Below are 273,255 nucleotides of genomic sequence, written 5' to 3'. Positions count from 1 at the left end.
TGCCCAAATTTCCAGTAAACACTGCACCTCTGCCGTAGACCAAAATGACCCCTTTGCCCAGTCGCATCATTGACGTCATGTTTCAAGTTCCGTGCTCTGTCATGATTAGCAATCACACTAGATGCGTACCGTGTCTGAGCCAACTGAACCGTGCCTGAGCCCACCTCTTCAAGTGGGCCAAGGCACGGAACAGTGTACCGTCCCGGGCACGGTACGGAGCGATCGCACTAGTCAAACGAACTGGAATTTAGGGGTCAAACGTGCTCGGGCATGGTACAGATCACCTAGTGTGAGTACACCCTAATTCACAAAAGTGGCATTCAGCTGATCACAAAGTATAGTCAGGACATTACTGATGTAAAAAAACAGCACCATCACTATTTGAAAAAAGTCATTTTTGATCAAATCTAGATTTCCAGCAGCCAACAATCCAACACCTTATCCTTGAGTAATCATGCTAAATTGCTAATTTGGTACTAGAAAATCACTTACCATTATATCAAACACATCTGAAAGCTATTTGGTTCGTTAATTGAAGCTTAACATTGTCTTTGTTTTTGAGTTGCCACTGTATGCAATAGACTGGCATGTCTTAAGGTCAATATTAGGTCAAAAATGGCAAAAAAGAAATAGCTTTCTATAGAAACTTGTCAGTCAATCATTGTTTTGAGGAATGAAGGCTATACAATGCTTGAAATTGCCAAAAAACTGAAGATTACTTACAAAGGTGTACACTACAGGCTTCAAAGACAAAGAACAACTGGCTCTAACAAGGACAGAAAGAGATGTGGAAGGCCAGATGTACAACTAAACAAGAGGATAAGTACATCAGAGTCTCTAGTTTGAGAAATAGATGCCTCACATGTCCTTAGCTGACAGCTTCATTGAATTCTACCCGCTCAACACCAGTTTCATGTGCAACAGTAAAGAGAAGGCCTTATGGGAAGAATTGCAAAGTAAAAGCCACTTTTGAAACAGAAAAACAAAATGAAAAGGTTAGAGTGGGCAAAGAAACAGACATTGGACAACAGATAATTGGAAAAAGAGTGTTATGGATCTTAACCCCATTGAGCTTATGTGGGATCAGCTAGACTGTAAGTTGCGTGAGAAGTGCCCAACAAGACAGCCACATCTATGGCAAGTGCTACAGGAAGCGTGGGGTGAAATGTCACCTGAGTATCTGGACAAACTGACAGTTAGAATGCCAAGGATCTGCAAAGATGTCATTGCTGCACATGGGGGATTTTTTGTTGAGAACTCTTTGAAGTAGTTTAAGAAGTTCTGAATTTTATTTTCAAATTGTAATAGTAATTTTTCACATTATTAATGTCCTGACTATACATTGTGATCAGTTGAATGCCACTTTAGTAAATAAAAGTACCAGTTTCTTTCCATAAGAGCAAACTCTGTACATTATTCTAAACTTTTGGCTGCCAGTGTAGATAGCGTGCAATATTGCACTATTTTCTTGATGGCTGTGCCACGTTTTTTAGAAAAGAGTGAAAATATTTGATAACATTTTGATTTAATATGGCAAAAAAAATTAAGGGTCAGATCTGACAGAGACAGTTCACCTCAAAATGAAAATTCTCACCATTTACCGTACCCTGTTGTTCAAAACCAATATTTTTTTTTCTCTCCATTGAACACAAATAGAGATGTTTTGTAGAACATCTAGGCTGATCTTTTCCATACAACAAATTGGGTAGTGATTCACACTGTTAAGCTTAAAAAAAGTGAAAAAAGCACCATAAAAACATCATAAAAGTAGTCCATACGACAAGTGCACTATAATGCTTTGTTTGAGGAATCAACCAAAATGTAAGTAGTTACTCGCTGAAAATCTTACCGTGAGTTCCAGCTCTCACTGACAGTTGCGCACATTCAAGCATGGCGTGCCACATCATCAACATCATTGGTTCTCACTTGTCTTGTGACACAACAGGTTTGAATGTGTGCAAGAGTAAATGTGATTTGAGAGCTATGGCAGAGGGGAAGATTTTCTAAGATAACATGTTTACTCACATTGAGAAGATTTTTGACAACACACCATTGCTCCAGACATATCTCACAGTGAAATCGGAAACAGTATATTGAGATTTCTTTAGCTAAAATTGGTCTGTGCTTACCCGAATTCGAAACACTACCCCTACTGTGAGCTCCATTTTCCGGGTGCAGTGTCCACAGAGGTGTGCAAAAAGTGAGTTGTGAAGCGAGTTGTTTTCAGCAGTACAGGCCAGGGTGTAATACAGTGGAATGAACCCAAAACCTAAACCTAACCATTAGTGGAGTAAAAATTTAATGTTGGGGGGAAAACACAATCGCACTTATCACTGATTATGTAAACTTGAGTACTTCCTGGTACCAACATGGTATCCGAACCTGGGTCTCCCATGTTTCTGACACAACACACTTCTGGTCGTGCTAGAAGGGAAGGTAAGCACACTTGAGCCGATGCAAAAATGTGTGATGAGAGATGCCGCTTGTCAATGAGTCGGCATAATGTAGCTGATCCTAGGGTACTGGAACTCCTGGAAACAACATGCCGACTTCTGTGTGATCATGTTGATTGCTGCTCATAGACAGAACTGTGAAAAAACACCAGCAAATCGGTTTATTTGGCAAAAAGCTTGTCAGGTCCTAGCAGTTAACCTCAGACATTATAAAAATAGTTTATGTGCTTATACAATTGCTGTTCTAAAAGTGCCAACTAGTGTTTGGGAATCTACTTTGAAACTGTAGCTTCCTAAGCTACCAGCTACTCGTAACTTAAAGTTGGTCAACTACGGTCAAGCTCATTTAAAAAAGTAGTTAGCATCACAACAACTTACTAACAAAAACGTCAGAAAATGTAGTTCATTGCTGGAAATGCTGGACTATTGTGAGAATCTGAGCTACTGTCATGCTACTGAACAATGTCCGAGTTAGTAGCGTCGCTGCTTTTAGTTAGTTACTACCCAACACTTTTGCCAGCTTTGTCACTTGCAGCAAAAACCCACACAACTTGGTTGTACCAATTCTGAAAATACACATTTTCTCATTATCGCCAAGGTTTAAGATAATTCTTATTCTATCAGGAAGACTCGCAGACTTGAGTGAAATTTAAGATTACATTTATTTGATGAATATAAAAAAAAGAAATGTAATGTCTCTCTTTGGCGTAAGCTCCAACTGGCGGTCCAAAGAAGTTGTACTCTGAACCGTCATATCCTGCTGGAGATAGGAGGCAGGGGTGAGGAGCCTACCCCCATGCAAGATGGGACTCAACTGGTGGCGGTGGGGTGGTGGAGGTTGCCATGTTAGCACACTGAAACAGCAATGTGATAAATTGTGAGCAGACTTATAAAGCGATGGCTGACATGTGATTGGCTAGGAGTTACCCAGCTAATGGTGCGATGATGTACAGCTGCTAGTCTTCCCGCTAGAACTACGCTGCGCTTACATTTCCAGTAAGCCATATTTGTTGTATGTATGTGAGGACAGTTGTGTGATTACAGTAAATACACAACAAAAACACACACGCACACACATATAGGCATATTTTCTCTTAAAACAGTGTCGGGCTTGTTCTAAATGGGCAGCTGCTGGACACAAACACAGGTTCCAGGCAGGATGCCCAGTCTCTACCCTGACTTCCCCTCCTTCCTCAACTCCCTGCCTCTGACCTCCACTTCCTCTCCCAGACTCCCTCCTGCCTGGCCTGCCACTCTTCACCAGGAAGACCCAAACCTTCAGAAGAGCTGCCAAGAGCAGCCCGTGTAGAGAGTCTGTGCAGAGTGGCTGTGTCTCTGATATGCTGACACAGGCATCTAAAGACAACTCGTACACACACTCACTCTCTACATGACCCTGTTCTTGTGAGCCTTATGTTAAGCAACCAGACAGTCTGTCTTGATTGGGCCAGTCCAGACAAAAGCATTATTGCAGTCCTGTCAGATCACGATGTTTGAAGAGTGTATTATGTAATGGTTTATATTGAATGCCTGGCTATACATCTATGTAAATAGCCCATGTCTTTCTGGTGCCAGCTTAATCTTGCCTCACAATTGCACCACTCCTGCGAGACAGCTAAATAGAGTATGATGTCATGAAAGAGCAATTTTAGAGCAGATTGGCATGAATGGGAAAGAAATAAAAAGAAACAAAAGTGAACAATGGGAGGTTTTCTACACATCTAGTGTTTTAAACATGATTTACAACAATTACTTTGTCGTAGTTCACGTATGTTTTCATTTTCCAAATTTTTTCAAGGCTAGCTTTGGCTCTAATTTATTCTTGACTAAACATTGAGGTTTCCCAGTTGATTGTTGTTAACAATCAGTTAAACAAGCCATGTTTTGAATGGATCATGTCCTTTTCCTTTATATTGTGTGGTCAGCTGGCATTACTGAGAGATTAAGCTGAAATTTTTTCCAGCTAAAGACATGGTGTCAGGATAAGGTTTTAAATCAAACCTTAAAACCAGTATCAGATGTGGTGGAAATTGCAGCCTGGCAAAACCTTCCCAGGGCCTGATAGAGAGTTTCAGGAACAAAGGACTTTTAAAGGATTGGATCCAGTCGGTCACTTAAAACAGTGAACTTTGGTGTTTTAAGGATTGAGGAAATGCTGTTGTGTAATAATAGCAAGCAGATGTGGTGATTAACTACTGTCTGTATTTTTGGGCTTTCTATTGAATTTTGTAAAACACTTTGCTGTATAGACCATTTCAAGAATGTAAACAAAGACAAATGAATTACAACGGCCCAAACGTAGTTCCAGATCCTTTCAACAAAGTCTCTTTTTCAAGGTAAGTCACTCCACTCAGCGGCCGTTTTTGGAATGCTCTTGGGCAGTTTGGGCAGCTATTATTCTATGTAAACAAGTGTCATAAAGTGCAGCTCCTATCTACTTGAATGGGGAAAGACCGAAATCTCCAAAACGGTTGGTCAAGACTACAATAAAAGAACATATTTCAAATGAGCAGTTAAAGTTTATTTGTCTGAGGCGTGTGTGGCGGTGACTTCACTCAAGCGGGGGTGCGGGTCCAGCGACACATCTAACTCGCACCGGACCCTCACCGCTCCGTTCCTGTACCTGCGAAGATGGCAGCAGGTAGAGACCGGCCCCCAGAGGAGAGGTGCACAGCGGTGATGAGGTTGTATTTTCTTCACTGACCGTTGGCTGCAACTGGGCGTTCCAATTTCTTCCATTCATTTTAATAGAAGTGGCTCGTCTCTGTTTTGACAAGCAGGAAATGTTCACAGAAGAGTGACGTCACTTGACACGCGCTTGACAACCAGCTCAATTTCACCGACCACACCTCAAAAATGGCCCAATCATGTAGATTTGCTCTCTACAACAATTGCAAGATAAGACCCTTCCCTCTATGATCATGCCACACAACTCCTTGTTCATTAGCTTGTCATATCTAGACTGGATTACTGTAATGCTCTTTTAGCCAGCCTTCCTGCATGTTATAGAGCGTGTTATAGCCCTTCTTGTCTCTCTACACTGGCTGCCGGTTGCTGCACGTTTCAAGATCAAGACTCTGATGCTGGCATACAGAACAGTAACTGGTTCTGCTCTAGCGGACCTAAAATCATTCCTGGAGAGTTACGTTCCCACCAGAAGGCTGCAGTCTGCAAATGAGCGCCACCTTGTGGTACCAATACAAAGAGGCACCAAATTACTTTCCCGGACTTTCGGCTTTACTGTACCTCTGGTGGAACATCCTTCCCAACTCCATCCGTGAATCAGATTCCTTCTCTTGAAACTGACATTCTTTCCAGTAAAAGACATGGTGTCAGGATAAGGTTTTAAATCAAACCTTAAAACCAGTATCGGATGTGCTGGAAATTGCAACCTGACAAAAGCTTGCCAGGTCCTGATAAAAAAACGAATTGCCCACTGAGTCACGTTGTTCTGAGAGTTTTCAGGAACAAAGGACTTTTACAGGATTGGATCTGGTCAGCCACTTAAAACAATGAACTGTGGTAGACACAACCTTTTTGTGATCACTTGGGCATGCACTCAAATTAAAAATATTATAACAAAAAAATAAACATTTCATGTTGCACTCTAATCTCTGTCTTGGCCTAGTACTTTTTGAATGCAATTGAAACTTTGTAATGCAGCACTTTTTGTGTTATTGCCTACTTAAGATGAATCACTTGTATCCTTCCTCATTTTGTAAGTCGCTTTGGATAAAAGTATTTGCTAATTGAATAAATGTAAATGCGCACTACAACTGCTTTGTGATACTCTTTAATACAGTCAACGGCAGGCACACGTGCAGATGAAGCGCACAGACATGTCTAGAAAAACTGGGCTCTATGCGGAAAATCCTTGCACACTGTGCTTATGATGAAGGTGGTTCACGGAAAACCAAAGTATGCTTTGTCCTACACACAGTCTGTGTCTGTGTGTGTTGTCTGCGTATGCACATGGCATTGACTATACTAAAGAATATCACAAAGCAGTCATAGTGCACATGCATTTATGGCATGCTTATGGATCACAGCCTAAAGTGTAGGCCTATACTTTAAAAAGGCTACGCTTCACTGCTTGTATCAGTTTACTTGTATGTGTTTGCAGTGTTCCAGACAGACTCAGTTTGCGCATTGCTCAGTGACCCGTAATGGTTGAGCTTCGTTTGGAAATATTTTTATTAGTGGGGCAAAAATAGACAAAATTACTTGCCAATTGTTTCTAATATGTAAGTTACTTAATATTAGCTTCTTGTTTTAGAACTGTTGCTCGCTATCATACTGTTGTATATTGATATTCAGTACAACAGCAATCTTGCTTTTGTTATATTTCTTAAGTATTTTACAATACAATAACATTTGTGCTTTGATGCTCAGAAAGTGACTCATGCAATTCCTGGCATAACTAAACTGATAGAATAAAGTCTTTGCTAGTAGCCTTGTAAATTGACTTCATAAACATTAGTATTGATGTTTTGACTGAGGTATTAGTTTGGTCTGCTCATGAATATTGTTTTCTTTGCATGCCAGTAGTATATGCATAATCACCTAGAACACATAGCTATGTTTTTCCTTTACTCCTGTGAGGTCAAAGTCTCAGACAGCTTTTGAAATTGAGATGTTCTTAAATTGTTTTTAAGGGGTCATGAACACTTGATGTTTTAGAAATATCTACACAATTGTTCAAGCTCACACAACCTTAGTGTTTTGTGATTTTACTCTTATGTGTGAGTTAAAAAGCACAGAATGAGACAGACAGAACGTGCAGTGGTTTAATTACAATGGTGTACAGTGGTGTTATTGGCTATTTTTGGAATAGGATACTAGCATATTAATTTTTTAAAAAAATAGTATGTGAAACAGAATGCATTATACAAAGATAAACATTTCAAAAAGTAGCATGCTACATTGTTGTTACTTGACGTCATTACATGCATGTTTAATTCAGTGGAGTGGCAACCAGTCTCAGAAATGAAAATGGTTATTTTGCATTTTTTTCCCCAGTTTTGTATAAAAACCTCAAGCTTTGACAGTCCGCTCAAATAATGAGTCAAGAAAGAGATGTTAAAATCTAGGCTGATATTACTTCTAGTTCATTCATTACACTGGAAATGGAAGGTCAAGTCGAGCGTTTTGCAGTATTCTATGCAGTTTGCACTATTGTGTACTGCACATGTTTTGCAAAAGTGTATCTGGATATTAATATTCCATGTTGATGCATACAAAATGTGTACTGTGCCCAGTATACAAAATATAAACTGCAGAAGTAGTAAGAGTAGTGTTTGTATGCTATTCAAAGTCAACTTTTTGTAATTTTACCATGTTCTCGCACAGAGAAATGAAACTGTTACACAGGACTCACAGCACCAAACCAGCACTAGCCAGCATAAACCATCCTAGACCAGCATGGGAATTACATGTTGGTTAAGCTGGTCTTTTAAGCAGGGAAGGCAAGTTGTGTCACTAATGATGTACTATAGTCTGTGTATTTATACTTTACATCGGCCATCTAGGGTATGCATTTTCAAATGGTGGTATTGTCTAAAACAGACTACCATTCTACTCATTGCCTTTTTCAGTTTGAACACACTACTCACACTACTTATACTATCAAAAGGCATAGTATTGTGCAAAAGTAATCAAAATTTAACCTTTTCAAGTCCATGTCCTATCACAAATCAAAATCAAATCAAATCCCTTTATTGTCACTCAACCATATACACAAGTGCAACAGTGGGTGAAAGTCTTGTGCAAAATCACAAAATTAGGGAAGATAATGAAAAGATGAATGAACTTGAATTAACTGCTTACATATAGTCTAAATTTGTATGGAAGGCTGAATTTGAATCTGAACTCTTATCATGTTTCTGATTTCCGAAGTCTGAATTTGACAGAAAGACAAGCATTCTTCAGCCCATGTATGCTCAGATGCAACAAGCCCTGGCTTGACCTGGTTTTGCGAGCTGCTATCTGCACTTGAAAAGCAAAAATGAAGAAGTCAGTGTGAGCTCAGAGGAAAAACAGCTCTCCTTGAAATAGAAACTAGTGTTGCTTATGTGGCTTTTTCTCAAACTCCCTAGTGTATTCTACTTTATCAGCAAGCTACTGGATGTTGCTCATTACCTGCAAGAAAGGAATGTGTTATGTGAAATTGTAACTGAAATCTTTGCTGGAGCTGTGAATTATCCTCTTACAGGGACTTGATTCTGGAACATTCTGTGTGTGAGCTCATGTTACATCAGGAAAATAGCAAAGCTGCAACAGGTTTGGTTTTGATGGAAAACTTGGATTTGAAATGATATTCTAAACTTCAATGTGTTGTGCTCAACCAAGCCTTGTTTGGCAACTTCTAGTTTGTAATGACAAGTTGACACATTGGTTATATGTTTGACTCAAAATGTGATGTTGGGAATGCTGTGCTGAAAATTATTTACCTGAGGCAACTGTCAATGGTTAAATGTACTCCAGAGGTTATGTTTGGGGACTGTAAATCTGTGACACTGGCAATAAATGTTTTAAATCAATGGTTTGTAAAGTAGGCTATGTAAAGGTCTAAAAAATGTTTTTATTTACAGTAGCCCCCAATTCTCATTACCGCAATGCAAAAGAGATGTTAATTATAATATTCTCATTACCGCAGCGTGAAATTATATATTATTTAAAGTATTTTTACATCATTGTAGCTTTCCTTGGTACTTCCTTTCATCTTTGCTGATTTTAGTTCAGAAAATTATTGTACAACAACATAAATTTAACTACAATACGAAAAAGTACTAGTACGGTAGTAAGAATCCTTATTGAAAACAATGGGAATAGTAAAAGTAAAACATCCTGATGTATTACGATTATGGATGCCACGTTGTGAGTTTTTGACTGTTTACCTTCTGAGAATAAAATTGCAGTTAACTGGTTTTACGATTATTTGCAAATTTTCTTATTGCAACAGCACTGAGGCAAAAAAGTCATATCATATCACAATTGAAGCGTAAGTGGACATGCTTGTTAGGAATATGTGGACACTAAACACAGCCCTACAATAGGAAAACTGACAAATTCAAAACAAATAAATAGGAGGTATATAATAAGAGACGCTCCAACACTCCAGCCTGCACTCTGCTAAAGCAGCTGAGGCACAATACTTTTCTGGCTTAATCTCAAGGAATGCCCATAGTCCTAAAGTTCTATTTAGCACAATAAACACAGTACTAATAAACACATGGTACATGCTGTTACCACATTCCCAGATGTTACCCTGACAGCGTATGCCATTTTTTTACAGTTCTTCTCGGATAGGATTGATGCTATTAGATTTAGTATCCTCCCCCTTGACCTTGATCAAGACCCTCTTATTCCCAACTATTAATGACACCCAGCTTTATCTCCCACTGAAGTCATGTGATAATTTGGCTCTAAAATCCCTCCATGACTGTCTAATTGATATCAAAAGATGGATGGCTGTCAACTTTGTCCAGCTTAATGAAACTAAATCTGAAGTTGTAGTGTTTGGCCCCACTGAATCAATCAAACATATAATCAAAGATCTTGCGCCCCTCAACATTAATTTACATACTCAAGTGAGGAAACTGCTTGTTATCTTCTATTCTGATCTAAAATTTGCTAAGCAAATAAATTCTGTGGTAAAAGGTGCCTTTTTCCAACTCGGGTCCATTGCCAAACTGAAACCCTTCCTGTCTTTTACAGATCTGGAGACTGTTATTCATGCTTTCATTTCATCCAGACTGGATTATTGTAGTTCATTGTATTTGGGGCTTTCAAATGCGTCTTTGTCATGTCTACAGCTAGTACAAAATGCTGCGGCTAGGCTCCTGACTGGAACTAGGAAGCATGTCAGTATTTCTGGAGTGATGGCTTCTCTTCGCTGGCCTCCAGTTAAACATAAAATTTGATTTAAGGTTCTTTTAGCTGTTTTTAAGGGTCTGCATGGGCTGGCAACTTACTATATTTGTGATCTTCTTTGTCAATATCAGACTTTTAGGCCTCTAAGGTCATAACAGTGCCTACTATTGAGTGTCCCTAAGTCCCGTTTTAAATCTAAAGGGGATCGTGCCTTCTCTTTTACTGCCCCTCGCCTTTGGAATAGTCTGCCTCTCCACATTAGATCCTGTGCTACAATTGCTAGTTTTAAACCTCTTTTGAAAACCCATCTTTTCTCTGTTGCCTATGAGCATACCTAGATGTACTGTAATTATATTTTATTAATGTTTTTATTGTGCATGTGTTTGCATGTGGCTCTATTTTTTATCTTTCTTGTGTAAAGAGCTTAGTTCAACATGTGTTGTCTTTAAATGTGCTATAAAAATAAACTTGATTGATAAACTTGAATAAAGGGCACCACTCCACTTATGCACATCCATGTAACCAGAGTGCTTGAAGTGGCTTCAAAAGTGCATAACTGTAAGATTAATGTGGGTGTGCAGCATGTAGTTCACAGCATCCAACAGTTTTTTTTCATCTGCAACAGATTATTAAAGCAATCCGTTGTCTGTCAGACACCCCACTATAAAGAATCAGCAACAGACTCCTGTAATCTCTCCAAAACACCTCAGAAACGTGAAGCATTCCAAAAAGATTCATTTCTCAATTCATCCCTTTAATCACCACAGTTAAAAAATATTTAACACACTTGTTTGTTGTTGGATGACTAGTAGAACATCCTGTCCCATTTTTAGGATGTATTCCTTTATATGACTTCTGTCTGTATGTTTTACATCTGTTATCTTCAGTAACCCTTGGTCATTCAAATGCTTCCAAACAGCCGATTTAAGTCACTTTTTCAGTGGGTATGAGTCTGGTAGATTGAATGCAACTGTTATATTTTGAAGTTTGTGTGTACCCCGAGTTTGACGTGAACTGAAAGTTCACATTCAGTCTACAATACTTGGCCAAGCACCATGATGACAGTCTGTAACTACACTCACTAACAACTTTATTAGGTACACCTGTACACCTACATATTCATGTGATTATCTAATCAGCCAATCATGTGGCAGTAGTGCAATGCATAAAATCATGCAGATACATGGCAGAATCAAGGGGAATCATGCAGAGCTTCAGTTAATGTTCACGTACACCATCAGAATGGAGAAAAAAATGTGATCTCAGTGATTTTGACCATGGCATGCTTTTTGGTGCCAGACAGGCTGGTTTGAGTATTTCTGTAACTGCTGATCTTCTGGTATTTTCATGCACAACAGTCACTAGAGTTTACTCAGAATGGTGCCAATAACAGAAAACATCCAGTGAGCAGCAGTTCTGCAGACAGAAATGCTTTGTGGATGAGAGAGGTCAATGGAAAATGGCCAGACTGGTTCGAGCTGACAGAAAGGCTACAGTAACTCAGATAACCGCTCTGTACAATTGTAGTGAGCAGAATAGCATCTCAGAATGCACAACACGTTGAACATTGAGGCGGATGGGCTACAACAGCAGAAGACCATGTCAGGTTCCACTTCTTTCAGCCAAGAACAGAAAGCTGAGGCTGCTGTGGGCACAGGCTCACAAAAAATGGACAGTTAAAGACCAGAAAAGCAAAGCCTGGTATGATCAATCTGCTGAGGTATGCTGTACACAGATGGTAGGCCCACTGCAACCTCAGCTTTCTGTTCTTGGCTGACAGAAGTGGAACCCAACATGGTCTTCTGTTGTTGTAGCCCATCCGCCTCAAGGTTTGAAGTGTTGTGCTTTCTGAGATGCTATTCTGCTCACTACAGTGGTTATCTGAGTTACCGTAGCCTTTCTGTCAGCTCGAACACATCTGGCCATTCTCCGTTTTTGGCACCATTCTGAGTAAACACTAGAGACTGTTGTGCTTGAAAATCCCAGGAGATCAGCAGTTACAGAAATACTCAAACCAGCCCGTCTGGCACCAACAATCTTGCCATGGTCGAAATCACTGAGATCACACTTTTTCCCCATTCTGATGGTTGATGTGAACATTAACTGAAGCTCCTGACCCATTTCTGAATGATTTTATGCATTGCACTGTTGCAACATGATTGGCTGATTAGATAATTGCATGAATAAGGTGGTGTACAGGCATTTGTAATAAAGTGGTCAGTGAGTGTATAGTAACAGCTGCATTAAACAGCCATTTCACATTTTAGGTTTATCGAGGTTTAGTTTTTTTATATATTATATATATTATATTTTTGCCAAGTGTAAATAAAACATTTAACTGTTTTTAACCATAGATTATGAATTCGATTACGAATGAATTAAATTAACCATGACATCTATCAGTAGGTAATAAAAACTATGCCTTTTTTAACATGTTTTTAATCCAGTTTAACCATAAGTTTACGTAAGTACTAGATGTCTAGTGATCAGAGAGTATCAGCAGCACATAATGTTAGGTGCACATAAGGTGAAGTGTGTAATTTCTGCACCACTAGCAGCACCAAACAGAACTGCAATTTTTTTTTCAAACTCAGATAGTCCCACACCAAACTCAAGCCATTGGTTGAGCCAAAGTTGTTATGTCTGGCTGCTTTAACAATCAGGTTGCATTTCCATTATGGTGTTGCTAGTGGTGCAGAAATTACACACATCACTTTAATGAATTGAAAACACAAGCTTAATATGACTGTGTTTGTCTCACCCTGTTGTTGTCAATATGCAGACGGAGGCTGATATCCCAGCGGTCTTCACTGGAGACTCTTGAGGATATTGAGGAAAATGCCCCTCTACGCCGGTAAGGATGGTTTTATGGTTCTGGATCAGTCCGTTATTGCAGAATATAGCAATGATATGTTGGAATATGGTACATGTGTATAATTGTTAACCAACAGTGTAAATATTGTGAGTGTGATTCTGTCATATTGTGATTTATTTAAGCATTGTTTGGAGTATTACTTTAGTTAGCATTAACATTGAATTAACATTGAATAACTCTTTGCTTTTGAATGTGCTTTTGGTGTCATACTACTACAGGGCTCAATAATAAGGATGGCTCGCTGGCCTGCGGCCAGTGCAAAAGAGTTTCGGGCCAGTGGACAGAACTGTCTCTTGCCCTATTGTGCCAGAGCTGCATTTGCACAAAATTTTTACATTTGTTCATCTTGTCAATGTGTTAACCCTTGCAAACTTAAACGTTGTTGTTGCAAATTCTACTCATCAAGGTAACGTTATCTAGCTGGCCCTAATTATGGTAATTCCGACATGGCATGAACGCACCATAATTTTTAAGGCATCAGTAAGAATTGGTTGAACATTGCAAACCAATCAATAATGTTTTGCTTCATATGCCATAATTTTTTTTTGTAAGGAAAACTTAACATTTAATGAAAAATGTAAATATTACTCCTGGTACATATGCATACAAAAATAAATAAAAAGTATAATTGTTTTTGTGGTGGGGCCAGTGAAAATGTTAGCAGGGCAAGTAAAAATCTGAACAATGACCCAACCGGACTAGCAGAAAAATTCTTACCATTGAGCCATGTACTAAAGCATTTTCATTATCTCATGAGAAAGTTCTTGTACCGTCGTCTTATATCAGCATTTGTTTCTATAAAGAACAGTGTTGACGCTGCTGTGTTTCATCTAGATGCCGAACTTTATCTGGTTCACCGCGGCCAAAGAGTTTCAAGAAGGTCCACTTCATCAAAAATATGAGGCAGCATGATATGCGCAATGGAAGGTATGCTTGCATCTCCCCAACAACCCACACAGAGAGCAACATCCGCATTTAACATCCATGTTTCAGCAAAAGACTCCCCCTAACATTATTAATAGATTTTCCCTAGTTCTCGGTTTCCTTTTTTATTATTTAGAGTAATTTTTCAAAAGTATAATAAAATAATCAAAATAAAACCCTTGTTTTAGTGTCATTTTCACAGCATGATAATGAAAATTATGTGAAGAGTGAGGACACCTAAATATTTCCTGAACCCAAATTTGATAAGGTCATGCTATTTAGATATATTGTTTTTTTTTTTTTTTGTTTGTTTGTTTTTTTGGACCCACTTAAGTTGCCTTTAACTATTATGTACTTAAGCATTTGATACAATGTACTTATTAATTGCATAAGTGTTGTTGCATTGTACTTCCATTTAATGTACCGGCATTTAATTACATCTGTAGTTACATTGTTAACCTTACCCGTAAACCGAACCCTAATCCAAACCCTTACCCTACTCCTAAACCTACCCGTACCTCAACCTCAGTAACAGCAAATGTGAATTTTGTGAGAATTTTGCAGAACAATATGTAGTTACACAATAAATACATTGTACTGTATGTATTTTATGTTAGTACATAGTAGTTAAAGTGGGACCACTTTACTGAAAATGTTTTTGGTTTGATTGTAGCACCAGATTAACTCCCTTGGAAGCCCAGAGGTTTTGGCTGTGTATTATTGGTGATTTTATATTATATTACAAGTACTTTGCCAATGAAGTGATTATGACATAGTGTTCTCTTGTATGTCTGAACTGTGAATGGGGTTTCGTTTGGATTTTTTGGCATATGCTAAAATAAACAAATTTGCAATCTTCCAGAGATGAATACGTTTTTGGCCTTGCTTTGTAAGTTAACTACAGCGGTTCAGATGTGTCGTAGAGAAGAAAGGACTAGACTTTCTCGGCCTGTTTTCTTTTAAGTATTCTTTTATCTGACATTTTTTATTTACTTTCATGCTTAGATCAGTTATTACCGTTTGATGAACTGATGAAGGAAATATAGGCGTTTGAAAGGCTTGGTAGAATATTTCATTCACAAACTCTTTGTTTGTTTGCAAGCATGTTCGGTTTTCCCAGTGGTCTCAGTGAGGTTTTTATTTACTTCAAAGGGTGTTTTTACAGGAGGTTTATCTTTCTTTCTTTTTCTTATCTTTGTTGAATATTCTTTTAAGCACACTCCCAAAGTATTGTATGATGTATCATATCAGTTATTTACTGTGTATCTCTCCATCTTTGCCTGTGGTCCTGTGACGACCTCTATATTAACAGAGCTCACTTAAATTAGTTTATGTATCATTTTGTCTTTATAGGATAGTCCTTATGAGTGGCAGAAGATCCTTCTATAGTGTATTTTCTGTCCTGCCCTATCGAGATTGTAGCCAAACAGGGTATGTATTCTTCAGCATGCAAATCTTCTCTTGTCCACCAACGTTTTTTTGTTTTTCTTTCTTCTTTTTCCCAACCCCCATTTTGAGTCCAAAAAATTTCTTGGCCAGATAGAATTGGTCCACTTAATAAAACTAACTAATAATAGCCTTCTTTTAAATAATCATTTGGAATATTTCAGTTAAGGTACTTTATGTACACACAAGGTGTGTCACTGGTTGCTTAAATAAGTATGTTTTTTCCCTATACCGTAGTGTTCTCATTATTCAGCAGATTTTAGACTGTATGCATAGATCGCTTGTTTCAGTATTTCACAACTGTCCAGATTGTTGGTAGTACAGTAGGTGTGTTCTTTCAATTCTTTGATGAACTAATAACATTGACCAACATGCTTGGGCATGCTCCTCACCCTTGCTTCAAAAGCATACTGCTTTTGCCCTGGAACTGCAGCTGTTCATCTTAATATTTCTTTAGATTTTAACTTTAAGATTTAACAAATCTTGCCATCTGCCTTGATATCTCACTTCTAATGGGATGTTTCTCTTACCTATATCTCTGAATTTCCTACTTTCCCACACTTTAATGCAGTTTGTGCTGTTCTGAGTGAAGTGTACTTAGGTATAGTACTAAAAAAGTATTTGAGATATTAGACATTTCATTAGTTGAGCAAAAGATTGAAATTGCTTTGAACATGAGAGTGGAGTCTCTTGGCTCGTTGGCTTGTTGGCTTGTTTTAAACAAAAGCAACTGGAGGATATCTCAATTTTGGGATTTATTATAGTCTATGCAGATTGTGCTGTGTGGGGGATGGTTTGGATTTGACCTTGAGCCCTGCCGTATCTGCCTTTTATTGATATATACTCATTAATGAATGACTACTGATAAAAGAGCTATTGCGCTATTGATTCCAATAGAAGAACCTATTCATTAGGAAATAAATCAAGCAAAATGTGAAGAAAAAAAAATAGTAAGGGTGTCCATATTTTCTAAAGGCTCTATATATTAACTGAAAAAAGGGCAGAGTACGATACATTTAAAGGTCCCTTTTAATGGCTTCTCTAGTTTTTCTTGAAGTACTTTAGAACATCCACAAGTTTTACCATAATTTTCTAATATTAATATAATATTATATGGCTGTTGATTTAACACATTAATTCAGTGAGCAATTATGGAAAAAATAGCATAAAAAAAACCCAAAATGCAATTAATTATGTCCCTGGACCGTAATAAGGAATATTCCTACCTGAGCAATTCAAGCCTGAAGTACCACCTGTTTTCAGCTGGGGGCAGTAAGTGAAACTCCAGCTGTATACCACACTCGGCTTGATTGGCACTAACAACAGCACAACACAGCTGGACGGAGCGCAGTTCTGAATTCAAGGAACTAGAGATGTGTTTTTTTATGTTTCAAACTACGTTTAACTTGACTAAGCGACCTAAAAACACTGTGTTTATAACGCGACAAAACCAAAATGTGACACTCCAAAAGCATCCGTCTGATGTGTACATTGTATACACTGATACATCCTTGGAAGAACCCTTATAATAAATCTATCTCAGATAGATTGAAGAATGAAATTGTAAAATGGATTGCTGTGGACTGTAGGTCAATGAAAGGCTTATGTTCTTTGGAATGGAAATAAAGAATATATTGCCTTTTTAAGTCAATTTTTTATTGTCTTATCAATGCTTTACTCGTCTGACACAATAAAGGAATGCATTTTAATTATCTGAATTATTATATTTATAATTATTAAATATAACTATTATAATTTATTAATTATTTTTATTCAAATTTTCTATTATTTATTTATATTTAATTATTTTTATTATTAATATTTAATTAATTAATTATTATGATGAATTATTTAATCATTATATATTATTGTTATTTGAGGGTCTTTCTCAGCAAATATTTATATATGCCAATTAATTATTCGAATTAATCGGCATATATAAATATTTGCTGAGAAAGACCCTCAAATAACAATTAATATCATGTAATTAATTCAAGTAAACATTTTAATTTTAAAAATGTTAATACAGTATTATGAAATATACAGGGGGATCCTTAACCTAACCCCAACCCGAGGTAAAAGCAAACATTTTCATTACAAATTATATTATCAGTATAACAGTTTAAGGTTTTTGTACATGATTTTCAAATTTACATGAATTTCAGTATTTCTTAGTATTTGGTATGTCCCATTTCTGCTTAAATAACAGCTTTAGTAGATGCTTTTATAATGCAAGGAAATCTGACCTTTAATACAAAGTCATTAACATTCCAATGGTCACATATTTGCCTACATTTGATTAGTGACCTAGAATTAGTGTAGCATCTTAAATATTTCTTCTTAATTTTACTTAACTATTCTTTTTTTACTCATTTTACTTAAAAAAAAAAAAAAAAAAAAAAATCTGATTTAACTTTAATAAATCCTGTATTTTCAATGTGGTCTTAGACATTTGGGCCCCAGTGACTGTATAAACTGTTATATAACTGAATTGTGTGCAGAGTTATGCAGTCAATGATGTGTGGCCCATGGCAGGATTTAGCTTAATTTAGTCCATTGATATTTTGGCTCTGGCGATTGGCAGTAAAATGCACAGTATCGACTGAACAGTCTCAGTGTGATTTTCCTTGATGTTGTGCCAACATTGTCAGAGGGGTTGTCAGCATTGTCAGTGGACTGCACGTGGACCCAAAGTAACTGATTTTGGAAGCGCAGGCAACAAAATATATTTATAAATGCATACTATGAAAAATACTGTATATTAAAATCATTATAAATTATAAAATATAGGCCTACATTAAAATATAAAATACATTTTTTTCAGGTATTGCCCATTTGAAAAACAATGCAGGGGAAGTTATGCAAAAGACAGTTTATGCCGTTTTGGAGCAAAACAGTAATAATAATAATATTGAAAAAATGACCCATCATCTTGTTCTCCCCCTTTATGATAACGTTAAAACTACTCATTTTTCTACTGTTTTGCACTTACATCTCTATACTTTCTGGGAACTTTTACACAATATACACATTTACATTCGAGAAATTTTGATAAAAACTGAATTTTTATTATTTTCGAGACACTGTTTGTCTCACACATCCACAAGTCTCTAACTGACAAGTTTCTAAAAACTTTAGGCCTAAACTATTTAGATGCTGTTGACTGCAGGAGGTCTACCATTTCGCTGGTGTTCGCGTTTGTAGCACTCTTGGGTGATACTTCTCTCGTTAAGCTTCGATGATTATTAAATTCTACCATACACAGAGTGCTAATGACATATTAAATGTCCTGTCCCGTGCATGAGCGAGTGAGTGAGCGAGAAAGAGAGAGAGATTGAACCCGATCCAAATCAAGTTTTTGAAAATCACACCAAAAACAATTCAACATTTTGATGCCAAAGTGAATACATGCAGTACTACAGCGTTAAAGTTAAACGTCGTATTTAATATACGGCATGATACGGCATGATTTAAATGAGATCCCCCAAAAATGTGCAAATTAGCTTTTCAGGTGGTCTCCTCTGAGAGCCCCCTAATTCGCACCATGGGTTTATGTCAGCAAACTGAACTGATAATTATCTGTGGGACTGCCAAGACTTCATCTTGTACCAGTACACTGTGGATGGAGGAGTTGTATGGACTCCTCCTGAAAAGTTAGTTTTGTCTATAAATATTTATTTTAAAAACTCCTGTGAGCACCTGTTACTTTTAATTTTTGCTTAGTATTTTTCCATTCACTGAACTTCATTTGGGCTCACAAGCACAATACTTATAACTGCTGTCTCTAACCTCATGGGATCTATGATTTGTGAAGCATCACTAAACATATCAAATTCTCTGTGCCGGTGCTGAGGGTGATTTCTGCATCTTTTTTCATCAGCTACTAATATGATTCCTAAATCCTTCATATTAAACTAAGTCTGTAGATAAGTTGATTAATTAGTTTGTTATGCTGTAGTATTTTTGAAATGTATCTGGTACAGAAGCTGCATATTTAAGTGTCCATAACATCTGGTTAGTTGGACCTTGTCTGTCTTTTATGAGCTGTTTTTTTCTATATCCTCTTTAATAATCCTTTATGTGTTGACAGAATGTCAGCATTATTTACTGATGCTCTAGTCCAGATAATGCTGTTTGTACATCTGCTTCCTATCGTAACCATGCCAGATAATCTTCAAATCTTCTAGTATCCTGCAAACAAAGTCACAATCTTAGTAGTATTTATTTAGATAAAGTTTGAGCAACTAAAAAAACATCAGATTTTATGAAACAATTATACCTTCAAAGTTACAAATAACATACTTGTCACGGTATGGCTTATGGATGGTACTAACATTTTTACAGACCATAGATGTTAAAGTAGCACTCCTAAATTCATGACACACACATGAAACATAGGCCTATCACAAAGGTTTGAAATGTAACACGGTAGTGACGTAATTTGTCTTAAATACATAGACTTGCATTCCAGTTGGTCTTGCAAGAAAATAGAAAAAGGATTACCCACATTCACATCTTCAATGAGGTGCATCATGTGACTTCATGATTTATACATTTTAAACCTAAGGGTTAAACACGTTATATGTATCTAATATTAGATTATATAAATGTTATACACCATGTTTGGCACCGGGGCCTGGGTAGCTCAGTGGTAAAATACGCTGGCTACCACCCCTGGAGTTCGCTAGTTCGAATCCCAGGGCATGCTGAGTGACTCCAGCCAGGTCTCGTAAGCAACCAAATTGGCCCGGTTGCTAGGGAGGGTAGAGTCACATGGGGTAACCTCCTCATGGTTGCTATAATGTGGTTTGTTCTTGGTGGGGCACATGGTGAATTGAGCGTGGTTGCCACGGTGGATGGCGTGAAGCCTCTGTGGCAACGCGCTCAACAAGCCACGTGATAAGATGCGCGGGTTGACTGTCTCGGACGCGGAGGCAACTGAGATTCGTCCTCCGCCACCCGGACTGAGGCGAATCACTATGCGACCACGAGGACTTAGAGCGCATTGGGAATTGGGCGTTCCAAATTGGGAGAAAAAGGGGAAAAATCCCCCCCAAAAATAATAAAAAAATACACCATGTTTGGCATCAGAAACCTTTACATTGTACTTTTACTGTTTTTTTTGTTTGTTTTTTTTTTTATGTCAAGTACCTTTGTTCTCTTGCCCCAGCAGGGATGTGAAGGCAGAGGGCGGACGCCAGCGTCACCCCTCGGGTGGCATGAGTGCCAAGGAGATGGTGATCGGCCTGGAGGGTGTTGAATTGGGTGCAGATGGCAAGGTGAATGAACGAAATTGATACTTTGGATAGTTCAGCCAAAAAATTAAAATTCTGTCATCATTTACTCACCTTCATGTAGTTCTAAACCAGAACACTCACTATTCACTTTCATTGCATGGAAAACAGATTCAATGAAAGTGAATGGTGACTGAAGCTGGACATCTCCTTTTGTGTTCCAATGAATAATGTCATACAGGTTTGGAATGACATGAGGTTGAGTATATTATGACAGAATCTTCATTTTGGGGTGAATTATCACTTTAATTATTTTCATTTTCCTTTCTCCTCGAATATTAATTTTATGACACTTTTTGTGGCTAACAAAATAATGCTTTAAATTCTTTCTTCAGTGTTATGTAAGATACATCAGTTATGATGATGAAGATACGACTAAAGTCTCTGTAAATCTCTTCACAGACTGTTTCATACACACAGTTCCTGTATCCAACCAATGTCCTGGGTCGTCGAAACACCATCGACTCCACGTCGTCTTTCTCTCAGTCTCGGAATGCCAGTCACCGCAGCCTCATTCTGGCACGTGCCAACAGTAACCAGAGTAGCCTTGATACAGGTCCGTATGCCAACGACTTCTATCAGAGCCCTTTCATTTTCTCTCATTTTCCCTGATATGCCGTGACAAGGCTCCGCTTGTTTGTTTTTAATGAGCATTTTGGTGAGACTTCAGTTTAATAAGGCCACAGTTCTGTGTTTTATTAAATCTGCTTGCTTCAGCAAGGTCATGAACTTCTTGAATGATACAAAATGCTCACACTTTTGTAGAGTGTCGTACCAAAATAAAGTTGTCCTCTGTGCATATCTTTGTGTTATTATCTATCAAAAACATTGTCAAGTCCTTTTTATTTGTATAGCGCTTTTCACAACACACATCAGCTGTGTCTCGTTTGGAAGGCTGCGTCCTCCGGAGGTCACATTTGTCGGCCGCATACGTCATCGAGGCTGTCTCGTTTCATAAAAGCAAGTAGGACACTTCAAATGCAGCCTTTGAATGCGACCTTCTTTCATGGGAATTCGGAGGATGCATGAGGTGTATCCTTCGTGGGCACTCACAACCCACAATTCTTTGCTTCAACGGAAATGTCTAAAATGACGCCAGTTTGCCCGTAAATATGATGTTCAAACACAAGGAATATTAATTCTCAAGTTGAAGTACCTCAGTAGATGGGTGTAGAGTATATAATATGTATAATTATATTAATATATAAAGTATTAGACTAAAAGTACACCTGTAAAATCTATTTTCTTTTCTCTCTACATCATAACTCTCCTAAAATGTACCTCATGCATTCCCTTCCAGAGGGACTTTGTTCTCTTCTCACTCAAAGCGCTCGATCTTGTTAAAGAGTGGCGTGCTGTCATAGCAACCATGTTACGTTCCGTTTCCGTTTGTGCTACGATGGCCATCTCCTTTAAATGAGACTTGTTTAAAGGAGGACGCTCAGTATACCGCAGCCTTCAAAGGACGTGTCCTACCTAGCATGCAGCTTTCCAAACGAGACACAGCCATCGTTTCAAAGCAGCTTTACAGAAAATCATGCTTTAATAAAAAATGAAACTGTAATATCTATAAAGTCTTAGAGTCATCATTGTGTAATTGTAAATTGTGTATAAAAATAAATAATTAAATAGTTAAATAATAATTGTATTTAGAATCCCAGTGAGCAAGCCGAAGGCAACTGTCGCAAGGAACACAAAACTCTAAGATTGTTTTGGAACATTGCTGTTCCAAATATACTTAACTCATGGTATTAATCAATTTACTTGTTTAGGCTATTGCACAATACACAGTCTCAGCATGTGTCTGTTTATTTGTTCTCGGTTATCCCCCAGGGAATGAACTGGGAGATTTCAGGGAGTACGACCCAAATCTTCTGGATGACCCGCAGTGGCCATGTGGAAAGCACAAAAGAGTGCTCATATTTCCCTCATATATGGTGAGTTATCACATAGCACAAGACATGACTGAAGAATTTGTGTGCAATTTGTTCCAGTTCTGTACGCAGAGAAACATTTTATTGAACAAATTAGGGCTGGGTAAAATATAGATTTTCTGATGCATCGCAATCTTCGTTTGAACGTTCTTGAAATCGTTTCTTAAATCCCAAGATCGATCTTTCACTGTGTGTGGCAACCCTATAATGCAAGTAAATCACTATAATGCAAGCAAATCACTTGCATGTGCAACCAAATCTCAGGCTATTCGACTAAAAATGTTTATGATTTCCATCACCAGTGACTGAGTATTATAGTGAAGAGAAGTTATTAGCACAGAAGTCCTTTCACTGCATGTTGAGAGTAAAAGTTTGGTTTATCTCGTTATGTGTGTCCAAAGTTGAGATCCACGGATCCATATGTCTTGGAATAATGTCTATTTTAATACCCATTCTGTTTTTTACAGTCAGTTGTTGATTAAAAATAAATAAATAAATAAACATTTGATTCTAATCACACATGGATGCGCTAAGGAAACTATGCTCGCCTTCTCGCTGGATGATGCTGCTAGTCTTAAAGATACAGTCCTGACTACCACCTCTGGAGTCACGAGTTCGAATCCAGGGTGTGCTAAGTGACTCCAGCCAGGTCTCCTAAGCAACCAAATTGGCCCAGTTGCTAGGGAGGGTAAAGTCACATGGGGTAACCTCCTCGTGGTCATGATTAGGGGTTCTCGCTCTCAATGGGGCATGTGGTAAGTTGTGCGTGGATTGCAGAGAGTAGCATGAGCCTCCACATGCTGCGAGTCTCCGCGGTGTCATGCACAACGAGCAACCTGAGCCAAGCGGAGGCAACTGAGACTGAGACTGAGAATTGAGGTGAGTAACCGCACCACCACGAGGACCTACTAAGTAGTGGGAATTGGGCATTCCAAATTGGGGAGAAAAGGGGATTAAAAAAATAAAAAATACAAATAAAAGATACAGATACAACGCATGCTCAATGTAAATACTTATAAATAGTACAAATTATTAGGGGTGTAACAATTCACTCATTTTCTCAATGCATCGATTACTAATTCTGCCAATTCATATGCATCGATATCGAATGATGATTCGTAAGTGTAATCGATATAAACGGTTAAAAATCGAATGAAGTTGATTCAGCAAATGAGTATACAATATTTTAGAATACGCTACCGCTCAAAGGTTTTGAAACACTTACTCATTCTTTATTATATATATATATATATATATATATATATATATATATATATATATATATAAATATTTATTTTATTTTATTTTTTATTTTAAATTTTATTTTTTTTTTTTCACATTTTAGAATAATAGTAAAGTCATCAAAACTATGGAATAATAGAAATGGAACTATTGGAATTATGTTGTGACTAAACAAAATCCAAAATAAATCAAACTGTGTTATATTTTAGCATCTTCAATGTAGTCACCCTTTGCCTAGAATTTGCAAAAATGTACTCTTGATATTTTCTCAACCAACTTCTTGAGGTATCACCCTGGGATGCTTTTTAAACAGTATTGAAGGAGTTCCCATCTATGTTGGGCACTTATTGGCTGCTTTTCTTTATTATTTGGTCCAAGTCATCAATTTCAGAAACTTGTTTTTTTTTTTAATAAAATGTTTGTTTTGTAATGAAATATATTACTATGTTGGCACAATTATAGTTTTGTCTATAAAACTCATTTCAAACATTTAAGCATACGCCTTCAGATCAAAAGATTTTTAAGATCATGAGAAACATTTCAGTCAAGTGTTTCAAAACTTTTGACCAGTAGTGTATATAAATATTAAATTAGTTACATGTGCGATATAAATGAGACATGTGTGGCTTCATTCTTTAGCGCATCCCGGAGCACGCAGCCGCACAGCTCTCGCCTCACAGACGTGCGCTCGCGCTGCACTCTTCCATCGCCCGTCACGGGATCACGCGTGCTCTCCGTTCCATCTGTAACTCTCACTGAAACTTTTTCTGAGCAGCTTTCAGAATCTTTCAAGCTCCTTATGTCTGAAATCTCCTACGGTTGGCCACTATCTCAGGAGCGAATGACATCTCGTAATAGCGCTCTTGTCGCAAGTCAAACGGGCTCAAACTTTTTGATACAGCTGCCAACTCGCTGCGTGGCCACTACATGGTCGGAAATTAAGTGAAGCTTGGGGCAAAAATGGCATTAAATATAATAATGCTCCCAAAATTCTAAATGTGGGGGGCAAAAAATGCCTTCATAATGAATTCTTCTGTTTTTCTATTTGTAACCTATGACAGTGGTTCCCAACCCTGTTCCTGGAGGCCCCTCAGCACTACACATTTTGGAAATCTCCCTAATCAAACACACCTGATTCAACTCATCAGCTCGTTAGTGGAGACTCCAAGACCTGAATTGGGTGTGTCAGAAAAGGGAGATGTACAAAATGTGCAGTGTTGGGAGGCCTCCAGGAACAGGGTTGAGAACCACTGACATATGATATTGTTGATGTAATTTTAGGGTAAGACGTAATACATTCTGAGACTTAATAATCTGTATTAATGAACTGATTAAACTGGCATTTTGACATTAACCGATAAGACACATTTTATGTTTTAAAGTGTTAGAAAAAAGTATGCCCTCGTAAAGGAAATAATGCCCCTGAAAATCAAATATATGGGGCAAAAATATAAAAGTTAATTTCTGACAATGGGTCACTACTAAAATAAAGTGATTTAATTGTGAGGAAACTTATTAAGCTGTTATAAAATAGTGCCATTTTACTGGTATCATTGTTTAGTTGGGGACTTGGTGTGCAGAAAATATTTAAATTGAATTCATCTATTTGTTTGCTTTTCTCTTTTCTTTGAAACTGAATGTAGTCAGATGATGTTACTTTATTGTTGTAATATTTGGATTAGTTTACTGATTCAGGGTCCACACAGTCATGGAATTTTTAAATTGTGATTTCAAGGCTTGGAAAAGTAATGCAAATTATTAAAACAAAATTAAAAATCAAAGGCTTTTTATAGTGTAATATGGAATACTTTTCTAGCTATGTTCGGCTCTGAAATAGTTTATTGGCACATTGTACTCTTGTACTATTATTGCGTTCCAAGTAACCTGTATGTACAGTACATGTATTTAATGTGTTTTATTTTAAGTTACTTTTGGTGGAATAAACTTTAGTAGTCTTAAGTAGTTTGCTTTTTTCTTGCTTAAGACACATTAGGGGAAGTATTTATAAAATACTATAAATGCAGAATTGAATCATTAATCGAATCAAATTTCATTGTGGATTGAATCGAATTGAATCTTTTGAATTTGCAAAAATCGTTTTTGAATCAAATCAAAAACCTGTGAATTGTGAATCGATTCGCTTTCAGCCCAAAGATTCACACCCCTTCAAATTATGCAATGATGGAATAGATTGAATTTTAACATTTTTCAAAAGCTAAAATGTGACAAATTTGATGAAAAACTAATGATAAAATACATTTAGTAAAATTAATATTTTCGAATTTTACCTAGAAGGGTTGGCTAGAAGGTTCCTTTATAATTAAAAGCATTAGCTGAGAGAGAATTGTTTTATATGTAAGAAAACTGGCCATTTTATCCGAAATTTATCCATATGAATCAATGTCGAATCGAGAACAGAGTAGTATCAAATCGAGATCCAAATCGTATCGAGAGCTTGTGAATCGGAATCGAATCAAATTGGGAAATCTGTATCAATACACAGCCCTAGTTGACATACATAGTATAAAGCTATAAAACGAATGTGCATAGCATAGCTCAGATAATCTGACAGAATTTAATGAGAAATCTAAGCAGTTTGTTCCTCTGAAACTCTAGAGGAGATACGTGTGATTAGTGTCTTTATCTCAGGAGAATCATCTGAGAAACAGGACACTCTCCATTAAATCTCATTGCTGTCTTGGAGAAAAATATGAGATATAAAGGAGATATTATATTTGTTTTTTTTTTCCCATAGTATAAAAATGACAGGACATGCATCTTTCAGCTCACTCACTGACTTTTGTTGACTGTTACTGTTTACTGTTACATGCACTTTAACAGTGTGAACTTGAATCTCTTGTTATCAGTTAATTAGTAATGGACTCTGAGCAGGAGAAATACCAGCGTTGTCACCTTGAGAAATTGTTGTCTCTCTTCCAAACACTAAATATGAGAATAGGCACTAGCCACACTGCATCACGTACGCCACATACCTCTTTGTTTCCTTCATTATTTTAATTGATTATTTTCTGTATCCTCCTTGTCACTTTCCCAAATAACAGCTAGCAGCTGGAAGTACACACTTGCATTACAGGAGACATTCTGTCCATTTCCTATTCAGCTCTGTTTTTGTTTTCGTATTGTATAGTACTTGAACTCAACACAAAGAGTGCAGGAGACTTTCTTCCTCTTCCTTCTATTGGTTACTTCATGCTTGTGACAGTTGCTTTAGTCCTGAAACTGCAAACATTTTCCCCACGTTGAAACCAGACCCCAAATACCCCATGCTTTGACAATGTGCAAGCGTTTCAGTGATCTAGTGGAACACACTGGCTCTTTCATCCTTGCAATGTCTGTATTATCATATATGAGCTTGACGACCAGTCTCAATGAATATCCACCACTGTCTGCTTCTTCATAGACCACAATCATTGAGTATGTCAAGCCCTCTGATCTCAAGAAGGACATGAATGAGACCTTTAAGGAGAAGTTCCCTCACATTCGTCTAACACTGAGCAAGATAAGAAGGTAAGGATGTTTGTATCCACAAAAGAAATCTGTCTCCTGTGTGTCTGATGATTATGTTGCTAAATCAGTCGACACACTGAACCTTAGACTTGGGACAAGGCATATTCCAACTTTGACCTAATGACAAAAAAATTTACCGTACTTATCATCAGAAATGGGATCTTGTTTAAAATATTTATCATGTTATATGTGTTTTGTATATTATTTAAATTTGGAAAAAATATCTTGTTTTCTGACACTACATGGCTTATCCTATAAAAGTATTGAGAAAATGGCATAATTAAGTTATTAAATCCTGACTTAATCCAGAACACAGGTCTTAATGCTTTTCTCTTTGACCAGGGAAAGTTGGAAGTGAGCCAAAAGAATGGCTCAATAATGCAGTAGCAGAAAACAATTATAACAGAACGCACAAATTTTTAAGAAAGCAGCTTGTTTGTCTGATAAAAACGGTTCTCAGTTTCCAAAGGGGTTGATTTAAAAACGATATTTTAAAATTTTCAGAGGAAAACAGTGGTGCTTGCCACCACAATGTGAAGGTGTTCTGGTGGTTGCTAGGGCATATCTTTGGGGTGGTTGCTAGGAGATTGTTTACTGGTCTGACACCCTGGAAAATGTTTTTAACAAAGTTAATCCAGAAACAGTTTTAGAGTTTTTATTAATTTTATTTTATACTGTCGATTATTTTTGTAATCGAGTAATCCGATTAATCGAGTTATAGGAAAAATTATTTAATATCAGCTTGCTCGTATTTCTCCCACACCTGACTCACCGCTTGCAGGTGAAGTCTCCATTCTTCATACAGTAAATGCGCTCCAGTGTTTATTATGCGCGGAACATGTGTTGCACGTTCAATGTAGAAGTATACATCGGCCTTAAGTATGAGCAGCAGTAATAGTTTCGCTTGTCTTATTTTTCCCTTATTTATCAGTTTTTGATTATATCGATACACTGTCCTTATTTGTTTTTTCTTAGCACAAGCACACTAAAGACACAAGTGAGCCATTTAAAAGTGTTTACAATTTTACATAACACATCATGGTCTGAAATACTGATGAATACATTTTGTTTTCTGTGTTCTAGCCTGAAGAGAGAGATCCGTAAGCTAGCTCAGGAGGAGTGTGGCTATGAGGAGTCCACAGTGGCCATGGCTTTTGTTTACTTTGAGAAGCTGGTGCTGCAGGGTAAACTCAATAAACAGAATCGTAAACTCTGTGCCGGTGCCTGCGTCCTCCTCGCAGCCAAGATCGGAGGAGACCTTAAGAAGCATGAAGTCAAGCACCTGATTGATGTAAGTTCACAGTCATCTTCAACTCATTACTTACAGATGTTTTGTGAAATTTCTCAGATGTTAAATACTTCGCCTATCCCAGCTAAATGTGTAGAGACAACTTGGAAGTTAGTCATTCGTGTGTTCATTGTGTAAATAATGCTCGATAAATGCTGTTTATCCAACACCTCTTTAACTTGATAGTTTTTCTCTTATTGTATAACAGGGTTCCCGTGGATCCTTAAAAGTCTTAATGTCTTAAATTCAGTTTCCTCAAATTTAAGGTCATAAAAAGTCTTAAATATCTTAAATGGTATAACAAAAGTCTTTATTATCATTTAAATAGGTCTTAAATTTGGGGTTGTAAAGACCAGAATGGTGATATGGCCCTAATGTGATTTTTAATCTTTAAAAGGGTACGACTTAATTTAATAAACAAATCGTTCGCATGCGTGGCGGGCTTCAAAGTGAAAAGCATGTAGGGAATTCGAGATTCAATGTTTCCAGCGGCTTCAGAGCATTTCGCAATCAATGAATTCCGGACATTTGTGACAAGTGATCGCTGATAATCTACTATTGATAAATTATGACAATGTTTAAAGTTATTTTATTGTAATACCTTGTAGATGTTATATTTTATTCCCCTTATCTGTTTGAATGAGAAGCACAGACATTTCAAAATACGAGTCCCCGGTATATTACGGGCTTGTTTATTGTTAAAAGTCCTGTGTTATACCTGTTTTTTTGTTTTTGTTTTTGTTTTTTGGTTATTATTGGTATTTTGGTTGCACAATAATACATTTCTGGAATTTATTTCAATTTGCACTCTTGTAGCCTCGGTCTGGCATGACCTGTGACAGGAAGGAAACACTAAGAACATTTAACACATTCAGTACATCGATTTTAAAAACTATAGTCATAAGTCTCAGAAAGTTGTGTCATGAAAGACTCTGAAAGTTGTTTATTGTCATTTGCGCAGATCACACATGGTAGAAACTAAGCATTAAAATAAATGAATTTGTTATTGCCTTTCTTTCAACACATTATCGTATCAGCAAAATCCAATATCGGCCGACCTCTTATTCATGTTTTGATATTGGTTCATAAACCAGTTTTTATATAATGTGTGTATATATACAGTTGTGCTCAAAAGTTTGCATACCCTGGAAGAAATTGTGAAATTTTGGCATTGATTTACAAAATATGACTGATCATGCAAAAAAAATTGTTTTTAAGGGTAGTGATTATATGAAGCCATTTATTATCACATGGTTGTTTGGCTCCTTTTTAAATCATAATGATGACAGAAATCACCCAAATGGCCCTGATCAAAAGTTTACATACCCTTGAATGTTTGGCTTTGTTACAGACACACAAGGTGACACACACAGGTTTAAATGGCAATTAAAGGTTAATTTCCCACACCTGTGGCTTTTTAAATTGCAATTAGTGTCTGTGTATAAATAGTCAATGAGTTTGTTAGCTCTCACGTGGATGCCCTGAGCAGGCTAGATACTGAGCCATGGGGAGCAGAAAAGAACTGTCAAAAGACCTGCGTAACAAGGTAATGAAACTTTATAAAGATGGAAAAGGATATAAAAAGATATCCAAAGCCTTGAAAATGCCAGTCAGTACTGTTCAATCACTTATTAAGAAGTGGAAAATTCAGGGATCTCTTGATACCAAGCTAAGGTCAGGTAGACCAAGAAAGATTTCAGCCACAACTGCCAGAAGAATTGTTCAGGAAACAAATAAAACCCCACAGGTAACCTCAGGAGAAATACAGGCTGCTCTGGAAAAAGATGGTGTGGTTGTTTCAAGGAGCACAATACGACGATACTTGAACAAAAATGAGCTGCATGGTCGAGTTGCCAGAAAGAAGCCTTTACTGCGCCAATGCCACAAAAAAACTAGGTTACAATATGCCCGACAACACCTTGACACGCCTCACAGCTTCTGGCACACTGTAATTTGGAGTGACGAGACCAAAATAGAGCTTTATGGTCACAACCATAAGCGCTATGTTTGGAGAGGGGTCAGCAAGGCCTATAGTGAAAAGAATACCATCCCCACTGTGAAGCATGGTGGTGGCTCACTGATGTTTTGTGAGTGTGTGAGCTCTAAAGTCATGGGGAATCTTGTGAAAATTGATGGCAAGATGAAAGCAGCATGTTATCAGAAAATACTGGCAGACAATTTGCATTCTACTGCATGAAAGCTGCGCATGGGATGCTCTTGGACTTTCCAGCACGACAATGACCCTAAGCACTAGGCCAAGTTGACCCTCCAGTGGTTACAGCAGAAAAAGGTGAAGGTTCTGGAGTGGCCATCACAGTCTCCTGACCTTAATATCATCGAGCCACTCTGGGTAGATCTCAAACGTGCGGTTCATGAAAGACGACCAAAGGCTTTGCATGACCTGGAGGCATTTTGCCAAGACGAATGGGCAGCTATACAACCTGCAAGAATTTGGGGCCTCATAGACAACTATTACAAAAGACTGCACGCTGTCATTGATGCTAAAGGGGGCACAACTTTTTAAACTTTAAAGCACAACTGTGTGTGTGTATATATATATATATATATATATATATATATATATATATATATATATATATATATATATATACATACCTGTATGTGTGGAAAACATGTCTTGTGTATTTTAAACTTGCAGATACCCTGTTTTGCTGATAAGAGTGTTACAAGTTTGAAGGCCTTGTTGATTATGTTTCCCTGCCTGTTTAATTAAAAGAAACTGTGATATGTGATTTATTTATTTTATTTTTTTTCCTTTTCTCCCCAATTTGGAATGCCCAATTACCAATGCGCTCTAAGTACTTGTGGTGGCGTAGTGACGAATCTCAATTGCCTCCGCGTCTGAGACCGTCAATCCGTACATCTTATCATGTTGGCTTGTTGAGCGCATTACCGTGGAGCCATAGCACGTGTAGAGGCTTCACGCTATTCTCCACGGCATCCATGCACAACTCACCACGTGCCCCACCGAGAGCGAGAACCACATTATAGCAACCACGAGGAGTATACTCCATGTGATTCTACCCTCCTTAGCAACTGGGCCAATTTGGTTGCTTAGGAGACCTGGCTGGAATATGTGATTTATTTTGAGATTGTGTGGGTTTGTTCAGAATGGCCATTCAGTATTAATTGTATATGTTCAGGTCTTAAAAAAGGTCTTAAAAAGTCTTAAATTTGATTTTAAAAACTCTGCAGCAACTCTGTATAACAAATTTAACAGCAATTGTGCCTTGGGATTGAAAAGGAACAATGTAACTCAAAACAAGCATTCTTAATTGTGAGTATTTTAGGATGTTGTGTAATGTCTTCTGTGGCTGTTGTATAATCAAAGGCCCTGATCTCTTTCCATCTAGAAACTAGAGGAGAGGTTTAGGGTGAACCGGAGAGAGCTGATTGCCTTCGAGTTCCCTGCTCTGGTGGCCCTCGAGTTCAATCTGCACCTCCCAGAGCACGAGGTCATGCCCCATTATAGACGCCTCCTGCAAAACTCCTAGTGACAGCTCGGACGGAGTCCTCCTTCTCTCTTGATCTTCTCAACCCAAGATCTTCTCGACCAGAAAGCCCCTATACACATCACTGATGTCCTCGATCATCTCCAGATGTTGGAATAAAGACACTATTCCTCTGTTATTAAAAAAAGACTTCTCAGCCAAAGTGACAACTCTATACTGAACTCTTTCTAAAGGGAGTATCTTGTTTCCTAGAATTTTTCCTACGACCTTTGGGTACATTTTAAGTGTTTGTTTTTTCAGTTGAATTTTGCCTACTCGCAGGGTTATGGTAAGTGTTACAGCTCAAGTGTTCAGGAATGGATAAACCTTTTAGTGTGTTTCCAAATTTCAGGAGGCCATTTTTATTCTAAACAAGTTTGGGCTGTTTGATTCGTATTCTTTTCACAGATGACAGTATTCCTTTATTTCCCCTTTCAGAACATGTTGCATCTTCCTTTATCCCAAATTTTGACATTCTGCCAAATCTGCCTAGTTTCTCTGCACTTGCTCTTTCTTGGTTGAAAGCCTTAAAATTGGCAAGTCAAATGATTCTAAACTCTTAGAAGTATGTGACTGTTCTCCGCAAGTGCAGTTTTCGAGTCTTTGGTATGGTAGACCTGCACAGCATCTGTAGAACAACATGGTAGATGGTTCTTCATCTCATTTCCTCATTTAAATTCATTTTATCCAGAATTCCTGCTTTTAACCCTGCTGAATTTCCATGCTGGTTTGGTGCTGGTCTAGCTGTTGGACCAGGAAAATCATGCTTCTCTCCTGCATGAAATGCTGTTAAACAGCATGATCATTCTGGTGAGGCTGGTTGACCAAGGAAGTCTTGCTGGTCTTTTCAGCAGGGAGTTTAACCACCACTCAAACTTATGTTGTAGACGGTAACAGCAGTATCTCTTGTGGGAGTTTTATACAGTTCTTAAGGGGTACATTTACGTACTCCTGTGGTTTTTCTACCCATGTTTGTCGATTTTGACACTGTAGTGGTGTGGCTCGCTGCACTCATGGTTACTGTGTCCGTGCTCTATGTTAGAGTGGATTTTGAGCACATTTGTAGTGCTACACTGAATGAAGCAGCATCAGGTCATACCGCTGATAATCATTGCTTACTATTTTGCCTACATGGGGCCAGCAGAGTGGTGGGAAAGGCCATCTGCGTGATGCTACGGTGTTGACTAATGCATGCACACCATAGCAGTGTTAAGAACTACGTCAAACTTGCGTTTGACTTGTAAACACTACTTTTTAACATTTGTTTGATTTGATGATCATTTTAAATCAGTTCTGAACAAAATATTTGTTTTTCTTTCACTATTGGTGGCACAGAATTTTGTGTACGTGGAATGTTATCTCACAGTGCACTGTGTTGTCTGTGTTACTGCATTCATAAGGGGCCTTTCACACTGAACATGTTTTTGCATCCGTTTGCTCAGTTTTTTTAATGGTTGTTCTATGTAAACATGTGCTAGATGGACTTCTTTGACAGTTGCACCACGTCTCGCTGTTTTTTTTAGCATCTTGCATTGGAATGGCTTCGAGACTATCTGCTTTCTGTTCCATTCGTTGCGCTGCATCTAGATTTTTTTAATGCAAGAACGTGTTTGGTCTGAACGACCCCTATCTTAAATCAAGTACGTGTAAAGTGTATTATGTTCACTATGCACTACTAAGTTATGAACAACAGTTAAAGACAAACATTTGTTCAGAGTTATCCAATCATGGCAGAAGGAATTGAACGTACATTCAGAACAGTAGTGGCAAACTTGCGCATTTAACCTTAATTGTACGATTAATAATGTCTAGAAAGTGAAAAGATTATTGTGAACAGGATTTGGCCTTGAGAAATGCACTTTAGGATTTTTAGTGAGTATCTTGGATGCCCAAAACCGATGAACGTTTGTACAATGCAGATACATTTGTGTAAATATGCTGCTTTGCTTGTTCAATAAAAAGGCTGCATTTTGACATTTTTGCGAGACTGTATTGATTTCAGATATTTATATTTTATGTGTATGTGTGTGTTTAATAAACAGAGACAATTATTAGTAATGTTGTATGATTACACTGTAAATTGTAAATTTTGTGGCTCTATCCAAAAATTGCACTGTTTGTGTAAGAATCCAGACCAGCACTGCAACATTAGCTCATCCAATGGCATGAGTTGGGGGTGGGACCACTTGTTTGTCTGACAAATGGCAGAGGGTGGAGTTTTTCAGGAAACCTTTTTGAAAACAATGATTATTTTTGCAATTCTGTTGGTGATACTGGTGGCACAGAAATTAAACTCTTCACCTATAAAGATTCAACAGTACATGTAGTGTAACATACTGTTTTGTCTTAAACATAGTTTGTTTTGTCTCTCTGATCTCCACTTCTCTCTCTGTAATGTCTGCAGTTCAAGTAGGTTTGTTACATTAAACAGGAAATGCTGTGTAACGCCATTCTACACTTTTTAAAAAAGTGTGAAAGTTACAAAATAGATAACTGCCCCTTTACAATGATACTGTAAGCTTACATCAACATCTCACATCCTCCAGCCACACTCTCTCCCCTGCAACTCACAACTCATTAACATACCCGAGCTTGATTTTACAAGACACTCTCCACCCCTGTAGTCATTAACCCTGCTCCATTAGCTCCTCTCCTTCCCTCCAACCCATGATCACATGATGAAAAACATTCTACTTCTCTTTACTCCCCTCTGTTGATCCCAGTATGTCCAGCGATACTTTAATATCCACCTTGAATACCACTTTCTCAATACACTTAATGCCCAAAAATCTCTGTCAGATACTCTCTGTGGAAACTAAGCACTGCAGGGTGCACAGTGAAAGAAAACCTCAGAAGACTTTAAAGGAATGTTCCAGGTTCAGAACAAGATAAGCTCAACAGCATTTGTGGCATAATATTAATTACCACAAAAATGTATATAGACTCGTTCCTCATCTTCTTTAAAAAAAAAAAAAAAGCAAAAGCAAAAATCTGGGTTACAGTGAGGCACTTACAATGGAAGTGAATGGGGTCCAATTTATGAATGTTAAAATACTCACTATTTCAAAAGACATAAAAGATATGTGTGTAAACATGATTTTAGTGTGATAAAATCACTTACAAACCTTTTCTGTGTAAAGTTTTAGCCAATTTTACAACTTCGTTACCATGGTGATGTAATGTCAACAAACCCTAAAATTACTGTAATCATTTCAATTTAAACAACTTTATAGGTCAAATAATACATGAGTTTTAACAGAAGAATTAATGCAAGTGCTTTTAGCTTCATAGTTTTGCCTTTAAACCCTCCAAAAACTGGCCCCATTTACTTCCATTATAAGTGCCTCACTGTAACCTCGATTTTTGCTTTTTTTTTAAAGAACAGGAGGAACAAGTCAAAATTAATTTTTGTGGTAATCAACATTATGCCACTCATTCTGTCAATTGAGCTTAACTTGTATTGAACTCAGAACATTCCTTTAAAACATGCACCCTTCTCTACAAAAAACACACAGCGGTTGTCTCCAGGAACACACAAAGCTACTGTATGAGGTCATCCTAGACAGCAAAATCTCCTTAGTGGACGACAACATTGTGGAAACTGTTGGGTTCTGATGAAATATAAGGAAAATTACAATTACAAAAGAACATTACTTTCCTTCTTGTTCAAGTGCAACTCTCTCTTTATGTGTATTGGCTACATGCATCTTACTAGAATCTACAGCAATGCAGCACAAATTGCATTTAACATCTGCAAATTCTGCAAATTGCCTCAACTCTCTGCCCATCTCTTCATATGAAACTCCAATAATGTCTCCCTCTATGCCCCTGTGTGATGGATTGAGCTCCCAGTCACTAGCAGAACAGACAACTCACCAATTACTTTCAAACTATAAGGCCACAAAACATACTCTAAACAAGTATGCAAACACAAATGCTTGTGGTTGTATTACTGTGTAAGAAACAAATCTCACTTAATAGGGAAGTATTTACCTTCAAATGTCTGGGCCATTTAACCTGATGTTATTATTCTGGTATCTAGCTATAAACAGGTTGACAGTTTAACTAAGGCCACGTCCATATTGATACGTTTTCATTTGAAAATGCATCTTTTACTCTACGTCTTCCGTCCACACTGAGACTCCGTTTTTGACAGAGTTTTTCGATAGTGCGCTCCAAAGTGGATACATTCGAAAAACGCAGTCTTCGCGTTGTAGTGTGGACAGGGAAAACAGAGATACAGTTGTGCTCAAAAGTTTGCATACCCTGGCAGAAATTGTGAAATTTTGGCATTGATTTTGAAAATATGACTGATCATGCAAAAAAAACGTCTTTTATTTAAAGATAGTGATCATATGAAGCCATTTATTATCACATAGTTGTTTGGCTCCTTTTTAAATCATAATGATGCCATAAATGGCAATTAAAGGTTAATTTCACACACTTGTGGCTTTTAAAATTGCAATTAGTGTCTGTGTATAAATAGTCAATGAGTTTGTTAGCCCTCACGTGGATGCACTGAGCAGGCTAGATACTGAGCCATGGGGAGCAGAAAAGAACTGTCAAAAGACCTGCGTAACATGGTAATGGAACTATATAAAGATGGAAAAGGATATAAAAAGATATCCAAAGCCTTGAAAATGCCAGTCAGTACTGTTCAATCACTTATTAAGACATGGAAAATTCGGGGATCTCTTGATACCAAGACAAGGTCAGGTAGACCAAGAAAGATTTCAGCCACAACTGACAGAAGAATTGTTCGGGATACAAAGAAAAACCCACAGGTAACCTCAGGAGAAATACAGGCTGCTCTGGAAAAAGATGGTGTGGTTGTTTCAAGGAGCACAATACGACGATACTTGACCAAAAATGAGCTGAATGGTCGAGTTGCCAGAAAAAAGCCTTTACTGCGCCAATGCCACAAAAAAGCCTGGTTACAATATGCCTGACAACACCTTGACACGCCTCACAGCTTCTGGCACACTGTAATTTGGAGTGACAAGACCAAAATAGAGCTTTATGGTCACAACCATAAGCACTATGTTTGGAGAGGGGTCAACAAGGCCTATAGTGAAAAGAATACCATCCCCACTGTGAAGCATGGTGGTGGCTCACTGATGTTTTGTGAGTGTGTGAGCTCTAAAGGCATGGGGAATCTTGTGAAAATTGATGGCAAGATGAATGCAGCATGTTATCAGAAAATACTGGCAGACAATTTGCATTCTTCTGCACGAAAGCTGTGCATGGGACGCTCTTGGACTTTCCAGCACGACAATGACCCTAAAAACAAGGCCAAGTTGACCCTCCAGTGGTTACAGCAGAAAAAGGTGAAGGTTCTGGAGTGGCCATCACAGTCTCCTGACATTAATATCATCGAGCCACTCTGGGAAGATCTCAAATGTGCATTTCATGCAAGACAACCAAAGACTTTGCATGACCTGGAGGCATTTTGCCAAGACGAATGGGCAGTTATACCACCTGCAAGAATTTGAGGCCTCATAGGCCTCAACTATTACAAAAGACTGCACACTGTCATTGATGCTAAAGGGGGCAATACACAGTATTAAGAACTAAGGGTATGCAGACTTTTGAACAGGGGTCATTTCATTTTTTTTCTTTGTTGCCATGTTTTGTTTTATGATTGTGCCATTCTGTTATAACCTACAGTTGAATATGAATCCCATAAGAAATAAAAGAAATGTGTTTTGCCTGCTCACTCATGTTTTCTTTAAAAATGGTACATATATTACCAATTCTCCAAGGGTATGCAAACTTTTAAGCACAACTGTATATGAAAATGTTGAAGTATGTGTTGTCATGTGATGCAGTCATGTGATCCATTCAACCCAAAACAATCAAGATGGCGGCCCATGTTGTGGCGGCATTGTTGTGCTTGTTAACCACTTTGATAGCATTGCTAAAGATAAATGTTACTTCGTACAACCTTAACATCGCAGAAAGTTTACTCTGAATTGCTGTCAAGTGACGGAACACGAGGACTATTGCGTTTCAGATTGTACATGAAATGGCATTTTTATTTTTGCATGCACAGTAAGGAGATTTAAGAGTTTTCATGTGTGGACGAGTGTGGACAAGCAACTTTTGGAATATATTTGAAAACAGCATTGTGGATGGAGAGCGTTTTTGAAAACGAAAATGTAATCCGGATTAATGTGGACGTAGCCTATGAGTTCATATGCCAATAAAAATAATGTACTATTTCAAAAAATACATCTTTGCATTTACAGTATACTGAATGAAGTAACTTGTGAAATCTAAATCAGCTGTTTGCATATTGAATATATGTCAAATGTTGTTATATACTGTATGTGTACCAATGATTGACAGTAAAGATGCATATTTCATGTCTGATAGTAGTTTTTATTTTTATGAGCCACATTTTTCAGACTTTAGAAGTGTGAGGATTTGTACTGATCAACCTTTTACATGTCAAAAAATAAAAATAAAATAAAATACAGAGCAGGCCTATTGAAACAAGTTAAAACTGGTTTTGTCCATCTTTCAAAAAGAACCTACAGTTGCAGTCAGAAGTTTACATACATTTAAACTCAGTTTTTCACAATTCCTGACATTTAATCGTAGAAGACATTCCCTGTCTTAGATCAGTTAGGATCACTACTTTATTTTAAGAATGTGAAATGTCAGAATAATTGTAGAGAGAATGATTTATTTCAGCTTTTATTTCTTTCATCACATTCTCAGTGGGTCAGAATTTACATACACTTTGTTAGTATTTGGTAGCATTGCCTTTAAATTGTTTAACTTGGGTCAAACCTTTTGGGTAGCCTTCCACAAGCTTCTCACAATAAGTTGCTGGAATTTTGGCCCATTACTCCAGACAGAACTGGTGTAACTGAGCCAGGTTTGTAGGCCTCCTTGCTCGCACATGCTTTTTCAATTCTGCCCACAAATTTTCTATCGGGTTGAGGTCAGGGCTTTGTGATGGCCACTCCAGTACCTTTTTGCCACAACATTGGAGGTATGCTTGGGGTCATTGTCCATTTGGAAGACTCATTTGTTACCGAGCTTTAACTTCCAGGCTGATGTCTTGAGATGTTGCTTCAATATATCCACATAATTTTCCTTCCTCATGATGCCATCTATTTTGTGAAGTGCATTAGTCCCTACTGCAGCAAAGCACCCCCACAACATGATGCTGCCACCCCCATGCTTCACGGTTGGGATGGTGTTTTTCGGCTTGCAAGCCTCACCCTTTTTCCTCCAAACATAACAATGGTCATTATGGCCAAACAGTTCAATTTTTGTTTCATTAGACCAGAGGACATTTCTCCAAAAAGTAAGATCTTTGTCCCCATGTGCACTTGCAAACTGTAGTCTGGCTTTTTATTGTGGTTTTGGAGCAGTGGCTTCTTCCTTGCTGAGCAGCCTTTCAGGTTATAGGACTCGTTTTACTGTGGATATAGATACTTATCTACCTGTTTCCTCCAGCATCTTCACAAGGTCCAAGGTTGCTGTTCTTCTGGGATTGATTTGCACTTTTCACACCAAACTACGTTCATCTCTAGGAGACAGAATGCGTCTCCTTCCTGAGCGGTATGATGGCTGCATGCTCCCGTGGTGTTTATACTTGCATACTATTGTTTGTACAGACGAATGTGGTACCGTCTGGCATTTGGAAAATGCTCCCAAGGATGAATCAGACTTGTGGAGGTCCACAATTGTTTTTCTGAGGTCTTGGCTGATTTCTTTTGATTTTCCCATGACGTCAAGCAAAGAGGCCCTGAGTTAGAAGGCAGGCATTCAAATACATCCACAGGGACACCTCCTATCAGAAGCTAATTGGCTAATTGTCTAAAGGCTTGACATCATTTTCTGGAATTTTCCAAGCTGCTTAAAGGCACAGTTAACTAAGCGTATGTAAACTTGTATGTAAAATTACTCATGTCATGCACAAAGTAGATGTCCTAAACGACTTGCCAAAACATAGTTTGCTAATATTAAATATGTGGAATGGTTAAAAAATTTGATTTTATGACTGTGTATGTAAGTGTATGTAAACTTCTGACTTCAACTGTACATCTATTTCTTCAATGTAAACCATAGATATTCCTTTATAATAACTTTTATTATTTTATGAACAAACATTATTAGATTATGTAATGCTTAACAAATTATTAAAACTGCAGCGCTGCTCAAAAGAACCAGGAAGTGCAGTAGCTTGCAGTGTGATGTCACAGTAATTTAATCTAAAGCACCCATAGTGGTAACTTGGAGAATGCATCACATCCTTGCATTCTGTGAGGACGTGTGAAATCAAGTTTGCCTCTCCAAAAATCTAGAGTTATGAAAAATTTGTTGCAAACTTGCCACAAATTTCCCACTCATTAATTTCACATGCAAATGAGCTTGTGTTTCATCGAAAATGTTTGCCAGACGTTTGCAGCTCTTCACCAGTAGAGGTGAACCTGCAGTATACCTTTGGCGACAATGAAGAGTTTGCCGCAAAGCTCATTTGCATGTGAAAATAATGAGCGGTTTTTGCTGCAAGTTTGCCAGAATTCTCGATTTTGTAAGGGCACATAGCTAGAAGTGATTGTGTTTCATGTAGAGTATGTTTCAGGCCTAACCTTTGAAGGACACATCTTCAAGATTCATCTTTAGGAACCACATTTGCCTTACTTAAGGTGTAAATATGTAGAACAAGCTATCAACAAGAAAATCAAGCAATTCAACAGTATGTTCTTGATGCTCTTTCTGGTTCTTCAGGCACACCCTTAACACTTAACTTGTACTGTATTCTTTGCCATCGACATGTTGAGTACATTCTTGTAAATTGCATTGGTAAGAAATTGTCTCCAAATCCCTGCCAGAGCTAACAATTCTGAACCTAACCTCTATTTATCAAGAGCGGGGAGCTGATGTTGACACATATTACAAAGATCAGCTCTGTTATCTGACAGGTGAACAAATATTTAATTATTAAGTGTTATGGGCAAATTGATTTTATCCGCATTAAACATCTGCTGACAACTAAAGCATGCATCAAAAGTACACCATGCACATACAGATTAGACAACGTTGTGTGGTTTTAATCTAAAATCTTTTAATCTAGGTGGAGGATTTTAATCTCATCAGTAAACATGCCAGGAAGACCAGAATTGCATTTCAAAGACAAATTCCATTCAAACTTGTATAAACATGCATACCTTCACACTATTCTAAAAAAAAAAAATATATATATATATATATATATATATATATATATATATATATATATATATATATAAAGACATTATATTTCACATGTCTTTTGTTCCAAACCTTAGGCTGAAAAGAAAGTTCATGTTTTATGGTAAAATATGTATAAATTACATTAAAATATTTTTTTATATAATGACTTCTAAGAATCAGAAATCAGTCTCTGAAACTGCTGTTTCCCATAGCTCTGATGCAATCGAGAGGAAAGGTTTCAAGCGAGGAGAGAATTCTGACACAGTTCCAATGTAAACAAGGCCCAGTCACACCAGTCTCATGCAGCGATAAAAGCAAACATGCAGGCCTAACCATGGACACGTTGTACGTAGCTTAGCCCTCCCCATTCACAAACTAATTCCCCCTTCAGCTCGTAATAAAAGCTCTTTCCTGAACTGAAATTCCTGAATCTTTCCTGGACACAAACTGGTCACCCTTATTGTGGAGAAATATGTGTAAATCGTCAAGGTATGCATGCATCCCTTTGAAATGGTTGGTATTTTGGCTGAGGTGGCAATTTATCCTCTTACGCTTGCTCCAGTGACTCGGTTTTACCCCTTTGGTTCTGCTCCATGTGCTTTTATGAGGCAGTTTGTAAACAAGGAAGTGGTTGAAAGCATTTTGAATGGGCCTAATTGAATGTAGCATTGTGAAGTGTGGCCAGAGGTGGCTCTGAATGGAATGACACACTCGGTTCGAAGGAAAGCACTGCAGATGGTTCGATGAATCTGATCCCAGCCTCCCGCACTTGAGATGGCTATCTTATTGGCTATCTAATTCCTTTCTCTGCACTCATGGCCTAGTCTCCTGTCAATGACGCAAAAAGAGGACACTGAATTCCAGATGCTTATTTATTAATGGTCCTGTGAAATCGATTGGCCCACACATTACAGGTGCCTTATTTTCTTTAATTCAATTTAAGAGGCTTCTAGAGCAGGAAATGGAGTAAACAGACTGAATGTGTTTGCCATTCACATGACAAATACCATAAAATAACGCTTGAGGACTGTATGTTTGTGAAAATCAGGCTTAGATTAATCGTAATTGTTTGTAATATTGCCGCCATTTTTAAAGCTACTATATTGGGAAGATCAGCATTGGAAAGCTATTTTTATGTTATTATGTACAGTTTTTACAGGTTTTCATTCATTTCTTTAAAAAATGACCTTAAAAGGCGCTTTTCCACCATCTGGCTGAACTGTTCTTATTGCAAAGCCATGCCTTTCGTACCAATCTGTGTTGGTGGACTGACTGACCAAGTGACCAATCATGAGTTGGTATGTCAGTAAAGGCATTCAACCAAAACGATGGTTGCAAATTGTCCCGTATTAGCCAAGATGTCCCATATTTTGGCCGAAATTACGGCATCCCGTTGGGGACGCCTATCGACTCCCTGAACGTGGAAGAGTTCCACGATAACGAAAGCCTGTTTTCATTTTTCGGTCCCAAGAGTTTTCTTTTGCATTTGCGTATGTTCTTTGCAGATAAAGTGATGTTTATCAAATTAAATTAAAAAAGCAAGCTCCATAGTGTTGATACTTTAGAGAGTCGCGATAATTGTTTTTTGATTGTACCTCATCCTACAAAGCCCTTACAAAAATTGAGAGTTCATGGCAAATTTGTCGCAAACTTGCGGCAAATTGTCCATTGTTGCCAAAGGTTTGCCGTAGGTTCACCACTACCGCCAAAGAGCTGCAAACTTCTGGCAAACATTAGTGGTGAATCAAAATATCATTTGCATGTGAAAATATCGAGCAGCAAATCTGCAGCAAGTTTGGATTTTTTGTAAGGGAGTTTATGGAGAAGGTGGATAACGTAATGCTGAGGCCCAAGGTTAGTTACGTTGATATTACTGACTACTTCAAGTTGTTATGACAGCTAACAACTGCACGAGTTAAGCCTAAACCCATTTTTACTCGAACTAACATGTTTAATTATTGTTGTTCTCTGTCTTGAACACTCATATTGGTAGTTTTTATGTTGCTTCTTGTGGAGACTGAAACCAGAAAACAGTTCAGTCGCAATCAGAATTATCATGATGGCACAGTGGTTAGTCAGGAAAACTGTTGATTTTCCTGTATTTCACTGGAAAAATGCTTAGGGGAGACCCTTGTCCCATATTGAACCCCTCAAAATGCTCAAGCGAAAAGTTGGCAACACTCACCAGAATGGTTTTCTTTCCCGAGTAAGGTTAGCTTACCGTACTGTGAAATCCAGGCCGGGAACGGTTTGTAATCGCATTGTACCGAACCACACAAAAAGTGAAATGCCATTGGCCTGATTGTAGAAAGCACTTTTTGTTTCAACCTCTGTAGCATAACTACCATAAACATAACAGCGTAACTTAACACAATTAAGAATTTAGAATTAGAGCTTGCATAATAGTGCAGTACTTGCAAATAATGCACAAAAAACAAATGCAAACACATCAGACATTGAGCTCAGCTCTTTGGCCATAGGTACGATTCATCATACAATTTTCCTGGGTGTGATTGGTGAACATTGCCTGTACAAGTGGAACATTTATATAATCAGCTTATGCAGGAGTGGTGAATTTTTGACTCTGTGTTCTCCTTTAACCCCTAAAGAGACACCAACACCAATAAGAACATGTTGTGACACCAGTGCCTTTTGTTCCAACTAGAGTTTCAATGCCTAAAATCTATTGCACAAGAAAAACATTTTTCCCACTATAATCATAAAATGGAATTCCATGCATTTTTAGAGAGTATTTAGAATGCACAATTGAAAAAAGATGAAAGCTAGTTTGAAACTATCTTAAAATGGTCAAGGTTAGATAGTGGGAGGCAAGTCAGACTCCTACAACCCATCTGCATTAAATAAACATTTATCATTTCTTCTAATATAAACTGATCTAATAACTCTTTTTCAAAAATTCTATCATCATACATGTTAACATAAGATAAACAGTTGATTTTTTTATCTACTAATGCTGGCCGGTGAGGGTCTCGGAAGGGTCAAGCCAAATGCTTACATAAAAAGGGAAACCTATCTTCACTGCCAGACTAAATATTTCATTGCCTCTCCGCCACATGGGGCAAGATAGAAACATATAAATAAATGATGAATTGGCAGCTAGTATGACAACAAGGAGGCAGTCAGCTCAGGTCAGACACTGTCATCGCCTTGTGCAAGTACTATAGTACTATCAGTACTATAATTGTGTTTTAACATAGTTTGTTTTTTCAAAACTGCTGCATTCTCTTGACTGTGTGCATAACAACATGCAAGAGACTATCTGGGTGTTTAAGACAATTTTACAAGGGGGAATTTCTATACTCATAATTATTTTACTGCTATATGTTAGCCAGAAGAGCTTGATCTAAAGAAAATGTTAATACAATCATACAGATTGATGACACATTTGTACTGATGCCACAGAAGGGAGATAACGGGCATTATGGATCTGTGTACAGCACTGATTCATTATGTCTATATTTGGCAGACAGATTAATGACTCTAGCGCCACCTTATGGTTCAGACAAAAACAGCAACTTGTACACATCAGAAGTACATTTACCCCACGTGGCACGTCCAAAACGGGAACTTGCACTTATCTGATGTTACTTACCAGCCAATAAAACTGATAAATTATATATATATATAATAATAATATATATATATATATATATATATATATATATATATATATATATATATATATATATATATATATATATATTAATAATAATAATAATAATATATTTTGTATATATTTACATATATAAAAGGCAATTTACACTAACTCCGCCCACCACTGCTCAGACCAAACTCAAGACAGCCACGACAGATTTAATGAGGGTTAACTGCTGATGAAATGAAGGCGGGCATATTTGAATTTTTCACAGAGACATTAAACTGGTTAATGGGTTAGACATTTAGTGGATTAAGAAATTGGATAACTAAGTGACTATTTGCACTCCAATAGTCTGGTGGAAAGACAGGATTTTACAACAAACTGCGCCCACATGTGTAGTTGTAGTAGCTTTGGATGTAACGATGGTGTGTGTATGTGATGTCATGCTGGAGGTCCGGGTTCAAATCCCACCCCTTGACATACTTTTTCCCATGTCTCTAATCTTAATATTTCCTATAATACTTATAGTAATAAATAAAAGAGATTCCTCGCAGTGATTTGGTCACAGTGAAGGTCGGGGAGTTGAGAGAAATATTTGATCCAGATAAAATTAATCATGGTTTTACTGTAGTAATATTGTAGTAACTATGTGTTTTGGTGGAAACTATATAGTTCTGATGTACTAACCATGGTGTTACCATGGTGTTACATGTTAACCATGTTTAAATTTGTGGTTACTATGATTTTACTAGAAAAATACCATGGTGGTACAATGTTTACTGTAGTAAAACCATGGTTAATTTTATAAGGAAGGGTTAGAGGTAGGGGTTGGTGTAGGGTGTCTGTGGGACTCCAAATAAACACAATAAAAATGCTGCAGTGATGCCACTATACTGTATGTTAGTATTTAAACAGGGGTGTAAGAGTATCTGACACTATTTCCACTAGAGCACAAATAGCATCTGATCATCATCGATCCTCTACCTGGTCGTCTAATGGTTAGACAGAGACCTGGGCAGGGTTGCACCAGCTGTGCGTAAGCTGTGAACTTCAATTTGATCTTGTTACGGTTGTTGTTCAAACCTTGTTTGCTCACGTAAGTTTCAGCTGTAATAAATGATATCCCCATTAAAATACAATACATAATAAAACAAGATTTCATTAATGGTAGCCTATATTTAGATATGTAAATAATAATATTCAATAACTGTATCTAAAACAAATAAGGGACAATAAATAAATAAATACTAATACAACAGGCTGGAAAAATAGACATTTATTCATTTTAATATCATATATATTTCATATATGTTGAAACTTGACACCGTACACAGGAAACTGCACCGTTAGATCGGTTTCATGCTGATGTAGTACATTTTTTATATAATGTTTTCTCTCTCATAAATGTAAACAAGTGTAAATGTCAACATCATACTGTCTGTCGAAATTATTGATGCCTGTCATGCTCATTGATGTCATAAAATATCATTCTGGTTTTTTATTCCATCCGTTACTCCTGGTCGGAGTCTGCCGTATTTAGTTTATACGTTGGGTTACGTCCTACCTAAGTTTAATGGTGCAGCACTCAAACATTTAGTAGTGCGTAAATTGTGACTTAGTGCCCATTTACACCACAACTAGGCTAAGCTGCAACTTACGTATAGATGGTGTACTGGCCCCTGGAGAGGCCTTCAAGCCACAGTGTCTCGCACTCACTGTGAAATTTGGTGGAGGATCGGTGATGATCTGGGGGTGCTGCAGCAAGGCTGGAATCGGGCAGATTCATCTTTGTGAAGGACGCATGAATCAAGCCACGTACAAGATTATCCTGGAAGAAAACTTGCTTGCTTCTGCTCTGACAATGTTCCCCAACACTGAGGATTGGTTTTTCCAGCAGGTCAATCAAGGTGTGGATGGAGGACCACCGGATCAAGACTCTGTCATGGCCAGCCCAAATTCCAGACCTGAACCCCATTAAAAACCTCTGGAATGTGATCAAGAGGAAGCTGGATGGCCACAAGTCATGAAACAAAGCCGAGCTGCTTGAATTTTTGCACCAGGAGTGGCATAAAGTCACCCAACAGCAATGTGAAAGACTGATAGAGAGCATGCCAAGACACATGAAAGCTGTGATTGAAAATCAGGGTTGTTCCACCAAATATTTATTTCTGAACTCTTCCTAAGTTAAAACATTAGTATTGTGTTGTTTAGAAATGAATATGAACTTATTTCTTTGAATTCAGGGCTTCCACAATCATGAAAAACCTGGAAATATCAGGGAATTTTAAAATTGTGATTTCCAGGCCTGGAAAAGTCATGGAAATGAATAAAATCATCAAAGTCATGGAAAAATCATGGAATTTTTTATAGTTAATATATTTTTATTTATTATGCTCTGTCCTAAAATATTTAACCAGGGTGTTACTTTGCACTGGATTAAAAACACATGATGAAGAGTTTATAATATATCATGTTATTTAGAATACCTGACCAATTAGGGTGCTTTCACTCTAGCACTTTTGGTGCGCACCTGGGTTCGAATGACGTCAAAGTTCGATTCGTTTGGATAATGTGAACACTGTTTTCCGACCTCGGGTGCGCACCCGGGAACTGCACCCGAGTCCACTTGAAAAAGTGGTCTGGGGTACGGTTCATGTGAACTCCAGTACACTTTGCTGCGGATATGAATGCAATCGTACCAAATCACGGAAGTGAACCATGGCTGGGCAATACGTAAAAAATATTTTAGCGATAATCGCCTTAAAAAATATCATGATATACGATTATATCGTCAACCCCCCTGCCGAGGTTCAGTGAAAATTCATTTTAAATTCAGTTATTGAAACACACAAAACATAAAAGACATTTCAAATTCAAATTGCACTTTAGACTATATCAAAAAAAGCTATTTAAATAATAATATAAAATAATTAATACAAATCTTATATACAGTATAACCACCTCCCAAATCCAAACATTCACCATCTCCAACGGCCACATTTGCCATCACGCAAGTATATGTCAACAACAACAGGTGGAAAATTACTAATAGTTTACAGATTAAGAACTAAAGACAATTATAAATGTAAAGATAATAATAATAATCATAATAATACAGCCTAATAAATTCCCTTGTGTTCCCAAAATAATGCTGCTAAATGTGTGTTATCGAATTTGTGTTTGTATTGTGTTTTGGTAATACAGTTTATGCTGCCTAAATAAAAGAAAATAGAATTCAATTTTAGGTTCAAGGTGACCGTGTCTTGTATTACTTTATGATTTAATCACTTTCGTCTTAGTTTCTTTAAAACAAAGAAATATATTACTGAACCGGCAGAGTTGCGTTCACAATGCGTAAGAGCGAACTGCTCCGTGGAAATAACGTGAACTAAACTCACAGCACCTCCTGAGATGATCTGAGATCATTTGCAGCATTCTCATACATGACATTATTCTTGCAAAGTTTTCAGATGAATGAAACAGAGAAAAAAAAAAAGAAAAAAAGAGAGTGAAAACTCTTGACATGCACTTGTTCCACAAGACAGGCTCGTGCTGCATGCCTCTGAACAAACATCAGACACGAGCATTGACGGCTTTTCTTTGTCTGTTCTTAAAAATATAATAAAGTGTGTTTCTTCAAGCGCATGTCTTTGTGTCCAACAGCATTTCTTGTCACGTGTCACTCCGAGACGTTTGGTTTCAAATCCAAAGAGATGAATACTTTAATAGCAGCAAAGCTGATGTCTTCTTGAGTTGTTGCCAAGTTACAGTGGGAAACAGCTGCCGTTTGTACTCACGTTGATGATGGAACACGGCTCGGACTGAAATATAATGCGAGACCAGCGGGGACAGGGGGAGGGGCGAGGAAATGAACCCGGGTGCAGTCCAAGCAATCGAAGTTTGAAAGCACCCTTAGAGACAACGATGTGCCGCTAATACTCGCACAATTTAGGACTCATGCAATGTGTTTGTATGGATTAAATTTAAAATTAAATGTTTTCGGTTGAACTTTTAGCAAACAATATTTTGGTTTTGTTTTTTTTGTTTTACAAATTTGCGATTGTGATTTCAGTGCCTTTTTCAGATTGGAAGACTAAATGTTTGGGCATGGAAATTATCTTTCAAGTCATGGAAAAATCATGGAAATTCATTGGGTGAAAAGTGGAAATCCTGTGCATTATTCGAGGTCTGAAAACACTGCATCTTTTTTATTATTTTGACCAGTTGTCATTTTCTGCAAATAAATGCTCTAAATGACAATATATTTTTTATTTGGAATTTGGGAGAATTGTTGTCAGAAGTTTATAGAATAAAACAAAAATGTTCATTTTACTCAAACACATACCTTTAAATAGTAAATCCTGAGAAACTGATAATTTTGCAGTGGTCTGTTAACTTTCCAGAGTGTGTATATAAATATACATATAATATAGTATGTCTGTCTGTCTGTCTGTCTATCTATCTGTCTGTCTATCCACACACACCCTTTCTTAGCTGTACACAAGATTCAACAGCAATCAAGATATAAAAACATCTCAATTTATTACAAATTAGTATCTCTATTTTATATATATATATATATAAAACTACAAAAAATCATCTTCAAATCAAACACTGTTATCCATCGAGGAAAGTTACAACTTGTGGCTCCCATTTCACATATTGATAACTGTCCATGCTGCTAACCCCATACCATTTTCTATTACTCTGAAAAATCATGTATCCGCAATCCATGTCAATCCCAACATAACACAAATCGTCAACCGACCCCATAAAAATATGCTTTTATGTGTGCAAAAATACATATGCCTCAAATGTATTCACTATCTAAAAATGTTTTATTCTAGTGTTACCCTCATCACATTTTTTGGATGTACAAAACCCATTTAGCAGCCCCTCTAAAGTTACAGTGCATGTTAATAATTGAGATGACCAGGCAAATCCTGAGCCAAAGTATGTGTGGTTCAACCAAACTACACTACTAACATGTTCATGTAGGTGACTACATTAATGCTAGCTCTCCCTTTCTTAGCTTTTAAATGGTAATTAATGCACCATAACACAGCTTTTGAAGTAAACATTTAAAATACTTCATGTTTATTATTCATGCCCAGTTGCAACCCATATTCCCAACTTTGTTAATTATCTAAGACTAAAGTGGTTAAACTGCTTCAAAACAACACAGTTCTGGTAGCGCTAGCAGTAAACTGCTAACTGTTTGTGTAACATCATTGTTGTCGTAGCATCACAATAAATCATCAAGAGATTGTCCATCGTGGCTCATTGTTGAGCTTTCAGTTGATGTTTTTTTCATTATTTGTGAGTTTGACGGTAATTATATGAAATACACTTACAAAACAACAAAAAGGAAAGAGACTCCCACAAATAAATAAAAATTATTAGTCACATTTCTCATACACATTCAGACTTCAACCATACCAAAAAAAAAAAAAAAAAAAAAAGTTATCTTCTTGATTGGTTTACCACAGTGACTGCAATTTAATCTGTGGTTACAGTACTTGATGTTTTTGCACACTAGAGGAAATGACTGCAGCCTGTTCCATGTCAATTACTGCACTGTTTCAATATTGAAATGATCTTCCAAGCCAGTCCTTGAGAGTTTAGATCGGTTTGGCTAAAGAATGACCGTGGACAAAAATAAACAGAGGAGTCCATATTGAAATTCTCACTCTCAGTGGGTTCCTGATTTAGGTCAGTGAGTTGAAGTGTGCATTACTATGCATATAATGTGAAAATGAACAGGCTTCCATTGTATCCTCTCAAAGTCAATTGCCATTTAGCTTCACAGAACCGTTAGTAGATGAGTCGCTCTCTCTCTGTACCTACAAGCCTGTTGTGAGCAGCCATAACTTTTGCTTTATTAACAGATGGACCTGAGAACAAAGGGAAATAAAAAGGTTTTAATGACTTCTTTCATGGTTAAAACAAACACCATTTTATAGTTTTATTTATGGGCTTTTTTGCCTTTAAATATAGTAAAGTGAGAGAGACAAGGATTGTGACATGACTTACTCAACCTTGCGTCCATGTGAATACAAAACATGCACTACCCACTGCTCAGACAAATATTTTTTTCCCCCCATTAATTTAAGGAATATTCCAGGTTCAGAACAAGTTACGCTCAATTGACAGCATCTGTGTGATCATAATAATTAGCACAAAATCTAATTTCAACTCACCACTTCTTTTCTTTATATATATATATATATATATATATATATATATATATATATATATATATATATATATAGATATATAAAAAGCATAAATCGAGGTAACAGTGAGGCACTTATAATGAAAGTGAATGGGGCCAATTTTTGGCAGAATTGCAAAGCTTATAATTGTATAAAAGCACTTACATACATTTTCTGTTAAAACTTGTGTATTATTTGACCTGTAAAGTTGTTTAAATCATCTTTTTACAGTCATTTTAGGGTTTAAAACGCTACTTCGTCACAGCAACAAAGTTGTAAAATTGCCAATAACTTTACACAGAAAAGGTTATCAAGTGGTCAGATCAGAAAAGGTTATCACATTAACACGAATATTGTTTATGTATTGTGGCTATACTTTTGAAAGAGTATTTTAATGTTTACAGATTGGCCCCATTCACTTCCATTGTAAGTGCCTCACTGGAACTTTGATTTTTAATTTAAGAAAAGGAGGGACAAGTCGAAGTTAGTTTTTGTGGTAGTCAACATTATACCATAAATGCTGTCAATTGAGCCTAACTTGTATTGAACCCAGAATATTTCTTTAACTCACTGACTTCACACAATCACCAATGTGAAAATCAATGTCGCAAAAAATGTCAAGCTAAATGATTAAATGAGGACATTCAAAACAGTCTGCATCACCAGTTCAGGTTTCAACTAAACTTTCACACAACTGATTATCACAAACGTCAAAATAGTGCTGCCATATCTGAATGTATTCAATTTGGTCTGTTCCTCACAAAAAGCTTTCACATGACATCAGAAGACTTCTAAAAGTGCTTTTATGTCATTTTTTTGAGCTTGACGGTCCTTATGTAAGGAAACGAGCAACTTGGTTTGTGTTCAACAGAAGAAAGAAAAACATAGAGTTGAGTTAATCATGAAAGTTGTCATTTTTGGGGTGAACTATCCCTTTAAAAGGTATTATTGTGGTGTACCTGCGTAACTGAGTAGCACAGGCAGGAAAATGAGGCCATGAGCAGCTCCCAGAAGCACTATAGCAAGATACATGCGGAAGTAGAAAATCTGGAAGATCTGGGATTTGGAGAGGGCAAGAATCAAGATCCCGCCAAATTTAGTGAGGGTGATGCCACTGAACACCTAAGGAGAGAGACCAAAATGTCAGAAGGTTCTTCATCATGCTAACATCAGGAAGTTTTCTACAGAAATATGATGTTTATTCTATGCACTTATACAGCGGTCACAAAATACATACAATCCTTAAACTTTCATCAATTAATTTTCTCAAAAGTCATCAGGCCAGGTATGTATTGGAATAAAATGCCATGATCAGCATAAATTATGAGACACACTAATTTTTGACATGTCTTCATTTGCTAATCAGCACTGAGAACACATAATAGACCATATGCAAGAGCAAAATGTGTCGGTAAGCTCGCAGATGTGTGCAGGAGATGTCACTCACCGAGCTGCCCATGTGTGCCAGCGCCTCCTCTGCCCGCTCCACTCTTGAGCTCTTGGTGCTGACAGAAAAAGCCCTCACAATATGACTGCAGAACTCCACCGATATGCCACAACTCTGCAAAACACATAGTCGCCTTTTTCACACCAAAATCTCCAAATCAAATTGGTGGCATTGGATTTTTTTAGAACAAAAAAATTGGTAAATATGCAAATAATGTAAAAATAAAATAAATAAATAAATAAATAAATAAATAAATATACACTGGTGGCCAAAGGTTTGGAATAATGTACGGATTTTGCTGTTTCGGAAGGATATTGGTACTTTAATTCACCAAAGTGGCATTCAACTGATCACAAAGTACAGTCAGGACATTACTGATGTAAAAAAAAAAAAAAAAAAAAAAAAAAAAACGCACCATCACTATTTGAAAAATAAAGTCATTTTTGATCAAATCTAGACAGGCCCCATTTCCAGCAGCCATCAATCCAAGACCTTATCCTTGAGTAATCATGCTAAATTGCTAATTTGGTACTAGAAAATCACTTGCCATTATATCAAACACATCTGAAAGCTATTTGGTTCGTTAAATGAAGCTTAACATTGTCTTTGTGTTTGTTTTTGAGTTACCATAGTATGCAATAAACTGGCATGTCTTAAGGTCAATATTAGGTCAAAAATGGCAAAAAAGCAACAGCTTTCTCTAGAAACTCATCAGTCAGTCATTGTTTTGAGGAATGAAGGCTTTACAATGCTTGAAATTGCCAAAAAACTGAAGATTTCATACAAAGGTGTACACTACAGTCTTTAATGACAAAGGACAACTGACTCTAACAAGGACAGAAAGAGATGTGGAAGGCCACATGTACAACTAAACAAGAGGATAAGTACATCAGAGTCTCTAGTTTGAGAAATAGACGCCTCACGTGTCCTCAGCTGACAGCTTCATTGAATTCTACCTGCTCAACACCAGTTTCATGTACAACAGTAAAGAGAAGACTCAGGGGTGCAGGCCTTATGGGAAGAATTGCAAAGTAAAAGCCACTTTTGAATCAGAAAAACAAAAAGAAAAAGGTTAGAGTGGGCAAAGAAACAGACATTGGACAACAGATAATTGGAAAGGAGTGTTATGGATCTTAACCCCATTGAGCTTTTGTAGGATCAGCTAGACTGTAAGGTGCGTGAGAAGTGCTCAGCAAGACAGCCACATCTATGGCAAGTGCTACAGGTAGTGTGGGGTGAAATGTCACATGAGTATCTGGACAAACTGACAGCTAGAATGCCAAGGATCTGCAAAGCTGTCATTGCTACACATGGAGGATTTTTCGATGAGAACTCTCTGAAGTAGTTTAAGAAGTTCTGATTTTTTTTTTTCAAATTGTAATAGTAATTAATGTCCTGACTATACATTGTGATCAGTTGAATGCCACTTTGGTGAATAAAAGTACCAATTTCTTTCTATAAGAGCAAAATCTGTACATTATTCCAAACTTTTGGCCACCAGTGTATATTAAACCTACCGGTAATCAAAATTCCCTTATTCTAAAGAAAGAATTAAAGAGTTCACCCAAAAATTAAAATTCTCTCATCTTGTACTTCAATCCCAGATGTGTATGACTTTCTTCTGCTGTACACAAAAAAGATTTTTAGAAGAATATTTTAGCTCTTTAGGTCCATACAATGCAGGTGAATAGTGACCAAAACCTTGAAGCTTCGAAAAAGCACACAAACTTGTGTTTTAATCCATGTCTTCAGAAGAGATCCCATTGGTTTTGGGTGAAAAAAAAAAAAATGCAACTCATTTTTCACAATAAATCTTGACATCAGCGGTCTCCTTGGCTTATCATGATTTCAAGCTTGATTACACTTCCTATAGCGCCATACGTCAAGGACTTGTAAGTGCAATTGATCTTGAAATCGTGATTGTGCCTAGACACTTCAATGGCAAGATGTACTGTGAAAAAATACGTACATTTTGGTCTGTTCTGACCAAAAACCGATTGGATCGCTTCAGAAGGCGTGGATTTAACCAATGGAGTCATATGGATTACTGTTATGCTACCTTTATGTGCTTTTTGGAGCTTCAAAGTTTTGGTCACCATTCACTTGCATTGTATGGATCTACAGAGCTGAGATATTCTTCTAATATCTTTGTTTGTGTTCAGCAGAATAAAGAAAGTCATACACATCTGGAATGGCATGTTGGTGAGTAAATGAGAGAATTTTTATTTCTGGGTAGACTATCCGTTTGAATGCTTCAGTATCAAAAGCTATTCCATTAAATAATAATAAAAAAAAGTATTCACAGTATAAGTCTGTATATCTTGATCAACATACATCAAACCACACATTTCTGTGGTTCTTGAACTGACCATTACAAGGTTGACTAATGAGACAGCGTTGAGGCTGATATTCCACAGCCACATAACTCCAAACATGTTGATAAGGATCATAGCGATGGTGAAGGTCACGAGCACTGCTGACCACAGCTCAAAGCCCAGAAGCACTGCAGACACCACAAAGATGGCCACCAGCGACATACCCAGGTTGAAGGCAGTGTCATAGATGATGGTGAGATACTGTTCATAGAAGACGTAGAATATACTGTACATGGGGGAAAAAAAAAAAAAACAGAATGATAGGGTCAGAGAGAGGACAATTTTTACTTCTTCAAAGTCTAGCTGAAATCCCATTTCACTTATGCAATTTGACGTCTTTCTGACTGAAACTGGATATTCAGTTATAGAAAAAAAAAAAAGAATGGCAGGGCTTGATTTTATAAACCAGGAATTGATTGGATTGTGAAAAGTGGGCATGCCATACCACAATGGAGTGTGACCTAAATGAGAGTTTGATGAAACAATGAGCATGTTTCCATGCACACCAATACACCCATAGCTCCCAAAAATCTGCTTTAAAAAAAATAAAAATCCGACAAAGCAAGAAAACCACGTTTACATGAGATTTGAAATAATCAAGTTATGGTCTGCTTTTGACGTCAAACCATGAAGAGAAATGTGCATAACTAGGCCTGTCTCGATTATTAAATAATCCTCTGATCGCGGTTATTTGATCTAACTGCGGTTATCTCAAATGATTATGGTCCACTTCAAATCCCATTCACATTTTAATGTCCAAATAAGGGAGTTTTAAGTGAATATATAAATACCATCAACGGCATGTTTGTGTGTCATTCAGCTGAACTCAGAAAATCACTGAGCCGCAACGTGGATGTCAACTAAAGCAGCTCCTGTCCTGAAGAGCATGTGAAGGGCTCTGATGTGCGCACCGTCAGCAGAGGTTTGCACCAAACTCCGGCAAAGATATAAACAAACAAATATAAACTTTGGTAGTGAAAGCAAAGCGCTCCAGCTTTACTTTAAACAATTGTGTAATGGCAAATATTCCTGGTCATAATGGGTTCATATATGTAGCGTTAATGACACAGTAACAGATGAGACACATGCTTACTCGATTTCTGTGGAGTGATAAAATGATGAAACAAAATCTCAAAGGTTTTGCTTCATGACAAATAAGGGCTTGTGGGTTTAATCAGAGCATTAAAATAACAAGTGAAAGTGAAGAAATTAGGACAGAAATATTTTACTATTGCATAATATAATTTATAAAATACATTCTTTTATAGATTTATTTTATTATTTTCAGTATTTAGAAATATTTTTATATTTAACATTAAACATTTAAACATTATTGTTCATGTCATTCAGAAGTTTTAAAGCCTTAAAAGTAAATCATACAGTGCATTCAGAAAGTATTCAGACCCCTTCATTTTTTCCACATTTTGTTATGTTGCAGTCTTATGCTAAAATGCTTTAATCAATCTACAATCCATACCCCATAATAACAAAGCAAAAAAAAAAAAAAAAAAAACGATTTTTGATAACTTCACAATTTTATTAAAAAGAAAAAACTGAAATTTCACATTGACATAAGTATTCAGACCCTTAACTCAGTACTTAGTTGAAGAACATTTGGCAGCGATTACAGCCTCAAGTCTTTTTGGGTATGATGCGACAATCTTTGCACACCTGTATTTGGGGATTTTCTGCCATTCTTCTCTGCAGATCCTCTTATGCTCTGTCAAGTTGGATGGTAACCATTGATGGACAGCCACATTCAGGTCTCTCCAGAGATGTTCGATTGGGTTCAAGTCCAGGCTCTGGCTGGGCCACTCAAGGACATTCACACTTGTGTTGTCTTGGCTGTGTGCTTAGGGTCATTGTCCTGTTGGAAGGTGAACCTTCGGCCCAGTCTGAGTTTCTGAGTGCTCTAGACCAGGTTTTTATTAAGGGTATCTCTGTATTTTGCTGCATTCAGCTTTCCTTTAACCCTGACCAGTCCTCCAGTCCCTGCCGCTGAAATACACCCCACAGCATGATGCTACCACCACCATGCTTCACTGTTGGAATGGTATTACGCAGGTGATGAGTGGTGCCTGGTTTCCTCCAGACATGATGCTTGGAATTGAGGCCAAACAGTTCAATGTTCATTTCATCAGACCAGAGAATCTTGTTTCTTGACAGTCTGAGAGTCATTTAGGTGCTTTTTGTGTGTCTTGCACTGAGGAGAGGCTTCCGTCCGGACACTCTGACATAAAGCCCAGATCGGTGGAGTGTTGCAGTGATGGTTGTGCTTCTGCAAGTTTCTCCCATCTCCACACATGAGCTCTGGAGCTCAACCAGAGTGACCATCGGGTTCTTGGTCACCTCTCTTACCAAGGCCCTTCTCCCCTGATTGCTCAGTTTGGCCAGTCAACCAGCTCTAGGAAGAGTCCTGGTTGTTCCAAACTTCTTCCATTTAAGAATTATGGAGGCCACTGTGCTCTTAGGAACCTTCAATGCAGCCAATTTTTTTTTTGTAGCCTTCCCCAGAACTGTGCCTCGACACAATCCTGTCTCTGAGCTCTGCAGGCAGTTCAACTGATCTCATGGCTTGGTTTTTGCTCTGATATGCATTTTCAGCTGTGAGACCTTATATAGACAGGTGTGTGCCTTTACAAATCATGTACAATCAGTTGAATTTGCCACAGGTGGACTTCAAATCAACGTGTAGAAACATCTTAAAGATGATCCAGAGAAATGGGATGCACCTGAGCACAATTTCAAGTGTCATAGCAAAGGGTCTGAATACTTATGTCAATGTGATATTTCAGTTTTTTCTTTTTAATAAATGTGAAAGTTATAAAAATTCTGGTTTTTTCTTTGTCATAATGGGATATAGAGTGTAGATTGATGTGAAATTTTTTTTTTAATAATTTCAAGCATTTTAGCATAAAGCTGCAACATAACAAAATGTGAAAAAAGTAAAGGGTCTGAATACTTCCTGAATGCACTGTATATCCCTATTTCATTATTTGATTAATATATTTGAAGTTAAATATGTAAAAATCACTTCATGCACACATGCACCTTAAGAAATATGACAAGAAATATGACAATTCATATGACATCGATAAAAGAAAACCGTTTAATCCATTTACATGACCACACCCACTGTCGGCTTATTAAATATAATCAGTGTAAAAACATGCATAACTTCATGTAGCTTTTTGGCTGTTTAGAGTCAGTGGGATATGAGGGTTGCTAAGAGACTTTTGGCCCAGTTAATCTACACCATACAGTGGGAGAGGAAAAGAGGGCTGCCCTACACAGCTGGCCCTTGCTAGGACATGCTTATTTGCATTAGGAGTGTCTTATGTCTGGGTCAGGATGACCTTTGCTTTGCTGAACTTTGCATGTGATTTAAAAAAAAAAATAAAAAAAAATAAAATAAAAATCATATTTCTCTGCATGCATTAAGCCAAGTCGAGGAACAAGTAGGGAACCTTATTTCGTACAGAGCTTCACTAAAACTTAAAGGGAAAATTCTTCCATCATTTACTCACCCTTATGTTGTTCCAAACCTGTACTTTTGTCTGTGGAACCCAAAAGGAGATGTTAGGCAGATTATTTTTGACTGAAATCCTCAGTCACCATTCACTTTAATTTTCTGGAAAAAGATGAAAGTGAATGTTGATTGAGGCCAACATGCTGCCTACCATCTCATTATGTTTTCCATGGAAGAAAGAAAGTCATATGAGTTTGGAACAACATGAGGGTGAGTAAATTACATTTTTGAATGGAATAATCTCCAAACACATTAAAGGGCAAGTTGCGTTTACCTGTAAGGGAAGACACGGTAACTCTTGTCCTGCGGCTTCATTGCCTGTGTGATGTTGTCAGTGAGCTCTCGTGCCATCTTCATGGCATCAATGTAGTCAGAAGAGGTTTTTAAGATGGTGTGATAGCTCATGAAGTAGGTGGCCCCAACATCAGTATTGTTCTCTTTGAGATCCACAGCAGTGCTGTATGCAGCGTGACCACTGCGCAGGAAAAAAGGTGTTATTAGTTACTATATTATGAGTTATTGATTTTGTAATTGGTGCCAAATGTACCCATAGTTTTCTTGTAAATAATATGTCATTAATATCTGATACACTTTAAAGCTTAATTTGGCCAAAAAGTTGGTGGTTGGTTGCTTATGCATCAGACAAAGCTCATCAATGGGTTGAAATCTTACCCTTTTCCACACTTGATATTTGGGTTGTCTGAAAGAAACATGGGGAGGAAGCGCATGAAATCGGTTCCATTAGGCCTCTGTTTCCCACTTGAAGTCATAGGTCTGCAGTGAACACAGGTCTTATCCACCACTGATGGAGAAGAGGAACATCAAATTCATTCAAAAGATAAGACAATCAAAATACTAGGGTTCCCACACCTTTTGACTGATTAATTCCAATGACGAGAAGACATGTTTAAACTCATGTCATAGAGACTGCATAAAACGTTTCACCATCGAAATGTTATCATAGAGTTCAAAGGCCCCAGAACAAGAACAGTGTGAACTGTACCATGGAAAAATGGCTCATGTTAAAATTCAATAACTAACAAGGACTGCCCTGCATAAAGTTCCCACAGTGACCATTCTGAAGCAGTGGAGGTCAGGGCTCTGTTGATCTACTGGCTAATGGTTTACCTGAAGCATTGCAAAAAGATCCTGTGGCGTTATAATATCTGCAGCATGATGATTGTGGCTTCACCCAGTCAAAGTAGTCATCCAGCCACGACGAAGGAACGTTACTGATCCTAGTGCTGAAATTATGACACAAAAGAGTCGCTACATTGATCTGATAGATGTCAAACTAGAAAACTGTAAAAGCAGTTACTGATCAAACAGTCACTATTAATCCAGATGCTGTTAAGGGGCATTCAAACAGGATCCAATCTTGCATCTATCTGCGCTGAGTATGAATATTTTTTCATGCACTACTTTGAACAGCTGCGACACAGCGATTTTTCACAGGACTGCTGAGGTCAAGACATTAAAAAAAAAGACTCTTTATAATAATTGTGGCCTTCAAGTGAAGTTGGAAATATCGTAATTACAAGATCCGTGCGCATGTCATATTTACCAGTGAGAAACTCTAGAGAATTCTAGATTAGAAATAAACTGATAATCGGTTTAATGGATATTTTTTAACTGATATTTACACTTTTCAACTTAATCGGTTATCTGTTCTTTATTAATCAGGTTTCCCTATAAAGTTAAACACAGAAGACTTGAAATTTTAAAAATGAATTAAGTGAAGGGCTTTGAGCAAGTGTATATTGCAACTTAAACTACTAAACTTAATAAACTTCAATTAATTCTTTGTAGACTGTGCCTAATATTAATATTGTACGGCAGGCTATTCACCTTCAGAAGATAAATGATCAAGTAGTTATTGTGCTTTAAAGCAGAAATAAAACAATTAAAAATCAGTTATGCATATCGGTTATTGGACACTTAGACACAAACATTATCTTATCGGTCTTTAAAAAACAATATCGGTTGATCTCTATTGTAGATGATAATCCAAGTCGAGTTGGAAGGGGTTGGTCGACATGAAAGTTCGCGGAAAGCAATTCCGCAGTAGATGTTAGTAGGGCTGGGTATTGATGCAGATTTCCCGATTCAATTCAGATTCACAAGCTCTCGATTCGATTCATAGGGGTATATTTTGGTTATAATGTCCCTTTTTGCCTACATGTGAAAGAAATTCTGTTAATTCTACAGGGGACCTTCTAACTATGTACATTAAGTATTAATTTTACTAATGATATTTTATGCGTTTTTCATCATTCTGGTCAAATTGTAGCTATTTAAAAAAGAACAAACCCATGTATTCAATCAATAAATATGATATTATATTGCATACATTATATTTTGTTACATATTTATTGTTCAACTGCATCATGTACACCTTTTTGCAAGTACTAAATTTGATTTGTTGAACATGTTAAAAACCGGCACTGTCTCTTTAAGAAAACTGGCATTTCTGTAAAGAGCATCTGTAGATGAGCGCATGTTAATGAGAGAAACTAGAATGGCTTTATTTAATTTGTGCTATGCATGACTAGAATTCATTGTTTATTTATTTTATTATTATTATGATCAACAACTGACTGAAGACAACTGAAGATATGATTCAAATTTTCTCCCCAATTTGGAATGCCCAATTCCCAATGCGCTCTAGGTCTTCGTGGTGGCGGAGGACGAATCTCAGTTGCCTCCACGTCTGAGACCGTCAATCCGCGCATCTTATCATGTTGGCTTGTTGAGCGCGTTACTGCGGAGACATAGCGTGTGTGGAGGCTTCACGCTATTCTCCGCGGCATCCACGCACAACTCACCATGCGCCCCCCACCGAGAGCAAGAACCACACGTTATAGCGACCACGAGGAGGTTACCCCATGTGACTCTATCCACCCTAGCAACTGGGCCAATTGGTTGCTTAGGAAGCCTGGCTGGAGTCACTCAGCACACCCTGGATTCTAACTTGCGATTCCAGGGGTGGTAGTCAGTGTCTTTACTTGCTGAGCTACCCAGGCCCCCACAGAAAAAGTATTAAGAGACTTTATTCAATGACAATGACAAAAAGACGGCAAAAAGTTACGTTCAACTTACTAGTTACTCAAGAGTGAGGCGGTATAAATTTGCTGGACGAGAGAGTTGTTGTTGCAGCCCACTCCGCCACATACTGCGTTCTGACCCTCAGTTGTTTTATAGTCATGTCCGTCTTCTACCACAAAATACACTGGTGGCCCCGTGTGCAGGTACTCACTCAGGTTCCCAAAGTAATTCAGCACATATGAGTCCTATGACAGAGAGAACAAATACGTCTTATTTACCTAGTACAAAGTTTCCTTTACACTGTGCACTCATTTATGTTCACAATGGCCCCTTTTAGTCTCCTAAGAGGTAATTAATGCGAGTATTGGCCAATGGTGTGTGCAATTCAAAACGTGACAGGTACTTAAACATACATCAGGCATGGACAGGGTCTGGTCAAGTCCAATCTCCACTTTGTTAATGACGGCTATACTAAAAGAGAGCATGCCCACAAACACAGCAACCTACAGATGAAAAGAGAATCAATATAATATTATATAATTTAAAATAATATAATGGCTCAGCATTAATGAGCATACGAGTATATAATGAATATGCTCTACCACTTTTCTGTCTGAGAATAAACAAAGTAAAATTATGCCTTTTACAGCATTTTCTACACAGTTCAACTGTAATCTAACTCTGTTTTTCTTGCCAGTGCATTGATACTTACCACTAGGGGGCGCACCCAATCCTTCAAGACAAAAGGAGCATATATTTTCTTAAAGAAGTGGAACAGACATCCATCAGATTGTGTTTGCTGTCCCTCTGGCAACTTCACGCAGCACAATATATCCACACGATTTGACTGGGGGAAAATTAACATGATAAATTACATATCTACTGCATCTCAAATCATTGTCAAGACTTATTTATGCTCATATTAATCTTTTAGGAACATATCTATATTTCATAAAATAGCGAGTACTCACTCATCATAGTCTAAAATCTTTAAAAATGTGATCACACTACTTTAAAAACAGATGCTGCATTTGACATTTTATCAAATGTATTTCATTGTTTCACATCTCTTTTCTGATCCTCTAAGTATCCTTCAGTTTTTACATCTACAACAGCGCACGTGTACAGTCGAATGTCTCTAGCCTTTCATAGTACTCCATTTGACACACGCGCACTATGACTGCTATAAGATACTCAAGAGTTTAGACCCATAAAGATGTCTTTATAGTCTTTCAGTCTTGAGTTATAGAAATGCTGGCATATCCTGACATCCTCACACACGTGCTCTTTGATGTGCACATCCATTATAGTTTCCACTTTTGACTCATGTTGTTCACTGGTGTTTTTATGTTGTCTTCTTGAACTTCCACATGAAAGCAAAGGCCCAACGGTGATTGTTGCCACCTTGTGGACCCACTAATTAGTGCAAATAATTCCAGGCGCTTGCGCATACTGAGTATGTGCTGTTAGAATAATCGAGAGAGGTCTGTCTGTGTCCTGCAAGATTACTACAAAACACGCCCACTACAAGTTACGCCTCCTTCAAATAACCAGCGAAATGCCGGAAGTCTTGCAACAACGGAATGTCACATTCATACACTGTATTTGTTGTGTTTATGGAGTCCTGAAGCAACCCTACATCTACACCTGTCCCTACCCCTAACCACAAAGATTAAAAAATAAAAAGCTGGTAAAATGATAAAAATAAATACAGCAACTTAAAATTTATTTTAAATACAATCATACAGCCGTCCCACTAGGTGGCGAAAGTGAGGAGAAATGTGATGAAAATGAAGAGGAGGATCTATACCACTAATGGTGCATTCAAGTCCTCCTGGGAAGTTCGTACTTAAGCCCCGTTCACACCGCGGGCGGCATGTCGCTAGACTTTGCAATCTGTGTCACTGGTGGGCATTCCTACTGCTGCCGGCGCTCTAACATTATTGGTGGACTGCACAACTGGCCATAGTAGCATTTGAAATGATATGATTCTAATTTGACAAGGAATCAGTTCTTTTGTCTCTAAAAATGCACATTCTGCAGGGAAGAGTGTTTTATATAATCTGCAGCAGTGCTTAATGCATCATATCATTAAACCAGACGAATGTTATATCAATATATGAATCAAACTCACTCAAAATACTGACACTGTTTTCCACACATCATTTTATTAGGCCATATCTATGTATGTGGTTACAGACAAATGATATAGAACAGTGAAATCGCTCACAGAAACTTTTAACTTCTCAGTCTTGCCTGCACTCGAGTCGAAACCAATATCTCACATTCACTCTGCCTGAAGACGTATGACGTAAGCTCCTCTGTCTTCACTCTCACTGGTAGTCGCTCGCGATTGTCGCTCGTCATTTGCATAAAGTTGAAATTTTCTCAACTTGTCTTGTTGCACTACACGGCGATCTCTGTCGCCAATGGTCGCGACAGCTCATGTCACCGGAAGTCGCTGTGCTCTCATTGAAATGAATGGGGTGGGATGGGGTTGCTGTCTTGCGCGATGTCGCTGGCGGTGTGAACGGGGCTTTACAAGGTCGGAGATCGTAAATACAATGTGATTTGCGTCGGACCTGTTTTGCAGTTTTATATTTCTTTCTCTCCTTTTCTCAAACTGGCAAAGACAGGACGTTTTTTTTTAGCACCAATGCAACAAAATGAAGTGAAAGCCACACCTTGGGTGTGTAATTAATTAATGCTTTATCCATTTTATTATTCTCGTGCGGCCAATCATAATGATGGGAAATGTAGTTTTATTGCACAAGCCTGTCGCTGCATAAACCACGAAAATGTGTCTTATTTTCTGGCAAGCTTTATCGTTAACTGAACTGTACTGTCAAAATCCACAAGCAAAAACTGGTAAACAAGTTACTACCAATAACAATTGGATTCCGCCATGATTCTTAAATTGACACGCCCCCAACTCGGAAAGTCGGGGCTAAAAGAAAATCCAGAGTTTCCACACTCGTAATTACGACTTTTTGGTGGCATTCATGTGCGCTCAACACGTAAATACGATCATTTCGACATGACTTGAATGCACCATATGCTAATAGGCTAACCAGTTAACTTGTAAGCTAACCTTGAGAAAACAAGAGAGAAATGTTTAATTTTACCATTTATATTTTCAGTTTAATAATATGATATTTAACAATTTATAAGTTAGCCTTTGTCAAATATACAAAGTTAAGACAACATGAATCATACACCAATTGCATAGGATTTAAAACATTTTCAGTCAATAAAATCACTTTGTTATCCAAGGGGGCGTTTCTTGGAGTGGGAGTGTTGTGTAGCGGCTGTTCATTGTCATCTTGCGGGATGCAGATGAATACACTTGGAAAAGTCGGGCCGCACACGTACAGTGCTTGCCGAAATTGACTTCGCTGTATGCATATGCCTAGCGTTCGCGTCAAAAACTAAGTATACTTTGGGCTTAATTATCAGTATTCCCACAGTAACTACTGATGTGAAGTTTGACGCCCTCACCTCTTGCCTCTTAATGTCTAGTCCCAGCAGAGACACAAAGCAGCTGATCTGCAGGAGGAAGTCAATGAAGACGGCCAGACCAGCGAAAAGAGAGAATGTCCTCACTGCAGGCATGGTGGACAGAGCACCTAGAGACAGATGAAAAAACAGCATGTAAATTTTAAATCAAGCCATCTAGAAAAATAAATGAGAATCAAATGATCTAAATACCGTAGACACCTAAAATTGTATGATAGCAAAATATCAAACCAAGTGCCATTTATTTCAAGGAAAGGCACACCGACACACATGAAAATGTTTTCATGCAAAACATTTCACAAAAAGAAGTTTGCGATGTTTTAAAAATATAAATAAATGGACGTACCGTTCAAAATTTAGACAAAACGTATTCAAAGTATTGTGATAAACGACATCTGTGGTTACACTGCTAGGACACCTGTGTGAAGTTGAGGAAAACGGACTTAAAAAAAATTCAATTCAGGGTAAGTATTCTCGAATTGTTGTAAGCTTGTTGTAAACCCAGTTGCTGTTGACACCCAAAGTTGTTGTAAACCTGTTGCTGTCTGAGTTGTTGTTTGGGTATTAGTTGAGGGCTGTTCGTGTGTAGGGAAGTGTCCCTTTCTTGTTGTTAAGCCCAAGTTGTTGTAAAAACCCAAATTGTTGTTGAAGAGTTGCTATTGTTGAATTTGTTAAAAGTTAGTGAGCTTATTGTAAACCTTGGAGTTTGTTGTTATTTTGTCATTTGGTTTTCTTTATTAATTTTTTTCTCATACAACTTTAAATTGTATATTTGTTAATATTACAGTCACAACTTTAATTTGGGAAGCTGCAGGGAGGGAGTGCCATTTTTGTTACCAACATTTTCCTCGGTTTTTGGTTAGACAGGGAGTAAGGTAAGAAATTGTTTTTCTTTTGTTCTCTCTTTATAGGTTAGTTAATAACTTTTGGGATTGGGTTTAGTTCAGCCTGGTCTCATGAAATTTACATGAGCATTGCAACATTTTGCAAAACTGAAATGATGTGCTTCATTACACGTTTGGCTGCAGTTTTAAAGTGAAATGTCCAACGGGGGCGGGGCGCTAAAAACAAGCAAAATGAGGTTGTGATCAGACGAGGTTAAGGTGAATTTTAGATGGAGGTTTTAATAAGTAAAATGTACCTCCCTAACCTAAAACTGTACCCTAAACCTAACCAATAGTGTCCAGAAAGATAAATGAGAGTTTAACAAAACAGACATCCTTACCCTTAACCAACACCTACTCCTAACCAATAGTGTTTTAAAATGCAAATTCAAAGATAGAAAACACACATTAACTAAGGCATCCACATCATTTTGTGTCGCTTCTATGTCGGTTACACTTTCGTGCGTCTTTGGCTGGTTTCAAACCGTGGCTGTCAAGCTCAAAGTCCAACGCTCTCTCACGTGAGCTACCAAGTGAGCTAATGATATAGGAATAAGTGTGTATATGTAGGTGGGTCTGTAATACAAGTGTTAAAATGTGTCGTTTTTCAAATCATGTGTTAAAGTGTTTTGACATCATAACATAGCAGGGGGTGAAAAATACGTTTTTATAAAATCAAAATCAGCAACTGACCTCGTGATTTGTGTAACAACAATTAAGTCACACTGTTGTTGTAGTGCCTCTAGTGTTAATTTCACCAGGAAACTGCAGCGAAATGTAGAAAGCGGCACGTACATGTCAGGTTTGCAAAAATGTATATAGAGTAACATTCGTTCTATGAGACCAGGTTGGTTTAGTTAGTTTATCTTTTTGTTTATTTTGGCCTTGTTTCCTCCTGAAGAGATCTGTGCTTCCAAACTTTTGAAAATAAACCTGGTAAAGAGTTTACGTTTCTGTCTGGTTTAAAAGACATTTTGTGTTTAAGCTTTATGTTGCAGCCTCACCTTAGACGGGTCGTAGCATAACTAACATAATAAAAATCAACTCGAGGCCAGTTGAGTAAAAGTCATTGGAAAAATGGTTAAGAAAATGTTAAAGACATTAGCTCAGAGAAAAGGTCTAGCATTATTTGTCTGCCACTTGGTTTGATATTGTGCTAAAGCGATGACATTCCTACATTTTTAAGAGTGGCTTAAGCGCCCAAATATTTTTGTGGCAACTGTACGTAATTACTGATGATGATGATTCAAAGTCTAATTTCGGACAGTAACCACATGAGAAGTTGAGAAATAATGAGTAATAGAGCTATGAGGAAATCTGATACTCTTAGGCAGCTATTTTAGGACACATTTCAAGACACAAAATTTTTTCAATGGGATTTCCAGATGACTGGCTATAGCATGTGCTTTTAACAGAAAGAGAACAGAAAACAGTCAAGGGTCATGTTCAAAGGCAAGTTTGTGTGCTTATTATGAACCAGTTTTCATGCATTTTTGGTTCATTTACCTAAAAAGAAAGCCACAGTCTCTGAGAATGAAGAGAGAAACATGCTGGGAGCCACATCTCCGAGAATACGACCAATCTGCTGATGAAGTTCCTCCTCAGGCATTCGCTCATCTCTCTGCACACATAAAACAACACCATCATGCCTCACAACAAGCTTAAAAACACCTAAGTGAAACCAATCTTTCTCAAATGGAAAAACAGAACTACAAAGGTGCTTGTCTGAGCTGTACAGAGTGACAAAGTCAGCTGACAGCAACAAACAATCACAACACATCTCTCAGAGTGTTTTTTTTTTGTGTGTGGATTTTCTCCCTTTTTCTCCCAATTTGGAATGCCCAATTCCCAATGTGCTTTTAAGTCCTCATGGTCACGTAGTGATTCGCCTCAGTCCAGGTGGTGGAGAACGAATCCCAGCTGCCTCCGCGTCTGAGACCGTCAACCCATGCATCTTATCACATTTGATAGGCTTGTTGAGTGCATTGCCACGGAGACATAGCATGTGTGGAGGCTTCACGCCATCCACTGCGGCATCCATGCTCAACTCACCATGCGCCCCACCGAGAACGAACCACATTATGGTGACCACGAGGAGGTTACCCCATGTGACTCTACCCTCCCTAGCAACAGGGCCAATTTGATTGCTTAGGGGACCTGGCTGGAGTCACTCAGCACACCCTGGAATTCGAACTAGCGAACTCCAAGGGTGGTAGCCAGCATCTTTACCACTGATCTACCCAGGCCCCCCATCTCTCAGTGTTATATTTGAGATAAATCTACTCTCAGGACATTAACATAATATGTAAACACATCACCACACACCTGGTAGGTCTGCACGATGATGAAGATGTTGTCCACTCCCACGGCCAGCACAAGGAAGGGAATGACCTCAATGACAATAAGTGTGAGGGGGATGCCGATGTAGCTAAAGATCCCCAGTGAACAGGCCACCGAGCTCAAAACAATCAAAATGCCAGCAATACCCAAAGAGATCTTGGAGTCCACCTTTAGTACACGTACACACACACAAAGTAGAAATGAAACAGGGGTCATGAGAATGGTGTTATTATTGTTTAATATATAAGGGTGTTAAATATATACAATAAAAAAAGAAAAATAAACGCACAAAATTGTTTGTCTATTGGCAGCACCTCCCAGTTACCCAATCAAGGGAAACTACTGAAGATTATTAAAGCCATGTTTGTATTACAAAAAATACATTTAATTACATTTAGACCCCATGAAATCTTTTAGTCCATGTCTATTAGCTTTGAGGCTAGTAGGTCAATATGCTAGTGTATTTAAATACATTTTACATAATTTCTTGTCTTTTTCTTTCAGGAAAATGTACCAGAAATTATGACTAATGACTCTTGTATGCAGGGTCGTATACATTTTTGTCCAATACAATGCTTTTTAGAATGAGAATATCCCCTCTATCTAAATTATGAATACCACCTGCCTCCCACTGCAAGTAGCAAATCATGGCTTTGCAGGGCTGTGATGTAAACTAAAGGTTTTATATATATATATATATATATATACACACACACACATTATATATATATAAATATATATATGCTCTTTGATATGTTTTGCTACAGCTTCCTGTTTCAAAACATGTAAAAAATAAAACAAAAAATAACTAAAAGAAAAAGTAAACAAAGTAAAAAGAAAACAACAGAAAGTACCTTGAGTACAAATTAACGTGGCCACAATGTGTGATTTGTGGTACAGCTTTTGCTAGGGGAAGTATAAAGGTTTTTAGCATTTCTATTAATATCTGTTCATTGTCAGAGTTTGTGGTGCATCCATTTGTATGTGTTACTAAAGATCAGCACTCATTCTATTTTGCATCTTTCCCAAACAAACAAACAAACTTAAATCAATTTAAGAATTAAGGCCAGGCGAGATATGAAGAGCCGACAGGGTCTTACCAGCAGTGTCCGACAACTCTGAATGTGGCCCAGAGCCAGTGAGATGTACACAAACATGATGATGTAGCTGACCACAATGGTGTTGATATCACTGTTGCTCTCGCGGTCGATCTCATCCTCGATGCTGCGCTCTGAGCTGAATGATATGGTTAGGTTGGGGTTGTCGTAGTTCTTCACAAACTTGATGAATCTGCGGAGATGTGGTTTAGATGACATCACTTTCGTAATAACATTCCATTCCAGACAGTTTATTTGTAGTATATACATTGCTTACGCATCTTTATTCACATTTATCAATTCACATTTGTTAAGCAAATAAAAGAACGCCTATTGACCAGCTAGCATCCAGGATCGGAACAGTACGTTTTATAATAGAACTTACAGTAGGTGTTCAACTACAAGGGTGTAAAAGAAGCAATAGTAATCAAAGTATTTAAAAATCTTACTCTTTTTCCCATGCCAAGGCTTTTCCTAATTTGTCTGTGTCATTCAGGTAGTTGTTGACAGGAAAGGTGATCACTAGTGCAGTGGCATTATTGTAGGCAGTGCCTGTATTTGAAAGAGGACAAAAAAAACAAAAAAAAAAAAAACACAAAGAAACGTTTATAATATTTCAGGGTTACGATAGAAAATCAACCTCAAAACAGACACGCATACAAATTAAAATGAACCTCTTCAACTCTGGGGCATTTTTGGGCTGCCGTCTGCAATTTTTCACATTCAAATGTAAAAGTTCACCATTTACACATACTGGCAAATATTGGTCTAATTTTTTCATGAACTCTAGGTGGCGCTGATTTGCGACGCAAATTTTTTCAGGCCTTATTTTGTTATTTTATGTAACATAAATGCAGAAGTTATGGGTATCTATAAAAAGCTCAGATACCAAGCTTTCAGATGATACCACACTTGGCTGACTTATGTATTTGGGGACTTGAACATTTTAAGCGTAAACTATTTTCGCGACATAGCACCCCCTTTTGAACCCACTGGTGGATCCGCAGAGTTGAAGAGGATACGAAAACTTATAGCAAGTTTCTTAAACTCTCTTTCTGTCTTGACAAAATATGATAAGTAAAGTCCTTTCTAGGGCCTCCATTTACACCTGGTATTAATATGCGATTTGGGCGATCCATTTAAAACGTGACGACACTAAAGACAGGTATAAATGATGTTAGATTTGTCCTCTTTAACCACATTCGGAAAATGCATGTGACTACATTGGGCTCATAGTGTAAACACTCATCCGTTTGAACAGCAGTGAAGCACCGCCAAATCACGTGTCAATCAACAGCTGCGCTAAAACAGGAATTTTAAACTTTGCCGGTTGTGTGCAGCTTTAAAAGGAAATAACGATCCAATCAGAATAATAGAATTCTGCTTGAAATTACAAAGTTAAAGTATGTAATTTCTGCGACACTAGCGCAAAAATAAACTTTGTTTTCAAAACAGCTTTCTGAATACGTCCCTGTCTGCCGTTGGTCAAACAAAGAGATAGTCTCGCCCCCAACTCATGGCATTGGTTGAGTAATGTTGTTGGGGCAGGTCTAAGTTTGATTCAAACTCACCTTCATATCCCCCAAGAGCTAGCCAGGGGAAAACTGGCCCTCCATATGTACCCATGCAGGGGTCATGTAAAGTGCTTGTATCATCCAGGGCCGTGGGAGAACTAAGGCAAAAAGCAAAAGATATGATATTGAAATTATTTTATAGAATTACTCAAAGGAAAAAGAGGCCAGAGCCGATGTTTTTGTCTGGTTATTATTGGCTGTAGGAGCTTTATCTTGCATTTAAATGTGATTGGTGTCATTTTAATAAACTGCAAAATAAGTAAAAACCAGTGGAACTTACCTGACACAGTAGAGAAAATGAGTGTGGTAGTCAAAGTAGACAAGGAACTCATCCTTATCTATATGATCCAGAACTTCGTGGCTGTTTTGGAAATAGTTTAACACACTCAAGATGGTACAATTGTCATTGTAAGGAGCCAAAGGAGACACACAGATGTCTTTCAAAGTCACTGTTTCTCCATTATATTCAGCTGTCAGATTAGATATTTCTGTCTGGAGATCCAACACCTATATAGACAACAGAGGAGATACTACCAGTCAAACGTTTGGACAAACTTAACTGAATTTATGTTACTCGTTATGACCTTAACCTTTTCTAAAGGCTTAAATGCTTGAATATTGTGTTGAAGTTGTGTAGATGCTGACCACATTGTGTAGAATATTGTGCAGAAGTAAATTGTACCAAAATATTTTTTACAAAACTAAACAATCATATATATATTAGTTATAAGTTGGACTGGATAGTGAAGAAAAAGCAGCCAACAAGCACCCTGCATACCTGGGAACTCCAGTACTGTTTAAAAAGCATTCCAGATGGATCCAAATTCCAAGAGAATGCCCAGAGTGCACAGAGCTGTAATTCAGACCTGGTTGACCGTTATATCGGTTTTACTGATTTTATATTTTCTGGTTATTATTGGTTACAGGTTATTCTGGTTCCACAATATTTTTATTCATTTTGAACTCTTGTTGCCTCTATGTCTGTCACAATAAGGAAAGACTGACACAATTGTCTTTTTTACATTCGATAAATCGATTTTAAAACCATCGGCCAATTAATCGGTTATTGGCTATTTCCACCAGTTCAGTTATCGGTATCTGCAAAATCCAATATCGGTCGACCTCTATAAATAATTGTATATATTTGCATGTTAAGATATATTTTTGTTGCTATTTTTCTTATTCTTCTGACAAATAATTAACCTTTTTTTTTTCCATTCATCTCTTATCAATATACATGTGGCATCTCATGAATCCCTTATTGTTTCCTCACAAATCCCTAAAGGAGCGGTCACATTTACTTTTGCAGGGCTTAACTGTCAAGTAACCTCTTTTTAATGCTGCACTTAAAACGAAAATCATCGCTAAAATGATATTCTTGTCCATTGTGAATATTCAGTGTAGCTGTGTATAAAGCACCGCCCACACAGAGGTCACTGCCAAACAAAGCAACTTCCTATTGGTCAACACGGCGAAATTACCAGTGAAAGTTCACCAAACTCTAACTCCACGCAAAATCCGTGGGGGGAAATTCTTCACCACCAAAATCCAAATTGCGTGGATTCTCACTGAAATGTCTGTATTTCGCCTGAGGAATTTCGCATGATGGTAAATGTGACCACGCTTGTGAAATGTGAAACATCTGATCTAGGCTGTTTTGGTTTGTTTAACAATTTTTGGTCATTACATAATTCCTACACTTTCATTTGTGTTACTTCATAGTTTATGACTTTACTATTATTCTAAAATGTGGAAAATAGTTCTGAGCAGGTGAATTCAAACTTTGGACTGGTAACATATTTTAAAATGATGTCAAAACATATTAATAAGCTTTAGGCCTTTATACTGTGTTCAAAAACACAACTTAACACAACTTAAGCAATAATGTATAAGATGCCCTGCTAGAATTTAAATATAGTCATGGATTAAGGGCCTGCAACCCCTTCAGCCATGACTATATTCACAATACGGCACAGTCTCAAGTGCCCTATTGCTATTATGTGAAGCTTAGTGTATCACATAATACAAATATTAAGGACACACGTTTTTTTATTTTATTTTGAAGTAAAATTATGAAATGCCATCTTTGCATTAGAAAATACATTCTATATATATATAATATAAAAGATATAAACCAACATGACATTAGGCAGAAAGTTATCCTCAGTCACCATTCACTCTCACTGCATCTTTTTTCCACACAATAAAAAAAAGAATGGTGACAGATGCTACTTACTAAAGAAAGTAATACTGGTTTGGAACAACATGAGGGTGAGTAAATTATGACAAATTTTTATTTTACTATCCTATTAACCACAATCCACAGTACAACCATGTTTAAGTGCCTTGTTGACTCACCTGATGGAGTAGTGATATGTTCAGAATAGGGGCGAAGCTGATGTCTGGTCCAGATGTGGGTGAAAAGATGTAGGGCTCAGTCCACGGAGTGGTGATGATAAGCTGCTCGGTGCGGAAGAAAGGTCCAAAGTGCTGATCAAAGTAGTCCTTCTCCTGCCTGGCCCTACTGCTGGGCGATGACCACAGCTCCACCGGGTTGGTGGTGATGCGCATGTAGACCAGTCCAGCCGAGCAGGCTGACACCAGCACCACGCTAGCCAGGATCACGGTTAGGGGTTGACGCACACACAGCGAGCCCCAGTTGCTGAAGATAACGCGAAGAGCGTTCTCAAAACGCTCACCCAACGTCTCGCAGCATGTAGCTTCGTCTAGGAATAAGAAGATTTGTTGAAAGTCTGTTATTTTGTTGGAAAGAGACCATTTTGCTGGATTTTAGATTTTTTTTCTCATTGGATTTAGATACCTAAAAACTCTGAGCCACCACCATTCAAGGAGAGAGGTTGATTGCTGTCTAGAATTGGGCCATATTCTGAAGTCACTCTAGTCCTCCTGTAATGAAAAAAAGTGTCTTTTTTTAAACTTTAATGTGAGGTTTTTAAGAAATCCCCTCAAATTAAAAAACAAAGAACCCAATTATTCATAAATAGTATTGCATGTGTTTACAATTTTATGTATAGAATTATTTATTTTTTGTCCTAACTTTGTAAGCATGTAATTCTGGTTTTGTTCACTCCATGTTCATGTTCAAGTCTTATTTTATTTCACTAGAGATGACAGCAAGTACTAGAATTTTTTTTCCTTTATCACCTTCCATCACAAAATGCAGATCTGAAATGTAGGTGGGGCTCTAATGCATTTAAGCCCTCACAGATGTGCTCACCCATAGACATTCAGTCTAATTTTCAGTTCATGCACCACCTCCATTGCTTCATCAAATATCTCGGCCTCTGAGTTGACTAAAAGCTCAATCTAGGTGTCATTTGAAATCTGAGATCCTCCCCTTTGCGATGATGCAAAACATTTTATCATCAATAGTCGACAACATATTTCCGGTGATTTGTTTAGCATGCTTTTCCTTCTGGACCGCATAATTTGTTCTGGACATCTAAGATATAACATTGGATTATTTACACAAGCAAGCTCACAGACAAGTAAAACATGGCTCCTGTTTTAGAAAACTGCCGAAGGCAAAAGCAGATATAAAGTTTTAGCTATTTGGGGCTTACAGCAGCAATAATCGGCACATAAGATACATCTGTATTTGATGTCTTACAAATATCATATTTCACTATGTGATTATTTAAAAAATCTTGTTAATTTCTTTTAAAAAACTGTGATATTAGGAAAACAAAATAAACTGTACAGTTGCATTAATGAGAATGAGAGCTTTTATTTGATATACACTGGTGGCCAAAAGTTTGGAATAATGTACAGATTTTGCTCTTATGGAAAGAAATTGGTACTTTTATTCACCAAAGTGACATTCAACTGATCACAATGTATAGTCAGGACATTAATTACGATTACAATTTGAAAAAAAAAAATTCAGAACTTCTTAAACTACTTCAGAGAGTTCTCATCAAAAAAATCCTCCATGTGCAGCAATGACATCTTTGCACATCCTTGGCATTCTAGCTGTCAGTTTGTCCAGATTCTCAGGTGACATTTCACCCCACGCTTCCTGTAGCACTTGCCATAGATGTTGGGCACACCTCACGCACCTTACAGTCTAGCTGATCCCACAAAAGCTCAATGGAGTTAAGATCCAGGTGGCGAGCAGGGCAGGGCTGAGCGGCGTCTGGGCAGAGCGAGGCTGGGAAGATAAGTGGTGAATGAGCTCCACCTGTGTACCACACCGGTCTCACGTTCCAGTGAGGGGCGGCGGGAGTATTTGAGGGGAGGAGGCACCGGCAGATGAGAGAGAGAATCACGGAGCTGACTGTGTGTGCGCGTGGTGTTGTGTTCGTGTATGTCGGGGTTTGCAGAAATGCAAACCGGACCTGTCTGTATTTAATGTTATGGCTAAAAAGCCCCATTGGGGCCCGGGAGTGTGTAGTCATGGCCCGGCCCCTCCTTCCTTCTCATCACAATCCATAACACTCTTTTCCAATTATCTGTTGTCCAATGTCTGTGTTTCTTTGCCCACTCTAACCTTTTCTTTTTGTTTTTCTGTTTCAAAAGTGGCTTTTACTTTGCAATTCTTCCCATAAGGCCTGCACCCCTGAGTCTTCTCTTTACTGTTTACTGTACATGAAACTGGTGTTGAGCGGGTAGAATTCAATGAAGCTGTCAGCTGAGGACATGTGAGGCATCTACTTCTCAAACTAGAGACTCTGATGTACTTATCCTCTTGTTTAGTTGTAAATCTGGCCTTCCACATCTCTTTCTGTCCTTGTTAGAGTCAGTTGTCCTTTTGTCTTTGAAGACTGTAGTGTACACCTTTGTATGAAATCTTCAGTTTTTTGGCAATTTCAAAGATTGTATAGCCTTCATTCCTCTAAACAATTGATTGACTGATGTTTTTTTTCTTTTTTTGCCATTTTTGACCTAATATTGTCCTTAAGACATGTCAGCCTATTGCATACTGTGGCAACTCAAAAACAAACACAAAGACAATGTTAAGCTTCATTTAACAAACCAAATATCTTTCAAGTGTGTTTGATATAATGGCAAGTGATTTTCTAGTACCAAATTAGCAATTTAGCATGATTACTCAAGGATAAGGTGTTGGAGTGATGGCTGCGGGAAATGGGGCCTGTCTAGATTTTATCAAAAATTTATTTTTTCAAATAGTGATGGTGCTGTTTTTTACATCAGTAATGTCCTGACTATACTTTGTGATCAGTTGAATGCCACTTTGGTGAATTAAAGTAACAATTTCCTTCCGAAACAGCAAAAATCTGTACATTATTCCAAACTTTTGACCACCGGTGTATGACCTGTCTATTTAAGTGCTATTTGAGAGACTTTTATATTCATATTAATATTTCTACAACATGATCTCTAGATGGCACTGATTTGTGATGCGGATGTTTTCAGGCCTTATTTTGTTATTTTATGTAACATACATGCAGAAGTGATGGTTATCTATGAATATTTCAGATTCTAAGCTTTCAAACTATATCACAAATGCCTGATTTATGTATTCTGAGATTTGAACATTTTAAGCGTAAACTTTTTTCGCGAAATAGCACCCCCTTTTGGACCCACTGGTGGATCCGCAGAGTTGAAGAGGATAAGACAGAAAGTCATACGGGTTTGGAATGACATGAGGGTGAGTAAATTATGACAGAAGTTGTTTGGTGAGCTGTTCCTTTAAATATATAGCTTTAAGTACGTGGCAAACTAAAGCGATGGCATTTTACCCTCACAAATTATTATAATGCAAATAAAACCCTCTTGAAAAAAATCACTGATTGGTTTGAGGAACTTTACCTCACCATCCTCAAACTTTACCTGTAGCACCATGCCCCTAGCACGACTCCAAAGAATATGAGGAGGAAGAATATATAGGAACACCACATGATGACTGTCATGGCGTCCAGGCCGAGGATGGTCCAGGGCAGAGGGATTGGAGGTGGGATGGGTGTGGGGCCACAGGCTCGACTGCAGTCCTGACAGGAGCAGGGCCCCGAACCATCATCCAGAGACTCTGTGCAGCTAAACGTCTTGTTGTTCATGGGAGTCATGCCCGCAACGGGCACATCTAAATAACACAAGACCAAATATTTTAAAGACACATGTCACAAAATTTCAACACAAAAATGGCACAGATATTCAACACTGAAATCCATGTCCAGCATCATTATATCTTTGTAAGTGAGGATTTTCATATTGGAAAATACATGAAAATGACATTCAGATATTTGTCAAAGATTCCGAGGGGTATAAGAAGAAACAAGACTAGGCTTGCTGGGTTGTTCTGGGAGGTTGCTAAGGCATTGCTAAGTTGTTGCTAGCCTAAGTTGAAAGAGCAAAGCCACAAGTCTCTATGAAATTTTGGTGGTTATATATGGATCTGGTCCCTCCTTTAATAGAAGTCTATGGGACTTTTGCACCACTAATTATTGTTGCGTTTGAAAGCAAAAAAAAACAAAAAACAAAAGCACAGGACTACACGCAATGTTGAAGAGTCATATACTTTGCCTTTGACTATTTTAGTGCTCATGTGTTAAAAATATAAACCATCATAATCTTTTGTTTGTCATGCAACTTGCAATAGCTTCAAAGGTTAACACCATACTGTCAGCAACCATTTATGAATGTCTTTGTGTGTATATACCTGTGAAAACAGGGTCAATGGCAAAAGGAACCTGGCCATTGTTGATATCAAACATGTATTGGATCCAGTTGTTAGGAGTGCAGTCAGTGGCGTCTCTCCCACACAGCAGACTGAGGGCTTTGACATTGGTGGATGGAGCCTGAACATCACTGCAGGCATTATACATGGCTGTAGAGGGACATGACAGAAACAACTGTGTCACATATGTAATCCATAGTGTTTTGCACTACCTTTCAAATAATGATTTGTTATCTAGGCCAAATTCTTGCTGCAATTACAAAATGTGGTAATAAGCACTAATAAATTTGGGTTCCTTTACACTAACCATGACTAATTAATCCTCACCATTGGCAAAGGTTTGGCCGATGTAATAGGACACTTCCAACACATTAGTGTTGTTGTGGTCAGGGTCTGGAGAGAACTGGGTTGCTTTGAGAAACTGGCTCTGTCTTGGACTGCAGGTGAGCTCACAGAACAGAGTCATGAAGTTGAAGAAACATGCAGGACACCTGACACACAGGAAGAACAAATATTACAGTGGATATGATATTACTGCCATAAAACAGGGAGGCGTAAGTTGTGACAGTCAAGCACACGTTATTTACTTTCCAATGAAACGTGACTTAGATTAATAAATAACACGTTTATGACTTAATAAGTGGCTAATGTTTTATTCCACAACAATTCATATATATATATATATATATATATATATAATATATATATATATATATATACACACACACACACACAGGTGCATCTCAATAAATTAGAATGTCGTGGAAAAGTTCATTTATTTCAGTAATTCAACTCAAATTGTGAAACTCGTGTATTAAATAAATTCAGTGCACACAGACTGAAGTAGTTTAAGTCTTTGGTTCTTTTAATTGTGATGATTTTGGCTCACATTTAACAAAAACCCACCAATTCACTATCTCAAAAAATTAGAATACATCATAAGACCAATAAAAAAAACATTTTTAGTGAATTGTTGGCCTTCTGGAAAGTATGTTCATTTACTGTATATGTACTCAATACTTGGTAGGGGCTCCTTTTGCTTTAATTACTGCCTCAATTCGGCGTGGCATGGAGGTGATCAGTTTGTGGCACTGCTGAGGTGGTATGGAAGCCCAGGTTTCTTTGACAGTGGCCTTCAGCTCATCTGCATTTTTTGGTCTCTTGTTTCTCATTTTCCTCTTGACAATACCCCATAGATTCTCTATGGGGTTCAGGTCTGGTGAGTTTGCTGGCCAGTCAAGCACACCAACACCATGGTCATTTAACCAACTTTTGGTGCTTTTGGCAGTGTGGGCAGGTGCCAAATCCTGCTGGAAAATGAAATCAGCATCTTTAAAAAGCTGGTCAGCAGAAGGAAGCATGAAGTGCTCCAAAATTTCTTGGTAAACGGGTGCAGTGACTTTGGTTTTCAAAAAACACAATGGACCAACACCAGCAGATGACATTGCACCTCAAATCATCACAGACTGTGGAAACTTAACACTGGACTTCAAGCAACTTGGGCTATGAGCTTCTCCACCCTTCCTCCAGACTCTAGGACCTTGGTTTCCAAATGAAATACAAAACTTGCTCTCATCTGAAAAGAGGACTTTGGACCACTGGGCAACAGTCCAGTTCTTCTTCTCCTTAGCCCAGGTAAGACGCCTCTGACGTTGTCTGTGGTTCAGGAGTGGCTTAACAAGAGGAATACGACAACTGTAGCCAAATTCCTTGACACGTCTGTGTGTGGTGGCTCTTGATGCCTTGACCCCAGCCTCAGTCCATTCCTTGTGAAGTTCACCCAAATTCTTGAATCGATTTTGCTTGACAATCATAAGGCTGCGGTTCTCTCGGTTGGTTGTGCATCTTTTTCTTCCACACTTTTCCCTTCCACTCAACTTTCTGTTAACATGCTTGGATACAGCACTCTGTGAACAGCCAGCTTCTTTGGCAATTAATGTTTGTGGCTTACCCTCCTTGTGAAGGGTGTCAATGATTGTCTTCTGGACAGCTGTCAGATCAGCAGATTGTGTAGCCTAGTGAACCAAACTGAGAGACCATTTTGAAGGCTCAGGAAACCTTTGCAGGTGTTTTGAGTTGATTAGCTGATTGGCATGTCACCATATTCTAATTTTTTGAGATAGTGAATTGGTGGGTTTTTGTTAAATGTGAGCCAAAATCATCACAATTAAAAGAACCAAAGACTTAAACTACTTCAGTCTGTGTGCACTGAATTTATTTAATACACGAGTTTCACAATTTGAGTTGAATTACTGAAATAAATGATCTTTTCCACAACATTCTAATTTATTGAGATGCACCTGTATATATATATATGCATTTCTTTGGGCTTTGGGCACTTTTAGCACTGTGGACTTTTATGAAGTAAAGTCTTTCACACTCTCACTAGTTTATTTATTTTGTCTATCAACATTGTCCAACGGTGTATGTACATGCATCACAGTCGATTTATCACTTTTGTAATTTTTTCTGAAAGTCATGAGAATTCCCACCAGAGTGTCATATCCAGCACATCTCAGATTCTGTATTGTGGTGAAAATGACAGTGATGGTAATGACATTTTTGAAATGAAATGGCTGATTCCTTTGTCTCGCAAAGGCTAGTTTCATAAAGAACATTTTATGTATCTTAAATGCACACAAATAAATACATTCGCACTTTTTGCCTAATCTGGCAAAATTACATCTTGATTGGAAATGATGGCCACTAAAAATATGATATTTGTGAAGTGATATTTAGCTTGATTCTTCTTTGTTTTCTTCAAATATCACTTGTCTCATATTTTATCTCAAACTATTTTATCTAAAAAAAAAATGCTCTTCATTGAAACTTTTGTCAACTTGGTTAACAACTACACTTAGTTTTGATAAAACTTTATTAGGGGCAAAATTGTTTGGTATGGTGAAAATGATGGTCGCAATTTTTGAACAATGTGTAGACATTATTTTCACACAATAAATATAGAAATGGTTTTTGTTTGTGTCACTCTTTGTTTAGCTTCTAATAGTTTTAAACATGTAATAATTTGTATTTTAGAATGGATTTTAATAGTTATTGTCTGGGACAAGTCTCATACAATAAAATCCATAAAATGCATTTGAAAAGTACCAAAAATAATTGATGTAATGTATTGATGTTTTAATGTGACCTTCATATAACAAAAAGAAAAATGTTGAAATATGTGCGTTTCAATAACAATCAACTCCTGGGATATGAAAGTGCCCAAATTTAAAGAAACACCAATATATACATGATTATATTCTATTATATTAGAGCTGTCGATATTAACAAATGCATGTGATTAATTAAAATATAATTAACCCCTTTTTTACCATACACTCAAACTAATACTTAAAAGAAATCTTGTTGCACTTTAATCTCTGTTTTAGCTAGTTCTTTTCGAATGCAATTGAAACTTTGTGATGCAACAATTTGTGTTACCGTCTCCTTAAGATGACTCACTTATGTTGTATCCTTCTTCACTTTGGATAAAAGCATCTGCTAAATGAACACATGTAAATATAAATTTTTGTGCTGTTAACATATTTACTTAGTTTGCGATTATAACCGTTTGATTCTGTTTTGTGATTTCTAATGAGTGAATAATTACACAAAGGTTTACTTTTTTTTTTTAATTATTGAAACGGAATGCATTTTTAAAAAATTACACGAATAATCTCAATTAAATATTTTAATCAACTAAACACTATAATATATGTAAGAAACAACTGACGGAAGACTGTTGAATTATTGAAAAATAAAGCACACCCTGAGGTGGCAATAGGGTCACGACGCACAGCAGAGTGCATTATTTTCTAATAATTCAATAGGCCGAAGTCAATTATTTCGCTTATACCACAGTTACCACACCTCAAGACAGCGTTCAGGATTTTATATCAAGTAATTTTCTGGTTTTCGTCCTTAAAACGCTCTTGTGAGTAGTGTAGTGCATTTCTGCGTGGCCTGTGTGTGCGCACGAATGAGTGAAAGTGAAAGAACAACAGAAAACAGAGAGATCGTGTGTGGGATTACCTGTGTTTGAAACTCTCGTCAGCAGAATCATTGCTTCAAATCGGCAAGATGTAAGTTTAAGTATTCTTCTCAGTGTCGCCATTCTTGTATATAGCGTTCCTGTTACTACACAACAGTTTTATTAAGTCGCAGGGGTACGTTGACATGAAGGAGGCTCTGTGTCCAGCTCGCAAGTATGTGTTTCCGTGTGCGAGAGAGTGGGGGGGTTGAGTGTTTCAGATTACATCAATTATATATTTCAGATTATATAGAAACTGTTGTATTGATCAAGTCGTGGTGATGCATTGGCTCTGTTTTTTGGTCGCAACTCGAGTCTTTATGTGTGTGAGTATATGTATGCATGTGTGTCAGCGTGTGTGACATGTTTGGTGAGAGCGAAAGAGAGAGAGGGACTGCAAGTGCGCCTTTCAACTGAAACTGAAATAAAATTAGGATATTATAGACATTGTCTGTCGTTCTTATCTGATTAATTTAGCCAATGTCTTTGTTTTTATTTGGTTATTTTGTTGTGGTAGCCTGTACGGCTTTGAAATAACTGAAATAATTTGGTGAAGTGATATGGAACCACTACACAGTCAAGACCTGGAACTACTTCATAGCCGTGCGTTTACTAAAAAATAATTGCACACCTTAGAATGTCTGTCAACCAATCACAATGAAGCATTCAACAGACCCATATAACATACCTGGACAAGTACTGAAGGGGGATCTGGATGTTGCTTTTCAGTGTCTTGAGCTGCTGGGTGTCACAGCAGAAGCTGTTTTTCCCATCCACATAACTCGGACAAAGTTCCTACACACACACACACACACACACACACACACACAAATGGTATATCTGTTAATGTTTTAATATTTAATGTTAAACACAATGCAGCAATCTGGAATACCGCTGTTAAGTGCTGAATGTCTTTTTTTATGCATTTATTCTTAAACAACCCATAATTATTAAAAACAAATATGATGAAGACATGAAAGGAACTGGCAATGGCTATGTTCACATGTACACCGATACTTTTGAATACAATGATTATTGCAATAAACAAATTATAAGGAATAATTAGATTAAGATGCTTACATGATTTGGGCAAAACTCTTTAATACCGTTTACATGCTACTTGCCATTACTCTGATTATTCGCAGAGGAATGTGATGTTTTAATGTTATACATTATATATAATTATAAATTAACATTTATTACAGAAAAACAACTTGTTGCAAATATGTATAACTACAAATTGGCATAAGGAAAATTAGTCAGTTCGTGAGTCTTTTTGAAATGGTTCATAAGAGTCTTTTGTTTGTCGGACTACACTGGTTGCACTGTTTGTTTTGATTCACTAAAAAGAACCTGTTCATAAGAGTCATTTGTTTGTCAGACTACAATGACTGCTCTGTCTGATTTGATTCACTAAAAAGAATCGGTTCAAAAGAGTCATTTTCTTGTCGGAATACACTGGTTAATCCGTCTGTTTTGATTCGCTAAAAAAAAAAAAAAACAATTGGTTCATAAGAATCATTTGTTTGTCGGACTACACTGGTTGCACTGTTTGTTTTGATTCACTAAAAAGAACCTGTTCATAAGAGTCATTTGTTTATCGGACTACACTGGTTGCTCTGTCAGTTTTGATTCACTGAAAAGAACCGGTTCATAAGAGTCGTTTGTTTGATGGACTACACTTGTTGCTCTGTCTGTTTTGATTTGTGAACCGGACTACACTGGGCGCGCTGGATGTTGTTGTGATCCGCGAGGACAAACTCAATAGAAAGATGCATTTCCTTGCCATTATTTTGCGGTATATGGTCTTTTTTATCTCATCAGCATTCAATTAAGACTGCAGAGTACTCCACATGTATCTCCACAATTAGCATAATTGCAATATTCAGTTTACATGAGCACGTGGCCATTGTGTGGTTTGTAGTCTTCTGAGCACTAACAATATCATATAGCTGATTACAGATCATGAGATGCTACATCCTCTTACCAGTAGCAGTTCCTGTCCTTCTTCAGGTAATGGTTTAGCAGGCCCTGTGTAATTGCAGTTGTATTTCTTCTCTGGGACTTTAGTGGAGTTACCACATTCACCATACCAGATACAGTGCTGGCCATTCACCTGCACAGACACACAGGAGCAAACACAATTCATCGCATTATGAATCTTTTAAACACATATCACCACATCTCTGTCCTGGACAGCTGTTCTGCATGATAAACAGAGGACCACTGATGTTTAAAATGATATGCTTAGTTCCTCAAAATCAGGTTCCTTCCCCTTTTCAGTCTTTATTTATGTGGTTACTTTAGAGACAACTGACAACTTCTGTCCTCCACAAGACTCACAACACAAAGGCGACCTAAGGGCTCCGGTCTACATTTTGCTTTCTTCCGAACCACATAACAGCATGCAACAAAGGAAACAGAGGTATCAATCTACACACGTCACTTATCTCGAGTGATTCTTAGTGAAACCAGAAGCGCATTCTCCCAAGTATATTGTCAGTGTTGCAGTCATAAGACCGGAATGTGCAGACACATATGCTGAATTCAGGAGAACCACGTCTCCACCCAAGTAGATCTTAGGGTGATCTTTCAAATGATCTAATCAAATTTAACTATGACGTATTCAAGATCAACATGCAGTATCTAGATTTAATGGTATTTGGTACAAAGTGGTACAAAGTGTTACAAAGGTTAAGGGTTAGCATTAATATTACGTGACTGTCAAACTTTTGTTCTACTGAACAGTCTTTACTCATCAGGAAACAAAAGAGCTTGACTTAACATGTTACTGAGGGTTGTGCCATCCCTTACTCGCAGGAAACTTTGGGACAGCTGAGTCATTTTTTTTGGTCTGCTGTGTTGGTGGATACCAGGGCAAATTATAACTCACATATTGACATGAAAACTTTAAATAGGTTGGGCCTGTCAAAGTCACAAAGAAAAATAGTCCTGATAATTAACAAGAGAAATTGTTTAAACAACAAAGCTTTCCTACAAATCTTCAAACATCACATAAAACTCAACTGATTTGATTTCCCCTACAAGCAATCTCAACATACTATCAAGGTAGGAGACTGACAGGAAACAATAACATAGACTGATCCTTCCCTTGGCCTAGTCATTTTCTTTGGTTGATCTGAACATTAACTGAAGCTCCTGGCCCGTATCTGCATGATTTAATGTACTGCACTGCTGCCACACAATTGGCTGATTAGACAATTGCATGAATAAGTAGGTGTACAAGTGTACCTAATAAAGTGCTCAGGGATTGTATTTGATTATTTATTTAGACCTGTCATTTGATGACGTCCCCTGTCCAATAGGATCAGGTTGAAAACTGACATCAGTCGAAAACTGTGCCTGCTTGATCGATTAATAGGAGTTTTATGTCTCAACTTGTGTCAGTTCCACAATTTATCAACAGCCTTCTCAACTGCTAATGCACATCTTCTTCTTTTTCCTTTTTTTATTGAAATGATTTTATTTTTCTATTAACTGTTGTGTAAAGTAAATACTAATTTAATATTTCAGTATTTTTACATGCGTCTCATTTATGATCATTAATTATCGATGTTGACGACTAGTCTGAACAAACTAGTAATTTACAAGACATTTAAAAAGAACTGCACGACACTGTGGTTGTTGGGTCTCTTTATCATCTGGTCAAACTAACCTGACTGAGCAATTTGTTATGCAAACAAAATATCAGTAACTATGTAAGATAAACTAAGCACACAATTTTCTGAACAGCTTATTTTACACACTGGACCTGTGCTTATTTTAGCAAAGGTTTTCAGGATTGTTTAACACTTACTGAGAAATTTCAAGGGCATTTTGAGATTTAAAGGTAGATTTAGAAGTTATAGTAGCATTATAAAGCAGATTCAGGGTCAAGCACCGTAGACTGATAAAGTACTATGAAGTTGATGTCAACTCTGCTGACTACAGCTTCCAGTTATTTTTTAATATTTATACAGGAGGAAACAGCACTGCCAAACAAATGAGTTCACTGGTATCAATTGGTTACTAAACATTTGCATTTGTGTCAGGCCACTTTAGTAGGGTTGGGAGAAAACAAATTGATTCACCAATGCGTCACGATCCTTTTTCCAATGATTCAAAACCGTTTATTTATTTATGGATATTTTTACAACTTGTTCATACTGAACATAAAGGGCTACTTTGTTAATAAAACAAAAGAAATAAAATCAGTGTTTATACTTTTTTTTTTAATGATGACATTACTGCCATACAAAGGCTGCAAATACAAAGTAACTACACCAACAACAGTGTGGATTTTGTAGTTAAAGTAATTTTATCAAAATCTGGTTATAGTTGAGCCAGGCTTGACTGTCACAGGACAACGTGCAGTCTAAGAAACCCGATTTTGGTCAAAACGTGAAGTTACTGTGTCTTGCCTTTTCACAGCCGAATAATGAATAAGAAAAAATTTAGATGTATCAGGACTTGTTTGGGAATCGGAGTGAATTGAGCAGTGTCTAAAGATTCCCACCCCTACACTTTAGTAGAAGGAAGATATTGTATTCTGACTAGCGGTCATTACGATGAGCCAAAAGGATCAGTAACACTTTACTATAAGGTATACTATAAGGTTAAGGTTAACATTAGTTAATGCATTGGGTACCATGAACAATATATTTTAACAGCAATCATTATCTGTGTTAATGTTAGTTAATAAAATACAACCGTTCATTGATAGTTCACATTTAAGCAATAAAGCAAAGCGGAGTGCCTGCTACCCCTTCAGCCGTGACTATATTCAGAATATGGCACAGCCTCAATTGCCTTATTGCTTTTATAAAACGGTTACCACGTAATGAAAATATTAAGGATACAAATTTTCATTCAAATGTTGTATTGGGGGCCTGGGTAGCTCAGCGAGTATTGACGCTGACTACCACACCTGGAGTCACGAGTTCGAATCCAGGGCATTCTGAGTGACTCCAGCCAGGTCTCCTAAGCAACCAAATTGGCCCGGTTGCTAGGGAGGGTAGAGTCACATGGGATAACCTCCTCGTGGTCACGATTAGTGGCTCTTGCTCTCAATGGGGCATGTGGTAAGTTGTGCATGGATCGCGGAGAGTAGCATGAGCCTCCACATGCTGGGAGTCTCCACGGTGTCATGCACAACGAGCCACATGATAAGATGTGCGGACTGACTGTCTCAGAAGCAGAGGCAACTGAGACTTGTCCTCCGCCACCCGGATTGAAGTGAGTAACCGTGCCACCACGAGGACCTACTAAGTAGTGGGAATTGGGCGAAAAGGGCATAAAAAAAATAAATAAATATTGTATTTAGTAAGTAAACTCATTAAATGCTATCCTTCCACTAGAATAGTCCCTGACAGTAAACAGCAAACAGAACGTTGCTAGGCAACAAGAATAACTGTGAAGTGATACATATAGAAGTTCCGTGAAGAGGTCAGAGCTGTGATGTATCATAAATAAAGCACGGATGTTGACCAATCAGCATCCAGGACCAGAACTACCAGTTTTATAATAGTTCATACTTCATCAACTAATGTTAACAATGTTTAGATTTTAAAAATGTATTCCTGTATTTTGACATTTATTAACCTTGGTTCAGGTTAATGTCGTTATAGTATTGTTCATTAATGTTAACAAATGAAACCTTATTGTAAAGTGTTACCAAAGTATCTAGTCAAAAAGTTCAGCAGACATTACACCCTTCAAACCGCTTAATGAAAAAAATAAAAAATTAAAAAATTAAAAAAAAACGTCATGTTTAAGGTTTCCGAATTGATCTAAAACATGCAAAATTGGGCCAAACAGTAGCTGAACATGCTAAAGAAAGTAACCTTTGAAACAACATGAGATTAGATAAGAGTTGTTTTGGACCGAGTCCCACTGAGGACTCGAGAGCCGGTGAGATGAAAATGAAAACAAGTTTAGCTAAATGAATGTAAGAGCACTTGGAATTATCTGCATCTATTTCTAGTCCACAAGGAAAGACTGGCTCTTTTTCTCGACAGCCCACTGCTGAGACACAATCAGTGTGTTATCGCGCAACAGCCAGACTCATCTTTAAACTAAGCAGTGTTCAAATCGCTCATAACAACTATAACAGCGTTTCTAGTGTATTAAACGCTGATCTTGCCATTTAAATCATTCGATGACAAATAAACCTGCGCTCATAGGGTGACAGACGATCACATGATCCCCCTGTCCATAAAGAGCTTGACAGGAGTTTAACAAGAGGAATAGAGACAGTTTCACTCTTAGAAGACCAAAGTTACAATCGAGCCTTTCAGCTAAACAAATACACAACATTGCTTTTAAGAAGTGGATAGACGCAGTTTGACAACTCTTGAGAACTGACGAATTGATGTCAGGGCAGGTATGATGGTTGTAAGTTTGTGCTAGGCAACTACAGCGAGATACATACACTAATGTCAGCCACTGAGAAAGAAATAAAACAGCGGTTGCCATACTTACCCACTGCGATAATAAAATCACGGTCCCTAAAAGACAGAAAATGTTTTTTCCCCCCGGCAGAAGCATTGCTCCACTGACTCCAGAGCTCTTCTCTAGATAAACTCTCATCTGTTGGTGTGAAGCCTTCTTATTTCCTGCTATCAAACACCGCCGAGCCTTCCTCTGTGTGTGAATGTGATTTACAGTTGCTGACACCTACCGGTCTAGAAGTGTGTAATACAGACAAAAACAGCACAAATATAGTGACATCTAGCGGTTGTGTCCGAGAACTCCAGTGCTTGGCTCATGAATATTAATTACGCTAAATGACGTTTGGGAAGTAGGCCCAGCTGATTTGCCAAAAGGCTCGTTACGTGTCTGATAGCGTGATCAAAACAAACTTAATATTCATGAGCTAATGGTTTTACACGATGTTTGATTTCATAAAATATCATTTAGATATTTGTTGTACAACAACTGTAATAATTTCAATGGAATTTTAGCTTAATTTGTAATAGTTTTGTTGTTTTAGGTGTCATAAAAATGCAGTATATTTTCTGTGTGTACTTAAATAAAATTCCGTGTTCAATACAAGTTAGCTCAATCGACAGCACTTCTGGTCTAACGTTGATTACCACAAAAAATTATTTCGACTCGTCCCTCCTTTTTAAAAACAGCAAAAATCGAGGTTACTGTGAGGCATTTACAATGGAAGTGAATGGGACCAATTTTTGGAGGGTTTAAAGGCGGAAATGTGAAGCTTATAATTTTATAAAAGCACTTACATTAATTATTCTGTTAAAACTCATGTATTATTTAAGCTGTAAATATGTTTACATAATCGTTTTTACAATGTTATGTCGTCATGGCAACGAAGTTGTTTAATTGGCTATAACTTTACACAGAAATAGTTAGTGTGTGATTTTATCACACTAAAATCATGTTAACACTCGTTTACATCTTGTAGCTATACTTTTAAAAACAGTGAGTATTTTAACATTTACGGATTGGCCCCATTCACTTCCATTGTAAGTCCTCACTGGAACTCAGATTTTTGCTCAATAGCCTTTTATTCCAGTTTATCTGGGTAGGCCTATATTATTTTTTCCTCTTTTGCACAAGGACATGTATATCATCAAACTTGAAAAGCCACAAGATGGTGGTTCTCCTTCCTCTTATCTGATTTAAACATTAATTAACATATAAACAGGTGCTTTGCAAATCTGTTGAGTTCCAGCAGAACTTGCTAATTGATCACTTAAAACACTTAAAACTGATTACATCAGAAGCATCCAACATGTACAGTTCACCTTTAATAATAATAATTAAAAAAAAAAAAATCTTTATTGAATTGACTTCTTACAGTAATAATAATAAAAAAAAAAAAAAAAAAAAGTCAAGACGACAAAAGAGAAAAGACTTGCCCACCATACTGCAACAGTAAATGAAAGTGCTTTCCAAGGAATGATTAAAGCAAGAAAGATGTGATATACAGTCACGTTACTCTGAATTGTGCAACATGGTTGCCATAGTATAAAGTGATCATATGTTTATCATTGAGTAAAATTCATTTTAATATTACAAAATTCACAGGAAGAAAACACATGGACAAATTTACGAACAGAAACAGAATATGTGAGTGTAAGTGTTTTTTTTTTTTTTTTTTTTTTTTTATGACAATGGATAAAATACTCTTAATAACATGCCAGCCATTTATTACACTTCTGTACATGTAATAATAATAATAATAAACTTTATTTTATATAGCGCCTTTAAACAGGCCTCTCAAGGCGCTTTACATAGAAAGGAAAAATAAAATATAAAAATACAGAGCTTAATACAAATGGATAAAACATGCATCTCAAAACAACTAATGATAAAACAGTAAATAAAGTGATAGTATTAAATTCATTGAATACAATAGAATCAATTAAAAGCCTCCCAGAAAAAAATACGTTTTAAGATATGATTTAAATTCACTAAAAGACTGAACTTCTCTATGTTCTGAAGTTAGAGAGTTCCATAGTTTCAGGGCATAAGAAGAGAAGGCCCTGTCACCCATAGAGCGTAAACGAGTTTGAGGAACAGTTAAAAAAACAGATTTAGAGGAGCAGAGATCACGCTTTGGGGTGTACGGTGTTAAAAGCTCAGACAAATATTGGGTAGGTAGCATATGAATTTTAAAATCAACACGAAACCTGACAGGGAGCCAGTGCAAGGATTCCAAGATAGGAGTGATGTGATCACTTGCCCTGGCCCTAGTCCGGATTCTGGCAGCCGAGTTTTGCACATATTGCAATTTATTTAATGTATTGATTTTGAGACTCCGGCAAGGAGAGCATTGCAATAATCAATGTGAGAGAAAACGAAAGTATTGATCAGCTTTTCAGCCACAGAGAATGATAACATAGGGCGCAGCCTTACAAAGTTTCTGAGATGATAAAATTATGTTCTAACAGTATTTTTTTTACATGTGGACAAATTTGCGTCAAATAGAACACCCAGATTTTTCTTTTTTGTTTGAAGCTCCAAAACTGAGCACTCAATGGACAGAGTTAAGGAGCCAGCCTTCCGAAGCTGGTGAGGAGATCTAATAAGCATAACCTCTGTCTTATTACTGTTAAGACAAAGACAATTTTGAGCCATCCAAGTTTTTATCTCAGAAATGCAGTTTGAAAAAAAAAAGGCATCTGCCAGATTTTCACCAGGTTTAGAATGAATGCATATCTGTGCGTCATCTGTGTAGAAATTATAATTAAGACCCAGTGATCTTAAAAGCTGACCAAGAGAAAAAATATAAATACTAAAAAGTAAAGGGCACAAAATTGAACCCTGTGGGACACCAGAGTGGACTGAACCAATCTCAGACCTGTTACCACCTAGAGAGACAAACTGCCTACGATCAGAGAGATAGGACCTGAACCAGTTTAATGCAGTACCAGAGACACCAAAGAGAGATTCAAGATGAGTGAGTAAAACAGTGTGATCAACAGTGTCGAAAGCAGCACTGAGATCAAGAAGGATGAGAATAGGAAAAGAGCCTGAGTCTGAAGCCATTAACAAGTCATTAGTGACCTTGACTAGAGCCGTTTCTGTACTATGTCAATTTCCGAAAACCAGACTGAAATGGCTCAAAGAGATCATTGACAACGAGGTGATTTTGTAACTGAGAGGCAACAGCTCCCTCTAAGATTTCTGCAAGGAAGGGAAGATTTGAAATGGGACAGAAGTTGCTCAAATTGTCCAAATCCATATTAGGCTTTTTTGGAACTGGAGTTACAGCAGCAATTTTAAATGCTGCAGGCACAACACCAGTACACAAGGAGTCATTTATTATGTCCAAAACAATGGGACACAGAGAGACAAAACAGGATTTAAATAGACTAGTCGGTAGAGGATCAGCTATGCTAGTGGTAGCTTTCATACGTGATACCTCATTACTTAGAGTAACATGGTCGAGTTGAGAGAAATTTGAGAGAGGTGTGCCGGAGAAACAAGACAGGCTGAGAAATGGAACCGAAAAAACAGATGTCGTAGCAAGTATATTTTTCAGAATAGTGTCTATCTTAGTGCTAAACAAGTCTAAAAACATGTTACACAGTGAGAGGTGATGCAGAGGTGATGCAGGCACGGTGGTAGAACAATTACATTTGAGCAATCTATTAATAGTATTGAATATGGATTATTTTGATTATTTAAAATTATTTCAGAAAAATAACAGATTCTGGCTGATCTGATTTCTTCTTTATAATCATGTAAGTTGTCTTTCCAAGCCTGGTAATATACAATCAGGCCAGAAAGACGCCACTTTCGCTCCATTTTGCGACAAGCAGCCTTCATTGAGCGCAGATTGTCATTATACCAGGGAGCAGAATGCAAAGAAGAGATAGTCCGTGATTTCAGTGGAGCAAAACCATCTAAGCCAGATGAGAGAACAGTGTTTAACAGAAAAATCTTGTCTTCAAGAAGAAAAACAACTTAAAGAAGAAACAATAGAGTTTGTAAAAGCTGACAAATCAATAGATTTCCATTTACGATATTTTACATTGTGAGAAGAAGAATTAATGATTGGTAGTTCCATATTAAAAAAGATGGCTAAATGGTCAGAAAGACCTAGATCAACAGAGTAAAACTCATACACAAAAGAACCATTTGTAATAACAAGGTCTAAGGTGTGACCTTTGTTATGTGTAGAACAGCCAACAAACTGGATCAAATCAAAACACTCCAATAAAGACAGAAAGTCCTTTGTCAATACTGAGTCTTTTGAGTCAATGTGGATGTTAAAGTCCCCCAAAATAAGAATTCTCATGAATTTGAGGCACAGCAGAGACAACAAATCAGCAAACTCAGTCAAAAAGGCTTCATTAGTCTTTGGAGGTTTATAGACTGTAGCGATGATGGCAGTGTGAGGGGCAGAGACACTCAGACCGAGGCACTCAAATGAAGCGAACTGTGGTACAGACACTGGACTTATGTTGTATTTTAGGTTGTGAAGCACCATAATACCCCTACCTCTGCCAGAGTCGTGGGAGTGGGAGTAATTTGATTAAAGAGGAAACCATCACTCTGTTTATGCCATGTTTCTGTTAAGCATAAAAAGTCTATTTTTTTCTGTTATAATGTCCGATAACAACAGAGCTTTGTTATTCACAGAGCTTGCATTAAATAACGCCGTTTTAACCAGACTCGGAGACAGAGAAGAAAACGGGGAAACCTCCAGACATGGAAGCGATGACAAATTGTTCAAATCAACGGCAGTATAAATCAGTCTTTTGGCTTTCCGCCGAAACAGTGGAATAGAGATGGCAGTCGAAGACGAAGAGACAAAACTGCATCTTGAACTGCGATGCATGTAGCGTTTTGGACGCAACACTCCATTGTTTTGACAATGTTCATGAGTGTCTTACGGCAAATAATAGTTCCATTTTAAATTCAGTAGATGCCGTGCAGTGTACCTAAAGCCATGAAGGGACCCACATCCACAGTAGCCTCAAAGTGATGTAAATCCTGGGCAAGGCGACAGCAGGGTTGACTCCACCATAGGAAGCTCACAGATAATAACAGCAGTCCAAAGTTTAAAAGGTAATCCCACATTGCAATGAAGAATAAATAAAGTAGTGCTCAGACTATAAAAACTTAAAACTTAGATTCTCCGAAAATCCGCGCTACCAGTAAATTAAATAAATAAACATTTAAACGGTGAGAGGAGCGGCTGCCAAACACGCCAGCGTTCCCTATCAATCGGAAGTTTTCTGGCACCAGCCGTGTGTTGGTTTATTGGACAAAATGGATTCTAACCATACAGCCAACATTTCCAGCAAAAAATGAGAGTTAAATCTTTACACAATTTGACTTTCATTCACAGCAAAGAGGCATTAAACAGCCTTTGAGTTTTAAGTCTTTAATGTTTTATAGTTACAGACACTGTTGAGCACAGTGCACTGGCATGATGTCAATATTTTGCTAACCAAAAAACATACTTGTTTTTACACAGGAGTGTGGGCAAGCTACATGTTCTATGATTTCAGGAGTTCTTCTGGCATCAACATTCAATTTGTTTCCTGTAGTCACTCATAGTCTCTAGAGGGTCCCACTTGTTCAGTGCAACCATATTGGCATCTAAGTCTAGCTCAGAAAGAAACAAGCATCTTTGAAAAGCTCTGCTCTCGACGGTCCACATTTCCACAGCAATATAATTGCCTTTGCCTCTGCTATAAATAGATGTCCTTTCATCTTTTAACTAAAGTGGCTCATTTTAACAGTTTCTCCTCTCCATAATGTGCTAGTGCGTCTCCAGGCACACGTATTCTGCATTTTCTGTAGCTGGCAAGTGATCATTGGTGTGTGTTTTGAGCTCCAGGGGGCAGAAGTCCTGCTGGTAGTCGGGGTTGTCCATGCTATTCTCGGGCTTGAAGCCCTGCATTTTGAAGAACAACTGACTGGAGAGGAGCTGGGTGTGGGAGGTGTTAATATATTCTGGTGGGGCAGCAGCAACAGGAGTGGGGCTCTTGAAGCAGTTCAGGTACTCTTCCTCTGTTTCATCAAGTGCCAATGAAGAGTGTGGAAGCATGCATGGGGGCCCTGGGTGCTGGTAGATCTGATTCGTCATGTTGGACATCAGTGAGCCGTTCTGGTTCATGTATTCTGGGAAAGAGTACAATATGGGGTTAAATAAACAATCTGTTTTACCAATTATTTTTTAATTAGTACTTCATTAAAACGGTACAGTAAGTAATAAGCATAGGCGTGTATCAAAAAACAGATTAAAAATACCTTGAGGGAATGAGCATCTGTTAAAGGGATAGTTCACTCCAAAATGAAAATTCTGCCACGATTTACTCACCCTCGTTTCATTCCATTGAAAACATGTATTGGCCAGTAGCTGTCATGCTCCAAAAAGGGAGAAATAAAGCATTAAAGCAGTCCATATAACTGGTGTGCTATATTTCCAGTCTTCTAAAGTTATAAAATACATATGTATGAGAAACAGACCAAAATTAAAGTAGTTATTCACTTAAAATCTTGCCCTATTCTGTAGCTCTCAAATCTCATTTGGTATTCCAGTTTCCGGATTTGGAATCAATATCGTTTGGTGTCACTGATGCCAAACCTGGCATGACAAGTTTTAACATGCCAAGTCTGAATATGCATAAGTGCAAATGAGATTTGAGAGTTACAGCAAAGGGCAAGATTATCAGTATATAAAGACATAAATTTTGTTCTGTTTGTCACACAAAACTACCATATGGCTTCTGAAGAATATAGCGTACAAATCATATGGACTACTTTTGTAACAGGCTACTTTAATGGTGGTTTTTTCCTTTAAGGAGCTTAGCCCTTGGTCACTGTGTGTTTTTGTTGTTGGAAGAACTGAGCAGCATGATTTTTCATAATTTCTTCTTTTGTGTTCCATGGAAGACAGAAAGTAATACAAGTTTGGAATGACAAAAGGGAGAGTAAATGATGCTAGAATTTTTGGGTGAACTACACTTTTAAGACTATAAATCAGTGTAAACCACAAGGATGCAGTACCAAGACGGGCCAACAGAGGCTCCCATTTCACCACTAATTAAATTTGTTTTTGTCTTTCTACTCCCTAAACAGCATTTTATTTCTTTTTTTTTTTCAAGAGACTAATCATATATCTCACATTATCTGAGGCACTTGGAAAATCCCTAGTTTTCTGAGTTTTATTGAGTCTACTGCATGTGCTTGTACCAGACCAACCTGGAGCAGGCTGGAAGTCTCCCTCCTGGAACTGTTCCGTCGGATCTGGGATGTATCGCAAAACCATGCTGTTCTCTCTTGCTGGGAAGCCATTCTGTGACAAAGTGAAAGTGTGTTATTCTAAAGAGTTAGTGTCATTAGGATTAAACCTGTTTCATTTCCAGTAATTAATTATAGTAGGTACTGCCTAGAAGATTGTGAAAGCAAAACCTAAGTACAGTTGCATAATGAGTGGAGCAACCTTTGTCAATAATGCAATTTTTATGTGGTATGCTAATATTGTAAAGCACACGTTATAACAATTGCAAACTGTTACTGCAATCTTAAAATCTATTATATAAAGTGGCCCTGAAAATTATCTGGACACTTCAGCACCACTTAAATATATTTCATTGAATTATTAAACCAAGTTGCGTCTGAAAACAAGTTATGCTACAGTTTTTCTCAGAACTACACTTTTTTGACACATTTTTAAAATTACTTTGAGTTTTAACCAGCTGGTCACAAGGACATTTTTAGTGAATGTATTTAGTCAGTTCCCCTCAAATTCACACAAGTGTCCTTGCAGAGTAACCATGTTTGACCAGAAAGTGTCCTAACATATTTATCTTTGTTTTGAACTGTATGTTGCGCATTAGCAACACAAGCCGGGAAAATTGCATTTTGTTGGTGTTATCTGAGGTAAAGAAGCACTATTTATAATTCCAGTGTTGTCAGATTTTACTGTTGATTTAAAATAAGTTATTTGATCGTAATCTTGACCAACCGTTTTTTAGATTTCGGTGCTCCCCCATTCAAGTAGATAGGAGCTGCTCTTAAATGACTAGAAATAGCTTCCCGAGAGCGTTCCAAAGATGACCAACAGTGGACTGACTTGCTAGAAAGACTTTGGAGCAACTTAAAGCACATCAAAGGCCTTGTTTGGGTTTGTTTACATTTGAGTTTTATGATCATTTTTGTTGGAGTTTGAATTAACGAGCATTCCATTGGCCCATTTGAACATTACGTCAATTTCTTTGGGATTTTTCCAATATTTGATCATCTGCTGGGCAAAAACCATAACACTGTTCAGTTAGAAAAGACATAGCACAGTCTTCAAGAAGAGACTGAAGGTCGGTACCAAGTTTGGTGGATGTAGCTTGAAAGCTCTAAGAGAAGTTAGTGTTAGAAATTTTGGTCTCAATTTAGTGATTTTCAAAAAACCCTAAACAAAGTTTGTAGAATAACAGTATGTTAGCTTCATCAAGCCAATATAAAAATGCTAAGAAACAACACAAAAAACACTAAAAATCAAGATGAATAACATGAAAACTGACATCATGTTTTTTATTTTTAATTCAACATCTCCCCTGAACAACTGTTTTTTATTGAAGAATGTAAAATTCTGGAATCACAAAATGAATTGCAATAAATGTAATCAATTGACATTCCTACTTTCTGTTAATAAAGTTTGAAAACAAGCAGCCTCGTCATCGTTACAGCAGAATTACCAGGCGAAATATCTTCATGAGACTAAATGGGAGCCTTTGAATATCGTCTTGGACAAGGTGGGTCCTGGGAGTCAAAAATGTTGAGAACCACTGATCTAATGCACTGACATTCATCCATTTTAAATCGTGGCCAAATACATTTTTGGGACACTGTACTGTATGTACAGTACCATGTTTTGAGATTAATGTTAGCTAAGTTACTAGACAGCTTTGTGATATGGTGTATCGGTATCTGACATGACTAACTTACCCCGTTTCTGCTCTGACAGTTCCCAGTGCTGCTGTTGAGACTCTGAAACAAAAGAAGTCATGTTTTCATTATCAAGCCTTTAAAGAATTATACATATTTACAACCAAACCCATCTCCTGATGAAGTTGTCTTTTCTAGTTTTTCAGTTAAGAGTTATTCTACTAATGGATGTGGCACTAACATGTTTTAGAAATGTTGCTTTTGTTGTAGTCAGTGCTATGCAATGGTTGATATGTAAAGATGATGACTGAGGATGAGATCAGTCTTTTGTATTTAAAACCGCTTGTACAAAACAGGTCTATACAAGTTGGGAGAAGTAAGAACCCAGCTTTACTGAAGTCTCTGTACCATAACAAAACCCTAGCAAAACACTTTCTTGAAAAACAAGGCAAAAAGAAACATACGCTAAATAGGCTACCATCTGTCAGAGAGCCTACAGCCTTAAATGGCCATGCCTCAATGACTGTGTTATATAAGACTGCGTTCAAGGCCTTCGTTCTGCCAAAAAAATTTTTAACAAGTGTTGCCCGTGAAAGCAATCAGACTTGAAAGGCTGAAGAAGCTTTGCACGCACTTAGTGACAGGCGTGAGGCCAGCGATCGCTCAGTACACTGAGGCCTGAGGAGTCGTCTTGGACAGACATGGACGGAACTGCCATTATCAGAAGGCAGCTGGAAGGAAGCGGGGGAGAGGGTGAAGAGACAGAGACAGTGGAACAGGAAGTAGGTGAAGGCAACCAGGCCAGAAGAAGAAGAAAATCAGGCCAGGTACAGAACGCCTCTGCAACGTGAACTTTCTGTCCTTTTGAGTGAAAGCACATGATACTGTCATCTGATTCGGCTGTATGCAGTAACCGCACAACTGTTACCGCAATTACTGAGGTTGCCATTCATCTACTGGGACAGATGTTGTAAGATTGCATGAGTATAGAATCTGCAATAATTTATGTGATAAACTGCATATGGGTAGTTTTGAAATACTTTTGGAAAGTTTACATGTCCTGTGGTGTGACAACTACAGTATTTCAAATGTATTTTTCACTTAAAAAAAAAATCTATCTAAATTAACTGGTTTTGTCAAATATATGATTTATTATGAATGAATCAACCAAACTATATTGCATTACACCAATGACAGTAATTTGTAAAGGAATGTCCCGGATTTAATACATGTTAAGCTTAACCAACAGTATTTGTGGCATAATATTAAAACAAATAATTAAAATTAAATAATTAAATAATTATTACATGTTTAAAATAAAATAATTAGGATAAGATGATGCTTAGTCCAAACACGCCCAAGCAGTGTGTTCATGAATGCAAGAGAGAAAGATTTAGGCTATTAATTGATTTCAAGTGGTCAGATGTATTTTTTAAGTATTATAAATATTTTTGGAAATATATTTAATATTGAGAATACATTTACTGAAAAGACGTTATTTTATATACTTTGCTTGTTATGATTTCTATGCTGATAATTCCTCCACATGGGGAAAAAAATTGAATAACTGAAAATCACTTTTTTTTATTGAATAAGTTCCCTTATTTTGAACGTGTTTTTCCAGACAAGGTCCCTTTTATTTTCTTGAGAGATCTGGTAACACTGCAACTGGTACATCACCCACCCTTAGCACAGAGCACTGTCATTTTAAAAAGAATGTTATTAACCGTTCCTTTTATTTAGTTCTAACCGGTTACCAATTGGAAAGGAGGATGCGGAACGATGGAACCAGAACAAAAAAATACCTTATACACAGTGTTGGGTAAGTTACTCAAAATAAGTAACCCACTACAAATTACTAATCACTTCTCTAAAAAATGTAATCAGATTACTTTACTGATTACTTAATTTTAGAAGTAATCACAAAACTAATTATTTTACTTTAAAATTACTTTCTAAATCACTTTTCCTAGAAAAGTTTTTGGTTTTCCACTCAAATAAAAAATGCCTATATTAACTCCTCATTCACTGTTGCTGTTACACTTGGGACAATTCTCCTAGCGACCTTTAGTGGCAAATGTCCCAAGTGTAACATTTACATGCCCTTCAGCTTTCTCAGAAACGCTAACAGACATACATATGAATTACTATTTTAAATGCATTTGACATATTAGTGCAAGTAATGTACTTAAGTTATGACTTTAATTGAAAGTCAGTAACTGTAATATTACAAGAATTTAAAATGTAATGCATCACATTAGTTTTTTTGACTAAAAAGTAATTAGATTACAGTAACTAATCAGATACACCCAACAATGCTTATACATTTATATAGATTTGAACTTTGAAATCATGATGTTGATAAAAAAAAATGTATACAGTATTTAATGGGCACATCATATGTCAATCACACATTTTGGATGATTATGTGTAAATTTTCTGCATTTAGTGTAATGTCATGTATGTCATCGACTATTTGAGCCCATTGAGCTATTGTACTAGGTTTCAGATTCAGATTGATGAGACACAACCAATGAATTGATATTTCCCTTTAGGAAGGCACTTATGTTATGTTTACAGGAGTGTGTGTTTATGTCTCACCACAGAGTGTAGCAGCTGTGTGCGGGAGGTACTGGGGCTGCTGAAGAAACCATGATTGGGCACTAAATACTCGTCTACATCCATGGCTTCATCTAGCTCTCCAGTCATCAGACTGCGGTAGAACTTTGAGTCAGAGGGACTGGGTAAATGCATCCGATCATCACCCTGTACAACAGTAAACAGTGACAGTGATCAGATACAAGGAATATTTTATATCTCTTTCAGAAGTACAGTTCTGAGCATTAGCTGAAAATGCATGTTGTTCTCTCACCTGAATGACAAGATAGCGTGGTGGGTCCCGTGCCATTTTGGAAAACTCTGCGATGAGCTCCCTGAAGCGAGGCCTGCTCTCTGCATCGATCATCCAACCTGGATTAAAATGTAGTGAAGGTGATGATAAATCAGAAGTATAAAAAGACATTTTGTGCTTTCACACAAACAGCCTTGGCTATATATATATATATCAGCACTGTTCCATAACTGTGAGAACCCTGCAAGACCATGTTATATGTAAACAAAGTCGTAATATTAACGTTGAGCATGTACAAGGTTGAGAGATGCTCTTAATGTAAGAATTCTTTCAACAAGCTTCAGCCAATTACAAATTCTCTGGACTTTGGTGGTGTTGTGTGAATGGTAGCAATTTGAATGTATGAAAAAGTTTATTGATGAAAGAATAAGAAAGAACTACATTATGTCAACATCACTGTATAATGATGAGTTTAAATGTATTTGCACACTTACATTTGACCATGATCATGTAGACATCAATGGTGCAGATAGGAGGCTGAGGCAGTCTTTCTCCTTTCTCCAGCACTTCTGCAATCTCACTCGCAGGAATCCCATCATAGGGCTTTGTTCCAAACGTCATTAGCTCCCAGACTGTCACACCTACAGCAGTGGATCAGACAATGAACAACTGAAACAATCCATCAATACTAATAACCTGTGCTTTAGGAGGTATTAGTCAACATGAAATAAAAACCAACCCAATCTACTTCCTTAATCAGTGCATGCTATTCCAAAGAAAAAGTTTTTTATTTTTTTATTTTGTTCCACCTCTGAAACAAACTTCCTTTTCAGCTGACATCATAATTCCCATCCACACCCTTACCTCCAACCATCTGGCTCCATTCTGGTATGTAACGCCTACTTAAAGAAATAGTTCAGCCAAAAAGTCTCTCATCTTTTACTTGCCCTCATGCCATTCTAGATGTGTATGACTTTCTTTCTTCTGCAGAACACAAACAAACATTTTTAGAAGAATATCTCAGCTTTATAGGTCCATACAATGGAAGTGAATGGTGACCAGACCTTTGAAACTCCAAAAATCACATAAAGTCAGCATAAAAGTAATCGATATGACTCCAGTGGTTTAATACATGTCTTCTGAAGAGAGGCAATCACACTGGGTGAGAAACAGATCAATATTTAAGTCTTTTTTACTATAAATCTCCACTTTAACTTTCAGAAAGTGAAAGTGGAGATTTATAGAAAGAAAGGACTTAAATATTGATCTGTCTCTCACACACACCTATCATATTGCTTCTGAAGATATGAATATAACCACTAGAGTCGTATCGATTACTTTTATGCTGCTTTTATGTCCTTTTTGGAACTTGAAAGGTCTGGCCACCATTCACTTGCATTGTATGTACCTTCAGAGCTGAGATATTCTTCTAAAAATCTTAATTTGTGTGCTGCAGAAGAAAGTCATACACATCTGGGATGGCACGAGGGTGAATAAATGATAAGAGAATTTACATTTTTTGGTGAACTATCCCTTTAAAAAGTACATCAAACGTAAAGCAAATGTTGTTTCATGTTAACTTTAACGCCTAAAATAAGTAGTATTTTCTTGATCCATAATACATTAGCAACCTTATACTTACCATAGCTCCAGACATCACTCTGGTGGGTGTAGGTTCTGTGTAAGATGGATTCAAGTGCCATCCATTTTATTGGCACCTAGATGTAGATGAAATAGATGACAACATAAAATTCCATTGTAAACATTGGCTAGTAAATGCAAACTTGCTGCATTCTGAAGATGAACTTCTCCTAAAACACTAATAATGCCACATTCACCATTTCAGCTGAATATTTCTAATACTCTTTATGGTTTAATCTAGTTAGGATGAAAAACTGCCATTTTTCTAGCTTTCCAGAAAAACAAAACAACGCCAGACCTTTCCACCATCTGCATGGTACTCCTTCTCATCAGCACTTAACAGCTTGGCCAGGCCAAAATCAGTAATCTTTACATGCTGAGGGGTCTTCACCAGAACATTACGAGCGGCCAGGTCTCTGTGCACAAGATGGTGCTCTTCTAGATAGTTCATCCCCTGAAGAAGTCAGAGAGACATTCAAAAGAGTTGAAAAGTTAATTGAGATGTCATGAGAATTCGTACTAATTCGTACAAGTTGGCTAAATAGTATGAAATCGTACGAGTTTGTTCATATGAAGTCGTACAAATTATAGACGTGCAAATACCTGGATGTGTAATGCGGAAGTAAGCAAATTTCTGCATGTCAGATGTTGTGTACATGCTTATTAATTGTATGCCCTTACCCAAACCCTATATCTAAACCTATCCATAGAGTAGAGTCCCAAAGCATGATTTGAAGTGTAATGAGTATGTTTTATATACTCTTTACACTTCAAATCATGCTTTGGGACTCTACTCTATGGTTAGGTTTATAACTGTTCAAACATTTTTTTTTTTGCTTTTCTCAGAATGTGGATCCTAATCATATTGCAACATACTCTAGTCATTCTCTGATCAAAGTTTCTCTCAAAAAAGAAGTGCTATTCCCTCAGCAGTACTGACTAAAAAATGGCTGCCTGCTAAAAGTGTCTTCGCAGCTAGTGATTTGCACTTCAGAAATGAGAGTATAACTACATATTTTGCTATTACCTAATTTTTTGCTGAGAAAACCCCCCAAATGAAGATAATTAAAATACATTATTGAGTAAAGCATTGAAAAGACAAAAGTGTTTCTAGAAGTCAATATATTGTTTGTTTTATTTCCATATCATTGCACATAAGCCTATCACTGGCCTACAGTCCACAACACTCATTTTGCAATCAAGTTCATCAAACTATTTGGCACACTATTCTCACAGAACGCGTTATGGTTTTCCATCTGCACTATTTTTTAATTGTTCACTTACATAAATATGTGTTAGATGGAAATCTTTGGCCATTGTGCTGCATTTTGCAAATTCTTTTAGAGTTGTCAGGTTAAAAAGTAATTAAACTTTTAAAAATCGTGTCTTGAGAATTGAACCTTTAATTGCTCCAGTCAGGGCTGCAGTTAGAAATTCTTGGGCCCTGTAGGAAACATATTCAGCGGGTCCCCCTCCAGTTGTCCAAAGGGGGGGATTTCATCAACGTGCCCTACCCAGATGGCTTTCGCTGTTGCGCTGTTTCGCTCCGTGTTTAAATCCACGCCTCCCGCCGAACGCATTTAGATGCGCTCTACAATATGGAACAGCTTTTCTGTGGGCACCTCCCTCCAGTCCGGGCCCCCCTCAAGTCTGGGCCTGAGACAAAAGGACCAGTTATCCCCCCTTATCCCCCACTTATCGGCAGCCCTGGCTTCAGTGTTAGGATAATTCCTTATTAAGAAATTTATTTAAAGTTCAGGGGGCATGATTAAATCTGTACATTTTTTTATCTTATAATTTTTTTTTTTAATAATTAATTGCACTTAATGAACACGTTAAATAGACAGCTTTAATAAAAACAACTGTTTGAATGTTTCAATAATAAAAGGCATGAGGTTCAATTACAGACAATGAATAAGCACAATCCATTTACCTTAGCAATCTGCACACACCAGTTGAGCAAGTATTGAGAGCCAATGTTGTCCTTGTTCTCTTTGACGTAGTCCAATAAACAGCCACAGGGCATCAGCTGGGTGATGAGCTGGACGGTTGAAGTCAGGCAGATGCCGAGCAGACGACATACATGAGGATGCTCAACGCTGGCCATCACATAGGCCTCCTATGAAAACATATGAAGTCAGCATGAATTCTATATAGCAACAATGACAAACTGCTGTCGCTGTTTATAGTTTATAGTCCCTACTAATGCAAAACTAACAAATGGGGTGCTTTGAACACATTAGAAAAAATATTTGTAGAGACAGGGGCCTTGAGTTCAGAGGGAAAATACTGAAAGAAATCCAAACCTAGCAGCAACATAATAATCAAACCTCTGGGCAATACATTAGACTCTCCCTAGGCTAGTTAAAGCTTCCAACACCAACAACCTTTTACTTTCAAAGAATGAGGGAGTGACTGGTATCTATTTCAAGCTGTATCTTAATGTCGCTGACTCTTTTAATATTCACAGGACCATTGCCAGTCAAACAGATCTTTGTTAGATTTTAGTTGCTGCAGACTGATATGCAAAAGGTTATACAGTCTGTTTACATAGATGAGTTATCTTCAAAGTGACCTTGAGAAGCAGACTGCTTAGTCATATCCACACAATCAAAGAATATTGAAGGAAATTACATTAATTTTGTTTGTAACAGCAAATGGGACCTTTCTGCCTTTTGTCTGAAAAAGAAGCAGGAACTTCAAGAGCATGAGAAAGTTCTCTGTTCTATATCAACTCCATGTAACATCCAGTGAGATTTGCTTAGATTACCATTTAACTCAAGGTTAAGTAGTATAGAGTTCAGAAAATGCATTTGTCTCAGGAGACGAAGGCCTGCTCTGCATAATCATTACCATAAGTTGAAAGATGAAACATCAATTTTACAATCTGGCTGTGTTTATTTAAAAAATGTAAAGTACAGTGCAAAAGCATGAATAATTGCTGAAAAATCACATTGCCAGCTCATTTCCTTTAAAATTCTGACAAAAAATAAAAAAGAAATTTTCCCACAATGTGCAAAAAAGACTATTATTTAAAATGTTATTTTATTTAAAATTATTCAGATAGTCTAAAGGAACCCAAAATTAAGCTCATTGAATAATTTATCCAAAGTGCCAATATTGTCTCTAGATACATTAATGTCGTTGCCTTGCCAATTGCCAATCAAAACTGATAAGACATGGTCTAAATCGTTGCAGTACAGAACTTACTCAGGATTTAGGCTATGACACATTGTCTTGTCTTGGTTATTTAGTACTGTCAATTGACTTAAGTCAGGGTAGACACCATATTTATTTGACAAGAATGAAAACAAGGTTTTGAGGGATAGATGTGCAGTGTATTGTTTACCTTGGTGTTGATTGTTAAAGAGCACTTAGTAATTAAAAAAAGAAAATAGGGGCCTGGGTAGCTCAGCAAGTATTGACGCTGACTACCACCACTGGAGTTCGTGAATTCGAATCCAGGGCGTGCTGAGTGACTCCAGCCAGGTCTCCTAAGCAACCAAATTGGCCCGGTTGCTAGGCAGGGTAGAGTCACATGGGGTAACCTCCTCGTGGTCGCTATAATGTGGTTCGCTCTCGGTGGGGCGTGTGGTGAGTTGTGCGTTCATGCCATGGAAAATAGCGTGAAGCCTCCACACACGCTATGTCTCCGCGGTAACGTGCACAACAAGCCATGTGATAAGATACGCGGGTTGATGGTCTCAGACGTGGAGGCAACTGAGATTCGTCCTCTGCCACCCGGACTGAGGCAAGTCACTACGCCACCACGAGGACTTAGAGTGCATTGGAAATTTGGCATTCCAAATTGGGGAGAAAAAGGGGAGAAAAAAAAAAAGGAAAATAAATCAATGGTACTGTTAAAAATATGTTTAAAATCATGTACATGCACATGCGATTGAGAATCCAGTTATACTGGTAGCCTGCATCTCTCTTTTAGTGCTATTAGATCTTAGTGCTGCCTTTGACACCATGGCATAGATCATGACATTTTCTTAGATAGGCTTGAGAATTATGTTGGCATTTGTGGACAGGCATTAGCCAGGTTCAGATCCTATTTATCAGACCACTACCACTTTGTTTGTGTGAATGAGGAACTGTCAGATCAAACACTAGTTAAGTATGGAGTGCCACAAGGTTCTGTATTAGGTCCTCTGCTGTTCTCCTTGTATATGCTTTCCTTAGGAAACATTATCAGAAAACATGGTATTAGTTTTCATTGTATCTTGGTAACCAAGCTGTAATAGGAGACTTTTGCTCACAGAATGAATTAATCTTGGCTGACAGTAAATAGGACAGTCAGTAAACTGTACATTTCTGATTGTAAAACAGCTGACTGTAAAAATGTCTGTGATTCTGCATCCACGCTGCTAAGATGACTGCCGTATCGTCCAGTGCAAAATGAGGAACAAATAGCAACTTTAAATGCAACTTCAAGTAAATTACATTAACAATATGTTTTCTGCAAACTTTCCGGTGGAAAAACCCCCCCAGAAAACTTGGATGTGAAAATTAGACGTGACTGACATTTATCCATATTGAAAGGACTCTACGTCTGTGCCTCACAGCATTGTTTTCATTCTGTCAAATTAAAAAAGGCATCTACCCTGAGTAAGGTCAGGTATAGTGGTGGTGACATAAACACCCTGACTCATTTAGGACAGATTTTAAAACTCACATCCAAAATCTCCTTGTTTGCTCTGGAAGACGTGGCCTCTCGTAAGACCTTAATGGCAACAGGGATCTTCACATTCTCTCCCTCTGGAACCCACAAACCCTGTGAGACACACATATTTTACTTAACAACTCTTGCCACAAACTGGGCAACACCCAGTGTTTTGTAACTGATGAGGCAAATGCTAAAGTATAATGCATACTGGCTGGATCATCTTGAGACAAAGATACATTGAGATAAAAAGGCTCTTGTTTATTTCTTCGACAGATCAATATAGCAACAACTAACTGAACTTGCAGTGCAGAGAAAACTGAAAAGGCTTCAGAGAAGGAAACAGGAATAGCAAGTAGCATATCAGTCTCCCTCCATGTATTTACATACACAACCTTAAAGAGAGATCAGTCACCTTATACACAGTGCCGAAAGCTCCAGAGCCAAGCACTTTGATCTTTTTGAACTCGGTCTCTTTGAGGATGCGCAGCAAGGCTTGGTTGGGGGCTTTGCCGCTGGGGGTCAGAGGCTCCACTAGCTGTAGAGACAAAAATCAGGAAACTGCTCCTCCACACTCAAACACACATCCTGTCCTTGAATGAGCACAGGCTGACATGGATCTGACACTTTTGCCTCAATGACTGTTTTCCATCACAAATTGTCCTACACTATTGACACCACAACTGTAAAATGGCTTTATGGAACTTAAAGAAATAGTTCACCCAAAAATGAAAATTCTGTCATAACTTACCTTCCGTGGAATAAAAAAATAAGATATTTGAAAGAATCTTCATTAAGGTCTTTTCTATAAAACAACAGGTCACAGTGACCACAAAAATGACCATAAAAGTAGTCCATCTGACTCATGCACTATATTCCAAGTCTTTTGAAGCCATTTGATATTTTTTTGTGAGCAACAGACCGAAATTTAAGAAAATATTCATTGATAATCTTCACCTCCACTGAGCTATAAACTTGAGAACAGCTACAATCAAATCATTGAGTCAATCAGCTGAGCTCTGAATACGTCTTATTAGTGAATGAGTTGTTCAATTCTATTTGTAAACCGGATCAACTATTTCATTGAAAAGAACCAGTTCCAATAAATTATTCGTTCACTGATCTGTACTCAAGTTACACCCATCAACAGCTCACTTGTAGGGAAGATTATAATTTAATAAAAACTGTTATGGTGCCTTTTAAAAATATCTTTTTTGGAGCTTGACAGACATGGTCGCTGTATGGAAAAGATCCATGTCAAGATTCTTTAAAAAAAAAAAATCTCCTTTTGTGTTGTACAGAAAAAAATAACAGTTTATGGAGTTGAAAGAACATCAGGGTGACTAAATAATGACACAAAAGTTTCATTTTGGGTGAACTATTTCTTAAATTTATTATGTTTGGCTCTATTATATCCAGCTATTATTCAGAATCTTTTAAACATTTTACTCTTTCTATCAGACACAGAGCTTTTTCTTTATTGCTAGCCTAGATACAGTTTTTGTCTTGTAGTCCAACCTCTCTTTCTTGCAAGAGTCGTCGTAAGGTTCTCTTCCTCTTGATGTGGCGCCTGCGCAGTAGAACAGCCACTCCTAGACCCAGGATAACAAAAGCCAGCAGACTTCCAACCACACCAGCAGCAATCATGGACAAGCCCGAACTGCAGATTAATGAACATTACTTAATTAACAAAAAGCCTACTTGGCTAACAAACAAGTTCAAAGCTGAAGTGTGTAATTTCTGCAACACTAGCATAAACAAATGGAAAAATTGCAAAAATAATGGTTTCCAGAACACTCCCCCACTCTTCAATTAGATGGTAAAACATATTCCCACTCAAAACTTACACCACTGGTTGAGTCAATGTTGCCATGTCAGGATGGTCGCACTGACGCAGCCATGAGTCGGTATTCAGGGCCACTTAATCATTGTCTTATGCCCCTGTTTCACCAACAGCCAAAAGCTTAATGGCCTTGAACCATGAACCGCTACCATCAGAGGCTGTCTGGTGCCACAATGTCAGCACCAAAGCTTTCAAAACAACAGCAGCTCAAAAACCAAAACCAAATAATTTTTATCATAACGAGGCTATATAAACACCCGATGTGGCGATGAGACGCATTCATTTGACAGGCATCTTGTTGTGCAGCGGCTCCAGCTACTTTATTTTCTCTGTCTAATACAATATTTGTAACAAATGTCATATGAAAATTAATCGTTATTAATTTTATGAATTAAAATAATTTCTGACCTGTTCATTAAAACCAGATCGAGTTGACATAAGAAGCTGAATTAAATAACTTATGTTGTTAATGTTGTTATACATACATTTGATGTTAAAATGTTCTCAGAACTTAGAATCTAAACTCCATCCACTTTATTTTCTAAGATAAATTTTTTTTAATTACAAATATCATATGGATGAATTGATTATGAATTGTATTTGTTATAACTTCTATCTGTTGCATCAAAAGCAGCTTGTGATGGCATAAATAAGGCAGACTGAAGTAAATGATTTTAGATGATAAAGCATTTTGCTAAAACTCCTAAGACTTTTAAACTCTTTATTTTTCCTGTCTGTCTAAAATAAATTGATGTTATTTCCAAATATCATATACATAAATGTATTGCTATGAATTTTATTTGTCATAACTTGACAATAAAATTCCATTATGATTTCTTTATGGTTTTTCTCTCTAACCACGCTATCACAGTGGCGTCATCTCTCCCCCACCTTAATGAGAGTAGAGTTGCAACGAAGTGACAAGATCAGGGAAGAAAAGTCATTTTATTGACAGTAAACCATAAAGGAGACGTAGTGTCCCATCCAAAGACACGCCAGCAAATTGTACTGAGAAAAAAATGACCAAAACTGGTCCATTCAATGGTTGAAATGTCTGCTTAAATGGTTATGGTTAAAATGTAACATTTTCTAAAACTTCTAGGGTTTATCCCTGAATTCCCATATACTGTGATAATCAATATTTGTTCTCAGCCAAAATGCCTCCTAATGTTCCATATACCGTATATATATATATATATATATATATATATATATATATATATATATATATATATATATATAGTGTGTGTGTGTGTGTGTGTGTGTGTGTGTGAATATATATATTATATATTATAAATACTGTATATATTGTCTGAATGTACTCAAACACGGAAACTGTTAATTGATCTTTTAATATTCTTAAAGCAGACAACAATTAGTAAATGTCCTTAATATGCCCCAGGAAACAATTAACTAAATGTGAAAATCATAAATAAATAAATAATAATAAAAAGCTACTGGCTGGTCGGGATGCTCAAACACAGTTTTTACACTTTTTTGGGAAAAACAACCTATGAATGGCTTGCTTATAGTTGTCTCTGCATATTCAGATGAGATAGGAGAAAGTATTTTCATGTTTCATGATGTACAAAATAAGCCCATATGGGATTTGTGACAGAAATCAAGAATTTTTCAGCCTATGTAAGGAGCATTTTAATTACCACAGAAGCAAGCCAAGTCTTAACTATCACCAAAATGCAGAATGATACATTTTGTCTGCAAGCGCTTTTCATGTGGAGTTTAAAGGGGCACTTGACGCTGACATTGACACCCTCACACGAATCATGATCACGACTTCACGACTGCTGTAACAAAGCGGATAGCCACAGTCTGCCGCAGATTAATATTGTGGAAGTTTAAGAGATTTAATGGCCATTGCAATGAAAGTGCAATTAGTTAAACTCCCACTTAGACTTTGAGAAATGCTTAATGTTACTTAAATTGGTGATATTTTAGTGCATTTCTATCTTTATACTGTGGAAGGCTTTGTTTGAAAAATGTTATAAAGCATAAAATTGTTCCATATTGTTTTTTTCTTTCCTAAGATGGAAATAAATGCATTCTGACTTAAAGAGAAGTATATATAGTGTCAAATTTCTAGCACTTTCAAAATCTGTGATTAATCAGGGTTAACTACAAAAAATTCAGTGATTAATCACGATTAAAAATTACTTTTAATATTAAAAAACATCATCAATTTTACATGTGCTATTAAAATAAACAAATCTTCCGTTCTCAGACAAGTCAAGATAAACTGCAAAAGTCATTTATAATAAGTATATTTATATCTAAAACATCCTTAAAAAAAAAGATCTGATATGCAAAACAGCTTAACTTATTTTAAACTAAATCACTGTAATTATTATGTATAATAATTATAATGTAATTATTTATATATTTTTGAAAATAATTAAAACAATGTATACATAAATGTATATGGGTAAATAGACATTTATATTTATATCTTAACTGGAAAACAAGACAAACAAAGATACTCTTTAAGAATATGATTACAGTGAGATGTTCTCACTAACATTCAGTGTGATACATTTTATTTCCTTTCTAAAAAAAAAAAAATATATATATATATATATATATATATATACGGTATACCAGTGTTTATGCTGGTTTATGCTGTATTAACGGTAAATGCGTATATATACCTGTATATATATTTAAAAACTGTGATATTGTGTAAAGGAGAAATATAGCTGCTCTACATTATTCTTTCTTCAGTATAATTTATAATATGTGCTTTAAGTAGAATCCCAAACATTTCAAGAAAGATTCACTTCTTACCTTTTGAAATATTTACAGTCTTTCAGATTAGGCCCGGTACATCTGCAAAGTAATGCATAATCTATCAGTCAACTGATACACACTGCAATCCCCAACATACTTCAGCTAAGACTATACAAATAACCATTTCATTCCATTACAATTAAATGAAGCATTATATACGATATCTCGCTCACCCTTGGGTGCAGTTCTCATGACAGGGCTGGCAAACCCTCATCTCATCAGCGTATTTCCAGATGAGTATGTCTTTCTCTCCTGGTACGCCTTGCGGGCAGCGCAGTACACAGTGTGGTCCATCTTTGTAGTTGGCACACAATGTACATTTGTCAGGTCCCTAGACAAAAGATGGCAATTAGATGAGAACAAGCATCATTTTTCAACAGACATTTAAGTGATGTGAATTTAATGATGTGTCTCCAGGAAACTACAGGGACATAAATTTTCTGAGAAGATGCCAGAGTATATTTGTTTGAGAGACTGGTGTGCTGTTCTTAGCTTTTTTAAAATAACAATAAACATGTTTACTGGCATCTAGCTGGGCGTGCTTTTCTTGACTGAAGGCCTGAGATGTTTTGGTGTGACTGTTCAGTGTCATCACATTTGTGGGTATTCATATTATTCATAAGCATGTGTATATTAGGTTTGCATAGACACTGAAATGTACAATATCAACATATTGACAGCATCTAAAACATAAATCGTTTTACGTGTGAACAACTTCAGAAATGTACAACTGTTTACAAATCCTTAGGGGTTCCAAAAATCGGAACTTTCGGAACAATTGTGACAGCACACACACATCAAGAAATTAGTGAGACACACATTAACATTACACCTTAAAGTCGACTGTGTTTTATTTCTATTTCATACCTTGATGATAATGTAACTAAATTCAGCCATACATAGAGTGAAAATTATTATACTTTTAATAGTTTATTAGATTACAGTATATCCCATCTAGATGTCATTTATACATAAATATACCATTAAAAATGTCTTTCTTGTACAAAGTTTCTCCATTAGATGCGCTTATATTTTAGATTGTACTTCTCAGTGTCCATCCAAACATTCCAAAATGTATGTGTAAATGTTACATACAAATATCGATGAATACTAATGAGATCACTCTGGATTGCTAAGACTTACAGGGCCGGTGCAGGTCAGGTTGCCATTCATAAGCAGACACTCAGGATCACATTCAAAGCATGTATTATTGATTTCATATTCACGTGGCTCCCTGTAGAGACAAAAATGTATTTTGGTCAAAGCAGTCAAACAGTCAGTAGAAAAGAATGGTTTATTTTGCAAGAATGACTACAGTAGCTGAATGTACAATATCCTGGTTATTACATGGCTACTTATTTAATAAATACATAAATGGACTTGAAATGTTGATTATTTTATTATTTGAGAAGTGAGCACAGACTAGAGACATGAAACTGGCACAGCTATGTAAGCCGACTGTCTTTAGTTAGTTTAGCGATCATTATATAAAAATATCTGAGTACAGAATGTGAATCAAGAATTCCAGACAGCTGTGTAATAAAAAAAAAATAATAATTCCACTTAAAATGCTCTATTTTTGTGAGTGTGCAAAACGCAACGCTATGCACTACAACGTGCACTACATCTTATTCAATAATAATTCTAAGCGCAATTTTTGTGCCAGTGCAAAGCGCAAGTGGGCATGGGTGGGAGTGTTTGTGCTACAGTGGGTGCACTGTATGGTAATAAAGTGGCGCAAAGCGCAATTTGCTATTTTCAGCGCAAAGTCTAAAATGGAGATTCTACCAGCAGGTGGTAATAAAGTTCATGTCCAAACTCTGAAAATATAGTGGAACATCAAATTATGTCCATTTTATGAAACAAATATTTAAGAGATTTGTGTTAAACTATCTTTAGGTCATGGTTTATTTTTCAATTATTTGTATTATGTTTATATTTACAATTGTATTTATGATCTAATTTGTATTGGTGTTTTTCAACCTGTTGTCATAGATTTTTAAGTCTGCAAAGGATGGAAGAAGTTGGAGAGAATAAAATGGTTTGGTTTGAAGTGGAATTTGAATTTATAAATATTTTTGGTTTAATTTTTTCTTGTTTCAATAAATTAATTTTTTCCTTATCAAAATCGACCAATAGAAGTAGAGTGCATTCCGATGCAATCACTGTTAATACTAGCAATGGTTTGTGTGTCAGAAAACTATATTTTCCATGCGTATAAAAGGAGCATGCCACTGTCATAGACACCTGACATTTAACAAGGACGCAGTTAAGGCACAAAAGAACGTAAGTCCATATTTCATTGTAAATATTATTTAATTTCATTCATAAATGTACACTGCATACAGTCCATTTACACTACCAACGTGCTTTCTTTGTTTACATCGCTGGTGCTTGACAGGGAATGGACTATATAATAGGACAATGTCTGTGTCAGAGAAGAACCTCAGGATTAAATTGCACTTGACCCAGTCCATTAGCGTTTTGCGCACACAAATTTGCCAAACCCACTTGCGCCTAGACTTAGCGCATGTTTGCACGAAAATAAAAAAACTTCCCAGCCATACCCACTGACTTTGCATGTATAACTAATGACATAGTGCTGCGCCTAGCGCTAGTGCTCTTAAAATAGGGCCCAAAATCTCTCTCATTGCTCATCATATGAATTCAAATTTGTACGTTTGAAAATGGATAAACTGATATGGTCTAACAGGGCTCACTCACCCAGTCAGCAGGCTGCACGAAGCGACGCAGCGATTTTTACGGCTATAATGTTTACAGTTGAAGCACATAGTGGGGCCAGGACCCCAGCAACCTTCAGAGGTACACAGCTCATCGCAGGTGCTGTTCTGATTGACTGGAGCACATACAGATAAATAAGACATCAAAACACACTTTTTTTTTTTTTTTTTTAAATCAACCATATTTTCAAGTGTATACAAATCAATACATGGGTAGTTGATGGTCCATTATCAACATCAAGAAGATGTAAGGGACTAGGTAGATGAGGTAGAAATAGCTCCTTAACATAGCAATTGCAGGTTACCACTTTTTACAGTGTAGTTGTTGTAACTGGATATTATTGTGATGATCCTTTACCACAAGTGGCAGCATCAGCATTAAGTGACATTTTGACGGTCTGTTGTTGGGATTTGAAGAGACGAGTCCAGTGGTAAGGACTGGTGTAGCAGAGATGCTCATTCTGAGTGATGGCCACATCACCATCACTGATCTCCCTCAGAGAGTGAAGGCCGAGGTGTGTGATGGAGGTCTTGCTGACGGCAAAGCTGAACGTTCCCCTGTGGGAGTAGAAAGGAGAAATAATGAAGGAACGGAAATGTCACCACAGACAAGCCATACTCAACAAAGTGAGTAATTTAAAAGCAGCTCCCAAATGTGTAGTAGGCCGTAATCTTTCATAATGTTCTAGAAATGTGAAAATTAACATTAACACACTGCTGACATGAAGTCTTTTCCTTTTATATCTTAATGAATGTCCTATATGATTGATTGATTGACATTAATTATCACCCTCACTGTATCACAATGAGGCAATCACTGCATAACTACACTTAATTTATTTATTTTTTTACCATGGTATTACACATTTTTTGATATGGTACTCTGGTAATACCATGTTTTTTATGAACACTACCATTAAGGTAATAACATATTTTTTTGTGAAGTACCTTGGAGTACCATGTAATCACCATGGTATGGGAATATAATATTCATTCAGTACCATGGTATACAGTGGTTTTTAAAAGTCCACAGTTTTTCTAATTTAATACAGGTTTTTTATTCATTATCAGGAATAACAATTTGAGTGAATTGAATTTGTTTTAATTAATTTCAGAATTTCTTTGTATTTGGTACAGTATGTCCCCCTTTTGCTTTCATGACAGCATGCACTTATTGGCATGAACTCCACAAGTTTGATCTGATCTGATCATCTACGATATTCCAGCATGATTTGAGAATGTTCCAAAGAGCATCCTGTGTGCCTCAATGGAAGCAAGGAAATCTGACCATTTGTACAGAGTTAACATGATCAATGTCACAAATTTGCTTAATTAGAGACCTAAAAACAGTGATGGGTAATTTACCTAAAAGTAATCCACTACAAATTCCCTAAAATTATAATCAGATTACTTTACTGATTACTTCATTGAAAACAAAATCACATTACTAATTACTTTACTTTTAAATTACTTTCTAAAACACTTGTCTAGAGCTGTCAGAATTAACGTGTTAACCCATGCAATTAATTAAAAAAGTTTATTACACGGCGGACTGGAATACTCTATTCTGATTGGTCAATGGTGCCATAGTGGTCTGTTAATGCTCTGTAACCACCGCAGCTCCATGTATCAGACCGCTCATCTGGGTCCTTGCGAGCCGTCTCTCTTGCTTCTTTGATCACTGTGCGATCTCTTCGAGTAAGGTAATAAAATATTTTCAACTCAAATCAATGTTTAATGTCCATTTATTTGTTAACTTGGCAAGTAGTATTGTAATAGCCTCGATAATAAGACGGCAGATGGACATTTTCACAAAAACATTATCAACAGAAAACTCTAATGCAAACCGGAGGTTGATTTCAGCTGTTCAGCTATTTATTTCTTCTCAAATAATTACACAATTTCAATGCAAATCAAAGTGTCATGTCCATTTATTTGTTTATTTGGCAAGTAGTCTTATAATAGGCAGCTGGTTGTTATCACAAAATAAACCCATCCAGGGTGATACAAGACCCCTCTGCTTCGTGTCAAGGTCCTGATCACCCTGTCAGGGTTTATTGTTATTATAACAACCGGCTGACAGTACATTATCCCTTACTTAACGCTTAATCCTGATTAACAAATTGTTGGGAGGGCTGAAACTTTGTAATGTGTCCACCCGGAGTCATTACACTGACGAACACACCACAAACACACACAACAGAGCTTCCCTGTCAGTGATAAAATGATGGAGAAAGGAGCTCTTAGCACTAGTTTGATGTATAAAACAAGCCCATATGGGATCTGTGTAAGGTGCATTTTAATTACCACAGAAGCACGCCAAGTCTTAACTATCACAAAAACGTAGAATGAGACATTTTTTTGTCTGTAAGCATGAGTTCAAAGCGGCGATTGACTGTGCCGTTGACGCTGAGACGTGAATCATGAACGCAGCTTCCCGATTGCTGTAACAAAGCGGATAGCCACAGTCTGCTAGCTGATTATTATTGTGGAGGATGACAGTTTAAGGGATTTAATGCCCATTGCAATGAATATGCAACATATGGGGAGACTAGTTCTTTCAATTAGTCAAACTCGCAGTTAGATTTTTGGAAACGTTTAATGTTACTTGGTGCTGTTTTAGTGCATTTCTGTCTTTATACTGTGGAAGGCTTTGTTTGGAAAATGTTAATAAAGCATTATATTGTTTCATATTGTTTTGTTTTCTCTCCTAAGATGGAAATAAATGCATATTGACAGAAAAATAAGAATATATGGTGTCAAATTTCCGCATTTTCAAAATCTGCAATTAATCGCGATTAACTAAAAAATTATTAGCTTAATCGCGATTACATTTTTTTATCGTCTGACAGCACTACACTTTAATTTTTTTTACACAACAAATACAAAATGTCTATTTTCTCCTTGTTCATTGCCGCACACCCTTCAGCTGTCACAGAAACGGAAACAGACGTACATTTAAACATATAAATTCAAATTTGTATTTGTATTACACATCATTTTTGTATATTTGTAACCCAAGTAATGTACTTAAAAGTAACTTCTTTCACTGAAAGTCAGTAACTGTAATCTGATTACAAGAATTTTAAATGTTATGTGTTACACTTCTTTTTGGTCCTTAAAAGTAATTAGATTACTGTAACTTACTTTGTAATCCAATTACACCCAACACTGTCTAGAAATATTGCAGAATCTTAAATGTTTTTATTTTTAATTATTGATTTTATGTCATAAAATTTTCTTGTTTGAACTTTTTCTTACTGTTTATTTCCAGGTTTCAATGTGGTATCATACTTTTGAACCTAATTGTATATCAGAATATCATGCTATTACTATCTGTTACATCACTGTACTCTGCTCCTTCCACAGTATGTTTTCTTAAGGGAATGTAAAGAGTAAAAAGAACTTGAACTGTAGAAACTATATTGGATCAAACTGACAGAGAGAGCCATTAAAGAAAGTGGTGAGTCTCTCTGACAAGAAAATGTGTTGTTTGTGTCTTGTCATTGATAAAACCACAAATTCAAGACTCATAATAGATGCTACAACAAAGGCTGTGCATCAAAGAAAGATGTTTACCAGCTTTAAAATGCTTCTGAAATTTTTTTTCTTTATCGGACTGTTAGCTTACAGCTGTCTGGTGCGTCCACGAATGACCTCCAGGTTTTCAAAAGGGCTCAGGGATGACATGCTTTTCGGCCACATCTGAATTACCAGGTAGCCTTTGAGTTGGGAGAAGAGGAAGATCTTCAGTGGGGTTTGTGGAGACTCTAAACGTCTCATTCATTACAGCAGTGAATTCACTTCATCAAATTATCAATAATTGATCTGCAGAAACCCCTCAAACACCAAAGACTATACAAAACAACTTTTGTAAAACTCCACAGCATTCTCACCAGTGATTTCTTTAACAGTTTTGAATATACTGAGCTTGGCAGGGTCCATTCCTGGCGTTTTAGTATGTTGGTCACTGCAAAAAATCAACAATAATTTGATTGGCAAGTCCCAACAAGTCATCATAATAACAATGACTTCAAAGAGTTTGTGAATGATATGGTTCAATCACACAATCTCAATGGTTAGCAGCAACTGTCCAAAATTGGAGAACAAAAAAGAAAGAAAGAAATTTAATGTAACTAAGCATTGTGCAATAATTTATTTGAAACACTGATCCTTCTCACCCTTTGAATGTTGTGTCGAGGATTGCAACACCTCCACTGATTTTTGTGCAGTTCTCAAAGGAGTCGATGTTGCTGGCATTGATTGACAGGACAGTGGCCAGAGGCCCCATTCCCAGCCCATTGCAAACTAGAGGGATGGTAACACACAAATAAAACATTAACTCCAACTCTTTTATCAGTTAAAGATTTAGCTGTGAAGGTGATATTACATTTTCAAAGAGGCTATAAGTTGGTTTAGTTTTGACAAAATTATGGAAACATTGAGGAAGACAAAACTATTCTGAAAAACTAACGATCACTAACAGACACTCATGGAACATGGATACCACAAGCAGTTGAAGGTCATTGTTGAAAACGCCTTCACAACCCATTCACATTTTAACGCAGTTGATTTTATCCATCAGGAATTGACTAAATGCAAGTATGTAGTCGGTTGTGTAGGATTGACGTATCTTATCTCGACATCCCAAAAGTAACTCTTCTTTCTTTAAACTATGATTATTTGCTAGTAATACTGTTACCTCAATTGCATTGCAGTGACACCTAGGGGTGTGGATGCAGCATCATTCAAAATCAATAGCTTTCTCTTACAGATGCTATTTTAGAAATTCACTATTCATGGTCAGCCATGATTAATTCCATCCAATAATAGAGCAGTTACTGAGATTAATCGAGTAGTTTTTGACTGGTCATGTGATCTCAACATGGCAGCCCCCATGAGGAAACCCTCTCCACGTAGAATAAAACTGCTTTTATAAGGTTACTGATATGACTGGAGCCTTCATTTCATGTGAGTGGTCCTGATTTTATACATATGTTTCAAAATTACTATTAATTTATTTTGGTGTAAAACTTTTTTAATGAGGAAAAAATTACTGAGTGCACCTTTAAAATTACTGCTTTAACTATTGGAGAGACATTAGAAAGGCTGCATTACCTGTAATAGTAACCTAAATAGCTAAATTGACTATAAGTAAATATTTATCTAGGCCTAGGTTACATCAGCCGAAAAGGAAAATTGAAGCTAAACATTTTTTCCCTTTTGGAATAACGTACACTGACGAATAGTGCACAATAAGACCAGGAACATGAATTAAGAAAGTAAATAGGGTCAATTCCGATATCATGTTGACTTACTGTAGATTTATTGCTTAAAACTTTTATGTTTTGTTTGTTTTTATTGAAATACTGATGCAATGCAATGCAACCCAATTCACCAAAAAGTCAATAGTATTGTATTCTCAACCAGCACTGTCAACTGTACCTTTTGGACACAGGCCATCACACTTCTTGCATTTCCGAACTCCACCCTCATCCACCTCTGAGGTGCCAACACTGCATGTTCTCACACATGCCCCATGGTCTGTCACAACATAGTTGTCTGCAAAGAGACGTCAAATCAACAGTCACTCTATAGAGTCATTAACCACAACTAAGTGAAACGGCATACAAAATCTGATTTGTCTGAACAGAGTCTTAGTATCTTTCACCATGAAAAAGTAACATGTTAATAAGGATTCCCTGAACGCACTCAGTCGTTTTGATTCAGGCATGATTGCGAGCCTTACGTGGGCATTTCTTGACGCATCTTGCCCCAAAGCTATACTTCCCATCTGGGTTGGGAGCAAGCTGGTGGGTGTTGGGGTCATAGAGCATGAGACGCGGACATGCGTCCTTACATGTCTCTTCATCCTGGAAGTCTTTACAAGCCTGCAGTGCACAAGCACACAAAACATTTCCCATGAGCACACTAGTCCAATACAGAAAGCTTTTCACTGCCCTTGAGGTCACATTTACTGAAGCTGTGCACTTTATTGCCAATGAATGTTTCACTGTAATATTGAGGATATGTCTTATATCCTGCATAATGTCTGTCTGTCAATCTATCTATCTAGGTTTGGGTACAAAGGATGTTTTTTAAATCGACTGACACACATGCACTTTTGCACATTTGCAAATGAGTTTTCACCCTAAAAATAAGTTTAAAGGGATTATTAAATCTCAATTGATCTGATTTCACAGAATGTGTTCCCAACCAGTAGATATTGAAGTACTTCAGTACTTTTTAAACCCTCAGACCAAGAGGTTATAGTAGGAGATTTCTTAGGGGGATTACTGTAAAGTGGAGGTTCCTAGGGATTTTAACAGGGACAGAAATTATATGAATGCCCAGAAGGATACTAATAAGGGAACTTCTTTGATTCCATTGATTAGTTTATTTTCACCAAAGGCTGGGAAATTGAACTCTGTTGTTAAGACCCATTTTCAGCAGTCACAGAACAGACATGAAGCTTTGAGACCCTTTAAGGTTATATCAGCTTTTAGAAGAAATCAAAATGTAAAAGATATGTTAGTACATGCTCGTTTTATATAACATTCTGCTTACAAACCTAAGTGATTGGTAAAGATTTCCGCTCTCACATAGAGAATTTCATAGCGGAATTATCTCACTTAATCGACCGCCTGTTGCTTTCGATATCTGCGATATCTAAAGTGGCACATAACTGCTGGTCAGTTTCCCAAAGCCAAATCCACACCTTAACGATAAGTGAAATGTAAAAAACTGACTCTAGATTAGTGGTTGCGGATAACATCTTCCGACATCACTTGCTGCATTCATGAACAGAGAAAAAAGCTATAAATGATTGTACATTAGAAAAAAACGTTTTCTTAAATGAAGGCAGTGTAATTCGTGAATTAAACATTTTTTATTTGTTCTGGGATCATTAAACATGATTTCATCTAATATATACAGTATTGGACAAAATCTCACTTTATGCAGGACAGATTTTTTTATTTGTTAAATCCATGGTTAAACCCTGGGGTACACATAAAGAGCGCATGCACAACACATGATCGTTTGACGCATATAAAGTCCACATTCACTTTATGTTTGATGACTTGTTTACAGTAAATAAAGGTAATTATAACTGAATTTTTTTTTAAGGCATTATTTGAAAATGTTCAAAGACATATGTGCTAACAGATAAATATTTGACTAATTACAAATGATATGGAAGGTCTGGTAGACCTGATTATCTAACAGTCATTGTAAACCATTACAAAATAAATTTTAGCGAAAATTCAGCGAGATTTTATATACTAAAACACAACAATACAATCACATAATTTCAGATGTGTACGTTACTAAGCATTTGATAACTGAATAAATGTCGGCCTATAGCCTATCCTATATTTCACCCAGAGGGGCACTGTCCTCAGCCATGTGTGCAAAGGGGCAGTTGCTCGGGCCAGTGTAGCCACCCTAATGTGTATGTGCCCGGAAAGAAGTATACTACAGAGACATTTCATGTTGAAGCGGGATTTGAGCAAACTTTTTTTTTTTACCGGTGAGCGTGAACGGTACTTGAGCGGAGCATTCGCTTGGGCCATGAGCGGTTCAGCGCAGTACATGCGCATGGAGCGGGTTATTGGCCGGAGTGTCACACCACTCCGCTCACATGCCCTGAAGCCATCCATCCATCCATCCATCTATCTATCTGAAGTAAAATCACTGTAATGTATGACCTCTTGTGGCTTATTGCTTTATTAACACATCCTGTTTATAATATCACAGTTACTGTGATATTGTCATTACATACAGTACATATTTATTACATATTGAGCTATGATGTCTTGCTCTCAATATTACCCTTGAACAAGTTCAGTTAATATATCCAAACCCATTCTCTAAGTGCCACTTGACGTTTGCGTGTGGTTCTCACCAGGCAGTCTGTTGGTTTGGGTCCAGTGCAGCCAGCTGCACAGTGCTCATTACAGCAGTCAATGGGTTTGGGTCCCTTACACCTCCCAGAGCACTGCTCGGCACAGATCACCTTAGTCACTACACACACACACACACACACACATGGAGGAGGAACTGAACTGTCTGTGTTTGTTGAGGTTAGCAGGCTTTGATGAGCGCTGCTAACAGACACTTTTGAACAGTAAAACAATTAGAGAGTTTTCAAAAAAATTCATTTAGAGGTCATATAGTGCTTTTTCAGGAGCATTGTGGAATATAAACAAAGCATCAACTATATAAACCAAACTTAACCCAGGGGTAACAATTACCCTGGGTTAACAATTACCAGTCTCTAACTTTTAAAACATTTTCATTGTTTAAGGATTATTATATATATATATATATAAAAAAAAAAAACTTCTAAAGATTGTTTTCAATTATTCAGTGTGACCTCAAAAGTTCAGTCACTTAAGTAGTTTAGGAGCATTTACATGTTTGGCAGTTTTGGGGGCCGGGGGCCCAACAGGAACCATTGTAACAGCTTGGGTCACACTTCATACCTGTGGGAGATAAGATACCACACTCTTTTTCAAATTATAATAATTATTAAGTTGGTAATTAGTAACAATCAGAAATGCTCTGGAAAGACATACAGCCTCTTTCATTGCTTGGTATCGGCGCTTCGATTTTAGGAAGACTTCTCATGTTGAGAATGTCAGTCCACTGGATGGTCTCCACGTTACATAAATGATTGTTGTGGGCAAATTTTACTCCACCCTTCAGGATTTCTAGGGAAAGAATAAACAGTGTTTATGTCAAACTGACAGTGTTTGAACAATGCCTTTATGCATGGTGAACTTCACTAAGAGTATGCCAAAAATTTATGAAATATAGGAAAAATATTTGAAATATTGGGCATGAGCATTAATGAATGCTGTTAAATTAGGAGCATGGTTAAATCCACTTTATATAACCACATACGAGTTAAGCTAGTCAGTGGCAACTCTTTGACGCCTTGTCCAATGCGGTTGTTGGAGTTTTGCAGGAAAGCCAGGGCATATTTGTCCTCATAAAGGGAGTGGCCACGGATGATGCGCAGATTCTCAAGCGGGATACTGGGGGCTGTGTTGATCGCAATGAGAACATAGCCGCCAACTTCTTGGATGCTCTAAAAATCAGAAAAACACCAAATACTGTTAAACATAAAACTCAATAACCCTACACTATTTAACTAACCATACCTAAAAAGAAATAGTATTATATTATATTATATTTAGGACTGTCAATTTAATGCATTAATGTAGTGCGATTAATTATATAACAAATAGCACTTTAAAAAAATATACACAATTAATCATGCCCCCTGATGTGTACATAAATTCCATAATAAAAGTCCAGATTTTCCTAACATACGAGCTGCAAGTGGGCGGAGAGATCATCCAATGTTCGTTACGTATGAGAGACGGTTGTAGAGGCATTGTCAGCAACCGAAATCACTAACTTTTTCAAGCTTGAAGTACATCTGTATTTACGAGCCGCATCAATAAGTGGCAGCACGCCTAAACAAACCTCACAAGCAGCGCAGCAACAGGATGAGAACCGCTCACTGAGGAAGCACAACAGAGTACAGGAATCTTGAGACGTGATTTTCAAAGTTTCCACTACTTTTGACTTGACACAGTGTAATAATGACAGACTGGAGAAGGCTGGAACCAATTGCAGCTTTTAATGAAAACACTAGAGATAAATATCTTTATTTGGGGGCCTTTCGCAGCAAATAATGATGTATGCAATTAATTGCGGTTAATTCGATTATTTATTTGGCATGCCATGTAATTAATTCGATTTAAAAAAAATTATCTACATTTTTTTATATTATTTTATATTATATTTATAAACATTTTAATCTAATAAACTGTATATTATATTATATTATATTAAAAAACAATTTGTTGAGTAAATTATTGATGTGACACATAATACAAAAAAACAGCAATGTAATTTTTTCAAACTTTAACTTCAATTTAATATAACAATTGTGAAGTAATAATGAAAAAGCAGTGTTTTTATTCAGTAACATGCTTCTCACGTACCCTGAGGAAGGACAAGTCATGTTTTTCTCTCATGTACGTAATCTCCAGGTTTTCCAGAATCACTGTGCAGTTGCTGTACATCTTCACTAATTTCTGATAATGGTCATCCACAGGTCCCAGCTGTGATAGTTTGTTGTTTGCTCCCTGACATACTGAAATGACAAAAAAAAAAAAAAAAGAAGCGACAATTAAACCAACCTGAGACACTTACGGAACAGTACAATAAAGGTAAAACAGACAGAAGCTTCATGTGATTATGTTTTTTACAGAAATGGTAGTAGTAGCAAACAAATTAATCAATATATAATGAATATTTACAGCCCCTTTACTAAGTTTTGAACCTAACAGTTTGTTTGTTTGTTTGTTTGTTTGTTTTGCTTTTATTTCTGTAAAACCTGCAAATTCAAATAGTTATAAAATTTCAACTATCTGAAGCAATATGATAAGTGTGGGTGAGAAACAGATCAATATGTAAGTCCTTTTTTTACTATAAATTCTTCTCCCTGGCCAGTAGGTGGCAATATGCACAAAGAATGCAAATCTCCAAAAACAAAAGAAGAAGAACGTAAAAGTGAAAGTGGAGATTGATAGTGAAAAAGGATTTAAATATTGATCTGTTTCTCACCCACACTTATCATATCACTTCTGAAGATATAGATTTAACCACTGGAGTTTTATGGATTACTTTTATGCTGCGTTTATGTCGTTTTTGAGCTTCAAAATCTTGGTACCAATTCACCTGCATTGTGAGGATCTACAGAGCTGAGATATTCTTCTAAAAATCTTTATTTGTGTTCTGCAGAAGAAAGAAAGACATACACGTCTGGGATGTCATGAGGGTGAGTAAGTGATGGGAGTTTTAAAATTTTTGGGTGAACTAACCCTTTAAGTAACAGTTACAGTCTTGAGTCATCTTGTGTATGTCTCTCTGAAGTTGGCACCTTTAGATTGTGGAATTTTGGCACATTCTTCAATGCAAATTTGCTCCAGATCTACCAAATTCAATGGAGTGCTTATGTGGCGTCTGCTATTTTCAGGAACAGACCACAGATTTCATTGGGATTTTTTACTCTGGCTGAACCATTCCATTATATTAAAACAATAATAAAATGATTACAATAATTAAACTGAAAGCGCTAGAGGCCAGAGCCAATCTGGGGCATGTAGGTGTCTTTTACAGCTAATGAATTAATCAGAATTCAGTGTAGGTGGGCGTTTTTTTAAAGTGCTGTGAGCAGAAAAACTCAGTGGTAGGCCAAGGTAAACAGTGCTTATGGCAGAGAACTGCTCTGAATCGTTAGAGTACACACTCTTTCTCACACTCAATACATTTACTCAATATGGTCTATATTGCAGTAGAAATGCTACGATTCTGAATAAGGAAGCAAAAGTACAATAAATAAAATAAAAGGATAGGTAAGAACTGCAGTCCAATACATAATTATGAACTAGAAAAGACAGAATTTCTGTTTTCCATCTTAAAATGTGAAGTGGCTTTTGATGCAGTGCTCAAAATTAGTAGGAAATAAGTTCCAGTCATTACAATCAGAAAACATTATTAGGAAATAATTGGACCCACTTTATATTAGGTGGCCTTAACTACTATGTTCTTAACCATTTGATACAATGTGCTTATTATGTACATACATGTTGTTGCATTGTAATTACATTTAAAGTACCTGCATTTAATAACATTTGTAGTTACACTGTTAACTTTACCACTAACCCTAATCCAACCCTTTCCCCAAAACCTAACTCTAACCCCTGATCCTAACTCTAACCTACCCTTACTCCTAATCCTACCCGTACATCAACATCAGTAGCAGCAAACGTAGATATTTTGCAGAACAACATGTAGTTACACAGTAAATACATAGTCTTGTATGTATTTAATATTAGTACATAGTAGTTAAGGCCACCTAATATAAAGTGTGATCAAATAATCTGTTGAAACGCTGATATTTCAGTATTACATATCAAATCTTTGTTTAAAAGACAAACCAGTGACAGGGATTGCAAATCAGCGATTAGCTAGAGACCTACAGTATGAACAAAGCCTCTGCTGCAAAATAAATAAATAAATCATAATAATATCAAAATATATAAAAAAATAAAATTAAAAAAATAACAAACAAGAAAAAAAAACAGTCGGTAATTACAAACATGTCCACAAATAAGATCATTTCAGTACAGAATAGTAAAATAGCTAGATACCCCCCACCCCCCCCACACACACACCGTGATTCAATGTTTGAAACATTAAACTTCCATGTGTCATTGTGAGGTTTTGATGATTAATGACAAAATTACAGTCATCAACTCCTATTTTGCTACATGATATATCCCCAATGAGAGAAATATATTGGCGGTTTGCACTAAAAGAAGCATCAGACCGTAAAATGATGAAGAATTGTGTTATTGCATGAGTAATAATTACATTACTGTGCTATGCAATACAGCTTCAGTCATTTAAACTCAGAGATTAAAGGGAAAAGTGACGTCTTAACACATCACTTGATTAGCTGCAAAACAGGATGGCAGTTCTTACTGATTTGGAGGAAATTACCATTTAAATTTGTTAGATGAGACAATGATGAGACTGACAAAGCCAAAAGTGACTCACACCTCAGTTCATAACAATGAATCAACATGATGTGTTCACGGTTCATGTTGAGCTGTTAGAGTTAATGATGTTCTATTACAGACATTCCTGTTCCTCCTAATTAATTCTCTAATTACTTTGTCCTCACTATCTCAATTAATGGCATATTTCCAAAAATGTATTATTATCTAAATTCTCAACTGGTGGGTCATGATTCATGATCTGAAAATAGGTCGCAGATCTGTTCTGCCAGGGTTGTGGACAATATAGGAAAAAGCAATGCTAAATGCAAATAGCCATATAGCTAAAGAGCTAAATAAATAGGCTTATCAGCTTTTTTAAAGAGAGATAATGCCTCCCATATTGTTTGTTATTGACATCAAAGACTGTGTTCCAATCAAACTCTACAAAAGGTTTGTGCTAAGACCGCATTGTGAATTCAGCACCAGTAGGTCGAAAGTTCTGCTGCTGAAATCGGTCTGTGCTTTCTGAAATTTAACCATTGCCCCCAGTGGCCAAAGCTGGAAGAGTTGTTGAAGTAAAATGTCCACAGAGTGGCTCCAAAAGCGAGTTGTATTTTTAGTTGTAAATGATTTAATGCAGTCAACAGGAAAACCCTACACCCTAACCCAAACCCCAAAACTAAACCTAACCGTCAGTGGAGTAAAAATGTAATTTTCACCATTGTTTTTGCTAACGCGATTACTTCCTGGTTTCCACGGCACCAGAACCCGTGTCTAGCAGATTGTGCTTGCAACGTGCTATCAGTAGCGTCAAAAGTTGAAAACATTTTAATTAATGCAAAAATGTCTGATGGGGGGTGCTTGTCAGTAATTCTGCAGAATGTGGTCCATTTCAGGGTACCGGAACATTTGGTAGCAACATTAACATTAATAAATTTCACCGTTTGACTTTAAGGACACTTTTGTTTATTTTGTACAAGAAACAGTTTTGGTTGATTATAGTTCGACACTTGATCTCCAATGTACAATCATGCTCCTGAAGTTAAACCATTTGACAACCACTGCACTCTTGCATAATTAGTCATGCAACAATTTGCTGTGCAATGTCAATGGCTACAGGTGTAGACCCGACCAACATTTGGGCAATTTTACAACATTTACCACATGTTAACTTTATAATGGGGCCTTTAATACGTTTTTATTTTCATTTTAATGACTATTAAAGTTTCTCAGTATCATTTTTCATGTGTATATTATTGTCCAACCTCTTCTGAAGCGGCACATAAATGCCGTTGTCAAGTGGCACCTGTTACTTTTCTCAGTGCTGTTCAACATCAATCACAGTCATTTGTGATTACTGAATAAAATGTTAAATTCTGGAGATTACACAAGCGGATTTCCATTTGTATTTATGGTCCAGTCATTGAAATTAATAGACTGAAACAAGCATACTTTTCATGTACTAATGTTTCTTGTCTAAGTCACAAGTCATGTGTTTTGCATGCGCCCAATCGAGGATTTTTTTTTTTACTGCCGTTAAGCACAATCTTGAGGAAGACACCTTTGAATTTGAAGGACTGTGTCAGGTGGGGGGTGGATTAGAGGTGCAGGATTTTAAGATGCTAGTACAACTGCACAGGAAACTGAATTACCGTCCCAAATAAAAAATATTAGTGGTTGTCAGTTGGGCTGTACAATATGTTGAATTTCGCATAATATCGCAAATGAACTTGCAGTATCATTTTAATACATTTATCCATAAAGTTTATAAAGATACAGACAGCAGAGAATAAGAGAGTAGAGCAAGCAGCTTGTCAAAATGAGACAGTCTTTGCAGACCAAGAATGTTTGCAGTTGAACTAATATTTTAAGTAATAGTTTCTCTATATCGTGCCGCCCTAGTGGTCAGTTCTAAACCTGTTAATTCTTCAGAAAAATAAAAAAGAGACTAATATTTAATATGATGAGTCAGAGAAATAGGAAATGTGACTTGTTATATTAGGAAATTATGTTATTTTGCCTATATCAGCAGACTGTCCTTTTTGCATTTTCTTAATACCAAAATTTTTGTATATTATCGTCCTTGCAATATGTCCCTACCAACTTTCAAACCAAACCTACGCCCTTTTCAGTGACAGAAAGGTTTGCCATGTGGGTGGCAATTCAGACCTTTAATAGGCTCAGATAATACAAAGGCCAAACAATTAAATCAGTCTTGGGTCAAAGTTGTTTCTAGTGTTCTTGGATAAGTTTTTGGATAAGCTAGACTCCACTTTCCAGATAAACATATGTTGACACAGTTTAAATGAGCTAGCCTGAGGGAGAACAAGTCTCGGAGATTGTATGTTTTTGTCTGAAGGCACAGAGTATTTCAAATCATTAGTGCAATTTGCTTTGGAGTTGTATTATATAATTATGTTGTACTTACAAAGTACTTATCAACCATAAAGTATTGGAGGTTCTATCATTCAATGGGTGAATTGTAAAACAGAATTAGAAGTTTGAGTAGAAATGCACTCCACAACTTTAATTTGTCACCGTAGCATGTGTTGAGATGTTTACATGCAAGGGTTGTTGGGTCACATTCTTTAACATATCTGTTCTTGAAAAGTGAACCTGAAGACTTTAAACAACTCAGTTCCTGAGCAACAGAATTTCAAATCCTGTCCTGCTTAAAAGGTATTAAGTATAAAGACCACAAAATGAACAATGACCTGAACTATTTTAGACATGAAAGACATTTGTCTTCCAGTCAGATATCTGGGTGAAGGTAGTTCCGAGCAAGTTACACATTTTAAAACTGAAACTACAGCTTAATTATTTAATTGCTAGACATGTTTATCAATCCTATGGCCAGGCTTCTCTCATTTTAGTGTACTAGGTTAGTCATTCACTTCAATCATCCATGTGATATGGCCACAATCTCCACCTTGACCTTGTCTTTCTGTGTCGCAACTATATAAGTAATGTATTTACACTTCTCTTTCTGTATGTCTCTCAACCTAATTTCATTCTGTGTTGAAGAATTAATTAGCCTCACTACAATTTTAGTCTTTAGATTTATAAACGTTGTAATGATTTTGGGGTACACCAACAAATCGCAAACACAGGCTTCACTTGATTAGAAGGACATACAGTATATAGATACAAAGATTACAACATACAAAGATACAGTGTTTGCACAGTGAATGTTTGACAGTGACACAATGTGCATGTATACGTTAAAGCCTGCAAAATAAAATATCACTTGTTAGCTTAATTTTACTGCCCTACACTGGGAGTGTTTTCTACTAGGGCTGAAACGACATTATCGACAACAAAAAATTGTCTACAAAAATTTTCGTTGTCGAATAGTCGTTTGATCATTTAACGTAACATGAGATCACATTAAATTCTAATGATGATGCACGAGAGCAGCACTGCAGTTCGCGCCTGACTTAGGAGAGGAAGAATTACACAGCTCAAAGTCCAGATGCACTCAAACTTTCACAGCTTCAGATGATGTAGATCGCAAAGTATGAGGGAATTATATGTCCCGATCTAAAGGGGGAGAAATTGAAACTGCACCCTGCTGATGCATATTCTGTCGCGGGGACGCTCGTCCCTCGAGCGCGCGCGCTTGCTGCAGCTAGATTATAACGTGATGGCTCGCAATTTATTGAATCATAATATACATGTGTCACTGTGCATTTCCTAGAAAATAAGCAGCTTTATTAATTCGTATTTTGTGAGTTAAAGATGGATTGAAGTGAACAGAAAGGTGAGAGAGCGTAGTCTTCGCCCCATTATACACTGCAACAAAATATGTTTTTGATTTATGTTTTGGCTTGTTTTCCAATATAAATATCTAAAACTCCTTTAAAACAACGTACATTTTCTTTAGCAGCTATACTGCAGAAGAAATTTTTTTTTATCTGAGAATGTTGAATATAATATTAAAAATACAAATATTTTAAATCTAAAATCTAAAAATCCTTAAAAAAAAGATGCATTCACCTGAGAAGCAGCATATAAGATATTTAGACTTGCTTTTAGAGAATAGATCTTGAATATAAGTATATTTTGCCTTTACTGCACTCGCAGAAGTATAACCAAACCAAAGTGACAAAATACACTTATATTTAAGATACATTCTCTTAAAGCAAGTCCAAATATCTTATATGTTCCTTCTCAAGTAAATGTATCTTGTTTTAAGGATTTTTAGACCATTTTAAATGGAAAACAAGACAAAAACACTTGATAACAATTGGATTTTTGCTGGGAATTTCTTTACTGAATTAAACTTAATAAAAACGATCTCCCCCCCCCCCCCCCATTCAGTGAATGTCATTTAGAGGTATTTCTAAAAGATCCTCTTTATTGTTAGTAAGCACGTTTAATACAACCTTTTAAGTAGGGGCGCAAGTGGAATAATCGGTTAAGAACTAATGATTAATCGTTGCAATAATCAAGGAATAGTCGAATAATCATTCTAATAATCGTTAGATTAATCGATAATCAAAATAATCGTTAGTTGCAGCCCTGTTTTCTACAGAGGGTGTTTTGACCTATATTCGCCTTCTTGCCCAACAATTAGAGCGATTTGGCTAAAGGACAAGAGGTTTAAAGGGTGCTTGTGTTAGGAAGAATGGGGGTAAGAAAATAGGTTCCTTATGCTCTGTGGTCTGCTATACTCTTACTGCAATAAAACAGTGTGTTTTATAGACCAGAGTAAAGCCATCAACCCGACGCCCACACGTCGGACAAGATAAATTCATAAACAGTGCTTTAACAGTCTTATCTGGGACATCCAATATGGAGTTACTCATTTTCTGCAATGGTCACAGGCACACATTTTTTTTTGTCTTATTCAATATTTACAATATGTCTTGTTTTCCAGTAAAAAGAAAAAATACTGAAACACAAGACAAAAATACCTTGAAAGAAAATTATTTTTTTGCAGTGTAGAGCAAATGACTTAATTTAGTTTGAAGCAAGCACTCCCCTTTCACAGTAATGTGTGATTTTACTGGACATTGCCTAAAACTACTCATTGTGCCTTGAGGCAGATGGACGTTTTCCAATTACACAGGCGATACTGTTTTCTTGTGCAGCCTGCAATGAAGGAATTATGGCCAGAGGTACCTAATGTCACCACGACATGTTTTGTCCTTAAAGCTTGCTTTCACAGACACACTTCCTTCTAGCAATCCCTATGTCCCAATGCCAAGACGACAGAGGTAAGGCGTGGTAACACGTTGGCTTAATTGCACTTAGTCTACTGTTTCTTTGCATATGACGTAACCTTATGAGTGTTACTTTTCGCCCCTGGCACAAGGTGTACTGAACATTCTTCACAAACACCAGAGTGTTAACACCAAGAAGATCCTTAGTCATGTAATACTTGTTGCAATATGTGGAAAAATAAGCCATGTGATGTCTATTCACAGTTTCTGAAAGAACTTTCTTGGAGAGGGCATGATGTTATTGTGTTTCTTTAGACCAGGGATGGTACTAGGATGCGATCTTTGGGGGAGGCATTTTGATCTTTAGGGTGGGCAACTTATTGTCTCTTTGTCGAACCAGAAAAAATCTAGCGAGTCACGATACCAGTGTTTATCCAGTACCGTTTCCGAGCACCAAGTCAATTCGATACCCGTGAACTGACTGCTTTCAGATGCTCACACACGAATTTGACATACAGTATTTGGGAAAAAATTAGTGCACAATTAATGTAATTAAAATCGTGACAAATCCTAGTGTGACTATTAAACTGCAAAAGGATGTGATTTGGTTAAATAAAAATACTGTCTGCATGTGCTGCACATTTTACACTGAATATGTGAAGCCACTCATATGCTAAAATCACTCAAATCACTGTGAGTGTTGTAATAGATGACAGATCAGACCGTTTATTCACTGTGAAGCAGGTAGTGCCTGCAGACTATGTAAATATAATTTGATCACATAATTTTGCGCTTTGATATCACATTGGGTTATTTAAACAACTTCTTATCTGAAAGTGTGAACCTACCATAAAAAGCACACACAATCTGAAAAGCCTTCATGTCAAAATAAAAGCTCGATTCAACTTGCGACTTGTATATTCACAATAATACTAATAATTATAGTGATAATATTAAGCAATATCTCACAAGTAAGAGTGCTGTTGTACTGAATAAAAGTTTTTATCAATAATTGTATTTATACTGTAATGCTCTGTTGTGACAAAATAAGACCAATGCTGTGTTTTAGATTATGCTGTGGATCTTTACAGAAGCACTTTGTTTGATTACAAAAATGCAATGGTATGTTGAAAAGCAATTGTTCTATTTAAATTGTATTTACTTTTTATGAATTTATTTAATTAGACACCATTTTGATGCTGGGGTTGAATTAAACTTCAAAACATGGATTTCAGAAAAAAAAAAATTAAATGGAAAACACAAGATTTGGGGAAAAAATAAAATGTTTATTAGAGCCCTACTTGAAAAAAAAAAAAAACCTGAAGAAATGTTTACTTAGTTGAAAAAAAACTTGAAGGAAACATGCAGTTGTTTTAATGTATTATTTACATTGATATTAAACTTTTGAAATAGGCTAAAAATTCTGTTCAATAGTATATTATTAAATTTAGCTGTGGTATCAAAACTGATATAGAAAATCCTGAAATTTTACTGGTATTGGTAGTAAATTCTGAATTGTTGGTATAGTGAGACAGCCCTACTTAAGAGTATACAAAATTCTCAGGAAAAGGCTTGAAATATTTTTTCACCGGTTTTGCCATAGACGTTATTTAAATAAGATGACATGTTGCACATATACAGGGAAAAAAACTTGCAATGTGCAGAATGCAATTGTAGATTCTGTTTTTGGTTTCAAGTGGAACTAGCCATATTTTATCTAAAATGGAAGTTCTTGGATATTACCAATCACATGAGGATTATTCATGCTGATATTCAGTAAAACAGCATGGTTCTGAGTGTGATATTACTCAGTTATAGACTGATCCCATTTAAATGGCAGTATACACTGATCCCAGACCTCAGCAACCAGGCCCCATTTTCAAGCCAACATAAACAAAATGGAACAACAACTGATCTTAGCGGTTAAGAGCGTTTTCTACGAGCAATTTTACGAACGTTCAAACACCACATAATTGCATTTTGTTTTGCAATCGTTTTGTGTAGAACGATATATTTATTTTACATTTGCATGGAGCGCAAAATAAGGAGACGCATGGAAGCTGCACTTTAGGGACATTCACCAATCAAAGGGAAGACTGCTCTTTACTCGCAAAAGTGATAACGGTAACAGCAATGCTACACAACATGTGCGGTACTACACAATGCGTGGTGCAGGCAAGAGTGCCCTTAGGTGTCAGAGAGGAAGAGGAGACGAGGATGAGGAGCCAATATACTCTACGGACGATTTTCATGCACGGCATCAAGTTATTTACTTTTTTCCTTCTCTCTCTGATTATAATTTTTACAGTTCACTGCAACAATCATGCCACCACTTTGGTGTTACCAACTAGTCCACAAATAACTTTTATTTGTTTACTTATTAATTTATCTGTTTATCCAATATTGACTAACCATTTTCTGCATTTATTATTATTGTAATTATTATTATTATTATTATTATTAGCCTTGTCGGTTAAAAATAATAATAAAATAAAACGTATGTATACTGATATTAAATGAGCATAAAGTGTAGTTGTAGGTATTTCAATTGTATCAGGTGTAATTTCGCGATTGTCCTGCAGGTGTCTGTGTCTTTACGATGCTCTTAGCGCTGTACATTCTCCAGAGCACTCGTAAATCTATGAGCATTTTCAAGTACTACATAAGTTACGTTGCTTTTGGGAAACGGGCCACAAAACTAAAATGATTCGTAAGATGCATTCTACGATCTACTTGCTTTTGGGAAATGAGGCCCAGATCATTTTGCCCCATAAAGTGTCATTACCTGGAATGACATTAGCTGTTCAAGTCTTTTTAAATGAGTTACGGGGAAAACAATCCACAATTATAAGGAAATAGCAATGCTAATCAATGTCCTTATGTAATTATATTAGTCATTACATATTCCCTGGGTCTGGGCACCTATAAAATAAAACAAAATTCAGAGAATGCACTGGTATTAAAGCTGAAGTGTGTAATTTCTGCACCACTAACAGCAACAATTGGAATTGCAAAAGTAGTGACTGTTTTTAAATAGGTTTCCTAAACTCTATCCCTGTCTTCCATTGGTCAAAAAACAGGAATATTTTTTTAAAGGAATATTTCACCCAAAAATTAAAATTCTGTCATTATTTACACTAATGTCGTTCCAAATCCGCATGATTTTCTTTATTTTGTGGAACACATAAGGTGAATTTTTAGTCTTCACAGGCTTATAATGTAAGTGAATAGTGACTCTGGTCTGTCAAGCTCAAAATAGGAAAAAAACAAAACACACACCATTAAACCAAGTCATCGATATGACTCTATGCATTCTAAATACTCTATATTATACACTATATATCAATAAAAACTATATTCTGAAGCCATACAATCACTTTCGATGAACAGGACAAAATTTGAGTTGTTATTCACCCTTAAATCCAATAATTAATAAAGCACTGAAATCAAATATGACGGCAATGCAGATAACATCAAACCTCATTCATGCGATGACGTCAAGACATTTGGTCACGAGTTGTGATGAGAACAAATGAGGTTTCATATTATCGATATAGCCATCATATTTAATTAACAGAGTTAATTAAACATTTGAACCCTCTGAAGGCTTTTTAAAAGTATTCAACAGAAGGAAGAAAGTCAGGTTTGGAGCAACATTAGAGTGAGTAAATAATGGCAGAATTTTCATTTTTGGGTGAACTATTCCTTAAACCCCATTTTGGTTGAAAGGTTCATATGCTCCTTTGGTGGATGGATTGCATGAAAGACTATATGTTTTTCTCCCCAAAGAAAAAAGGCAGATGTTTTTGTTAAGTAATTTTGATGTCTCTGAATCATCCTACTTGATCTTGAGCCCCAGGCCTTGGATTTTAAGGCAGCTTAAACTTTACAGGTCCACTATCAGTTTTAATGAGGAAAATAAAGCACTTCCTCAGGTCTTCCTGTGCATTAAGGCCACAATTCCCTCCCCTGCTAGCACCGAATTGTTTAAGACTGAGTACAGGAAGTGTATTCCATTGCATATGGCGCAATCTAAACAAAGATAGTATCACAAAACAATGAAGAATTCTCAGGGTGTAGGTGAAACTTATATATTCCAGTCTTTGAAGCTTAAATCTGGATTCCAAATAGGGAGTGGCTACAATGAATAAGTGGGACAGAGGCTCAAAACTGTGGCAATGTGGGGATGTTGTAGATCAGGGATTTGAGGAACTCACAGGAAGATGATGGAACGATGCACAAACATAGACACACATACACCTCCACAGCTACCATTTGAGAAAGTCGTTGGCAATAAAACAGAAAAGAAAAAGAAAAAAATATAGGCCCCTCTGACATTTCAGGAAGTTCCTTGTATGAGGTCAATCATTGTGTTACTATGAACCCAGATGCTAGTGGCCTCTGGGGAGGGCAGAGGGAGCACAAAGTGGGATGGAAAGGGCGGATATGAGAGAACTAGGAAGAGAGACACGTGTTTGAACCATATCAGATGCTGAACACCCACGGAAGAGCCCTGTATTTGATTTCACTGAATGTACTTTAAATGCATTATTGGCTTTACTACCAGAAAGTAATACTGTGTTGACTTTATTACACCCACTGTAAAGCTTCCTTCACAGCTGCAAATGAGTATGTAGGTCTCACCAAGTTTTAAAGACCCTATGAAATCAAAACTGAGTTTGATTTGATTCCATTAGGGATGCACAGATCCGATACCATACCAGGATTGGTATTGGCTCCATACTGAACCTTTTTCACCGAATCCGATACCGTATGTCAGGGGTCGGCAACCTATGGCACGCGTGCCAGTGCTGAAAGGGTAATCACTGGCACGCCAGCAATGGCAAGAAAGAAGTAGACTATTTGATTTATATAAATTCCGCATCTGCATTCCAATCTACGTCTTGATGTAATCCTTCCTCAAGATCACGCAGCGTGTTTTCATGAGCTGAATGGAAGGCTAAACAAAAAGTTCAAATGTGATGAGACTACAGTATACCCAGCAGACTCATGCAGCGTGTGCAAGCCATTTGCGCATCACAAGCCGGCAGCGCTTCACTTCCGGTTAATCGCATGATTAAACACACTCGCTTTGCTTCGGTCAGGCTGCGTGGATGACAGCCTACATTCAACACGTGATGTAATATGGAAAACCACACTATTAATCCTTGAGATTTCATATATAAAAAGGAGGTACACCCTCCTTTAACCATGGACACACACCAAACTACATTAAACTATTAAAAGAGAACACATTACACATACACATACCTTTTGTAGATAAAAATACTTTCAAGCCCCCTAACCCCCACCTACATGCACCCACATAAAGACACTCTCAGACACGTCCTTTGCTTGCAAACTCCAATAGAATTGATTTGAAACATTGTAATTAATACAGTACTGCAACTTCAGTGTGTGACATCTTACTGAAAAAACGAAATAAGGAACAAGTCAATTTTAGAGTGAAAGCATTAAAAGTGACACTGCAGCATGCATCTTACTGTGTAAAATTGTCTTGTGTTGATGTAGTTTACTGTGGCAATACAGTATTGTACAATATGACAATATTACATCCTTCAGCTCGGGACTCAGCTGTTAAGATGCTAGCGCCTCTCGGTGTATCATACAGTGTGTCCACTGCACATTGGGGGAAACGCTCTTGACTGGTGCTTGCAGCCCTCCTTTTCAATAATATTATTATTGTTGGTAAAAAAAAAAAAAAAAAAAAAAAAAGATGCACAACAGAGCTTTACAGTATTAATGAAAACATTAAATGAAAACAATCTGATTACCTGAGGCAAAAGGCTGCCATGGCTGAATCACAACATGCTGATATTCAGTACACAGTAGGCTTATAATAATAATAATAATAATAATAATAATAATAATAATAATAATAAGTTTTATTTATATAGCGCCTTTCCACAAGCTCAGGGACACTTTTAACTCCATATACATTTAACAGAACAAAGTACATTAATATACATTTCAACAGAAGTTACAATCTCAATTACAAAAAGGGAAATAAAATATCAATCAGTAATAGACAGATAATGCGCTGAGAAAAGATGTGTTTCAAGCTGAGATTTAAACATAGAAATAGAGGAGATGTCACGGAGGCTCTGAGGTAGAGAGTTCCACAGTTTAGGTGCAACTACACTGAAGGATCTCCCACCAAAAGTGGATAGACGAAATCTAGGGACAGACAACAATTTGGAATCAGAAGAATGAAGAGTGCATGCTGGTATGTATGGATGCAGCAGATCACATATATAACGAGGTGCCAGATCATTGAGACCTTTGTATGTCAGGAGAAGAATTTTAAACTTAATACAGCATGAGACAGGCAGCCAGTGAAGACTAAACAAGATGGGAGTAATGTGTGCAGAATGCTTGGTGTTAGTGAGAAATCTGGCCACAGAGTTTTGGATGTATTGTAATCGGGCAATAGTTTTAGCTGGTAGCCAGTAAAGAGTGAGTTACAGCAGTTGAGACATGATGATATGAAAGCATGAACTAGTGATTCTGCATCCTTCAAACTGAGAATGGGGCGAAGTCGTGCAATGTGACGTAGATGGAAGAAAGCAGTTTTAGTTATGTTCTAATGTGGGCTTCAAAAGTAAGTGATGGATTGAAAGTTATTCCCAGATTCTTAATGGTTTTAGAGAGTTTGGTCAGATTTCCATCAATATTGACACAAATGTCAATATTTCTTATAAGTGTTTGTGGCCCAGAAATCATGATCTCAGTTTTGTCAGCATTGACTTTGAGGAAATTGCTGTTTAACCAAATTTTTACATCATTGATACGGGCAGTTAATGAGCTGATGGCATGTGTTTCATCAAAACATGCAAATGTATAAATCTGGGTGTCATCAGCATAGCAGTGATAACTGAGACCATGACGACGGATGATCTGACCTAGTGGGAGAATGTAAATTATGAACAGTAGTGGACCTAGTACAGAACCCTGGGGGATACCCTGAGTGAGAGGAGCAGTAGGGGATTTGTTTTTCTTAATAGAGATGAAATATTGTCTGTTAGTGAGGTAGGAAGAAAACTAGGATAGAGCAGTGCCAGTAATACCAATATCTGAAAGTCAGGAAAGGAGTGTTTTCTGGCATAGAGGAGGAGATCATTAATAATCTTCAAGAGAGCAGTTTCAGTGCTGTGGAATAGGCGAAAACCAGATTGGAATGGGTCATAGAGATTATTAGCTGCAAGATGTGATTGTAACTGGGAGGTTACAACTTTTTCCAGAAGTTTAGATATAAAAGGCAGGTTAGAAATAGGACGATAGTTGCAGAGGGAAGATAGATCTAAGTTGGGACCTTTAAGGACTGGTGTAACAGCAGCAATTTTAAGATCAGTTGGAACAATGGCAGATGCAGATGTGTTTATCATATGCGAAATAGGTGCCGAAATGACTGTCTCACAGTGTTTAAGAAGGGAGGTTGGGGCAGGGTCCAACTGACAGGATGATGAGTTAGAATGTAAAATTAAATCACTGACTGATGATGGGCAAGTGGGAGTGAATGTTCAGAAAGGGTGTCCAGGGTGTTCAGACAGACATTCGTGCAGAGGATCTTCAGAAATAGTTGACGTGAATGTTTGGTAAATGGAAACAAAATTATCTTGAAATAAGTGCAGAAATGAGTCACAAAATTCATCAGAGCTGTGTGAGTCCTGAGCCGGTGGGTGAATTAGCTTGTTCACCATAGCAAAGAGGGCTCTAGGTCTACAACTTGCTTGTTGAATAATAGAGGAAAAGTACATTGGACGTGCAGTGTTGAGTGCTGCTCTGTACTTCAGCTAAGATAATGAATGAACAGTGAGGCCTGTTTTTCTACAGAATCGTTCAAGACGACGACCCACTCTTTTCATTGCCCGCAGTTCAGGAGTAAACCAAGGTGATGAGCGAGAAGAGGGCACCAGCTTTGTCTTGATGGGGGCGTGCTCCTCAAGAGCAGCTGAGATAGCTGAATTATAATCTGAGGGGATGTTTGAAGGACAGGATAGTTTCAAAGAGTCAGAAAGTAAGGGTGCACAGACAGAGGTGGAGAATGATGAGGGGTTGACTGCTTTTAGGTTGCGATAAGATACCACAGTTTTCTTGTATGACTCACAGCGGGGAAAATTAAATGAAAATTCTATAAGTTTGTGATCTGAGATGCCAATTTGTGTACCAGTTGTAGAAACATTATTAAGACCTGATGTACAAACTAAGTCAAGTATATGTCCATGAGTATGGGTAGAAAAATGCATATGCTGTGTTAAATTGAAGCATTCAAGAACATTTATGAGTTCAGTTGTATTTGAACAGTCAGTATCAACATGGATATTGAAATCACCAAGCAGTATAACATGGGGAGACATAGCACAGGCAAGAGTGAGTATTCACTAAGTTCAGAGAAAAAATTAGGCTGATACTTTGGAGGTTGGTAAATCAATAACACAATGAGAGGAGTTTCACCAACAATCTTGAGAGCCAGATATTCAAAAGACGTGACATTATGAAATTCAGTCAAAACCGCTCTCATGCCATCTCGACAAACAACAGCTAGTCCACCCCCTTTTCTGTGAGGTCAGGGTTTAGACAAATATTTATATCCATGTGGAGTAAGCAAATTTAGTTGTAAAAAGTCATTAGGTGTTTGCCAGTTTTCAGTTAGCAGTAGCATGTCCAGTTTTCTATCAGTGATGAGTTCATTGATATTGAGTTCATCGTACCATTTTAATTTTTGTGGTATCGCGATATTTCGTTAGTACCAGTATAATATATATTATATATTATATATCAACCCTAATATATATATATATATATATATATATATATATATATATATATATATATATATATATATATATATATATATATTTATTTTTTTATTTTATTTTTTTTTTTTTTTTTTAAAATAATGATGTTTTTAAAAAATAATGATGGCTCATCCTACACAGATTTGTGTCCAATTAAATGCTCTCAAAGATGATAATGTCCCACCCACTTATACCACCTGCAACCGACTAGCAAGTTGATTTATAGTTGTGACATAAACTAAAGCCTTAAGGCTATTAAAAACAGGGATGGGCTTTTCAATATACATCCCACCCCAACTTCCTGTTTCAACAGGAAATACTTCAAGCCAGGACAGAAAACTGTGTGGTACACCAATTTCATGGGGTCTTTAAGTAGGACTCTTCACTATCTACTCTGTGTTCTTAGACCATGTTGTGTCTTTCTGAAGAAGTGCAGGGGATTCATTTTAATCAAAGCTGAGAGAATGTGATTCATCCAGCAGAGCATATCTCACTTTCTTCCTTCGAAAAGTCCTGAGAGAGACAAATAAGGACCTAAACTGAGGAAAATGTTTATCTCTCTTGGAAAGGCCTTCCTAACAACTCAGTTTACATCTCCAGTTACACTTTGCAAATCTTTGGCTGTGTTTATCCTGAGGCCCAGCGCTGGAATGCTGAAGAAAAGATCCTAGTAGATCTTAGATCCTAGAAAATATCCTATGTTGACTCAAGATTGCGCCGAGTATGGCTGCTGCGTTGCGAGCTCCGACACAACACTACAGTTTTTTGTTTGTTTTGTTCACAATTCTATGTTTTTTTGTCTTGGATGTTGTCTGCCTTATTGTCTATGACAGACAAACACTTTTGGACATTGGTTCTGCAACAGCACACCGAAAACTGGACTTTAAATTCCTCAATGCCGACCCGCTGTTTACAAACACGCCAGTGGAGCCCTTTATCTGGGCAGCCCGGCCGCGGAAACGCAGAAGGAAAAGGGGAAATAGAGCCGACGTTCTCATCAGAGTAAGACGTCGCGCAAATCGACCCCTGCTACCTAGTATTCTACTGGCAAATATTCAGTCTCTGGACAACAAGCTCTGCGAGTTGTGAGCGCGGATCTCTTTCCAATGAAAGACGAGGGACTGCTGCATTATCTGCCTAACAGAAACTTGTCTGCTGAGATTCCACATTCAGCCATCGAACCCACGGGGTTCTCCGTGCACCGAGCGGACAGAGCGAAAGACCTCTCAGGTAAAAGCAGAGGTGGTGGTGTATGTTTTATGGTCAACAAATCCTGGTGTGATCAGAGGAACGTACATTCTATCAAGTCTTTCTGCTCTCCTGATCTGGAATTTCTCATGTTTCTGTGTCGACCATTCTGGCTACCGAGGGAATTCACAGCAGTCATTATCACAGCTGTGTACATCCCCCCACAAGCCGACACAGACCAGGCACTCAAGGAACTGTACGGGATTATAAGTGTTGGGCCTCATGTATTCAGATAGAAGACAAAGGCAGGCCTAACACAGTCGTAAAAACCTAACTCAAGCCCCCACATTCCAAGTCGTAAATCTTACTGATAAAAATCGCGCCAAAATCAAACAAAGGGAGTCCAAAACAGACTACAAATCCCATGAAGCCTTGCTCACTAAAGGATCGAACTCTCAACTCCTATTGGATGAGGCACACAACAGAACGTCCTTCAAACCATGACATCATCAGGAGTAGAAATACCTCTGAAATGCTTCCGAGATTTGCTTCCAGCAACTTTGTTTGCAGTGTGTAGACGCAGCTCATCGCTGCTCTCAGGTGCAACCTCGTGGCACAAGGAAGTAACGTCCGACTTGAAACTGTGGCCATACAATCTCCATCTCAATGGACGAGTTGAGATTACTCTGTGTTCAACCGAACACTCTAACGGATCCGAAGGAGACCGCTGAGCAATCCGCATCTTCATCTGTTTGCGTGCAGAAGTGAAGAGATTAAAGATTTCTCTTCCATCTTCAATCAAGTCGACATTTCTGATTTCTCCGCCAGCCCGCCGAGAAACAGTCAGCTGTACGCCCACCGACAGACAGAGGAAACGGCCTCCCGTCATCACCCGAGCCTCAAGGAACCGGGTCGGAGTTAAAGGACGGAGGAAAACACATTCTACCTGTGTCCTCATGCGATTCAAGTAAGAGGTTTACGTCTGGGCAGAGATAGAATATTATAGTGTGTTATTCTTGTGTTTCAAGGTTTTTGCTTGTACAGTTTATGGACTGCCATGTCCGCTCATTATTAACACTCAGGGTATTGATTATCATGAATTTGTTTTGCTGTATTGTGGTCCAACCAAATTGGAATGTTGTGCATTTTCACCATCGCGGGTGAAACCGGCAAACTGAGTTATCCATTAAAGAGTCAAAGAACGTGGGACTTTTATGAGCCGTCCACCGCGTCTCTGAGTGATAAACTAACAGCTGCTTTCTCTCCCACAATCGCGAAATCGGCTTTAGGGCCGTCACTTTATTCTCTCTCTCTCTCTCTCTCTCTCTCGTACTAACCACACACATGCTCTCTCACACACACACACACACCCTCATGTGTTATAGGATTATTTTGATTTCCATATCTAATCATATCACTGTTTAGTTTGTAGTTGTAAGTCAGAAGTTTATTGACTGCATTGTATTAATTATTAATTGATATTACTGCATAAATAAACTTTGTTTATATTACAAAGAGAAGTGTTTTGGTTTGTTTTGCATACGCCTGTGTCATGCTGACGGGATGTCAGTGCTCGGATTCAAGCCTTCATTCGTTGTTTTTTTCCCCGAAAATCGATATTCTTCGGATGTCGATTTTCCTAAGAAAACAATCTAATATTGAGACTGTTTTACTATCTGATTATTAGTCCCTGATTCCAGGGTGGTGCCCCATCAATGTTAATCCTTATTAATATTCTATTGATTTTTGATAATTGATAATTATCTTTGATGATTGTTGAATTTGAATGATCAATAAGCTAGTGTTAATTTTAATTAATGTTTCATCGATGTTAACAATTAACGATTATCTTTGATAATTGTTGATTTAAAGGATTAAAAAAAAGCTAACATTGATTCTCATTAATGTTCTATTGATTTTAATAATTAATAATTATCTTTGATAATTATTAATTATTGCTAATAACCAAACTTGCTCCTAAACGTAGCACACTACATTTACTGGAGCCCCATATGAGGTTTTAATGAGTTAGATTCAATTAATTAATTTAAATATTGATTAATAACTAAAGAAATAATTATTAATTATTTCTGATAGTAACACTGATCTAAACAGCCAGTAAAGCCCTACATAAGCAAGCAGGAAACAGCGCACCCTGAGGCCGCGTTCATTGTGACCGGGGACTTTAACAAAGCCAATTTTAAATCAATCACACCAAAACACCAAAATCAGTTTCAACACACGAGAGGACCGGGTTTTGGACCTTTATTACTCTCCCTTCCAGGATGGCTACAAATCCCTCCCCCGCCCACCATTTGGCAAATCAGACCACTCTTCCATTCTGCTTCTGCCCACTTACAGGCAGAAACAGAAACAGGAAGCACCCACCCTCAGAACGATCCAGTGCTGGTCGGACCAATCAGATTTTGATCACATGGACTGGGAGATGTTCCGGTCCGCCTCTGATGACGACATCGAGGTGTATGCTGATAGCGTAACGTGTTTCATCAGAAAGTGCGTAGAGGATGTTGTTCCGACCAAAACAATACGGATCTACCCCAACCAGAAGCCATGGATTTATAGCGTTGTTCACACTGCGCTTGATGCGCGGACCTCCACTTTTAATTTTGGGAATTCAGAGGAGCATAAACAAGCCAGTTATGTACTCCGCAAAACTATCAGAGCAGCCATACGCCAGTACAGGAACAAGATTGAAGGACAGTTTAACACCACCAACTCTAAAAGCATGTGGCAGGGAACTAATATCATCACGGACTTTAAAGGGAATAAAAACTCTGCCATGAACACCGCTGCCTCTCTCCCGGATGAGCTAAATACTTTTTATGCTCATTTCGAGGGAAATAACACCTTCTAAATACCAGTTATGTGCTTTAGCCCACTACGCCACCACCACTCCTAACCACCAGGTTAGTTCACTCTCCGTCTCTGTAGCAGATGTAACCCGATCCTTCTGGTGGGTGAATATCCGTAAAGCCGCGGGTCCAGATGGCATTCCGGGCCGCATCATTAGAGCGTGCACGAACTAACTGGCTGGTGTTTTTACGGATATTTTCAACCTTTCCCTCTCCTTGTCTGTGGTCCCCACATGCTTTAAAACGTCCACCATTGTGCCTGTACCAAAGCAATCCAAAATCACATGCTTAAATAACTGGCGTCCTATTGCTCTGACCCCCATCATCAGCAAATGCTTTAAGAGACTAATCAGAGATTACATCTGCTCTGTGCTGCCTCCATCACTGGACCCATTGCAGTTTGCTTACCGCAACAACCGCTCCACTGATGATGCCATGGCATCTACAATACACACTGCTCTCTCCCACCTGGAAAAAAGTAACACTTATGTGAGAATGCTGTTTGTAGACTACAGCCAACACCATAGTGCCCTCCAAGCTTTATGTGAAACTCCGGGCTCTGGGCTTAAACAGCTCACTGCGCAGCTGGATCCTGGACTTCCTGTCAAGCAGACACCAGGAGGTTAGAATGGGCAGCAACATCTCCTCATAACTGACCCTCAACACTGGAGCCCCACAGGGCTGTGTTCTCAGCCTACTCCTGTATTCCCTATACACACATGACTGTGTGGCAACACTTAGCTCCAATGCCATCATTAAGTTTGCTGATGATACGACGGTGGTAGGTCTGATCACTGACAATGATGAAACAGCCTACAGAGAGGAGGTGCTCACTCTGACACACTGGTGTCAGGAGCACAACCTCTCCCTCAGCGTCAGCAAGACAAAGGAGCTTGTGGTGGACTTCAGGAGAAAAGACAGAGAACACAGTCCCATCACCATAAATGGAGCACCGGTGGAGAGAGTCAGCAGCTTCAAGTTCCTCTGTGTCCACATCACTGAGGAACTCACATGGTCCGTCCACACTGAGGCTGTTGTGAAGAAGGCTCATCAGCGCCTCTTCTTCCTGAGACGACTGAGGAAGTTTGGAATGAACCGCCACATCCTCACATGGTTCTACACCAGCACTGAAGAGAGCATCCTGACTGGCTGCATCACTGCCTGGTACGGCAATAGCACCGCCCACAACCTCAAAGCCCTGCAAAGGGTGGTGTGAACTGCCAGACACATCAGCTGAGACTGAGCTTCCCTCCCTCCAGGACATATATACCAGGTGGTGTGTGAAAAAAGCTAGGAGGATCATCAGAGACTCCAGCCACCCGAGCCATGGGCTGCTCTCACTGCTACCATCAGGCAGGCGGCATCGCAGCATCAGGACCCGCACCAGCCGATTTCATGACAACTTCTTCCCCCAAGCAATTAGACTTCTGAACTCTTGATCTCTCACGATCAATATACATCAGCACTGCACTTTATTAATCTTATTATCTCACACTGGACTGTCTTAAATTATATTCTCTCTTAACAACACACTGGCAACTGACTATCAACCGACAGCCTGAATGTCAATACAGTATAATACAACCTACTTTATATTTTATATATACTATATATACTTTTTTTTATTGTATAATGTGTATTCTATATTGTGTGTATTGTATATGTACAATATTCTATATTGTGTGTATTGTATACTGTACATTGTATATTATTATTTGTATATTGTGTTGTGTGTAATTATGTGTATATTAGATATGTAAATTGTGATGTGTAAATCTGTTTATTTTAAATTGGTATATGTCTCATCTATGTCTCATCACTGTCACGACTGCTATGTTGCTCGGAACTGCACCCAAAACTTTCACCCACTATTGCACTTGTGTATATGGTTGTGTGACAATAAAAGTGAAAGTGAAAGTAGTAAAAGATTACTAGAGTGACCTCCCTTGTTTGTAATAATGACATTTCCTGAATAACAGTAGTTCCCAAAGTAATTTATTTAATCAAAATAAGAGTGAATTAAAAGTGTCATTGGTGCATACCATATTAGTGTCATGTCTTGTGCTTTCCACTGGGAAAACTGGGATGTCTGGTAATGCTAAACATTACCAAAATATTAGAATCTTAAAGGATCACTCTCTACCTTGGGGTGAGGTCATGTCTGCAATGGTTTCAAACAATTGTATGTTAAATGAAGGAATAGCTACAATGCTTTTTAACTGCTGAACATTCATCTTATGGTAACCGTGTGAACAAAATGTGCCCATTCATGATCCTCAGATCCATTACCCATTGAGTTGCTAATGTGATCACTGGTGCCTACACAGTCATAGTCTTTATTCATCATTTTGGAAGGAACTGAAGGAGCCAAGAGCTGATTCATTGCAATGGTCAACTTCTTTCTGTGTCCGCAGATTTGATTTGTTGCTTGCTCTGTGATATATTATTCTCAAAAAGTAAACAATGCTTCTCTGTTTATCACTGTAACAAAGACGCACTGTTCTCTTTAAAGTCAAGCTAAGATCATTAACTAACTTGTAACATAATGTATGACCTCTTTTGTTGCTGTATACATTTGGCTGTCTATGAGTAGAAACAAAGTTCCAATCTAATCCAGCCAGTTAATTCCACATGGCACGTGAAATCCAACATTACTTTTAACAGAGCTGTAATTATGCCATCAAGCCAGTCATAACCCAATAACATCATAGCCAGTGAGGTCAGCAGGGTTTTGAGTACATCAGTGTGAACTTCCGGAAAAAGTCACCTCAAATAAGCGAAGAAAAACTGCTATTTTACAAGGCTGAGTCAAGTCGTTGAGGCTACATTTTATCCATGTCATACTGCCAAAAGAAAGTCCTAAACATAACCCTAAATTCGTAATCAATATTTGTAGTGATTGCTATGCTACTTTGATTTGAACATTTGAACAAACCCTTAAACCTATGTATTAAGTGTGTTAAGTGCGGGACGAGAATTAAGATTTTTGCCTAGCTGAAAAAAAGATACTTAAAATTAAACTTATAATAAATTAAAAGACTGAAGGAGGGACCCAAGCAATATTACAGAGACTTGGGGGAGGACTCTTATGACTTGGGCCACTAACCACCTAGCAACCATCCAGAACACCATAGCAACCACATGGCAATACACTATAAACCATTGAGAACAGCACTGCAACTTCATAGAAATGCCCTGGCAACTACACCACCAAGGAAACTTTATTACCACTCACATTTTGTACAAATCTAGCTCTAACTCTAATTCAAAATCTTTAACAAACCACTAAACATAAACAATCACTTTCCACAATATGTCTCTCACACAAGTACCATTATACTACACCTGATATAATAATATTTTCTGAAATAAACCATTAAATCAGCTTTTAGCCTTCTGCAACTTATATACTGTATATACAGTACACCCCAATCCCTTTATCATTCCTACAGGAAATAGAGGAGGTTGCCAGAGGAGAGAGAAAGTGAGTGGGCAGTATGGGCAAAAATGTGGCCCTCTTTCCTAAATTACCACCAGCCCCTTACTCTGCAATAAAAGAGTCCACACCACAGGCTGGGGAACCCACACATTTCACACATCATTCCAGCCGGAAAGAGCCAGCTGCGTTTCGGGAATTCCCTGCTGCCCTGAACATTCCATAATTTTTCTTTCACCACAAACTATAGAGCAGCACAGGATAAATCTCAGAGATCACAGCTCACTGCCAACTTCACATGTTTCTTTGCAACACAAATTGAAAACATCTCAATGATCAAGGCCGGTACAAGTATGCAGTCTTTAATGGGGCATTGTGTTCCATTGTGATCTTATTATAATTAGTTAATTATATTATAATTAACAAATTATAATAGTGAGTTTATTATTGTGTTGCAAAAATAAGTGCCATTACCAATATTGTATATTGAATATGTATATACAGTAATCTCTTGAAAGGCTGTTCCACATTGTAAAGTGCATCTAAACGCGTTTAGCGGGTGACACGGATATAAACACGGAGACAGTGCGCAACAGTGAAAGCCATCGGGGTAGTGCATGTTGATGGAATAACTGACCCCCACTCCCAACCCTGTCAGACAACTGGAGGGGGGCCCACTGAATATGTTTTGTACTGGGCCCAAGAATTTCTGAATGCAGCCCTGGCTATAGTAAATCAATGGTAAATTTTTGTAAGGGTGGAGAATGATGTGTGAATTGAAAAGCTGTCTAATGTACAGCATATCAGTCTAAGGCAAATTGTTTTCTCCTGTTTTCTTTGTCAATGCTGTTTAGAATGGTGGGCCATTAAATATGGTTTTAAACTAGTATAATCACCTGGACATTTGGGGTTTTCATTGGGGTTTTGCAACATTAAATTCTGTGCCGAATTCTTTCTGTGCTTTTTAGTGGTTCTTGCAGTGCTGCACGGTTGAGATCCGACTGTGAGTAAACGCACCAGCTCTTTGCTCGTGCTGCTCTGTCCAGTGGACCATGCTAATTAATTGCTCCAGGTAGCGGATAGCACTTTTTTTTTCACATTTGGGCCGTTTATCATTTGATGTTTCACAAGTGCAACAGAAAACGGCAGCACATAATCAATGCAAAATGTTGTCCCTCTTTAATGCTTCGCCCTCGATCCAGAGGGAACTATCAGAGGTTTCTAGGAGGCATGAGGACAATCTAGGGGGGCAATGCCCTAAACATAACCCTCAGTGGAGTATAAATGTTAATCTTAGAGGGAAAAATGCAAACTCCGGTTCGTGTTCATCATTGATTATGTGAACGCTATTACTTAGAACCCGTGTCTCTGAGGCTGCTCTGACCTATGCTATCATTAGCGCCACAGGAGAAGGTAAACACATTTCAATTGATGCAAAAATGTCTGATGGGATATGGCGCTTGTCAGTAATTCTGCAGAATGGCGTTGATGTCAAGGTACTGTAACATTCGGTAGCAACATGACAAATTCCTGTGTGGTCATGTTGTAGCCTGTTAATGCCATCATGATGCAGATCTAATGAATTCAAACCAGAGTTCAATTTTCTGGATTTTTTAAGTAGGCTATTAATGCTGCTAAGGTTTGCTAGAAGACGCCCCTGTCTGTGAACTTCAATATATATAATTTGTATGAATATGTTTATTCCACTGGCCTAAAAACCTAGATTTGATATCATTACACCAGATGTTCAGCCATGTAGAGGAACAAGAGGTGATGTTTTTGATTATGGGTATGTGAGTGACCGAGTGGATGGCGGGTTGATTTAAAGAGTGAGAGTGCAGTGGAGCACACTGAAGAGTTTCCTGTGTGCTGATCCCAACCGTTACTCATCATTAACTCACTGTAGGATTCTGCATTTCTCATTACATTACGGCACACATGGTTTAGTTCATGCAGATTACTAGTCACTCCCTTCCAGAAACTGACACACAACCTGAGCTACTCGCTCTTCCGGTGGAACACACGCTTTCGCAATTGTGAAAAGGGTCTTAATGTATTTTTGGCAAAGTTTTGCTAGTGTGTGACTAATCAGTTTTTCCCTCAGTATCCAAACAAGCTGACAATCCATGACACATTATGGAGTCATGTTTAAAATTCAAATTATTTGCCAAAAACAGATTAAAAAAAAGTACAACTACTGCAGTAAATTTCAGCAAATCAAATACTATTGACTACATCTGTATTTATTTCTCCAATTGTGATTCTCGCCATACGGAGTTTAACAAAATCTTCGCAAGAGTTATCTTTTCCATTGAAAACAAGGGACAGGCCAAGACAGAGCTCTTCAAAACAATGGCACTGTTTGTTTGAAGCTACAATCACCCCTAGCCAGTTTTTCTAAGGCCACCCCCTCACTCTAAACCCAATCAGCCTGCCCTGTGTCACTCATCTGGGCATAAAAGTTGGCTCGGAAAAGACTTTATCTATTCTGAGTTTCTCAGAAATGTCTCTTCAAATGAAATGGCTTCAAATGAAGCAAAGAAACATGAGATAATGTGAGATACAGACAATATTGGGAAACTGAGACTGAGAAGCAGTGATATTGCCAAATCTTTGTGGTTAGAAGAATGGTCTTGCTGTGTAATATAATCTCAGATTGTGCACAACGTCTGATGAGGAACATAATGTCAGATTATTGCCGTAAAGTTTGCCTAGATTTTGATTTATAAAGTGTTGATTGTTAAAAAAATGGTCTGGGTTCAATACAAGTTAAGCTCTATGGATCTGAGATATGCTGTCAGTTATCACAGAAAATAATTTTGAATCTTCCCTGCAAAAACTGAGTGCACATTAATGCATTTACAATGGAAGTTTATGGGGAAGTTTATTGCATTGCATTTATTATTGGAATTATTATTAACATAAACTATTTAATGATAAATACTACTAAAATTTTATGAAATACACTTAAATGAACTACAATAACTAATATTTTGTATTTTAAATACATAATGCCCTTACATGTATTCCATTACTCACAAACCCTAGTGGTAATCAATAGAACTTAACTTGAACCCATTTTTTTAATGGTTACTTTAAAAAGCCATCAAAGTATCGTTCACACTTGAAAGAGTAAACTAACTTTGTGTTATTAGAAACAAAATGTTTTTTTTTTTGTTTTTTTTTTCTGTAAATATAATTAATCTCCAATTGAAACTCTAAGTTTATACTTAAGAAACACAACATAAAACAAATCTAATAACTTTCTGTGCTTATTTATGTTGGTAGTTTTTAACGTCACAAGCAAAGAATGCTCATGTGTCATAAGTGGATTACATCAGCGTGGAGTAGAGAGCAGATGTTTGACTCGCAGCAGATGCTGTGATATTTCATGTGAATAATGCACCATGTTTCCATTGTAATTACAAGGTCTCAGACACAAAGGTCCAACAGCACACTGTGATCTTTCTTTTTTCGAGAACTTTGCCACAGAGATGCACCAAAATGCCAATGTTACAAGAGTACTTAAAATCATGAAACTTGGATGGCGGAATTGTTTTCAAATGTGGTTAATGTTAACAAATAGGCAGGTGTAAAGCCAGACAATAAAGCATCTCACAGAGTTACATCAAAGAACGTATTCTTATATTACTTATATTGTGCATTTTTCTTACAGCTGGTGGACACATGGCAAGTCCTTGCATTTATGACCAAATTTAAATAGCACCTTATACTTTTATAACAAGCCAAAAATGTGTGTGTTGTGTTGTGGGGGGGGGGGGGGGGGGGGTATTTGTAGTAAAATCAAACTATTTCAGAAAATAAATTCCTTCCCTGTCCTCTAAGGAGCTGCATATATTTCTGGTGAAACATGATATTCAACAAGAAAAATGTAGGGACTTGATTTTATTCTTTGGAACATGAAAAGTGGATGTTCCATACCAGAATGGAGCCAGACCTGAATGTGAGTTTGCTAAAACAATGTCTAAGTAGATATGTAGCTATTGGTTAGCAGCATCCAATTGCCCGTGTGGCATAGGCAACATCAACAGTAAAGGAAACCCTTACGAAAATCGGGAGTTTTTTGGCAAATTTGCCACTGATAATTTTCACATGCAAATGAGCTTTGCTGCAAACTTGCCGCAAATTCGCCACTGATAATTTTCACATGCAAATGAGCTTTGCTGCAAACTTGCAGCAAATTGTCCATTGTTGCCAAAGGTTTGCCGGAGGTTCACCACTACCGGCAAAGAGCTGCAAACTTCTGGCAAACATTTGTGGCAAAATAAAAAACTAATTTGCATGTCAAAAAAACAAGCTGCAAATTGTTGCAATTTTGCGGCAAGTTTGCAGCTAGTTTAGATTTTTTGTAAGGGAAGTCATTTCAGAGAAAACATTTTGATTAAAGATTATGAAGACTAAAAACTGATATGGAATAATGTGCAGGAATGAATTGTACACAATAAGACCAGGAACATGTGTTAAGGAAGTAAATAGAGTCATTTTAGCTTTCATGTTGACTTTAAACTTAATGAGTGGCCATCCATTGATGATTTTCATAAACAACAAAATATTAATCATTGTACTGTTAGATGGTAAATGTATATACATTGGTCATCTTGCTTCAAAGTGTTAATATTGCCCAGTATTACACTGCCGTTGTAAGGGACTGTGGAGTATGCTCATGGGCTGCCTCAAATTCCTCTCATAGCTATGGCTAGCCACTACAAAAACAGCCTCTCTGGCACATATGACCTCTCGACCCTTTTGCAAATCCACTAATCTCTGAGTTATGTGCATATGCTTGGATTAGGCAATGGATAAAAACTGTCATAAAACTAAAACAAACTCTTTCATATTAAAAGATTCAGGGCTTCCTGTTCAGTATTGGTCAGATTATGAAAATTATATATATAAAACACTGTCCGTGGACCAGTGAGGGAGTTAATCTCTTTCTGGACTCTTTCCCGACTGAAGCTCTAGGGAGATTTTATCAGTGCCCTGAAGAGCCTCCACACCTATCAGTGGAAAAAGATATACTATGAATTGCTTTGCACTCAAGCATGTTATATCCCTCAAAGCTGTTTTGATGTCTACATCTTTTTTAACTCTGGAAATTCCCCTCTGAGAAGTGAGGATTTGGATTAATTCAGTTAATCAAAAACTCTGACAAGTACAGTATGACATATTCAATTAGCTTGTGACTAAAGCTCTTTCACAAATCTTAGTGAACTACCTACAGTACCTAGACAGAAGGCATCATAGGTGCAATTCCAATGTGAATGCAGTACCAAAATGCTGGCAACATAAGATATTTGTGTGTATTATTTATTTTGATGCTTATTAGAGTATCACACAGTTTGCTTAGCAACACGCTAACGTCAAACTCTGTTGCAGTCAATGGCAAGTAGAGTTTCCCGTTCGCTTCACATGCAGGAGAGCTATTTTTATGGTGCGTGGAGTTCCTGCCGCTAACTACATTTCCATCCAAGGATTTTTTGCGAAAAAACTGGTTTGGCAACACTTTTTGTTAAGAAAACTGGCATTAACGCAAAAATTTAGTGTCACATGACAGAGTTTACCCCAGTCGTTAGCTTGTGTTAATCATGATGACAAGGTAAACATCCTTGAAGTCCAATTTATTGTACGTGATTATGGATTGATCTTAATGGCAAATAGATCTGATGCTGCAAACATGACACTTCCAGGAGTGCCAACACAAATATCTCGTATCATGCATATCGACAAGTGCACGGAGTACAAATGCGATTAATTTAATCATGGTAGACATCCGTTTATTTATTAAAGTTGCTTTTACACACCATTCAGAATAATAGACGGAAATCACGGAATTAGCCCACAATACAAAAACATATCATTTCTATGCACAAAGGAGAAAAATATACACAATACTAGGAGAAAAACATCAGTGTGCTTTTTTGGAACACTAACATGGCCCAATTCTATAGAATTATGCTGCTAACCAATAGCTACATATCTACTTAGACATTGTTTTAGCAAACTCACATTCAGGTCTCGCTCCATTCTGGTATGGAACATCCACTTTTCATGTTCCAAAGAATAAAATCAAGTCCCTACATTTTTCTTGTTGAATATCATGTTTCACCAGAAATATAAACCAAAACTTATGTTACAAAGTGTTTTTTTAGACATGACATCATCATGCGCACCATTTTTATCGATAAAAGGCCATTTGAATGGAAACAGGCAGAAGACGACAAATTTCGCAAATTTTGTTTTACACATTTTCACTTTGTCGATAACAAAATAGTGTGAAAAGTGGATGGAAACTAGGCTAATGAGGACTGAAATCAGTCACTTTTGGGCCTCCATTTCAATTAGGATGCTGCCTTAGGGTGCTTTCACACTGGCAGTTTAGTTCGAAACACAGCACAGTTCGCATGAAAAATTGGTAATGTGAAAGCTGTCATGTGGACCGGGGAGCGCACTGCGGTACCGAACCTGAGACTACCTGTAAGAGGTGGTCTGAGTTCTGTTGCAATGGAACTGTAGTGCGATTCGCGTGAATGTGAAAGCAACTCGAACTCCGGTGCGCACTCGTTCAGGAAGTAAAGTAACCTGCACATGCGTTTTAGCCAATGACGACATCTATCTATCTATCTATACACCTTATAATTACTATATATAAATACTATTATAGGTTATAAATATAGGGTATAATAGGAGATAACAGTGGCGATAACTTCACCTTGGACACGAGCGTAAGCGTGCAGTGTAAACAAAGATGCAAATGAATTCCTTGCAATCAGCTGTCTCCTCAAAAAACGCCATTTGCGAGCAGCAGGAAGCCGCCTTCCCCTGGACATCTGATGAGTTACGCCATGAAGCGCACATATACGCAGTTGTCGTTCACTCTGCTATGCATAATCGCACCAAAATAACAAAAAAACAAAAAGTATGATGAATCACGTTGTGTTCTCCATGCGTGTTTGTGATGATGTAAGATGAACGCAGATGGACCGGGGTTCGATAGAATCAAGTGAGTGTGAAACCAGACCAAAGCTGTGGGGGGCACCAGGAACAATCGCACTCGAAGCCCATCAAACGTGCCCAGTGTGAAAGCCCCCTTAGTGGCCATAAAGACCGAACATGTTCTTGCACTTAAGAAAGCTATAGAAGTAGCACAACAAATTTAACAGAATGCAGGTGCCTCCAGACACGTTCAAAAGTTGACATTTTAACCTGACGTGGCGTCTAATGCATAGACAAATAATAAGAAAAACAGCACCAACAGATTAAAAAAGATAGAGGCCATCACACAACTGCAAACTTGCCACCATTTTCCCACTCATTTTTCTCACATGCAAAAAAAAAATGTTTGCCAGAAGTTTGTAGCTCTTCACCGATAGTGGTGAACCTTCAGCAAACCTTCGGTGACAACGAAAACTTTGCTGCAAACTAATTTGCACCTGAAAATAATGATTGGCGAATTTGTGGCAAATTTACGGCAAGTTTACAGCAAGTTTGCCTGAACTCTCGATTTTTGTAGGGCAGCTGTCTATGTATATTAGGAAGTAAACAAAATGTAACTTCATTCATTGCTACTGGAGTGTTAAGAACATGTTGGTAATATAGCACCTTTCTTTACTTCAGTAAGAATGTCAACAGTCAAGAAAAAGGCCTTTTTTATGTATGTTTGTATTTATGAAATGCTTTTTAACAGGCTCTGTCTTGTACAGGTTGGATGCCACTCCCTCAGTTTATGTAAATTGTGCTGTGGAATACATGGAATGGAATAAAGAATGCTTAATTTATTTTTATTTTTTCAGTTCTTCCTCAGAAATTATTTTCAAAAGGAGGTCAGACCATTCATGCCTAATCTAAAACACAGGGTCATGTAAGTCCATTTTTACTTCAGAAATGTGAACAGGATCTTTTCCTTGGCCATTTGCCACCATTCAATTGTTAACCTGCCTCACTTTGAAAACACTGGAGTCTTTGCTTCACTGTTGTGAGCCACCTGACTTTTCTAAGGGAAAAACGTGGTAGAGAAATGCCATGGAATGGAAGCCAAAAAACACTCCCTCAGTTCTTTTTCTTCTTGCTCAGTCACACCTAAATTACTACAGCACTTTCAAAATGGAGCAGAACTTCTAGAAATACTGTTATATCAATTGAATCTTTTCATATATTTGTGACAAAATCAACTGTTGGCATACTACAACATATATACAACATTACTATTACTATTGCTCTTAGGGTTAGGCATTTGAACTACTTTCGATTTTCACATGGTGAACAATAAAACATATGAAAAAATTCAATATAGAGTTCACATAGATATTGAAAAAGGGAACTGAATTAGAGGTCGACTGATAGTGGATTTTGCCGATACCAATAACTAAGGTGGTGGGAAAGGCCGATAACCGTTTAATCTGCAGACAGTTTTTAAAAATCGATTTACAGTATAGAATGTTAAAAACTTTTCTTATTCTTTCCCTAATGTGACGGGCACATACAAAGAGTCCAAAATTAATAGAATTCATATGCAGTTTATTGTTTAACCAAAATCCCAATAATAACCAGAAAAAAAAAAAAAAAAAAGACAGATTTGGTGCAGAATGTGGGACTTTTAACTATAAACAAGGCTGAAACACACCAAGGTCTCTTAACTTGCAACGACGGAGACTTGGCCCCGTTCTCTATATGTAAGGGATAATGTACAATCAGCTGGTTGTTATCGCAAAATAAACCCTAACGCAAAGCAAAGCAGAATCCTGCTTATTACATGGGTTTTAACCAAATAAATAAATAAATGGAGATAAAATATTGATTTGACTTTGACTTGAGCCAGTAAGCAACCACCTAACAACTATATAGAACACCCTAGTAACCACCTAACAACCACCCAGAATGCACTATTAACCACCTAGCAACTGCCCAGAACACCTTATCAACTCCCTAGCAACCACCCACAACACCTTAGCAACCACATAGCAACCACCCAGAATACCCTATTAACCACCTAGCAATGGCCCAGAACACCCTGGCAACTTCCTAGCAACCACCCAGAACAATCTAGAAACTCCCTAGCAACCACATAGCAACATAATTACCACTTATGCCAGGTTCACGCATCCTCTGTGACCAGGGCGTGGGTGAGGTGTGAGCAGTGCGTTTTCATTTCGGTGCCCATAATAACAGATTACACCGTTCCCACTGCAAGCGTAAGTCGTGAGATGACGCATACCAGATGCGGCAGTGTGCGGATATTTTCGGCGTTGGCCTGTTTTTGCCATGCGGCTCAAGCTGAGCTCAGCGGCTCTGGGTGCAGTACACCACTAAAATAATCAGGAGATTATTGAAAAGACACAAAAGCAAATCAAAATTATTCAAACCGAACCAATAGTATACTACAATTTATATGTCTGCATGCAGTAAACTCAATAATAAAGGAAAGAATTAATAAACTGCCGGACCTTTCGTCATTCTGTGTATATAGGTGTACAGTATAGACACAACACTAACCAATCACAACCAATAAAGCTGATAAAGATGAAGTGCACATGACTGCCCGTTGTTGTCCTTGAAGCAGCAATAACCTCAGCTTATTATGACTTTATTAAAGAAACAAAATTGGCGTAGGACCCCATAGATAACTTTATTTTCTGGGTAGAGGCGCTGCTGTTTCTCACGGAAGAGACACGGCCAATGTGAATGTCCAACGCGACCGCCTGCTCATGCACCGCTCGTGCCTCACTCACTGAGTATGTGTGAACCTGGTGTTATGCTCAAAAAATGACTCTTTGGCCGAACTTGATTCAATCGTGGACCATGGTTCACAGTATGTTTTCTTAACTTAAAATGATTATGTAATCTTACTACATGTAAGGGGATAATGTACTGTACAGTCAGCTGGTTGTTTTCGCAAAATAAACCTTGACAGGGCATTCAGGGCCCTGACGCAAAGCAGGATCTAACCAAACGGCTACTAACCAAATAAATAAATTAAGATAAAACCACATAGCAACCACCCAGAATGCCCTTGAAACCACATAGAAACTGCCCAGAACACCTTAGCAACTCCCTAGCAACCACCCAGAACACCCTACTAACCACCTAGCAGCCACCCAGAATGCCATAGAAACTATCTAGCAACCACCCAGAACAGTCTAGCAATCACTTAGCAACACATTAACCACTTACACTCAAAAAACTAACTCTTTGGCTGAACTTGATTCAGACGTAGACAGTGGTTCCACATGTTTGAAATACGTTTTCCTAACTACACATGACTATGTAATCTTAACTCAAATACTTTGTAGAGGAAACCTAATTCAATTATGAAAACCCAACAAAATTAGAGATGTCAAAGTAACTCAAATTAATATTTTTTTTCTATATATACTAGCTAGTGACGATGAATGTTAGCATGCTAAATACATGCTGGAGGGAAGCACTACAGAGTGCAGCTTTGTTACTATGCTATGGTTAGCACAGCAATTGTTCAATAAAGAGAACAATAAATATCATGCATCACAAAACACCCTAACATTGCAGCGGCAAGTTTTCCACAGGCAGCACCACTTGGAAAATGTAAACATAAAATTAAAACATTCCCACAATGCTTTGAAGAACCAAAACAAGAACATTAAAAATATCACAAATCTGATGAAGATCATTGTATGACTACAGCTGTGACTGTCATCAACATAGTATTTTGCCAGCATGAAATGAAATTAGGTCAGTTAATTCAACTAATGATGAAGAACTGCGCAAATCTTCTCATTACTTGAGCTTCAAAGTTTGCTCTCTAATAATCGCAGTACGTGTCTCTGTAGAAGACAGAAAATCCAAAAGAATGATTCAACTTCCTGCAGCAGGAGATCTTGTCAACACAGCATTAGGTGACTTATTCTGACTCTAAGTCTGAATCTTATTGCATAACTCCAAGGTTTGTTCATTTAGTGGATTATTTTATTTCAAATGGGTTATTAATGAGGAATAATGCTCTTTCTTTAGCACACCATTTACTGTAAAAGCTGTTAATATTGTAAGCAAAGTCATGTGCATACAAAGCATTATGCTGACAAAAATGGTGGTAAATCCTGTTTCAAAGTCAACACTAAAACACTGAATAAAGGCTCTTTTGTGTTACAGGTACCTGTTGCCATGGAAACGACAATGTACTCAGACTTGTTCCTGGCCTGAGTGGTGGAGCCAAATGTTTTTAACTTTCTCTTTCTGTCAAACTCCTCTTCTGCCACTTTACACCCATCTCATTTTTTCCCAAAAATGATTTATATTTTTTGGCCCCATAATCTAGTAAAGAGTGTTCAGGGAAATCATGGATGATTTATGAGCACTGCGAGTCTTCATACTTACTTTGCAAGAAGGAAATGTGGTAAACAGCATTGTCCAAGCAAGTTTCTTTGTCACTAAAAAGACTTTCAACACATAAGATTTCATTTTCTCAGCTCTGAAGTGGTACTTTACAAGTATCTCATCTCATATAATGGTTGTATAATTACATTTGCAGGCACTAATGTTTTCCGACACACAGTGGCATTTATTGCCTCAAAAGTCTTTACAAAGAGCTGCTGTTCTGCTTAGAGGATATCACTAAATTAGCCGAAGAATTACCGAAAGGAAAGTGGCACCTCTGGGATTAGATCCTCTTTGCAAAACAATTATATGTGGCCTTGTATACAAGACACACTCTGGCAAGAGTCTCACTCTGGCGCTACCTTAACGCACTTCTAGACCAAACACAGTCTGCCTAAAACCACTAGTCCACACAATATAAAAGAAAACAGTGGATAAGGTTTGTGCAAACCAAGGTTAATCATCCAGCTATTAACTGTGCCTGCTAAAAAGTGACATTTATTTTCACGTGCTTTCACGTTTGTTTTAGCACTCAATTCACTAAAGCAATTATGCAAATCAGTTAACAATGCAAACACACTAACTAGTCCTGAATGAAATTTGCATGGCGCAATTCCCTATATGGTAAATTACTGCTAAGTTAAGGATCCAATACACTCATGTGTTTCCTAATTCTTCGCTCAGAGCTAGAAAGAAGGTTGAAACAGCTTAGCAATGGCCCTTACAAAAAATCGAAAGTTCTGACCAAGTTTCTGCAAATTTCCCACTCATTATTTTTACATGCAAAGGAGCTTACGATTTGCCGCAGATGTTTGCCAGAAGTCTGCAGCTCTTAACCGGTAGTGTTGAACCTGCAGCAAACCTTTGGCAACAACATTAACCAATGTGACATTAAAATGTGTTATCAATTACTACATGCCCACTATACAGGATACAGAGACACATGAATGGAACAACATATCAAACAACAGATTGAATGGGCACTTAAGGGCATTTCAGTATTTGGTTCCTTTTGTAGACTAATCTAAACAAAAACAAAAAAAATTACATGACATGTTCTTATAAAATGTCTCTATGTAAATGATTGTACAGATGTAGGTAAGTTTATACCAGCTCAGCACTATTTCATCGCTTTTAGCGCATAGTTACACTGGATTGCGTGTTGTTAGCGAATAGGACACAGGTTTTTGCACTAAAATGCCGCCTGCAAAAGTGCCGCAAGTGTTTAAGGAAATAGCCTCAGGCAGACAAATACCTTAGTAGACTAAATGAGACTGTTTTTTTTTTTAATTTTTTTTTTTTTATTAATACCTGATTTTTATTCAGTTTGGATAGCGTTCGTGTGACAACACGCCTGTAGAGGTTTTCTGCGTCACAAGTTTCTAATATAATATATAATATAATAATATTCCTCATGCACATTCAAGGATATTTAGATAGCCAAAAACAAATAGCACAGTGATCAGATATGGATATGTCAACACAGAGATATACTGTGCAGTGATTAATTAGTTCCGCTGTACTGAATGGTAAAAGACTTAAGTGAATTAAAAGAGAGCAATAAATTGGAAAGAATGAAAGGAAGGAAAAAGTAAAGCCGTTCTCACAAGTCTCAGCTGCAGAGAGCCTAGGGCTGGGAAAACCTCCAGCAGTGCTTACATCCTAGATGCATATTACTACTACAGTTCCTATGAGACATACAATTCCAGCAAGTTAATTAAAATTGGATGCATTTAATTGAATGGAGGAGATGTTAAATAAATGTTCTAATAATTTATGTTTTTCAAATAATGCCATTCAAATGTGATTGCTGTGATGTAAAATCTATTCATTAATCAGCACACAACTATAAGTAAGCCATTCATAGGTTGATTTTCCTGAAAATGTAAAAAAAAACGAGGCTCTGCGGCACTTTCAAAACATTGCTCTGTTAGTGTGAGAGGTCCGACCTGTCAACTTCTGGCTCATCCAAAGGGTGATTGATCTTAGGGTGGGACTCCCTGTATGCCTGACCAATGGCAGACAGGGTGCAGTAGCGCAGTTGGACTGTACTTGGAAACCACTTTGGCTTCATTATTTTTCCAATTCCGTTTGGTGCCCAGAAGCCTCACCATACACTTGAGAGTAGCAATACACTATACAAAGCAAAAGCATTAAACAAAGCAAGAGATCCATTACATTTCGTATGACACACTTCTGTATTTCCACAACATACCCTATTGTATTCTTACAATAGAGATGAGTGTAGAGGGAGGTTCACTGAAAGCTGTTTCAACTAACTGTTCAGCTCAACTGCTATTATGAAATCTGATTATCCAAGAAGGCACAGGAGGTTATTCAGAGCTGAGTCTTTCACTGTGGCTGAGATTTCCATACATGCTATGCCCTAAATGGAATGTTTTATAAGCCTGTTATAAATTAAGGTTTGAAAGGTTGGTCAGATGTGGTTGGGTTTAGGAAGAGGTGAGTCAGTATGGTTCTCTTTACTTAAAAGGCAAAAACTTCTTACTTGAAAGAATCAGGGAATATAGTCAGCAATGATGAATGTGATTTTGCCAAGTACAACATGTTCCTGGATGACTAGCCTTGTTGGACCTGGAATAACATTCCTATTAACCAATCAGATTTGAAGAAAAGGAAAAGGGTGGTGTTAGAGTTTGGCATAGAGCTAGGGTTAGGCCTGTACACCATTCTTATCTAGTTGTAATTTCCCTCTGGCGTTTAAGGTAGTTTAGGTTTAGGGTTTGGACTATCTTTGACAGAAATGCTGTTCCAGCACCATCAAAAAATGCAACATGATCAAACAGGAAATCGACATGTTGCTGCAGAAAGTTCATGTACCCTGAAATCAACCCAGTTCTGCCAAATTACTGACAAGTGTCATCCCCCATTGGACATTTCTGTATCATATGAAGTGTGAACACATTTCCCTCTAGTGCTATTGGTAGCGTGTTGTATGAGCAACCTCTGAGATATGTGTTCTGTTCCCTCAGAAACCAGGAAGTAATCCTGTTCAAATAAAAAAAAAATGGTGAGCTTGAATCAGAGGTTGCAAAGGTTTGCTTTAAAATGAAATTTTTTCCTCCACTTACGGTTAGATGTAGGGTTGGGATTAGGGGTAGAGTTAATGAAAATATTAGTGCTGTCAGTCGATTACAATTTTAAATCGTGATTAATCACATAATTGTTCGTAGTTAATCGCAATTAATCGCTGATTTTGAAAGTGCTGAAATTTGACTCTAAATATATTTCTCTTCCTGTCAAAATGAATTAATTTCATTCTTAGGAATGAAAACAAAACAATATGTAACAACATAATGCTTTATTAACATTTTCCAAACAAAGCCTTCCACAGTATATAGATAGAAATGCACTAAAATAGCACCAATTCAAGTAACATTTAATGTTTCTAAGTGGAAGTTTGACTAATTGAAAGAACTAGTCTCCCCATAGGTTGCATATTCATTGCAATGAGCATTAAATCTCTTAAACTGTCATCCTCCACAATAGTAATCTGCCAGTAGAATATGGCTATCCGCTTTGTTACAGCAATCATGAAGCCATGTTCAAGCGCTGCTTTGAACTCCACATGAAAAGCACTCTCAGACAAAAATGTCTCATTCTGCATTTTGGTGATAGTTAAGACTTGGCTTGCTTCTGTGGTAATTAAAATGCTCCTTACATAGGCTGAAAAATACTTGATCTCAGTCACAAGTCCCATTTCATAACATTAAGAGCTCCTTTCTCCATCATTTGATCACTGACACGGAAGCGCTGTTGTGTGTGTATTGTGAAGTGTGCATCAGTTTAATGACTCCAGTGTTTATGCTGGTATATGCTGTATGCTGACAGCTCTAAAAAATATAAATTTCTGTTGAATTTATTACATCATTTAGAACTAAAAATACAACTCGCTTTTGGCGCCCCTCTGTGGAAATTTCACCCGAAAACTGGAGCTCACATGTTCAACAACACTTCCAGCTTCAGCCACTGGGGGCAGTGATTATACCATTGCAGCGTTTATCTAGAACAGGGGTCGGCAACCTATGGAGGGGTAATCACTGGCACACCAGCAACAGCGAGAGAGGAGTAGACTATTTTATTTATATAAATTCCACACCTGCATTCCAATCTACATCTTGATGTAATCCTTCCTCATGATCACGCAGCGTGTTTTCATGAGTTGAATGGGAGACTAAACAAAAAGTTCAAATGTGACGAGACTACAGTATACCCAGCAGACTCGTGCAATGCGTGCAAGCCATTCGCGCATCACAAGCCGGCAGCGCTTCACTTTCGGTTAATCGCGTGAGTAAACGAGCTCGCTTTACTTCGGTCAGGCTGCGTGGATGACAGCCTACATTCAACATGTGATGTAATAAGGAAAACAACACTATTAATCCTCGTGATTTTGCATACAGATACACCCTCCTTAAACCATAGTCACACTCAAAATTACATTAAACGATTAAAAGAGAACACATAAACCCACATCATGTGGTTCAAAAAGTCTACTCAAAATATAAATTAAACTTGGAAATAAAGTTTTAGGATTTTGCAGGTGCGATTCACCGAAAAGGGCTAAATAGTTGACCGGCTTGTGATGCACAAATGGCTTGCACGTGCAGTGCGAGTCTCGTCACACTTTAATAGTGATTAGCCTCCAATTCAGCTCATGAAAACACACTAAGTGATCATGAAGAAAGATTACATCAAGATGTAGATTGGAATGCAGATGCGAAAAACTTCATACAAGTAAAATAGACTGCTCCTCTCTCTCTGTTGACTGCATACTAGTAATTACCCCTCTGTGTGATTTTGAAACATGTATGACATAATATGATAAATATTTAAGATTCCACACAATTTTGTGATCAGTAATCAAATAAGCAGATTTGTGACTAACTGTGTTAACTCATTTTGTACAAAAGGAAATGTTTTCTTTCATTAAAGCACTTTCACAAGATGCTCTGTGACAATTCATATTTAGATGATTATTATATCGTAATCATCGGGGTTTACACAAATTTTTCACTCAAACTGTAATGCTGATAATATCACTTGTAATGAAAAATAAACAATTCAATTAGGAAAAATGCAAAATAGAAATATCTGTGGATTCAAACTTTGGAAAATCACTTCCATGCGCTTGGGGTTGGGTTGGCACAGTTTTTGACCAGAAAAATAAAAAATTGCACTCCATGTCAAAAAGGTTGCCGTCCCTGATCTAGAGCAAAAGAATAGTGATTCAGACTTAAAAAAAAAAAAAAAGGGTAGGGTTAGGGGATAGAATCTATAGTTCGTACAGTATAAAAATCATTATGTCTATGGAGAGTCCTCGTAATGATAGCTGCACCAACATGTGTGTGTGAGTGTGTGTGTGTGTGGGTTTAGGTGGTTTACGAGGACTTTTTTTTTAGGTTACAAACTGGTAATTACAAGGGTATTATTCTATAAATGTGGTTAATGAGGACATTTCTAATGTCCCCATAATTCAGTTCACTTAAAAAACATACTATATGATGTTTTATTGAAAATGTAAAAAACAATTTGTGAGGGTTAGGTTTTTTGTGAGGGTTAGGTTTAGGGGTAGGGTTAGGGTTAGGGGATAGAATCTATAGTTCATACAGTATAAAAATCATTATGTCTGTGGAGAGTCCTCATAATGATAGCTGCACCAACATGTGCTTGCACATCTATGTGTTTGTGTGTCAGGGACTGCTGGCCTAGAACTGTCATCCTGTTTCTTTTTTTATTTATTTGCTAAATATACCAGCACATAGCATTATAAATGGAAATTGCACTTTCCAATTCAAAGGGTTTGAGAACAACTGCCTAAACCTCTGAGCACAGTTCTAATAAACAAAAACAATTTCACATCCCCTCAGATCATCAGTCTCCATCTTTACACATACTGTACATAAGTCACTAGATACCAGATATGAGAGGGTCTGTCTGTCCTTAGTGGCTTTATAATGCAATAGGACAACCGGCAATGTTTGGACAATTACTAAAATCAAATATTTGAGTAACTGTTTGACGCTATACACAGGACACACTGTTTGCTGTGTTTTTGCATCTGTCTGGGTTTTTTTCTGCTTGTAAAAATGTTGCTGTTTTCCAGGCAATATTAAACCTCAGTCATAATTCCAATAAGATATTCCAGTCTTTCCATTAATGAATGGAAACATAACTTCTAAAGAGCATGTTAGTGTAGCTGCACATTAAAAGTGAAAAGGGAATATGTGCCAGGCTTTTTCTATTGGTCTATTAAATGTGAAAAGGAATCATGTGGGATCTACAAAAACTGTGCTTCTCACGTGAAGCCACATCATAATGAGATGTGAAGAATGAAAGGGAAAATGTTTTCCCCAGCCTGAACTGCAAGGTCTTTTTCCACCAGTGGGGCTTGCTTGATAACGGAAATGCTATAAACTCCATGACTTGCAGGCACAATGCACCATTTCAGAGGACATTCATGAGTTTCCAAACATAGTCTTCCCATAGACGTCACACAGCTTGAGAATGAGCATGTGTTGTAGCATGGAAACGTACAGTGATCCCAAAAAAGTCACTTAAAAAAGAATTTCCTTGCATACAAAATATCAAACCAAGTTGCATTTGCAAACAAATAGTGCTCAACCTTTTCTCAAAACTAACTTGATTTTTCTAGACATTTCTGTAATTACTTATAGCCTACGGGTCTCAAGGTAATTTAAGTTGATCAAAACAGTTCCCCTCAAGTTTACAAAGGTGTCCTAGCAGAGTAATCACAGGTGTAGTTCATCACATTAACTATGGACATGTTGCACTAACGTTTGAGAACCGTGAAGTGTCCAGATACTTTTTGTCTTAGTTTTAAACAATATATCTATTAGCATCACCAGTAATGGATGATAAAAGCAATTATCGGATATCAGCTGATTGTTTAAAATCAGCCGATGATCAGGGCCAATTATTTCCTGTCCATCAAAAAGGGCAAAAAAAGACTGACAATTAGCCTGCAACTAGTGCTGTATGTGAAAGAAAATGTCTCTTGTGTGGAATTACTTTCAGTTGGGTGACAATGACAGCAGAGTTGCAATTTGTAAGCTTTGCTTTTCAGAATACAGTTAATGTGAGTTAATAATGTGCTTTTTGCTTCAGTGTTTTGTTTATAACTGAGACCAGTTACTCTGAAACATGGAAGACATGTAGAGACATAAAGTTATTAGTTTAAATTAAAGTTACAAAAAAATCTTTCAAATTTGTGTAATTAATTATCAGTTATTTGAAACAAGCTAGCATAAAAAAGCAGAACCACCAAACCGTTATCGCCAGATTTTGCTCTAAATAGCCTGATATGGGAGGCACCCAAATGTTGTATCAGTGTATCATAAATATAAATTGTTTTATAATTTAAAACTTATTTTTACATGTTTGGTCCCACTTTATATTAGGTGTCTTTAACTAGTATTTACTAACCTTAAATACATACAATACAATATACTTATCGTGTAACTACATGTTGTTCTGCAAGATTCTCACAATGAACGGAATTCTCACAAGATTCATTGAGGTAAGGGTAGGTTAAAGGACTGGGTTAGGGTTTAGATTAGAATTAGGTTTACGATGAGGGCTAAAGTTAACAGTGTAACTAAATATATAATTAAATGCAGGTACTTTAAATGTAAGTACAATGCAACAACATGTACACTATGTACATAATAAGTACATTGTATCAAAAAATTAAGAAAAGAAAGAAAAGATCAATGATGCTGGGCTGACTGTCACAGATAATCACAGCATTTAGCTTTAAATACACTCTGACCATTTTGAGCCCAATCACTGTCATTGCAATCAGCATACAATCATACTGTGAGGGCCGCCACATGACAATGAAATTTGAGAACATGACACTTCTGTCACGCAGCTTTTTTCTTTATAGCAATCAAATGCAGACACATTAAAAACTCAGAGCTTTCTGCAAAAACTGTAGATCTGCTTGAAGAAACCTCTCATTGTTCTCCACCACAGAGAGAGAATCACTCCAACAAATGAGGCACTGACTTTTTGCCAGCTTTAGGAAACTGCTCAACAGTTTATCAAAGCATGAGGTCCTTCTCATTTGACTTCTCTGCAGCTCTCGAAACTCCAACAGCTTCAGCAGATGTGATTCTGGGAAGGCCAATCACCAGGGAGGGTCATCGAGACTTCGAAACAACCAGCCTTCACATTCTATAGCCCCCTTAGTAATGGACGATTTTTAACAATTGCCCTCCCGGGAGCTTTCTATGTAGCCAGGAGTGGCCTCTGGTAACTTGTTTTAAAAACGACATTCAGTACAAATGATGAAAGAGGTGGAGGAGTGCAGGTATTAAAGGCAGGAAATTGATTCCGGGCATTACGCTTTGCTGAGAGAAATCACAGCCGGGCGCCTGGAAAACCAACCAGTCATGGGGACATGCAAACGTGTGCAAACAGTTTAGGAGCTCAATGACAGAAGAGGAGGGTGAGACAGCAAATCAGGATGGCGATGAAATGATGATGCTTTGAAGAGCTTTGCATATCATGATCTCGCTTTATTTTGTAAACAATCAAGCTGTGATCGAAGTACTGTAAACAACATTGAGACATTGGCAAGAGTTCATGGTGTTGGACACGTGGTGTTTGTGACCTATGTTTATTCAGTGGGAATGGACTTGTGTTGAAGGAATTTGCATAAATAAGCATTTGTAGCAAGCAAAGTTCTTGCAAATTATGGTTGTCACCCAGTAGAGGCAAATTCTTGACACCAAGCTGCCCCTCATTTCCATTTGAGGCACTCTCAATAATTATCTCTGTATAAATACAAAGTTAAAGTTGTTCCCATAGAGCTGGCAGACTTGGGATTTGTTTTGTGGGATCAAATGCGATCAAAGCAACATGATCAAACGTGAAGTTGACATGTTGCTCTCAAAAGTTCATGTACCCTGATATCAACCCCATTCAGAAGACAATTCAGACAAGTACCATCTCCCGTCAGAAATTCTTGCATCAATTTAAAGGAATATTCCAGGTTCAATACAAGTTAAGCTAATCGACAGCATTTGTAGCATAATGTTTTCACATTACCACAAGCAAATGTTTTGGGTTTGACCCTCCCTTTCTTTTAAAAAAGCAAAAACCGAGGTGACAGTGAGGCACTCACAATGGAGGTGAATGGGGCCAATTTTTGGAGGGTTTAAAGGCAGAAATGCAAAGTTCGTAATTTCTGAGTATTATTTGAGCCGTACAGTTGTTTAAATCATTATTTTTGTGGTCGTTTTAAGGTTTACAGCATTACGTTCTCATGGCAATGAAGTTGTAAAAATTAAAGTAAGTGACTATCACAATAAAATCATGTTAACATGCATACTGTTTATGTCTTGTGGCAATACTTCCGAAAGAGTGAGTATTTTAACGTTTAAGGACTGGCCCCATTCATTTCCATTGTAAGTGACTCACTGTGACCCATATTTTTGCTTTTTTTAATGAAAAGGAGGGACAAACTGAAATGAATTTTTGTGGTAATCAACATTATATGCCAAAAATGCTGTAGATTGAGCTTAACTTGTATTGAAACTGGAGTATTTCTTTAAGTATGAACACATTTCCCTTTAGCTCTACTGATAGTGTTGCGCAAGCACCTTCCAAGACACTGGTTCTGATCCGGCAGTAACCAGGAAGTTATTGTGTTTGTGTAAACAATGATGAACGCGATTTGCAAGTTGTGGTTTAAAAATTAAATTTTTACTCCACTGACGGTTAGGGTTAGGGTTGGGGTTTTGCACTCCTTTTGACGGTATGACATCATTTACAATTAAAAATACAAGTTGCTTTTGGCGCCACTCTGTGGACATTTCATCTGGAAAATGGAGCTTGCACGTGCCAATACGCTCAACCTCACTTCCAGCTTCAGCCACTGGGGGCAGTGATTTGCATTTCGGCAAGCACAGACTGATTTCAACAGCTTAACTTTCCACGTAGTGTTGCCAAATTCACAGTGCATTTAGTCTGGATCAAAGAATTCTTTTGCAATGATTTTTACTGGGTGAAAAGTTACTATTCAGTCAAGCTACAAGTTTAAAACTGTCCTCATTGTTTAAGTTGCATGACACTAGCGAACCGACGCCAAACACTGTTCCAAGTTAATGATCTGACCCAAAAGATGACCAAGATGTTCCAGTGAGCTCAAATGTATACAACTGTTTTTTTCATTAACTCTTATCTGGCAGAGAAGACTCAATGAAAATGATGCCTAACAGTCCTAACAGCGCAACAGTCCTCCATTTTGGAATGTCCTAATTCAGTTTCCTGTGGCGGGGGAGGAAAGTAATGGAAGAATCATTAAATCTCAAATTCACCTGACAGGGATGTATTCCCCAAGATCACTGGCTAAACGAATTATAACCGCAACAGGGTACAATAATGTTCTCCAGTCATTACGGTAGGAATTGACAATGATGGCTTTGCAAAGGAGGATATGTGACTGCAATAGAGGAAAATGTGATTATAGTGCACTTTTTATCTGCTTTATGACAAATCAGTGAGATTTTTTATCATAAGTGAAGGTTGAATTCATGAGGAACATGAAGTCAAATGCAATTTTATCAAACATCTCATCTGTATTCAGCAAATTCATGATGCCATGTCAGGCTATCATTTTGAAAATGGGCTCTCTTTGTTCATTTTTATAAGGTTTCATGGTTGGCGAGGATATTAGGGTGTTTTCCTGAAGAAACCTGTATGATATGACGCCTGGGGCTGGGGCAAACACTCACAGAAGCACAAAACAAATCTATCTGTGGTGTTCATATCCTTAAAGGGATAGTTTGCCCAAAAAAGAGAATCCCAACCCATTTGGCTTTCTTTCTTTCGTGGAATCCAAAAATCACCAGGGAGGGTCATCGATACTTCGAAACAACCAGCCTTCACATTCTATAGCCCCCTTAGTAATGGATGATTTTTAACAATCGCCCTCCCGGGAGCTCTCTATGTAGCCAGGAGTGGCCTCTGGTAACTTGTTTTAAAAAGGACGTTCAGTACAAATGATGAAAGAGGTGGAGGAGTGCAGGTATTAAAGGCAGGAAATTGTTGCCGGGCATTACGCTTTGCTGAGAGAAATCACAGCCGGGCGCCTGGAAAACCAACCAATCATGGGGCCATGCAATGACAGAAGAGGAGGGCGAGACAGCAAATCAGGATGGTGATGAAATGACGATGCTTTGAAGTGCTTTGCATATCATGATCTCGTTTTATTGTGTAAACAATCATGCTGTGATCGAAGTATTGTAAACAAACATTGAGACAGTTTGCCCAAAAAAGAAAATCCCAACCCATATGACTTTCTTTCTTCCGTGGAACCCAAAAATCGATGTTAGGCAGTATCAGTTCCCACTCACTTTCATTGTCTCTTTTTTTTTTCACTCAATGATGTGAATAATGACTAAGTTTGTCATACTTCCTAACATCTCTTTTTGTGTTCCACAAAAGAAAGAAAGTCATATGGGTTTGGAAAAACATGAGGGTGAGTAAATGATCACAGAATCTTCCTTTTTAGGTGAACTATCCATTTAATAAGAGCTAGAGCATATCAGAATTGTCAGTGTTTTCAATTAAGGTGAGACAGACAGAATCTGGCATGAAGAGAAACTGGAATTCCAATGGAGGAGTTTCACATGAAAAAAAAAAACAAGATAAACTGAAAAGAATTATTTAGAAAACTGTTGAAGGTCATGCTCGTACTTACTGTTACTCGAAAGTTCCAGCGACTCAATAAGCAATGGTCCAGCACGTGATAACTGTTTTGTTTAGCTGTTTTGAAATATTTGGGAGAACTGACTTTTGGCTCACAAACACTCGCAACTTGTTATGATTAGATGAACTCTGGCTCAACAAGCAGACTGTTCGATGGAAATACACTCGTGTACAGTCTTGTAGATAAAAACTGTCACCCTAAGGACTAGGGCTGGGTAAAAATATTGATTTTCTGATGCATCGCGATCTTCATTTGAACAATCCTGATATTGATACTTAAATCCCAAGATTGATCTTTTACTCTATGCGAAACCTTAAATTTAATACTATGCCACTAAAAATGTCTGTGATTAGCCACTGGCTGATACATTTTCAGACTTCACTCACCAGTGATTGAGTGGTAAGTAGTTGAGGCGAAGAAGTTCAGCACCGAGATCCTTTCTTTGCATGCTGAGAGTATAAGTTCGGTTTCTCATTCCATGTAATGTGTGTACAAAGATGAGATCCAAGCAATCCAATTGTCATTGAATAATGGCTCTTTTAATATCCTTTACATTCTTTATAATAAGATGTTAATCAAAAACACCAAAACAAAGACATTTAATTCTAATCAAGCAAAGCACAGATGCGGTAAAGATGCAGTGTGCTCGACCAAAACGCTATGAGACGCTCGCTAAACTGCAACTATTCTTAAAGAGACAGTGCCAGTTTGGCACGTGTTCTACAAATCAGTGTAAATACTTGTAAATAGTACAAATTATGTGTAAAGAATAAACATGTAAGAAAATATATGCAATATAATGTTTGCAATTTCAATACATCATATTGATGGATTTCATGAATTTGTAAATTTAAAAAAAGCTAAAATGTGACTAAAATTATGAAAAACTAAAGATAAAATAGCATATAATTTGTAAAATTAATATTTTTGTATGTACCTAGTAAGAAGGTCCCCTGTTAATTAACTGCATTAGCTGAGAGAAAATTTCTAAAGCAAAATGGACATTATAACTGCATTATACCCATATGAATCAGATTTCAAATCGAATTGAGAGCTTGTTAATCAGATTATCAAACAAAATTTTTTATCAATTATTTACAGTAAAAGATGTATTAGCCTATACTGTATGTTTTTAACTGATCACTGCATTATACATCTTTATCCCACAGTCACTCAAAGGCAAAGTATTGTTTAAACCCTGGACAGCTTCTGAAAGTTTCTGTGAGGAACTTCAACACAAAAGTTTTTCTACAGTCATTTTAGAATTTTAGAGTAAAATGATTTGGCCCCAGTAAGAAAATAATCTTATAGGGTGCAAAGAACGACGGCGCATAAGGAAAAAAAAAAATGTGGCAACATGTTCCTCTAGAATATAAAAAGTTTGAATCAACTCAAAAGAGCAATTTAATCTCTAGAAATCATCATAAGACTTTTGGCCAACACACAAAGATTCCTACAACTTTACTACTTCAATCAGCCAAAGCCCTAGACCCAGCTACGACAACTAAACCTCACACATGTTAGTATGCTCTGACTCTGAGTCAGCTATCCAAATGGAAGTTATAAGTGTCTGTAAAAGACTCTCAGACAGACTAGATTAAATCTCACCACCTATAGACAAAACTATGTTAGACAAAACTATGTTAACAGCACATTATTAGGGACTTTTTCCTGCTTTTTTGAATAAATAAATTAAGGATCCAACAAAATGGAACTAAAACACAAAGAACTTTAATTTTAAAGAATGTGATCAGATTTGATAGGACAAGCTTTGATTTCTAGCCCATCCCTTTATGGGAAGAAAGAGGAAAATTCATGTTTGTTTCATTCTGGTTAACTACGCAGCTGAACTGCTTTTAGGCTGCCAAGTAAAATATAGCTATACTAAAGTAGTGTTTAATCCTTTCATTTCCTGTATCCATGTACTGTACCCTCTCACTGTACTTCAGTGGTGATGTAGGTGACTGCCTGTGAGACATTGTTCTAGGTCACAATGAGACTGTATACTATCCAGAGATCAATACAAACCTAATGAAGGGAAAGAGACTCTTAAAAGACTATATGATGTGTTTGAGGCTGGAATTTGCACGTTTTTAATGGTTGCACCCATAGTCAAGATGACCAAAATTGGGACATTTATTGACTGAATATACCAATATAGCTCAACAGTACACCTTGGAATCAGCACATGCATTTATATAGCTTTCAACATGGAGACTAAACAGCTGCTTTGGGCTTAAAGGTTCTATATGTAATATTTTTACTGTACTAAATCATAAAATGACCATAATATGTCATTAGAGAATTAGGAAACATGCTAAGTTGAAATACTGGCTTCTCCGATAACAATGCTACAGCCAGTATATTCCACTTTGAAGTTTCCATTCCAGCAGGAATTTCTGTTTATGTTTTGGCCTGTGTGATCCCGCCCACTGCCCACTCACCAATAGTATTTCGACACCCCGGGTTGCCAGATTTGAACAAGTTTGTAGGCAAACAACACTGCGTGCTGCAGCCATGAAGCCAGCAAACGAACTAGATCAGAGATAACAGATTCCACCTGACCTAAAAAGCCTCACCATCCGTCTAAAAACCACCATGACCAGAGGCGCAGTAAAACAAGGATAAATATTGGAGTCATGTTGCGTGTCCTCTTTCTGGAAACCCGCATGAGCTTCGAGTCTGGGGCGGGGCAGAGAACTCTCCAAAATTTTGAATTTGGACAGCAGTACCCATTTCAAATGCTTGTTGTCAATCTAACATATAGCACCTTTAAATATATGTATCAGATAGCTGCACTATTCTTCTGACCTTCAACTAGGCTCAAAAGGGAGGCTGAAAACATTATGGGACATCAGGACTGTCCTCATAGATACTGTAATACCTGTCCTTTAACTGATATGGGGGCTACAAAACTAGCAATCACTGCAATTCACAGTGACAATGAGTTACAAAACACTACATATAAATCATAAAAAAAAAAACTTCAACACTTGCCTAATGTTCTTCATACTTCAGAACCTGATCATTTTCTCAATTATTGCCATATGTAATAGAAAGTACAGTACATCAGTGCAATCACAAATGAGTCATGCACTATGTTTGATCATATTGAAAAACTGGTATGAAAGCACCTGATGTCATTGATGGCTGTACAAAAGGGAACTTTATAAGTTATAAGAGGAAGGTGATTCCTCTCTAGGCCCTGGAACTGTAAACCTGAATGAGTCCAAATGATGAAGCAGACTGTAATAAACTGATTTGTGCCCCGTCTGTCAGTAATGGCACAGTCATCTGTTTATACACAGGACACCCCTGAGATGATCTAAATGCAGAGTGGCATATAAACACACTCTAACAAATCTCATGAATACCACAAACATTAACAAAGTCGATTAAATAAAAGGCTTTCGACTGATCACTAGTTAACTGAATTCACATCAAGGGACATTTTCATTACACAACAGTGTCCAATAATAACAAAATTAAACTCTAGCATGTTCAAACTGTGTATAAAATCATAATGATAAAGCGGAATATGATATGAAACTGCACTGCAGTTCACACCGTAAACAAAAACTTTGCAGTTGTTACCTACAGAAGCTTTTTCTACCTAATCTGATCTTAAAAACTACTTCAATTCAGTCATATTGAATACTTTTATTGAGCTGAAGAAAACCAGTAAATTTTTAGATACATTTTTAGGTTACCTGAGAAAAATGTTTTACAGTGCAGGAACATTTCCAGCAAATAATCTCTTCTAGTCTACCATGCAACGCAGATGAATTCAGGGCAACCCAGAAGCAGTGCATTAATGAAAACACAGATATAACAACATTATTTAAATTGTGGAATGGGGTGTTGTAGGCTGGTGGTTAAAGATCTGGGTTCATAACTGAAAGGTTGAAGGTTCAAACCCCAGAAGGGGTGATTCAAAAACCATCACCATTGTATCCTTAAGGAAGACATGCACTGAATTTCAGGTTACTCCAGAAGGGGTAACTTTAGATAAAAGCGTCAACTGAATGACTAATTAGTATTCTGAGTCAAAGTTCTCTTTGGTTCTGAGCGCAGAAACTTCCGCTGTGTTCCCACGCTGAGTGAGTGATCTAAAATGATCCAAAGCGCACATTAGATCATCAGATCATTCTGCAATAGACTGAATCAAAAATGAAGTTTCAATATGCCGTTTCACCATACTCTTACCTTTCTTTTCCGGCGTTGCACACAAGCTTACTGAAAGCAGTAAGGTCAATACGCATCCAATCTCAGTAAATCCTGCCATTTCTTCTGTTTGAAACCTATCGATCTTCACTCCATAGTACAAGGGCTCTTCTATAATGGTTTCAGAATGCTCAAGGATTGCGTCTTCATGAGAAATCTCGCTCGACTTGTGTGAAAACTTTGACAGCTCCTCCTCCGCGTTGGCAAATCTCAGCAGTGCACTGGTGTGGCTTTCATTGCTGGATAAGTGCGCTGCGCTCCCGACGTCAGCAGCAGGGAGGATCATGCATGTGCAATATTGTGTTTAGTAAGGTGGGACGATGTACTGCAGGTAATCAGGTGCTTTCTTCGATGACATGGGAATTTGTGACATTTAATATTATTCAGATGTCAAATGAAATCCTTAACTTGCTCTCGAGCACGCAGGAAGAGAAATCGCAAATGAAATCTCTTAAATGTCTCATTTGTTTCTCTTAAAAAGCAGTGAGATTTACTGGAGAGTAAATTCTCAGAGATCCTAGTAAAATTCCGTGTGTTCTCTGGAGTTTTAGAAGACATTTACCAGACGCTTTTATCCAAAGCAACTTACAGTGTACTTATTACAGGGACAATCCTCCTGGAGCTAAGTGCCTTGGTCAAGGACACAATGGTGGTGGCTGTGGGGATCAAACCAGCAACCTGCTGATTACCAGTTATGTGCTTTAGCCCACTATGCCACCACCACTCCAGACAGTCTCAGCATTGTCAAAAACCGTGCTCAGATTTGCCAAGATACCAAAGTCTGGTATTAATTAAAAAGAAGTCAGAGATTTCAATAGGAACTCACATATTTCTCAACTAATTCTTCCAAGATCAAATTATAAAAGGAATGCTATTCACATTTTTTTTTTTAAGCTATGTAATCTTACTGTAATTGAAACAATTGTCTAATTTCTGTCTATTTTTATTCTAATGAATTGTAGGAGAAAGTTCATAGTCAAATGAAATATATTAGGAAACGTCACTATGTCTCACTGTGGAAGCTACTGTAGATCCCACCTCAGAATAATAATAACATAAAAAAGGTCATTCTGACTTCTGTCTCAAAATGTTGACTTTATTTCTTGTTATTAGACTTTATATTTGTAAATGTGACATATAAATCGCAACATACAGAATAAAGTCCAAATTGCGAGATTTAAAGCAGATATTTTGAGATATAAAGTCACAATACTTAGTTATAAACTCGCAATTATGAGAAATAAAGTTGCAATTTCGAGATATTAATTCACAATACCGATAAAAGTCAGAATTATGAGATATAAAGTCGCAATTTCAAGATACTGTATAAACTCGCAGTTATGAGAAACAAAGTTGAAATTTCAAGATATAAACTCTAAATTCTGAGATACAGTCACAACTGCCAGATATAAAGGCACAATTGCTCTAAAGTCACAACTGTGAGATATAAAGGCACAATTCCAAGAAATAAAGTTGAAATTCTGAGATATAAAGTCGGTAATTTTGACTTTTTGTCTCAATTGTGACTTTATTTCGTGAAAATGCAAGATATAAACTCTAAATTTCGAGATATGAAGTCACAATTGCGCTAAAGTCACAACTGCAAGGTATTAAGTCACAGTCCTTAGATATAAACTAGCAATTATGAGAAATAACATTGAGATTGCGAGATATAAAGTTTCAATTTCCAGAAAAAGTCTCAGTTCTGAGATATAAATTCGCAATTCTGAAATATAAACTCACAATTATGAGAAAAAAAGTCACATATGTGAGATATAAAGGGACAATTGCTCTAAAGTCAAAATTGCGAGATATAAACTCCAAATTGTGAGATATGAAGTCCCAATTGCGAGATACAAAGTTGCAATTCCGAGAAATAAAGTTGAAATTCTGAGATATTAAGTTGGTAATTTTGACTTTTTGTCTCACAATTGTGACTTTATTTCTTGTAATTGCGAGATAGACTTTATATTTCGTAAATGCGAGACATAAACTCTAAATTCTAAGATATAAAGACACAATTGCTCTAAAGTCAAAACTGCAAGATGTAAAGTTGCAATTCTGAGAAATAAAGTTGAAATTCTGAGATATACAGTAAAGTCTCAATTCCCAGACATAATCTCACAATTACAAGAAATAAAGTTGCAATTGCGAGAAATAAAGTCTCATTTGTGAGATATAAAGTTAGAATTAACTTTATTTTTAATAAGGCTTCATTTTCTCCTGAGCTATGAAAAGGCAGCCTCTGAGCAATAAAATTGACCTCTTAATTGTTTTTCTTTGTAAACGAGCAAACGAGTGTATTTTCAACTAAATATTCATTTTACAGATGATCATGTTGTGAGAAGATGAATTTGAAAGACATGATATCGGTAGTAGCCGTGAAAGAGTAATCTTCAAATAGGTTCTTGACATAAATCTTGAGGTCCCTTTATCTGTCGGAGCACTTCCTTCTCTGTTGTGAATCGTCCATTGAGAGATGACCATAGACATGGCTGCATTCATTTGGGTTGCCACAGTAGCCAGACAGTGGTTTTGAGATGGAAAGCATCCGGGAAGTTTGTGTTCCCAAAGGTCAAGATAGATCAACTGACCACAAAGAATGCTGTGTTATCCACTCTGCGGTTTGTTTGGAGTAAACTGACATTTTACATATTTATTGAACGCTATATTCAAAGATTCTATTTTAAAAATGTCAACAGCTTAGTTTCACATCAAAGTCTTTTCATTAGTAAAACCCTCTTAATTCCTTAAAACCAATTAATGCTGCACAGTGCAATATCTAATGCTAAAATTCCAACAAATTGCATTTAAGGTATTAGCAAACGTGATGAAAATCCTGATATGCAAAAACAATGTCAGAATTAATTGTGTAATATTAGCATTGATAAAGTTATGAATGATCAGTTTGCCTTGTGAATGCATATTTGTGAGTCTCTATAAATTTAGAGGTATACTCTAAAGTCTCAAATGATAGTATACTGTATGTCTGAATGTAATTATAAACTGTTCTGTACATATCTTGTACTCATTCATGGGACCATTTGCAACACCTTATCTGTTCCATTTCAAAAGTTGAGACTGCATACTGCAACCCCATTAGCTGTGAAATACTTGTATCCTGATTTCTAAAGTGTAACAATTGCAATGCAGCTTTTGTTTGTTTTTTTTAAACTGTACTTTGTATGAGGAACACTTTCAACAAATAATAAGCAATAGAACTGGACAAGTGGGAGTTTTTTTGAAGAGGTCAAGTAGCACTTTAATTGTTATATTCAGCATGTTTTATGGAAAGTAGGCTATACAAAATAACCTTTATAAAATATTTATAACAACATTTATAACAAAAGGTAATGAATTCAGCCAAATCAATACAGAAAATATTGTTTTCCTCAAGCAAAACATACTGTATACAATTGTTCAGGTAATGTCACTTTAGGTTTACATAAACTACATTACCTGGGAAACAGTAATATCTGACATTAATTCACAAGAGTTACAAAGTAGTAATTTCAGCAAATCGAGAGAGCCACAAATCTTCATAATGTTCGTAGCTAGACTGAATGGGGACAGATGTGAAAGACCTCATATGTCTCTGGTCATTTATATAAGCTAATATTGCATTATAGTAAGCTAATGCCTCAATAATTGGTTTTCACACAGGATATGAGGGGTGTAGTTGAGTTTTGACTGGTGACAGATGACAAGGACAGGTAATCAATATGAAAAGAGCCCTATTATTAACATCAAATGAGAAGGGAGGTGGATCGATATTTATATTCTAGCTTTACAAGACCCTGTAGTGATTGCCACCAACCTGTTGCTGGAAAGTTCCAGTGTTTTTGCCAGATCAACCCAGCCAATGGAAAATATGTAAACATCAGGAGAAGATAGGATTAAGAGTCAAGGTAGACTAAGAGTTCTCTGAAATTATAGAGCTGAAGGTCGCAATGGAAAGTTAAGGAAAAAACACAGCAACACCTCTGGAAAATCTGGGAATAAAGTGAAGCAACAGTGACATGAAAAATAGCAAAGTCTTCCCCAGACACCATGTTTGTTATTTACATCAGCGTCAGGGGGAAATTACATGCTGTAAAGAAAGCTGCTAACTGACAGTGCTGAATGTAATAGTGAAAGCGGATAATACAGTGCATGTAAACAGGAACGTCGCTTTCGAGACTTAAGCAACTTTCTCGCAATAAACGGCTTTATGGTGTCCATGTAAACAAGCGTAATTGGTTTAGCTTCATGTTTTTAGTTTGAATTAAAAAATTTACACATTTTGTAAATGCATAAACAACTGAAATCGGCGACAGTAGGTCGAAAGTTCTGCTGTTGAAATCGGTCTGTGTTTACCGAAATTCAAACCACTGTCTCCAGTGGCTGAACATAGAAGTGTTGTTGAGGTCAAATGTCCACAGAGTGGCCCCAAAATCAAGTTGTATTTTTAGTTGTAAAGGATCTAATACAGTGAAGAGTAATGCATATTTTATAAACTCAACTCCCTAACCCAAAGCCCAACCCTAAACCTAACCGTCAGTGGAGTAAAAATGTCATCTTTGAAAGAAAACACAACCTCCAAATCACAATTATGTAAATGTGATGAATTTCTGGTTTCCATGGGACCAGAACCTGTGTCTCAGAGGTTGCTCACCCAATGCGCTATCAGTAGCACTAATAATGTAAGAGAAATGGCACTTGTCAGTAATTCGGCAATAGCGGTCCATTTTAGGGTACCTAACATTAGGAAGCAACATATTGAGTTCCTATGTGATCATGTTGGGTTTACCAGTAAAACACATACACTGTAAAAAAATTAAAAAAAAATTGTCCACTCAACTTAACTTAAGCTAGTTGTCTTTTTGCTTTGACTCAGTCAAATTACATTAACAAAATATATCAAGTTCTTTCAACTTAAGAAATGTTGTCAAGACAACTAAAATATCCATTGACAAAACTGTTTATTTTTAGTAATCTGGATTTAACAAGATTTTTTCAAATATCTTTAATATTGTGACACACAAGTCTACCCAGGATGCTTTGCAGCACCTAAAGTATTGATGTTTAAGATCTTATTGAAGAACTTTATGAACACCAGCAAAGGCTGAACATCCAATAATTTGAACGGAAGGCACAGAGTTTTTAATACAATGCTCAGTAATGGTGACCCTCAGCAAACACCATTAAATAAAATATAAGCTATTAACATTATAACGAATGATGCTGGTATCCCTTCAGCCGACCAACAGAGGGAGCCCTCTCCCGAATACTGACACTGTACCGTTTCTTCTATGGTTACTTCCTGTTTGAACCATATAAATAGCCATGCTCTTCCATTATGACTTTGCGAAGTATTGCCAGTTTCACTGCCTTACCAAGCGTTATTCTCATTGCCTGTTTATTGCCTACTTGTTATGACCATTGTGCCTGCTTTACTGGATTACCAATTTTGGATTACTGTTTTGCTCTGTTTGCCTGGTTGGACTGATTACCTGTGTAACAGGTTTCACACACCATTGCACTTGTGTATATGGCTGTGTGACAATAAAGTGATTTGATTTGATCTGATTTGATAACGACTACTTTGCCTCTTCAGCGATTACGTCTCTGCCTTGTGTCTTGGAATTGTCTGCTGATTGTAATAAACTTCTTGCATATGGATTCTACCTTCGCCTCCATGTCGAGTCTATTACAAACATCACTACACAACTATTAACTAACAGTAATGACAAAAACAGCACAAATAAAGCCCACAAATCACAAAAAAATAAACTTAAAACACTAACCTCATTATTTATTCATGTTGCAATGCATGCTGGAGCTGGCAAATCTTTGCTTTTTCAGTCAACTTTGTTAAGTGAGTTAAAATGACAAATATGATTGTTAATCCAACTTAAGTTCAAGTTAATAGAATCAATACTTAAGTTGGTATGAAATTTTAGTTGTGTCAACTCTAGTTGATACAACTAAACCTTAATTGTAGAACAAACATGGGCTCAAGTTTTATTACTATTAGCTGTTACAAAGCTGTTACCATAATTGGATGCACAATCTGACGTCAACAACAAAAGATATGGGAAGCGTTTTCTTCTCCTTTTTAAAAGCTGATAAGCCTATTTATTTTGCTATCCTAACTATGCATAATTAGTTGCATTTTATACTTAGCATTTTGCATTGTTTGTCACCTGCTGCCCATTACCCTGTCAGAACCATTTTTGGATCACAACTCACCAGTTGAGAAGCACTGGACTAGAGAAGGATAATCAAAACCACTTCAATAGTAAATTTGCTCATTTTAAGCATATTGAATTATGACAACAGCTAAAGCTGCAATATAATCCAAACACAAGACACCTAAAGGTAATATCCTACTAAACCTGAACATTCTAGACTGCAAATAGACATGCTTAAATTTAAAAACAATCTTCACAAGCAACAGTGTAATACTAAAGTGCTTGTAATGCTACCTCCACTAATTAGTTGAAAAACAAAGAATCTTTTGAGAACATATGTATTATTATTATTATTATTATTATTATTAATAATAATAATAATAATGCTCAAATATTTAGTACGTCAAATATGTATAATTCTAGTCACATAATCAGATGGCTGGGCTATGTTTCTGTTCTCAGTGAGAGTTAAACATGAAAAAAAAAAAATGTAATCAGAAACACATGTGCATTCTACTCGAATTGAAAAGCTTAAAAATAGTTAAAGCTTATTTTAATCCCACATGTAAAGAATGATTGACTCCAGCAAAGGCCCTCCGCAATGATACCTTACATGACCCCTGTGCACTGTTCTTACCTGAGTTTTTAACAACAAAAATTACAGAATGGATGGATAGATGGATTGGCAGATAAACAAATTGGTGGGCATAAGGTGATTTACATATATCTGCACAGCACAGTGCACTTATTTTTTTGTTTTTCGATTTTGCTTGCTTCTGAGTAAAATTTCCACTCCAAAACTATAGCTAAGTAAGTACAAGCACACACACACACACACACACACACACACACACACACACACACACACACAAATGCTGTCAGCAGGGGTCAAGATTGAGTTCAAGGATGCCATCTGGGTGCACACAAATTATTAAACGTGCCATTCTGTGGATATTATTTTATTGTTTAATCATTCTCACAAAGGAAATGCAGGATTAAACAGTACTTCTTAAGGTGTAAAGATTTTACCAGCTGGTTTGGGCTTTTTCTGGTAAAAAAAAAAAAAAAATGTTGTCTGATGTTGCAGGCAAGGAAGCAATTAAGTTGTTTATTGATGCAGAAGGGAAAATGTGTGATTCTGCCATGCAGGAGGGTCTCTCAAGCATATCTGCCCGCTTTGATCTTGCATGACGGCATCCAGCTGGACAGTGAAGGAGCCATCCAAATCACAAAGGACAAATAGGCTCAGATAGGCAGATGGACAAAAGACAGCACTGTAAAACGAGGACAATCCGAAGGTTATTTAAGGATATGCTCCTTGCATTCTTTTCTTTTCTTTTCAGACCTTTTGTTTACTTATTACTACTATTATTTTGGGATAAAATAATAGTAGTAATTATTACTGTACTTATTTGGGCTTGTTGTTACAGGGGCTATATCTCTGTCATAAGATTTTAAATTGAAAGTTAATTTACACAAACGCTTGTTTTCTCTTGCATTCTCTAATTTTGCATGTTGTTTACAAACACCTAGTTCAACAATTGTTTATAAGAATATTTTTTTATAAATGATGTCCTCCAAACTAAAATCACAATATCACCATATTTAAAACAAAAAAACAAACAAAAAACATTTGAACCATGTTCTTAGGACAAGTGTATTTTTTAAAATCAGGTTCGGAATGGTTGTCAAATTTTTAATAGCTGCAATTTGTCATATGTGTTTTAAATGTTGTAATTTTATACAATATCTCGATACCTTTAGCAATTTCTGTTGCCCAAAACAATGGTTTGCCATTTTTGCCATTTCATAAATTGTTTTGTGTTAAATAAAACCATTAATAATATATAAAACAATAAAACATAAAACAATTCACAATAATAGACTATTTAATCGCAGGTTCACATTGTGACAACTTACCCCATATAGTGTGACAACATGCCCCACTATTGAGGTATGTAGTCACAAAAAGTCAATGTTTGTAAAATGTTTCTTTGGTAATAACAGTGGATATGTTCAATGTCTTTTTAGCCCCAATCTCTGCTATTTTGTGTCCTTGCTGTATCATGTCCTGTTAAACTCAAGTTGTTGCATTTGCACGTTGTTGACTGTAGCTTTGTGCCATTAGAAAGGTTAAAAAATGACTCACTCCAGCACCTGCCATTACCAGTGTTTAACCCATCTATCTTAAACCACAAAAACTCATCAACCATTGAACAACAGCAACAAACCTCTGTACATTCCACCATTCTCTCCACAGTCCCAGTCAGTCCTCTCTCAAATCAAACACTGTATAGTGGTGTTTGCTCTACTTATTAAGTAGCCTTAGTAGTATGCTTTTCAGAGATGCTGTTTAATGCTGGGTTGAAAAGGCTGGAATCTTACACTATTTATTGACTTAAAGTTCTCCAGGCAGGAAAAACACACAGAAGATAAATAATTAGACTTATTTAAGGAGGGGAATACATCTATTGCATTCCACAGCAGCTGTTCTCCTTTCGGCTGTCTGCAGCTCAGCTGCCAATCACAGAGAAAAGAAGATGTGACATTATCATCAGAATGTCCAACAGTTTGTTTAACCTTAATGTTCTGGTGAGATTCTTCTAATTTATTCTTCTGATTTATTCTTAATTTGTCATAATTTACACACCCTCATACGTTCCAAACCTGTATGACTTTCTTTCTTCTGCGGAACACAAAAGGAGAAATTTAAATGAATATTCCTGTCTTGTCAGTACAATGCCTGTGGGTAGTGCCTCACTTTAAAACTTAAAGGGATAGTTCAACAAAGATTTTTAGAACAATATCTCAGCTCTGTAAGTCCATACAATGCAAGTGAATGGGTACCAACATTTTGAAACTCCAAAATGCACATAAATGCAGCATAAAATAATCCATAGGATTTCAGTGGTTTAATCTATATCTTCAGAAGCGATATGTTTGATAAACAGATCAATATTTAAGTCCTATTTAAGTCCCAGTAGGTAGCAATATGCACGAATAATGCAAATCGCCAAAAACAAAAGAAGAAGAATGTGAAAGTGAATGTGGAGATTGACAGTAAAAAAGTAATTTAATATTGATCTGTTTCTCACCCACACCTATCATATTGCTTCTGAAGAGGTGGATGTAACCACTGGAGTCTTATGGATTACTTTTCTGCTGCCTTTATGTCATTTTGGAGCTTCAAATTTTTGGTACCCATCCAATCGCATTGTATGGACCTACAGAGCTGGGATATTCTTCTATCTTCATTTCTGTTCTGCTGAAGAAAGAAAGTCATACACATCTGGAATGGCATGAGGGTGAGTAAACGATGAGAGAATTTTCATTTTTGGGTGAACTATCCCTTTAAAAAGGACCCAAAAGTGTCATAAAAATAGTCAATGCAACTTGTGTGTCTTGTTCCAAGTCATCGGAAGGCATACGAAAGACTTGTAGTCATTTTTAAGTGGAAATCTTGACCTCTGTTGCGCATTCATGAACATGAGAGAATCTTTTTAACATTGGCATGTGTGTTCACACAAGAGCTTATTATTTTTTTAGCACTGAAGTTTTCATGTAAACACGCAATCGCAATTCATTGCATCTATTCATGCTTTGACTGGGTTCTCTGAGACCCCAAACTGAAGTAATGTAACATTTTTCATGGAGGACATTTGAAGCGAGCCATCAAGAATAGTCTGCTAAATTTCCTCTAGTATCAGCAAGAATTTCTGTGGGTGATAATTTCAAATACAGATGGATCCATACACAGATTCCTCTAACAGTGATATTATATATCAAGTTCTCAGTGGGGAGATGGTAAATTCATTTAACACTCATTTTCTTACTCAACAGAAGCATTCTCTCTTCGTCTGATGTTGCGCAAGGGCACATCAGGCTGTTGCCAAGGCACACTTATCATAGCATGCATGTCAGCATGACTCCTCTCCTGGTTAAACAATAAATACCTTCAACTTGTGTAACTAAGCAAAGCTTTTCAAGAAAATATAGATCCCCACAATGTCAGATTTTATTGAAAAAAAATTACACCCAAACATACAGTATATACTGGAATTACCACAGTGACTAAAACAACAAAGCACTTTTCAAAGCGGCAACAATTCAAGCATGTATCCATTTCGCTCTAGCGCTACTGATAGCATGTTGTGCAAGCAATATTCAAGACATTGGTTCTGGTCCCATGGGAACCAGGAAATAATCGCATTCACATAAACAATTGTGAGCGCGATTCTGTGGTTGCATTTTTGCTCTAAAATGTACATTTTCCTCCACTTATGTTAAGGTTCAGGGTTGGGTTTGGGTTAGGGGCTAGAGTTAAAGGAGCATTCAGTAGTTCTCTAGCTATTGTTAAGTTTGCTCTTCTTCATGTATTTTAAGTACCGATGTTACAGTGGTGTTAGAAGCTATACTGCCATCTATCGATGTGGATCAGCATGATCGTCTCTGCTGCCCCCGCCAGCTTTGGAATATAATTTGCATCTGGAAAATGTCGGAGTTTGAGGTAATTTCTAAAGTTATTTGTTACTCCTATAATATCATTGCTTTGCCTAGAAACAAACTTCAGAAATCAAGTGAACATGATTCTACTGATTCTATCAATAATCTTTGGAGACTGTCTACATTTCACATTATTTCTAAAGACAGTTATTAACTTTATTAGAGAATTGCTTAGCGTAAAATAAACCTCAATGATCTAGCGATACAGAATGGCTTCTTCGGCAGTACAGCCACTGGATATCCCGTTATCTCCCCTGCTAAAGCATGATAAATAAGTATGTTCCTTTGTGTTCTGTCACTATGACAAATTCCTTGTGTGTGTAAGCATACTTGGCAATAAAGCTAATTCTGATTCTTTTCGCTTTTCGCATCACCAAACAACAATGTTCTAGGCATAGCCAAGCGTATCTGTCTACATAGGCGGCAGCCACTGAGCGCGAGGATTCTCTTCTTCGACGTTTAGTTTCAACATGGTGAAACACATTGAAGGGGGTGACCTGCACCATGTAGAATAAAACACTTTTTATCGAAGACTATTATGAGTCTTCATCTCATGTGAGTGTAAATAATCTTTTAGATTTCAGTTTGTTTCTCACCAAAACTTATCATATGCCTTCAGAACAAGGCATGAATCACAGTGGATAATTTATTCGACTTCTGAATTATACTTTTGTGTCCTTTTGAAGCTTGAAGAGGTGGTCACCATCTACTGCCATTGAATGACAACACCAAACAAACCAAAAAAAATTAAACCTCTCATTTTCTTAGTTTAAATTTATCATCCTAAATATTTTTGTTACATATGTAGACTGTGAATACTGGTGACAGGCCACTAAGTGATACAAACTCTGACACTTCTTACCTAAGTACCAATCAATCAATTTATTTATAGAGCACAATAAAAAAACAGTAGTTGACCACTGTGCTGTACAACCATAATAAAAGAAATATCACAAAAATGCATCACATAAATACATCACCAAAATACATCAATACATCTATGCTGTACAAACCGCAATGCAAGATAAAGGCGTACATCAAAGTTCATAAATAAGTCTACACCTTTGGACTCTAAGGACAATCGTAAGCCTGTGTAAAAAGAAAGTTTCTAACTTTGATTTCAATTCTGATTCTGTCGAAATATCTCTAAGGGATATTGGTAAACTATTCCACAGATTAGGGCCGGCAATGCAAAAGCACAGTCACCTTTCGACTTCAGTCTAGACCTAGGAACCATCAATAATCTCTAATCAGATGACCTTAGATGTCTAACAGATGTATTTGCACTCAGAAGGTCAGAGAGATAATTCGGTGCCAGTCCATTCAAGGCTTTAAAAACATAAAGTAGGATTTTAAAATCAATTCTGTATCGGACTGGCAACCAGTGTGAAGGGAATAAGACAGGGGTAATGTGTTCATATTTCCGAGTACAAGTCAAAAGTCTAGCAGCTGCATTTTGAACAGTTTGTAAACGATGAATGTACGATTGGTTTATCCCTATATAAAGCAAATTGCAGTAGTCGAGTCGAGATAAAACAAAACCATGTATCACTCTCTCAAACTCTTAACCTTATCTAGGAGCCTTAATTGAAAAAGCTAGATTTGACTACTGCATTTATCTGTTTCTCAAATTTCAGTGCAGAATCGAATATGACACTCAAATTTTTCACAGAGGGTTTAACATAAGATGCCAAATCTCCCAAATCATAATTTTTGCTGCCTGAGATGCCTGAAGGCCCAAACACAGTCACCTCTGTTTTGCTCTCATTTAGATTTAAGAAATTTAAGGACATCCATGATTTAATATCTGACAGGCTAGCGGATAAGGACTTCAAGCCATTTTTGTCATTATGCATCAAGGGCAGATATATTTGAATGTCATATGCATAACAGTGAAATGACACCCCATGTTTGTTTAAAATAGATCCCAAGGGGAGCATGTATAGAGAACAAATCAGGGGCCAGAATGGAGCCTTGAGGAACCCCACAGGTCAGAGTAGATTTGGACGATGAAAAACCATTAAAGACCACCTATTATGGTTTTTCAAATATTACCTTTCATGTAGTGTGTTATATAGCTGTTTGTGAATGTAAAAAAGTCTGCAAAGTTTCAAAAATCAAAGTGCATGACAAATGGAGTTATTGACTCCCAAAAGAAAGAACCAATTCTGAACACCTGAAACGAATCGTTAGTAATTCCAGACTTAATTCCTGTAATAACCTATGTAATTTGGTAACAAAAAACCCGCCTCTGGTCTTCACTGGCTGCTCGCGAACAGCTTTGACCTGCCCTCAAACACTACACTAAGCGGTAGACCAATCACAACAGACTGGGACATCTGACCAATCAGAACAGTGTAGGCTCTCTGAAAGGAGGAATTTAGAATGAATCCTTTAGAACGGATCATTGAACGAGTGGTTTTTGACACTAGGAAAAAAAAGGTAATGCTGCAATTTAAATTATGAGCAAACTGACCTTGGATGCATGTAAAGCTATTGTATGAGACATTTAAAACAAAATTAGGCATGTTTAAAAACCATAATAGGTGCTCTTTAATACAAACTGAAAAGGTTCTATAATCCAAATAGGATTTAAACCAGTTGAGAGCATTACTTTTAATGCCCACACATTGTTCAAGGTGTGAAATAAGAATACTGTGGTCTACAGTATTAAAAGTAGCATTTAAGTCTAAAAGCAGAACTATCACGGAGTCCCCAGAATCGACAGATAACAAAATATAATTGAAAACTTTCAAAAGGGCAGACTCAGTACTGTGATATTTCCTAAACCCAGACTGAAGTGTTTTAAAGGTACTATTTAAGTCTAAAAAACTTTGCAGTTGAACAACCTTCTCTAAAATTTTAGAAATAAAAGGTAAATTGGAAATTGGTCTAAAGTTAGATAAGACAGTTGAGTCAAGATTTGACTTTTTCAGCAGTGGTTTAACAATTGCATGTTTAAGGTATTTTGGGACAGTCCCTGTATGAAGACACTTAATTTAAGCTATCTAATATCAGTTATTTTATCTGTGAAAAACTTAAGAAAACTTTCACACACTGAGGCTGATGCATCCAAGTGAACAGTAACAGGAGGATTAATCACAGAATTTTTAGTGGCAAAAAGAGTACTAGGTCTATGACAATTGTTTGCTATAATATCTGAGAAATACTTAGACTTTGCAGATGTTACTGCTTTCTGATATCTGTTCAATGAGTCACTCAATATTTCAAAGAACACTTGTAACTTGTCTTTTTTCCACTTTCGTTCGGCTTTTTGACAGGCCCGTCTTAGTGCCTGTGTGGTGTTATTTAACCAAGGATCAGACTTAGGTTTTTGTTGTTTTTCTCAATGGAGCTATAGAGTCCAGGATGTCAGTACAGATAGAGTTAAACATCACAAGATGTTCTTCTGCATTTAAATTATTTGAAGGGCAATCAAGGTTATAAATTTGACACGCCTCCTTAAAAGACACATGAATATTAATATCCCCCTCAATCGTACTTAAGAACAATTTCTCCTAAAAAATTTGAAAACTCATTTATAAAATACTTGTTAGGCTTTAGCGGACGATACACCACTGTGATCACTATTTAATCCTTGTCCAAGTGAAACAGGAGTACTTCAAAGCTTGAAAACAATTCCGTTTTTAAAATCCGACAACAAAAGTTGCTTTTTAAAAACAGTTTTGCTTTTTTTATTTTACCCTTCGGTAGAGCTTAAATACCATAGAATTCTGTGGAATTTCTCAGTACTGTGTTTACCACTAAATACATATTATTTCATTTGTGCAAACTGATTTCACCTCTCCTTGGATCTAAAGTACAGCACTGGGCAAATTATTACACACACAGGGCCTAAAGCACAAAAAAAGAAAAAATACTAATATTTGATTTGACATCAACAGTTAATAATAGTTGTGAGTGTGAATTTAGATAGAACTGTCATAAACAATATCAGTTTAGTTTAGAATACAGACTTTGCCCATTCATATTATGCAAAACACCTGTGGTGAAGAGATCTTGTGTGGATTATTTATAAACCTACAATTTTTCCCAATCTTTGCATTGAACAGAAAATAAATGGCACAAAGGCAACATTATATGACGATACGCACTCAGATGCACACACACACACACACACACACACACACGTTGGTGCGGCTATCCTTATGAGGACTCTACATAGACATAATGATTTTTATACTGTACGAACTATAGATTCTATCCCCTAACCCTAACCCTACCCCTAAACCTAACCCTCACAAAAAACTTTCTACATTTTTACATTTTCAAAAAAACATCATTTAGTATGTTTTTTAAGCGATTTGAATTATGGGGACACTAGAAATGTCTTCATAAACGACATTTATAGCATAATACCCTTGTAATGACCAGTTTGTAACCTAAAAAATGTCCTCGTAAACCACCCAAACCCGTCCACACAAACACACTCAATGCCTTTTGAGTCAGGACATCATCCTGAATGATTGTTATTTAATTCAAGCCACATTCTAAGTGACTGAGCACAGCAGAGAGAAAAGTATCATCATACATGGTTTGTTTTTTGTGTCAGCTGATCAAAATAAATTGTAGTGTGAATCACCAGTACCATCTCTCAGTGTGTGAAGATGAAAACCTTGAGCTTATTTTTAATTGAGCGCTATTAATACACACAAAACCAGAGGCCACTGCAGATGCCTCATCTTTACTCTTTAATGTGTGAAACAGATTAATTCATTTTCCCATGACTGAACTTTCAAAGACCACCAGCCGTAATTGATTGGTCTGTGCTCTGCTGCTGTAATTGGTGTTTCTGTCTTATGTTAATACCACAAAGAAACATTTCCTATTCTTAGTTAAAAAGACATTGAGCACTGTTCAAAAACTGTACAATGGCATGTTGTCTTTTGATAGAATATTTGTAATTAATTTTTACATTTACATTTAGTCATTTAGCAGATGCTTTTATCCAAACCGACTTACAAAATGAGGAACATAAGCAATTCGTCATGCAAAAGCCAACTATATGTTATTTTCGTAGCTGGAGTAATACCAGAAGTTAAAGCAGAAGAAAGACACAAATGAAAGAAAAATATTTTTTATAATGTTGAAAAGGTCTCAACCTTTGGGTGATGGTTGGAAGCGCATTCCACCACTGAGGAACAGAGAATGTGAATGATCTGAAGAGTGTCGTTGCAATGTAACCAACATGCGTCGCTCATTCTTTGATCACATGGAGTGAGAGAGGACATGGTTCTGGAGGAGTGAGTTGAAGTAAGAGGGTGCTGTTCCATCAGCTGTCCTGAAGGCTAGAGCCTTGAATTTGATGCGGGATGCTACAGGTAGCCAGTGGAGTGATATCAAGATGTGACATGAGCCCTCATTGGTTGGTGGAAGACCAGATGCGATGCTGCACTGGACCAACTGCTTAATTGTTCTAGTGGGGAGGCTGGCCAACAGATCATTGCAGTAGTCAAGTCTTGATATGATAAGAGCTTTGGCCAGGAGCTGTGCAGCATATTCAGACAGGAAAGGCCAGATTTTCCTGATGTTCTAAAGTGCATACCTGTTTGACGAGATGCCAACCAAGATGAATTGTGAGGATGCTGTCAACAGATAGGTTTGCAGGGATTACCAGGTCTGTCTTTGTAAGGTTGAGCTGAAGGCGGTGTTCCTTCATCCAGGCTGAGACATCTGAAAGGCATGCTGAAATGCAAGCTGAGACAGGAAGGTTGTCCTGCTGGAATGACAGGAGTTGCGTATTATCTGCATAGCAGTGATAGGAGAAGCCATGTGGCATTATAATAGGTCAGAGTGATGTTGTGTAGATCAAAAAGTGGAGGGGTCCAAGCACTGATCCCTGAGGAATAAAAGTGGTTAGGTTCCTGGCTGTCCATGTTGGTGTTAGTATTGTGGAAACAAGAAGAATTGTGAGGTTGTGGTCAACATATTGGTTGTCAGAGATTACCAGAAATTCTGTTTTGGCAAGGTTGAGCTGAAGGTGGTGTTCCTTTATCTAGGCTGATATATCTGAAAGGCATGCTGAAATACGAGCTGAGATGGTAAGGTCATCGGCTGGAATGTCAGGAGCTGCGTATCATCTGCGTAGCAGTGATGGGAGAAGTTATGTGCCTTTATGATAGGTCCGAGTGATATTGTATACATCGAAATGTCAAGTAGGTTGTTCTGTGAAAGAAAAGCAAACTTTCTTACATCTCCCTTTCAAAGACTGGCACATTCACATGGTCACATAATGTAATATTTCTCCATTTTGATATGCTAACTTTTGTTGCTACATGACATTTGTGAGGTGTGTCAACTCTATATGGTAATTTAAAATTAATACACTCAATTTACTAAAAGAGCATTAATGTTCCCTTTGCTAAGGGCTTATAAATGGGTTTGTTATTGACTGATAATATATATATATATATATATATATATATATATATATATATATATATATATATATATATATATATATACACACAAAAGTTTTGAAACACTTGACTGAAATGTTTCTCATGATCTTAAAAATCTTATGCTAAAATATAACACAGTTTTGATTTATTTTGGATTTCGTTTAGTCACAACATAATTCCCATAGTTCCATTTATGTTATTCCATAGTTTTGATGACTTTACTATTATTCTAAAATGTGAAGAAAAAAATATAATAAAGAATGAATATATACTATATATATACACTACCGGTCAAAAGTTTTGAAACACTTACACATTCTTTATTATAATTTTTATTTCACATTTTAGAATAATAGTAAAGTCATCAAAACTATGGAATAACATAAATGGAACTATGGGAATTATGTTGTGACTAAATAAAATCCAAAATAAATCAAAACTGTGTTATATTTTAGCATCTTCAAAGTAGTCACCCTTTGTCTAGAATTTGCAGACATGTACTCTTGACATTTTCTCAACCAACTTCTTGAGGTATCACCCTGGAATGATTTTTAAACAGTATTGAAGGAGTTCCCATCTATGTTGGGCACTTATTGGCTGCTTTTCGTTATTTTTTGATCCAAGTCATCCATTTCACAAACTTTTTTTTTAATTAAATTTTAGTTTTATAATGAAATAAAATAATATGGTGGCACAATTATATTTTTGTCTACAAAACTAATTTCAAACATTTAAGTATACACCTTCAGATCAAAAGATTTTTAAGATCATGAGAAACGTTTCAGTCAAGTGTTTCAAAACTTTTGACCGGCAGTATATATATATATATATATACACTCACCAGCCACTTTATTAGGTACACCTATACATCTACTGATTCATGCGATTATCTAATCAGCCAATCATGTGGCAGCAGTGTAATGTATAAAATCATGCAGATATGGGTCAGGAGCTTCAGTTAATGTTCACATCAACCATCAGAATAATGAAAAAATTTGATCTCAGTGATTTCGACTGTGGCATGATTGTTGGTGTCAGAAGGGCTGGTTTGAGTATTTCTGTAACTGCTGATCTCCTGGGATTTTCATGCACAACAGTCTCAGTTTACACAGAATGGTGCCAAAAACAAAAAACATCCAGTGAGTGGCAGTTCTGTAGACGAAACTCAGCAACACCTTGTTGATGAGAGTGGTCAAAGGAGAATGGCCAGACTGCTTCGAGCTGACAGAAAATCAAAAGTAACAGTCAGTATCTGGTGTGGCCACCAGCAGCATTAAATACTGCAGTGCATCTCCTCCTCATGGACTGCACAAGATTTGCCAGTTTATGCTGTGAGATGTTACCCCACTCTACCACCAAGGCACTTGCAATTTCCCGGACATTTCTGGGTGGAATGGCCCTAGCCCTTACCCTCCGATCCAACAGGTCCCAGATGTGCTCAATGGGATTGAAATCCAGGCTCTTCCCTGGCCATGGCAGAACACTGATATTCCTGTCTTTCAGGAAATCACACACAGAACGAGCAGTATGGCTGGTGGCATTGTCATGCTGGAGGGTCATGTCAGGATGAGCCTGCAAGAAGGGCACCACATGAGGGAGGAGGATGTCTTCCCTGTAACACACAGCATTGAGATTGCCTGCAATGACAACAAGCTCAGACCGATGATGCTGTGACACTGCCCCAGACCATGACGGAACCTCCACCTCCAAATCGATCCCGCTCCAGAGTACAGGCCTCGGTGTAATGCTCATTACTTCGACGATAAACGCGAGTCCGACCATTACCCCTGGTGAGACAAAATCGTGACTCATCAGTGAAGAGCACTTTTTGCCAGTCCTTTCTTGTCCAGCGAAGGTGGGTTTGTGCCCATAGGCGACGTTGTTGCTGGTGATGTCTGGTAAGGACCTGCCTTACAACAGGCCTACAAGCCCTCAGTCCAGCCTCTCTCAGCCTATTGCAGATAGTCTGAGCACTGATGGAGGGATTGTGCATTCCTGGTGTAACTCGGGCAGTTGTTGTTGCCATCCTGTACCTGTCCTGCAGGTGTGATATTCGGATGTACCGATCCTGTGCAGGTGTTGTTACACGTGGTCTGCCACCGCGAGGATGATCAGCTGTCCTTCCTGTCTCCCTGTAGCGCTGTCTTAGGCGTCTCACAGTACGGACATTGCAATTTATTGCCCTGGCCACATTTGCAGTCCTCATGCCTCCATGCAGCATGCCTAAGGCATGTTCATGCAGATGAGCACGGATCCTAGGCATCTTTCTTTTGGTATATTTCAGAGTCAGTAGAAAGGTCTCTTTAGTGTCCTAAGTATTTATAACTGTTATCTTAATTGCCTACCATCTGTAAGCTGTTAGTGTCTTAATGACCGTTCCACAGGTGCATGTTCATTAATTGTTTATGGTTCATTGAACAAGCATGGAAAACATTGTTTAAACCCTTTACAATAAAGATCTGTAAAGTTATTTGGATTTTTACAAAATGATCTTTAAAATACAGTGTCCTGAAAAAGGGGCGTTTCTTTTTTTGCTGAGTTTATATATATATATGTACACCGATCTGATCATGCTATTCTTCTCACCATAGTTGTACAGAGTGGTTATCTGAGTTCCGTAGACTTCGTTTCTCAGTTCGAACCAGTCTGGCCATTCTCTGTTGACCTCTCTCATCAACAAGGCATTTCCATCCACAGAACTGCCACTCAGTGGATGCTTTTATTTTTGGCACCATTTGGAGTAAATTCTAGAGATTGTTGTGCATGAAAATCCCAGGAGATCAGCAGTTACAGAAATACTCAAACCAGCCCGTCTGGCACCAACAATCATCCATGCAATTATCTAATCCGCCAATCGTGTGGCAGCAGTGCAGTGCATCAAATCATGCATATATGGGTCAGGAGCTTCAGTTACTGTTCATATCAACCATCAGAATGTGGGAAAAAATGTGATCTCAGTGATTTCGATATATATATATATATATGTAGGGTACAACGAGGCTAAAGGCCAATCTTTTGTTTTGGTCACAAAGTGTCTCAATATTTAAGAAAACCATTTATTTTTATTGAATATTGATGGAGCAACATAATTTGAGTGAAAAGAAATAACAACAGAAGGTTGTTTTGAATACAATTCTTTTTTTTTTTTAAAGGCGGCGAGGGAGTCCTTTACCCCACACCCGGGGTAAAATTCTCCCTCACTTGGGGTAAAATGCCTCTGGGGAGTTATTTTGATATAGTGTAGCAAAAGTTATAGTGCACAATTTGTCAACTTATGCAAATATTTTTGAGACAACAAGATGCTTTTTTTTGTAACAAATTAAGATAATGCATACTCAGAATAACCACTTCAGAAAAGGGTGCATCATTTCTTGTTCAAAAATACATTCCAAGTATTTTATAAACAAATTAATCTCCATTGTGATTGGATGAGTCAATGTGAGCCCACTTTGAACATTTTTCTTATAAAATCTATTCGCCCCACTTAAGACAAACAATTAAATTAATAGGGGCCTTTAGTCCCTGCAGCAGGGGGGCTTTTTACCCAAATGCTATCCTTTCACTTATTGGACAGTTATTGAAAACAAAATAATAATATAAACACTTTGAACAAAATTGAAAATGACAAATAAATATTTTGTCTCAAAATAAATGTGATAATTTCCAGGATATTTATTAGCTGCATCAATTTATAACATTTAAAATATATATTAAATATGAGATCAAATTGATTCAAAATCAGCCTTTAGACATTACATGCAATAATCTCATGGAAGATGAAAATGCTTCAGTTCATAGTGACAAACAGGTGTTTAGGAAAGTACTGAGGTAGTTTTTGATGCTATTTAGTGTTTGGGGAAAATATAAAATCAAAGGAGCCTTTTGCCCCGTTGTAACCTTTTGCCCCATCGCTTACCATCTGATCTACCCAGACCTTGACATGTGGCCTTGTTAGGAGATGATCAACATTAAGACCACTCACAGGTGAAGCGAATAACGTTGATCATCTCCTAAAACGGCCACAAGTCAAGGTCTGGGTAGATTAGATGGTAAGCCATCAATCAGTTCTCGTAGTCAACGTGTTGAATGCAGGAGAAATGGGCAGGAGTAAAAACCTGAGTGACTTTGACAATGGCCAAATTGTTATGGCCAGACGACTGGGTCAGAGCATCTCTGAAACGGCAAAGCTTGAGGGGTGCTTCCGGTCAGCAGTGGTGAGTTCCTATGACAGTGGTCCGAGGAGGGACAAACTAGGGATGGGTATCGATACTTCCGATACTGATGTGGTATCAAGAATATCGATCCTCACATAAAAATATCGATTCTGAATATATATATATATATATATATATATATATATATATATATATATATATATATATATATATAGTGTGTGTGTGTGTGTGTGTGTGTGTGTGTGTGTGTGTGTGTGTGTGTTATCTTCTTATTTAGATTACATGAATATTAATGCATCTCATAATGCGTGAAAAAAAGTGGAAAAAAAGGAATTATATTACTGAATTGTCGCATGGCATCGGAACTATTTTTCTTCCGCTCATCTTGACGCCAGAAATGTTAAAATACACCAGCAGTCAGGCAGCGCTCACACTTTCAGTCATAGTGCTCGTTCAAAGAGGGAGCAGTGGTTTCATGAGGTAATGACAGAAAAACAGCATCTGGAGTTATTCACACTAATGACAAACCTAGGCGTGACTTGTATTATAATGGACTTGTTTGACCATTTTTACAGGTTTATTTAAATTCAGAGTTGTTAAAACATTGATAATGATCTGTAGTCCTCGTTAATATATGATACCCTTATGAAAACTTACCATGGATTTACTGTAGTAATATTGTATTAACCATGACTAGTAACCACGACTGTAGTGTTTTTTTCTTTTTTTTTTTCTTTTCTTTTTCTTTTTTTTTTTTTTTTTTGCCAGTAACCAAGGTTTTGACACAATTACTGTAGTATCCATATGGTAACTTGGTTTTAGTAATAGTAACCATATAATAATATCTATGGTTAATTTTGAGGTTTTATATGCAGCTTAACTAATTATTAAAGGGTAAACAGTCTAATAATTTTCTGTTTAGACCCATAAATATGAATATATATATATATATAAGTAATAATACAGTTACTCTTTTTATCCAAAGAATTCGTAAAAATTCAGTTTAATAGGAGTATTGGTATTGGTATCGATATCGGCGATATTGGCCTAAAAGTACTTGGTATCGAATCGGAAATTAGTGGTATCGCCCATCTCTAGGACAAACAACAAACCGGCGACAGGGTGTTAGGCGCCCAAGGCTCATCGATGCACAAGGCCAATGAATGCTATCAAAGGCTATCCATAACATGATGAAGAGTTCAAGGTATTGCCCTGGTCTCCAAATTCCCCAGATCTCAATCCGATTGAGCATCTGTGGGATGTGCTGGATCAACAAGTCCGATCCACTGCAGCTCCACCTCGCAACTTACAGGACTTGAAGGATCTGCTGCTAATGTCTTGGTGCAAGATACAACAGGACACTTTCAGAGATGTTGCAGAGTCCATACCTCGACGGGTCGGCGCTGTTCTGGCAGCCCGCGGAGGACCAACAGCATATTAGGCAGGTGGTCATAATGTTTTGGATCATCTGTGTATCTATAACTACATGAATAAAAAGGGTGACTTTCATGCAATACTTGCCAAACAGTGAGCATTTTAACTCCCATGTTATAAATTCTTATTAATAAATATAATTTTTCATAGCCTACTTATATTAATCAAAAACATAAAATGTCCTAATTGATCATTTATGTCACAATGCAAAAATAGGCTATTATAGTGAGATTGAAAGGACAGATTGTCATTTTTCTACAGCTTTGTGATCTTATTAATGTCGCACTTATGTCAAAAGAATGGTGCTACTCCGAGTGTTGTCACAATTTAAGTAATCCTAGTTACCTAGTGCCATACTAAAATGTATGTACATAGGTTTCTATGTTCTAAGTGTTTTTTAAGAATTTCTCACATGTGAGGTAAAATGGTTCACTATTTGGCCGGTACTGCATGAAAGTGACCCTTTTTATACATGTTGTTATGACACCCATAACAATGATTTATAATGCATTTGTAAATTAATTATGTCATTAATAAATCCCTTTATAAAATATTAAAGGGTACATTAATGTAAAGTGTTAGACAAATTATTACTATTTTAAGTAATTAACTAATCTTAGTTATGCTCTCTCTCTCTCTCTCTCTCTCTCTCTCTCTCTCTCTCTCTCTCTCTCTCTCTCTCTGTCTCTGTCTCTCTCCCTCTATCTCTATCTGTTTCAATAATACTGTATGACTGTCTTTCCTAAAAATGTATAGAACTGTTTCAAGTCCTCATTTTGAACATTTCTTCAAAGTGAACTACTCCCATCTTGTGGTTGTCATGAAAATATGGGCTGTCCAACCCCGAAGGTGATCTTTTAATTTACACAGATCTATAATTAAATTTTTCATTTTCATACTGTTTATCACAATATTAGAGATGCAAAGAAAAATACAAAGAAATTGATTAATTACATACAACACATGTTACAAAGATCAAAACAATGAAATTATTTTATCTCCAGGTAGCTGTCCACAAACGCCTTAAATGCATGTTTTTATTGTGGTGTTGTTAAACACAAGGATGCTTGAGTCTGGTTGACTGTTGGAATTATTGATGCTGACTAACCTAGCAAAAGGCTACGTCAGTGTCAGTCGTTTTTGTGTCCCGCCTCCCAAAGACCCATTTTTACACCTTCATTGATCCCAGATTGACAGGTGCAGAATGAAGAATGAAGGCAGAATGAATGGTGCCCACTAGTCAACAAGCATCACTGCTCATTGAGTCAACGCGCATGCGCAGTGCTTACGCTCTGGATGCTGCTCGATATAGAAAAGCAAGCTGCCTGTTCGCCAAGGTAACGCTTCAAAGCAGAAGAAATGTCTCGAAATAGTCAATCGGATGTGCGAGATGAAATGTGGAATGCCAGCCAGCCTCTGATCAAATGTGCGGACGCCGATGCTTCTCCGCGCTCCGAACGTTTCATCTTCGGTCCAGAATGCCACTTGCTTAACTGACATACGAGGATTGAGACATAAATAGTCCCCGATAGAGGAATACTACCGAATCTACAAATATGAACGCTACTTTACTTAAACGAAAGCTGGACTGTATGTATGCGCTGTTGTTATGGCTCCAGGCAGTGTGGATGTGGTGTTCAGCGGCCGAAGAGCATCATTTCAGTGTTGAGGTAAGACTGGCCCAGCATCAGCATCAGCATCTTCTGCTCGAGTCATCAACACAATAACGCCGCAAGGAATTGACATGTTTAGAATAAGCATCCTGTTTTTTTACTGAGACATATACATGGTAACATGATATATGGCGGGGTCATAAATAAAACTGGACAGCACTTGCACACTTGCATCATATTGAAACGCTTGGTGGATCTCCACCATGTGTAGTCTCAATGTGTGCTGTGGTATGTGCAGCTATTCTATTCTATTCTATTCTATTTCTAATTATGTGTATTGGATGGATGGATGGATGGATAGATAGATAGACGTACATACTTATTTACTTACATTATATACATACTCTAACCAGGCAATAATAACACTGTACAGTACCCAGCATGTATCACACATAATGTAATACAAAAAAAAAAAAAACAAGACATTAAAAAGGTATACATTTTAAACAAGGTACACAATTTACACAACACACTCAGTATATTACCAAAAATACACAACTGTATTTCTAATCAGCCAATCGTGTGGCAGCAGTGTAATGTATAAAACCATGCAGATATGGATCAGGAGCTTCAGTTAATATTCACATCAACCATCAGAATGGGAAAAAAATGTGATCTCAGTGATTTGGACCGTGGCATGATTGTTGGTGCCAGATGGGCTGATCTCCTGGGATTTTCACACACAACAGTCTCTAGAGAGTAAAGAGAATGGTGAAAACTAAAAACATCCAGCGAGTGGCAGTTCTGTGTTGGCGAAAATAGCTTGTTAATGACAGAGGTCAGAGGAGGATGGCCAGACTGGTCCAAGCTGACAGGAAGGTGACAGTAACCCAAATAAACACACGTTACAACAGTGCTATGCAGAAAAGCATTTCTGAATGTACAACACGTCGAACATTGGGGCGGATGGGCTACAGCATCAGAAGACCCCTCCGCATACCACTACTGTCAGCTTAGAACAGGAAACTAAGAATGCAGTGGGCACAGGCTCACCAAAACTGAACAGTAGACGATTGTAAAAACATTGTTATTTTTTTAGCTATTCTGCTCACTACAATTGTACAGAGTGGTTATCTGAGTTACGGTAGCCTTTCTGCCAACCTGAAGTAGTCTGGCCATTCTCCGTTGACCTCTCTCATCAACAAGGCATTTACATCCACAGAACTGCCGCTCACTGTTTTTTTTTTTCATACCATTCTGAGTGCATTTTAGAGTCTTTTGCGTGTGAAATTCCAGGAGATCAGCAGTTACAGAAATACTCAAACCAGCCCATCTGGCACCAACAATCCTGCAATGGTCTAAATAACTGAGATCACAATTTTTCCCCATTTTGATGGTTGATGTGCGCATTAACTGAAGCTCCTGACCCATATCTGCATGATTTTATACATTACACTGCTGCCACATGATTGGCTGATTAGATAATCACATGAATAAGTAGATGTACAGGTGTACCTAATAAATTGGCTGGTGAGTGTGTGTGTGTGTGTGTGTGTGTGTGTGTGTGTGTGTATATATATATATATATATATATATGTATGTATGTATACACACATACACACACTTCATACTCACTGTAATAGCACATTATTACACATTTTAACAGTGTATTAAAATCTGCAGATCTTAAGACATATATGCAGATCCTGACTGTGCACATTCACCTCAAGCGTGAGTGCAAGAGATGAACAATCAGAGCGATGGCTCCTTCCTCCAGTCCAAACCCATTCACTTGTCTCTGCACTCAGAGATGACAATCACACGCCTCTGCCTAGCCATGCCATGATCAATAGGGAGATAAGGGAAGTAAGACCTTGATTCCAACAGCGGTGCTCAGCTACAGACATTTGTGATAATGTGAAGCATGTAAAGATTTTGACTGTTATGTAAGTTGCTCAGTAACTCTTTCCCCCAAACTCCTTGAGGACAGAATGGGTGCAAATGTAATGTTCAGTGATGTTGGCAGCGCTGGTTGTCATTGAGAGAACTTGTCACCTGCACGTTTCTGTTTGGCTGGGAGGCGAGAGATGTAGAAGCAGTTGAGCCAGTGGATCAACCCATGGTGGACATTGCAAAGTCATGCTTATATTGATGCTTGGATGGAGCAGGCTGTATTGATGAAACTGCATCCTAACCTTAGTCTTTAAAAAATTACAACAGTTTCAGTGGGATGCAGTCTAAGTCTCCCATTTTGTTTTATGGGTTATGTCTGTGAAATAATGTTTGTCACTTGTGGATGGACAGAAGTTATGATCACAAAGTCTATACATATTTTCCCCTATTTATTGCATGTTTTATATACCAAACTTAACTCGCTGTGAATTCGGTGACAGTAAGTCGAAAGTTCTGCTGCAGAAATCGGTCTGTGCTTACTGAAATTCAAATCACTGCCCCCACAGTGGCCGAAGCTGGAAGTGTTGTTGAACATATAGGCACGTGTGAGCTCCAGTTTCCGGGTAAAATGTCTACAGAGTGGCGCCAAAAGTGAGTTGTATTTTTTTGTTGTAATTGATGTAGTACAGTCAACAGGAATGCATATTTTATTAACTTTACCTTCTAACCCAAACCCCAACCCTAATCCTGATCGTCAGTGGAGTAATTTAAGAGCGAAAATGCAACCTTGTAATCACCCTTATCATTGGGGGGTCCGGGGAGTCAGGAAGTCAGGAACCGCTTGGGAGCGGCATCTGATCTTGTTTTCGCAAATGTCTACAAACTTCTTTGTTCGGAAGCAAAATGTAGATTTCCTGTGACCATGGTGTCTATACATCTGTTCGCAGAGACTGCCACACTATTTTGTATTTTTTCATGCTGGTCAACTACTGTGGTATATTCTATTTCCAGTGTTGGTTATAATCCAATTACAAAGTAATTAGTTACTGTAATCTAATTAGTTTTTAGTCAAAAAAAGTAGTGTAATGCATTACATTTTAAATTCTTGTAATCAGATTAGTTACTGACTTTCAATTAATGTAATTACTTTTAAGTACATTATAGGGTTATGCTTATATCTAATATATTATTTGTGTAGAATATTTCTATATAAATGTATATAATTATAATATATTATTTTTGTCCTTGTGTGTGAGGAATTATGGCATTGTGAAGGAGAAATGTGAGGTGCTGAGTGTAAGACTTAAGTAATGTAATAAGTAATGTGATTAATTTTTCAATTAAGTAATTAGTAAACTAATCTGATTACAATTTAAATAAATAATTAGTCATTTGTTGTGGATTACTATTTTTAAGTAACTTACACAACACTGTCTATTTCAGATCAACCTGCTCCTAAACAGTATGTAAAAACAAATCAAACTACAGTATGTTTGGTCGCTTTACATGTCAGTCAGACTGGCCTATGCAAGTGAGCAATTCTTTGCCAGAATAAGCTGCATTGTTTACCAAACCTTTTGCCGTTTAGTCAAGGGTCTGGTTATTCGAGACTAAGTGCGACATAACCGTTATAATGCTTATTGTGCAGTCTTCACAATAGATTTTCTTGATGACTAGCCTCTCTCTTCTCCTCAGTTCACTGCCACGAATGTAGCTCCTGTGTGTTTTTTGCTTGCTGGCAGGGCTGCAGTGGTTGGCAGCAGTTCTGAGCTGAGTGCACAGGTCATTGGTCTTTAGGGAATGGAGAGATTGTCTGTGTATGCATGTGTGTGTATGTACGTGTGAGATGAGTAATGACTGCTCTGAGGGCGGACCTCTGATCCTGCACTAGGAATAGACCAGAGAGCACATGGTTCAAGGATTTAGCAGTGAAATCAAGATTAGGCCCTTAGGGCTTTCATTATGCACGTCCATCGCATGCAGGTGCAAATGTGCTTAGCTTTGTGTTAAGGCGATAATGACATTTCATGTAGCCCTGGCTCCATATGTGATTAATGAAGAGTCAGGGGTTGTTACTATGTGCTATTGACCACTGTGATACTGTAAACAGTCATACGTTTTATTAATGGCTCAGTAAATAGTGTGTGACTACATACAGTAATACATAAGCGCAGACCTTAGATCAGAATTTAAATGGTGCTTTAAATGCATCTGAATCTGTCATGATGTCATGAAGTGAGGAGGGATGTGCCTATTAGTGGTGCTTGCTAACCCGTTCACACTACGGACATTAGCGATACCGCAACTTGTCCGGCTTGTTGAGGAGTGGTGTGTTATTACTTTACTAAACAATCAGGCTTATAATTTCTTCAATCTGGTCTCATAGACTCACGTGACCATACTTTAATTTTTGCAAAATGATTTTTATGTGGGTCGGTGTATGTCTCATGGCAGTTTACTAGTTAAATGAACACTAGAGGTGCTAAAACAACAATGGCTTTTATTCACTTTCACACAAATTACAAGGAAAATGGCAGATTATCAGTTCATAAACACTTTTCATCCTGTTTCTCACACAATGCTATCTTATAAAATATATTTTACTATAAAATAAATAAATAAAATTGCAAGGCAGTTCATTTAAATGTTTGCATTGCATAACCAACTACATTTATAAGGTTGTTTAAGCAATGAAATTTTGCAGTAGCTCAACTGATAGTGTTGAACTTGCGATGCAAAGGACCAGAAGAGTACAAATCCAGAAGAGCACACAAGTCAACATGTAAGCCAAAAGTGTCATAGAGGAACAAAATGACTAATTGTGTTTTTTATCTTACATTTGCTATGATTTAAAACTCTATAGCATTAACCTTAAAAAGCTCATCTGTTTGGGAGAAGATTTTACTCACCTTTAGCACCACACAGAGTACATTTTAAATTGGAATTGCTGCAATATGTGTAATTTGGCTTATTCACACCAAATCCAAGAACAATTTGCAAGACGAACTGCTGACGAAAGGTCTCTTCACACCAAGACCGAGACAATTTTTTTTAGGCTACTGCATGTGAAAAGGAAATTAGTCACCGAACAATAGGTGGTGCTGCTAATGCCTGCTAACAATTTCATTATTGCTAAGACTACTTAAAATAGAATACATTTAAAGAAATAGTTAATCCAAAAATGAGTATTCTCTCATCATTTACACACCCTTATGTCGTCTAAAAATCGTATTACTTTCTTACTTCTGCAGAACACAAACAATGATATTTTGATGGAGGTATCGATTGCATTGATATGGATTTGAATATTTCCATGCAATGCAAGTCAATAAGAACCAAAACTTCCAAGCTTAAAAAAGGACATAAAGGCAACAAAAAAAGAAATCACTATTGAGTCTGATTTTTTTTTCCTGCAATTCCTTACCATAATACTTACACTATGCATTTTTGTAGCCTCCGTTTTTATTAAATAACTCCTCGTGATTGATAACACATTTTTAATGTCATATTAGTTAAGGTTTTACATATAGTCTTGAAAATTTTCCTCTAAACGCCTCCCACAGCAGAGTGGCCTGTATTTGAATGTTCACAAACAGTATGTCGTTGCTCAGCTATTTCGAACTTTTTTTTGGGCTTGGAGTGAAGAACGAAGAAGCACTTCACCTTGAGTATGTTGGGGCTTTAACACACTACAACCACCTACAACCACAACCATCTCAGTAGCAAGTTTTGCACAAGCAAGCACCAAAAATCTAGTTGTTTGTTGTGAGTAAAAATGGCAAATAAACCATTTTCACAGTATCACTTATTCTTGTGGGCCTAAAACCTGTTTATGCAAAGCTCATAGTGCAACCATAGGCACACACACTCGCATGTGCTTACAGCTGTTTAAAGGCATAAAAAGTGGATAAAGAGGGTTGTTTTGCTCAGCAGTGAGTGACAGATAGAAAAAAAAAGGAAAAAGGGAAAGATAGAGAACAGCTTGAGAAGTACACTGTAAAAAATAATTTCCTTCAGTATTTTTGTCTTTAGCTTGCAGAGAATCTGTGTTCAGTTAAGTTTATTTTTCTTAGCTCTTTGGCAGTTTGTTCTTGTTTTAAGCATAAAACTCACAAAATATTGTTAGACTAATGCTTAAAACATAAAATGCTACTTGGGTAAGGAAAATAAACTTAATTCTAGATATATTCTCTGAAAAAAAGTCTTAATATCTTTTGAAGTTTTGCTTTTATGTAAATTTATCTTGTTTTAAAGAGGTTTAGATATTTTTACTGGTCAACAATTCAACAATACTGATTGAGAAAATGTTTGTTTGCAATGCAAGTCAATGGGAACCAACATTTCCAAGCTTAAAACAAAGGACATTAAGGCAAAAAAACTCAGTATTGATTCCAATTTTTTTTCTGTAAATCCTTGCCATAATAACTCCTTCCACTCTGCATTTTTGTAGCCTCTGTTTTTATTAAATAACTCCTTGTGATCAGATACCAAAGACAAGATCAGCTCCACATCTATCTTCAATTCCAGTTCCTAGTCATTCTTATTCAGGTGTTTAATGTCAGTTTGCTAAGAAACTTCTTGTGAGTTGGCGCCACCAACACACTGGATTTTGTAGCTGCAGCGGCTCAGGACACATGACTAAACACACTTATCTCATCGGTCGGTCAGTTTTCTTCACATTAAAAAAAAAAATGTTCTCAATGAAGAAAATGTCATAACCTCCATTCCCTGATGGAGGGAACGAGATGTTGTGTCGATGTAGTGACACTAGGGGTGACTCTTGGGAGCCCCAAACACCTCTGCTTTTTTGAAAAAAGGCCAATGAGAATTGGCGAGTGGAATTTGCATGCCACTCCCCCGGACATACGGGTATAAAAGGAGCTGGTATGCAACCACTCATTCAGGTTTTGTGTTGAGGAGCCAAGACCAGGTCCCTGCCATTTCAGCGGGTAGTTCAGCATTGTGGCAAGAGGGACACAACGTCTCGTTCCCACCATCAGGGAACGGAGTTTACGAAAGTAACCAGGACGTTCCCTATCTGTCATTCACTTGACATTGTGTCGATGTAGTGATACTAGGGGTCCCTATACAAAACGCCACAACTATCTGAACTGTGTTTCGTGAACTGGCGGTGTGTGATGGGTAGACCGCTGTGTACCTCGTAGCCAGCGCACCAGGCCATCATGTAACCTCCCCCAACGCTCTTATGAGCGTCGAACGGTCCATCAGGAACAAGTCGACTGCCCAACTATAGGGACAGGCTAGCCCAGCTGAGGTCTCTTTCCCTCTATTTTCTCCCCAAAAAGAGTGGAATTTGTTAACTGACTGGGAGCCATAAGTATCTGCGTCGGGGGGTGTCCCTCCCAAGGGGAAGAAACCGCGGAGACCACACCCCGCCCAAAAAGGGGGGGGGGGGTATTTTGAGTGGAATACATCACATGGTCTTACCGAGTCTTGTCGGAAGTATGTTATGTGGAGAGGTCCCATGGTAGGTCCTACCCAAAGGGGGAGGAGTTTAAACAGAGCATGGCGACTGGGGGCAGAGGGCAGAGGGGCCTCTGCCCAAGGAAGACGCAGTTTGCTGACAGGGAAACGATTTTGCGGAAGATATCACATGGGGTCGCCTTCGGGGAACCAGCACATGTGGAGCACCTACCTCAGTACAGGGGCTCATTAGTGCACGTACTGGGCTGGTCAGTGAGTTTCTCTGCAAACTCAACTGCCAGAGGGCTAAGGAGGAAAGTCATCCAGAGATCATAGTCTGTGAACATGACTGGGAGTCAAGAGCGCACATCTTCACCTCAAGGGAGGGGAAAGGCGCTATGCGCAAGCGGTACACCCGGCCAGCTGTCCCAGAACTTACCTGCTCATGTCTGCCGATACACGGGACAATATCTGCCAAAGAGGCGCCACTGGCCAGGGCCCAGGAGGCCGCCACACTCCTGGTAGAGTGGGCTCGTAACCCCGCAGGGGGTGGCACGCCCTGAGCCTGATATGCCATCGCGATGGCGTCAATGACCCAGTGGGCGATCCTCTGTTTGGAGACAGTGCTTCCTTTCCGCTGTCCACCAAAGCAGACAAAGAGCTGCTTGGAGCTTCTAAGGCTCTGTGTGCGATACAAATAGATGCGTAAAGCTCGCACCGGACACAGCAACGCCAAAGCTGGGTCTGCCTCCTCCTAGGGCAGCGCTTGCAGGTTCACCACCTGATCCCTAAAAGGGGTCGTGGGAACCTTTGGCACATAGCCCGGTCAGGGTCTCAGGATCACGTGAGAGTAACCCGGACTAAACTCCAGGCACGATATGCTGACAGAGAACGTCTGCAAGTCCCCTACCCTTTTGATGGAAGTGAACGCATTCAGGAGGGCAGTCTTCAAAGAGAGTGCCTTAAGCTCAGCTGACTCCAAGGGCTCAAAGGGAGCTCCCTGTAGACCTCCTGGGTGGACATCGCCACCAGGGTGGACATCGCCTGCCTGAGAGACCGTGCCGTGACCTTCATCACCTGGAGAGAAAGGTCGGTTGCCGAGCGCAGTTGCTGCATCAATCCCGGGTCAGAACTACTCTCGTGCAGTTCTTTTAGCGCCTTGGCTTGGTGTACTTGCAGGAGAGCTATGGCGTGCAGGGCGGAGGCGGCTTGTCCAGCGGCACCGCAGGCCACAGTCGTCAGGGACGATGTAAACCTACAGGCCCTGGACGGGATCTTCGGGCACCCGTGCCAGGTGGCGGTGTTCTACGGACACAAGTGCACCGCAAGCGCCTTATCCACCTGGGGGATCACCGAATACCCCCTGGCCGCTCCACCATCGAGGGTAGTGAGAGCGGAGGAGCTGAAAAACTGGGGCCGGGCAGTAAAAGGTGCCTCCCACGAACTTGTCAGCTCCTCATGCACTTCCGGGAAGAAAGGAACAGGGGCAGGTCATGGCCGTGGGCGGCGCCCCGAGCCCAAGAACCAATCGTCAAGCCGTGAGGGTTCAGGGAAGAGTGGAGGGTTCCACTCTAGCCTGATGCTCGCAGCCGCCATGGAAAGCATGTCCGTCATTTCCGCGTCGGCATGAGACTGGGTGACCGTTCCCGAAGGAGGAAGCCCAGCCGAAGCCTCTGTGTCAGACTGGAAGAGCCCACTCTCCGATGCTGCGCTCGATAACTCCTCGTCTTCCCGAGCTCCAAACGAGAAGTCGAACTCACGCTGAGACGAGCCGGTGGTCTCGTGCGAGAGCCCAATCGGGGTAAGCGAGTGTGCTGGGGAATGGGAGGTCCATGGGGGGATACTCGGCAGAGGTGGTCCCATTGATGTCCCCAAATCGCCCCCAGTGCTAACCGACGCGGCCTCAAACCCGTAGGTAGAAGGACTGGTGCGGAGAGCCGCTGGGGTGGAAAGCAAGCCGCGACCGCAATGTTGCCATGGTCATGTTCTCGCTATGAGGACATGACTCATCCACGAACTATGTCTCTGCGTGGGCAGTGCCCAGACACATAAGACAGTGATTGTGGCCGTCAGAAGCGGAGAGATAACGATCGCAACCAGGAATAACACACAAATGGAAAGTCATCTTTAATAAGACGGAACGTGTGTGCTGCACTTTTTGTGAATGAAAATATACTCTTTTAGAATATACTCTCTTATTTTCGTTCTGCCGAAGCGCCCAGTGGCGTTCTCTGCACTCCACGGGTGCAGAGGGGGAGAAGCCGCTGAAATGCACCATAATTCCAGCAGTTTTGAGGTGCATCTTTGGAGGGAATTGAATTCGGTGCATTAAATACAACCGCTCGGCTCCGAAGAGAAAATCTGAATGAGTGGTTGCATACCAGCTCTTTTTATACCCGTATGTCCAGGGAAGGGGCATGCAAATTCCACTCGCCAATTCTCATTGGTCGTTTTTCAAAAAAGCAGAGGTGTTTGGGGCTCCCAAGAGTGACCCCTAGTGTCACTACATCGACACAACGTCGAGTGAGTGACAGATAGGGAACCGTTGGTTTGTAGGTAGACGATTTGTCAGACCCTTTGTGGTTAGCACCATAGGAATCCAGCAATCTAGTTGTTTGTTGTGAGTAAAAATGGCAAATAAACTCATTTTCACAGTATCACTGACTCTTGTGGGCCTAAAACCTGTTTATGCAAAGCTCATAGTGCAAACCATAGACACACACATAAAAAGCAGATAAAGAGGGTTGTTTTACTCAGCAGTGAGTGACAGATATTTTTACTGTTCAACAAGACAACAATATTGATTGAGAAAATGTTTGTTTGCAGTGTAGAAGGATTAGCTGGGATATCTCAGGCCTTATAGCTGGCTGGGTTGTTGTGCTGGCAGCTAGTTCGTGGGTAGTACCAGTAGAACTGCTCTGAGGCTTTGTGATTGGTTGGTTCTGGCACTGACCCTTAGCCAACCTCATGATCTCTTTACTGCTCTCAGAATGGATGGATGGGAACTGATGGGTTTGCTTTCAGGATAGAATATGGCAGCTTATTTACACAAAGAATTGTTTGCCTGGAAACAGCAGCACATGTAACTGCATTTCAACATACTGACTTCTGTAATTGACTTCATTGATTAGCTTTTGCTGCAAGATGCAAATGAGAGAGAGAAAGTGAGAATGAGCAAGACAGATAGATAAAACAAGTGAGAAAATGCTGCAGCAGGAAGAGGAGAGAAATTGTTCCCTAAATCCAAAGGTGTACCCTAAGCATAAGGATGGGCGGTATGACCAAGATCTTGTATCATGTTATGAGTAATTTTATATTACGTAACACTATATTTCAAAATGTAGCTAGAATTGCAACAAAAACATATATTAAAAGGTTTATACATTATATTAAATAACCATGTGTGTATTGTGGGTAATCCAGTGAATTAAATACTTTTTTCAAATTGAACAGAACTTCATCTCTTCTTATTTTCTCTTTATATTTGGAACTTGATCGAACAAGAACCAGAAAACAAGATTATTCATAACAAATGAATCACAAGTCTGGCATCGGTGCAACAACAGCTTCACATTATGTAACACTTGTAAGACTCAAAACAGTAAAACTAATATTATAAAACGAATAGTTCCGACTCTAATTTCTGGTTGGATGAGCCACATTCAAAGCCGTTGTAAAAAAGTTGATATACACACCCTTGTATCTGCACATAGGTTGAATTCTATATTAATCTGACAAGTTGTTGCATTGCTCTGCAATCGTAAACTCTGCATAATCTAATTTTACAAACACCCTTATAACAAGTTCTTCCTCATGTTGGGAGACGTCCAGCTCTGTATTTTCGCATATAGAAAATGTACATACTGTGCACAGTATACTTTGCTGAACAACACATTTACACTTGGTCTTTTCATGATCGATCTGATCAGTAAAAATACAGGAAGTGACAAATTATGTATACCCCATTTAAATATGACCATTTACTTTTAGAGTACCCAGTCTCGTCTCTCTTTGAAACTGCAGCCTCTTCTCAGATGTCAGACTGTTTTAAGACATCATGTATTTATGATTGGTTTTTTAGTGTTACACCCATGGGTCCCTAAAAGGTACACCGTTGTTCCTCTGTCCTCCTGAAGGATGTTTTTCATCATGATCTTGTCATGCCCTTTTTCTGTCTGTTGCTGCCATCTGCTATAAATGTGGCAGCAGTTTTTATGTAATAACATTCATGTTGTCATGGCGAGATTGTGACAGGATGCATGCCACCACCTATGACTAAGCACTTTGAACATTAAGAAATCTGATAACAAATAGCCTGTCTTGTGCATATCCTTCTGAGATGAAACTCCATGTTTTAAAGTTGTGCTTGCACATATATTATGAGCTGTGTGTAATCAACTTTGACAAAGGTTAAATAATTCCCATTGTTTTGCCTCTTGTCTCTCTGCGGGTAATATTCACTGTGGTCACTACTGTATTTATTAACCCTTTAAGCTTGGAGGGTGTTTTTAAAGATTTCCTGTGTCAGTGGCAAACCCAAATTAAAGGCTTATAACTCGACACACAAAAATAAATAAATAAATAAACAAAAGGAGGGCCAAGTGTTTGGTATCATTGTAAAGAAAGCTTTTAAAATGTTTGATAAATTATGAGACTAAGAAACTGCTTAAAAATCACAAAATGTTTTTACTTTTGTCCTTATGCTTCTGATTTGTCATTATACATCTCAGGGTGTAAATAAGATAGCTTCAAAAAATGAGTAAAATGTTGTGTCGATACAACAAAGCAATCAAAAGTTATAGTGTTACAAAAATTATTTATCCTAGTGTCCAAAAACATCTCCAGGTGTCCAAAAGCCTCTCCAAACAAATAAAACATAATAATTGTACATAAGAACTTATTGCACATGCAAACAGAACAATGACTAAAGGGTTGCATAGCATACAGACATGATTTTAGTAATGAGATTTCACAAAATGAGTTTCATTCTGTGCCATTTGAGCCATCATTGAGTCTGTATTATGTACTTGGTGCTATCTCCTGGTGGTCATATGTAATTGGAGTGATTGACTCTCTGCCCAAATATGGAGGACTATCACCACTGGTTAGAGCAATCTGAACCCAATCCGATTGGTTTAGAGTTCCACGACGCTACAGCATTTCCGATGACGTCATCTTAGCCAGGAAAGCAAACGTGTTTGTAGCCAGATAGCAAGATTCCAGATAGCCAAATGATGTGTGCACATTTTATATTAGTTGTCTTTAACTACTATGTACTAACATTGAAATACATACAATACAATGTATTTATTGTGTAACTACATGTTGTTCTACAAAATTCTCACAAGACATTTAATGCTTCTGAGGTTGAGGTACGGGTAGGTTTAGGAGTAGGGTTTAGAATAGGGTTAGGTTTAAGATTAGGGGTAAAGTTAAAAGTGTAACTAAAGATGTAATTAAATGCAAGTACTTTAAATGTAAGTACAATGCAAAAACATGTATGTACATAATAAGTACATTTTATCAAATGCTTAAGCAGTTAAAGACACCTAATATAAAGTGGGTCCATTTTTTCTCTTTTTTTTTTTTTTTTTTGCCATGTGTATCTATATGGGTAAGGATTAGAGATTTTTGGATGGCACATAAATAAACTTGGAGAAAATATTAACAATTCAAATCATTGGCTTTTAAACTGAATTATATTACATACTGTCCTACATATAGACATATATCTTGGAAAGATCAGTTTCATTTGGATGATATTCCATTGGTTTCATATGTTGAAACAATTTTAGACCCCAGAGAAGATGTTAATTATGCAATCATGTTTGCTAGATGCTTAATATTTCACCTAGTTAAGCCTAATTTTCAATGTGTGTCTTAATTTATACATAAATGTGTGTGAGAGCGTCTATGTGTTTACCAGCAAAGCAATTCTGATTTAATTGACACACACTGAGTATATTAATGTGCAGGATTTGTTCTTTCATTGACATCTTCAGTGTGCATCAGTTTGGCTCAGCTCTGTATTTACAGCTTCACAAGACAGTGATTACGACACCCGGAGGATGACAAAGTTGCTTCTATCTATGACTCTTTATCACCATGGTTACACCCTGCCATACCAAACCCCTGCGGCTCTATAGCACATCTGTGTTTTCTCCATATAAATTAGTAATCAACCCTTGTGATTATAAGAGACGCAGGATCTGATTAGTGCTAGAGAATCAATTTAGCACTTAACTGTTCTTACGTTCTCATAAGAAATACATGGACACACAATATAACATAATGCCCTTTTACACTATGTATTAAATGTTTTCATATGTGAAATCATGGAATTTCATTGTTCAAAAAGTTTTGGAACACTCTCTCTCTCTATATATATATATCATATATGTGTTCTTATTTATACACATCTACTAATGATTTAAGTGGAGTCAGAGCACTAAAATGTTTTGTGTTCCAAAGCTTATTTGACCTCAAGTGCATTATCTTAAAAGTAATTTCCAGTAAAATGTTGTTTGGAATGAAATGGTCTTGACATACACTATCCCTGTAGACTACAAATCTTGAAATCATCTCTCATAGGAAAAATACACAAGTACTGCAGCAAAAAGAGTTCATAAAATGTTCCCTTGCTCCCACTTCAATGTTAGCACTCTCTAGCTGTGCTTTTCTGTATATTCCATCTACATCCTGAGGCTAGCTGTGCTGCTGTAACATCTCTTGAGAACATAAGGTCAGAGCACTACATGTTAAAATTGCTGATCAGATCTGGCCATTATTTGATTTTTTATTTTATTTTATTTATTTATTTATTTATTTTATCAAGGCCGACTTCCTGAATACATAAATGTGTCGATAGTTAAAGGGCAGATATCAGTGTCAATGAGAGTTGAATCCTTGGTCTTAAATTGAAGACTTTCTTTCTAGCCTTTAACTTTGAGGGCACATTTAGTTTCTTATTCATTGTTTTGTTGTTCAGACTACACAGAAAGGAGCTTTGGGGTTTAGATAAGGACATGTTCATAGTTGATGTTTGTTCAGTTGTTTTTCTTTTGCAGGCGTGGTTACAGAGGTATGGCTACCTCCACCATACACAACCTAACATGGCTGTCCTGAGATCAACCCATACCATGCACTCTGCTATTGCTGCCATGCAGCACAAGTATGGACTCAACGTCACAGGGACTCTAACCAAGGAGACTATAGAGTGAGTACTCAAAAACACAACATAAATACATACAGAATGGTGCTACATTATTTCAACCCCATTACAGTGGCTAAGTTTGGAATTAAAAAATGACCAGTGCTATGTAGTAACGGATTACATGAAAATCAAGTATTTGTAATTGGATTAAATAACATTTTGAAATACTCGTAATTGGACTACAGTTACTTTTTTATAGATTACATGATTACATATTATCAAGGCAACGGTAGTAAACTGTTAATGATTTATTGTTCATTTTCATATCAATATCATTATGTTCTTACTCCAAAGTGCAATAGTCTCTCAGATGAACATTTTGAGTATGTGCTCTTATTATGTTACAACAGTAAGATATGCACCTCAGCTAAGGAATAGGTGATGGACTATTACTAAGTAGTAAGGGTTCAAAGTAACTGCATCAGATTTTAGAGCTGATAGCCTTGACCAAGCAATTGCTGTTGACTTCAGTTTCATTGAATGAACTAGATATGTTTTTAAATAATTTTTTCTTACTACCTCACCAATGGTGTGTGCTCACACATTGAACTGAATTGCTTCAAAGGATCTAGTGGATGCAATCTCTGAAGGTTCTTCCTGCAGGGTACACAAATTCAACTGCAAAATGTGCAGCAATATGGAACAAAGCCCATCACTCTACTGTTGCTGCTGATGCAGTGGAGTCCACTGCATGAAATTTGACATAAAACTTGACACAACTGTTCCTTGTGTGACTCGGTGGAACTCTGCTGTTTTAAAATATTCTGCTCTTTTAGAATATTCTTGCTGTTCATAAGATCTTGCACTTCAGCTTTGGAATAGGTGATGGACTATCAGTCCATCAGTTCGGTGTTTTTAGATGAAAGCTTTGATCTAGACAACGTCTATTGTTTTATGCACTTAAAATGAACTTGATGTCTCAGTGTTTTGAATTATAAACTTTGGCCATGCACTGTCATTGCTGTTAGATTTAATGTTTATTTAATTTATGTAATGTTTAATGCACTTTTTAAAAATGTCATAAGGAGATCTTTTTGTGAGGCTCTTTTTGTTAGTAATAAAGAATGGAATACATTTTCTTCCTCTTTGTACTTTTACGTTAAAATGATTATCCTACTAAAATGTGTGTGACATAAAATAAAATAGAATTAGGTTGAAAGAAATCCAAAAGTAGTCCAGAAGTAATCGGATTAGATTACCCCAAAAATGTAATCTACAAGATTACGTTACTGATTGCATTTTTGGTCATGTAATTTGTAATCAGTACATAATTACAATTCACAAGTAATCTGCCCAGCACTGAAAATGACTGATAAATACTGATAAAGACTGTAAAATAAACTTACTACTGTTTCAAAGAGATGGTCAAAAGACTTTAATCACTGCCTCAAATATGATGTTATTTTTAAAGGGATATAGAGCATAACTGGGTTGAAACAAGTGAGGGACAAAGACAAATTCTGCATTCTCTCAGAAAATGCATGAAACATTGGTTCCATTTGTTAACATGTACTTACAATGAACAATACTTTTACACCATTTATTAACCTTGGTAAATGTTAAATTCAACATATAGTAATACAGTTTTAAAATGTCAAAAGTTGTATATGTTAACACTAGTTTATGCACTATGAACTAACAATGAACAATTGTATTTTTATTAACTAGCATTAATGAAGATGAATATATGTTCATTGTTAGTTCTTGATGTCTAATACATTAACTTATGTTAACAAATGGAACCTTATTGTAAAGTATTTCTGAAGCATTTCATAAAATGATAATTGAAGACATGCAAATAGGCTTATATTTAACAAACATTTTAAAATAAAGTTGCTTTATTTTAAACAGTTATTTTACATTAATCAGTAAACATAACTCACCCATGACAACTCTTGGAAAGATTTAGCAAGTTAATGTGGGTATGACTTATTGATAGGATATTGGTCTTGGCAGACTAGATCCGCTACGCTACTGCTGCTGCTGTGGCGCAAGTATGGAGACTTGCTACTGCTAGAAAATACACAGACATACTGAGTTAAGCATGTGGACATGCCTTTGCTGCTGCTACTATTTAGACCAAATGCAAGACATGCTGCATCGAGCATGTAGGACATGCTGCTGCACAAATAGACTTACAAACAATCCCCATTGCAAGAGAAAAACTTGCTGTGTAAGGAAGCCGCGGAGTGCCGATTAAAAAAGAATGAAGAAATAAATTATCAGTCTATTAATTTGAAAATAAAAATGTGAATAAACCAATTTATAAATGGACAAATAAATAGACACATTTAAATGTGTTTATTTAATTCATGTTTAAAAATGTATTATATTTAACAATAAAATGTTCCATTAATAAATCATGTATTTAATTCATGTTTAAAATGCAATTAAATGTAACAATAAAATAGCACATTAATAAGTCATTTTTAAATGCTCCTTTTAAATTGTGTTTTAAAAAAGCATTTGGCAATTGCTTTTCTTAATTCATTTGCCAATTGCTTTACTTTTTCGTTTTATCGGCTGCTTTCTCCAGCAGTTCGGTACCTTAATGGCTCCCTTCCATTGTGCACACTCGAGGAGGGCCACGCAAGGCATTTAACAGCAGCGGTGACAAGATATGAAGGTAAATCTGTTGCAAAACTCGTGAGCTTGTAGATTTGAATTTAAGAGCTTGTACAATAAATATTTGTACTTTACACTCACAGACAGACACAATCTTGTAATACATATTTACTTTTGTACTTTAATTCACTTTCACGGTACAACCACAAATCGGCAGTTACAACCTCTCAAATCTGCCACTGCAACTTCAAATCTTCCCGCTTTGACTTTTGCAACAACTTTTGCGAAAAACCTGTAGCACTTGTAAATCAAGATGTGAGAGAGTGCTGGGCGGGGCCAATGACATCGTGACCAATCACAGTAGTTGGTACAGCTGATGCCGGACCAATCAAAACAGATAATCTTAGAAAGAGATGACGTCATGCAACAGCACCAGTGCCATGTTTGTAAGCAAATTAATTCCAGTGGTGACAATGGCTGGCTAATGCAGTGGCAGGATAAGTTATTTAACTTGACAGTTAAATGATTTAGAGTGAATTTATCATGTAACAAATCAAATGAGAGTATCTGATCACGTTGATCAACGCAGAATTCGGCATGACAAACAGCACATGTAACGTCTAAGGATGGCAATGAGAGAACTGTCTGAAGAAATGTTTCTGCGGGATGTTTGCATTCAGTAAAACTGCATGGGATGTGACAATCCAGCCAGCTGTCATATGCCACAAGTTCCATATTTCCATGAAAACATGAATGTGGCAAGGAGGAGGGCGGGGCCGGGCCGTGATGACGCACACCCAGCCCCTAATCAGGCTAATCAAGCCAACGAAAGGGAAAGGAGGAGGCGAGAACTGGCTTGACAATATAAATAAACATTTAATGATTAACTTAAAGCAAAATAACATACACACATACAGGGCAGCTGCCTGTAGCTCTCTCTCTCTCCTGAACTGCTGCCTCCGGCTGCCTTTATCCCTCTCGTTGGCTTGATTGGCCTGATTAGGGGCCGGGCGTGTGTCATCACGGCCCGGCCCCGCCCTCCTCCTTGCCACAATAAAATAGAGGTTAGATATCAATATGTATAAGAGTAAAGTAAGAAAATCTCAGTTATCACCAGAGAACTGTTCCAACACATAAAATATGATGACTTATTGACAAAACCAGAGACATGATAGCTGGCAAATCCTTAAATTGTCAGAGTCCAGCATTATGCTATATTTCAGTAATTTTCTGACATTTATTTATCTTCAGTATTATTTAAATGTTTTATTAAAATGTTTAAACTGAAAGTCTGGTATCATTTATATTATATTTATGGTATCATATATTCTTATTTGAAATGAGACTTTGTTCGTATATATTTATCCATTCAGAATTAAACTCATTTTAAATGTCTTTTACATGACAGTAATTCATTTCTTAGTTCTAGTTAAAGGTCTGTTTAAACTGTTCAATCAATCCTTAAAATCAAGCACTTAGAAAGTACACCTTGACGCTTTAAGAATAAGATATATAATTTAGAACATATTAAGATATATAATTGCCTGACCGCGATGACTTACTTTAATGATTATTATTTGAGATTACCATGGTCATGTGCACTTTCATTTAAATCACAAATTGTCATTTAAATAAGGGAATTGAGCGAATACTAAAAACACAAGAACATGTACATTTCTATATCTCTATTTTAGGTGCAGCGGGAAAATAGGTTCAATATAACTTACACAGAATTCTAGATAAATTAGATAGCCATGAAGTACTATGATCAATTTTGATTAATCCAGCATCAGTTGTTCCAGCTCCTGTGATTGGTCACAGCTTCATTGGTCCCGCCCAGTAGGTTTATAAAAGCTTAATAATGAAAGCCATAACATAAATTCATCAAGAATGAAGCTTGCAGTTAATGTTGAAACATACAATATAGCCATTATGAAATTTATCGCAGTATTGCACATGAGCAAACAACATTAAAAATATGTAAACACATGATATATGATATGAATATATAAACACAGATGTAAACACACACATGGAATAGATGTGTGCTATCAGGGGTGTATCAGGGGTGTTTTTGGCTGTGGTTCTGTGTAAATTAAATGTCGAATAAGAGCCTATTTAACATTGTGTAAAGGCAAGTGTAAAATTTGGTTAAGTACATGCAAGAAAGACAAGACCAATCAAAATTCAGTATTCAAATATTACAATGACATCATCGCTGTAGACTACATTTTATATGATAAACATTCTATCAATGTAAGTCAAATGGACATTTTAAAACTTTAATCTTAAAAGGTGCTGTAAGCCATTTTAGCCACTCCAAGAAGAGGGGCGTGTTTTATAGTAGTCTTACAGGACACAGACAGACCCTTCTCAACAGAAGAGCAGTACTTTTTCTCAGGATTGACGATGGAAAATTATTGACAGGCAGAAAGCACATCAAAATCTTCTGATTGACTGATCAAACAATGTGTCCATGGCCCAGAGTCTCCTTTTTGTTTGCTGTTTACATAGACAAGAGCTGTCACGGAGAGATATCTCAGGACACTCAGTGATATATTTCATGGAGAAGGAGCATATTCTGCATACAATTCCATAAAAAGAATCGCTTACAGCACCTTTCAGTATAAAGTTAACAAAAGGCTAAAGCTCTTTGTTCTCTTAAAAACAAAGTTTGAATGGAGTCTGTACATAAGAGGTTCAGGCTGAATTAATTGCAGAAGTTTAATAGTGTTTATTAAGAATAAACCCCTAACCAGAACGTTCGAGGAATATCAGTGCACTGCTGCACTGCAAGCACTGTTATAAAGGAAAAGCAGTTTCTAAGAGCAATTCTTTTAATGACACTTGGATATTGTTATTTGATTACAATAATATGGTGCTGATTGTTGGGGATATTGACATGTGGCTTTGTGTGCAATCTTTTATGTAATTTGCACATTTCTGCATCTCCAGCTTGATAATGCATTGACATTTTCTCAATGATTGCAGAATATACAAGAGGAATACAGCTCTTAAAAACATCATAAACAATTTAGTTTAGCCTAGATTAAACACAAGAACACTGGTTTATTGTGTATTCTAATGAGTCCCTTTTGAACACATTGAAACATATAATCCAATCATTTTTAATTCCATTCTTTATAGTTATGCTGGACAAAATGAAGGACAAAAATGACCTCACTCTTCTTCTGCTCTCTAGTTGGATGAAGAAGCCCAGATGTGGGGTACCTGACCACCTTAAAGGGGTGTCTGGATCCCGTAGGCAGAAGCGCTATGCACTAACTGGACAGAAGTGGCAACGCACACACATCACATACAGGTAGGAGAAAGACATAATGTCTCTGTCAGTGTTAATGACACAGAACAAGTGCACAATACAAAAAGTTGTAGCTCAACTGGTGTAGGATGCCACTAGCAACTCCAAGGTCATGAGTTCGATTCCTAGGGAATGAAAATACTGATAAAATGTCTAAATGCACTCTAAGTCACTTTGGATAAAAGTCTCTGCCAAGTGCTTAAATGTGAATTTGGTCTATAAATATTTTAAAGGCATTAACAGATGAAGCTATAAAAAGAAATGCTAACTCTAGATATGTAATGGCAATTATTAATATATTTCAGGGATGTATATTTTTTCTATACTTTATAATAAAGCAGTAAAAATATCATTTTATTTTATTCAATTTAATATATTAATTATACTAAGAAAATGGTAATATATTTTTTAAACATGTAAAAACCTTGATTTAAACTAAGATTAAGCTTAACACTTTCACTTCGGATAAAAGAATATGCCGGCTGCTCGAATGGAAATTTGGTCTATAAATATTGTACAGACATTGACAGATTGTGCTCTGAAAGGAAGCGCTAAATATGTAAAGGAATTTTTAAATGTATATTTTTTTCTTTCAGGAATACATATTTTTTGATACTTTTATTGTGGAGTAAATTATATATTTTTTTATATTGATTATATTAAGAATTTTTTTTTTTTTTTAAACCATTAAAACTGATGTAATTTCTGAACTAGTAGCCTCACCGAACAGAATTCCAAAAATAAACTTCATTTTCAAAACAGCTTTGTGACTACGCCCCCGTCTGCCTGCAAAAAGATAGTCCCACTCCCAACTCACGCCACTGGCTGTGTCAATGTAATTCTGTTTGTATATATATGGGTCGCTCAGAACAAACAGTGGAAATTTGATGGCGCTACAGAGACACAGTGTTTACAGTTTTTGGGACTGCAAATGTTCGCTTCCGTACATCTCTGTGACGCACGCTCATGAGAGGGATGACGTAAGCTCATTGGTAAGGTCACGCGTCACGTGGAGGAGGAGTCAGGAAGTGCGTCATTGTTTACAAGAGAAACTTGTGGCGTTCACAAACCAAAACAGTCCAAAACAATTTAAAAACAATATAAAATAAAATAAAAAATAATTTCCAAATAATAATTTAAAAAAAATCTATGTAAACAAACTATGTGACACGTGACCTTACCAACGAGCTTACATCATCCCTCTCATGAGCGTGCGTCACAGAGATGTACAGAAGCGAACATTTGTAGTTAAAAAGTATATAAGTATTGTTTTGTTTCTCAAAATAATCAACCGTTTGTGTTCAGAAGATTTTATTTGTCGACTGGAGTCATGTGGATTATTTTGATGCACCCTTAATATGCATTTTGGACCGTCAAAAAATGGAGGACATTCACTTGCATTGTTTAGAGGAGGAGGCCTGAAATGAAATCCTAAAAGTCTTAAATTCTGTTTTGATGAAGAAAAAAACTCAGATACATCTTGGATGGCCTGAGGTTGAGTAAATTATCAGCAAATTTTCATTTTTGGGTGAACTATTCCTTTAAGAACAACTTTTTAAAAGGGTGGACTGTACCTTTAAAAGAAAGTGTAGGCAAAAATAATTGGTAACAAATGTTTTGATGTAACTGTCCTCAACTTTTATCTCAAGGTGCAATGAGGTCACTTCCTATTTAGATGGTACTGAATGCTGATCATTTGCGTAAACAGATCTAATATATTCTGTTGGGCCATTGAGGTCTGATATTTAGTTGTTAGAATGAAGAGACCGACTCCAGAACAGATGAAACAGACAGACATTTAATAAAAAACATCCCTCAAACCATCCTGTCTCTGCCATTCTATATCCTGCACCGCAATGAAGGCACATCCAAGCATATAATAACATCCAGCATTCACTCTTTAACCTTCAAGAAACATATTTGAATCCCCTGGAGATTACCTTCTAAAGGGCTCGCAGGAAATAAAGTGTTCTCTCACCTCAATTTAGACTCTCCTGGTTACAGCGGGCAATAATGGAAATGATTTACTCAAATCCTGCTTTTTTAATTGATGGGCCACCTATGCGCATGGAATGTAAATGAAGACAGGCTTGGCAGTGAGTGACTGGCCTCTATAGAGAAAAGTCAGCTGAGATATTCTGAGCCTCTAAGTCTGTTCGAGAAAGATAAAGACTTCAGTGTGGAGAGTTCAGCAGAGGTGCCAGTCTGAGGGCAGTTAACAGAGTTTACTTCAGAGCTTTTTAGATGAAAATGGCCTCGTTTTATTTCTTTGTCTTTGTCTTTTATTCTATTTTTTTTTTTTTTTACCTGTGTTGTTTCTCTGTCTTTCTTAAAGGGCTAGTTCACCCAAAAATATTCTGTCATCATGGTATTTTATTCCCAGCAAATTTGTGTGATTTAGTTACAGTTAATTTTGACCCTTTAATAAAAAGGTTTTCAAGCGATGTGGGCAGGTGGGCTTCATTACATTTATCTATGACTGGGAAGGTTAATGTTATTAAAATTAATTGTATTCCAAAATTCAACTAACTGCTACAGTCTCTCCCTATAGATGTCCCCCTCTCTTATTTCAAGCAATTTGATAGCATAGCGAAGTCCTTCATTTGGAATGGTAAACATCCCAGACTACATTTCAGTAAGCTGCATAGGCCGATTGACAAAGGTGGGCTAGGCCTACCCAAGATTTTGTTTTATTATTATGCGTTCAGTCTCAGACATTTGGCTCATTTGTCGCTTTCACCTGAGAGAGCCCCTCCCTGGTTTTGTATTGAACAGGAAGTTCTTGCCCCTATTTTGCCATTGCAAAGCCTTTCTATCAAATGAATCGGAGAAGTTAAGTTATACCCCGTTATCTCGCAGTTGCACTCGGTATGGACAAAAGTGTCCAGAGTGTATAATTCAGACATTTTTTTAAATGTTGCCTCGAGCATATGGCTGAACCCAAAATTATGTATTAATAAGTCCCCTTTCTGCTGGTCAGAGTGGATTGTGAGGGGGGTTAATACACTCGGTGACCTATATGAGAGTGGAGTGTTGAGATCCTTTGAAAATTTGGTTCAACATTTTAGGATTCCCAGATCTCAATTCGTTAGGTATTTACAGCTGCGCCACCTGCTCTGTACTATATTTGGGAGTAGCATACACCCCCCTAAAGCGGCAGATTCTCTGGGAGTGGTGATTACTGCTTTTGGAAAAGGTCACAAGGCATCAGTGTATTACTCCCTGCTAATTCAGAGTCTGGGGGACAGAGCTTTAACATATGTCAAAAGATTATGGGAGAAAGATTTAAACTTGGTATTGGAGGTGGGAGTGTGGGCTAGGATTCTATAAAACATCCAGTCTGCATCTAGAGGTGCAAGGGTGCACCTTATGCAATTTAAGATTGTACATCGATACTATTGGACCCCCTCTAGATTGTAAAGGCTTGGTCTTAAAGGCACACCCACCTGCTGGCAATGCCAATCAGAAGATGGAGACACAACCCATGTTTTTTGGCGGTGTGTTAAGATCTAAGAATTTTGGTTTAAGGTTCAGAGTTTTATGTGTGATGTATTGGGCGCTCAGATTTCATTTTGCCCCAGACTCTGTATTTTAGGCGATGGGGCGGTCATCAATAGAATTGGGTCCTAACCAGAGTTATGATCGCCAGACAAATTGTTTTAAGGGGATGGAGCGCCCCCATTTCAGGAGTGGTGCTCGGAGATGAGGAGGGTGGCAGCTTTCGAAGAAGGGTCATCTAGAAGACTGGGGAATTTGGATTAGTTTGTTGGGAAATGGGGCAAATATTTGGCGTTCTTGGAGGGCTCTCGGGGAGGGGCAGTGGAGAGAGAGGTATAGTTATTAATGTGTGTGATTATTATTATTTTTTATTTTTTATTTTTTTTGGGTGTATATACTCATGTGTGACCACAGGAATGTTTGTTGAGGGTCAGGGTGGGGTTGGGGATTGGGAGGGGGAGGGGTAATAGTGGGGGTTAAATGTTGATTCTGTGTATATATGTTTTGCTTTTCTTTGTTTAATGTATGAATCAATTCTAAATGTTAATCACAAAATACTGCTCTGTAAGTTTTGGGTCTGTGCGAGCTATATACTGGCAGCAGTGCCCCCCCCCCCCCTCCACTTTTAAAATGACTGTTACGACAATGATAATTACTTGCACAGTGTTATGGGGCCTCTGTCCTGTTTTACAGACTTATGCTTTAATGTACATACACTGTTTTTGCAAGGGGTGGTTACATCTCCAACCACAGTGATACATTTTTTAAAGAGCCTGTCTACAACAGCCTGTGTATGGATCAATTCTCTTATCCAGTCAAGAGAATGAAATTACAGCACAGGTTATTCATCTGTATTCAGTGCTTGTCCAATTACAGTGCCACATTGCTGTAATGTATTTATAAATGAAAAGCCATGAAGTACAAAGCCCTCAGGCTTCAAGAGGCAATACGAAACAAAGGCAAGCAGCTAGTCATCCACAGCAATAATGCATCAAATTCAGATGATGAGGATTGCATTAAGGTTTATATGATGTCTTTAAGGGACTTTACATACAGTACATCTTACAAAATTGTTTGTGTGCTACTCATTTAAGCCAACTGCAGTGCAGTGAAAAGCAGTGGTTTGTTTTGTGAATTATATACTTTTTTCCCTGCAACTGTAAGTCAAGTATGGCTTGATCTTAAAACATGAACTTTATTTTTGCTTGATTGATTAACATCACTGGTAAATCATGTTAATCTTTGTAATTTCGTGTTTGTTTTGTTTTGTTTTTCAGCATTAAAAATGTTACCCCAAAAGTGGGCGCACGAGAAACCCACGAGGCCATTCGCCGGGCGTTCGATGTATGGCAAGGCGTTACACCACTACGTTTTGAGGCCGTGCCCTACAGCGCTCTGGAGAGTGGCAAACGCGATGTGGACATTACCATCATCTTTGCCTCTGGTTTCCATGGTGACAGCTCTCCGTTCGATGGAGAAGGAGGCTTCCTGGCACATGCTTATTTCCCAGGGCCAGGCATAGGGGGCGACACACATTTCGACTCTGATGAACCCTGGACACTGGTCAATCCAAACCATGATGGTGAGAGAACAGCAGGTTAGGCCACATTTTCAATTTCAACAATTAACAACTACATGAAGTTGCTATTTCAGCAGATGAGCTGCAATTTTGGCAGATTAGCTGTATCTTTAAAGGAATAGTTCACCCAGAAATCATCATGTTGTTCCAGACCTGTACAGCATAACTTTCTTTCTTCCATGGAACACAAAAGGAGACGTTAGTGTCATGGCTCCGGTGAGTTTGTAGGTTTAATCTGTGTGTTTTGTTATTTTCTCTCCCTCATGTCTCACAGGTGAAGCCGGCATGCATGATCAGTGTTGACACTGATCATGCCACTAATTAGCATGCTAGCAACACCTGGTTCTCCTCTAATTCACTCCCTACTTAAACCCTTTGTGTTCTCAGTATCCTTGCTAGATTGTTGTTTGATGTGAAGTAACTTACCTCACTCTCTCTGCCTAGTTGGTCCTGTCTCGTGTATCTGTTTGGTTGTCCATCTCTGCCCGCTTGTCGAGAGTGTGGTTACCTTCCAGCTTGCTGTACGCTTGTTCTCTGCACTCACGAATCTTCAATGGAGGATTCCTCGTCTCTGCCCGCATGTCGGGAAAGTGATTGCCTTCCAGTCTGCTAGCCGTTGTTCTATGCACCTCACTACGCTTCTACGGAGGATTCCTGCGAATCTGCTCCTGACTTCCACAATGCACACACTCGTCTACGAACACACTTTTCACAAATCTGCCCATTGTGCGGCCATGGTGCACACTCATCCCCAATACTCCTTCCCTTAACTGCAGCCAGTGCCGGGATCTCCAGTCTTCGCCAGCACAGTTAAAGTTATAATTTATTGTTAATAAATCCTTTGAACTGTTCCTCTGCTCTTGGGTCTCTTTGTCTCGCTCTCGCTCTCTGACAGTTAGGCAGAATGATATCCTTAGTCACCATTCACTGTCATTGCATCTTTTCCCATACAATGAGAGTGAATGATGTTAGTCTGCTGTCAGTCTCAATCTGCCAAACATCTCCCTTTATGTTCCACAGAAGAAATGAGTCATAAATGTTTTGAACAAAATGAGGATGAGTAAATAATGACAGAATTTTCATTTTAGAGTGATTTATAACTTTAATGACGGGCAGAAGCAGTTGAATATAATTATATTTAATATCTAGAGTCCCACACAGGCACCACTGACAAAATATAACTTATAAGAACAATTTTGCATAATAATAAGACTCAATTAAACTAATTAGTGCTATGATTTGCATGTTGAAATGAGTGTCTGAAATGAACTGTACTGTTTGTATCTTTAGAAATACTCAACATGTCTATGTGTGTGCATGTTTGTGTATGTCCGGTGTCAGCTTTGTTTGATATGTAGTATTTGCGGTACGGTTGCACCCATTAAATGAGAGTAATCAGATCCGTCTCTTGACTGCAAGCCGCACTTAGAGGCACTTAGCTTTAATTACCTGGGCCTGGCTGGATTTGAAGAGCTTTTAAGATGCTCATCTCCCTTCACAAAATGTCTCGGCTGAGACAGTAATGAATGGCTGTGACTACATTCTCCGCTGGCATTTTTACTGCATCCTGCACTCAGGACCCACGGTTGTTTGTTTTGATACTGCCTCTGGTGCTACGCGTGCCTGGCACAATTGCTTCCTGTGGTTATGGGCTTCATTACCGCAGTCCATATGATAACATGCTGTGCGGTTTTCTTTACATTACGGCCGACTGCCATTAGCCTGTCACTGAATAATCAGCAGGGACTGGGAGATAATTTTGGATGAATACCCTAGATGCAAATGTTTACCACAGCATTCACACAATGAATGAATGAATGAACGTTACATTTATATAGTGCTTTTCTGACACTACACTCAAAGCGCTTTACACAGTGAACAGGGGACTCTCTTCAACGACCACCAGTGTGCAGCATCCACTTGGATGATGCGACGGCAGCCATAGTGCACCAGAACGCTCACCACACACCAGCTATTGGTGGAGAGGAGAAAGTGGAGTGATAGAGCCAATTAACAGATGGGGATTATAAGGAAGCCGTGATTGATAAGGGCCAATGGGGGGAATTTGGCCAGGACACCGGGGTTACACCCCTACTCTTTTCGAGAAGTGTCCTGGGATTTTCAATGACCATGGAGAGTCAGGACTCGGTTTAACGTCTCATCCGAAGGATGGTGCCTTTATACAGTATAGTGTCCCCATCACTATACTGGGGCATTAGGACCTACACAGTCCACAGTGTGAGCACCTCCTGCTGGACTCCCTAATACCTCTTCCAGCAACAACGTTAATACCATTATTGTGTTGTGAGGGGTCAGTGAAAAGATGAAAGATATGTCATAGAAGAAGTGTTAAAGAAGCACCACAAAATGATGTGGTTGTTTCAGCAATTGTGTTTTTCATCTCACATTTGCTTTTTATAACTTTGGTTTAGGTTTAAGGTTTGGGAGAACATTTAACTCACTTTAAGCGCCACACAGTGGACATTTCACCTCAGAACTACCGCGACATGAACCACAATTATAATTTCCCTAAAATGTCACCACAGACACGTTGTTTTCATGAGATCAGGCTGGTACTATATAGTACATACAGTAGGTTTAAAAATATGTTCCCAATGTGTTCCAAACCCATATGACTCTCTTTCTTGCATGGAACACAAAAGGAGAGGTTTAGTAGTATGTAGACGCTGCTCTTTTCCATACAATGAAAGAGAATGGGGATGGGGCAAATGAGAAAATGACATAAAAGTAACATAAAAGTAGTCCAAGTGCTCAACATTTGCACTTTATTCCACTACTTCTGAATTCGTAGGATAGATTTATTTGAAGAACAGACATAAATTTAAAGGGATATTTCACACAAAAATTAAACTTCTCTCCTCATTTACTCACCCTCATGCCTTCCAGATGTGTATGACTATCACAAAACACAAACTAAGATTTTTGGAAGAATATAGCATACCATATGACTCCGGTGGATTAATCCATGTCTTCTGAAGCAAAATGCTAGGTGTATGTAAGAAACAGATCAATATTTAAAACTTTTTTTACAAAAAATGTACGAGGGTCGAGGTCACGCACCCTTTCACGTGACGTAAGCGCGTTTGCAAGTTCACACGAAAACTGACCTGTGAAATATGAAAAAATACAGAAGCGCAGTATTGTTTACAATAGAGAAGCATAGACATTCATGCATAGATGCCTCACTCGGCTGGTTTGGATACATCAACTGTGGTGCCATCTTGAAACAGTCAACAAGGAGAGCTACGAAAAATCTAAACTAGACGCAAACTTGCTGCAAATTTGCTGCTCTTTATTTTCACATGCAAATGAGCTTTTGATTCGCCACAAGTGTTTGCCAGAAGTTTGCAGCTCTTCGCCGATAGTGGCAAACCTTTGGCAACAATGAACAATTTGCCGCAAGTTTGCCGCAAAGCTCATTTGCATGTGAAAATGATCAGTGGAGAATTTGCGGCAAGTTTGCAGCAAATTTGCCATGAACTCTCGATTTTCCTAAGGATGTTTGAATCGGTTTGAATGCAAGTGAATGGAGGAGATGCCTCAGACCGAGTTTTAAATATTGATCTATTTCTTACACACACCTAGTGTTCTGCTTTAGAAGACATTAATTTATACACTGGAGACATACAGTATGCATTACTTATGATGGCTTTATGTGCTTTTTGGAGCTTCAAAAATGTGGCATCCATTCACTTGCATTTTAAGGACCTACAGAGCTAAGATATTCTTCTAATCAATCTTCGTTTGTGTTCTGTTGAAGAAAGACATACACATCTTAGGAGAATTTTCATTTTTGGTGAAATATTCCTTTAACCTCTTCAACTCTGGAGCATTTTTGGGCAGCAATTTTTTTTTACACTTAAATTTCAAAGCTCCCCATTTACACATACTGTGGACTAACTGACAATATATATATATATATATATATTGTTGTCCTAACTTTGAAAAGCATGCAGTGGACCCTTTTCACACGTCTGCGTGCCGCGAAGCGGAAGTTGTCATAGTTGGCTAAACTTGAATGGTGGTGAATGGGGGACCAGAGTAAATAACATTTTTGCTTAACCGTTTGCTCCAACAGCAAAAGAAAAAAATCAATGATTATGCTTTCACAGCTTTGCAAAAGAAGATAAAAATATACAGCACTGGATAACACCAGTAAGAAGAGAGAAATGGTCCAAATTTTCTGCCACTCACTCAGCAGCTGTGTTAGAAGCCTCATCGCAACTATGGTAACTGATTATTAAAAACGTATTCCTGGGTAATATAATACAAAGTACAATTTTATAAATTTACACTAAATATGTAAACGTTAAAATTGGAGATATAAAAAAGTTTGCTACATTTCTGTTGTTAAAGAAGGCCGTAACAACAGGTGGATGTCATAAAAGGTCTGTAAAAAGGGTCCATTCTAGTTCTGTTCACCCCGTCTCCCTCCAAATAGTCTTATTTTGTTCCATTTGATGGCTGCAAGTACTAGAATTTTTTTTTTCCTCTATCACCTTCCGTCACAAAATGCGATCTAAAATGTAGGTGCCGCTATAATTTTAGCCCTCTCAGATGTGCTTGTTCATAGACATTCAATATAATTTTCAATTCATGCACCACCCCCATTTTTTTTATAAAATATCTCGGCCTCTGAGTGGACTAGAAACTCAATTTAGGTGTAATTACAAAGCTGATCCTCCCCTTTGCAATGATGTAAAACATTTTATAATTCATAGTCAATAACATATATTTCTGATGATTTGTTTAGCATACTTTTCCTGTGGGACTACATTTTTTGTTCTGGGCATCTAAGATATAATATTGGATTATTCACACAAGCAATATCACAGACAAGTAAACAATGGCTCATTTTTTAGAGAACTGCCTAAGGTAAAAGCAGATATAACGTTTTTAGCTATTTGGGTCTTACTGCAGCAGTTATCAATGCATAAAAAAGATGTTTTTATTTGATGTCTTACAAATACATTATTTCACTTTGTGATTCTTTTGAAAAACTGTGGTATAACTGCAACAAAATAAACTGTACAGTCACATTGAGAATGAGAGCTTTCATTTGATATGTGATTTGTCTATTTAAATGCTATTTTAAAGACTTTTTAAAAGTTTCTACCACATAACTACTAAGTGGCGCTTATTTGCAAAATGTATTTTTTAAGGCCTTATTTTGTTATTTTAAGTAACATAAATGCAGAAGTAATGGTTATCTTGAGCATTTTAAGTGTAAACTCTTTTTGTAATATAGCGCCCCCTTTTTGACCTGCTGGTAGGTCCACAGTGTTGAAGAGGTTAAGCTGTTATTCACTGATAATATGGCCCTCTGCCAGAAATCATTGGAAGGTGAATATTTTCAGTAAATAACGACTTAAATTTCAGTCTGTTCCTCACACAAAGCTATTGTATGGCTTCAGAAGACTTCAAATGTAGTGCACTTTAATGTGGACTACTTTTATGGTACTATAATTGTGATTTTTTGTCCTTTTTCACTGTATACTCACATTGTATGGCAAAGTGCAGCGTAAACATTCTCAAAAAAAAATATTCTTGTGTTGCACATAAGAAAGTCATACAGGTTTTGAACGACATGAGGGTCAGTACATGATGTCAGAATTTTCAGGATGAACTATCCCTTTAATCTATTACAGCAAAGACTGAAGGAATTACAAAGCACAGCAATGATGTAAAGTAACTAATTTACTGATAAATAGTAAACAATGTTACAATCACAATTTTTACGAGTGCTTTAAACTTTGCTTAGGAGAATATGTTACATAATCTTTCATTCATAGGATGGGTGAAATTTATAATTACATTTTGTTGTGTAATATTCTGTAAATCAACACTGGATATGTTTTGGTCTACTGTTTCTAAAGCATCATCCTTACACACTACACATGCATGCACAGTGTAACATTGCATATGCTGAGAATTCAAGCCTTAGCATGCAATGACTATATATTCAGGATTTATAAATATATATTCAAATGGATAACTATCATCAAATTAACAAATATTATGCAGAACTTTTAACTAAATATTATTTACAACTATATATTCAGGTTTATAATATACAGTATATTTAGATTTTATATAATATATATACACATGTATATAGGGCATATGAATGTTTATATAGTATCACACTCATCAGCCTCCCTTGGGCAACTATGTAAATATCTATAATCTCTGCTCAGATTAGACAGTCAGATGCATATACTCATATCTTGATGGTGCTCTGTGCCCTTAGCCTTTCAATGCCAGTTAATATCTCTGGCCATGTGGTGCACTGAAATGCCATGACCTTAGATTACTGACAAGATAATACCTCACTGCGCACACACACACACACAAACAGATGTGCAGTATATATATGTAGACACATTATTAGATGAGTTATAATGCCAGCACATAACAAAACAAATATATAAACAAAACTACAAAAAAGGCAAATCCTGTATGTGTATTTTCTTGACTGTTGTTTTTTTTTTTTTTTTTTTTTTACACTGTAGGCAATGACCTATTCCTTGTGGCGGTCCATGAGCTTGGTCATGCTTTGGGACTGGAACATTCAAATGATCCTACAGCTATAATGGCTCCATTTTATCAGTACATGGACACTGAGACCTTCAAGCTGCCCCATGATGATCTACAGGGCATCCAGAAAATATATGGTGGGTTTAAACCTCCAGTACCATAATCCGCTGGTTTCTGCATGACTAATACAGAAATTGCCTTTTAACTTTTGTTTACAGAACAATTATTTTAGTGGATCTTGCTAAGGCAAGCATCACTATTGCTATTGCTCGTACTTGAATTGAAAAATAAAACCAACTTTATGTAATAAACTTCGGCACATAATGTTTGTGCTACAGACATAAATGATGCATCAAATAGTGCGGCTAATTGAGAAGAAGTGTGGTATTCCTTTTCTAAGCTTCAATCGGTGAGTTGTAAAATGGATGAAAAATCCTATAGACTTACATCATTGAGAGTTTCTTAATAACTTCTGCAGGTCCTCCAGACAAAACCCCTCAGCCAACTAGATTGCTTACGACCGCTACACCTCCACGCCTGCACCATCCATCAGACCCTCGAAAACATGACCGCCAGAGTCGTCCTCATCGACCCCCACAGAAGTCAAAACCAGCCAACCCCAACTCCAAACCCAACATCTGTGATGGAGGCTTCAACACTTTGGCAATCCTGCGACAGGAGCTGTTTGTCTTTAAGGTATGAAAAACAAATAGGGCTGTCAATCGCTTAAAACTTTTAACCTAATTCATTACATGATATGCTGAATGAGAAAAGCCCTCAAATGTGGAAGTCAACTAAAGCATTATCAACAGACATCACAAAAAAGTGGCTTAAGATATACAGTACAGTATGTTTTATATCATTTAACATAAGCTTATCACAAGCCTACAGTCCACAGCAATCCATTTTGCAATCAACTTTGTCATTCTGTCCAAGGTAGACTTGAGGACATGTTCTTGTATTTCATCTGCAAGTACACAAGCAGAGGACATCTTTTGCCATTGCATCATGGATGCCCTATGTTTAAGATGTTGTGTCAAAATATAGTGGACGCATTAAACATAAAGTTGGTACTTCAAGCTAAAATGGCTTAGATAGCAAGAATATTCCTTATTTAGGGGCGGTCACACTAGACTTTTGGACTTTTTTCACCATAACGAACAGGATGTGAGATCACGTGCGAGGGCTTCTTGTTTTAATAAATATTAATTCACAAATACCAAATAATATTATATTAAAAATGTTAAAATATACCTCGCTTTCCTGCTGCAATAAAAACATGCAGGTTTAAAATATGTATTCTTTGTGTTGAGCCAAGAGGTTTGTGTGTGATGATGTGATCTTCTTTTGGTCACACATCTTCTCGTCATCTGAATTCACAGGTTAGAACTTAAACTTTCATCTGCTGCAGAATGACCAATTTCTTCACATGAGCTTGCGCCTCCTGCCTCCCATGTTAAGATGCATTTTAATGGAAGTGAATGGAGCGGGAAGTGTAGTGTGTTATTTTTTTATTATTATTAATCACACTAAATTAACACACTAAATTGACAGATCTAATAAATAAACATTAGTGAAGCAAATGTTTTTATTGTTAAGATTATATTTACAGCACCCTTAAAAAGTTTGGAAACACTATGAAATTGTTGTTGTTGAAAGAGAAATATAATTTTATTCACAGGGTATGCTTTAAATTGATCAAGAATTACAGTAAAGACATTTATAATGTTAAAAATGATCATTTCTGTTTAAATAAATGCTGTATTTACTTTTTGTTCGTCCAAGAACTCTCTCGAATTTCTAGAGATATTTGTTTCTTTCTGACCATTTTAAAAACTAAATTTGACTTGCAAGGGTAAAGTGACTTGCAAGAAATGCAAGTTGACTCGATACTTCAACAACTGAAAAAAGACACTGTATTGCAAAGAGGCACATATGTTTTCAGCTGTTCTAACAAAAAGAAATGTTTCCTGAGAACAGTGTTAGCACAATAGAATAATTTCTTAAGGATTACATGACATATATTATTGTCTTAGTAGACTGGAGAAAAGACTTAAAATGCTTAAAATGCAGCTTTGACATCACAGGTAAAAATTTAAATGTTAAATAAATAACAAATATAAAAGAGTTATTTCAAACAGTAATAATAATTTGCAGCGTTACTAATGTTTAATATGGTGTGTTTGCATCCCAGGTATCTAAGAAGCATCAATTTCTTTTAAGAACAAAAATGTCCAAACTTTTGACGGATAGTGTAAAAGTTTAAAATTGTGTGTTTTTTCATTAGGATCAGTGGTTCTGGAGGGTGCGTGATAATTCTGTGGTGCCTGGATACCCAATGCAAATCAGCTACTTCTGGAGAGGTCTGCCACCTAAGATTGATGCAGTCTATGAAAATAGTGAGGGGAAGTTTGTCTTCTTCAAAGGTAAGAACTTTTCCTCCTAAAGGCCCCGGTACACTCACAGAGAGTATTTCTTTGTAATTCGTTCATAGCCAAAACAAAGTTCAAAAACAGCTGAGCAACGGTATACTGTTTGAGAACATTCAGACACTGGCCACACCGCTGTGGGAGACATTTAGAGGAGTATTTAAATATGAGGATGCACAAGACTACTGTAACATTTGTCGTAACATTAGAAAGGAAGTAATAAGAGCAGGATCTAAGTGCGGCTAAAAAGAGTTTAATGAAGTGAAGTAAACAAAGTACAAAATAACGGGGTAAACACAGGAACCAAAGAAACATCCACGATGGAAAAACACAGGAACAAAGGAAACATTCATGAAGGGCACTGGTAATACACAGAAGGTCAAAACACATAACAACTGACAACGACTGAACAGAAATCATGGCATTGTATACACAAAGACTAATAAGTTAATGAAACACAGGTGAGGACAATCAAGGACAGCTGGCAGTGATGAGGGCAGGGAATTATGGGAAGTGTAGTCCAGGAGGAACAGATGACAGGGGAGAAACACAAGGCAAACAACAGTGAATCATGACAGAACCCCCCCTCCCAATGGGCAGCTCCTGAAGCCCAAGGAAGGCTGGACAGGGAGGCAGGGCCAAGATGGAGCCGGAGACCAGGGAGACCAGAGCAGATCAGGTGGAAGGCCGAGAGACCTAGAGATCAGTGCAGATCAGGTGGGCAGCCATGAGACCAGGGAGACCAGAGCAGATCAGGTGGATGGCTGAGAGACCAAGGAGACCAGAGCAGATCAGGTGGACGGCCAGGAGACCAAGGAGACCAGAGCAGATCAGGCGGATGGTCAGGAGACCCAGAAGACCAGAGCAGATCAGGTGAACGGTCAGGAGACCCAGAAGACCAGAGCAGGTGGATGACCAGAAGACCCAGTAGACCAGAGTACATCAGGCGGACGGCCAGGAGACCAAGGATACCAGAGCAGATCAGGTGGATGACCAGGAGACCCAGAAGACCACCTCAGGGTAGGGACTGGATCAGGAGGCCTGGTTGGCGGCCACAGGGATGAAACAGGATCAGGAGGCCTATGTGGTGACCACAGGGTCGAGATAGGGTCAGGAGGCCTGGGAGGCAGCCACAGACTAGAGACTGGAGCCATGGAAGACTGCGATTGTGGAGCCGTGGAAGGTGAAGCTGTAGTAGGCTCAGGGGGCGAAGCCGTGGCAGGCAGAGACGTGGGAGGCTCGAGGGGCGAAGCCATGGTAGGTGGAGCCATGGGAGGCTCGAGGGGCAAAGCCGTGCAGGCTTGAGGGGTGAAGCCGTGGAAGGCGGAGCCATGGGACACTCGAGGGGTGGAGCCATGGAAGGCACAGCCATGAGAGGCTCGAGGGGCAAAGCTGAAGAAGGCGGAGCCGTGGCAGGCTCGAGGGGCGAAGCCGTAGAAGGCGGAGCCGTGGCAGGCTCAAAGGGTGAAGCCGTGGAAGGCGGAGCCATGGGAGGCTCGAGGGGCGGAGCCATAGAAGGCAGAGCTATGGCAGGCTCGAGGGGTGAAGCTGTAGAAGGTGGAACCATGACAGGTTTGAGGGGCAAAGCCGTAGAAGGCAGAGCCATGGCAGGCTCGAAGGGTGAAACTGTAGAAAGCAGAGCCATGGCCAGCTCGAGTCTACGAGTCCAGGATGACTGGGAATTGACCTCTGTGGTCGTGAGCATAGACAGAGTCTTGGGAGCGACCTCTGTGGTCGTGGGCATGGACTGAGACTCGGGAACGACCTCTGTGGTCGTGGGTGTAGACAGAAACTTGGAAATGACCTCTGTGGTCATGTACACGGGCAGAGACTTGGAAACGAACTCCGTGGTCGTGTACATGGGCAGAGACTCAGAGATGACCTCTGTGGTCATGAACATGGGCAGAGACTTTCTCCTCCTCCTCCTCCTCCGGGAGGCCGACGTAGGTAATGCTGGCTCTGGGACGGACAAGGCTGGCAATGCTGGCTCTGGGATGGACAAGGCTGGCAACGCAGGCTCTGGGATGACGAGGCTGGCAACGCAGGCTCTGGGACGGACGAGGCTGGCAACGCTGGCTCTGAAATGGATGCAACTTCCAGCTCGTTGGCCGTGGCAGGTGTGGGCGTTGACTCGTTGGACGTGGCAGGCATGGGCATTGGCACGTTGGCCATGGCAGGCAAGGGCACTGACAATTTGTGGGTAAGGGTCTTCATGGCCCTATGCTCCGATATCAGTGGTGAATAATTCAACTTGGAGATAAGGGCCATAAAGGCTTCGAGACAGGGGCCGCGGAATGCTTGGAGCAATGAGTCGCAGAAGGCTGGACTGTGACATGGCTTGGAGCTGTCTCAGACATGGATGTGACATGGCATGGAGCGGACAAAGATTTTACTGTGATGTGGCATGAAAAAGACTCAGACGTGGTTGTGACATGGCGTGGAGCAGACTCAGACGTGGCTGTGAAATGGCGTGGAGCAGACTCAGATGTGGCTGTGACATGGCGTGGAGCAGACTCAGACGTGGCTGTGACATGGCATGGAGCAGACTCAGACGTGGCTGTGAAATGGCGTGGAGCAGACTCAGATGTGGCTGTGACATGGCGTGGAGCAGACTCAGACGTGGCTGTGACATGGCATGGAGCAGACTCAGACGTGGCTGTGACATGGCGTGGAGCAGACTCAGACGTGGCTGTGACATGGCGTGGTGCAGACTCAGACGTGGATGTGACATGGCGTGGAGCGGACTCAGACGTGGTTGTGACATGGCGTGGAGCAGACTCAGACGTGGCTGTGAAATGGCGTGGAGCAGACTCAGACGTGGCTGTGACATGGCATGGTGCAGACTCAGACGTGGATGTGACATGGTGTGGAGCGGACTCAGATTTTACTGTGACATGGCGTGGAGCAGACTCAGAAGTGGTTGACTCGGAAGCTGGAACCGGGATTGAGAGAGGAGGATCCTCTGTAGTGAGTGTGTCGAGTATTAGCCTCACATATTCCTCCAACGTGTAATCTCCGGAGTCTGGCAATTCCCTCCACTGGCATGTAGTGAGTCCAATCCTGTAAATGGATTTGAGAGTGGCATCATCAAATCCAGTGTGTACAGCAACAGTGGAAAAAAGTAGGAAAACTCCCTTATAGACAAGTCTGCCTGGCTTAGTTCAGTGAAGTATGCCGCTAGATCCATTTTGTGGTCAGTTGTTCTGTAAAGTTTGTTGTAACGTTAGAAAGGAAGTAACGAGAGCTGGATCTAAGTGTGGCTAAAAAGAGTTTAATGATGTGAAGTAAACAAAGTACAAAATAACGGGGTAAACACTGGAACAAAAGAAACATCCACGATGGAAAAACACAGGAATAAAGGAAACATTCACGAAGGGCACTGGTAATACACAGAAGGTCAAAACACATAACAACTGACAACGACTGAACAGAAATCATGGAATTATACTAATAAATACTAATAAGTTAATGAAACACAGGTGAGGACAATCAAGGACAGCTGGCAGTGATGAGGGCAGGGAATTATGGGAAGTGTAGTCTGGGAGGAACAGATGACAGGGGAGAAACACAAGGCAAACAACAGTGAATCATGACAACTACATGTAAAACCTTAACTAATGTGTTATCAATGGCTTTATGCCTCATTCTAATCAGTAAAAGAAGCTGTTTTAACCACTCGATAATGATTTAAAGTAACATATGCAGCAGATAATGTGTAATTTGTCATGTTTACATTCTACATTCATGGCGCTAATGTGCTAACACGCTATATGCGGTCATAAAATGAACGTTCATACAGATGTTAATTTGAACCATCTTGCTAATAACTCTGCACGGCGGTGTGTTCATGTTGACTGATCTTAACTGACTGAGCGGGAATTAGTTGTCGACCTCAAAGTAGGAAGAGCTCCATGTCACACTTACTGATGATGTGGACCAATGGCAGTAAGGTGTTTAGCAGCCACGTTTTTGTGAAAGTTTGCTCTGGCGAGCTGTGCAGAACCACCGAAACAAACTCAAAAACACCTTCATTTTGGCCAGATTTTGTTCTAAATGACATCACACCTGTTCGTTCTCCAATTTCATATGAAGTGTTCCGGGGTCTTTACTTTCTTGCTTCAGACTTTTCAATCTTACAGCCTAAATATAGAGAATGGCAGAAGGATTGAAGGATTGGTGTAATCAGCTCAGCTTTCAAAATCTATTAAAAAGACTATATTTTTCATCAGTTTTAGACTTTAGACCTTCACCTTATTATTCTATTAAAAGATTCTCAAATTTTTGTCCTCAGAGAACACTAAAGGCAATTTTTTTCTCTCTTAAGGGAACCGGTTCTGGGTGTTTAAGGATACAACTCTGCAGCCCACATATCCTCAGGACATTTCTCTTTTTGGCAGTGGAATGCCCACACAGAGCATCGAGACAGCTGTTTGGTGGGAAGATGTGGCCAAAACCTACTTCTTCAAAGGGGATAGGTCAGTTTTACAGCTTCCAAGAACAGTGTTCAATGGGACCAAGTGGGAACTGAAATTTCTGAGAATGTCTGTCTCTGTCCACTGTTACAGGTACTGGAGGTACAATGAGGACATGAGAACCATGGACCCTGGCTACCCAAAACCTATTACTGTCTGGAAAGGCATCCCAGACTCTCCACAGGGAGCCTTTGTGGACAAAGCGAATGGTAAGTCTTTGAGTTTGACTGTGACAGTGCAGACTGACTATGCAGTTATAAAAGCAATAGACTTAACTTTATGTTCACATGTACAGTACAGTTGTCAGACATTTGATCAATACTCTTGCTGAACCACAAATCCAGCATGGAAATTTATGCTGAAACTTTAAAATAATTATTTATTTATACTCCTTTGATGTTTTTGAGTTGGTCTCAGAGCACACGACCAATGGTCGTGTATTGTGTGTAATGAGTAACACCCAATGAAATAAAAAGAGAGCGCAAGAGGAGCGGCAGGTATTGGGAAGCAGCAGACAAAAAAAATTATTAGAAAATAAAACAAAACATCACCCACATCTCCCTAACCGCTGTCTTTATTATTTTCACGATCCGAGCCTTTCTTTCATGTTTATTGACATGTTATCATGAATAAACTGTGCGTGAGTTTGTGAATGAAATTCGTTATTGTACTTTTAGGATGCGTTTTGGGTGAAAATGTTTTGAGATTTGTCCACTCAAACACATTCAGACATTGGGCTCATAGTGCCACAGCAGTGGAGAGCCACCTAATAAAACAAGAACTTTACCAGTTACTTGTGGATTTAAAGAAAAAATAACATTCTGATTTGAAAATGTAAAAAAGTGAATACATGTACATGCACAAGAACTTCACGAAATTCTTCAGTGTGTCTGATATCAACATTCAGGGACACAGATATAAGAATTGTGCACATCAAGAAGCTCAGTTAATACAGGTATTCCACTAAAAAATCTCAGAATTCTGCTCTAAACATGTTTGCGCTTATATTAAATGCGAATATAATTAAGAGAAATGTTGCGTTGGTTTTTAGCACTTTCTTTTTCTTGTTTTCCATTTTTTTATTCTTTTTTTGCTTCATTATCATTCAGTAATACACAGATGCAATGACTGATGTCCTCATGAAATCAGAGACTCTCCCCTTAAATTTCTAACACAAGTGGTCAAAAGAGATGATCAGGTATAACGGTGATGTATCTTGCTCGTATATTTGTGATTGGATCACCCAAAACACATCTTAATACCAGGTGTGCACATGGTCTCAGTTGGGGATGAATGGTCATGTAGTTGATACACCCAGTCTGCGATTAGTTGTGTACTGTGCGCACCAGCACAACAGAAAATAAGTCTGCGAGTCGCAGGGTGCCGACTGCAAGTCGTGTAGTGTGCGTTTGGCTTTAGCTCTCATGCTGAGACACACTAAGCTATGATTTCTCATGTGGACAATGGGAGTTCAAATCTGGCTTGAAACATTTTGACATATAATTTTCTGATATGGGAAAATGTTGAAAGGAGAGAAGCAGTTTCTCAGCTGCTGATCTCAGTACTCTCTAAAGTGAGTCCTCACCTGGAGCTGGTGAACTCTGAAGCTCCTTCAGTGTGATAATTGGCCTCTCTGTGGATATTCTCACAAGTCTCCTACTGCTTTTTTTTTTGTTTTTTTTTTCAGACAGGCACTATGGTAATACCATTGTTTTCTTTTTGAAGGACCTTGGAATATCATACAAATATATTGGATATGAATATTGTAATCATTCTGTATGAAGGCATATACCAAATTTCCATGGTATTACCATCTGATACCATCACTTTAATATGGTACGCCTATTTAAGGGCAGTCTTATAAGTGAGGCATTAGCATAAGGTCATTTTTCCTGCACCATGAAAACTTCACAGATGGATGGTCTCTTCTCAGTTCAGACAGTTCTGCCATAGGCTCAGCAATCTTCAAGTGTTTTATCCTCCTGAGACCCGAGCATTACTGCTGTGTGCATATTCCATTTCCCTTTTTGATTTGTAACTAGTAGCACCTAATAAACAAGCAAAAAAAAACTTTTCCTAAAAATTGATGTCCTCATATGTGGACAGCAGGACTAAGTTGTGAAATTTTAAATAATATCAAGCTATAGAAAGTCAGACTGTCTTTAACAAATTGTTTATTATGGTTTCGGTCACAAGACAGCCGAGAGCCAATGGTACTTGACATCGCTGACATCAAAGCTGTTGTAATGCATCTTGAGGCTGCAATATTTTAATTTTTAAAAGAGTGGGGGTCGGATTCTGACTGTTAAAGCGGATGGGAACACTGATCATTAAATAAAGACTTAAATTTAGATCTGTTCCTTATACAAAGCGATTAAATGGCATCAAAAGACCTGGAATATAGTGCACGAATAGAGGATTTTCATTTATTGAGCTGCAACTCGGACATTCTGAAAACTCCCTTCGTGTCCCACAGCAAAGAATATAAAAATTAAATAATAAAGCAATGAGTAAATGATGACTGAATTTTCAAATCATTTGGGATAAAGAAATGGAATACTCTGAAATTAGTTGAATATGGCATCAGGGTGGCATTTAAAACACGGACCAAGGGTGATGTTTTGGTGATGCAGACATTTTGAGTGTGTCTTGTCTCTTTTCTGAATTAATGAAGTTAATAAAAATGTTCTTAGTGCTTATAAATATCTCAGAGAACAAAATTTGCATAGCTTATTTCACATAATTGTTCACCCTTGACTTTAAATTATCCTCATTTATTTTGACCTAAATCAATGGGCATTTCACTAACCACCTATGTTCCAACATGTGGACATTCCAATATTTTGTGATTGGGTGGAATTTCATATTCTTCAGCTAAGAATAAGTTCTTAGAGTAAATGTATTGTGCAGTATTCATAGCTCACTGTATGAGTTCAATCTCATGTTTTCTTTCTCAACTATAAGGCTTCACATACTTCTACAAGGGCAAAGAATACTGGAAGTTCAACAACCAGCGGCTGAGAGTGGAACCAGGCTACCCCAGGTCTATCCTGAGGGATTTCATGGGCTGTGACGGCTTGCCTACCGACCCCGACTGGGACTGGAGTCCCCCACAGGAAGAGGAACCACCGCAGTATGACCATGATGATGTTGACATTGTGCTGAAGCTGGAGAACAGCGGTGGTGCTGAGAAAGCTGTGGCCATTGCCATCCCCTGCGTCCTGGCCCTCTGCATGATGGTCCTGCTCTACACCGTGTTCCGCTTCAAGAGGAAGGACACCCAGCGCAACTTACTGTACTGCAAGCGATCCATGCTGGAGTGGGTCTGAGAAACAAGGGTTCCGCTGCTACTGCTAAAACTATTTACATCTTAAAAATCTCCTCCAAGGTGCAGGGTTCGAGTAATTGTCTAACTCTTGAGGTGTTGACCCTCTGGGTTTGTCAGTATTAGTTGCCAAAAGACACAGATGACATGAGCAAATAGCATGCCAACATCCTCTTGCCCGTGTCAGAATTCGCAGGTGGCAATGTGTCGGTTTTTTTGTATGGTTTTGGACCTTTGAGTGGCTTCGGTTGACCATTTTGGTTGTCAAAGTCCTCTGCAGGAGTAAACTGTTACACTACATACCATAAGATACCAACTTTTCAACTGACTGAATTATTTATCCCCGTACAACTGATCTCGATACTCACCTGTGTCTCTCTGAAATACTGAAAAACTGATACCCAAACCAAATATGCCCTTAGTGTCCAAAGAGGATTGCTTCATTCACATCACTGGATACTCTGAGATGACCAGCTTATCGATTATTATTTGAGTTCCATTCAGCTGCATTCATCTTCAGGATATATGGAACCTGTCTGCTTGGAAACTCGAAAGACCGTGACATAACACTGGGGCTACCTGCAATATTTTGTCGAATGCCTTAATCACATACTGAGTTTATTTTTTGTGTAATCGTGTACATGTGCCTGTGTGAATGTGACATTTTTCATGATTCTTCATGGAATTTTTTTAGCTTGTCACCGCTCTTTGGATAAACTGCTAACTGACAGATATTTGCAGTAAATTTTAAGTGTCACTGACTGTTCAAAAGTGTAATTGAAACCAAGTTTCCGAGTGTGTGACTGCTCTCCATGTTCTTTATGTCTGCATTTTTCCAACACTCCAAGCTGCATAGAAAATTAGACTTTTGGTTTGATTTTAAGTGCTTCCATTTCACTTCTAGAGAATTTATTAAGCAAAATAAAGCTTTTTAGCAAAAATTCCTAAAGAACCTTCCAGATGATGAATAATGAAATATCAACACAATACCATAGAATGTTAAAGCTATGTAAAATCCACTGACATTAGCTTAGTTTGCAATGCAATATTTGGTTAAATGTGCTAAATGTGTGTTTTCTGATAGAAATATCTGTGCTTACGAGGCAGCAAAAGACTAGTGTTTAGGTTTTAGGCTTTGGTTCTGCGTAAATCAAACGCATCAGAGATGCATGTCTTGTTTTTATTCAGCTGTGCACGAAAACACATAATACAACAATTGACTCTTATGTAAAGGTGAGCATAGATGGTTAATTGACCTTTGACAGGGTAGATGCTATATTTAATTTGACAAATGACAACACTGATTGGCTGATGGCACCACAAGAACATGCACAGTCCCAAGCCCTTCACTAGCAACTAGGGTTGCCAACTGTCCTGTATTAGCTGGAACGTCCCGTATTTTGGCTGAAATGACAACGTCCCGGGATGCCTATTGTCCCATCTTTTAGCGGCAAAACACTCCAGGTGTACATTGGAGGTATAAAAGCAAAATGCTGCCTTTGGAAATTAGGATACACTGAGTTACAAGATCATAAATATTTATTAGTTTTGATGCAGAAATTTTGTGTATGTTCACTGGGATTCAAAGAAATCTGTTTTGCCAATATACAGTATTATTAGGCTTACATATTCAGTTGAGGGTGCTCTAATTTTGTTTGAGTGTGCTTAGCACCCACAAGGCTCCGATATACTGCACTTCTGGAGAAGTTCTTCTTCGTTCAGGGGTGACAAGAAGTTCGAAACAGCCGAGCAACGGTATACTGTTTGCGAACATTCAGACACTGGTCACACCGCTGTTGGAGGCTTTAGAAGTACATTTAAATATGAGGACGCTCAAGACTACATGTAAAACCTTAACTAATGTGACATTAAAATGTGTTATCAATTACTTTATGCCTAATTCTATGAGTAAAATTCACACGAGATCAGTAAAAGAAGCTTTTTTAACCACTTGGTGATTATTTTAAGTAATATACTATATATGCAGTAGAAAATGTGTAATTTGTCATTCTGAATTAATGACGCTAATGTGCTAACATGCTATACGTGGCCATAATATGCGCTGGTTACACTCTGTTATTGTAATTTACGATGACACTGATACTACTGCAAAGATGGGTGTATAAAAGCATGTAAATGGGTGGAATATAGACAAAAGAAGGAAAATAGGCATATCTTACTTTGGGCAGATGTGTGAATGGCTTTCGCTGCAGATAGCACATGAGTGAATGAGCACTTCAGAGTATATGAGTAGATTTAATTTCCTTTTGTAGACTAATTAAACAAAAAAAGAAATCGCATAAAGTCCTTGGAAAATGTCTCTACGCAGACGACCGTACAGATGTTGGTACATTTGCACCAGCTCACTAATAACTCTGTACGCCGGTGTGTACATGTTGACTGATCTTAAATGACTGAACAACGTAAACTGAATTAGCTGTCGGCCATAAAGTAGGAGGAGCTTCAGGTCACACCTACAGATAACGTGGAACAATTGCAGTAAGGTTTTAAGCAGCCAGTAAGAAGTTTTCCTAGAAGTTCGCCCAGACAAGCTGTTAAGAACAACCAAAACAAACTCAGAAATGCCTTCCTTTGGTCAGATTTTGTTCGAAATTACGTCACATTCATTTGTTCTTCGATTACATATGGAGTATATTGGGGACTTCAAGCACCCCCAGCAAAAGTCCAATATTAAATTGGCAAAATGCTCAAGGGATCCCCGTCGGATAGCTACATGCTTGAGGGGTACGTATTGAAGCGCTCAAAATTCTCAAGCATCCCGTATTCAAAAAGTTTGTAGCGAAAAGTTGGCAACCCTACTAGGGCTGTGATGTCAAAGGAAGCAGATGGAAAAATATAAGTCCATTAAGAGCCCTCCATCGATCAGTTTTATTTCATCAGGTTACACAGCTACTTCTGAATGGCCATCAATCGTGAAAGATGCAGCTTGGCAGCAGAATGGTGTAGTTACAGCATCTACCAGCAGGGGCTAACCATGCCAACTAGCCAAACCCCGACCCATAGATGCAAGAAAGAACAGACCATTTACAGTTTTGAATGATTTTGAACAGCGACTATTCTAACAATGCAAGTCAATAGAAGATTTTCAAAGTTTAATCTTAAATTTCTTTGAAAAAAAAAAAAAAAAACCTTAACCAGATAGCACCTAAGGCTGAAATGATCTACAAAACAAAGTCTGAATGAGCACGGTAAGTGGTTTGAGGTCAGTTAATTTCAGAAACTAAGAATACAAAGATGAACTGCAATTCAGTGCTGTCTAGCAAGCACCGTAAATAATAAATCAGGCATTGACCCAATGATAAAGACCATATGCTTGAGTGTTGTTAAGTGTACATGCTCTATTCATGTTATAAGCTCTTTTGGCTAAACATAACATTTCAGTAACACTTTGCAGGAATGGGTTTGGGTAAAATACAGTTGCATGTGTTGCTCAGTGGAAGGAAAATATACTGTAATCAGAGCTTTACTGCTTATCCTTTTTTTAAATTTCTTATTTTATTTTATTTTTTATCTGACCATGTGAAAATGTCTGTTAGCATGATCATTCTAAAAACAAAACAAAAAATCCATATCCATAACTGAACTCACCACATGTTTCTGTTTAATATTCCTTTTGAGTGTCTCTTGGAAGTGGAGTGATGTATTATTGTCATGCTTTGTTTTGCTCTCTCTCTTTTTTATGAATCAATCTCATTCTGAAGGCTTATAAAGGACTGTGGTGTTTCTCACCATATCATCAGCATCTTCCAGTTGAACGTGAATCTCCATGCGGGAGCTGGTGTTCATCAATAACACAAGAATATGCCCCATTCTACCTTTGAGGTGTCTGTGTATTGGATGTGTATCTGAACGTGCTGTATATATCTCATGTAGTGTCTCTATTATGGATACGAAAGGCAAATTATGCAGTACATCATTAATAAGATATTATCTATTATCAGAAGTGGCGTGCGAATCATTCTTGTGAACTCTAAGGAAGAAATGTCAACAAAATGTACCAGGCAACCATAATCACTGAGATTCATGGAAGGTTGTTTGGATGATATAATTAAACAATTATATATTAAATAACATTGCTGTCTTGAGACTCTCTAATATTACAGCTTTATTGCATTTGTGAGGAACTTGATCGATCAATTTTGGTATAAGGGAGGTCAGGGTTGGATGTCCCACTTTACTCAAGTTAGTATTGATAATATTTTAAAGAGTCGGTTTCTGTATGGGCACATGCCTTAAAATATTTTTACTTGCTATATTTGTCAACAAAACATGACAAAGCACAAAGGTATAAAAAATATCAGTTGTTTTGGCCATCAAATATTGTATTTAATAGATATGGCCAAAAAATTACAAGACTTCTTGAAAAAAAAAATGGCAATGTAAAATAAGCATAGTATCACAGTGCAACAGCAAGAGTTTACTAGTGCCAAAATAACCAATAGCTACACTAATAGTTTACATCCCTCAACTCCTTTGCACGCATATTTTTCTAAAAATCACAGTATTGTTTATAATATTAACAAATTCAACTCTTCACTACAAACCCTGATGTTGTCATACTGGGAAAATCAAGTTGTCTTAATTAACTCTTTAATACATTCGCCAATCATTATTGCATACTCTGGTCTTTAGAGACCCGGCATGTATATCTATCACAAATGAATCTACAAAATGCCCAGATAGTGTCACATTTTCAAAACATTTTCAAGACAATTAGAAAATAATAGAATAGAATATTTTCTGATATATGTTGATGGTTTATTTTCCAGATATCAAAGAGATGATGCAACAAATATTGAACAGGATTCATTACTTCCACACTGAAATTTCATGAGACGTAACTGGCCGTCAAACACATATTTAGCTACACATAACACATAATCTACCCATATGTATTTTATTATACATAGATGCACAACTTACATAATTTCTGTAGTACACCCAAATGGCAATAGTCATATACTGTTCATGTGTTACACTTACTATAGTTTACTTCCACACTGCTTCTTCGTCAAATAGCAATGTCAAATGTAAATCAAGTCAAATACTGAAAAAACAGCACTACCTTGAGTAAGAAATAGCATGTAAAATACAGGTTTGTATGGAATACTGATAAATCACCATTGTTGATAATTCATTGTTGCAAAGAAAATCAACATGATCTAGTGTTTATTTGTATGAATATAGTACTCACTCCTCTCGTAATAAACAAATAAATAGATATCCCGTGATAGTAAACTTATTTAGATATGAAAGCGCAAAAAAACAAAACAAAAAAAAAAAAACAGACACTATCACATATCTATGGTCTTTAATGACCCTGTACACTTTTGGTAAGTAGTTATATATATATATATATATATATATATATATATATATATATATATATATTTATTGCAGTTTTGCTTTTTTTTTTTTTTTTACTATTCAGAAGAGGTTGAGGAATACTAAAGAGGTGTGAGCTCCAACAAATGGAAGAGGTCCTGGGTCACTAAAGACCCGATGTAGGGCCTATGCATTAACATCACTTGAAATGTCAAGTTTTGGGCTCATAACTTAAATATATATGCTAACTAAAACTTATTTATCTTAAAAATCCATAAATGTAAGATTTTAAGTATTAATTACCGAAGATATGAGAAATACCCATAATCCCTTGCGCTTGAATTATTTAATTATGTTTCCTTGGTCAAAGGGAAATTATGGAGGCATTTAAATAGTTGTTATTTAGAATTGATAGAGATTTTAGCCCTTCTGTGGTATTATTTATGTTTTTTTACTCTGTCACACCATTCGAGTGATCTGTGTCCCCTTTGGTCAAGTTAACACTATCTCAGTTCTCCTTGTGGATGTGCAACTCAAGTACAGGCATATATGCAGTTCTGTGGAGAATTAATTTATCTTATGATTCACCACGAATCAGTTGTAATCTTCTTTATTTAAGCGGTGTTATTGTATGTTCTAAATTTGAGTCAATTTAATTATAATTATTAAGAAGAAACAACAACATTTAAATAGTGAATCTAAGTTTAGTCAAATTGCATCTAGTTACTTTAACTTAAATTGTTAAGTTAATTCTATATGAACACAAAGTTAAGTTTTTTTATTTTTTATTAATTACACAAGTTTGGAGACACCATTATTCGATTAAATTGAGGGAACGAGTGTACTCATAAACTCGCTTACTTTTAATTAAGTCATTTAATTAGGGGTTTCAGTGTAGGGTTCACTATATAGAAACCATATTTTAAGTCAGCTACTGCATATTTCAATATTCATCAGTTAATCCCCCCAAAAAAGGCTAGATATTGACCTATGCATTGTCTGTATTTTAAAAATCACTGCAAAATACACACTACTCAAAAATCTGCATTCTAAATATATAGCAAAATGTGTTTCAATTAAAAGTATGCATGCCATGTCTCTTCATTCAGTCTCTTCATGTGTGAATATTTGAAAGGTTATACATTCAAAGGTAAATTAGGTATCTTTTACACAGCAACATGCATGGCCTTGAATGATATGCAAAAATAAGCTACAACTGATTATCTTTTTAAGACACACCAGAATGAGTCTTAGTCTATAGACTGTACTGATGCATTTTTTCTGATAAAGATACAATTCGAAGAATGCCTGTGAAACACAAATGAAATATGGACATTTTTTAAACAAACTGGAATATATGCTGGCATGAGATATATATATATATATAATGTATATATTTAAAAATACAGTTTATTTGGATCTAATCAATGAATATGTTCTTGAGGTAGTGAAATTGGTCAAAACAATCTTAGTTGCATTTAAAAATCTTAACAGCAGATGGCGCCATTTCACCACTTTAACTGGAACAACAAGTCGCTCTGAAGTGGGGCAAGTCTATAAACTGCCAAAACAATTATTTACCCTCCTTTCTTATAAATGTTGTTGCTGCATGAATCATGGAAGTTTTTAAAAGGTTAGTTACCCCGCAAATTAAAATTCTGTAATCATTTATTCAGTCTAATTTCATTCTAAATCAGTCCGACTTTCTTTCTTCTGTGGGGTGCCAAAGGAGAAGTTTTGCACAGTGTCTGAGCTGCTCTCTTCCATACATTAAAAGTGGATGTGGATCAGGGGCTGTTAACCTCCAAAAAGATAAAAAGCATAATTAAATAGTCTGTCTTGTGCACTGCATTTCAAGTCTTCTGAAGACATATGATAGCTTTGTGTGAGGAACAGACTGAAATTTTAGTTGTTCTTCACTGAAAATCGTTCTTGACAAACATGGTCACCATTCACTTATATTCTATAGAATAAGGGCTACTTGGGCAACTCCTTTTATATTTCAGAAAGTCAAACAGGTTTAGAAAGACACAAGGGTGAGTAAATGATGGCAGAATTGAAATTTTTGGGTGAAATATTCCTTTAATCCTGCCACTAATCAACGCAATATAATGTGTTGAAATACAAGACATTTTACTTAATTAGCTAGTATAATATAATATGCTGCCTAATATGTTTGCCTAAAGCATCTAAGAGATTCAACAATTTGGAGGAAGATTGTATGTTTTGATGTGACCAAAATGTAACAAATTCTGGGGGGAAATGTGATGGGAACTAGAACTTGAAAACTGATTCTGACCAGACGGACAATGACCTAAAACATAGATGTCCAATGATTGCATGAAAGAAAAAAAAAAAAGAAGAAGAAAAAGCATGCTTTAGTTTAACATACTTGGGACAACTTTTCCCTTGAGACTGCATTTCTTTCTCTTTTGGTTTTATATTTGCACAGATGAATAAAACAAGTCATTGACATTTATCTCCCAGAAGACTCGAGATGTTAACATCTGTCATCAACACAGTGGGTGTTTTATTCTTGTGAGGTTTGAAATTGAGATGCAGAGCAAATTTCTCATCCCCCCTCTTTGAAAGACATGAGCCCACACTGAGAGAACAGGGCTCCCCATAAATTAGTCAGAGGTCTTGCTGGGAGAGCTCAATGGTGAATGAGGTGATTTCAGTTATTTTTTATACTCCTCTGCTGTCACTAAGCTTTGCCTTCATAACACAGTCAGAGTGAGTTATCACATCACCAACACTAATGAGACCTCTAAAACAGATGAGTTGCAGTCAGAGCTTTGTTGCATGAAGGCCCCTGGGAACGACTAACAACAGTCAGGTGTGTTCTGAAATGGTGAGTGAAACATATGTTACTGCATCATACTTAGATTTACTCATCTACATCTTTCTCTTTTGTTCATTCTTGTGAGAAAGTTAATCAACACCTGTGTTCATTGAAGTCTATCAAACCAGGGTCCCAGGGTGCTGAATACATGGAAATGAACACAATGAGAATGTTAGGGCCTGACAGCCTCAGTCACCATTCACTTTCATTGCACCTTTTTCATACAGTGAGAGTGAATGGTGACTGAGGCTGTCAGTCCCTATTATTCTGCCCCCAAACAAAGAAGACTATAAGTCATATGGTTTTGAAATGACACAAGGGTGAGTAAATGATGACAAATGGGTGAACTAACCCTTTTAATGTTTCTTTATACAGTTGATATATTTTTGATTATACCAGAGACTACTCTGTATCTGTATTCTGTGATTTTAGTAACATAAGGGTCAGTTTCAGGAGAGACTACTTTTAATAAATTACTATAATTTTGTTTCTTGCCTATTCAAAGACTGCCAATATGATGCTATGATATTAAGGGTGGTTTCCAGGGTGTTGCAATGCGGACTTTACTATGCAATTTGTAAGGTGCTTTGAGTGTTTTTTTTTTTTTTCATGTTTTTACTGTATGTGATTACTGTGGTGTTAAGTGGTTTTAGCATGATGCTATGTGATCGCTACGGGGCTTAGAGAGTTTTTTATCATGTTTTACTGTATGCTATGGTATTTTGAGTGGTTTTAGCATGCCCCTACAAGAATCGAAAGTTCATGGCAAACTTGCCACAAATTCACCACTAATTATTTTCACATGCAAATGAGCTTTATGGCAAACGTGCAGCAAATTGTCCATTGTTGCAAAATGTTTAATGCAGGTTCACCACTACAAGTGACATTTGCAGCAAATCAGAAGCTCATTTGCATGTGAAAATAATGAGAGGCAAATTTGCAGCAAATTTGTGGCAAGTTTGCAGCTTTAGCCAGAACTGTAGATTTTTTGTAATTGTACATATTGCAACAGTTTACTGGTGAAATGAACACTAGAGGCGCTAAAATAGACTTTTATTCACTTTCACACAAATCATGAGTAAAACGGCAGATTAATAGATCATAAATGCTATCTTTTCTCTCTGTTCCTCACACAATCCCTTAAAAAAGTCTTAGAGTTCTGATTAAAAATTGCCACTTATTTTCACATGTAAATGAGCTTGTGATTTGCTAAACATTTGGAGACAATGACGAGTTTGCCACAAAGGTAATTTGTATGTGAAAATAATGAGTGTCGAATTTGCTGCAAATTTGCAGCAAGTTTGTGGCAAGTTTGCCAGAACTCTCAATTTTTGTAAGGGAGTTGCTATGTGATCGCTAGGGGGCTTTGAATGGTTTTTAGCACATTTTACTGTATGCAGTTGTGATGGTATTTTAAGTAGTTTTAGTTGCTATGCGATTGCTAAGCTATTCTTAGTGTGTTTAAGCATTTTGTTAATGTGTGCGATTGCTGAGGTGCTTTGACTGATATTTAGCATGTTGCTATGCAATTGTTACTGTGTTTTTAGGAATTTTAGCACATATGCGATTGCTATCAGGATTTTAGGAATTTTAGCATGTTGTTAAGGGATTGCTAAGGTGTTCTGAGTGTGTTTAAGCGTTTTGTTACTGTATACAATTGCTAAGGTATGTTGAGTGTTTTTTAGCACTTTGCGATTAATGAGGATTTTGAGTGGTTTTAGCATGTTGCTATGTGACTGCTATCGTGTTATGAATGATTTTTAGCATGTTGCTATGAGATTGCTAAGGTATACTGAGTGTTTTCACCATATTGTTAATGCAATTGCCAATATATTCTGAGTGGTTTTTAGCACTTTACTATGTGACTGCTAAAATGAGTGGGTTTTTTTAGCACTTTGCTATGCTAAAGCAAGGTGTTTTGATCGGTTTTTAGCATGTTGCTATGCGATTGCTAAGGTGCTTTGAGTGATTTTTAGCAGGTTGTTACAGTATGCGATTGCTAGCATGTTAAGAGTGATTTTAATATGTTGCTTCTATACCTTACCAAAAATCTAAACTAGACACAAACTTGCAGCAAATTTGCCGCTTGTTATTTTCACATTTAAATGAGCTTGTGATTCAGCTCGCAAGTGTGCTGCAAAGCTCATTTACTTGTGAAAATTATCAGTGGCGAATTTGTGGCAAGTTTGCGGCAAATTTGCAATGAACTCTCTATTTTCGTAAGGGATGCAATTGCTAAGGTGCGTTGAGTTATTTTTAGCAGGTTATTACAGTATGCGATTTCTGTCGTGTTATGATTGATTTTAGCATGTTGCTATGAGATTGCTAAGGTATTCTGAGTGTTTTCAGTATATTGTTAATGCGATTGCCAGTATATTCTGAGTGGTTTTTAGCACTTTACTATGTGATTGCTAAAATTAGCGTTTTTTATTTTTATTTTTATAAAAAATTATATTTATAAGGTGTTTTGATTGGGTTTTAGTATGTTGCTATGTGGTTGTCAGGTTGTTCTGGGTGGTTTTTAGAGGTTACTTTCTGGCCCAAAATGGTCAAAAGATCCTATTCCTAAGGCCACGTCCACATAGTCCATTTAAGTTTGAAAACTCTGTTTTCAGATTCCTAATGTCATCAGTTTTCAAATTATGCAGTTATGAAGAGCCTTTTCCAAAGTCTCCCTTTTCAGGTGAGGAAAACGCCTTTCTAGTGTGGATGAGAGGTGTAAACCTAGCAAAATTAATGCATTTTCAAACAACAACATATTAAACAGATGTGCCTTGGGTCAGCACGATTTGAGGTATATGCTAGAGGTTTGCTGAAATTCCTTACCCCAAGTATGAGCAATATTAATACTTGCCTTACACCACTTAAAAAGCCAAAAAACATTCTCTCTTCTTGCCTGCTTTTCTCATGGATGGACAAGAGAGCACTGCCTCACAGAACATGATTTCACTATTTCTGGCACAACGCAAATGTAACTCTTTTATGAACACTTCAGATGTGTTATGGGATAACCACACTCTTATACGAATCTCGCCAAAGATCCTCTGACTTACATAAACTGTAATGGGTCGCAACTCTATCAGGCAGGATAGAGATTATGTTGAACTAATTGATTTATTTTTACACCCAAAGCTGCAGAACCTTGCTAGCTTTGAATAATCATCTGCCTAATGCTTCCACAGATGTGTCAAGATAAACTATCTCCACCAATCAAATGAATTATTTGATACGGTGAAATGCAAAGGTTGGTCAGAAAATACAAACAGATATCAAATATGAAATAGATGAATTATCTTTATGGAAATGTGGGTTTTAGGAAATGCACCTCACAAATGTTATTTTTCCTTGACAAGCTCTACGGATCATTAGACTTTGCTGTTCACTTGCAGCAAAAAGCTTTGACAATATAGAAAAATACAAATAAAATAAGTGTACTTGTAGAAGATTCAACAATAATGAAGCGGGAAGCGGGGTGGCAGTCCAGGTAAATCAAGCTTTAATGGTTTTTCCCAGTCTAACAAACAGTCTTTGGCTTTTCAGCTTCACAGCAGTGCATTTACTCTTCAGCTTCACAACAAGGTATCTGCTTTAGCTTTAGTCATAAGAGACAACATAAACTCATAAATAATTATGGTTAACAGCTTTGCAGCATTTAGCTTCACGATCTGGCAAGTCTGTGTGACTGGGACTCTCTCTCCCTCACTGTAATGAGACACAGGTGTTACGTATAATTAATCACCAGGTGATGGCCCTTACCGCTTCCTCTCTCCCCAGTGACAGACACATGACCACGTCCCGCTCCACATACCCCCACCGCCCGACTCAGGCCCGGGCAACGTCCGGCCTGCCAATTCTTCTATTACCCCCATTTCGAGCATTGCCTCTAATTCGTCCCGAATCACCTTTTTCTTGTGCTCGGGTACACGGTATGGCCGACTACGCACAACCACTCCCAGTGGGGTCTCAATATGGTGCTGTATGAGGTTAGTCCGACCGGGGAGAGGAGAGGAAATGTCCGCAAACTCTTTTTGCAAACTGGCCACCTCCGTGAGCTGGGACGGTGAGAGGTGGTCTTCGCAAGGGACCGGGGTGAATGGATCGGCTTTGAACTTCACCTCTGGCCCGAGCTCCGCCCTCTCCGGGACTACATCGCCATGGACATGGGTAACGCCTCTCTCCATAATTTAAGGAGGTTGAGGTGGTAAATTTGATGTGTCCCACCTCTATCCGTTGGTTTAACTTCATAATCGAGGTCCCTGACTCACCGTGTAACCTCAAAGGGTCCTTGCCACTTGGCGAGTAATTTCGAGCTCGATGTGGGGAGTAATACAAGTACTTTGTCTCCCGGTGCAAATTCCCATAGCTGGGCACCCCTATTATAGAGCCGGCTTTGTGTCTCTTGAGCTTGGAGCAAATTTTGTTGTGACAGCTGACCCAGTGTGTGTAGCTTTGCTCAAAGATCATGGACGTACTGAATTTAATTTTTGCTTTGGGAAGGTCCTTCCTCCCACACCTCCCTTATGACATCAAGCACCCCACGGGGCCGGCATCCATACAGGAGCTTCAAGGGGGAAAACCCCGTGGAGCCTTGCGGGACCTCCCTGACTGCAAATAATAGAGGGTCCAGCCATTTGTCCCAATTTCTAGCGTCCTCGTGCACGAAGTTGCGAATCATATTTTTCAGGGTTCGATTAAATCGTTCCACCAGCCTATCAGTTTGCGGGTGATAAACGCTGGTGCGAATCAATTTAATCCCCAGCAATTCATAAAGTTTGCGTAGTGTTCATGACATAAACATTGTGCCTTGGTCGGTGAGGATTTCTTTTGGAAATCCCACCCTGGAGATCATTTTGAAGAGTGCCTCTGCAACACTGCATGCTGAGATGTTGCGTAAAGGCACTGCTACCGGATATCACGTTGCATAATCCACCAGGACTAATACAAACCGATATCCACGTGCTGACCGTTCTAATGGCCCGACGAGGTCCATACCAATTCTTTCGATGGGGGCCTCAATTAATGGTAATGGGTGCAACGGTGCTCTTGGTGTGGCCGGTGGATTCACCAGCTGACATTCATGGCATGCCGCACACCATCTGCGTACATCCTCGTGAATACCCGGCCAATAAAAGCGGGCCATCAAAAGGTGTAGTGTTCTTTCTTGCCCTAAGTGACCCGCCATAGGATTGTGGTGCGCCGCCTGGAAAAGTGTTTCCCGACGGCTCCTCGGAACTAACAACTGGGTTGTATTTTCATGGGTTTGAGTGTCCTGCGTCACTCGATACAACCGGTCCCTAATAATTGAAAAATACGGATATGTAAGTGCGATGTCGGGCTGGAGCTGCTGGCCATCGATTACTCTCACTTAGTCAAAGGCGTGCCTAAGGGTTTGTCACGCAACTGCTCCAGAGGGAAGTCCCCCTCCGGGAATTCCCTGAGGGTGGGAATGCCGGAGGATTCCCCTCCTGCGTCATTCTGACGCTGAGCAGACATGGACGGCCCCGGCTCCACCTCCCCAGCCATCGCGTCACACATCACACACCGTGTTTTTGGTTTGCAGGACCAATCCACACACAACGCTTTTAATAATCGTTTAAACCCCGGCCAATTGGTTCCCATAATCAGTGGATGGGTGAGGCGGGAATTAACCATGGCCTCCACTCTGTCCCTGCTCGCCCGGGGGCAGACTGTGGTGTGTCAGGGACCCGAATCCACATCTCCAACTCCATTACCGGTCGGCAGTCTTGGACGCGACTCGGCTTCCCGCCACTCTAACAGTCTGGCCCAGGCTTTCCGGCTGCACCCGTGGTGGTGGAGACATCAACCTGGGAAGGACGGCAGAGAAGGGTAGAGGAGGGGGCCAGCGCATCATGCAGCCGGTTTGGGTGGCACCACTCCCCCTTTCCGAGAAGCGGGTATAGGGTGAAAGGGAGGAGAGCGAGGGGCAATAGGAGGGGGAAGAGAAGCAAGAGAGAAAGAGAGAGAGAGAGAGAGAGAGAGAGAGAGAGAGTGAGATCTGGACTGTGGCTCGCCAGCTTCTGGGTAGGCCGCCATGTGGGCTTCGGCCAGCTGGACGGCATCATCCACTGATGTGGGGCGATGGCACTGGACCGATTCCGCTGTTCCTCAGGGCAGGCGAATGGTTAGCTGCTCCAACACCATCAGGTCGATAAGATCCTCCATGCCGTGCCCTTCCTTGGCCAGCACCCATCTGCGGCAGGCATCACGGAGCTGTTGGGCAAATGTGAACAGGCGGCCGGTGTAGCACAAGGTGAGGGAGCGGAATCACTGTCGGTGTTGTTCAGAGCTCCGGCCAACCCGTTGCAGGACAGCGGTCTTCAGATTGATGTAGTCCAGGCGGTCCTCAGCTGGTAGTTGCTGCGCCGCAAGCTGGGCCTCCCTGGAAAGCAGTGGCAGCAGGTGGAGGGCCCATTGGGTTCACGGCCAGCCGGAGGCAGTGGCCGACTGCTCAAAGAAACTCAGGTACGCCTCCGGCTCGTCCTGGGGGCCTGTCTTTTGGAGCAACAGCTGTGGCTTCATCACTGCTTCCGGGGCCGCGGTGGAGGAACTGCCTGGAGCTAACCAGCTCCGCAAGGCCTGCCAATCCTCGGCTTGGGCTTGGAGGAGCTCCTGGAGGTGCCGTTCTTGCACGAGGAGGGCTTGGTGGTGGGACTCCTGGATGCTGGCCAGGGCACGGATGACTTCGTCCAGCGGCGAGGTGTCCATGGCGACCAGTCTTCCTTATTCCTGGGTTTTGGCACCAGTGTAGAAGATTCAATAATAAGGAAGCGGGAAGTGGGGTGGTAGTCCAGGTAAATCAAACTTTAATGGTTTTTCCCAGTCTAACAAACAGTCTTTGGCTTTTCAGCTTCACAGCAGTGCATTTACTCTTCAGCTTCACAACAAGGTATCTACTTTAACTTTAGTCATAAGAGACAACATAAACTCATAAATAATTAAGGTTAACAGCTTTGCAGCATTTAGCTTCACGATCTGGCAGGTCTGTGTGACTGGGACTCTCTCTTCCTCACTGGTGTTCTTGGCGGCCTTTTCAAGCCCATCTCCATTGTCACTGTAACGAGACACAGGTGTTACGTATCATTAATCACCAGGTGATGGCCCTTACCGTTCCTCTCTCCCCAGTGACAGACACATGGCCACGTCCTGCTCCACAATACTTTTTTAAATTAACGAATTGTATAAATTTAAAACACATGTTAAAAATTTGACAACTTTCCACAACCTGACATTTATTAAAATAAATTGTTGCGTGAGCCACAGTGAGCTTCAGCTAAATATCTCAACTATCTCAAACTCTAATACGTTTTTGTATACCTATATTCCATATATAGGCCTGTCTGTTAGTCTCTAATGGCTTTTTATCATTTGATGTGGCTGTGCAACACTGATGGAGACAATATTGAATATTGAGGACAAGGTCTGTTGGTATAATGTCATTATCCACTCATTGTTGAACTATTGCAGTAAATAGATAGCCCCCGAAAAACTCAAATAGGTTATAAATGGCATGGAGCAAAGGAACAAAACTGAAGAAGACGAATAACAAGTCAAATCAAAATGAAGGAAAATCAGATACTGACCACTTCTAATAAATGTCTCAATAACAGTGTGTGCATGTTTGTTTTGTAGTCCAGAGGGGATGATGAGATCTGACAAGAGAGGCCCACTGCTGTTTGACACAATTTGCAGTCGGTTGATGCTAAATAGTCTTTCTTGCTCTATCTCATGACTAATTTTGTCGACCAATCCCTGGCCAGATAACTCTCCAGGACCTGTCACTATTAATTAGATCAGACTAGCAAAGGGAAAATGTATCACAGCTCAGCATGACACTTTCAAATCATGGATCAATGCTCAAATCTGGCTTTTGCATATATGTGCAATCTGTTGCAAGTAAATTGTAGTTCCAGTAAGTTGGGTCAGTCGGTTGATATGATTATAATGTAAAGCAAAGAATAAGAAGAAGAAAGATTTACCAAGATCTATAGTAGCCCTCACCCCAAAACAGATGATAACTGTTTTCATTAGTTTATCATTTTATAATTTATTATTTTGTATTATTAATTTATTAAATAATTGATTGAAATATTAGCCTTAAATGGACCTATTAAATTGTGTAATATTACAAGGAAACACAATTATTGTTCAAAACATTCAATAATAGCATGTATTTAAATAATTTTCCTTTTCACAATGAAAATGAGTATTTCCAAATGTTGCTTTTCATAATAACATGCACAATTTTCTTTATGACACTTATCCCAATGATATCCGATTTCAACTAAGGAGGCGTCGACCACACACGGAAACTAGATTTGTCTCAAACGTCAGTCAACGGAAAGGGGCGTGGCTTAAATGCTCCTTCCTTGCCTCAAGTACAAAATACAAATAGATCCAGATCTGCTGGCGATACTCGACATCAGTTTATGAGTACAGCACTATTTCCTAATGTATTTAATTGTTTTGAATACTTTGGCTCTCATGCTTCAGTTCATTGTGAACCCGAATGACAGTCATCTAAAACCGCGAGACGTTATTGCTACGCTGACACTTCTGCCAACTGAAGTTGAACTCTCCTGCCAGATCTGTTCTTTTATTTATGTTTTATTATGGATTACTAACAGCAGCTCATCGTGTGATTTAAATAACAACTAGCCTCAGTTATACTGCATACTTGTTATGTCTACCGTGGCTTACTTTTAATCTAATTTATTTTATTGTTATTGAGAAGGAGTTTCAGCAGTACTGTGTGTACACTTAACCTTAGTTTCGATTGAATTTTATGCGCTTGTTGTTTGCTGTGAACACTGCTGCAATGCATAGTCGTGTATATGCATCCCAGAATGATGGTTATTTAAAATATAATTAAATCGACAAATTATTACTAAATTAATTTTCAATATGTCAATCTTGACTGCTCGTGCATATTGTAGTTATCTTGTGCATGCATGCATGCATTCCAAATGAATTTATTTATAAAGGCTAATCCGTATTTTAAAGTATAGTAAACTGCATGAAATGCAATGCATAGTCCAAACAACCAAGGCGCGTCTAACCCATTAACTTTCCTTGTTAGACAGATTATAAAAATGAGTCAGTTCTAGAAGAGCCAGTTGTACACCAGCCAAGTATGCACTATGGGGTTTAATTCTTTCTCTGTAGAAATGGAATCGGGCTGAGTAATGTTAATTTCAGTATGATAATAGAAAATTGGAAAATTGTTATGTCAGTTGCATTATATGTGTTACCGGTGTTGTGTCGAAGTCTGTTCCCCCTATGTTTCCCCTTAGGTTAGGGTCGAAGTCTGTTACGCCCTATGTTTTATGTTTAACGGCAGTACGGGGAACACTAACCAGGGAAACATAGGGGGTTGTGTCGAAGTCTGTTCCCCCTATGTTTCCCCTTTGTAGAAGTCTGTTCCCCCTATGTTTAATGTTTAACGGCGCTATGGGGAACACTAACCAGGGAAACATAGGGGGAACAGACTTCGACACAACACATGTCCTGCTCGACTCGATCTAAGTGGGATTCGAACCGGTGTCAGCCGGCATGGGAGGAGGGCACGCTAATGAGGAAGCAAAGGCTACAGCCCCTAGCGTCAGTCACTAGTGTGCCTCTTGAGGCAAGGGGAGTGAGGTTTACATATACCGCACAGCTATCATGGACTAGCTGGCAACCGTTACATATGTACCATATTACTTTGGTATCTGCATTCATGTAATCGGAGTGCCTTATTGGTAGTTTATTCCTCTGCATGTAACCCTAATTGAACTTTCCTTCAACAACTGTTTTCCACAGAACCATGTCTCAGCTGAGCAGTAAAGTCCAGACGGTGCTGGGTCTGATAGAGCCTGATCAAGTGGGCCGCACCATGATGCACGAACACCTTACAATGACGTTTGAGTGCTGCTTTGTTCCCCGGGAGATGAAGGTGTTGCTGCAGCTCCCATTGAGATGAAGAACCTTCACTGGCTGCAGCAGAACCCATACAGCCACCGAGAGAACCTGCTGTTGAGTCAGGAGACTGATGCAGTGAAGGAGGAGTTGTTGTGTTATCGTAAAGCAGGTGGAGGAACCATCGTCGAGAATACCACCATGGGCATTTCTCGAAACCTACCCGTTTTGCGCCAGTTGGCCAAGGACACTGGTGTGCATGTTATAGCTGGAGCTGGCTACTATGTGGATGCGACACACTCTGATGAGATGAGAAAGATGACTGTTGAGAAGGTTTGTGTGTGGGGTCTTCTGACTACATTGCAAAATCCTTGAGGAAGTAGATGTTTTGCATTGTTATTTATTACCAAAAGCAGAACTCATTTTTGTTCTCACTTTTCTTTTTGAAAAATGAAGTATTTTGTTCCTCTTATTTAGAATGCTCAGTCGAACAGAGTAAAGTGCCACAGTGTTTCACATTCTAGGGGAATCAACCTACAAATGGTTTACTTATAGGTTTCTAAGCATGTTAAGCTTGGATCGGAGAAAGTATTTTTACATAAAAATGCTCACTTAATTTGTTAATTTGTCTTTTCTTTTTTTCTCAAGCTTACAGACATCATTGTCAGTGAGGTGCTTCATGGAGCAGATGGCACTGATATCCGCTGTGGCATCATTGGAGAGATTGGTACTAGCTGGCCAATCACAGAGTCCGAGAAGAAGGTCCTGCGCGCTAGTGCTCATGCTCAAACTCAACTCGGCTGTCCGGTCATCATCCACACCGGGAGGAACAATGCTGCTCCTGCAGAGGTCATCCGCATTCTGCAAGAAGCTGGTGGAGACATCTCCAAAACAGTCATGTCTCACCTTGACAGGTGAGGAGAACATCTGCATACTGAAAAATGTTTCATAAATGGTCACTGTGAAGGAGAGAGTCTGGATGTTCCCATCCAATGTTCCCTCTAATGTTTGTTCTTGCTTAGCAAAACCTATTTTCTATTGGATAGATCCTTTAGTCACCTGAGCAGAAACAACACATGTACCAGAAACCATGCAGTGTTGCCATCCTTTACAAAGAAATTGTGTAAAAAAAATAAAAACCCTCAAATGCAGAACAGCTTGTTTTTTCATTACAGTTTCATACACTGGAAAAAAAAAAAAAAAATTGTCAGATGACATAAATGTGCTTCAGGTTTTATTCAAGTTAAATTTGATTAAATCTGACTAAATTTACCTGAAAAATTAGATCAGGGGTTTGGGGTCCGTGGAAAATTTACCAAAAAAAAATTAAAAAAAAGTTTTTATATAATATTTAAATGTAAAAAAATATATATTTTAATATTTGAAAAACAGTATTTATTTTTATATTACCGAATTTGACATATTTACTATTTAATTCTGCTTTCTAAAAACTGGTCTGAAATCATGAAATGAATCACTATAAGAAATAAAAACAAATCTACTGTTTTGCTACTTTTACTAGTTTTATGATTAAAAAATATATATTTATAGAAACTGTATCTGTCACTGTTAGCTTGTTAACAGGGAGTTGTAATGCAATATTCTCTGTAAAAGCTTGAAACAATATTTATTTTGAAAAACACTACAAATACATTTGAATTTATTTAAAATGTTTCTCTTCAGGTTTAAACATCTAACATTAATAGTGAAAATAAGATAAAAAAAAAAAAAAGATTCACAGTAAACTTAAAGGAATATTCCAGGTTCAATACAAGTTAAGCTTAATCGACAGCATTTGTGGCATAATATTTATTACCATAAAAAATCATTTCAACTCGTCCCTCTTTTTCTTTTAAAAAAGCAAAAATCAAGGTTACTTACAATGGAAGTGAATGAGGCCAATTTTTGGAGGGTTTAAAGGCAGAAATGTGAAGTTTATAATTTTATAAAAGCACTAACATGAATTCTTCTGTTAAAACTCATGTATTATTTGAGCTGTAAAGTTGTTTTATATCGTAATTATAATTATTTATTTATCATCCCCTTTTTCTCCCCAATTTGGAATGCCCAATTCCCACTACTTAGTAGGTCCTCGTGGTGGCGCGCTTGCTCACCTCAATCCGGGTGGCAGAGGACAAGTCTCAGTTGCCTCCGCTTCTAAGACAGTCAGTCTGAGCATCTTATCTCGTGGCTCATTGTGCATGACACCACGGAGACTCGCAGCATGTGGAGGCTTATGCTATTCTCCGCAATCCACGCACAACATCGTAATGGAGAAGCGCAATCATCAAACTGTCCAACATCATAACACGATTTCAGTTTCAATGTAATCAATTGCGCAGCTTTCATAGATATCAGACTGAAGTCTCAGCAGTCAAGGTGTGCCGGGTTATAAGTGTTTTTTGTCCTCCTGCTCATGTAAGCGCATGTAATACAGTGAGCACAGGGATGAGTCTTTTCAGTGCGAGAGTGAATTCGCACAGGGTTTACAGATGATTGTACTATATTAAACTGTATGTAATGTTGAATATAATGTATAATAATGCTAAGGGTCCTGATATTTGAAACTCCTCCTGATAATGCCACATGTAATGTCTGATTTCACTAGTACATTTATACTATGGCAAACATTATTTTACTGGATAAACATACAATTTATTTTTTTTAAAGAATAGAAGAATGTAATCAGTGAAAATACTATTTTAAAAACTATAATATTAAAATACTTAAATGTATGTAATCAGTGACAGCGAACAAGCATACTGTATCTAACATAATTATGTATTTTTCAGCTGGGCAGATTTATTCATGTTTCTATTCTCATGTCACTATTGCCCTCTGCTGGGCTGATTTTTTGTTCCACTCCATCCCCGATGGATCATTTTACTCTTTAATGGTGAGCATTTTTTGTTAAGTTTTACAAGTAAAGGAACTGTTTCTCATATGTCCTGAAAGTAATAATAATAATAATAAATTTAAACTTCTGATGATTCCGGCTTTGTTCAAAGTTTTGTGAGAGTATAGAATAATTAATTCAGTAATGTAAAGCAAACCAAATCCTTATGCCCTTTATCATTTCAGTTTTTTGAAAAATCATATTTTAATAAAATACAGGAAATAAAATAAAATAAATTATCCGATTAATCGATTAATCGTAGAAATAATCGAAGATTAATCGATTAACAAAATAATTGTTAGTTGCAGCACTAATTATGAGTGACTATATTGTCGTGCGACACAGTTTGCAGATTAAATTTTTCTGCTCTGTGCCGGATTTTGTGAACCACATATGTCGCAGCTGTTTTAATAACAAGCGCCTCTTCATTTCCTTGACCTGCTCAAATATCAGAAAGTCTGCTGTATTCGTGTGCACTTTGGAGCTACAGAGACAGCGTGTGCCAGAGTCACGTGAAACATTTGTGTGTCAGATGAGAAGAATATTTAGCGCTTTTGAAGCACCAAACGCGCAATGAAGGTCATTAAATTTGCTTGGGGGGCCGCAGAAAAATGTTCAATGCCAGGAAAAACCCTGTCCATGTTTCTTAAATTCTCTCAGTCTCACGTGAAGCCCTGCCCACTGATAGATAAGCCCACGCTGCACACATGGATATTTACATATCGCAACATACACGATATAGCAAAATCTGTATCGATTGACACTTTATATCATCGTCATGATATATATCCTCATATCGCCCAGCCCTAGCTGCATTTATATTTTAGAAATACAGGTCACTCGCGATGGGATCATCATATTTGGGGGTCCTTGGCATTAAAGAGTTTGAAAACCCCTGAATATTTTACATAATTTTATGGGTCAGATCAAGTAGAAATAGATCCTTTAAGTAACAATTACAGGTTACCACTTTTTTCAGTATACAGTAATTTATGATAAACATATAATAAACATATTTAGGCTAACTGTCCAGGATTATAGTTATTTGATATTAAGTTATCTGTCTTCTTTTCCCAAGGTAGCTCAAGAAAAACGTATATGTAACTTTAAACGAAAGATATCTTTTGTTATGCCAAGGTCATGACTGTCAAAGGGCTTTTGTATTATTTGGAAACATCATTATTTTCACGTTTGGTGAACTCTTTGTCCGGCATCCAGCAAATCAGTCAGTGTATTTCCCATGCAATATTTCTCCCAGATTCAGTTCCATACTGAAAAACAATAGACATGCAGATTGACTCCAGTAAAATTCTGCCCATTCATTTTTTCCACACATTTTTGAGTCTGCCTTCTGCGCAGAGCTCTTTTGTTCTGCACGGGAGCAACATCAGAAGGGTGTGGTCAAATGAAATGTGTTTATGAAATAGAGCACCATCACAACATTGTGTGTGCCCCATACTTACAGGAGCATATTTGATCGTGGAGAGCTGCTGGAGTTTGCAAAAATGGGGAGCTATCTTGAGTATGACCTCTTTGGGACAGAGATGTTGAACTACACCTTTAATCTTGACGTTGACATGCCCAGTGACAGCCAGAGAGTTCAGATGTGAGTATCTCCCTCTTCCAAACGCAGGATTAGATGGCCATAAACCTCTTCCTCAGCTGCATTGCAAGACATGCAAAGAATGTAAGATGAGAGACGAGCAGTTTTGAAAAATACATTATACCATAATAAGTGTAGCACAGAGCATGCAAAGATGCAATTACATTACATCAATGGGACGGATTGCTTTCATAGCATCTGCGAAACCAAACCATTACAGAATTTCAGTTAACCATATTGCAGACCACTTTAACAGGCAAACTGGGCTGTGGTTCGTAAAAATGCATTAACATCAACCAAACGAACCGATTCTGGTCTGCACCAAAAGCTGATTTGTGATATTTACGTTATATCTGTGTATATCTCCATTTGATATAGTGTATCCTGTATATTAAATAGATCATTGAGAATATTCTGACAAAATTCTTTCTTTTTCCCCCAGCTTGAGTTTCCTGATCAAGGAAGGTTATGAAGACAGACTCCTCATTGCCCATGATATCCACACCAAGAACCGTCTGACCAAGTATGGCGGTCATGGCTTCTCCCACATCCTGAAGAATATTGTCCCAAAAATGCTGTCTCGTGGTATCACTCAGAACCAGGTGGACAAAATACTTATAGATAACCCTAAACAGTGGCTAACATTTAAATAAACGTTGCATTAAAATGTTTTATCACGTACATTCCTTAAACAACGTACTAAAGATGAATGAGTTTTTTGGTTTTTTTACTGCTAAAAATACCTCTTATTGATGCTAAATACCTTACTTTGCTGAATGCCAATCTATGCAAAATAACATGAAATACTCAATGAACAGAGGCAGGTTTAATACTAATATTGCTATTCTTTATTCTTTTTTAACAAACTCTGAGGTTGTAAATCTCAAAGTTATCTTACCACAAAAAAGTGGCTAAAATAAATGATCACTAAGTCAGCTGAAAGATGATTTTTACATGCATTCTTCTTTTTTTTTCTAATGAGGAAACATGCAATTAAATAGATTAGTAGACTCAGGGAATCAGCTATATTTAGTCAAAAAGCTCAGTTGAATATTTAATTGTGGTTCTGTTGAGCACAAAAGAAGAAATTATACTATTGCATACTATAACTCCGGTGTTCCAAAATGTTGCTCCTCATAACTGTAAGTCAAACGTAAAATATCTTCTGATTGGCTGTGATTGTGTTGCATCAAGCCTGGTTAGGACACAGTGTTACTGTCCAAGGTCTAATTAAAGATGCAGAATAACAATTATTTAGTAACTGTACTACATTACACATTATAATAGTGTACAAACATTCCAAGAGTCAAATATTTCTTTTTTGGTTCTCTCACAAACCAAATATATATTTTTTTTTTTTGCCATTTATTTTCTTATTTTGTGTAACTGCAAAAGGTCTATGTCGATTAACGGTAATGCCATGCTGAATGTGCAGTTGCCCCTTTAAAACAACAGTTTATTAATACTGAGACGACTGAATATAAAAGTATGCCTAAAAGTAACACTGCTTGCCTTACACAAGCCTGATGTTTCACAGCACATCCAGTAATTGGAAGACAGGCATTCTGACAGGTCATTCAATAGGACAGAGCGATGAGTATTCTCGAGCAGATGGCCGCTCACAGTGAGTCCTCTAGTAAAATAGTGACACTGTCAGTCGCTCTTTGTCTTTAACAGCAAGGTAATGCTGGGCTCTATTTTCGTGCTCGAAACTACGACCGTGCGCAACGTCTTATCCAATTTTCCTTAGAGTGCTAATTCTAAGCCCAATTTTCGTGCCAGCGCAAGTGGGTGGGAGTGTTTGTGCTATCTGTGGGTGTATGTGTGCAAACTGTGGGTGTATTGTATGTAAATGAAGTGACGCAAAGTGCAAATTGCTATTTTTCTACGAATTTGGTCCTTGCGCTCATACTTGGTGCTTAATAAAGTCCAAATTCAGTTCCTGCATTTGCAGTTTGGAGATTTCTCCAGCAGGTGGTAATAATTTATTTGGATTTGGTATGATTTTTTTTGACCACTTCGTTATTTTGATTATATTTTTGTTTCATTTGAAGCGTAATTTGAATTTAGAAATATTTTTGGTTTAATTTGTCAGTGGATGAAATTATAATACTTACATTCTCTATAATTTAAATGAGCCTACATCCATATCCTAAACCACATTTTCCATGCATATAAAAGGAACGTGTCCCATTTAACAAGGACGCACAAAATAATGTAAATCCATATTTGTATTCTTCCAATTCATTGCATACAATCAATTTACACTACCAACTTCTTATGAATGTACTGTCTTTGTTTACATCACTGGTGCTTGACAGGGAATGGACTGTATAATAGGATGGAGACAGTGCTGGAGATGAACTTCCATTGACCCAATTAGTTCAATTTCATCAAACCAACTTGCACCTATACTTAGCGCACGCTTACACGAAAATACCAAAACTTCATGGCCATGCCCATTGACTTTACGCTGATGAGTTAAGGCATTGCGCTTTGCCCTTGCACGCTTAAAATAGTGCCCGCTGTGTGAGTCATACATGTACGATGATGGCATTTCAATACATACTTTCACGTTTTTTTCCCCAGAGAGAATACGTTTTTTGTTTATTGATGAATGTTTTCTCATTGAAAAACAGTTTCCATCGCAAACCCTTTTTTTATGTGTGGATATAGGTAGAAAACAGCATATATGCAGTCAATATATACAGTATGATATACAGTGTATATGATATAGAGTGTAGAGGTGGAGTGAAGTATCTGATTAACTGATTAATCTGTGCCAATATTTGCTTTTTGGAACTTTTGGTTATCAGCAAAAATCGATGCTGATAATTGGCAATAGTTTTTTTTTTTTTTTTTTTTTTTTAAGTAAATTGTTGTTATTATTATTTTTCCTTTGTGTTCCTCTGTGGCCAAAACCCTTCATCTGGTGAATATATAGGCTACAAAAAGCTTAATTTGGTGAATATTTTCAAAAAGAGCATTGTAACTGAGCCAAGACACTTTCACTATCAGTATATTATTATTCATAATATATGAAGTTTGAGACACGATGTACAGTATGTGCTGACAAGGGACATTTCCATGTAGTCCAATTTTTCTTTGAATATCCTCTCTTCAATTTAAAAAACACAATTATCAGAGGTACACTATCGGCAACTAACGGCATAGATTTTTGTCGATAACCAATATTTCTAAAAAGCTATTATCGGCACTGATTAATCGGTAAAACCGATATATCGGTCTACATTTTGTTCATACAGTATTTATTAGCCCATATGACAGTGTTTACTTTATAGTGATTTTATTGTAATACATTGTAGATGATATTAAGAGTGCATTTTTTTCTTTCCCTTGTTTGTTTGTGTAAGCTGGTAGCACAGACATTTCAAAATAAGAGTGCCCGTTGTATTCAGGCTTGTTTTAATTAAAAATCTTGCATTGTGCACCAAATCCGAATTTTTTCTGGTTATTAATGTTTTTTTTTTTGTTGCACAACAAACACGCAAATGGGATTTAACTTATTTTGGACTCTTGCAGCCTTTATGTCTGTGCCAGTCACAGTAAGGAAAGACTAAGATTATTTTTTTTAGATATATTCAATAAATTGATTTTAAAAATTCTCATTCGATTAATCGGTTATTGGTTGGTCGGTTGCCCTCCAGTATGGTGCTTGTAAACTACTGTAATATCAAAAATTATAAATGGATAACAATACATGAAGTATTGTAATAAAATGAGGCCTACATGATTTCCATCCTGTAGTCACTGTAGTTTGCTTGTCCAGTCGAAGATATTTTATAGAAATGTTGTTGTGTATTGCTGTAATTGCACTCTTTAAATTCAGTAACTTTCGGTTTTATAGCAAATGTATACACATGTGCAAATCATAGAATACACAGTATTTTATTCAATACAGTTTGCTTGATGACATTGTACATACCTGCCAGTGATACTTTTTTTATTTTTTTTTTATTAAAACATTCATATAAAAATGTATGGAATTGTGGCTTGAATGTGACATTCGTGAAAGAAGAAACAGAAATGACAAAATGATCATATCAACTATGTTTCCAGGCTAATGCCAGTTTCTCAGTTACAGCCATGTATCAGTGTAAGTTAGGCACATATGGAATGAAGATGATGACAAATGATTTTCTGCTTTCACTGCCAGTTAAATTCTCAATAAATATACTACTAATCACAGATGTTGGATGTTGGCATGTTGTGAAACCACAGTGATTTTTCTAAAAACTAATTTGAGGATGTGTTCACATGCTTCGAATGTTATGATCATTCAGTAGTTCCAATTCTCGACATTCTCTGTATTTCTCAGTGACAATCTGTTGTCTTTATCCTTCACTCAGACGTGGATGTGATGTCACAGGCTTGAGGGTTAAATGTTTTGTGACCTCACATCGATTACTGTGTAGGTACATCTGAAAAGCGCAGTCTATAGCACAGGCGTTAATCGGCGTAGACCATGAAGCCTGAAAATGTGCTGTATTTGTTGTTGTTTCCCCCGTGCGCTTTACCCCCGTCTAGTTTAATGTAGATCTCATCGCCAGGTTCCAGGTGTAAAATCACACTGTTGCTGGCGTAGTCATAGTTCTGATCCGCATCCTGTGCTATTGCACTTGCGCGCACCTGCAAGAAATTAATTGTGGCTCACATTAGATGGATGGATGGATAGATAGAAAGAATAATAATAATATAATAAATATACATGATAATATATAAATATGAATAATAGCTTGATATAAGGATTAAAATGTTATAAATAGTAAAATAAATAATTATTTTATTGTTTATTTTTATATTTACGTTATTTCATATTATATTATTTTTTATTTTATTTTATATTATCAGTATTATTCACAACAACAACAACAACAAAAAAATCTGTGTAACATGTTTGTTATGCTCCAAACACTAATTATAGACTATTTACCAAAAAAGAAAGTAAACATTGGCCATCACACCTATAAGCTGTGACTGCAGGATTTATGTCCTACCTGGTTATTCTTACACAGGTCAGCCCACATGCTGGTCCCATCACCTCCTCTCATTAACACATGATACACGAAAAAGTAAATCCCCGGGATGGAGCAGGTGAATTTACCGTTCGAGGGGTCATAGTGGTTGCCCAGGTTGGTGACCACGTCATCAAACCTGAGCACCTCGTAGCCCTCATGTTGCTTCTTGAGTCCCGCGTAAAAGGCGATTTTGGGGACGGTGCTGTACGTCGCTGCGCTTATGACACCGGTGACGCCGGGTAATCCGGGTGGTCCAGGCTGTCCTATGACCCCCGGTGGACCTGCAGGTCCGGGCGGACCCGGCTGACCCCTCGGGCCGATCCTCCCTGAGCGCCCTGGCTCACCTTTCGCACCGCGTGTGAAAGTCGGAGGGGAATCAACTAAGCGGTTATCGCGCGGATTGTCCGCCGGTGCTGAAGACGGATCGCACATCATCCGACACGCGCCGAGCATCTCGTAGCGCGAATCGGGTCCCGCCGCGCTGACCATGACCGGGATGAGAATAACCAGCACCAGCACCATGACAACTCCCAGCACGCCCATGGCGATCACCCGCGCTCTGACGCCCAGATGCGACAGCACCGGGCGCTCCTCGCACCGCGATTTACGCGCAATCTTGCTCCGCACAGAAGAGACGCCAAAACAAAAGATAAACTTCCCTGCAGCTCCAGTAAGAGTGAGTTAATTATCTTTGCAGTTAAGAAGATATATAATTTCTGAACGTTGCTCTGAAGAAGTTTTTTGTTTTTAGAAAACGAATGGGAGCTTTAGCCGTTCGGAACAGAAATGTGTGAGAGAGAATGCATTACATCCCTGCTAACTCACCTAGGGGTGGGAGGGATAGACGGTCGTGCGCGTGTGTATGTGTACTATATGTGTGCGTGTGTGAGAGTGAAAGAGCATGAGCTGTATCTTTACAATGATTTAAAAACACAGATTGATTCACTAATTCAAAGTAACTGTTTGGTGGAAATGACAAACACATTTTTGGCTTAATATATTCTTTGACATTTTATATCTACAACATGGTGCTTATATACAGGCTACAAAAGTTGGCTATTTAGTTACATAAGCCACAATTGTATGGATGTCATTGCATTAGATAACCAAATATAAAACCGCATTTCATGTAGAATCACCCTGGGACCAGTAACTGCAAAAATGGCTCCGTAAAGGGAAGTTGGTTCAGAGAAAAGGTCAGCATATGATTGCACATGCCACTTGTATTGATATATTGTTATCTAATGCAATTCATACTTTTAAACATGTGGCTTTCAGGGATAGTTCACCCAAAAATGAAAATTCTCTCATAATTCACTCGCCCTCATTCCATCGCGGATGTTTATGACTTTCTTTCTTCTGCAGAAGACAAACAAAGATTTTTAGAAGAATATCTCCATACAATATATATGAATGGTGACTAAAACTTTGAAGGTCCAAAAAGCATACAAGGGCAGCATAAAAGTAATCCACATGACCTCAGTGGTTTAATTAATGTCTTCTGAAACGATCCAGTTAGTTTTGGGTGAGAACAGACCAAAATATAAATCATTTGTCACTGTACATGCTTCAGAAGACATTGATAAAACCACTGGAGTCTTATAGATTACTTTTATGCTGACTTTGTGTTTTTTTTTCATTCCTTTGAATTGTATGGACCTATAGAGCAGAGATATTCTTCTAAAAATCTTAATTTGTGTTCTGCAGAAGAAAGAAAGTCATACACATCTGGGATGGCATGAGGATGAGTAAATGATGAGAGAATTTTCATTTTTGGGTGAACTAACCCTTTAAGTGTCCAAATACTTTTGAAGGCCAAAAGTGAATAGTTAATACATACTATCATTAACAGCAGAGTTGGGTAAGTCACTCAGAATGACTACAAATGGCAAAACTACAAATTACTAATGACTTCTTTAAAATTGTGATCTGATTACTTTACTGATTATGTTATTGAAAATGAAATCACTGTAAATTTTCAGTTTTACAAATTCAAAAATAATGTCTGTATTTCTTCCTTGTTCTTTGTTGTATCATATACTTTACACCAACCTTTTATCCCTTACAATGACTTGTTAGGCGGTGCAGATGTACATATACAGTAATCATAATTCCTGTTTTAAATATATTCTTCTTTAATTGAAAGTCAGTCAGTCATCTGCTTTAATAATTTAAATGTGTTGCACTATTTTTATTTATTTTTTTACTAAAAATTAATTAGATTATTTATTAACTGTTAGGACAGCCAATTATCAATTGGCTTTCCAATGCATTTACAGCTTTTTTATAAAAGTGGCCAAAGCAGGAGATCAAACGAATATTTCAATCTAGATGAAAGGAATATTCTGGGTTCAATACAAGTTAAGTTCATTCGACAGCATTTGTGGCATAATGTTGATTACCACAAAAAATTATTTCGACTCGTCTCTCCTTGTCCCAGCAAAAATCAAAATTAAAGTGAGGCACTTACAATGAAAGTGAATGGGGCCAATATTTGGAGGGTTTAAATGTGGAAATGTGAAGCTTATAATTTTATAACAGTACTTACATTAATATTTCTGTTAAAACTCATGTATTATTTGAGCTGTAAATGGTCATTTTTACAGTCGTTTTCGGGTTTTAGGGCTTACAGCATTACATCGGCATGGCAACGAAGTTGTAAAATTAGATATAACTTTACACAGAAAAGGTTAGTAAGCGATTTTATTAGACTACAATCATGTTAACACCCATATTGTTTATGTCTTGTGGCTACACTTGTGAAACATTGAGTATTTTAACATTTATGGATTGGCCTCATTCACTTCCATTGTAAGTGCCTCACTGGAACCTCGATTTCTGCTTTTTTTAAAGAAAAGGAGGGACAAGTTAAAATTCATTTTTGTGATAATCAACATTATGCCACAAATGCTGTCGATTGAGCTTAACTTGTATTGAACCCGGAATAATCGTTTACTCTGTCAAACCATATTATACTTTGATTTACATTATATATTGATTCATATTACTCTTTGAAGGGATGCAGCATATCCTGCAGAGTCAAACCCAAGTGTCTCTTTGCCCACAAGTCACTTATAGAGAAATGTAATCAATGGCAGCGTGGAGAACGTCTAAACTGTTGCAATTCAGTGATGGAGCACCTAAACAAGTTCCACACAGTGCTTTGACACTGATATCAATATGACTCAAAATGAAGATGTTCCCACCTAATCAAACTAAAGAGGGTTGTCAGGTATTTATGACTGAGAGAGAGGTCTATGAAGTGCTGCCTGGTGAAGATCTGTCATCCTCCATGTGGAAGCTGTAGCTTGTGAAATTACTGAAAATGATGAATTAAAATGACAATTATCCTAATTTTATCACTTTCCAAACAAATTATATATGTGATGAATTTTAATATACGATGTGAGCGACTTTGTTACAAAACACTATAGATGTGACAATGAACAGTAATATTCACCAAACATGTTCTCGCACGTGTTTGTCACATCCAAAGAGGCATCACAAGTTTGCATAAGGGGTTCACTGCTTTCATTGCATGCACCCACACCTCCTATACTATATGTACACAGACACACAGATGCACCAGTGCACACACCCCTCTATGAGTCAATGAGCACTTATGTCCTGTCTTGTCCTCTCCAGCTGGCACTCTCTGTGGCTTACTCAGCGTGATTGGACGACCACTGGTGATCATGAGTCACATGCCATCTTCAGATGCCTAGCAGTGCTCCAACGGACAAAACACACACAGATACACACACACACAAAACAAAAAA

The 273,255-nt window shown here is 37.8% G+C and overlaps 5 protein-coding genes, 1 long non-coding RNA gene and 1 pseudogene across 9 annotated transcripts in view; 4 read left to right on the top strand and 3 right to left on the bottom strand.

The window, feature by feature from the left end:
* cables1 (Cdk5 and Abl enzyme substrate 1) overlaps window positions 1-34,342 on the top strand; it is a 40,397-nt gene extending 6,055 nt beyond the window's left edge. The window contains exons 2-10 of one of the 3 annotated variants that reach the window (XM_051699678.1): window positions 13,108-13,179; window positions 14,035-14,127; window positions 15,478-15,555; window positions 20,744-20,849; window positions 21,267-21,420; window positions 22,698-22,801; window positions 27,462-27,568; window positions 28,652-28,859; window positions 32,231-34,342. In XM_051699678.1, coding sequence (XP_051555638.1) covers window positions 13,108-13,179; window positions 14,035-14,127; window positions 15,478-15,555; window positions 20,744-20,849; window positions 21,267-21,420; window positions 22,698-22,801; window positions 27,462-27,568; window positions 28,652-28,859; window positions 32,231-32,371 — 1,063 coding nt within the window. In that variant the 3' untranslated portion in view covers window positions 32,372-34,342. Of the gene's footprint in view, window positions 1-13,107; window positions 13,180-14,034; window positions 14,128-15,477; window positions 15,556-20,740; window positions 20,850-21,266; window positions 21,421-22,697; window positions 22,802-27,461; window positions 27,569-28,651; window positions 28,860-32,230 lie in introns of all 3 variants that reach the window. The other 2 variants (XM_051699677.1, XM_051699679.1) reach the window with 2 other exon arrangements.
* A 15,383-nt stretch (window positions 34,343-49,725) lies between these two features.
* LOC127442003 (NPC intracellular cholesterol transporter 1-like) lies at window positions 49,726-88,659 on the bottom strand. The gene is made up of 25 exons (XM_051699634.1): window positions 88,391-88,659; window positions 83,898-84,026; window positions 82,599-82,705; window positions 78,208-78,371; window positions 77,863-78,030; window positions 77,037-77,286; window positions 74,044-74,129; window positions 73,581-73,948; window positions 71,503-71,729; window positions 71,220-71,320; window positions 70,098-70,200; window positions 69,652-69,841; window positions 68,537-68,719; window positions 67,718-67,832; window positions 65,310-65,437; window positions 62,524-62,658; window positions 62,225-62,314; window positions 61,866-62,056; window positions 59,895-60,010; window positions 59,439-59,568; window positions 59,041-59,241; window positions 55,232-55,463; window positions 52,863-52,976; window positions 52,375-52,537; window positions 49,726-51,094 (listed from the first exon to the last, which is right to left on the bottom strand). The coding sequence occupies exons 1-25, from the start codon at window positions 88,496-88,498 to the stop codon at window positions 51,015-51,017; spliced, it is 3,879 nt and encodes a 1,292-aa protein (XP_051555594.1). The 5' UTR covers window positions 88,499-88,659; the 3' UTR covers window positions 49,726-51,014.
* Window positions 88,660-90,105: 1,446 nt separating this feature from the next.
* On the bottom strand, window positions 90,106-175,461 carry LOC127442004 (epidermal growth factor receptor-like). The gene is made up of 28 exons (XM_051699635.1): window positions 175,220-175,461; window positions 123,843-123,994; window positions 122,731-122,917; window positions 122,403-122,537; window positions 122,241-122,309; window positions 121,730-121,848; window positions 119,573-119,714; window positions 119,269-119,385; window positions 118,005-118,131; window positions 117,720-117,793; window positions 117,455-117,545; window positions 114,182-114,381; window positions 113,807-113,939; window positions 112,226-112,316; window positions 111,256-111,413; window positions 111,080-111,121; window positions 107,956-108,097; window positions 106,853-106,975; window positions 106,450-106,548; window positions 103,705-103,890; window positions 102,070-102,225; window positions 101,773-101,848; window positions 100,625-100,771; window positions 100,152-100,249; window positions 99,881-100,045; window positions 97,340-97,381; window positions 95,600-95,693; window positions 90,106-94,516 (listed from the first exon to the last, which is right to left on the bottom strand). Exons 1-28 carry the CDS (start codon window positions 175,296-175,298, stop codon window positions 94,155-94,157), a joined length of 3,606 nt encoding a protein of 1,201 aa, XP_051555595.1. The 5' UTR covers window positions 175,299-175,461; the 3' UTR covers window positions 90,106-94,154.
* LOC127442042 (uncharacterized) lies at window positions 98,264-100,254 on the top strand. The gene is made up of 3 exons (XR_007897425.1): window positions 98,264-99,101; window positions 99,886-100,023; window positions 100,106-100,254. It is a non-coding gene; the product is annotated as an uncharacterized LOC127442042 (long non-coding RNA).
* Window positions 175,462-199,263: 23,802 nt separating the features above from the next.
* LOC127442012 (matrix metalloproteinase-16-like) lies at window positions 199,264-245,884 on the top strand. 2 transcript variants are annotated; one of them, XM_051699668.1, is made up of 10 exons: window positions 199,264-199,614; window positions 213,942-214,090; window positions 219,855-219,974; window positions 224,747-225,051; window positions 231,582-231,743; window positions 232,085-232,302; window positions 233,894-234,032; window positions 238,360-238,510; window positions 238,601-238,716; window positions 241,472-245,884. In XM_051699668.1, exons 1-10 carry the CDS (start codon window positions 199,501-199,503, stop codon window positions 241,834-241,836), a joined length of 1,839 nt encoding a protein of 612 aa, XP_051555628.1. In that variant the 5' UTR covers window positions 199,264-199,500; the 3' UTR covers window positions 241,837-245,884. The 2 variants fall into 2 exon arrangements, with proteins under 2 accessions (XP_051555628.1, XP_051555627.1); XM_051699667.1 differs by having other exon boundaries at window positions 224,747-225,066.
* A 12,580-nt stretch (window positions 245,885-258,464) lies between these two features.
* LOC127442021 (phosphotriesterase-related protein-like) lies at window positions 258,465-268,646 on the top strand (annotated as a pseudogene).
* Window positions 268,647-268,782: 136 nt separating this feature from the next.
* On the bottom strand, window positions 268,783-270,248 carry LOC127442033 (complement C1q-like protein 3). The gene is made up of 2 exons (XM_051699703.1): window positions 269,456-270,248; window positions 268,783-269,087 (listed from the first exon to the last, which is right to left on the bottom strand). Exons 1-2 carry the CDS (start codon window positions 270,017-270,019, stop codon window positions 268,908-268,910), a joined length of 744 nt encoding a protein of 247 aa, XP_051555663.1. The 5' UTR covers window positions 270,020-270,248; the 3' UTR covers window positions 268,783-268,907.
* Window positions 270,249-273,255: the final 3,007 nt, after the last annotated feature.

Source organism: Myxocyprinus asiaticus, chromosome 6, assembly GCF_019703515.2.
Source record: "Myxocyprinus asiaticus isolate MX2 ecotype Aquarium Trade chromosome 6, UBuf_Myxa_2, whole genome shotgun sequence".
In the NCBI taxonomy this organism is placed as follows: Eukaryota; Metazoa; Chordata; class Actinopteri; order Cypriniformes; family Catostomidae; genus Myxocyprinus; species Myxocyprinus asiaticus.
The sequence above is the reverse complement of the archived record's forward strand: the minus strand, read 5'-3'. Positions and strand labels throughout refer to the sequence as shown.

Coding starts and splice junctions, on each gene's coding strand:
- LOC127442033 (XM_051699703.1), bottom strand. CDS start 270,019: ATGGGCGTGCTGGGAGTTGTCATGGTGCTGGTGCTGGTTATTCTCATC. Junction 269,088..269,455: donor ACCTGTGTAAGAATAACCAG/GTAGGACATAAA, acceptor AATTTCTTGCAG/GTGCGCGCAAGTGCAATAGC.
- LOC127442012 (XM_051699667.1), top strand. CDS start 199,501: ATGAACGCTACTTTACTTAAACGAAAGCTGGACTGTATGTATGCGCTG. Junction 231,744..232,084: donor GGGCATCCAGAAAATATATG/GTGGGTTTAAAC, acceptor TAACTTCTGCAG/GTCCTCCAGACAAAACCCCT. Junction 234,033..238,359: donor GAAGTTTGTCTTCTTCAAAG/GTAAGAACTTTT, acceptor TTCTCTCTTAAG/GGAACCGGTTCTGGGTGTTT.
- LOC127442004 (XM_051699635.1), bottom strand. CDS start 175,298: ATGGCAGGATTTACTGAGATTGGATGCGTATTGACCTTACTGCTTTCA. Junction 106,976..107,955: donor GACTCTTGCAAGAAAGAGAG/GTTGGACTACAA, acceptor TTGTCTCTACAG/CTAGTGGAGCCTCTGACCCC. Junction 95,694..97,339: donor ACTGTCAGAGCAGAAACGGG/GTAAGTTAGTCA, acceptor ACTTTGTCACAG/AATGGCTTCCCAGCAAGAGA.
- LOC127442003 (XM_051699634.1), bottom strand. CDS start 88,498: ATGAGAGTTTATCTAGAGAAGAGCTCTGGAGTCAGTGGAGCAATGCTT. Junction 82,706..83,897: donor AAGGACAGGAACTGCTACTG/GTAAGAGGATGT, acceptor GTGTGTGTGTAG/GAACTTTGTCCGAGTTATGT. Junction 68,720..69,651: donor AGAGTTGTCGGACACTGCTG/GTAAGACCCTGT, acceptor CGTGTACTAAAG/GTGGACTCCAAGATCTCTTT.